This window comes from Cricetulus griseus, chromosome 4 (assembly GCF_003668045.3).
Source record: "Cricetulus griseus strain 17A/GY chromosome 4, alternate assembly CriGri-PICRH-1.0, whole genome shotgun sequence".
In the NCBI taxonomy this organism is placed as follows: Eukaryota; Metazoa; Chordata; class Mammalia; order Rodentia; family Cricetidae; genus Cricetulus; species Cricetulus griseus.
Window position 1 is genome coordinate 143379987 of NC_048597.1, and position 222153 is coordinate 143602139.

Consider the following 222153-nt stretch of genomic DNA (forward strand, 5'->3'; position numbering starts at 1 on the left):
GAGGATCTCAGTGTGATTCCCTGCACCCACATGGCAGCTCACAACTGTCTGCAACTCCAGTTCCAGGGGATCTGATGCCCTCTTCTTACCTCCATGGGAACACATGTGGTTCATATACATATATTTGAGCAAAACACTCATACCTACAAAGTAAAATAAATAAATGTAAACAAATTTTAAGAAAACCAAAATAAGCCAGTATAAACTAATTAATTATTTAAATGCTATTAAATAATGAATGACTACTTAATAAAGATTTAAAGACAAAACAGAGACATCTTAATTTTTCATATTTCCTATTCATATTCAGAGCAAAAAAATTATTTTGAGCCTTCTTACTTCCTAAGAATCACATAGGTGGCTCCTACATCCCATACTCTAAATTTAAAGAATTCAAAGTAACACTGTTTTACCTTCAGCCAACAAACTTTTTATAGAAAGATCCAGATAATATAGATATTGGTATTTTGAAACAAGGTTTCTCTGTGTAGCCCTGGCTGTCCTGGAACTCAATTCACTCAATAGACCAAGCTGGCCTGGAACTCACAGAGATCCACCTGCCTCTGACTCTTGAATATCGGGATTAAGGGCATGTGTGCACCACCACCAACTGGCTCAAATAGTAAATAGTTTAAGCTCATCCAGCCATACCCTTCACAGCTCAAATGCAGCCAAAGTGTCCATGAATGTCTGCTGTCAGTAAACTTTCTTATAAGCACTGAAGTTTGAATCATGGAATTTTCAAGTGTCGCCTTTGGAGGCTGTCCTGGAACTAGCTCTTGTAGAGTAGACCAGGCTGGTCTCGAACTCACAGAGATCCTCCTGCCTCTGCCTCTGCCTCTCAAGTGCTGGGACTAAAGGCGTACACCACCACCACCTGGCATGTCGTGAAATGTTAATAGTCTGTTTTTTAATTTACCCCTTAAAATAAGCAAAACATTTTTATATTGCATGTGGGGTGTACAAAAACAATCTTAGCCCACAAACCACAGTTTGCCTACCCTTTTGGCAATGATATTCTTTGAGGGGACAAAAATGGTAATATAGGAACTCCATAATTGGTCCATTTGAGATTTTCAGTGGTGGGTGTGATAGTGTTTATTTTTGCTGTAGTGATTTCATCCACCATGTTTTAAGGGTTTCCTCTCCAAGCCATCTACCATTCCTGCAAGGAGAGGATTAAGCATAGCTAAGGTACGGGTGACACCTTGTGGTTGCACTGCAAATTGCAGGCACTTCCCTGGAAGTTGCCATGGAGGCAACCTCCTAGAAAGATGAACTGAGCAGGCAGAGGGCAGCCAGGTTGGCTCCTGGGATAGTTTGGCAGTCCGCAATTGTTGTATGATTATAGTTGTGGTTGTTGATGAAATGGGGCAAGATAAAGTCCAAAGCAGCTGTCTCCAAAGGGGGCATCCAAAGGCGGTGCTTCTTCCTATTTTAAAACAGTAGCAGCTGCAGTTTCCAAAGCCTTCCCAATTGAAAGCACCAGCAACATTCAGTTCCCCTAGCTTGGTTATAGCCATTGATGTCTAAGTACAAAAGAGGAGTTAAACACTTTTCTCAAATAGTTACAAAGGAGAAAGAAGACACAGGGAAAGCATCTAACTACTATTGAAAACTAAAGGTTGAAAGCCAGGCATAAGGTTCCAGCACATACCTGTGACTTCAGTGCTCAGGAGGCTAAGGTGAGAGACTAAGAAGTTTAAGGCAAGCCTGGGCTGTGTAGTCAAGACCTTGTCTTAAGAAAGGGGAAGGGGGAAGGAGTTCCACACTTGAAAATGGTGAACAAGGGACTTACCGGCAAAGACCAGTAATTGAAATGTCACCTCAGCCCTGAGGCAAATGGGATTACTCATTTCTCTATACAGGTCTCACGGTCCCAGGGGTATTAAACTGTTGTGGAATAAGCATTTTGTTCATTTTCAGTAGAGTCGAAGCACTGATATTTTCCATTCCCCTGCCTCTAGGAGTATTTCACCCAAACTTCCAATTCTCTGTGCAGGACACAAAGGAGATTCTGCACCTTGAAGGTTCTCCCTTTTTTATTTAAATTCTTTAATTACTACTCATATTTACATATCCATCCTCCCCATTCCCTCGCCTTCCCATCCTCCCATGTTCCCCACTAACCCACACACACACACAAGCCATCCCCGGACTCCTCCCCAGGGATAGTGAGACCCTCCACCAGGGACCTTCAAAGTCTGTCATATCGTTTGGGGGAGGGCCTAGACCCTCCTTGCTGTATCTGGGCTGCAATAGTATCCCTCCATAGGGAATGGGCTCCCAAAGTCCTTATGTGCTCTAGGGATAAAGACTGGCTCCACTGTTAGAGGACCCGTAGACTGTCTTGGCCTCCTAGCTGGCACCCACATTCAGAGGGCTTGGTACCTTGAAGGTTCTCAAGCGCCCATTTGCATTGCTGTAAAAGCAGAGAGGACTTGAGGGTGTCAGGGCTTCTCTCAGCTGTGGGCACAAGCATAAGCAGCGTAGTTATGGGTAGGTGAGCTGGCAAATGGCATGTCCTCCGTGCTGGCCGATCAGAAGGGGCACGGGGGGGGGGCTGTCTTGGACTGGAACTGAGAGAACAGGCATCTGAATCCAATCTAGATCTGCACCCTTAAGACCGAAGTGGATACAAATATTAGTTTTATGGTCTTAAGACTCTGTCATCACTTTCCGTGGGTCCCACTCTTCTACAGGAAGATGCAGTGTATGGCAGAGTGAATTAGTTTCCCATATGCATGTATGTATATATGTATGTATGTATGTATGTTTTTTTGTTTTTTGGAGCTCTGGGCAATGCAGTAAAGGGGACCTTTCCTCGTGTCACCAAGGCAACTGGCAGAAGTGTATGATGGAAGACAGCCTGAAGAAATGCTTCCTCCGAGGCTAACTGGGAGCTTAATGGTACTCAATGCACTTTGCCTGGTTGGTGTTACTTCTCAGCGCCCACTGTCCTCAGAAATAAGCAATTAAGAGTCCTTGCTAGCCTTGACCCGGCTTTTTTTTTTTTCTTTAGGTCTGCGGTGGTCTTAGTGACCAGCGTGATTTCAGTGTGACTTTCTCTCACTTGTGTTTTACCATTAAAGGCTCTGGAATCGTCTCCAAAAATTTCTTTTAACACTGCCAGGTCTGTACAGGAATCTGCATACTGTCGCTGAGACCAATGCAGAAGCCTCTTCAAGATAGTGTGCAGTGTCCCCAGCACCTGGCTCTACCACAGGAAGAGGCTAGCATCTCTCTCCTCTAGTACTTGCCTTTAGGGGCTGTCCAGCAGTAGAGGAATTGGCATGGGTCGTCACGTAGAAAGAAAGAAAAAACGCTAAAGTTGCCACTTAACTACTTAACTATGGGGAGGGGCTCACTGACTCCTGATTGGTTTTACATTTCAACCTTTTTTTTTTCTTCCTCTCCCTCTTTTCTGTTTCTGTCTCTGACCCCAGGGGAGGGGAAACGGGAATAGTGAGAGATCAAAAATAAACCTCTTATGTCAAAGCCGGGAAGGAAGTATAAATACGAAGGGCTCGGCAGCCCACTCGGTACTTCCCGAGGAAGGAGGCGACTGCACCGGACAGCATGGAGGAGAGCGCTCGCAGTCCGGGGCGCCAGCTGCTCGAGATCCGCTAGGTTGGCTGGCTGGCGCAGGAGGAGCGGGCTGCGCGAACTAGAGGGGCCGCCAGGGGACCGCCGCGCCTGCTGCCGCTGGCCGAGTCGGCCTCTCCATCTGATTGATCACTTTTCCTGGAGAGAGCGGCCCGGCCGCCTTTGGCCACCAGCACCTGCCTGAGCGCGGCTGCCTTCTTCCCTCTCCCGTGCTCCGCAGCCCTCTGCCCCCATGCTTCTCGACCCCACCGCCGCCCGGTGGCCGCCCCTCCTGCTGCTGCTATTGCAGCTGCTGCCGCCGCCGCCACTCGTCTGCGGCGCCCCGGCAGAGCCGGGAACCAGGTCGCAGGCCTCGGAGCTGCTGGTGCCCACGCGGTTGCCGGGCAGCACGAGCGAGCTCGCCTTCCACCTGTCTGCCTTCGGCCAGGGCTTCGTGCTGCGCCTGGCGCCTGACGCCAGCTTTTTGGCACCCGAGTTCAAGATCGAGCGTCTCGGGGGCTCCGGAGCTGCGGCCGGGGGCGAACCGGGGCTGCGCGGTTGCTTCTTCTCTGGCACGGTGAATGGGGAGCGAGAGTCACTGGCGGCGGTGAGCCTGTGTCGCGGGCTGAGCGGCTCTTTCTTGCTGGCAGGCGAGGAGTTCACCATCCAGCCGCAAGGCGCTGGGGACTCCCTGGACCAGCCTCACCGCCTGCAGCGCTGGGGGCCGGGGCAGCACAGGGAGGACCCCGGGCTCGCCGCTGCCGAAGTCTTCCCTGTCCCTCAAGGACTCAAGTGGGAGGTGGAGATGGGTGAGGGGCAGGGACCGGAGAGAAGTGACGACGAAGAGGACAGGGAGCAGGACAAAGAGGGGTTGCGCAAAAAGAGAGAAGACTCCAGCGAACTGCCACCACCCTTAAGATCCAAAACTAGGAGCAAAAGGTTTGTGTCCGAGGCTCGCTTCGTGGAAACACTGCTGGTGGCTGATGCGTCCATGGCTGCCTTCTATGGGACAGACCTGCAGGTAGGACTCGAGAACCTCCCGCGGATGCTAACAGTCGATAACATCCGTCTCTTCCCAAACGACTCTCAATTCTTCCCTTCCCACTGAGGGTGGGGTAGGGGGGACTCTTCGAGCTCCCAAGCCCAACCCCAAAGGGGACTTTCTCCTTTCTGAGAAAGAGCAGTAACTCCATTAACTTCTGCTATCCCGGTTTCCTATTTCCCAACCCCTAAGTCCCTTCCAATTTACAGTAGAAGTGCTGGCTCTGATTCTTCCGAGCTGGCATCCTGAGTCTCCCGCAGTCCCCAGGCACCTGCTTTCTCCCAAAGGACATGAAAACTGCACTTTTTTTTTTTTTCCTTTAAGAATCCTGCTCCTCTTGGGCCAGCTTCCTACAACTCTCTAGTCTCTAGTGTCGGTGACTCTCTGATGCTCCCTAGCTGGGACGAGGTGGCTGGGACTGTCTGGGTACAGAACTGAGGTTCCTGTAAGTAAAAGAAGTTAGAGGAACCTGGAAGGAAGCTTTCCAACTTGTGTGCGCCCAGCTGGTTCTGATCAAGGGGCACGAGCTACCTTGCCAACCTGGCGCTCAGCCTCGGCAGAACTTGGCAATGCCAGCATCCAGCACAAGAAGGGAGGAGAACAGAATTTCTGCCTTGGGGGTTCAGCCCAGAAAACTGAAGTTTCAGTGACAAGAGAGGGAGCTGGGTTAAAGGTGAAGTTTTTCAGTTTACTGTGTCTAAAGGAACCAGAGCTGACCAGCCACCCTCAGCCCAGAGTCAGCTTTCAAATGACCTGGCAGAGAAAACTGAGTCCAGGACACTGTCGCTAGTAGGCTAGTAGCTGAGCATTCCTAACTACATGTAGTTGGTGCTGACTCAGCAAGAAATGTCCACCACCATCACCATACCACCACCACCACCACCCCAATACCTCCCTCCCAAGACAGGACAAAGATTTTACAAAAGGAGAAGGGATAAGGGTCCCATCTTCTAGAACATACAGAACTAGAAATGTTAGCTCAGCTAGAGGAAACCGACCTGCCCAGAGATCACAGATCCGCCAGTCAGAGATCCCAGAACCACAGCAGCCCAGTTAGCACTTTGACAGTGGTGGTGCCCTTTATTAGGGTCTCCATCTTAGCCTCAGCCTGTGCCTGAGTGTTGTGGGTGCCAAGGACATGGACATTACCTTTGCAGAATGGCCAGACAAGGGGACAGACAGACAGCCTTCTGCTTCTCATCAGGTCATTCCCGCCTTTCTGTGCTTCATGAGAAAGTTTCGGTAAAAACCAGATGGAGAGGACAGGAAATGCTGTGGGTGAGAAGTCCAAATGATTGCTGGTCTATCTACTGCACAGACCAGTTAAACCTGGGGCAGGATCCCTGCATGCTTTTGTGGTATTGGCTCTGCTCAGAGCACTGCAAGACAGCTCTGAGCCATCAGACCCTTGAGGTTTAATCGGTGCTGATGGATATTTGATTTGTTGCCTACTCTAAGAGGAAGCACCAGCCACTTCTGACTCCTTTCCCCCAGTATGTATTGGAGATGTAAAAAAGGGTGAGGAGAGGGCTTCCCAGTTCACTAAGACCAATGCACCTGGCTACAGGCTACCACAGGAACAAACCCAGAACTAAAACTTACACCCCTATCCCCCAATTGGACCAGTCTCTGACATCCTTGACAGCCAAAATGTAGAAAGACCAAGAACAACAAGGAGAAATTGCAGGAAAGCCAGTTTTTCAGAACTCAGAGCCAAGATGTCCTCCCTAGCACCTCCCTCAACTCCTCATTTAAATACTGAGATGTTAAACATTTCCTTCAAGGATGTACTTGGCATCTCCAAAACTCACAGTTGTCCAGGCTCCAGAATTCCCGAGCTACCGAAGCAGGACATCTGGTTCTGCCCCGGGTTAGGCTGACTTCTGCTGGAGGTCCAGGTTTGTTGCTCATACAAGTTGACTTTCTCTGTGAAAACCACCAAGTCCTGCTATTTTAAGACTCGGCTAATTCAAACCCACCCCCTTCACACAGAAGCCAGTCCTTAGCATGTAACCTGCAGGGAGACGGAACAATTCATTCACATAGATAGAAGGCACTTTGGGGTGTATTTGGCTAATGAGATGGGCAATGATGAGGACAAGAGCCCCTGATCCTCTAAGGAACAAGACACTTGGACAATGTAATGGATTCTGGTCTACACATCTGTGAGACTGCCTTATGATGAGCCCAACTTCTGGAAGATTCAGCCATTCTCTAAGAATGGTTTTACATGCAGGACCTCAATAGAAATGCTTCAGAGAGAGGAAAAGTATACAGCTCAAAGAGGACTTGTGACTTTCCTAAGGTCACTCTAGTAAGTGTGGCAAGCTAGATTTGCCACACACCCCAGATTTCCTGAACCTAATGCTAGCATTCTTTGTTGTTGTACCACACTGCATATTCTCATGAGTGGTTCTAACCACACTCTCACCGCTGTCTCCTTTGTAATGGCTCCTTTTAAATCCAGCAGTCTCAAGATGCCCCCCAAAGTGCCAAGCCCCATTCTTAGAAGAAACCACTGTTATCTTCAAAGCTTCAAGAAAGAATCAGCTATGACCTAGACTGTCACTGCTAGTGACAGGTGTCACTCTAGTGACAATGACATTTACCAGAACTCTGTAAGTGAGTTCACTTAATCCCTTCACAAGAGGGACCTCTACCTCCCACCTTCTTATCTGGTTTCAGAGTTAAGGGCTCATCATGAAGCAGTCTCACAGATGTGTAGACCAGAATCCATTACATTGTCCAAGTGTCTTCTTGTTCCTTAGAGGATCAGGGGCTCTTGTCATCATCATTGCCCACCCCATTACCCAAAGACACCCCAAAGTGCCTTCTATCTGTGTGGATGAATCGCTCAGAGCTTTCCTGCAGGTTACATGTTAAGGACTGGCCTCTGCATGGAGGGGGTGGGTTTGAATCAGCCCATTCTTAAAGTATCAAGACTTGGTTTTCTCAGAAAAAGTCAACTTATATGAGCAACACACCTGGACCTCCAGCAGAAGTCAGCTTAACCTGGGGCAGAACCAGATGTCCTGCTTCAGTAGCTCAGGAATTCTGGAGGCCTGAACAGCAGCGATTTCTATCAGAGTTGGGACAAAGGAGAATTTCTGACAGGAGGGACCACTTTGGGAGAGTCCATTAACTGTGTCTACATCTCAGATGCTACTAAGTGGCCCCTCGGTTACCTTGGAGCAGTACAAAGTCCCAGCAGTAGGCAGACCTCCTGAGCTTTCTTAGCAGGGAGGGCCTAGGAGTGGTGTTCTTCTTCCCCAAAGTAGACTGGAGCATTCCCAGATGTCAGGGTTCTGGGAGATGATCCAGGAAGAGGCTGTAGCAGCCATCTCATTTACCTCTACTTTTTGGAGTGAATGCTTCCTACAAGCCCAAGTACCATAGTTATCCTATACACTGGTTTGCCCAGAGGAATCCCTCCCTGCCTGGTAGCATAAAAAAAATAGTATCATCTCTTAATGTCAGAGGTGTGATAGTGATATTAGAGGGAGAGACAGGTATAGACTCCATCAGCTCTGTAGCTATGTCAGTCTTCATGGGTGGAAGACTTTTGTGTCACATTAATTATGTTCAACCCACCTTCCCAACAATGAGTCCTTTCCATCTCTTGCATCTATTGCAGTCAGACTGACCAAAGATGTTTATTCCCAAAGAAAATCCCCAAATATGCAAATATTGGGGGTGGGTAGATTATGGCAGGGTAAGCCTGGATTGCTTATTTGCTTGCAAACTTTGGGTTTGGTTTTCCTTGTAGCAGCCAAGATTGATGGTAGTATAGTGGCCAGGAACATAGACTTAAGAAAATAGAAGTAATTGAGAGTTTCTAGACAGGTATCTATCTCTCTGTACCTTTATTATTTTACCAGGGAAATAGGAGCAGTCATAGCCAAGCATGAAACACATCTGAGCCAGGGCCTGGTGGTCAGCAAGGCTCAGCTATTCCTAGTCACCTTTGGTGATAAAAAGCATTTGTCAGAGTGGGTATAATGGTGTGGCTACACATCACTGGAATGCTAGCCATTGCTTTTCAGCTTTGCTGTACCACATGGCAGAAAAAACATCTTTGCAGATTGCCCCAGCTCTGGATGTTTAGGGTTGGTTTCTGGCGGTTCTGAATAAGGATAGCTTTTACAACAACCCCTTTTGCTGTTTTGGGGAACAAGGTGAGATGAAGGATGGCTATGTGAGTCTCGCTCTTTCCTCTCTCATTGCCCCCCTTTCCTACATACAGCACTATCTGAGGGCCTAAAGTCACACCTGGAAATAAGAGGAAGAATGCCACATGTGGTCATACATTGCCACTCTTCTGACATCCCTGGGCATGCTACATGGTATTTAGTTCAATATCTACCGTGTGAGAGCAAATAAGCAAAGTACTATAGCTGACATTATAGCCAGGAAGAGGAGCCACTAGTAGTGAACTTTGCCAAGGCTCAGCCTCTACAAGGATCCCAAAAGTAGGCTTTGATTGTCATAGGAGCATCCAAGAACCTGAAGAAGGAATGTTCATACTTGTAGCTCCAAGAATTCTGGGGATACTGACAGAGAAGCGCCCCCACAGAAATGCCACCTTTACCTAAGCAAAATTAAGTTGTTTGACTCAACTTGCCTGTAATGGTTATGGGATAGTTCTGGAGATTCTCTGCCAAACAACAAGAGCCTCAGTCAATAGGGGAAAGACTTGCATTTCCACTCTTTAACTCAGTTCATGCTTGTGTGGTAAGCAGGGGTGTATAAATAGACACCAGGTGGCAGAGCAAGCAAGCCATTTGACCTTTTCTTTGACTGGCACCTGCTCCCTGTATCTGTAAGTTGGGTCTGTCCTTCAGGACCCAGAGAACAGATGGGGATTCAGAAGCTTACAGACTCCAGGTGACACGCCTAGCCCAAGCTCAGCAATCCTTGTCCCTGGAGAACTATGACATGAACTAGGACATAGAGCTCCTGTCACAGTATCTAGACAATCCAGCTGGACATGGAACATAGTGGAGATGACCTGTTTCTCAGTGAGACAAGGAACAGAGGTTCTGAAAGGAACATTGGACCATAGAATCTGTGTGGCCCTCCACTATGCACATTATCTTGTGAGATACTCAGTGACAAGGAAGAACTTAAGATGTCTTCATAGCCAGCTGTCGCCTGGAGGCAGTGATTCACTTGCCATCTCAGCCTGACAGATGTTCAGTGTCTGGAGAAAAGGATCTCATGGAGTCCTTATCCTGTACTCCATCCACATAGCCATTTGTCTTTTCCCTGAGGGTCTAGTGTATCATCTGTCACTCTTAATCTGGTTTGGTCTGGTCAGCTTGCATATACAGTCCCCAGATCTTCCAATTCCTCATAGTAGACCTCCTTGGTTGAATACCTAGAAGCCAGCATCTTGGCCTCACACTGTTTTGAAAAGACCTCGCCTCCCTAGTTTTCAGATTTGCAGCTGGGACTCAACAAGAAGAAATCCTGGAAGGATAGTTGCAGATTTCTCCAGTAGAGATTCCCAGGGGTTGGCCCAGTCAGATCCTAGCCTCACCAGGCAGACCAGCAGACTGTCTATCCTTTCTCAATAAGCAGTGAAGATCTGGCCAGGAATTTGTCTCACAAGCTGCCATTCCTCAGGACTCGCCCCCAGTTGCATAAGGATATGATTGCATTTTTCCCCTCAGCAAGCCAACTCAGGGAACAAATACCAAATTGAAGCTTTGCTGATAAGATGTTTACATCAGCCTGAATAAGCTGGAGTGCATGGCCTGCTGAATAACCTGAGCTCAGAAACCCACCAACCTGTTCGTAGGTCTAATGAAACATCTGCTCTATTGCCTACAGAATGAACAGACAGAGCCCATTCACAAATAAGGAATGCATCTGGAACTCCCACACATGACCTTCCTCGATGGAATGTCCTCTCTATAGCCTTTCCTCTCCTTCTACTCCCACCTTTTAGACCACAGGAGAACAGAGAGAGAGAGGAGCTGAGGGCCATGAAGCTCCAGGGAGCAAAAATGGGCAAAGCATGCAAGCAACTGCTCAGCTGGCCACACCATGGGCTGAAGGCATGCCAGCCTGTCACCCTCTGTCCCTGCCTCTGAAAAATAATCCACAAGGTCCTGGAGGCAGGACAATAAGTTCCCTTCTGGCCTCCCCTCAAAGCCTCAGAATCCAGCAAGAAAGCAGTTGGCAGCTCAAGGATAGGCCAGAGGCCAACTAATGATGTAAGATCACAGGCCCTTCATTTGGCCTGGTTGGAACTGAGAGCAGGTGGGATCCTCAGCATGTGGGTCTCATTAGGCCCTCCGGCTTCTCTCAGGTCCCAAATAGAAGTGAATAAATACTGGGGCGGAGGGAAGCAACTGTCCAGGCAGAAACCAGAAATCTGAACTCTAGGGACCTCCAGAGAGGAGTGTGGACCTCAGACACACACCTGGGCTGGTATCTTGGCTTTAAGAGTAGTTTCTAAAAGAACTTTTTGAACTTGAATGACTCTCTCATTCATAATACCTGACCTATAGTTACTGTGAGTAGTCAATGAAGTGATGTGTCAACTATGGCCAATGACATCTACAGAGTGACTGTTGCTAAGGGTAACTATTAGAACAAAGTTTTCAGAGTTAACAGTTTCCATGCTAAAAAGTAGAAGTTATCCCAGTGAACACCAGGAAAATGCTCAGACAGATCCTAAGAGGGAAAGTCCACTGACTGTGAGTCTTTAGACTATTGATTCTGGAGTAAAGCCAGAGGAGATGGGGGTGCTTGGAAAGGAATCAATTGGTGTCCTGGACAGTCAGAATAAGCCATCCAACTCAAGAGAACTTTTTATTTACAGTTCCAATGCAACATCCATGCTCCATGTGCAGCTGTTGATGGATTTGAAATGTGGCTGGTGCAATGGAAGAACTGACTGTCTTGAATTTTAATTAATTACTAGGAAGTAGGTCACCCCATGACCTGCTCTGGAGCTTAAATGCTCAAGTTTTGTGACCAAATAGGTCTGGGTGCAGATGACGGCTCATTAGCTTTGTGATCTTAGACTAGTCACTGAGGCTTGTTCTTCTCTGGGGAAATAGCACCAAGTTCTCGAATGTTTTCCTAATCCTCATGAGATGCTACATATCTAAGGCTCAGCCCAGAGTCTGACATGTGTGAGATAAGTGGTAGCATTGGGCAGCCAAGGACATGATAGTGATTAGTATTCTCTCACTGTTCCCCCTTCCTGGTAGAACCACATCCTCACAGTGATGGCAATGGCTGCCCGAATCTACAAGCACCCGAGCATCAGGAACTCCATCAACCTTGTGGTGGTAAAAGTGCTGATAGTGGAAGAGGAAGGATGGGGCCCAGAGGTATCGGACAACGGTGGGCTCACACTGCGCAACTTCTGCAACTGGCAGCGGCGCTTCAACAAGCCCAGCGACCGCCACCCAGAGCATTATGACACTGCCATTCTGTTCACCAGACAGGTGTGTGAGCTGGCTCTCAAAGCCAAGGAAGATGGGAGATGGGATGAGCAGATCAAAGGGAGAGCTTTGAGGCCTGCCCAAACATGGGAACTGTCTCCCTGCTGGCTCCAGCTGGACTTGGGAGGCCTCTTTCTGGAATGATGAGAAGGGGGTCATGAGGACAAGTGTGAGGCCATTGCAAGGGGAGAAAAATCTTATAAGGGCTCTTTTCCAAAAGTTTGTGACCAGCTGTCCGCTGAGGTCATACCAAGAGGAAACAGATTCAAGCTGCCCTGGAAGAGGTCTGGAAATGGAAATGGGAAAGGGGTTCTGTCTTCAGGCCAGTTAGGCACAGGGATGATAACCTAAGGATTGCTGGGGGTTGTCACACAGGCAGCTGTGGTGAATTAATTAAACAGCTTTCCTGAAGGCCAGTGAGCACAGTCATGTATGCCAGGCCTTGCCTGTTTCATTAGTCCTCACAAGAGTCACAGGTGGAGGTGAAGTCATGTTATACCCATTTTGTAACAGAGGTAACTGAGGCACCAAGAGGCCATACAGCAGTGGTGCCCATGGTTAAGCCCAAGCAATCTTACTGCAGGGCCAGACTCCGAGCAACTGTGAAGCTCTACATCCCAAAGCAAGCCTTTGAAGTCCCAGCCAAGTCAATCGTCACTCGGTGCCACCTCCTACTGCCGTGTGTGTGTGTGTGTGTGTGTGTGTGTGTGTGTGTGTGTGTGTGTGTGTGTGTGTGTGTTTGTATGTGTGTGTGTGTGTGTTGCTGGTATTGATATTGTTTAACAATAATGCATGTCTGAGCTCCAGTAGCACAATTGATTTGCAAGTGGTACTTATACAACAATAAAGCATTTCTTGGGTCCCTCTACAGATTAGATGAAGGTAGGTGAACTAGCTGTCACAACCAAGACAGAAAAATCAAGAATGCAGAACAACTAGGTGGGATGTCTAGAAGCTGAACTCCACTGATTATCCCATTCTTTTTAAAATGCTTTAGAAGGCTCAGTAATGTTTGTGGCATCAGGTTACTATCTCTCAGAAGGCTGAGTGAGACTCTGGGCACTTACCTCTGCTCTCCATGACTATCTCTACAACCTAACATGCTCTCATCACCAAACAGAATTTCTGTGGGAAAGGGGAACAATGTGACACCCTGGGAATGGCAGACGTCGGCACCATCTGTGACCCTAACAAGAGCTGCTCAGTGATCAAGGACGAGGGCCTACAGGCAGCCTACACTCTGGCCCATGAGCTAGGTAAGACTTGTCATACCTGAGATTGCTTCATACATCAGAGAAAGCTTGTCTTTCAAGTCCACAGCTGCCCAGATTCTGAGAAGTAAGCAGCCTCACATGCAGGCATCGAAAAAGTGGTTCTGTGTAGGTAGATGTTGTACCTGATATTACTGACTCCATGTCTACCCTGAGCATAACACCAAAGCATTAAATTGGTGTCCTGAGCCATCAGTAGCATTACCCAGAGAATGCCAAAACATGGAAGAAGTATTAGGTTACCATGACATTGTAAGTAAGCTAAATAGTTAGGCTTCATGGGGGAGATGGGTTACAAAGAGATAGCCATGTTAGACAAACAACAGTAGAAGTGAACATGATATCCAGAGAAATGCCGAAAACTAAAGGGCCTGTCTTAATGGTTCTCAGTCAAACGAAAAGGCTTCCTGGGAGTAGGACCTGAGGGTAAAGCCCAAAGCAAAAGTGTTCAGGAAGTCTGGGTAGCCATGCCTATTGGGAGATAGTGACAGGAAAGGACTGTTGAACCCATCAACACTGCTGACCATATAGGGACATACAGGCAGGACAGGGCACCTGGAGGGGTGGGCAGCTGGAATGGACCATAGTTCTCTGCTTTCCCTACCCCCAATTAGGGCACGTTCTCAGCATGCCCCATGATGATTCTAAGCCCTGTGTGAGGCTGTTTGGGTCCATGGGCAAGTACCACATGATGGCGCCATTCTTCATCCATGTGAACAAGACGCTTCCCTGGTCTCCCTGCAGTGCTGTGTACCTCACAGAGCTCCTGGATGATGGTCACGGTATGCCCCACTCGGCTCCCCTTGACTTCTTCCTACCCATCTGCTGTAGAGCCTCTTTCATGACTGCTGGCACCTGCTCTACCCTGGGGACTCCCTGCAGCTGTGCTTTCTCACAAAGCCCATAGGGTGGGGAAAGACTTCAGAGGCATGTCATTCTAGAAAGGCATGCTAAGCATCCTGCCAGAATGCTTTTCCTTGACCCCATCTTCCCATAGCCCGAGCTCTGGGCTAACTTAGATGTACTCATTCCAACGCAGAAGGAATTAGTCTGAGAAGGTTGTCTGGAAGTGGTGAGTTTAAGCAGAACGTAAAGGAATGGAAGGCTGTTTGTAGTTTGAAAGAGCAGAGAAGAGAATGTTCCAGGCTGGAGTAGCAGCCGGTATGGCAGCCGAGAAATGGCAAAAAGACTGTGGGCAGGTCACTCGAGAGCAAGAGTCTAGGGCAGGGGTGCCTGGTTAGAGAAGTTTGGATTGTTGAGCAAAGCAGTGAAGCAACTATTCTGGATTCTAGAAGGCAGGGATATAGCTGATGCAGAAACAGTAGATTGTACAAATGTCAATACTCAGGCTTTACTGCATGCCAGGGTTCTTAAGTGGGGTGTGGTTTAATAGTGAAAGTGTCTGGCAGTCACTAGATGCATGAGCATCACCAGGAATCTGCCTGACATGTTTCTGAACATCCTACAGAAACCTTTGCTACAGTTTCCCAGAATTAAATGAGCTCTATGTACATGGTTGGGTGTTGGTGATGTTTAGACCAAGGATGAAGAACCTGGGATGCCCAGACATTTGAGAACATCATTCAGAATTGGAGCTTCATGCAGGAGGCCATGGGGAGCTGAGAGCAAGGCGCCACCCTTGTTCTGACTCATCTCTTTTCTCTATTCTCAGGAGATTGTCTCCTAGATGCCCCCACCTCATTCCTGCCCCTCCCCACAGGCCTTCCAGGCCACAGTACCCTCTATGAGCTGGACCAGCAGTGCAAACAGATCTTTGGGCCTGATTTCCAGCACTGCCCCAACACCTCTGTGGAGGACATCTGTGTCCAGCTCTGGTGCCGCCATCAGGATAGTGATGAGCCTGTTTGCCACACAAAAAACGGCAGTCTACTGTGGGCTGATGGTACGCCCTGTGGCCCTGAGCACCTATGCCTGTATGGCAGCTGTGTGCTCAAGGAGGAAGTGGAGAACCCCAAGGTGAGAAAGGTGGAGAGGAGATAAAGGGAGGAGATGAAAGCTGGAGAGGGAGGCAAAGGCAGGCTCAGATACTTCAGGCCAAGTCGAAAGTGTTCCTTACCGGAAAAGTCACTCATCTTTCAACAAAACAAACTATAATTACCCCCATGTGTGAGGAGTTTTGAGACTAGCTCAGGGTCAATGGGATGTTGGCATCTCTGCCTGCAGTTTAGCATCTCCTCCTTAGTGCTGTTTTGTAGCTAATTTGAGAGCTTATGAAGAAGATTGGTGAAGGTGTGAAGACCAGAAAGGAGGTGGGCACTAAGCAAATGAGAGCCTGAAAGAATCCACTATAAATAGTGACATGAGCTAGGATCATTTCATCAAGGTCTGAGTATTCGTAGCCTACCACGTTTGAGCTAAGTTACTTAGTAGAAATCAGAGAACATAGTAATAGTAAGAATGCCACACTCTCAGAGGAGGAAAGAAGGGATCCGAGTGGCCTGTATCCAAAAAGAGGAGCCTTGGCCCAGTACAGAGGAAACTCACATGAAAAACCAAGGCAATGCCACTGAGGATTCTAAGTAGTTCACTTCTTCACCCTGATCTTAATACATCCAAACAGCAAGGCTGATCACATTTCTCCTACTGCAAGTCATGGAGCCTTCATGATGAAATACCATCCGATGAGTTTCACAGCCTGGGCTCTGCCCAGCACTGAATCGCCACGGTGGCCAAAGTGCGTTCCAAGGGCTGTCCTCAGTGGCATGCGCTTGTGATGAGCTTGGGAGCTTTCCTGGTCTGTGAAACGCCACACACTCTCATCCAAAGCCTGGGCTGGTGCAGCCTTCATGGATTCCAGCTCAGCCAGCTCCCGTTCTCTCCATTCATTCTCCTCTCCTGGTGTTGAGAGAAGAGGAGGAGGGTCCAACCACCCATCTCAGAGTCAGGATGACATAAAACAGTCACAGGATCATCTATCCTTAAAGAAAAAAGGCAGGGCTGGAAACTAACTTTAGTATGCAGTGCCATGTCTGTCAAATGAAAGCACCATGGCTGTAGGATTTTATATTCACAGCATAAGAATGGGAAGGTACCATGATAATCATAGGAGTGGCTTCTTTCTGGGCAGTGGTGCATTCTGAATGCCTGCTTTCTTTCTCTTCTTTCTTCCTTTGTTTATTCTTTTTAAGTCTTCTGCTTTCATTTTTATATGAGCAAAGTGTTGCTTCAGTAATAGAAAAAATTAATTTAGAACTCTCTATGGAGCTATCAAAGAAAAGGCTTTGTTCTCATAAGTCTGTTGTAAACTTGGGAGTGATTCTGTTTGTTGCCCAGCACTGTCCTAGCCCTGGAACCAGTAGCTGACAGAATTGTGGCAAGACCTCTCAGTGGCCATTTCTTTAGACCAAGGCTTCTTTCTCACCCTTGCCACTAGTGACATTTGGAGCTGGGAAAGGCTTTGGGGGGATTATGCACTGTTGGCTATCTAGAAGAATCATTGTCTTAATCCATCAGGTGCTAGTGGCATATTATCCTCCCTAGGTGAGGCAAGCACAATGACTCCATACCCCTCCCATGAAGAACAGCATGGGCCCTAGTGGAAACCTACTGCACCAGACCCAAACTTATTCATAAAAGACTCTCCCTCATACTCATTCAGCAGCTGTTTTGTTGAGCACTTGGCTAGGGTAAAGTGCTGTTTTATATATACTAGGCAGTCACAGCAAAAAAGACCAGCACAGCCTCTATGCTCACACTATCAAGCCACACCAAACAAGGCACACTATCATAAAACAAGCAATTTGAAATCATTTACAGAACTCCACACACTCAGATGAGAAGAACTAGATGAAGAAGTCAGGTCCACATCCAACAAGTGACACAGACAACTGAAGTCTGATCCCCTTTTTGGTCCTGATTCAGTGGCTTTGTGTGTTGCAGGCTGTGGTAGATGGAGACTGGGGTCCATGGGGACCCTGGGGAGAATGTTCTCGCACCTGTGGAGGAGGAATACAATTTTCTAACCGTGAGTGTGATAACCCGGTGCCTCAGAATGGAGGAAGATTTTGCCTGGGCGAGAGAGTCAAGTATCAGTCATGCAACACAGAGGAATGTCCACCCAATGGTAATTACCCGCCAGAATAGCTGATGGTGTAAGTGCAACAGATTCCAAGAGGAGGGGAAGGGAAGTACCACCAGGTATAGAGTTGAGTCCTGATCCAATCCAAATTTACATGGACTCTTCAAGACACCGAGCTTGGGAACAGTCCTCAAGCAGCCAGGGCAGCTCTTAGTTTTGGGAAAGGCTGGTAATGTCAAAGAAAGGAGATTACCCTTGTCCTGGTCTCTGAGCTGTAGACAGACAAAGCATGTCACTCCCAATTAAATCTACCTGGAGGGGACCTCTGAGGTAGGCTTGTGTGGAGGATAATCATCATCTTAGAAGCATCTGAACCCTTCTCTATACGCAGATGGAAGCCGTTCCTAAAGCAAGTGTCAGAGCCAAACCTCTAAGGTCTCTCCAGCTCAAGCAGGAGAGAGAATGTCTTGAATGTGATTCCTGGGTACATTCCTTCTGAGAAGAGCTGCCCATATTCCCTTGGGGCCATAGCAACTGCCTGAGAGAGCCTTCCCAGGAAAGAGCACCACCTCTGCCTCCCCTTGCTCATTCCTATCCCCTAGATCATGCTAGAAAGCACACACATGAACTCGGAGGTAGACTAGGGCAGTAGCCAACTTAGGAAAGGAAATTAGAAATATTTTTTCCACCACCAATCCTTCCAGAATCAGTTTGGGCAGCTCCAGGAAGTGTTGGCAATATGAAAAGACAAGGGGAACTTTAGGAGAAATTCTCCCAAGTGCCAAGATACTCTGGCATTGGGCGGGGTGTCTAATAGGGAAATCTGTAGGCTCTTCAGTTTTGCTAAACAGGAAGGATCTTCAATGATATGAGGCTTTAGAAATTTCTTTCTGGTATTGAGAGTCTGCAAAACAGGCATGGATGATAGGTGACATTTTGATTTCACGTACACTGAGATCAGCCAACGCCTCTGTGTGTCCATAACTGTAATAGATACAGAAGCTAAACATGGACAAGGCATGGTCTCTGTCCTCAAGGACTTTGCAATGTGATTAGTGGTAAATTATTTTACATAGTAATTATGGCTTCCTCTGTGAGGCAGCAACTCTGGGCTTCTGAGGAATTCAGGGAAAGAAGCTCAAAAAGTTTAGGCCAAGGAAAGCCCAGAGGATGATATATTGGTGAGACAGGAGGGATGGGTCCAAGTGAGGCAGGTATGAGACATGCTATCACTTGCTCAGGTAGAGCCAAGCAGAAGGTAGCAGCATGACTAAGTGAGACCACCAAGGCCCTTAAAGTCTGACACGTTGTTTGTGGATTGTCCGTGACAACTATCCTATCAGGTCACTTTGAATCTTTTGCAGTCACAGCCAGGATCCCTTCAGCAGTATGGACTCACAAACTCAGCACTGTACAACTGTGTTTAGAAGTTTCCATGGGCCATTTGGATGTACAGCCATGGTGGAGATGCATGGTAGAACAAGCAGGCTTGTTTCAGGATTGTGCAAGGGAATCACTCATATCTGAAGGGTAGATTGGTCCGAACACAGTGCACATAAGCCTTTATGTATGAGCACTGGGGAGGCTCGCTGGAGGCTGAGCACCAGGTCCCCAGAAGATGGCATGAGGCCTGGACCTGCGGTTGTAAGAGTCATACACATGCACTTGAAATCACAAATTTTCCTGAATTTGGCAGAGGATGTCATGGTAGATTAGAAATAGCACAGAGAGATGCTTGAATGTTCGGGATGCTGAGGTGCCAGTCTCATTCTGGAGTATAATAATGCCAAACCAAACCAATCATCAGAATACTAAGATAATGCTGATTGGGGGGTAATTATAGTACCTGCAGATGGAGCTCTCCCATAGACACTCAGAATTACAGAAAATGAGATGTAGAGGCAAGACCAGAAATGTCAGTGAGTCTTTGCCACATGTCCGTTGTTACTAGGGAAATCAACACAAAGTAAAATTAGCAGAGCCCTGAAAATATCGCTCTGTATCAATCATCCATGCCCAGATGGAAAGGATATTTGTACCAGAAAGCCCAGTGTGAGGCTGGATGGCTCCTTGCCTTGAATCTTTGAGGAAGGGTCATCCACCGGCACCCAGGTCTGTCTAGAAATAATGGGCTATGCCTGTGTCCTTGGGGTGAGTCCAAAACCTAGAGAAAGGGGCCACGGATCCACAGCTTTCTCTACCAGAGTCCTTCAGCAGGTGTGTTACTTGCATGCTATTCCTTGCTCTTCTCAGGCAAAAGCTTCAGGGAGCAGCAGTGTGAGAAATACAATGCCTACAACCATACTGACTTGGATGGGAATTTTCTGCAATGGGTCCCCAAATATTCAGGAGTGTCCCCCCGGGACCGATGCAAGCTGTTTTGCAGAGCCCGGGGGAGGAGTGAGTTCAAAGTGTTTGAAGCCAAGGTAAGAGTCTCCTGGCTTCAGATAGGGATGGGACAGCAGGCATGTATTGCCACCCTCAGACTACTTCTGTGTGCTACATCTCCCCTCTTACCTTTCCCTTCCCAGGTGATCGATGGCACTCTGTGTGGGCCGGATACTCTGTCCGTCTGCGTCCGGGGGCAATGTGTTAAGGCTGGCTGTGACCATGTGGTAAATTCACTTAAGAAACTGGACAAATGTGGAGTGTGTGGTGGCAAAGGCACTACCTGTAGGAAGGTCTCCGGTTCTTTCACCTCCTTCAGGTGGGTCTCCTAGTGGATGTACCTAGGCAGAGAAACACTGATGGCCTGGAGTGTAAATTACAGCTGCTAGTTAATAGTTGTGTAGATGGGGGGAGGGTCTTATAAGTAAGTACCTCAAGTCTCCATTTCTTTACAGAATGCCTGTGGTCTTCTCTTCTCACAGTCATTGTCAGAATTTCCTGAGAGAGGGAGTGTAGAGCACTTGGCATAGAATCTGGCCACAGAGAGGATGGGACCAGGATAGCCATTAGTTTATTAAAGCTGGAGACCACATGGACAGGAATGTGTCAGCTCTGAGTCAATTAGCAGGGGAGCAACACTGAGTAACCCAGGAATCACACACAAAAGAGCTCCCCTGGGCCAGTTATGAAAAGGATATCTAACCCTAAGGCCTGTGAGCCCCATCCTTCTGTGACTAGCTACTCATCAGAGAAAAGAGCACAAACCAGCAGCCTTGGAAGTCTAAGGACTCAGAGAGTTTCTCACAGCCAAACACCCCACATGCATTAGAGCTCCTGGGGTGTTCCAAAGTGTGTTCATTGTGCTGGGCAAGGCCAATACTGTCATTCCCTACCTTTGGTGGAGAAACTGAAACATGAAAAGATCAATTGACTTTTCTAAGGTCACACTGAGAGCTAGTGATAGATAAAGAAAACTTTCTTCTTTTCTTTCTCCTGTTGTGCCAAAAATTAAACCTAGGGCATCTCTGCATGCCAGGCCTGATTCTTCAAGTACCTGGTGATTGTTATCTGCTGTCCCTTGCACTTCCTGGAGAGTCCTAGAGAGTAAGGTCATGGTCAAGTGTTTCCTTGGTCACTCTGATATCAAGTACATTCAAATGACTTTCTAGCATTCAAGCCTCCAATCCAGGCCCAGTATCTCAGAGATTTTTGTCCCTTTACTAGTTTTCTAACTAATGAAGCTCACTCCATCCTTCTCTATATTCCCCCCTCTCTCCTTTCCTTTCTTTCTCCTTCCTTCCCTCTTCTTCTTCTATCTTCTTCCCATGTACATATGTTATAGTAGTGCATATCTCAAAAAATAGAACCAGTTCATAGCAGCCAACTTGGAAGTATTTTCAAATTTAAGCTCAAAATAAGTAGGAAAAAAGCATGAGCTATTCAGATCCTGGGTTCCTTTAGCCACTTCCTCCTAGGTCCTAAACATATGGCCTTGGATACTTTTCCTAGCCTTAGACTGGCCCTAGCTGAACATAGAGAAAGAACAGAAAAGATCCACCTGATGGCCCTCCTCAATAGTTTATCTCAGCCCTGTGTAACCCAGATTCCCATAGGAGGACAAGTTACTAAGCTTTGACATCCTACATAAAGCCCCATGTCTACAATAGACTGGAAGCATTTTCCCCAATAGTATCCCATTACCAAAACCCATGGTGCTCATAGCGTCTGGGCACACTCAAGAGGTGGCTCCAAAGAAGCAAGTTTTACCCCCCCCCATCCTTCCAAAATCCATAGTAGTCAAATATTATATGAAGGTTGACTCAAGAGGCAGTGTTAGTTCGCTCTCCTGGTTGGGTTCTGGCATGAGTGAGGGGCTCCTATTTTCCACATGAGTTTGAGATCTGAGTCTAGAGGTAGCTATGCCTACTTTTACCACTGCAAGGCAGCAAATGTATTTGAATTCTCACTTGAACCAAGGAGGGGCCAGGTTTCTGGCATTTTCTCCTAGGCTCTCCTGTGCTGCTGTCAAGATCTACATGTCCAACTGCCTCAACATCCCCAGTAGATTTACCAGAAGAAGCAAAAACCCATGGAAAGCCCAATGCCCAAAACAATTTGGTCTGCCTTGGCAAATAATTTATGTAGAACCTTTAAAATTTTTTATTTATGTGCATTGGTGGTTTTTGCCTGAATATATATATATATATAATTATATATATATTATATTATATATATATATATTGAAGGTGTTGGGTACCCTGGAACTGGAGTTACAGACAATTGTGAGCGGCCATGTGGGTGCTGAGAATTGAACCCGGGTCCTCTGGAAGAATAGCCAGTACTCTTAACTTCTGAGCCATATCTCCAGCCCCCTTATTTAGAACTTTGAGGCAATTACTTTATTATCTGCTAGTTGTTATGTCTGTTCACCCCAGCCACATGAGGGAACTCATTTTAATTTCCAGGCTAGGGAACCACCAGCCCTAACAGTTTTTCTGTCTCTATCATAGTTATGGCTACAATGACATTGTCACCATCCCAGCTGGTGCCACAAACATTGATGTGAAACAACGGAGCCACCCAGGGGCCCGGAATGATGGCAGCTACCTGGCACTGAAGACAGCCAATGGGCAGTACCTGCTCAATGGCAACCTGGCCATCTCTGCCATAGAGCAGGACATCTTGATGAAGGGGACCATCCTAAAGTACAGTGGTTCCATGGCTACCCTGGAGAGGCTGCAGAGCTTCCAGGCCCTACCTGAGCCTCTAATAGTACAGCTCCTGACTGTGTCTGATGAGGTCTTTCCTCCAAAAGTCAGATACACGTTCTTCGTTCCCAACGACATGGACTTCAGCATGCAGAATAGCAAAGAAAAAGCAACCACCAACATCATCCAGTCATTGCCCCATGCAGAGTGGGTGCTGGGGGACTGGTCTGAATGTCCTAGCACTTGTGGAGGTAGCTGGCATCGGCGGACTGTGGAATGCAGGGATCCTTCAGGTCAAGCCTCTGACACCTGTGATGAGGCTCTGAAACCTGAAGATGTCAAGCCCTGTGGAAACCAGCCATGTCCTCTATGATCCCCTTGGATCATATGATTCCCTTGGGGGAAATGTATTAGGCTCATGGACTTGGGCTACTGGGGTTTATAGACAAGGGTCCCCTCTGAGGTCATACTACATATCAAGATGGCTTGGCCCTTCTGGGCCTCCTGTTACTACAGCCCTTTGGCTACTGCCTAATTCATAAGGAAGAGGAGAAGAGGGTATGAGGGTAACAGATACTAAAGTTGACTCTCCAGTGGACTGGACCTTGCTTAGGTTCAAGTAGAGGGTATAGGTTAAAAGGTAAAAGTGCACTTATTGACCCAAATGGGAGACTTCAGAGCCAGTCTTTTTGCAAAGGACTAGCAAAGTTAAATGAAAAAGTTTTTTTTTTTCTATTTGGTTTCCCCAATAATCAATCTACCTCACAGTGGGGGAAAAATCAGTATATGAGAGGTATGAGGCCAGGCATTGTTGGTGAATAAGCAAGCCCCATAGCTATCTCCAAGTTATCTTCAGAAATGACCATGAATATCTTCAGTGTTAAAATCCAATGTCTAAAAGGTGATGGTGTCCATCACCAGGTTATAGAGAGCCTCTTGTTCTCAGGCTGCCACCTGCCAGGGTGGACCCATTTCAACTATTTATGCAAATATGTCTCTGAACTAAAGTGTGATCTTATGCCATTGAAATTGTCTAGTCTGGTTCATTATTTCTTTGGAAAGGGCAGAGACCCAGCATCCAAAAACAAAGGCTAAAACAAGCTTACTTGGAGCACACATAGGGCAACTGCCATCTTCCCTGGGGATCTTCACCTTTCAGTATGAAGGCAACTGCCTTAGGTTCTCACAAGTCTACTAAATCCATCTCATGCAAGCAACTGTTCATCTTTGTGAGTGACATCAGCAATTCTCAAATCCCAGTGCCTTTAGAGGGCTCAGTCACATGACAGCTCCTGTGGTTGTACAACCACTCCGTAATATGAAGGCTGCTGTTTTAGAGACCAAATTTCAAGAACCCTGCATTACTGAAAATTCCAACCTATGGGTTATGGTAGTTTTCAGTACCTCTGGGAACACTATTTTTTTTTCATTGTTGTTCATTTTGGTTTTTTTTTTGTTTTGAGAGAGGGTATCATGTAGTCCAAAATAACCTTGAACTCTATGTAGTCCAGGGTGGTCTTGAACTTCTGATCCTCCTATCTCTACCTCCTCCCAAGTGCTGAAATTGCAGGAGCACACCACCATGCCTGTTTTTAATTTTTATTTATTTATTTGGGGGTAGGGGCTTGTTATTCTTGAGAAAGAGAAAGTGTAGCATTCTGCTCAGCAAGGTGCCCCATCAGAGCTCTTATGTGCTGGCCTGTCTCATTTAAGAAAACAAACCACAAGCACCTCTTGGGACCCCAGGATTTCTCACCTTCTGCTTAGGGCACATCACTCCAGGAACATCAGCACCTGCTCAACACCTGACCCCCACCACATTTCACCCGTATCTCACAACTCTTTTAGTCTAACTTCCCAAAGAACACTATTAACCTGGAATAACAGTGCCTAGCTGATATCCACTGGAAAGCCTGAGAGCCTCTAAAATCCTGTCTTCAGAGATCATCTCTCCCAAGGCTCAGAGAGCTCCCTGGCTCAATCTTCCGTATAAGGAACTCAATCCTTGGTCTCAAATGGGTGAGAAGAAATGGATGTAAAAAAAATGGCATCCTAGGAGCTGAAGAGATGGCTCAGTGGATAAAGTGCTTGATGTACAGGTGTGAAGCCAGGGTCCACATCACCTGTACCCAGGTAACAAGTCAAGTAGGTTTGGCAGCCTGCCTGTAATTCCAAAGCTCAGGAAGAAGTGACGGTAACTACAGGCAAACTGAGTAGAGTTTAGAGTAACTAGAGTAGCTAGATTACTTTAGATTAGTAGTAGACTGTTAGACCCCCGAAAACTCAAGTATCCGGGGTCTCAGGCCAGGTTCGAGGTCACCCAAATCACCAGGCGGATTCGAGAGCTTGCTGCAAACTGCACGAGGCTTTATTGTAATTTAACGAACTAACCCCATGTTAGCTCGGGTCTTTCACCCACCCGCCATGGCGGACAGCTAGAAAAGACGGCTCCTTGGGTCTCCCAAAAGATCTTATAGGGCAGCGTAAGGGGAGTGTCTAGGGGTACGCACAGGCTTACGCACAGGCTCACGATTGGTGTGCTTCCAGGCTTGGAGGGCTTGCCCTGTGTTGATTGGTCAACTGGTTGCTATGGCTCATAGGCCCTCCCAGGGTGGTTGCTATGCTCTCTACGTCATTGCTGTGCGCTTGTCCGTAAAGCACACCCAGGGTCGTAAAGCATAGCGCCACCAGCTAACTTCCGATTGGCTCCTTGTCACGAGACAGGCATCTGACTTTCTAGTGAGTAACTTCTGATGGGTTCCTTGTCACGAGACAGGCATCTGACCTCTACGTGACCAAGGCAGGTTTATGGCAAGCACGTGTTCGGCTGTTATGGCTGCCAAAAGGAAGCTGGTTCCTTCAAGACTAGCTGGAGTAACCAATCATCAGGTTTCACGTTCGGCAAGACACCTTACCTCAATAAAGAAAGTGGAAGGCAATCAAGAAAGACAGCTAATATCAACCTCTGACCTCTGCGAGCGCGTGCACACACACACACACACACACACACACACACACACACACACACACACACACACCACAAAGACATACACATGCAAAAAGAAAGAAAAAAGAAGAAAGAAAATTCTAGCAATAGAAAGGAAATGCCTCAATTTACATCTTTTTGTTTTTCATTACTCTTTTTTCCTTGCTTCCAAGTTTCTCTCAAGACATGAGACATGGGCAGACACATGGCTAAATGGACCTAGTTCTAGTGCATATGCCTTTAATCCCAGCACTTTGGAGGCAGAGGAAGGCAGATCCCTGTAAGTTAGAGGCCAGCCTTGTCTACAGAGTTAGTTCCAGGACAGCCAGGTCTTCACAAAGAAACCCTGTCTTAAAAACAAAACAAACAAACAAAGGAGCCCTGGTATAAATAAGGACTTAGATCTTTGGGGCACAAGGTAAAGCCAATAGGATTACAGTCATTAGCTGTCCTCCTTATCTGGTCTGACAGTGGCAGATGACATCTACCTTTTCATGTCTGTCTAGTTTTTTAGTGAGTAGGAGGCCAGGCTTACCTAAATATAAACAAGCGTGCTCACACAGCTCACACATGTTGTTGATGAGTGATAAACACAGCTCCTTCCTTTGGTGTGCCCCAGTTTGCTGAGACTGATGTGTCTGCAAGTCTTCATGCCCTTCCGTTTCTCATTCTCCCCCAGATAATCAAAGACAAGTGTGCCATCCTCCCTAACTCCCATGGCAGGCCAGCTGTGCCATCCCGACTGCCTGTATCATTACCAGACACAGCTTTTGCCCTGGAGTTCAGCTGGCAGCAGAGCTGCCGATGTGCAAAGCAGAATGGAATCCAGCTTGGCTGTCCCTTGCTGTGTGGGCTCAGCAAGGCTCACAGAATACATACTTGTTTGTGTCTGGAAATTCAACAGCTGCAGCTCAGTACTCAGCAAACAGAGCTGCAGAAGGAGACCACACCATGTCGGCCCTGGCTAGCCACGGCCACCCCTTCAGCTCAAGAAGGAAAGATGACTGTATTTCCTCTGTTGAGAGGAGATTTTCTAGCCATTGCTCCTAAAAACCTGTACCAGTGCTTTCTCATTGGAGGCCCTAAGGCCCTAACTTGACAGGTAACTCAACCATTAATCTGGATATTCCAAGCAGCTGTCCAAAATATTCCAAAGATAGTGCATTAGCATCAAGTCCCCCACCACCATCACCACCAACTTTTCATCCTTAAGATAAGTAAATCCAAAATTAGGCACAGTAGCACACCTATGCAATCCCAGCACACAGGAAGCTGAGGCTAAAGGCTCTTAAGTTCAGTGCCAGTATAGACTACTTAATGAGACCCTATCACAAAATAAAAGATGAGTGAATCCTTCCCAGGCCTTTCTTCTCAACCCTTTATTCCCAAATAGCTGGCCAGAGACTGGGAATTTGGGGAGGGAATTCCCCAAGTGAGAAGGAGTATGCCCCTGGCAGCAATCCACACCCCTAGTTTTATCTGCATTCAGATCTTTAGCCGCCTCAGGGTCATTCAAAATGAGTGGACAAAAAGGAGAGGAAGTGGGAAATAGCTCTCCTGTGATTGCAAAAGATAAACTGGGGTTTTCTGTCCTTTGGTGGCCTATGGCAGGAGGGCAACATGCCTTTATGAGGAAATCTCTGTGCATGAAACATAAAAGAGAAGAAGTCACCTGTGGACACTGACATTTTTTCTGGTTCATTGTGGGCAATCATTAAAGGAACAAATACTCTGGTCTTATCTGCTTTGCATAGGAAAATATTGTAGGGGTCTGGAAGTATAGCTCTGTGGTTGAATATGTGGCAAGCATGTTTGAAATCGTGGCTTTTGATCCCCAGTACAGAAAAAAGAAAAGAGGTAAAAGGGAGAAATGTAGGCTGGATAAGACAGAGATAATACTCTAAACAACAGCAACTAACACACCAAGGGAATGAACAGTTGGATTTCTCCATAAGCTGGGAGTGAACTGACTTCCAGTCTTCCTCTGAAGTGTTGGGACCCCTCCCAGGCACCTGTCTGATTTTCAGACCAACAAAAACAAGAACAGTCTTGTCAGACTTAGCAAGATAGGTGTGCCCGTTGTAACCTGTGACATGTTTCCCTGGTTTGTTCTTCAAATGGAAAACGCTCTGACATTCCACTGAAGTAGTAGCCATCTGTGCTTAACATTGCCGACCAACCCAGAAACCCCACAGAAGACAGAAAGGGGTTCCTCTTGGAAAACTATTGGGAAGAGAGAGAAAATGACAATATGGAGGCACATTCTGAAACTCCAAGCTAAGGCAGAGAGGGAGAAAGACACCTGTCCCATTTGGAACATTTCCCTTCCAGGCTTGGGCTCAGTGAGGAGAGATCAGAACATTGCAGTGTTCCCTGGCAGGTCATGTCCAATTGCCCAGGCAAAGGAGAAATTAAAGATGCCTTCCCTAGACCTCACCATTTCTCACTCCAAACATCTTCTAAGTCTCAGGAGCACTGACAGAGTTGTCCTCAGCCAAGTACAACTTCCTGTTTCTAAGAAAGGGAAGGGAAAGAAATAGTTGAAAGGGTATTTGGACACGAGAGATTTGGAGTTTCTGTAAACGCAAGTGAATCAGACACATGTGGAATGAATTTCTCCGGAAATAAGAAAAGATGCTGTGAGTTCTTCTTGCTGGACCAGAAGAAGGAGAAAGGAGAGTTGGGAAGGGAGGTATGTCAGATGCTGAAAGGAGCGAGAAAACCCATGTGAGTGTCAGATCAAAGAGGTGGTCCCAGTGATGACAAGGGTCAATGGTGCCCCTCCCAAGACTACTTCCTGACTTACGGATTACTCAGAGCTTCTCTACCTCTGAAGTCATAAATCCAAATATCCTGCTCCCTGACCACAACTTACCATCTTTCCAGATCTTTCACCACACATCCTACAGCCTTCATCCTCGGGGTTCCCACGTCTTTGATCACTCTCATGTATGTACTTTCTTCATCTGTCTTTACTTCTCCTGTGATGCTGCATCTTTTCCTGGGTCATTTAAACCCCATGTTGGAGCACCTCAAGGACGTTAAACAACTTCCCCAATTGACTTTCTTCTTCCCAATACCTCGGGCCCAGATTGGTGGATCCAGCCCCTCCTGAAGTTGCCAACTTCCCTTACCTACGTTCTTCTAATACGCAAGAGACTATTCACTTTGGAGACCTGCCACAGATACGTACGTGTATAACCCATGACGAGATCTATACCTATTCCAGATCATCAAGGGCCAACAAGAGCATACCTGATCTGACAAGAGCCCTAATGCTTTCTGAAGAACAGGCTCCTCTCTCAGGGTACCTGCTTAATACTTCCTGTTGTCCTCCACAGCAGAGACCCATTCTGGAATCATCCAGCTCTCTTCTCACTTTCATTATAGAGCTAACCAAAGTTCACACAACTGGGAAAATTACACTGTGGAGCACTGATGTGCCACTATAAAACTATGGTGTCCACTGCAAACTGTCCACCAACCCAAGCACACAGCTCTAGCTGTAGGTATTCAAAGGAATAATTTTGTGCTTTCTCCACTCTCCTCAAGTTCATGATGCTGCCACATGTCACTGTGATAAGAAGCATTAGACTCTACTACCCAGTAGAACCCAACAGTGCATCTCTTTTCACAGTGGATAGGGAAGGAACAGCCGCTGTCAACAGAACTGGCAAGGACAAATCTAGAAGAACATTACAATTCTACATTATTCTGGAAATAAAGAAGCATATTATAATTTTTGTCAGTCCTTTTAAATAAACATCAGGTCTACAGGTCTAAAAGTCTTTTTTTTTTTTTTTTTGCCTCTGTTCTTGTTCCATAGAATGGTAGATTATTATATTCCTCCTGTCAAAACTTGTCCTATCTGGACATCCAGTCCTCAAACTCCTCAAGATCCTTATCCCATCTACCCTTCCCTCCCTCCATTGATCATCCTACCACATAGAGTGTCTGCAGGCTCAGTCCACTCCCCAATGCCTCCCACACCCCATCCTCAGTGGTCTCCACACCCCTCTGAAACACATACTTGGTCTCCTGTGGTCATTTACATATGTTCTTCCCTTTCCAGAATATTGCTTTTTCTACACTCTTATGTGATTCTGCTCATTATTCAAGTCCCAAATTAAAGGCCAGCGTCATCCTTGGGGTGGGATGAACACTCCATAGTGTGTGAACATTGCTTTCCAGATACCCAACACGCTGGATTCCTTCCTGCCATTGATGCTGGACCACATACTCTGTGAGTCATACAGTGCTTCTCACATTCGTTTGTATTACTAAATCTGGCTCCATACCTGTCACTTTTCTTCCATCTTTCAAAATACGGGTACACTTCCCCCACATGCCTCTGCCCCTCCCACCCTTGAGAGGATGGCTTCCTTCTCACAACCCCTAATGAGCTAGTTCTCCCTACAACTGTCCACAGGGACTGTCTAGCCAAAGTCATTAATGATCTTGGGCTATATCCAGCCGACATTCCTCAGTGAGATGCCTGGAGTTCTGCAATTCCCCCTCCCCCGTGTATGTTGTCTCCTTTTGTTTATTCCCTCAATTGTAGAATTCCTCAGGCTTCTACCTCACCCTTCCTGGCTGATGTCATCTCTTCCTCTGGTTTTTGGTTTCTTCTGTGTTGTGATTCACTTGTAAATGTAAATCCTGAAGCTTCCTATCAAGGGTCCCCAAGAACAGCCCAGATCTCAGAGATTACCAAGGACTCGGGACCCAACCTGCAGTTGAACTCTGACTAAGGTTTGTTATAGTGGTACAACAAGGATGCCCAGTGGGATCATAAAGGAAAACTCCACACAGGAAGAATCTGGAGAACTCCACATGCAGCCTACCTATGCCAGTTCCCTTCTGAGAAGGCTGAATTCTATTCACTCTCCCCCGGCCTCAAAAACCCCCCAGCACATGGGTGATATTTCTAGTAGACAGCAGGAAGTCCATTAGAGACTTGATGACAGAGGGCTTGACTGAGGTTGAACATTCATGTTGGCCCCTTCTGCTTTATACTGTCAAAATTCTCGTGGACATTCGATGTAAATCATATTGCTTGTACAGTATAACTGTCTTATCAGTCCACTATTTGGGTTCACCTTGCAGCCAGGTGATGTGGAGAACAGCAGTCAGGCCTGCTGCATTTGTTGCCCTTCTGTAATGACTAGGCATCTTTTCCTCCCAGCTCTTGCACCTATGGCCTGTCTTATATTTCCCCCTCCTTTCCCAGCCACTCCTCAAGTGCTGTTATGCCCAATCTGTGGGACCCCAAAAGGACCACCACCAAGGAGATGACTCACCAATGCAAAGGCAAAAGTTTCTTTATTGTTCAAGCTGCAGCAGAGATCCCACTTACTCAGAGTGAAGGAACCAGCTTCCCTTTCGGCAGCCATAACGGTCGAACATGTGCTTTTATGACCTTGTTCTAGACACTAGAAAGTCAGATGCCTGGCTTGTGACAAGGAACCAATCAGAAGTTAGCTGGTGGCGCTATGCTTTACCACCCTGGGTGTGCTTTACGGACAAGCGCACAGCAATGACACACAAAGCATAGCAACCACCCTGGGAGGGCCTATGGGCCATAACAACCAGTTGACCAATCAACACAGGGCAAGCCCTCCAAGCCTGGAGGCACACCAATCGTGAGCCTGTGCATACCCCTAGACACTCCCCTTATGCTGCCCTACAAGATCTTTCGGGAGCCCCTAGGAGCCATCTTTTCTGGCCATCCGCCATGGCGGGTGGGTGAAAGACCCGAGCTAACATGGGGTTAGCTCGTTAAATTACAATAAAGCCTTGTGCAGTTTGCAGCAAGCAAGGTGATTGGGGTGACCTCAAACATGGCCTGGGACCCCGGATACTTGAGTTTTCAGGGGTCTAACAAGAGCAAGTGGAATGGCAGCTTACAGCTAGGGGCGGGGGGGGGGGGGGTAAAAGGGAAAGACCACAAGGCTGAAAGCCTTGAGATTACAAATTTTCTGTGATTACACAAGGTAAAGCAATAACCATATGTTTAAGCAAAATACAATTGAACAGGAAAGGGCAGGGGACATTTGGTCATGAGTTTGTTAATTATCCCCCTGGGCTAGGGATGTTTACAACTGTTAATTGGTGGTATTTGGTCTTCTTTGGGACTAAGGAATGTTGACACAGATGGTGATGTGTTAACTGGACTTTAGGCTCCTAGTCATGTACTCAGTCAGGAGGTCAGATTCATTTGTTCAGCTCTTTCCTTTGTGCTGTCTTAGGTAGCTCAAGATCAGAAATTCCCTTTTTTCCCTGTATGGGTTTTATTAATTTTTCCTGTTTCAGTACCAATACCTCTACATTTCTCATCACTATCACTTGGAAACTCTGGATCCCTCCCAAATCGTGGCTGCCTAACCCTCTCCTGGTTCGTGTGACCGCCTTCTAACCCTGTCTTTACTTCATTCACAGTGATTTTCTAAACATGAATATCAGATCATTTCACTTCTCTGCTGAAACTCTTCGATAGCCTCCCAATACACTAAGAATAAAATTCCAACTCGCTGACAGTCCCCATGGACCTGCTGTCTGCTAGCTGCCAGCCTCACTTCCTATCACTCTCTTCCTCCGGTGACAGCTTCTCTTGTCAGCTTCTTGCCAAAACCTTTCTCACCTCAGAGCTTCATGCCTCAGAGGCTCTCCCAACCTGCTCTGTTATCATTTTGGCATAAGGCTGATGGTCATGCCCTTGGGGGTGTCCTCAGAGGCACCTGTTACTCTATTTCATAATTAATCACTTTACCTCCTGCCTCAATTGCTTATTTAGTGCCCCCTTGCTTCCTACAAGACTACAAGCTCTTCGAGGACAGGACGCTTGATTCATCCTTGGATTATTTTAAAACCAGCCTAATGATGGTCATATGACCACACTCTCTACTCAAGCTCTGACTGTTATTCACGACAATCAGTCTAAACAACAGAAACTCATTTCTCACTGCTCTGAAGGCTGGAAGTTCAAGATCAAAATATCTCAGGAGTCTGGGGGTGGGGGCAGGGGGGATTGTTGTTGTTGATTTTTTTCTTCAACATCTTCATTCTCTTCATTTTAAAATCAAACCTTTTACTTTAGCATATTTTTATTTTATTAATTATTTTTGTTAGCATACAAAGTAGTGGTTTTCACTGATATGTTTTCATACATATAAGTCCTTATACTTTGTTCTTATTCACTTGTCCATGCATGCCTCCTCTCCATTGCTAAGATTCTTCCCCCTCTGCAGGGAACATGAAGTTGGTCTCTTCTAGCTGCCATGAGAGGCATGCCTCTCATAGGTTTTCCAGGTTAGAGTCCATGGCTCCTGAGGCACGATGTGCCTTCCAGTTCCTGAGAGACAGATGCACTCCCAGACCGACACACTCCCTCTGGCAGTGACACATTCAGGCCACTTTGTGTTTCTCTATATGTTCCCTCAGAAGTCTAGGAAGCATGGAAGTTTGACAGGACAATTGGTCTTAGACATTAATCTTTTGCACCCTGTAAAGTTTGCAAACATCATTGTATCCTGGTAACTAGGGCTGTATTGATCCTGGCAACTGACACTATACGCTGTTTCTGATAAAGGTATGAAAAGTCTGATTGCTCTCAATAAAATTTCCACACCTTAAGTTCTGCCGTGGACCCTCCAAGCAGCCGGGTTGAATTCCTCTTAGCCGTATCAGATGATCTGGGCCCGGTAAGTACGCACAGGTGCTTACACCCCTCCACTCAAATAATCCCCCGACTCCTTTCATGTTACAAGTATCCCATTAGGGCCACTGCTTCACCCACTCAGATGGCTCTACTCAATGTATGTGTCACGGGAGGAGAGAGAGAACACACTTTGGTGACTTCTTATAATGGTACTGATCTAGTCCTGAGGGTTTGCCGTTTCACCAGCCCCAAACTGGCCATTATCAAGCAGATGTCTTTGGAAAAGCTACAAACTGGGACTCCTAATTTCTTCACCTGGATAATACCCCATTTATTTAAAAAAAAAAAGTGGTGTAATAAATAAATAAAAGTGATGGGATATGAAAGTGTTTTGCAAATCACAGCATGAATGTATACAATTCAGCCCTGCATGACCTTAGGTGACCTGTTGGAACAGCATTTCAGCTACAACAAAATCCCTGCATGTAGAAGGAGGAGAAATAATGCACGGAGTTACTTAACCCAGTAAACAGCAGAATCTGCAGCATAAATGCTGGGTGGCACCACCTGGTAGAGAAAAGAGCAGGAAGAGGAAGGCAATGATAAATGAGGCCTATTATACACGTGTGTGAAAATGTTATAATGAGATCCATTGCTAATGATACTCACAATTAAGATGTGTTAATAAGGTTTTTGGTAAAAGAAAGAAAAGTCTAGAAAAACAAACGGTGAAGCTGCACATGTCTGGCTGTGGTGTGGCACTTTAATTCTAGTGTTGGGTTTGGCAGGGAATGAAACTCCACCACTATCCTTCTTCCTAGGAGAGCTGATGCTTTAGAAAATAAATGTAAGTGAAGGGGAATATTAGACCAATGCTATTTGTTATAACACAGCAGGTTAAAGACAACTTGATGTCCTTCTGAATATGACTAATTACGTTATAATTTTATATACATCATTCAATGAAATACTACTATGCAGCATTTCAAAGGGTGAAAATAAAGTCCTGAACAAAATAAACAGTTCGACGTGAACTCACAGTGGCTGGGACTGCCTGCACAAGGCCTGTACAATGTCAAGCTAGATAAATCCTACCATGGTTAAGGAGGAGCTTAGGAAATCCCACCATTAGCCAAAGAGCTATTGGCAATTGATAACTGCTGTGGTGGTTTGAATGAGAACAACCCCCATAGGCTCATAGGTTTGAATGCTTGGTTCCCAGTTAGTGGAACTGATTGGGAAGCATTAGGAGGTGTGACCTTGTTGGAGGAGGTGTGTCACTGGGAGTGGGTTTTGTGATTTCAAAAGCCCACACTAGGCACAGTCTCTTTGTCTCTCTGCCTCCTGCCTGAGGATCAGATGTGAGCTCTCTGCTATTGCTCTAGTGCTGTGCTACCTGCCTGCCTATCTCCCTGCCTGCCTGCCTGCCTGCCTCCCCACCATGATGGAAATAGATAACCCCCCTGAAACTATTAGTAATACTAATTAAATCCTTTTCTCTCTAAGTTGCCTTGATTGTGGCATCTTTTCATAGTAATAGAACAGTAACTAGGACAGGTGTTGAGGAAGGGAGAGTTTCTGGTTTTTTTTTTTCAAGGTTTTGACACCTAAAAGGATGCCCACATTTCCAGTGGATGACCCCATGCATCTACTGGCAGCCCTCAGTGGACTCATTGGATGTAAAAAGAAGCTTATTAACTTGAGAGGGAAAAGTTGTCTTAATTATGGTTTCTACTGCTTCAATGAAACACCATAACCAAAAAGCAAGTTGGGGAGGAAAGGGTTTATTCAGCTTATACTTCCACAGCACAGACCATCAAAGGAAGTCAGGACAGGAACTCAAAAAAGACAGGATCCTGGACACAGGCTCCAGAGACAGGAGCTAATGCAGAGGCCGTGGAGGGTTACTGCTTATTGGCTTGCTCCCCATGGCTTGCTCAGCCACTTTCTTATAGAACCCAGGACCACCCACAATGGGCTGGGCCCTCCCATATCAATCACTAATTAAGAAAATACCCTACAGGCTTATTTACAGCCTGACCATATAAAGGCATTTTTTTAAAAAATTAATGTTCCCTCCTCTCAGCTGACTTTAGCTTATGTCAATTTGACAAAAACTATCCAACACAAAAGTGGTTTGGGGATAATGAGAGAAGTTGGAGGGAAAGGACTGTAGTATAGATTTGATCCAAGCATATTACATGCATGTATGAAATTCTCAAACAATGTTTTTAAAAGAAAAAGATTAATTAAAAAAATAACAAATTTGTTATCGTCTTAGAGTTTCTTTTGTTGTAATGAAACACCAGGACCAAAAAGAAGTGAGAGAGGAAAGAGTTATTTGGCTTATGCTGCCATATAACTATTGACCATCAAAGAAAGTCAGGACAAGAACTCAAAACAGAGCAGGAGCCTGGAGTCAGGAGCTGATGCAGAGGCCATGGAGGGGTGCTACATACTAGCTTGCTCCCTGTAGCTTGCTTAACCCACTTTTTTTTTTAATTTATTTATTTATTATGTAGTGTTCTGCTTGCATGAATGCCTGCAGGCCTGTAGAGGGCATCAGATCTCATTGCAGATGGTTGTGAGCCACCATATGGTTGCTGGGAATTGAACTCAGGACCTCTGGAAGAGTAAGCAGTGCTCTTAACCGCTGAGCCATCTCTCCAGCCCTTAACCCACTTTTTTTATAGAACCTAGGGCCACCCATCCAGGGGTGACACCAATCCCAATGGACTGGGCCATCCCCTATCAGTCAATATTTAATAAAATTCTCTACAGCCTTGCCTACGGCCCAGTCTTATGGGGGCATTTTCTCAATCCAGGTTCCCTCCTCTCAGATGGCTATAAATGTCAAGTTGACATAAAACTAGCCAACACAATTACCTAATACCATGTGATCAAATGTCAAGAGGTCAGCCTCAAAATCATATACATACAAACAAATAACATTATATGGTCTGAGCAGGTTGTATTTATACATTTGAGAATATATACATATGTATGTGTAACAACATTTAAAGAAATAGAGTCTGTGGACTTGATCAAGAACAAGTAGGTACATGGGAAGGGTCAGAGAGGGTAAAGCAAAGGGGAAAACAATGTACTTACATTTTGATTTCAAAAGTAAAAAAATATTTTTAAATATAATAAAGCAAATATACACATATAATAAAGCAGCATGCTACTAGTAGTAGAAACATGAGTATGTATGTGTGTACATGTACATACATATACGTATATGTATACTTTTTTCCTTTGTGCATGTATGCTGGGAAGGATAGTGGACTTGTTTAAACATGGGCTGCCTTTGAAGAGAAAAACTAGAAAGATAGGAGATAACAGCAGGGAAATGTCTTGTGAACATCATTTTGTATCTTTGGATAATGAACTATGTTACTATAAACCAAACTGAATGCATGTGATGTGTGTGTGTGTGTGTGTGTGTGTGTGTGTGTGTGTGTGTGTGTGTGTGTGTGTGTGTGTTTGTCTTTATTGGGCTGTATGTGGAGCAATAAAATAAGCCCCATGCTACAAGGTGCAGGATCTGAGTAACAAAACATATGCTGTCTGTCTTGGAGAAACAGAGAATGGGGCATGGTGGCAGTGGCCCCTTTCTGGTCTGACAGTAGGAGGAGAAGGAATTGCCGTGTCTGCAGCCAGACACCCTCTAGCTACAGCAGCACTGTGAAGAGTAGGGGATGTAGACCACAAAGCCTCCATGGAGGAGTAAAAGCTGGGGCACACATGGGCAACAGTGGGGCTGGAAGGTGGTGGAGAGAGAGCATGAAGCAGCTGAGAGAGGCTGCAGGGTAGAGCTGAAGACTTAAAGGAGTGGGTGGTGTCAGAGTCTCATGAATGCTATGCCTTCATGAGAACCAGAAAACCAGAAGATAGCACTGGGCAGGACCCAAACATTTTATGTTGTGCCCACTAGTGAGCCACAGTGTAAAGAAGACAGGATCTTTGGTCTTGCATAATTAGCAAAGATGCTGATAAGGCAGCATACAATGACAAACCTTCACCAGAGTCTGATTCCATAGGGTTCTGAGGAAACCCCTTGCTTTCCTAGCTACTTCCCTCCCTTCCCCCACATTCAGAAAACTCCCTTGCTTTGGCTTTCCAGTGTTCTGTTTTACATTTGGCTTTGTTCCGCAGCAGCCTCCACTTAGCCAATTTCTGCTGCACAGCCCAAGTGCCAAGAAACTACACAAGAAGACAAGGCCTGGACAGGATCAGAAAGTGCCAGAAATTTGCCACCAAGCCTCGTCCATGGAGACTGCCAGGAGAGCTTTGCAAATGGAATCAATCTGAATGCAGTTGATGAGAACCATCTGAGTAAAAGAAGCCAGGACAAACAGGAGTCATGGAGTTTCCTACTGCCCTGGGCTGCTCTGGCTTCCCCAGTTTCTGCTCCTATTCATTGACCTTTCCATCCCAAGGAAGTTTTACTCCTAGCTGGAAGCCTGTCCAGATCATGGTAATGAACCCTGACCTCACAAACCCTGTTTCGCCTCCACTTCCTCCTGCGTGTCTGTGCCAGTGTCCCACAGCCACTAGACCTTATTTCTGTGTTTGGTACTGTTTGATGGAAGTAAACAGTTGGTCTTATGCTGTTCCTTCTTTTCCCCGGAATTTGAAAAGGTCGAAAGTCTCCTGTACTAACCAGATATGTCCTCACTGTCATAATAAAATACCGTGGTGCTTCTTCAATGTGGTCAAGAAATTTGAAATACTCTTCTCACTATTTTCTCAGGAAAACATACCTGACTTCAAACAAGAAGGGACTTAGCTCATGGTAACACATCTCAGATAATGTCATAACAAAGGACTGTTATCATCAGCCTCAAGATGATGGGGGAAGAGATAGGGTAGAGGGAGAGTTAAACAGGAAAACCTGGACATCTGTAGTCTAGCAAGTTCCAAGGAATTAGAACCAAATTGGATCTTGGACTGGTGTAGACTTCAGAGGGGAAACTCAGAATATTCCCCGAGAGACTACCTTTAGATAGATGTTGTTTCATCTGTATCCAATTTCTTCTCCCGCCTATGTTTTTACTATATAGGCTTTCAATTTTCATTCAGGGCAGTTGGCACTCTGTACTCACCCAGCAGAAAACCTGCATCAGATGCACTGACAGGAGCCTTATCCATCAGGTGCTCTACAGTTAGCTGGGTGAATTTGAGAAAATGCCAATGAGAGGTCTGGCATCCACAGAGCTCTGGTCCAGATCTGGGACAGCGATTGATGGCTCTGTGATTAGATAATTAGGAGCTGCCAAATGGCCCATCCAGAAACATTTAAATGGTTGGTCAAGGAGTTGCCCTGAGTTTCTTTGAAGGATAACTTAGCTGTGTATTACACCGAGCATAAACATTGTGCTGACCTTGATCCAGGAATTTAAACAGTGTCATTTAATGTAAACGCTAACAAATATCTTCTTGCTGAAGTGCTCTGTTTTCAGGATGAGCTATGGCTCCTTCTCTATAAAACTATTTTGGATTTTTTTAAATTGGCATAAAAAGTGTACATATTTAGGGAATATAATGTCATTTTTGGTACTTTATACATTATGTAATGGGTAACTGAGGATATTTAAGTTATCCATCATTTCAGCCATTTGTCATTTCTTTGTGATGAGAACATTTAAAATCCTCTCTTATAGCTATTTTGAACTACATGACACAATATTGTTGACTACAGTTGCCCTTCTGTGTAATGCAACACCAAAATTTATTCTTTCGATTGGGCCACAATTGCTATCTTTCATCAATATCCCTCATTTCCCCATCTTCAGCCTCTGGTAACCACTGTTCTCCTCTATACTTCTATGAGGTTGCCTTCTTTAGATTCCACATATGAGTGACACCATGTGGTATTTGTCTTTGGGTGCCAGGCTTATTTTACTTAATTACGATATCCAAGATCAAGAATGGGCAAGGATACCCACATTCACCGAATCTATTCAGCAACATACTGGAAGTGCTAGCCAGAGTAATTAAACAAGAGAAAGACTCAAAGAGCATCCAGGTTGGGATGGAGGAAATCAAATGGTCCTTGCTTATGACTTGATCAAATAAAAAGCGCATCCTACAAACTCTAATAAAAGAGCTGTTAGAATTAATAAACAGGGCTGGAGAGATGGCTCAGAGGTTAAGAACACTGACTGCTCTTCCAGAGGTCCTGAGTTCAATTCCCAGCAACCACATGGTGGCTCACAACCATCCGTTATGAGATCTACTGCCCTCTTCTGGTGTGCAGATATACATGGAAGCAGAATGTTGTATACTAATAAATAAATAAAATCTTTAAAAAAAAGGAAAAGAATTAATAAACAAAGTTACAGGATACAAAGTCAATATTCAAAATCAAGAATGTGCCCATATTTCAAACTACCTTAAGAAGGAAAGAGAATGGAAAGAAAGAGGGAAGGAAGGAAGGAAGGAAGGAAGGAAGGAAGGAAGGAAGGAAAGAAAGAAGGAAAAAGAAACTAATGGATTAGAAAGATGGCTCAATGGGTGAATAGCACTTACTGCTCTTCAGGAGGACTCAGGTTCAATTCCCAGTACCCAAAATGCTTCGACATACATGCTTAACATTCATGTACATATATCATAAGTAAATAATTAAAGCAAATAAATAAACTTAGCAAAAAAATTACGGCACTTACTTCTAATCATTCTTATTCTAGAAATATATTTTTATTTAACAAAGAAGGTGAAAGATCTCTACAATAAAAAATGATTAAATATTGACAAAAGAAATTAAAGAGGACTCAAACAAATGAAAAAAGTATTCTATATTCATGGGTAGGAAGAATTAATAGAGTTAGTGTCCATGTTAACCCACAGTGATTTGCATATCTAATGAGCCCCTATCAAAACATCAATGTTGCAAGTCACAGAAATAGAAAGAACACTCCTAACATTTGTACGGGACATTAAGTTTAAAATTCACAACCAGATCTTCACCCACTTGTACTGGTCAGCACTGCATGCAGTCCTACCAGCTTCCATGGTTGAGGGAGCCCTCTGCTGATGGCTTGACTATAATTTCATAGCACGGAGCAGAGGAAACTGGATGAACTCTAAAGATCTTCTGATTCTGTGAGCTTTAATCTGTCTGACCAAGAGGAGACTTTTATTATGAAAGCTAGCTCTAGAAATGCTTTAATTTGTCCAAATTATTTTAGGTTTTATTTGTTCAAGTAGTAGAAGAAAGTAGGTTCACAAAGAGATGCACAAGCTTCTAAACACACACACACCACACACACACACACACACACACACACACACACACACACACAAGCACATGCACACACATGCACTCTACAGTTATGACATCATTACTCACTACCAAAGAAAAAATCTGCTTGTTCTCCTCTCTCTCTCTCTCTCTCTCTCTCTCTTCTTCTCTCTCTCTCTCTCTCTCTCGGTGTGTGTGTGTGTGTGTGTGTATGTGTGTGTGTGTGTGTGTGTGTGTGTGTGTGTGTGTGTGTGTGTGTGTGTGTTTTCCTGGTATAAGTAGGAGGCACCAAAGCATTTATAGAATCCCAGAATCATGGGATTAAACGAAACATTTACCCTTTGTGGCATGTCTGGATGAAAGATTCTAACAAAGCCACAACTTGAAAGAGAAGAATTCTCTCCAGTGGCTGTGGTCTTGATTCTGGAGGTTAACAGCTTAACACCAGGGTATGGTGCCTGATACGAACTCTGGAAATTAGTAATAATAAGGGTGTGCTGCCTGCCAAGACCTAGAGTATGAATCCCAAGAGAGGCACCTTCTATTTCGAGATCTCTCTCAATCCATTGTATACTGATCTATGATTTAATCCATATCCCCCTCTGTCTGTGTGCCTCTTTTTCCAGCGCTTATTCGTAGACTCACCTGGGTTTTCAGTTTGTAAACAATGATAACTACTTAGTCTGCAAGCCTTCTGATTCACCAGGAAGAACAGTCATTTGATAATGACTGTTGAAACAAATACTTGACTTAAACCTCAGCAGAAAGAACAAATGGTAGAACATCTTTCCTCTCTTGCCAAAGATGTCCAAGGAAAAGACATTGGGAATGACAGAGTACCAAACAGAAGTTGTGATCAAAAGGAATAACAGCATAAGTTCACTTTCCTTGAGAGAGCTGCTTCAGAAAGGAAAAAATAAACATGCAATCTCCCACCAAGTCATACAGCCAAGACTGCATAATGCAAAGGTAGCCACCTCCAGGGGGAAAAATTCAGACCATGCAATCCCCTGCTCAAAAGCCTTCAGCAGTGCCCATTGCCCCTAATAAATCTAAACTATTAGGCTAAGGAGATGGCTCAGTCAGCAAAATGTTTATCTTGTAAGCATGGGACTTGAGTTTGATCCCCAAAACCCACAGTTTTTAAAAGTTGGGTGTGGTGTGCTTGTAAACCCAGAGCTTGAGAGGCAGAGATACATAGATCTCTCAGGCTCACTAGCCAGCCAGTCTAACCTATTTGGTGAGCTCCTAATCAGCAACAGACCCTGTCTCAAAAGAGTTGATGGCATCTGAGGAACGATATCAAAGATTGTTCTTGTGCCTTCACACACACTTATTAAGCACACACACACATCCTCATCAACGACAGTCATATAATTTTTAGATTTATTTATGTGTACATATGTCTGTGTACCACTTGCCTGTCTGGTACCCATGGAGGCCAAAAGAGGATGTTGGATCCCCTGAAACTAGAGTTACAGATGGTTATGAGCCACTATGTGGGTCCTGAGAATTGAACCAGGGATCTCTGGAAGAGCAGTCAGTACTCTTAACTAATGAGCCATCTTTCTAGTCTAAGTCTCTCTCTCTCTCTCTCTCTCTCTCTCTCTCTCTCTCTCTCTCTCTCTCTGTGTGTGTGTGTGTGTGTGTGTGTGTGTGTGTGTGTGTGTGAAATCAAATGAACCTCAAACCCCTTATATAGACAAAGATGATTATCTCCTTGAATTTCTGATCCTCTTACTTCCTCCTACGATTAGAGTTGTACAATACCACATCCAGTTTTATGTGATGTTGGGGCAGGACCCAGGGCTTCAGGCATGCTAGGCAAACACTCTACCAACTGAGCCATATCCCCAGGCAAAGTCTAAAGTCTTTAAGAGAGCGTTCAAAGTTCTTTCCGTTTCCTGCCACAATCTGCCCATTCCTTGTCCTAATCTTTGCATTCACATTGCACTTTCATCTTGAACAAAGAGAACTCACTTTTCCTTCATGTTTTCCCACTACTCTTCTTTCTTATTTGGCAGGGTCTTTCCACTTTGTACTTGTACGAAGCTCCAAATCCAGTCAGTGTCTGTCCTTCACGGTGGCACTTATGATAGGGTGTGGACTTTGGAGTCTGAGAAGTTTGAATTCCTGTCCTGGCTAACTGTTATAACCCTCAGCTTTCTTGTCACTAAAATGGAACTCAGAACTCACTTAAAAAAAAAAAAAAGACAAATCTCTTCACAGGAATGCTTTTATCTTCAAGTGAGGTTTTTTGTTTGTTTGTTTTTGTTTTGTTTTGTTTCGATTTGTTTTGTTTTTGATGGAGCACTTAATAACCCACAGCAAATCCTCAGTGGATGGGAGTTGTTACCACCAGCAGAATGATCCTCATATGTAACACATTCCTATAGTTCTCCTTTGGACTTGTGTTTAAAGTCATTTTATATTCATACACAAATTCATGGAGGGTCTCTGTGATTTGCATATGTGTTTCTTGTATTGTGTGTGTGTGTGTGTGTGTGTGTTCACTGGATTCACTAGTAAGTACTGGGAATTCTGTTCTTTCAAGAATAGATTGTTATTCAATCCACAAACACCATACTTGTTTTGGTTGGTTGGTTGGTTGGTTGGTTGGTTGGTTGGTTGGTTGGTTGGTTGGTTTTTCAAGACAGGGTTTCTCTGTGTAGTCCTGGATGCCTGGAATTGACTCTGAAGACTAGGCTAGCCTCACACTCACAGAAATTCTCCCGCCTCTGCCTCCCAAGTGCTGAGATCAAAGGTGTGTGCCATCACTACCCAGTTGTTACTGTACTTGTTACAAAGAAACACAGACCCCCTTTCCCTGAAGAGTTTCTAGTCTAGAAGATACCTATACTCCAACCTAAAATCTGTCTGTTACAATCAGTGGACAAGGTGTTAAATAAAATACTGTATGTAATAAACCAGTCATTGAGCAAATACTAGGAAATAATCCATGCTATCATGAAGAAAGACACCCATGAATGGGACTAGTCATGAAGGCCTAAGATTAATCTCAGCTTTTGTAGATGGAAATGTTTTCACCAGCAGAGAAAATGTGTGGTGGTATTTTGTTTATAGTCTAACAAATAAAGCTTGCCTGAAGATCAGAGTGGAAAGCTAGCCATACTAGTTAGTCATAGAGGACAGGCAGTGGTGGTACACATCTTTAATCCCAGCACTCTGGAGACAGAGGCAGACACATCTCTGAGTTCAAGGCAGCCTGGGCTACACTAGATTGAATCTGTCTAAAAGAGAAACAGAGCTCATACAAAGGTGATCCCAGCCAGCACTTGGGATCTCATGCCTATAATCCCAGCACTAGGGAAGTAGAGACAGAAGTGATATGGCTGGGAGGAGATAGGACTATAAATCCAGAGGAGAAAAGAAAGAAAGAAAGTCTGAGGTTTGGTAGAGACAGGTGCAGTCAGGAGATGTAATCTAAGGACAGAATTGCCCCTTCACTCTGATCATTGGTAGAGATAAAAGAACTCTCTAGTGGCTGGCTGCTTTGCTTCTCTGATCTTCAGCATTAAATCCAACATTTGACTTTGAGTATTATTATTAAAAACAATTAGATGTGGAGAAAGTGGAACACTTCTCCATTGCTGGTGGGAGTGCTTGTACAGCCACTGTGGAAATCAATATGGTGATTTCTCAAGAAAATTAAAGCCCTACTTCAAGTGGTACCTGCAATACCACTGTTGGGCATATGCCCAAAAGAGGCACATTCACACCACAAGGACATTTGCTCAACTGTGTTCATAGCAACATTAATTGTTATAGCCAGATCTTGGAAACAACCTAGATGCCCCTCAACTGAAGAATGGATAAAGAAAATGTGGTATATTTACACAATGGAGTATTACTCAGTGGTAAGAAACAATGACATTCTAAAATTCCGCAGGCAAATGGATAGAACTAGAGAAAAACATCCTGAGTGAGATAACCCAAAACCCAAAAGACAAATATAGTGAAAGACCCGCTCGGAACGCTTCTGCATGCCCCCTGGCCCTCTGTCTTCCCCGCCTGTGCCGGTGCTGGGTGTTCTCTCTGGAGCAGGCGGGAGGAGCAGTTGACTGAGGGCAGTGTGGCGGGGACTGAGCAGGGCAGGGCCAGGGTTCGGCCAGGGGCTGGAGAATGCAGCGCAGGCGGCGCCTGGAAGGGGAACTTGAGCTGGGAGAGCAGCGGTGCTGCTTGTCCAGGAGCTGCGAGCGGGGAGCCACCTCCAAGGCCAAGGACACGGGGGCCGCGGAGCTGCCGGGGCCTCCCAAGCCTTCACCCAGCAGGGCTCGCGCCCCCGGCCCGCCCCGCCTGGCACCGCGCCTCGGGGCTGGGGCCGAGCAACGAGCACCAGGTGGGCCGGCCTGAGGGCGAGCACCAGGTGGGCCGGCCCGAGGGCGAGCACCAGGTGCGTTGGCCCGAGGGCGGGCGAGAGTACCAGTTAGGCCGGCCCGGGGCCCTGCCCCCGCACCTCCACCCTCCGTCCCAAGGTCAGCTATCCGGACTCAGAGGGAATTGAATCTGTTGTACCAGACACCAGACCTTGAGAATATGCTGATCTGGAATGGCTCTGTGTCTCATTTGAACCATCCAATAGAAATGATTCTGTATTTCGCCTCATTTGAAAGACTCTGTGTTTCACCTCATTTGAATGACTCTATACTTCGCCTCATTTGAATAATCCTGTATAGCGCCTCATTTACATTGACCAATGGGAATAGCTCTGTACAATGCGTCATTAGAATTATCCAATAGAATCCCTGCTTCTAGCTTGCGCCTTTTTCCCTATATAAGGACCCCTTTCCCTTGGCTCGGCGCACTTGGCCTAACAGAAGCTAAGTCGCCCGGGTACCTGTTTTCAATAAAGCCTCTTGCTTTTGCATCCAAGTTTGTGGTCTCGCTGATTCCTGGGTGCGGGTCTCCTTCTACGAAAGTACCTCTTCGGGGGTCTTTCAATAGTATGTACTCACTCATAAGTGGATAGCAGACATAAAGCAAAAGATACCCAGCCTGCAATCCACAAGCCCAGAGAAGCTAGAATCTTCTTCCAGAAACAGATAGAAGTAGATGCAGAAATCCACAACTAACCAATGGGCCAAGCTCCTAGGGTACAATCGAAGTGAGGAAGGAGCAATAATATGAACAAAGGAGTCAAGACCATGATGGGGAAACCCACAGAAACAGCTGACCCGAGCTAGTGAGAGATCTCTGACTCAGGTCTGACAAATTGGGAACCAGCATAAGACTAAACTAGACTCCCTTAATATAGGTAACAATGGTGTGACTGGGACAATATATGAGGTCACTGGAAGTGGGTCCAAGATCTAACAGTAATGCACAAACTGACTTAGTAGAGCCCATTCTGTATGGAGAGATACCTTGCCCAGCCTAGACACAGGGATGTGGGGTGAAGAAGTGCCTTGGTCCTGCCTCAATTAAATGATGGGACAGACTTAGTAGACTTCCTAGGGGAGGCCTTATCCTCTCCGAGGAGCAGATGGGAGGTGGGGGGTGAGGGGAGAGGGAGGAGAAGAGGGAGGGGAACTGGGATTAGAATGTAAAAAATAAATTTTTAAAAATGCAAAAAAAAAACAATTAGAACTCGTGCTACAAAAATGGGAAATAATCTAGGGCAATTGACCACTATGTTAATGACATATGATCTTAGGAAACAGACCAATCTTTACATAGAAACTAGAGATGTAATGGTTATACAATAAGAAAGGTGATTTGGGACCAATTGATAAAGAACATGACTAGCAGAAATAAAAATTCCTTCAATGTGCTAGATACACCAGGGAGTGATATTCTTGTGTGGATACTGGGAAAGAAATTTTTAAAAAGTGGACTTTTCAATGGACCCTTTTGAAATTGTTCTGTAGTCTAAGAGACATTGGGGAGTGAGTCTAACTCTTCAGCACTAAAAAGACAAGAACAATAAAAGAAGACAATGGTTTGGGGATTAGATGTACACTTCACTCTTCCATGTTCACGTGGCCTCTTTGACCATGATCAGAGGTAATGAGAAGCTGAAGCAGAAGAGGCAAAACAGCTCAGAGTTACTAGTCACTGGAGAGAAGCTGTTCCTGGCAGTGAAATGTGCCTGTCTATGCCTGGACTAAAGCAGTAGGATTAGGTGGTTTTCTGGGCCCACGGTATGGTCTGTGGAGCTGTCAGCAGCCTTTAATCAAAACACGACAGTGTAGCATGCAGGGTGGCTGGTTTATGTTCTGGATATTAAATGCGGACTTACGTGTCCCTCTATTTATACATGCTCCCAGGCCTGCTGGATGACTGCCATTCCATTCAAAGGAGGTAAAATAAAACCCTCCTATGTAGCACACACATTCCTGGAAGCAGCAGGCAAGAAAATGTTTGCCCTCCAACCACAAAAGGGAATCCAGTAGGGGAAACCACACAGTGGCCTAACTGACCACAGAGAGAAATCCATCTTGAGAGTGTCGAGAGCTGGGCTTGGTAAAGTAGTGGGTGGGACTTGGAATAAGCCTTCTCAGTCCTGAGAGATGGGATGGCAACATGAAAGGCTCTGGGAACCACCTACCTGCCTTTGCATCAAGTGCATTGTCAAACTTGTCAAAATCTCCCCCTTGGGAGATCATCAGGCAAACACCAACTTCATTGCCAGTTCACCAGGCACATCCTTCAGCAGTCCTTCCCTGGGGTGTGATACGGTTTCAACCTGAAGGAAGGCAATCCACAGAAGTCAACACAGCAGGTTGTATGGGAGCTTGCTAGGCAGAATTGGAGAACCTGTATGGAGACAACTGGTAGACTGCTTTCACTGGCAAATGTTCTACTTCCCAGACCCTTCATTCCACACCACAACCTCCCTCCTGTTGCTGCTATTCCCAGCCTTGAGCATCTATAGACACAGGCATGAATTTTAATTGTATTTTTTTTTCATTTTTAGGATACAAGTGTTTTACCTGTGTGTACAGTACCCAAGAAAGCCAGAAGAGGTCGGCAGATCCCCTGAAACTGGAATTGCAAATGGTTATGAGCCATCTTATGGGCATTGGGAGCCAAACTTGGGTCCTCTGCAAGACTTAAGCACTGAGCCATTTCCCCGCCTGATGCTCCTAATAAAGAGCTGAAGACTAATAACGAGGCAGGAGCAAGGATAGGCAGGGCTGGCAGGAAGAGATATAAATAGAAGGAGAAAACGAGGAAGGAGAGGAGCAAGCAAGAGAACAAGGAGAGGAGGACAGCAGAGGACAGTCACCCAGCCAGCCACAGAGTAAGAAGAATAGTAAGAAACACAGAAGTAAGAAAGATAAAAGCCCAGAGGGAAAAGGTAGACAGGACTAATTTTAAGATAAGAAAAACTGATTAGAAACAAGCCAAGCTAAGACCAGGCATTCGTAAGTCAGAATAAGCCCCCATGTATTTATTTGGGAGCTGTGGCCCTCTCAAAAAGGCCAAAGAGCCAAAGAGTAAAAAATAAAAACAACAGACACCATGACCATAGACACTCTTATAAAGGAAAACATTTAACTGGAGCAGGCTTGCAGTTCAGAGGTTCAATCCATTATTGTCATGGCAGGAAGCATGACAGCAAACAGGCAGATATGGTGCTGAAGTAGCCAAGAGTTATACATCTAGTTCAGAAGGCAGCAGAAGAGAGAGAGAGAGAGAGAGAGAGAGAGAGAGAGAGAGAGAGAGAGAGAGAGAGAGAAAGAAAGAGAGAGAGACTCTGAACCTGCTTGAGCATTTGAAACTTCAAAGCCTATCCCCAGTGATTCACTTCTTCTAACAAGGCCACATCTACTCCAACAAGGCCACAGCTAATAGTGCTACTCTCTGGTGACCTATGGAGGCCATTCCTATTCAAACCACCCCAATTGCAGGAGATCATTAGGATTGATTTTATTACTACAATTAATTTTTTTGGTTTTTCAAGACAGGGTTTCTCTGTATGACAGATCTGGCTATCCTGGAACTCACTCTGTAGACCAGACTAGCCCCAAACTTACAGAGATCTGCCTGCCTTATAACTCTAATTCTTTAGCTGAACAATAATATTTGGTTTTCCCCAGTGTGGTACTTTGAATGTACCTGGCCCCCATAATCTCATAGGGAGTAGCACTATTAGGAGGTGTCACTTTGTTGGAGAGGGTATGGCCTTGTTGGAGGAAGTGTGTCACTGTGGGGACAGGTTTTGAGGTTTCCTATGCTCAGGACACCACCCAGTGTCTCAGTCAACTTCCTGTTCCCTGCAAGCCAAGATGTAACCAGCACCATGTCTGCCTGCATGCCACCATGTTCCCTGCCATGATGATAATGGACTGAACCTCTGAAACTGTAAGTGAGTCACTTCAATTAAATGTTTTCTTTGTAAGAGTTGCCGTGGTCATAGTGTCTCTTCACAGCAATAGAAACCTTAACTAGGACACCCAGATCCCAGGGCTATCTAGTCCCAGGTCACCAGAACAGTGACAAGCATGAGTTCCATCTCATGGCATGTGCCTTAATGAATCAGTTATTAATTTGTTACTCCCACAGCTTTTACGCCACTATTTCACCAGCATATCCTGCAAGCAGAACACCATTGTAAATGGAAGAGTTTGTAGCTGGGTTGGTGTTTGCCTTTCTCCTTTTCTAGCATTCAGAGAACCTTCCAGTAGCAAAAGCACTAGTCAATAGGAGTGAAGGCTCTACATAGACACAAGCTCAACTTCTCCATGTTCAATAAATTGTGTTGTCTTTGGCAATAGGACTTTACCATCAGTTTATGGAGAACAACCCATAGCCTTGGCAATAGCCTGGGTTATTTAAGGATTTCCATGAGGCCCCTTTGGCCAACAACTCAGTTAGGTGTAACCCATTCCTAGCACTAAAGGTTTTATTTTGTAGTGTGGGATATATAATTTCAGTTTTGTCTCCCCCATTATTAGTGATTCCAAAAAAAATTTCTTTTGGTGTACACCTTTAATCCCAGCACTTGGGAGGCCAAAGCAGGCAGATCTCTGTGAGTTCAAGGCCAGCCTGGTCCACAGAGCAAGTTCCAGGACAGCTATCACTGTTACACAGAGAAACCCTGTCTGGGGTGGGGTGGGGGACTGCCTTTTTAAAAAAAGATTTATTTTATATATGTCTATATTTTAAGAAGCTTCTACTATACTAGCTTTCCATATGTTCCTTCAAATGGCCCTTAGCTGTATATCCTAACCTGATATTCACAATATACTACCTCAGCCACTCAAATGGTAGAATTACAAGCCTGTGCCACCAGACCCAGCTGTCAATTAATCATATTATACTCACCCTTCTTTTTGTGATGGTGTGAAGTTCTACAATGTCACCAGGTGAGATGAAGTGAGGTGAGCGGTATAGACACTGTGACATAGCATTGGGATACAGCATTGTAAGGTGGTAACTGAGATAGTTACTAGATATAAATGGATGATTGGTATATACAGAGTGGATCTCCTGGGCAAATGGAATGATACCTGTCCCAAGCAGGACAGAGCAAGACAACAGAGATTTTATCACATTAATCATACGGTACATGTGCAGGATACTTTTATGTCAACTTGACACAAGCTAAAGTCATTTAAGGGGAAGGAACTTCAGTCGAGAAAATGCCTCCATAAGACTGGGCTGTAGGCAAGCCTGTAGGGCATTTTTTTTTAAATGAGTGATTAATGTGGGAGGGTCCATGCCACTGTGGGTGGGGCCATCCCTGGGATAGTGGTCCTAGGTTCTATAAAAAGCAGGCTATGTAAACCATGAGGGGCAAGCCAGTGAGCAGCACTCCTCCATGGCCTCTGTATCAGCTCCTGCCTCCAGGTTTCTCCCCTTTTTGAGTTCCAGTCCTGACTTCCTCTGATTTTGAGCAGTAATGTGAAAGACTAAGCCAAATAAACCCTCTCCTCCCCAAATTGCTTTTGGTTATGTGTTCCATCACAGCAATGGTAACCTAAAATACAACAGCACACAATTTAAAACTTATGAATCCTTTATTTTTGAAATTTTCTATTTAATATTTTAGGACCATAGTTGCTATGGGTAACTGAAATTACAGAAAGTGAAACTGGATTTGAGGGATGGGGCTGGTCATCATACTCTGCTTGGTACCATTTAATCCACCTGACTTGCTCTGGGCAGATGACTGGATGTGAAAACAAGTGCTACTCAAATAAAAAGTAGAGTAGCCACTCAGCCTTCAGAACATCCATCAGCAGGAGTCATCTCCCCCCAGTGGTCCTCACCTCACCACTTCCCATTCACTCCCATAGTCCCACCTCCTCACCAGTCTCACGGTCCCTCCTGTCCCCACCCCTCAGGTTCCAATATTCACCCACTGTCCTGGAATTGGGGCTATGTCTCCTCATTACTCTTCCACTTGAATTTTAGCTTCACAGTTGCTATCTTTTGTTTAGATGATGTGCAATTTTCCAGACATAGTCCCACATCCCCGACTCCAGGTCTCTTGCTCACCCATTTAGCATGCCAGCAGGGTATTTACCAACATCTGCCTCTCTAAACTACACTTAATTCTCTAGAACGCAGTTCAACTAGTTCATCCTTTATGAATCTCCCCCCAAATCTCCCCTGGAACCAAGGTCTCCTTTCCTGAACTCACTTGATGCCTTTCTTACTGTACCTGTCAGACCCCATATGACAACTTCTTGTTAGACTGTCTTTCTCTTCTCCAATTAAAATGGCATTCTAAAGGACAAAAAAAAATTCTTTTAGTGTATTTTTAGATTTATTTTTATTATTTTTACATATGTGTGTTTATGTGCAGGTGCCCTGGGAGACCAAAGGCATTGAGTACACTTGGAGCTGGTGTTACAGGCAGTTGTGAACCACCCAGAACAGGTGCTGGGAAGTGAACTCAAGTCCTCTGCAAGAGTGGTACATGCTGTTAACTGAGCCATCTCTCCAGCCCCAGAAAGTTTCATCTTACCCTCATACTATCACTCATTGTTCATTTTATGTACTATGACTTCAGTAGATATTGAGTAAAAGAGTGCATTATGAATGAATGGACATACAGTAACAGTAATGGTTAGCTAGATTACTGGTTTGCCAGTGTCACTCGGATTTAAGAAAAGTGAAATCTGGCCAGACAGCTTGGCTTCACTTTGATTCTTTATTCTTGGCTTTGTCTTACAAGTGTGACAACTGAGGTCAAGGTAGACTAAATTCCTCCGAAGAGTCAGTCACACTGCCCAGTCCCAACTTAAAGCTCTTAATTCTACCCATTCTGTTCAATATTGGTCTCTCAGTTTTCAGTGCCTGTACATATAATGGAATTAACTTCAGGAAACACCTCAAAAATACCCTACTACTTTTTGAACCCTTCTTATTAGCATTTTCTTAGAGTTCCATTACTTCCTGGAAGTCATAAATGAAGGCTTGCTAAAACAGGAAGATGTCCTGCTTGTTATAAACAAGGCAGATGTGGTTTAAATCGGTCTAAAATGCATGCCTCTCAGGATCCAAAGAAATTGCCCTAATAGAGTCAATGGACATGGCAGGAATTTAGCTAATATCAAAAGAAACAGGGCTGGAGAGATGGCTCAGAGGTTAAGAGCACTGGCTGCTCTTCTAGAGGTCATGAGTTCAATTCCCAGCAACCACATGGTGGCTCACAACCACCTGTAATGAGATCTGGTGCCCTCTTCTGGTGTGCAGATATACATGGAGGCAGAATGTTGTATACATAAATAAATAAATAAAATCTTTAAATTAAAAAAAAAAAGAAAGAAACAAAACCAGGTGTGGTGGCACATGCCTGTACTCTCAGGATTTGGTAGATTGAGGCAAAGGATCACAAATTTGAGGCCAGCTTGGATTAAATATAAAGACCCTGTCAGAAAAAAGAGAAAGGGGGAAGAGAGAAAAGAAAGAACCACATAACAGGAGAAACTGAGCAACAGTCATAGCTGTCTCAAGATATGGCTTCATAAACAGGCCTGCATGACATCAGCTGGCATGCCAACTCAAATAGGGGAAATGCCACATGGCCCTGCTTCTAGATGAAAGCTACAGGTGACCAATGACTGCTGAGGGACAGAGAACCAGTCTTCTCTGGGGTCATCATTGATAGATTATCCAATTCCAAGTGTACGTGCAAAACTAAAGAGGTCATGAACTTGAGTGGGGAAGAGAGGGAGGGAGGTTGGAGGGGAATATCAGACTAGCTGGAAGTGAGACAGGGGGTGGAATTTATGTAAACACAATTCTCACGTATGAAATTCTTTTTTGAAATCATTTTAAATTCTCTTAAAAATTATTTTAGAGAAGCAGAAGGAAAATAACTTTATGGAAGAGTCCCCCTCCCTCTTGGACACAAAGCCAGGATGTCTTTGGTAAATAGCTACCTAGACATGTTTCAGACCCTGAAGCTAGGCTTCAACCTTTTCCCTCTAACAAATGACCATAGAAAACATACAACCCTCAAGGCCCTACCATGAAGCAGCCCTCGTATCTAAAAGATCAGAGGCCAGCCTCAGAGAGAGTGGACCTGGGCTTGGGAGTGTTCCTAGGCTACAAGCATTGTGATGACCATAGCTAAGCATGCTGATTAAACCTGGTGCAAGGAAACTTCTGGCAAATGTTCTCACAATTTGATTTGTGTGAACAGCAGTGCCTGATAAGAGCTCAGGAAGCAGATAGGAGCTATTAGCACCTCTGGGTCAGGTCCTGCAACTCCTTTGCAGTCTTTCTGCATGTTAGGGAAAGAAAACTTTGGGGGCTGGCAGTGTCAGAGATGAGCCTAGAATACAAAGTATTTCCTGCCCAGCATTTTCAAGAAATAACAAGTTAAGTAGCTTTGCGCCAATGTCTCCCAGATGCTTCAGGGTTAGGCAATCTAAAATTCCCCAAGCCATATCAATCTGATTGGTCACAATGACAAAAAAAAAAAAAAGTTCTGTGGTTCCCTCATGAATAGGAACCTTCTTCCAGGAGCCTCTAGCATCTAAAGAGTATTTTCTCCACAACTGACACCAGAACACTTTGGGCTCCTGGCTGTACCTACTCCACTGGTGCCTGTACTCTGGGTTCTCTATGAACATTCCTGGAATGATCTAGTGCTCTGCCCAGCACTCTACTTACTGACAAATAGGTAAAGCAACTTCTCCAATGAATGAGTTCGAGAATTCCCCCCAGATACCAAAATCCATTGTTTCTGACTCTTTTTTTTTTTTTAATTTTATTTATTATGTATACAACGCTCTGACTGCATGTATGCCTGCAAGCCGGAAGAGGGCACCAGATCTCATTATAGATGGTTGTGAGCCACCATGTGGTTGCTGGAAATTGAACTCAGGACCTCTGGAAGAGCAGTCAGTGCTCTTAACCTCTGAGCCATCTCTCCAGCCCCTGTTTCTGACTCTTAGGTAAAAATGACATAACATCATCCCGTGCAATTTAAATCACCTCTAGATTACCTTTACACCCAATGCAATGTCATTGCTACACAAAGTTGTTACATGTATTACTCAGAGGACAGTAATAAAGGAAGAAGTCTTACCTACTTAGTACAGACCTTTTTATAAAGATTTATTTCTTTTTATTTTATGGATATTTTGACTGCATGTACATCTGTACAAAACATGCAGGCCTGGTGCCTATGGAGGCCAGAAGAAGGCTTTGGGACTGCTGTAACTGGAGTTACAGACAATTTGGAACCACCATGTGGGTGCCGGGAATAGAACTCAGGTCCTCCAGAAGAATAACCAGTGCTTTTAACTGCTGAACCAGATCTCCTGTCCTAGTGAAGACAGTTCGTCAGGAAATATGTCCAGTCCTCAGTTGAATCCAGAACTTGAGCATTTATGCATTCATATGACATGAACCGTTGGGTGAATTATCTGAAAAAAAGAAAAAAAAAACAAAAGACTATGCAAAGGTATTGTATAGAAGAAATGGGACTAGGAAAGTGGAAGAAGAATGAAAGTGCAGGTAACAGTTCTTGCCATGCAAGCCTGAAGATCTGAGTTTATTACTAGTTCTGAGTTTATTACTCCTGAAAATCTGGATGAAACCCCAGCTCACTCATATGGCAAAACGAGAGAGAGGTGGAGAGAGAACCACCCAGAAGCTCATGGGCCAGCCAGCCTGCACTCTACTTACTGACAAACGGAGAATGAAAAGAAACTCCCCAAAATTGTTCCCTGACCTACACACACACACACACACACACACACACACACACACACACACACACACACAGAGAGAGAGAGAGAGAGAGAGAGAGAGAGAGGTGGGGGAGAAATAATAGGAGAGGGACAAGAGTGTCCCGCGCGCTCTGTATTTCTCGCCAGCAAGAAACACACGCAGGACACTCGGATCCTTCTGCAGACAAGCTTTTAATGCATCTTGTGAGGGGAGAGCATAAGCTTTCCAGAGCGGAGACACTGAACCAAGAAAACCATCCCTTATAAAGGCTGACCAGCCGCCTGGGACGTGTTACCCTATGAATGGCTTCAGCTCCTCAGGCCAAATGAGCCACGGGATAGGCAGAGATCAAAGGAATGGAGATTACCCAGCGCCTGTGAAGTAATTTACATCTTGGTGTCTTCAGGCACCATATTGTAATGGATAATGCAGGAACCGGCTCCCTACATATCCCCCTTTTTTTATTAATTAATGAAAAGGCTTTATATTTTTACAAGCAAATAGGTCACCCATATGTTGAGGGATAGAGGCAGAGGTTGAACCTTCCCAAAATCAAACATTAAGACTGTGTACAAGAGTCGCCATCAGGCTGTTAGCTTGACCCGAAGCGCTCTTGACCTGTCCTCTGCCGTTTTTCTGGGAAAGGGAGTCTCGGGCAGGTAACCCTTATGCAGGTCAACGTACCTCCCAGAGAAGCCTGCATAATAGGCAACTCTGTGCGATGCCTTTGCTCAGCATCCCTCATTGGGCTGCCCAAACCAGACACTCTACCCTGTGCAATGAGCCTAGGCTCCGGGTGTGCAAGAGCTGTCTGGCCGGCGGCCTATTGCTTAAGCATTGTTAGCCAAAATATAAGCGCTTGGGTGATCTCTTGGTTTGAGCCCTGGAGCTTACATGCCAGCCAAAAGTAACATCAATCCGCAAACGGCTGCATCAAACAATTCCACCCCCACCTCTTTCTCATAGATCAGCCAGAGGTAACAGCAATCCGCAAACGGCTGCATCAAACAATCCCACCCCCACCCCTTAAGCAGTGGCCATCTCTCCGCCAAGGACAGGAGTTAATCTGGATAACAATAGCGGCTCTCAGCTCCCGGGGAGAGGGTGGAGTTCCGACTTTTGAAGGTCCGAAGAGGCTCTTCGGGTGAGTCTTTCTGGGATCCACAGAGGATTTTCTTCATCCTGTGGAAAAACACAATATCGCTCCCCTGGATCTTATGAGAATAGGATCCGGGCTTCTCCAAAGATCAGTTAAGATATCTTTCCATTTTACCATTTCCTTTTGGCCTTTTAGGTTTTGAGGTGAGACGCTTGGCCCGAGCGTCAATGTTTATGAGGCTTTAAAGCCCCAGGCATTCCAGGCCTTTAAGAAGTGTTGAATAGCAGGCACGGCCTTTTCCCCTATCAAAGACTGGGAAAGCCATCTGTAATTTTGTAGGGCAGAGGCTAGGTTTTGAGTCATCTAGCTGAGCTGTTTTCTCTAAAACTTTATCTCTTGAGCTTTCAGAGTCATCAGAGCTATCAAGATTTAAAGCTTTAAACTTATTTATAGAATCATCTAACAAATTATTCACTCCCTTGTCAGTAGACATCCCGGGAGGTCCTTTTTTCTTATTTGTTGTTGTTCTTAACAAATTATTCACTCCCTTGTCACTAGACATCCCGGGAGGTCCTTTTTTCTTATATTTTATTGTTAGGCGCGCCCCATCTCTCACCACATTCGGTTTCTGATATGTAATTCTGGACTTCTTTAAGATTGCTACAACAGTGAGAAAAGTCAAAATAGCTCCTAGTAAAAGCATAGAAGCCTCTATATTAACCTCCCACAATAGCAACATTCCCAAGCCAAAGTCCAGAAAAAACATACCTCTCCGAATTTACCACCCTGCAGTTCTGAATCCGCCCTGTAGCCAAGGGGTCTCCGCGATGCCAGAGATGTTCACATGTTCCCGGGTTTCGGCACCATATGTCCCGCGCGCTCTGTATTTCTCGCCAGCAAGAAACACACGCAGGACACTCGGATCCTTCTGCAGACAAGCTTTTAATGCATCTTGTGAGGGGAGAGCATAAGCTTTCCAGAGCGGAGACACTGAACCAAGAAAACCATCCCTTATAAAGGCTGACCAGCCGCCTGGGACGTGTTACCCTATGAATGGCTTCAGCTCCTCAGGCCAAATGAGCCACGGGATAGGCAGAGATCAAAGGAATGGCGATTACCCAGCGCCTGTGAAGTAATTTACATCTTGGTGTCTTCAGGCACCATATTGTAATGGATAATGCAGGAACCGGCTCCCTACACAAGAGAAGGTCACAGAGTATGCATGTCATGAAAGCCAAGAAAAGAAGAAAGGGACCAGTGAAAGAGGGAGAGAGGACATGGGAAGCAAATAAGAACAACACATAATGATATATGTACAAAAACGAAGCCCATTTCTTGGCATGCTAATAAAAAGTTTTAAGGCATTTCATGTTACACTTTACTGTGTCCTGAGCTTGATGGTGAAGTAGATGCCACACATTCATCATGCTTAACAAAAATGGCATTAACTTCCTTCAACACCAATCCCATTGTGCATTTCCTTGATCTCCCTAAATATGACTTTTTATTGTTGATATACTCAAATCAGGTTCTAAACAAGGTTCTCACATAGCATTTGATTATTACCCCTTTTCTGTCTCTTTTATGCTGTACTGTTAGCCCTCGTTTTCTCTAGTATCATATTGGTTGGTGTATAATAGATGTAGAGTGAAGAAACTGGGCCATTTTTCCTAGAGAATGCCTCACATTTGGATTTAGCTGATTGCATCTTTTCCATCTAGATCATTCTTTTATCCCTCAAGTTTCATGTAAGATAAATGCAAGTCCAAAAGACTTTAAGCAATCAAGTGATCAAGTGTAATTGTTTAGCCAAGAAAACATCACAAGAGACAATTCCTATTAATTACATCACACCAAGAGGCACATAATATTGGGATGTGCCACTTTTTTTTTTTTTTTTTTTTTTTTTTGGTTTTTCGAGACGCAGTCTCTCTGTAGCTTTGGAGGTTGCCCTGGAACTCTCTCTGTAGACCAGGCTGGCCTCGAACTCATATAGATCCGCCTGCCTCTGCCTCCCAAGTGCTGGGATTAAAGGCATGTACCAAAAACGCCCAGCTGGGATATGCCACTTTTAAGGAGGCTAAGATGGGGCATACGCCAGACCAGCTTGACCCTTTCTTTATGATATTTTCCACTGCCACTGCAGCTAATAGCTTTCGATTCTTTAATGAACATTGCTTGTTAATTATTATCAATCAATCACTACATCATTACAAGCTGAAACTTATGAATTTTGTAAAGCATCCCACCATTTCTTCTAATTTGTCAGTTGCAATCTTCTATATAGACAGGACCTTTACATCAGTTATTTGGCTATTCTGAAACATATATGACAAAGAGAAATAAAAATAAGTGTTTTCTCATTCATTATTTACTTCCAGAATAAAAAAAATGTACCTATCAACCCCCAGCAACAAGCCATTAGTTGTCTGGAGTTGGGTGTTTGGGATGGTGGTCTTTTTGTATCAATATGAGCCTGCTACCATGCCTTCACTATGATGGACTCATCCCTCTGGAACCATAAGCCAATATTACCAGCACACATCACCATGCCCAAGTTTTGTACCTGAGTTCTAGTTAAAACTCAGATCCTCCTATATGCAAGGCAAGCATTTTACTGACCAAGCAATCTTCCCACCTGTGCTTATGATACTTTTTATTATTGCCAAAAACAAAAAGCAGATAAAAACAAACCAAAACCTTAATTTAATATTATTAAATCTTTGTCTTTTTTCCCCAAGACAGGGTTTCTCTGTTCAGTCTTGGCTAACCTGGAACTCTCTGTGTAGATCTGCCTGCCTCTGCCTTCTGAGTGCTGAGATTAAAGTCTTATGCCATCATGACAGGCCTAACATTATACAATCTTCACCTTTTTTTCTTTACACTTAAGTTTTTGGTATATGGTCTAAGAGATATTTTATAGCCCGAGGTTTTTTGTGTCTAATTTGAATGTTCTTTATTAAATAAATTAAATGTATTTAACTAGGATACAAAGTAATATGTTTTATTTTGGCATTTCAGACCTAATTTTTGTGTTGAATTTCCTTATTAATTAAATTAGATATTTAACATATAAAATAATAAGTTTTATTATGACATTTTCATACTTAATTTGTTTCTGTCTGCCCTTCTATCCCATTATCCCCACCTTGAACGCTTCCATCCCCTCTACTGTCCAATTTTTCTTATGTCACATATGTTCTATTTACATTTTTTTGAGACAACGTTTCTCTGTGGCTTTGCAGGCTGTCCTAGAACTAGCTCTTGTAGACAAAGCTGGTCTCAAACTCACAGAAATCCACCTGCCTCTGCCTCCTGAGTGCTGGGATTAAAGGTGGGCACTACCACCGCCTGGCTCTATTTACATTCTTGATGATATATTTTCTTTGGTCACTTAGCTTTTCTCTTTCATTTGTAAGACTTTTAACCCACCTATGATATAAGATAAGGTTATAATTTAAAAAAAAAACAATTTTTGCCAAGGCTAACCAACTCAGCGACCACCCAGGCACACATCCAGGACTTTGAGTTGGCACACCCCAACATCTACACCACCTATGACCTACCTATGGAATATATGAAGGGACTGGTCCTGCAGAACCATAGCCACAGGATCTCCATTTTTTTGTGCAAAAAAATTTTGTGCAACAGCAGGATATCCTAGAGGAGTTTAGAGGGTCCAGTATTGATGGTGTACCAGAGGCCAGAGGCTTTGAACAAAACCAACAACACATTACACAATAAACATTTGCAGGTAAAGCTGTTTAGGTATACTGTATATACAATATATAAAAGGGTATAGTGCATGATATACAGCTGCTCCCAATGCCACTAAGACGAATGAAGAGGTGTTCAAGAAGCTGGAAAGGTGGAGAAGTGTAGTGATTTTTTGTTTGTTTTTGTTTTACTTTTTTAATTAATATTTTATTTTGAGGGGGATGATACAAGGGTGAAGGGAAGATATGAAGGGATTGGGGTACAAGATGGGAAATTCCCAAAGAACCAGTAAAAAAAAATTATGTTCAAAAAAATAAAAGAGCCAGGCAGTGGTGGCAAATGCCTTTAATCCCAGCACTTGAAAGGTAGAGGCAGGTGGACCTCAGTAATTTGTAGGCCAGCCTGGTCTACAAAGTGAGTTCCAGGACAGCCATGACTGTTACATAGAGAAACCCTGTCTCAAAATAAATAAATAAATAAATAAATAAATAAATAAATAAATAATAAGAAAGGGGGGAAGAATAACCAAGTTTCCTAGCACTACCTTTTAATAGTTTGATATTTTCCCACTGATACATAATTCTAACTTTATAGCACATTGAGTGCCCAAATACATATGAATTTGCTTCTGGGCTTCATCTCTGTTCCATTGATTTATTTATATTATTCTTGCACTATTCCACTTTGTCCTGGTTTCTATGGCTTTAAAATAAGTCTGAGTGTCTCCAAGTGACAGGTAGTGTTAGTCAATTTGACAGAATCTAGGAAGAGCTGGGAAATGGGCCATTGAGCATAACTGGAGGGATTATCTTGACTAAGTTAATTGATGTGGGAATACCCACCTTAATTGTGGGATACACCATTCCCTCCCTAGATCTTGGACGGTGTAGTGGAGAAAGTGAGCCATGCAGTGTACATGAACTCATCCCTTGCTCTCTGTGTGTTTATTTTAATACAGTGTGACCAGTTGCTTCAAGCTCCTCCTTCCTTGACTTTCCTGCTATGGTTGAAAATACCTCAAATTGTGAGCCAAAGCAAACCCTTCCTTACATTGTTTTGGCCAGGGCATTTTATCACAAGAGAAAAGTGACCAAGACACTCCTAGAACAAGCATCACCATCTTCTTTGAAATATCACATCCAGTATCATATACCCTGTAGAAAGGTACTGGGGAAATACCACATACTCAAAATTTATCTGTATTAAGTAGGAAAAGACATGATCAAAGGCCATTTGAGGGCCGTAATAGAATATTTGCCACTGTGGAGTTACCTTAGATCTAGCTAAGAGGACTTACTTCTAGGGGAAAAAAAAACTAGAAATATGCATGAAATACTGATTTCTAAAGGAGGACCCCAGTGACCAGATAGGGAAAATGTATTATCCTGCTTTGAATGAAATAGCAGATGAGAAAATCTCAGAATGAAAAAAGAGATGTCAAAAGCAAAAAGCCTACAAAAGGGCTCAATGCTAGAACAATCCAGCTTTAACTTTTCTTTAGCATGGGATGTTTAGATACTAGTTGGTAACAGTGCTGGACAAACAGAAGCTTCCCATTGTTCCTCTTCCATCCCCTACTTGAACTTACTCTGAAGGAATCAGAGGTCACAGCATGAGCTCATAGACAGGGTTCAGGCAAGGAAAGGGGTGAGACACTCTGCACCTCTCTACCTGCTACTGGCTCAGCTTGGCCAGACAGAGCTTCAAGTTTGTGAGTAATTTAGTTAGCATTACTATTGCTGTGATGAAACACCATAACCAAAGAAACTTGGGAAAGAAACTTTCTTAGGTTTACACTTCCAAAGTACTGCTCATCATTGAAGAAAGTCAGGACAGGAACTCAAACAGAACAGGAACCTAGACTCAGGAACTGATGCAGAGGCCATGGAGGAGTGTTCAGCCTAATCTTTTCTAAACCTAGGGCCACCAACCCAGGGATGGCATCACCCACAATGGGCTAGACCCTCCCCCATCAATCACTAATTAAAAAAATCTCCTACAGCTGGAACTTAAAAAAAAAGGGACAAAGTGAAAGTATCTTTATTCACAGATGATATGACTCTATACATAAAAGACTCTAAAGACTCCACCGGAAACATCCTACAACTGATAAATACATTTAGTAAAGCATATAGAGCTCCAATATTTATTTCAGTTTTGTAAGCAAATGAACAGTTAAGGAAGAATGAGTTATTCAACTAGTTGCTACAAGTGTATGATTTAAAACTTACAGCCAGGTTCAGATCAATCTAACTCTGAAGCTTACTTACATTTTTTGTGTTATCTTCCTTTACATATATATGATATATATGTGTATAGATGCATACATGTGTGTACTTATGAATATATCTGCATGTATACTATATAAGTGTAACTTTACAATTTATTAAGCAAGTCCATGTAAGACAGAAGTAAAGATTATTTGGGAAACACCAGGAAACTCCTACAGCTAATAAACACCTTCAGCAAAGTGGCAGGATACAATATTAACTCAAAACAAATCAGTAGCCCTACCATATACAGATGATAAATGGGTGGAGAAAGAAATCAGAGAAACATCACCCTTTACTAGTCATAAACAACATAAAACATCTTGGGATAACACTAACCAATCAAGTGAAAGATCTGTATAGCAAGAACTTTGAGTCTTTAAAGAAAGAAATTAAGTAGGATACCAGAAAACGGAAAGATATCCCACACTCTTGGATAGGTAGGATCAACATAGTAAAAAATGGCAATCTTGCCAAAAGCAATCTACAGATTCAATTCAATCCCCATCAAAATACCAGCACAATTCTTCACAGACCTTGAAAGAACAATACTCAACTCTATATGGAGAAACAAAAGACCCAGGATAGCCAAAACAACCCTGTACAATAAAGGAACTTCCAGAGGTATCACCATCCCTGACTTCAAGCTCTATTATAGAGCTATAGTCCTGAAAACAGTTTGGTATTGGCACAAAAATAAACAGGTAGACCAATGGAATCAATTTGAAAACCCTGATATTAGCCCACACCTGATTTTTGACAAAGAAGCTAAATCTATACAATAGAAAAAGGAAAGCATCTTCAACAAATGGTGCTGGCATAACTGGATGCTGACATGTAGAAGACTGCAGATAGATCCTTGTCTATCACCATGCACAAAACTTAAATCCAAATGCATCAAAGACCTCAACTTAAATCCAGCCACACTGAACCTATTGGAAGAGAAAGTGGGAAGTACCCTTGAACGAATTGGTACAGGAGATCGCTTCCAGAACATTACACCAGTAGCACAGACACTGAGATTGACAATTAATAAATGGGACCTCCTGAAACTGAGAAGCTTCTAAAAGGCGAAGGACACAATCTGCAAGACAAAATGGCAGCCCACAGAAAGGGAAAAGATATTCACCAATCCCACATCTGATAGAGGGATGATCTCCAAAATATACAAAGAACTCAAGAAGCTAGTTTCTAAAACACCAAACAATCCAATTAAAATGTGGGGTACAGAATTAAATAGAGAATTCTCAATAGAGGAATATAAAATGGCTGAAAGACACATAAGAAAGTGCTCAATATCCTTAGCCATCAGGGAAGTGCAAATCAAAACAACTCTGAGATACCATCTTGCTCCTGTCAGAATGGCTAAAATCAAAAACACCAATGATAACTTATGCTGGAGAGGATGTGGAGAAAGGGGAGCACTCCTCCACTGCTGGTAGGAGTGCCAACTCATACAGGCACTTTGAAAATCAGTATGGTGATTCCTCAGGAAAATGGGAATCAGTCTACCTCAAGATCCAGCAATTCCACTCTTAGGCATATACCCAAAAGAAGCACATTCATACAACAAGGACATCTGTTCAACTATGTTCATAGCAGCATTATTTGTAATAGCCAGAACCTGGAAGCAACCTAGATGCCCCACAACTGAAGAATGGATACAGAAAATGTGGTACATTTATACAATGGAGTACTACTCAGTGGAAAAAAGAATGCAATCTTGAAATTAGCAGGCAAATGGATGGAACTAGAAGAAACCATCTGACCTACAGCTGGAACTTATGAAGGCATTTTTTTTTCAATTGAGGTTACCTCCTTTCAGATAACTCTACCTTGTATCAAGTTAACATAATACTAGCCAGCACAGTGATGTTGGAAATTTTGACTATTATTTGAACTAGATATCTTAAAAAATAAAAATAAAAAAACTAGATATTTTAGCTGGGCACTGGTGGTGCACGCCTTTAATCCCCAGTACTCTGGAGACAGAGGCGGGCAGATCTCTGTGAGTTCAAGACCAGCCTGGTCTACAAGAGCTAGTTCTAGGACAGCCTCCAAAGACACGAGAAACCCTGTCTTGAAAAACCAAAAGAAAAAACTAGATATTTTAATTCATAAATTAGAATGACTTTTCATAGTCACTGTAGCGAGAGAAATCAATGACATCTGCCAGAGATTTCATTAAAGGGCAACAAAGATTAGCCTTGCAATTTAACTTCCCAGATCAATAGCAAGAGAAAAGTATGGTAACTCATGACTAATCACATCGAATGAATTCTATTCACTTGAATATTGTATTTATAATTTTTAGTTGACAGTTTAAATAACAAGTAAAATAACAGAAGTTTTTTTTTCTCCACTCGGCTTATGGCATTCCTAGCTACAGATTTTTGTCCTGGTTTACAGTATTTTACTTAGGAGTGTCTACATTCACACTCTTGAGTGGGATTTATACATAATTTTCTTTTATTTTTTTCCTTGTCAGCTTCAGAACCAAAGGTATACTAACTTCACACACACACACACACACACACACAAGATTTAGGTAGCTTCCCTCCTTTGCTCTTATACAAACGAGTTGTATTATATCAGGATAATACGTTTGTTGATAGCGGTCTCTAAAATCACCAACTGGTGATGTCAAATGAGGCAGGCTGATAATATGATCCATTCTTGTACTTTGGTACAAATAAAGTCTCATTGCCCAGAAACTAGTGAAGAATGGGATAATCACTAGCCCTGTCCTATGTGGGACACTTTGCTCAAAACACCTTATGCATCATCTGTGGCACAAGGCACAAGGCTGAGTAAGAATGCTAGTATTGATGTGAATATTAAATTACTAGTAAAGCTACATTTCTTTCATTTTAAAAAGGTGTATTATTTATTTGTGCATTTTTACATGTCTGTGTGAGTATATGTGCAATGGTGTATATGGGTACATACACCTGTACATAGAAGTGGAGGCCAGAAAGGGTGTTGGGTGCCCTCCTCTATTACTCCCGTGCTGTAGAACAATCTTTCAATAGCTAGATAGGAAGAGGTTAGGCAGGACTTGCATACAGGGAGAGAGATCACTGAGATGAAGAGGGGTAGAGTTGCCAGCCAGATACAGAGGAAGCATGATGTGTACAAGATGAGGTACAAGCCATGAGCCACATGGCAGTAAGTAAAATATTCGAAATGAATTAATTCAAGTTATAAGAAATATTTAGAAACAAGCCTAAGCTATCAGCTGAGCATTTGTAATTAATAACAAGTCTCTTGTGGTTATTTGGGAGCTGGCTGACAGGACAGAAAAGTCCGCCTACACTCTCCACCTATTCCTTTGAAGCAGGGTCTCTCCCTAAACCTAGTACTGTCATTTTCTCAAACAGGCTGGAAGCCTGAAGGCCCCAGAAACCGTCCTGACTCCTCTCTCTCAGGTGTGCTTGGGATGCCCCACTTATTACAAAGATATTGGGATCTAAACTCTAGTCCTCATGATTGTGCTGCAAGCTCTCTTAACCACAGAGCCAACTCCTGAGCCCATTTCATTCCTTTTTTAGGAATAAGGGTTTAGCAGTGTCCTGGAGAACAAACTCAGCATACTTTGAATCTAAAGTAAGGGTTAGGTTTGGACAGTGACCATTTCTGAAAATTTTAACTGTGAGAGGCTGTTGGGTATTGTGCATTTCTACCTTGTTCACTAATAAGATCTATTGCACACACTTAGTAACAAAACAGATTCCTGAGGTTAACCCAGATTACTGAATCAGTCTCCTGGGAGGAATGTCTGAAAATCTTTTTTTTTTAAGATTTATTTATTTATTTATTTATTATGTATAGTTTTCTGCCTGCATGTATGCCTGCAGGCCAGAGGAGGGCACCAGATCTCATTATGGATGTTTATGAGCCACCATGTGGTTGTTGAGAATTGAATTCAGGACCTCTGGAAGAGCAGCCAGTGTTCTTTTATTTTTTTCCTTATAAAATTTATTTTATTGCTTTACATACAATAAAATTATTAGATATTTCTTTGAAAATATAATTTGTACACAAAAGAATACGACCTAAGTTCTAACCAGTCCATTTCTTTTGGTTCTATTATTTGAGCCAAGTCATCATGGGAGTTCGTGAGATCCAGTGGGAAGCAGGAGCCATGGCCACTGTCAGGCTGAGAGCAGCCAGTGTTCTTAACCACTGAACCATCTCTCCAGCCCTGAAAAACCTGTATTTCTAACATTGTAAAGAATCTTGTGAATGAGCAGATTTGGAAAATACACAAGAGGAGAATAAACATGTGTTGTGGAGTTAGGCTGGGGCCTCACTTTCAGTCCTTGTGTGGGTTTTAGCGTGTCACTTAACCTCCCTGTGCCTCCTTTGTTTCTTTAGAAACTGGACTAATCATTCCTCTCAGATAAAGTAATCATGAAGACTCAATGGGAGAGTATAACACAAGGCTGTCATGGGAGAGTATAACACAAGGCTGTCATTCCATCAATAGTCATCTTTATTATGGAAAAGGTTCTAGAAAAAATCATGAAATTTAAAGTACTAGGCTACAAAAATATTTCTGAAGTTGAGAGAGAAGAACAGTAACTCAGCCTTTTCTTATTAGTTCAGTATCTGCTCCCCAATTTTACAATCACAGTATCTGGATTTTCTTGGAAAATCACCAGTAGTTTCCATTCCTAGTTTACATAGTTCTGGTTCGAGACTCAATCATGTCTTCCCACTCCAGAGAGAAGAATGGCTTGGGCCTAGGCAGTCAGCAAACTTCAGTCTCTCTGGCTATCATGGTTGATTCAGAATGAGGATCATGATACAAACTGATGACGTGAGATTCAACTTTGGAATTTCTACCAAGGCTGTGTTCTCAACTAAGCTGCTACCAAGAGGGGAATGAAAGAAAGTGAAGCTCCCACAATCTGAAGCTTCTATAGCCACAGGAGCAGAGATCCTCTAGAGATGTAGGATGCAGAGGAGCAAATCTTGAAGATCTTTTTGAGCACTGGAATCTCGATATGCTGAAGAGATTCTGTTCCAGGACTTTGCAGATGTATAAGCTATTGAACATTTTTCCTAAAACAGTTGAAGTTAACCTTTCTGCAACTTGCACTCAGATAGATCCTGACATTAATTCTTACAACATTTCTTCTATTTTAGTCTCTAGCTCACTATGGAGTCACACAAGCTATTTGGGGGGGCGGGGTCTGATACATTCCCCAAGTTTATTAGGAAGAAACAGTCCCATGGCCTAACATTTGGCTTATGGATAATGGAAATGCTCTTCCCAGGAGCAGAAACTCAAATCTGTTCCATCTAAATGGGTCCTTTTCTCTCAGAATATGAAGTTGTTGATAGTGAGGTAAGTCTCCGCACTGTTCTTCAAGCTGTGAGAAAGGTTGCCATGCAAGGGCAACACAACAATTGAAAGCTGTTGGGTAGGAGAATGACAAGCTTGGCTGGTATGCAGTACTGTGTCACTGTGATTATTCTCAATTAATGAGCAGACATTACACAATTGTCTCTTTCAAGTTCAGAGAGCTAATACATAATACACAATCAGAAGGCATTGTACATTGGAATAGAACTCATTAGCCAGTGTCAGTTCTTTACCCCTTGAAATGAAATTGCCCATTGCCTATCAGAGCTTTATTTTGAGTCTTTCAAATTACAGCTATAGGCCAGGTGAGGGTTCCAATTTGGGGAGAAGCCAAATGGGATTGGGACTTCCGATTGAAATCTGTCAAGTCAAAATCAGGAGAGGGAGAGGCTGAGTAGTGTGAGAGATGCAAAGTGGAGTTTGACCTCTAGTGCCTCCCACTCAGAGTACCAGGCAAAGACCGTATGTAAATCTAGCTGAGGCAGCATCTGGCCCTTGTGAGGGACATCCCAGAATGGACATGTCCCTGTGTGACTTCCCAGTGAATACCAAATGGATTGGGTCATTTTATTCAAACCTGGAGGACTTGGCTGCCCAAGCACATGCTCTGCAGATGAACTCACTTTTGCTTTGGTCCCACATGGTTGTTGAAGTCTGAGCAGCTCAGACAGCAAGGGACAGAGGAGAGAACACAGGGCAGATGATCAGAGAAATGCAAGGAAGAGGATTAAATCACACCTCAGATCAGAGTGTGTGTGAGGGAGACACTGGGTCAGACTTGTGGAAGAGTCTAAGTGCCTGGCAGAGAACTAAGAGTTGCCGAGGACACTGTACTGAGCCAGCTGCCCTTTGTATACAGAGTACAGGCTAACCGCACAGGAGGGAGTCTTAACAGTTACCCAAAACACCCAGCAAGACATCAGCTCAACAGGCTGGAAAACAAAGCATGCTATTTGGACTCCAAATCCCCCAAACCCAAGAGATAACTACATTATCCAGTTTCTTGATCTGTGAGGACATGTCTCTGCTAGTCTCTCCACAAACACCAAGAGCTTTCCAAATGGCATCAGCTATGCTAGGTACTGGAGTTATGGAGGAAGTATGCACAGTATTTCCCTGGAGAAGTGATCATCTAGTTAACAATTTCAGGGGGTGGGGTGGTAGGAACACGGTTGAAGGAAAACACAAGATCGAACAAAACAGATGAAAGTCCTAGGGAGTTGACATCCTATTGGTGTCAGGGAGAAGTTTTCTGGAAAGACAAAAAAAGCACAACCATGAAATATGGGAGTGGAGGGGGTTGCATGCATGTGGGATTACGTGTGTAGCTTGCTAGCAAGGGTGTCTGGACATTCTGAAACATTACATATATGCACACTAACCCACACCAGCCTCTAGTTTTAAATAGAACACTGCCACTGGGAAGTTTAGGTAATAGTAATGGGTTTGAATGGAGTGAACTATCCATGGTCTCTTGATCTGACCTCCGGGTGACCACAAACAGAGCAGACATTTGCTAAGCCTCTGGCTCAGATGGGTGAGTAAAGAAGCTCTATCCATGGGAGCTTTATTCTCCTTCCAAATGAAGCTAAACAATTCATGAAATTAAAGTCCCGACCTTGCACTCTCATCTTCTACCAACTAGCTTAAACAACACATTCAAAGGGACACAACCAAGGTGTGAAAGTATAAGCAGAGCTCAGACATTAAGTTATTACTAGACCTGATCGGCTGTGGGGAATACTGTTAGTGTTAAAATTTTTGCTTAAATTAGAAATAAAGAAGAAAAGAGGAGCATAAGATGAGACATATTAACCAGTTTATTATTAAGCCCAACAGAGTAGGGAGACTAAGAGAGAAGAGAAACAGGGTAAATGTTTCTCTCGCCATGACCGGTCGAGAGAGAGAGAGAGAGAGAGAGAGAGAGAGAGAGAGAGAGAGAGAGAAGCAGACAGAGGAGAAGAGTAGAGAGAAGTTTAGAGAGAGCAGAGAGAGCATAAATGGGCAGGGATTAAAGAGGTCCTCTGCACCTGCATGCGGATTTAGTTCCCATAGAACTCTGGGCTGACCAGGGTACTGCCTGTTCCGTCAGGTAACGGCAGGCCAGCACAAAGCCTGAACCTTTCAGTTAGTATGTGAGGTCATGTACAGGAGACTAGATGAGAGAAGAGAAAACTGTTGAGTGGGCTTATGGGAAATGCAGTGTTAGAAAGGTGGTTTATGTGGTTAATAATAATATAACTCTTTAGCTTCACATTATGACTTATGTGATTTGGTGCCCATTTCAGGGCATAGTCCCCAGAACAGTGACTGGATAAGAGTTAGGCATGTGACCTGGACAAAGCAACCTACTCTTCCTGTAGAAGGATCTTTAAATGAAAGAAGAGAGGCACTTTCTATTGGGATTGTTTAACTGAAAGACAAGACTTTGGTGGGTCCTCCTAACTAACATATGACTTAAAGCTGTGTGAGAATAAAGCCAAAACAAACAAAACAAAACTAAGCAAGGCCAGGAAACAAAGAGGTACGGGGTTCTTGTGGAGTCCTCTGAGTCTCTGGATTCATCCTTGCTCACAAGATGACAAGAAGAGCTCATAAACATCATTTCTGTTTGACTGCTTGCTTGAATTTTTTATTATTATTGACTATATAATAAAAATTTGGCCAGGTAGTGGTGGCACAAACCTTTAATCCCAGCATTTGGAAAGCAGAGGCAGGCAGATCTCAGAGTTTGAGGCTAACCTGGTCTACAGAGTGAATTCCAGGACAGCCAGGGCTATACAGAGAAACCATGTTTTGAATAATATATATATATATATATGTATGTATATAGAACATTTTGTATACATATGCAATGCATGCTGACCAATCTCACTCTCCTGCCTCATCATTACCCTCCTTCTTTCCCTCTCTGTCATGTTCATGTCTACTCATCTTGTTTTGTGACTCACCAAGATTAACCATGACTATCAATATGACCATGAATTTGAAGCTATCAGCTGGATCTGAGTGGGCTTAGCACTGGGGATACAACTTAAGTCAATTATTTCACCTCTACGAAAAACTATCAATAGCTAATAGTTCAGAAGTAAAGAGTAAGGTCCCTTAATTCCTCCCTGTTTCTTAACCAATCATTGATAGGAAAGGTCTCGTATGAGCTCAATGCTTGTCACTACAGTTGTTGGGAGTTGTGCTGGATAGTTTTATGTCAGCTTGACACAAGCTACTAACATCATCTGAGAGGAGGGAACCTCAGCTAAGTAAATGCCTCGAGCCAGGAGGTGGTGGCACATGCCTTTAATCCCAGCACTCAGGAGGCAGAGGCAAAGGCAGGCAGGTATCTGTGAGTTTGAGGCCAGCCTGGTCTATGGAATGAGTTCCAGGACAATCAGTGCAACACAGAGAAACCATATCTCAAAAAAATAGAGAGAGAGAGAGAGAGAGAGAGAGAGAGAGAGAGAGAGAGAGAGAGAGAGAGATGCCTCCATAAGGCCAGGCAGTAGGCAAGCCTATAGGATATTTTCTTAATTAGTGATTGATGGGGAGGATTTAGCCCATTATGGGTGGTACCATCCCTGTTCAGTTCTACAAGAAAGCAGGCTGAGCAAGCCTTGAGGACCAAGCCAATAAGCAGCATCTGTCATGGCTTCTGTATCAGGTTGCCCTGGTTGAGTTCCTGTCCTGACTTCCTTTGATGATTAACTATAATGTGGAAGTGTAAGCCAAATATAAACCCTTCCTTCCCCAACTTGATTTTTGGTCATGGTGTTTCATCATAGGAATAGAAACTCTAATTAAGACAGGAGTTAAGGACTACAATACTTGTATGCATTTCTAAGCCCTTCACCCAATGGAGGTTTTAAAAACTTGAGTTTAATGAAACTGCCTTGTTATCTACAGTGAAAGAACTCTAAGTCTCTTTAATAAGTACTGTGTTCCCATGTTAATATTAAGGACATGGGCTAAGGAAGTGAAATACCATCCCAGGTGCTAATGTATTTGCACTCTTTGTTCCTATATCTTTTACTTTCTGGTACTCATCCTCCTAGCACTGGCAGCGTCATGCCCACTCTGCATTGCATCCTCAACAAGACTCTCGGAGGATGACTGGGAAGAAAGGCCACATCAAGTTAAGAGGTTGGTTGTTACTTTGTAGCAGAGACCAGATCCTAAATTATATCTGTATGATTTCTACTCTTCAGCCTTTCTTTTCCTAAAGCAAAGTGGTTATCCCCTGTGTTTCTGGCCATAAGGTAGGAAGGGCCACGATTCCAATGAGATCATAACTGGACTGTGTCCCAGGTTTCTTTTCATACCAGGAGGAGGAATGTGTTTTTCTGAAGTCTATTTTGACTTGGGATTTCCTCATAAATTACCATCTAGATTATATTATACTTGGAAAACAAAAGAAACTCTGAGTTTCAATCAGGTCCTCTTAAAAATTCTATTTCCTCTGCCATATTTGCTATGTAGTTTTACAATGAGAACATTTCTTCCGTTAGCTTGAAGTATAAAGTTCTGTTAAAATGGAAATAGTTTCTTAAAATGTTTATATTTGTGCTTAGTAGCCATGTCCAACCGAGCGTGAATTTACTTGGCAGGTCATCCCTTAGAGCATACTTTCAATGGCAGACCGAAAGCAAAGGAGGATTGAAGCAGAAATTCAAGAGGAAAAGCCAGTGATGATATGAAAAAAAAAAATAGTACAGAAATTGAAAGACAGGGATAGTTACTTTCAAAAGTCACTTCCGAGGTAAAATTGTAAACCTCAGGCATGCTGGACACGCTGATATGAAATGTGTCCTCAGGAATAAGGTGAACTAGACAAGGGCTTTGAATGCTGAAGGGTGTCTCTAATGTGGTTCCAGAACAAGTCCTCATTCTTTTCACATGCTCTTCTACTTGGTCACTTCTGGCATTGCTTAAGACCATTCATGAGCTCCAATTAGAGTCGCATCCAGAAATCAGACCCAACCATTCACAGCATGTGACTGCAGCTGTCCCACACTGTCAGCAAGCATCAGCCCCTCTGAAATTTACTACCTGGACAGAAATTACATTGGGAGCCCAATCTGCTCTCAACTGCCATCAATGTTCTTGTAGATTCTTCATCTACACAGTTTTCATTCCCCAATCAGGCTCCTTCTAAGTTGCTCTAATGGGCTAAGACTGACTTAGTTATCACGGTATTTTACGACTGTACAGTTGTGTTACTTGCCAGGTCCTCCAATGCCCTTGGTGACAGTACAAGTGAAAACAAAATTATGTTGACCAGGAGTACATCAGCAAAAAGCATACTAGAAAGTTCCAGCTCTCTCTCCTGTAGAAACATATAGAAGTGGGGAACTATTTGAATGGATCTGTTAGAGCTCTGGAAGATAGCTTACTGTCACTAATAAATTAGGGGATCAGGAAAATGCACTGGACACACAGGAGTGTTGCACTTGTTGCTAAGCATCACCCACCCATCTGTCCATTCTCAGCATGAGAATAGCTTTGGCACTAAAGTGGAACTGAGTATAGCTATCTTCCTTAAATCAAAGGAAAGATACCAGACTATTTTTGTTGTTGTTGTTTTAATGATCATGAGTAACTATTCTAAACTGTATGTTACACACTTGAAGGCAGATACAAGGAGCTTGTCTCTGTCTTGTCTAACTCAAATTTCAGGAAGGAAAAGTAGAAGGCACTACTCATAAACCCGTAAGGGGGTAAAGATCCCCAGAGTCCTGGAACAAACAATTACAGGTAGAAGTAGGGTAAGATGGCTCAGTTGGTAAAGGCACTTGTAGCTGAGCCTGGCAACCTTGTGTTCCATCTCCAGGACCCACAGGGGGGAAGGCGAAAACTGACTTCTGCAAGTTGTCCTTTGACCTCTACAAGTAATGGCTTGCTTGATGAATAAACACACGATTTTTAAGTATTACATGTACAGCTGCATAGAAGACAAGTTTCATTCATGTATGAGAAAGTTGGACTTCGAATGTTTCAAACAGCCATGAACAAGAGGGTATAGCAATCCACGAGCATGTACAAACAAGGTACTACATCAGAAGAGACCGAAGTCATCCAGATTGGTTTCTAGGTGTAAAACAATGCCAGGTATGGGTTGAAGAAATGCCTCATCAAAGAGTGACTCTTCAAACACTGGGAAAGCTCCAGACATTTAGGAAACTCTGTCAAAAAAAAAATGAGCCAAAGAAGCTAAGAAGCTAGGCATTGGTGGCACTTGCCTTTAATCCCAGTACTTGTGAGGCAGAGGCCGGGGGATCTCTGTGAGTTTGAGACCAGCTTGGTCTACAAGAGCTAGTTCCAGGACAGTCTCCAAAACCACAGGGAAACATTGTCTTGAAAAACAAAAACAAAAACAAAAAGCTAAGAACTCAGTGATTGAAGACAACAAAAATAACTTCTACAAATAGAATTAAGAAAACTGTTGGTGGCACACGCCTTTAATCCCAGCACTTGGGAGGCAGAGGCAGGTGGATCTCTGAGTTTGAGACCAGCCTGGTCTACAAGAGCTAGTTCCAGTACAGCCCCCAAAGCCACAGAGAATTCTACCCTGTCTCGGAAAAACAAAAAACAAACAAACAAAAAAATGTAGAATTCTCAACTCCTCCATGATGATAATAGACTAAACCTCTGAACTGTAAGTGAGCCACCCCAATTAAATGTTTCCTTTATAAGAGTTGCCTTGGTCATGGGGTCTCTTCACAGCAAAACTCTAAGGACAGTTGACTTTCTTGTCACTGTGACAGAACACCTGACTGACAAAGCCATCTTAAAAGGAAGAGGGTTTATTTGGTTCACAATTTCTATTAATTATCATGGCAGTTGGAAGATTGGAATATTAAAATAAATTTTTAAGTTATAATGTGTATATGTGTGTGCATGATATGTGTTTGGGGGATACACATGTACCATAGCCTACATGTGGAGGTCAGGGGACAACTCTGTGGAGTTGGTTCTCTACATCCACTGTCATATCAGTTCAGGGTCCCAAGTTTGCATGGTAAGACCCTTACCCACTGAGCCATATCACTATAAAGTGGGTTCTTTACCTCACAGTAGACAGAAACCAGAGAGTAAGAAAGAACCAGAAACCAAGCATAACCTTCCAAGATATGTCCCAAGTGACCTACTTCCTACCATCTGACCTCACCTCTAAAGTTGCACCATTTCTCAAAATAGCACCATGAGCTGGGGACCAAGCATGGAACCATAGGAGTTGGTCACTTGCCTGAGTCTTAGTGAGTTTGAAGTAGTCAGCCAAAATAAAAAGGGGTTCTAAGATAAGAGAAACATATGGAGGCACAGTCAGTAAAGAGAGCACAAGGAAATTAGAAAACATATGATGTATGAAATGGGTAGGGATAGGTGATGAAATGAATGGTGAAGAGATAGACAAGATTCATAGAAGTAACCTTATACACTAATGGGAGTTCCCACTTTATCCTAATGGCAGCGAGTACCCATTGAATATTCCATAGAGTTGAGAAAGAGGAGTCAGCCATGTCCCTAAAATAGGCCTCCCTGATTACCTGGTGAGAAAAGACAGAAGAGGGGACCAACTCTCCAATCTTACTGTCTACAGAACTGATGAAAGGCATGATCGTGATATACAGATGATCATGGAGAGTAATAGAGCCAAGGATTGTTGATGAAAAAGACTCAGAAGACTAGTTAGTAGTTAGATGTAGGTGATAGGGAAGTTTGGGTTTCTAGATAGGAAAATTTGGCACAGACTGGTGGCGCAGGCCTTTAACCCCAGCACTGAGGAGGCATAGGCAGGCAGCTCTTTGAGTACAAGGCCAGTCTGGTCTTCAGAGGAAGTTCCAGAACAGCCAGGGCTACACAGAGAAACACTGTCTTAAAGAAAGAAAGAAAGAAAGAAAGAAAGAAAGAAAGAAAGAAAGAAAGAAAGGAAGGAAGGAAGGAAGGAAGGAAGGAAGGAAGGAAGGAAGGAAGGAAGGAAGAAAGAAAGGAAGAAAGGAAGGAAGGGAAGAAAACTTGGCAAATGGTAAGATAATTCACTGAAATGAGAAACCCAGAAGGAAAAATAGGTCTAGTGTAAGAGAGGTAACAGTTCTGTTTAGACTGTATTGACAGCAGGGAGGAGTGGGGGCAAGAGCAGATGGTATTCAGGAATGGAGTTTGGGAAATGCATGGTGTGCAGATTGGACAGCCCACTGGACAGAAAGGAGAAATTGCCCAAAGTTTAAGGGAATTAATGTCTAAATGTAAATTTCCATAATTAGAAATAAATACAATCCTTCCACTGGGTAATTTAAGCAAGAGAACAGCTCTTCTATATGACATCAAGATCAAACCATATGGGCCATTGCCCACTCGGCTTTGCATATAATAAGCTTATGAGAATAAATCAACTAAAGATAAACGTGGATGCTTTCCAACTGGTTTTCATCTTGAAGCAAAAAGATGTTTTCTGTGGCAAATCAAAATCCTAAATTCTTTATATTTGAAACCAATCTTTTGGGACTCTTGTTTGCAGAAAAGAACCAACAAACAAAAGTAAAAAATAAAAATGAAAGCAAAATACGTGCTGCTATGTTCTACTCTTATGTCAAAGAGGAAATCATTATCAGTTTCCCCATAGATTGCTCTCCACAGCTGACAGAAACCCATCCTAAGCAGTCAGTTCTGTCTGGAGCTGGATCGTGTCACATATGAAAGAAAACTGAGGCCCAGCATTGGTGGCACACGCCTTTAATCCCAGTACTCTGGAGGCAGAGGCAGGGGGATCTCTGTGAGTTCAAAACCAGCCAGGTCTACAAGAGCTAGTTCCAGGACAGCCTCCAAAGCTACAGAGAAACCCTGTCTTGAAAAAAGAAGAAGAAGAAGAAGAAGGAGAAGGAGAAGGAGAAGGAGAAGGAGAAGGAGAAGGAGAAGGAGAAGGAGAAGACTGTACCTTCTTTTTATTTATTTATTTATTTATTTATTTATTTTTATTTATTTATTTTTAAAGATTTATTTATTTATTATGTATATAGTGTTTTTTCTGCATGTATGCCTGCAGGAAGAAAGGCACCAGATCTCATTACAGATGGTTGTGAGGAAGACCAGCTAGTGTCCTTAACCACTGAGCCATCTCTCCAGACCGTTATTGGTTGATTTTTATTTAGCTTTATTTTATGTGCATTGGCATGAAACTGGGATTACAGACAGGCGTGAGCTGCCACATGGGTACTGGGAATTGACCCCGGGTCACTGGAAGAGCAGCCAGTGTTCTTAACCACTAAGTCATCTCTCCAGCCCTACTGTACCTTTTTAATGCTATTGCTGCCATAGACTCTCTCCCCTTCATTATTTGGAGACTTTGACACTATGTTCACAGGATCCTCTCTAAATTCTCTAGCAGCCTAAATTAGCCAGGGCTCTGCAGGAAGACAAAACCCATAGGATATATATGCAGCCAGAGAGTGTTTTATGTTAAGGAGTCAGTTCTTGTAAGTGTGGAGACTGACAAGTCTGAAATCTGTTGGGCAGACCAGCAGGCAGGATTTCTGTGTTGCAGTATTGGGAAAGAATTTCTTCCTCTTCAGGAAACATGTTTTATTGCTGGATTTCTTCTTCCTATTTAGCTTCAGTTGCCAACTTGATACAGCCCAGAGTTATTTGAGCAAATCTTAAGTGAGGGATAGCCTGGGATATACTGGCCTGTGGACCAGTCTGTGAGGCAGTTCCTTGATTACTAACCTATATAGGAAGGCCCAGCCCACTGTGGGTGGTTCCATCCCTAGGCAAGTGGTCCCGAACTGTACAAAAAAGCTAGTCAGAGCTAGCTAGACAGAGAAACCCTGTCTGGAAAAACAAAAACAAAACAGCTAGTTGGCAGAGGCTGAGGACTAGTCAGCAAGTAGTTTCTTCCATAGTTTCTGCTTCAGCTCCTGCTTGAATCCCTGCCTTGATATCCCTCAGATGGGATGAAGTGTAAACTGAAATAAACCCGTTCCTCCCAAAGATGTTTTGGCTGTGGTGTTTATCACAGCAACAGAAAGCATACTAGAATGTCAACTAATTGGGTGAACACCCACATCCATTAGTCACTTAATCTGTTTTAATATAGGAGCTGGTGAGATGGCCTAGCATGAGGACCTCAATTTGGATCCTACATAAGAGCCTAGCATGGTGGCCTATGTCTATAACCCTAGTGCTGGGGGAAGGGCAGAGATAGAGAGATCCCTGAAAGTCCATGGCAAGCCAGCCAATCTAGTCAATCTGAAACCCAGATTCAGTGAGAGAGCCTATCTTAAAAAAATAAAATAAGGGCCGGGCCCTGGTGGCATATACCAGGAGGCACTCAGCACTCAGCACTCAGGAGGCAGAGGCAGGCAGATCTCTGTGAGTTCAAGACCAGCCTGGTCTACAAGAGCTAGTTCCTGGTCTACAAGGACAGCCTCCAAAGCCACAGAGAAACCGTCTCGAAAAACCAAAATAAATAAATATAAATAAATAAATAAATAAATAAATAAATAAATAAATAAAATAAGGTAGAGGGCTGGGAGATAGCTCAGTGGGCAAGAGCACTAGCTCTTCATGAAGACCTGAGTTCAAAGCTCCAGCACTCATGTAAAACCTGGGCATGGCTGTTGAATATACCTGTAACCCCAGCACTGGGGGACACAGACAGGTGAATCCTGAGAGCCCACTGCAACAAGTTTCCACCTGAGTAAGAGACAATATCTCCAGGCAATAAGGTGGAGGACAAAGAGGAAGACACTCAATGTTCTGCTCCAGCTTCCACAGGTATACATTGGGATGAATGTTTCCCCTTCTCTCTCTCTCTCTCTCTCTCTCTCTCTCTCTCTCTCTCTCTCTCTCTCTCACACACACACACACACACACACACACACACACACACACACACAGTTAATTAAGGTGGAGAACAACAGAGAAAGACAGTTGATATTAACCTTTAGCTTACAGGTGCATTCACAAACAAGTATACACAAACACACATATTACACACAGAGAGAGAAAGCATGAATAAAATAAATAGTCTATGGTGGTGACTCAGTGGACAAAAGCATTTGCTGTGTGTCCCAGTTAGCTTTAATTCTCAGTGTGACAGCCTGGAGCTATCTGAGAGGAATATCTTGACTGAGGAATTGCCTAGATCTGTAGGCCTGTGGGCATGGGATATTCTCTTGAATGTTAATTGATGTAGGAGACTAGGCTCACTGTTGAGTGGTGCCATCTGGGCTAAGTGTGAGACTGGGAGTGAGGCACCAAGCAGAACTCCACAGTGGGTCCTGCTTCAACTTCCTGCCCTGACTCCCCTCAATGAACTGAGATCTAGAACTATAATATAGCTTTCCTTCCCCTTAAGTTGCTTTTGGTTAAAGTGTTTTATTGCATCAGCAAAAGGAAACTAGAATAACACATAAATTCGAGGACCTGAGTTCAAACCCCAGAACACACAAGAGCTGGAAGCAGTGTGTGTGAGCATCAGCAATCCCAGTGCTTCTGTGAGGAGATGGGAGGCAGACACCTCGAATCCCTGGAAGCTTGCAGCTCTGTTGTATGCAGCAGAAAAATAGACTCTATCTCAAGCAGGATGGAAAGTGAAGACCAACACCCAAGGTCCTCTGGCCTCCACCCATGCACTATGGTATGTTAGTTTAGCACATACAAAGCATACACACAAAATAACTGATGAATAAATAAATAAAATGTTAACCACATCTAAAACTATCTTCAAAACAACACCTAGAACAGTATTTGACCAAATAACCAAGCATCACAGCATAGCTAAGCAGACACACAAAAATCAATCCCATGTCCCTTAAGACTACAAAATGTCAGCGGGGCAGTGGTGGCATACACCTTTAATTCCAGCATTAGGGAGGCAGAGGTAGGCGGATCTCTGTGAGTTCGAGACCAGCCTGGTCTACAAGAGCTAGTTCCAGGACAGCCTCCAAAGCCACAGAGAAACCCTGTTTCAAACCCCACTGCCCCCCGAAAAAAGACTTCCAAATGTCTAGATATTTCCTCAGTGAAGGCCCAACTGGACACAGAATTCACTGAGATGGATTTGATGGAAGGACTATTTTTATAGGTGAATATCACATGTAAGCAAACACACAAGAAAAGCCAAGGTACCTAGCAAAACCTGTGAAGGATCTGAAAGTTTACTAATTTGAAAGTTAACTAAGTAACCTATTCAACCTATTTGTGTTTTGTGGGTATTGGTAGGAGACATGACACTCCTCCATTCAAGATTGTATCCCATAATAACATTAGTAACCAGAGCATGAGCACTTTAAACAAATTATCAGTGTTCATTAATTGTGAAAAACAATTGTGGAAATGGGTTTCAATATGACATTTTTGTACATGGATATAATGTACTTTGAGCACCTGCACTTTGTTCTACTTCACAAAGGCTCGGTTCCCACAGAATGACATGCAGAGAACCGTGTAAAATTTTCTCACACAGAGAGATTGAGTTATGCCAACAAGACCTTGAATTTAGAGAACCTAATCCTTGATAAAGGCCACTAAGCCTGTTTCCCGGCAGGGAGGTAGAAACATGAGGTCTATGTAGAATTCTCTCTTTCTCTCTTTTCTCTCTCAACTTACTATGTAGCCACTCTTTGACCTTGTCATCCTCCTGCCTCAGCCTCCTAAGTATGGAAATCACAGGCATATGCTGCCAGGCCTGGCTTAACTCTGTCTCAACCAGCAACAAAAGGTATCAGAAATCTGTTACCGTTCATAGAGCCAGGATTAGAATAGCAAGAAAAAGAAGAGTTATCTGAGCCCATCGACATATGTGGCCATGGAGAAAAGGACACCCAGTAGGGACTCCAGTCAGAAGGAAGTGCAGCTGCTTACTACGGAAACAGAGCTGAAGCAGACAGAAGATGGAAGAAGCACCCAGACTCTCTCTCTCCCACTTTAATTTTTGGTATTTCCATGACTACTGCAGCAAGTTTACAAATCCTGGTTTTAGTTCCTGTTTCTCTTCTTGCCCCTAAGTGTTAGATTTGTGCTTGAATTAAAGGTGTGCTCTATGGAACATGAACCATGGAGAGCATAAAGAGTATATTAATCATAGAGTTTATTATGATGGGAGAGCGAGAATTGGAAGAACAGAGAGAGGCAGAGAGAGAGAAAGGAAAGAGGTACAGAAGAGCATAAGAGAAGAGAAGAGGAATAGAAAAGAGACGTAAGTGGCCAGGGGTCAGTCTTTTAAAGGGGTCCTTTGCACCTGAGTGCAGACTTGGTTCCCATGGAACCCTGGGCTGACCAGGGTACTGACTGAGTGGATTCTGCCAGGAAACAGAGGCAGGCCACCATAATAATGCCTGAACCTTTCACTAAGAGCTTCATTTCTATGTCTCTGAAGTAGAGGAAGGTTAACAAAGATCCTCAATAGATCCTCAGGCATGATGATAAAGCTTCCTGACACTAATAGGGCATATAAGGTCATGTGCCTATAACCTCAGCTTGTAGTGGGACTGTCTTTGGACCACCAGCTCCCAAATAATGACAAAAATATCTTACACTTGTTCCCAATTAGCTCTTATAACTTAAATTAGTCCACTTAGATTAATCTACATTCTGCCACATGGCTCGTTAGCTCTCCTCCATACTATACATCCAACTTCCCTGTGTCCAGCTGGTGAATTCCACCTCTCTTCTTCCCAGGGTTTCTTTCTCTGCCCGGAAGTTCCGCTTATTCTCTCCTGCCTAGTTATTGGCCATTCATCTCTTTATTAAACCAATCAGAAGGTGCCTTGGCAGAGACACATTTTTTACAGTGTACAAAAAGATTATCCCACAATACCTACTACTCAGTCTAAGGAATAAGATCACAAGTTTAAGCCACTTTGGGCAAATTAAAAACTCTGTTTCAAAATAAAATATTTAAAAGAAAGGAAAGTTGGCTAGACAGTTCAGCAGTTAAGAGATGTATTGACATAAAATCATTATATTGGGCTGGAGAGATGGCTCAGAGGTTAAGAGCACTGACTGCTCTTCCAGAGGTCCTGAGTTCAATTCCCAGCAACCACATGGAGGTTTACAACCATCTATAATGAGATCGGGTGTCGTCTTCTGATGTTCAGGAATACATGCAGGCAAAAGACTATATACATAATAAATAAATAAGTCTTTAAAAAAGGAGAATTTTAAATGTTATTTTGACTATACATGATTATGATTATTTGCAACTTATTTGTTGTATTAAGTAAAATTTTTCATTTGACTAATTAGAAAATCAGATAAAAATGAAGAGACTAGTTGAAACTTGAGTACAGAAGCAAATGGCATATGGAGCATGTTAGAGAGAGATAAAAATAAACAGAAACCATGGACTAACCTACATAGACAGAGAAGGGGGGACCAAAGTGTAGCAAAAATTCATGATTTGCTAACAGTCTTAGGGCTACTGTTGCTGCTGTCTTTCAAATATAAAAACACATAAATTCCATATATCTTCAATCTATTGAACACCTGTGTTCAAATATGAACTCTGATCCTCATACACATATCATGAAAGAGGAAAGCAGACATGGAAGCAGACAGACAGAAGTATGAACATTGCAGAACCCATAGTCAGGTAGCATGGTCTTCTACTCCACTATATCTTATCAACTATTTTGATCTACTTATCTCTTTCTTCTTACCTTCCACTGCATCTCTTAAATTCTATAATCAAATACAATTCAGGTTTCTTATTCTAGTCTGTGTTTCTGTTGTTGTTGTTGTTGTTGCTTGACTTTTTCTGGGAAGACAAAGAAATTTATTCATACCAGATAGAGGACACCAGCAAACCACAGAGAGGATTCCATCCAAGTCAAGCTTGGTAAACCAATGAGTGTACTATGGTTAGGTGCAGAAATATGGGTGATTCAAGGGCAACTAGGCCACCAGGAAATGCCCTGGGCAACTTATAATTAGCTATACCACTGAATAGTACCACATGTAATATGAAAAAACGTGCAAAAATCTTTATGGTTAAAAAGTCCTCTGGACAACTGATAGGCAGCTACACGACTAAAGATTCACCAACCCCAATCAACCTTCCACTTTCTATATAACCTCAAGTGAGATACTAAAAGTTAGACTGATTTCCTAGTAGGCAGATAAATAGGGACAGAGGCCATGGCTAAGTACTAAAGGCAGCAACCTTCCAAAGTGGCTAGCTTCTTCTTCACCCACCCTTCTGACTTGAGATGAAAGACTGACAGATTAAAACAAGCATTGTAGGCTTTTTTCCTCCTGCTAGTAGGCCTCCTGTTGTGATGGAGTGGCTCAACAGGTTCAAGGCCAGGTCAGGAGATATCACCAATCAACCAATCAACCATCCTACCTTCCTTCAAACTGACCAACCCTAAATTAGGGGAGGAAAACTCTTCAGAGACTTAAAAATAACCAGTCCTCATGAAGAGACTGAATTGTAGGGGACGGTGTAAGCCACGCCTGCTAGAAGCTGGCTACAGGTGCGCCTGACCATGCCTGTCAGGATGACTCGTGATAGGCTTTTAAGGGGCAGCAAAGCTCATGGGAGCCCCTTCTCTCTGACCTGTCTGCCTTGCTGTCCCTGGCACACTCTGGCTTGCGTTTGGCTGGTGTTTATCCAAATAAAGATATCCTAACCTTACAGACTACAAATCTTCTCGTATTACTGAGTGTTTGTTTTGTTTTGTTTCCTGCATCTGCTTCTGCTTTACAGAGGGTCTGTTTCTCTGTGTGCTTGTGGCATGTGTGTTTTCCTCATCCCCAATAAATGCCTTTCTTCACATGTTGATTCTGTCTGCTGCTAATGATGGTGTTTGAGATTTCTCCACTGCTGTCATGCTCCACATTTTCCCTTTTTGTTTCTTTAACTGGCAGAGAAAAAAAATCCAGTCAAGACCCCTATACTCTTCTGACAAGGGGGGAAGTGTCCTCATGAAGTTCTCATGAAAGCTAATGCATTTTGTGAACCTCATGTGGCCCCATGAACCATCCAAACCTTATGTACATTCTCCCTCCTCCATGAGGGAATGTTAATGGACCCAATGTCATGAGAGTTCCCTGAAGATAATCATATTACTCTCATTCAAGATGATCATGTCCAACCCAGAGGAAACAGGTATCCAATACTACATTTTTCTTTTGGTTCTTTCCACCTCATCTTCTTGAGCATTGGAAATAACGGTATAGGGATTATACAGGGATCACCCGAGGAGTTTAACAAATTATGAGTTTCCACAATAATTATGGTAAGAAGTTTCTATTACCTGTTGCAGTCATGAGGAGCAATCTACAGATATAAACACAGATATTTAGAAAGGAATTTTATAGATACACTACATCTGTTTAACAGAGCAATAGCAGCAGCCTCCTCAAACCTCTACCATTTTACTAGCCTTAATTTTTTTTTTGCCTGTGGTTATACATGAAACACAAATCCTGTCCTGTGGAGTGGGGTTTAAATCCAGTCAGAAGATAGTAGATTGCACCCACAACAGTCATGCTAATATTGTACCAATAGGTACATCTTGCCAGGCATGGTAGCATTATAACATGCCAAGTCTATAGCTGAGCAGGACCTTTAGTAATAATTCTATCCCAGCAGCCTGCATATATATCAGGCACTATAAATGCTAGCCAATAGGAAAGAAACTTCTAGCACAGTACTAGTTTGATTTCTCTGTACCCCACAATCATACTATATGATGTCTTCAGAAACAGGAACTTTCCATTTAGTTCTATTGTGTAACCAAGAGCAGTGACAATAACTTGTAAGGGGTGTGGGTGGAGATCAGGGTCTTCCCTGGACAACAACATATAAACAGGCAGCCCACTCTGTCACTGGTAGTTTTAGCCAATAACCTTATGCCTTTTAGAATGCTCTGTTACATTCACACAGGGTGCCTTTATTGAAACTTGTTAACTATTGTTGTCACTGTTCTGGATGTTGTTCCAACCAAGTCTAGAATACCCTTGAGTCAGCATTATATAATGAAACCTTCCAGTATTTGGACAGGATCTATGAAGCTCTGGTGCCATCATTTCCAAGCAAGCACAAATTGGTCTTGGGACCTAATAGCTAAGGGGTTGCTACAGGAAGGTCCAATATAGCATAAAAATACCTATCCCAACAATTGTGTCATTTGTCTCGTCAAAGGAGTGATGCTGAATGTACTGTTGTGGGTGAGGAACACAACAGATTCACAGAAGTACACCTACTGTAGATATATCTGTATATCTACTTCTGATATACAGAAGTAGATGAGATTGTGCATGTTCAGGACTGTATGTCCACAGACACTTTCTATTTAGGTTTGGTTTTTTTTTTTTTTTGGTGTTTTTTTGTTTGTGTTTCTGGTTTTTAGTTTTTGGAGACAGGGTTTCTCTGTGTAACAACCCTGGCTGCCCTGGAACCCACTCTGTAGACCAGACTGGCCTGGAACTCACAGAGATCCGCCTGTCTCTGCTTCCTGAGTGCTGGCATTAAAGGCGTGGCGCCACCACCGCCCAGCTCTATTTAGCTTTTTATAGTCCACGTTACCTCCATGAGCCGTTTGGTTTCTTTGCCAACTGTAATTGGCTATCAAAAGGGCATTATGGTTTGTGAGCCCATCTTACCCAGTCATGCATGCTTGCTTTTATAGTTTATATCTTCTAGTGAAAACTTCCATTAATGTGTGGAACATGTATCTGAATAGTACATGCATATGAGGTCTGTATGCTTTCACAGATGAGAAATGCACACAGCACACTAATCTTTTTTACATGTACTGCTCCATCTCCACTAGCCCTTCTACTTTGGGTGGTTGCTATGAATTAAAGTACACTTAGCTCGGCATCTAAAGCCTTCACAATAGCCAGGGACCAACAAATCTCATCCCAGGTGAGAGCCACTGGTTACTCGGTATGCCCTCCACCTACTGGCAGCAGTAGCTAACTCACTAGGGGAGCAGCTGGGGTGGTTACCAACACACAAGGTCTTCTTCCACAGTAGCTGCTGGAGTGGGGATCATCTGTACTTTTTTTGTCATTCTTCTTTTCAGTGAACTATTCAGACTTTAAAGCCTTCCAGGGGCTCATAAACAAAGCATTTGTCTTTTTATTCTCCCCACCTCTACCCGCATTGCTGTCAAGTGACCCAAAGAGATCTTTTGTCTGATTTCCCTTAAACTTTCCATTCTCTAGCTGTAAAAATTGGAAATTCAGCACTGTCATCCCATCCCCCATCTTATCCACATGTCCTACTAATAAGGATAGCCCCCTCCTGTGTTGTGGAATATTATTTTAAGATATATTACATTTGTTTATGCTGTGGAACATTTGTTTAATGCAAAAGATGTGTTGCATTATTTTATGTTCCATTTGTTTAACTCTGTGAAGCTGTGCTACTTTACCTGTCTAAAACACCTGCTTGGTCTAATAAAGAGTTGAACAGCCAATAGCAAGGCAGGAAAAAGGATAAGTGAGGCTGGCAGACAGAATACATTTAAGGAGAAAAAGATAGATCAAGGAGGAGCAAGAGAACAAGAAGAGGATGCTAGGGGCCAGCCACCCAGCCAACCATGGAGTAAGAGAGAAAGTAAGATATACAGAAGTAGAAAAGGAAAAATCTCAGAGACAAAAGGTAGATGGGATAATTTAAGAAATGCTGGCTAGAAATAAGCTGAACTAAGGCTAGACATTTATAAATAAGACTCTGTGTGTGTTTATTTGGGAGCTGGGTGGCAGGCCCCCAAAGAGTAAAACAACCAACTACATGCCTATCTATCTACTTCCAGGTCAAGTTCCCTCTGGACAGACAGATAAGCCTTCGTTGCATGTCTCATTGTTTCCAGCAGATATCATGCCAATGCAATCACAGGTTGTAGGCAAACCATTCTGCAATGCATAGAAAAAAGATACACCCCAGGATTTCTTCCATGAACACTCCATTCTGTATTCATCTTTACATGCTAGGTATACTAGGTGTCATGATAATTTTCCTGGGGAAACTATTCACCTACATGGAGCAGCACTAACAGACTAAAGAGAGCTTCCATCCAAGTCCAGATTGGGGAAACAGGTATTATATTAGGATTGCCCATGGAAGCATGGGTATCACAAGGCAACTCTACCACCAGGAAGTCCCCTGGGAAAATATGGATAGCAATAGCACTGCAGAGTCCCACCTGTACAATATCACTCATGAAAAGAAACACCACTTAGAGTCTCTAGAACAATTTATGAGAAAGCATACTACTGAGGAATTCCCAACCTCTAATCAACTTTCCACCTACTATATAACCTTGGAGAGTGGAGGGACGTTGTGAAGATTTCATGTAGATTCATGAGCCCTGTGAGCCCCATTGAAGAAGCTCCATAAGCTTCTCCCTCCTTCCAAAAGAGAACACTAATCTGTCCAAACTCTTGAATGCTGCCCATATGAAGTCATGGCTATCTGCTACAAGATGGAGCTGCCCTACCCTGCCCTAGCCCTGCCCTGCCGTGTCGTGTCTTAGATGAAAAGTTGTTCTCTCCTCAGCTCCTTTCTGGCAAAGGAAGGTCTCACTTAAACCTCATTCAAGAGATTTATTGGGAGGGAAGAATCCAGGAGGGAAGCTGAGTCTGCCAGAGTAGAAGACAGCAGCAAACTGAACAGGCACAGGGTTTATTTAGGGCTTCTTGGGGGTGGAGTTTTCCAGGGAGAAGATTTCCAGGGTGGGGATTGGTCAGACTTCAGTCCCTGTGCTCAGACTGGCTAGATCTCCTGCTTAGGGTTTGGTTGCTCTTTTTGCTCAGGGTTCAGTGTAAGATTTGGTCTGGTTTCAGGGCCAAAGCGTGTTTCTTTCACTGGTCCTTTTTAGCCTTTTGGCTCTAATTTTGTGGCCAGGGTATATTTTTTTTACACTAGCTCTGATTCTAGGGCCAAAGTGTGTTTCTTTCGCTCTGCTCAGGGTGTGTTTCTTTGGTTTGCCCTTTTTCCTTACATACATTATATACATTACACACACACACACACACACACACACACACACACACACACACACACACACGCACACCACACATATGGTGTGCATTACTGTTGTTCTGTATAGTCTGAAAATGATAAACAATAGCTGAACTTCCAGTTTTGAATGAGCAAGTTTAGTAAGTACATAGCATGCAAAAGAAAGAATAAATAGCTGGGCAGTGATGGTGCATGCCTTTAATCCCAGGTTTTGGGAGGCAGAGGCAGGTGCATAGCTGTGAGTTCTAGGCCAGCCTGGTCAACAGAGCTATTTCCAGGACAGCCAGAGATACATGGAGAAACCATGTCTTGAAAAACAAACAAAAAGAATAAATACAATAACAAGGAGCAAGATAGAAGCAATACATTGATGGGGGATGTCCTTCTGTACATATATTTCTCTTATTAGTTGATGAACAAAACACTGTTTGGCCAATAGGGGCAGGAAGATAGGTGGAGCTAGGAGATGAGGAGGATTCTGGGAAAGGTAGGCAGGGGAGACAGGAAGGAGACACCATGTAGTGGAGGAAGGAGGAACAGGCCAGGCCCTTCTCCACTAAGATAAGACCACATGGAAATACACAGATTAATAGAAATGGGTTAATAATTAAGACAGAGCTAGCTAATAAGAAGCCTTAGCCATCAGCCACAGTTTTATAATTAATATAAGTCTCTGTGTGTTTATTTGGGGCTGAAGGGTGGGAGGACCTGGTGAAATAAGAAAACTACAACAACAAAACATCATCCAATTGGGCACTTAAAAAATCCAGCAGACACTGACTAGGGAAGCCCCATGGAGGCAGCCAGCTAGAGAGGCAAAGTGTCACCTCAGGAAATGCTTCAAAGGAAAAGAATAAATAGCAGCAGAAAGGTAACATCATCAAATTGGATTTTGAAAACCATCTGGCAGAAACCAACTGGACAAGCCAAATCAGTCAGATGAACCTTTAGTTTCCTATCCCTACTGCAGTCATTTTAATATAATGGGATAAACAATAGTAACCTCTATTAGAAATGGTTTAGTTAGAGCTGTTTTCAAAGACACTATGATTTTATTCTTGCGTTATTTGGCTTTTTTTTTCCCTCTTGCCATTACAGGGGTATGTGTGTGCTGGGATGGCAGCTCATCCACAGACAAAGGGGCCTTGGAAGATTTGAGAAAAACATGCTTGCATCTTAAATGGGGGGAGGGCAGGCAACCCCGTTTCTAGAGCCAGCTTCTCAGTGAGCCCAAACGGCACACAATTTACCAATTTTATAGACAGTATAGTTACGTAACGAATACGTTTTACATTATTCAATTTGTATCACATAGAACTATCAAATCTGTAAAGAAGAGATCTGAAGATGGAGAAAAAAAATATCCAAATAATGTTTTTCAAGACAGAGTTTCTCTGTGGCTTTGGAGGCTGTCCTGGAACTAGCTCTTGTAGATCAGGGTGGTCTCGAACTTAGAAACATCCGCCTGCCTCTACCTCCCGAGTGCTGGTATTAAAGGAGTGTGCCACCACCGACTGGCTACATCAATATCCAAATAATGTAATGCAAGAAAAAGCATGGTTATTTTAGAGGTTAAAAAAAAATATGTAGCCAGGTGTTGGTACGCACGCCTTTAATCCCAGCACTCAGGAGGCAGAGGCAGTTGGATCTCTGTGAGCTCGAGACCAGCCTGGTCTACAAGAGCTAGTTCCAGGATAGCCTCCAAAGCTACAGAGAAACCCTGTCTCAAAAAACCAAAAAAAAAAAAAAAAAAAATGTAACTCTTTGACTGCCATGTTTCTTGAAGGAGACAAGGAAGAACCCAGCCAGTAGTGTTATGAAAGCCACAGTAAGAGCTTGGGACTTTACCTGAAAACAATAGAAATTGTTGGCTGTTGGCTGACATGGTTGCCAAGCATTACAACTCTGGCTACTGCTTTGTCAGTGAAGAGATGGTAGTCTTTTGGGAACCAGGTAAGCAATATTACAATTTTCTAGGTACCATCTGCTCTATTTCAGGATGGTGACAGTGGGGAAGAACATATTTAACAGGAATCATTCAATTGAACTGGTTTACAGTAGGGTAGAAAAGTGACAAAGTTGACCCAACCAACTGAAAGGATGGTGAAATGGGAACATTAGAGCGGCATGTTTCAAGGTAAGGAAAAGAGATTGACTTTTGTTTATACAGTTGGAAGAATCTATCAGGAAGTAAGCTTGTGCAGTAATGGGCTCTCAATGAAATAATTCCAGTCAGACCAGAAATCTTTCTGGTGAGTATAAAGCATTCTACCTCTGAAATATGTTTTGGTCTAAATAACTGAGTTCCTACTCAGCAGTAATGGTCTACCATGAGAGAGTACCATTTTTACCAGAAACGAGTCTCCCAAACAGCTTATAGATAAAATACCCCCCCCCCCGGAATTTGCCTGGAATTTGAATTCCTCAGAATCATCCACACTGAGTTAATAATTAAAAGTTCCTCATACTGTTTGTTTGTTTCACCTGTGTACAGGATTCCAGTTTCACAAAATCCTCCCAACAGAATTATTCAACCTGGTGTCAAAGAAAGGTCTACCTATTCCAGCAACCCAAGGGCAAGTCTCTGCTAGCTCAGGAAGAAAAGAGGTGGGAGGCTGAAGAAGCCACAGAAACTGATCCTGCCCAGAACCAAAATACAGAAGAGGGTTCCAGCAACAGTTAATCTTCTGTGTATTTTTTTCTCACACCCTCTCCAAGCATCTAGAACTCTGCCTTTAAGAGATCAACAGCTACTTGTTGCTTACTAAACTCTTCAGACATAGGGTGGGAATGGGAGAGGAGGATGATAACATTTTTAGAGGCAAAATGAGAAATAGACAAAGCTTAAGGGAGAAAAGGAAATGAGATAAGAAAATGAAAGCTCTGTGTGTGTGTGTGTGTGTGTGTGTGTGTGGTGTGTGTGTGTGTGTGTGAGTGTGTGTGTGTGTTTGTGTGTGTGTGTTGTGGTGTGTTTTCTGCCTGTCCTATGAACATCAACTGCCCCTTGAGTCACAATTAGAAAAGTCCAATTGAATGCTCTTTTATTGACTGTCTATTACCCTAAAACTTTATGTCTACTTTATTCCCACTAGATTCTTGACCAGTTGTTTCCATGACACATATGTTTTCAGCACATACTCCACCAAGAGCCTTACGCTCAGGCACCTCCCTAGATAGTAAGATTCTTCAATTCTCAGTGCAAAGACAGGCCCAATTTATTTAAAAACATGATAGAGTATAATACCTTCTATATACTTGAAAATTTGTTGGAAATTTGAAGGGCTACATAGACTTTGGTTTTGTTGACTTTTGAAAGTAGATTTCATTGATTAGGGGTGCTCTGGTGCTTGGTGGTTTGCTTTGTGGAGGGTGAATTAAAGTCAGAAGAGGTCAAGTGTCTGTCTATTGGCTGGGAAATCAACCTACCTTGCACAAAGGAGTCTTTCGGTTTAAAAGCTGGAGCTGTGGGTACATAGTATGCATATGCAAATGCACAGCGCCCAAGGCGCAGCGCCTTGACTGGTATCCTGCCCTCCTCCACTCTTCCGGAGGCACAATGACGCCTGCTACCGGGGGTACTCCCGGAGTACCCACCAACCCACCCGCGCTAAATCACTAAGTCTGGTTCTCTGAGGTCTAAGGAAGTCACAGCTTAGGGTTTTGGGGGTCTTAATACCCTAAGCGCTGATTTTGAAGGTGACCAAAACTTGAAAGCCCTTTAGACAGTATCAGTTAAGTGACCCATCAGTCAAGTGACCCGCACATTTCCTGCCCCGGGGGCAGAGAAGAGCCGTTTACGGTTGGGGTGGGAATAGTTCACAGTCGCTTTAGGTTGTAGAAGCCACTCTGTTGGGGTAACGAGTGGCCGATTTTTTTCTAGTCATCTCAGAACTGCACTTTCTGCCATGGTAATCAGAAAAATGCTAGGGCAACCTCACAGCACTGCGAGGATGCCAGACACGCCAAGACAGCTCGCGAGGGATCCCTGTCCATCGGGAAGAATGCAGGAGAGCTCGTCAGGTTCTCAGCGGCCCTTGTGGACAAGCATTGGCAGGCCTCAGTTTCCACGTGAGAAAAAATGTCCACATCACCCAATTTCCTTCCCCGACAGAGAAGGGCTGGAGTGCTTTGCAGCTACAGAAACCACTAGGGAAAAAAAAAACCCAAAACAACAACAACAAAAACAGTTTCTTTAGGCTTCTAGCGCCAAGGAAAACCAAACCGTTCTAACGTTTCCCTTGGGGCAGGCTCAGACCACGGCTACAGGACAAACTGGACAGGCCTTATGGCGCTTATGTAGAAGTATGCAGACAAGAGGACACACCGGGTCAAGGCCCGCGGTACTTGTATGTGTCTGGCTGGCTCGAGTGGCTAAGGACAGCTCGCTCCGCGCTTGCGCAGTAGCTGCGTACCTCCTTCAGCCCGGCCCCGCCCTCCTCTTCCCCAGCCCGGCCGTCCGCGCAGAGCATTGTGGGACACAAACAAAGTGCCCCCAAACAGGCTGGAGTGAAACGAGCGGCTACGGCCCGCACGCGCGCTGCGGCGGCTCCCTCCCAGCCTCCCCTCCCCTCCCCTCAGTCCCTTTCCCCTTCCCACCCCGCCCGCGCCGGGCCAGCGCTAGCGGCCGCGCGCCCTCGGCAACCGCCCCCAACGGCCGCCCGCGCGTAGCGGGCTGGGCCCCTCGCTCCTCCTCTCAGGCCCACGGGCGCCGGGCGCTCCCGTCGCGCCTCGCACTCTCACACCTCGCGGGCGCGCTGGTGAGCGGCGCCGCCATGCGCGCCCAGTTCCAGGCTGCACACTGGCCTAGGCGCGGCGGCCCGAGATAGGGTCCCCTGAGCCTCCCGGGGGAGGAGAGGAGCCAGCCGCGCGCTCCGCCCCCTCCCCCCGGGTTGCCGGCGCCGCCGCCGCTGTCGCCACCGCCACCGCCACCTCGCCGTCTCAGTCTGGCGGGGAGGAGGAGGAGGAGGAGAAGGAGTAACAGGCCTCCGGACCCCCGCACCGCCCGCCGCAGGTAACGGAGGGAAGGGCCAGCAAGGGGAGGGAGGGAGGGAGACGGCGGGCCAACCCGGGAACCGACACCACGCGTCGCCCACCTGGACGCGGCGGGGAAAAGGAAACGTGGTTTGTCACTCTGATTCGTGCGAGGAAACACCCCACAAGGTCCCCTCATTGGTATTTAATCCGGGAGTCGGGAGCGGCTGGCCTTGGTCCCTGCGGACCTGAAGTAGTCACCCGGATCTTCCAGGGGAGCAGATTTGCAAGACAATCCGTCCAAAACCCAATGCAGTGCTGCTGGTGAGGTGTGTTGATACCCGCTCACCTGGTCTACCCGAGAGCCCCAGACCTGTTTGTTCCCTCCTCTCCTCGGCCGCCCCTCCCCTCCACGCCCGGTATTAGAACGCACTTTTCAAAGAAAAGAGGAAGAGAATGCAAACACACCTCTCCCCCCCCACCCCACCCCCCACCTACCTGAGGATATCTCTGTATCTGGTCATTTTACTGTCGGCCTTAAAAAAAAAAAAAAAAAAAAAAGGAGTTGCCTGTAAGTGAAATGACAACTAAGTTATTACTGATTAAAGGAAATTGTATCTGTTTGATTTTTTGTGAACCTTAACCGGATTCTATTGTAAACTGCGTTGTTCGTGTACTTTCTAGTAACTTACAGAATTTAAGACCAAAACTTATTTTTTAAATATATAAGCAGCATACTAATCTGTTGCGTGTGTTTATCGGGAAAAAATTCTTCCGCTTGTTAGAATTTTATGCGGAGATAAGTTAATACCAAAAGCAGACTACAATATAATAGATACCAGAAGCTGGGTAAAAATTTGATATTTACTTTTGCTTTCTTGATAATTTTTGGTTTAAAAAAATACTGTAGATCCTGATTTTTTTCCCTCCCATTCACTCTGATTTCCAGTTGATTTATAAAATTCATCTGTGTCTTTTGTAGTTTTCCACGTGGAATGTAAATGAGTGTTTTCTTATACTTTGTATATTTAATTACAAAAAAACAGATTTACTTTGCTGCAACAGTGTTTTGCTTTTTATATATGTAGTCTTAGTCTCAGAACCGGATGATGTAGATAATAACATTTTAATTTTATAGAAGAGACAGAAACTTAGTAACATTAATTGTAACACGTTCTAGGCTATGCAAGTAGTATGTTGACAATTGAACCCAGGTGTATTTCTGCTGTACTTCTCATGAGTGATATAATTTCTTTTATGGCCTCAAACTTTTCAGTTTCACAGAAGTTGTCCGAAAAAATACAGTGACCATATCAGTACCACATTCAGTGATCACCGGTTTTTCCTATATTGTATGTTTTGTTGTTGTGGCTGTTGCTGAGACAGCATGCCTTGTCCTCCTAAGTACTAGAATTAGATTTCTTCTTCCACCACCACGTTTGATTCTTTCTTTCTTTTCCTTTTTTTTTGGGGGGGGGGTTCGAGATAGGGTTTCTCTGTGTCTTTGGAGGCTGTCCTGGAACTAACTTGTAGACCAGGCTGGTCTGGAACTCACTGAGACACGCCTGCCTCTGCCTCCCGAGTGCTGGGACTAAAGGTGTGCACCAACACTGCCCAGCACGTTTGATTCTTAAATATTTCCTAAAAATACTAAGTAACGGTGCCCATCAAAATTTTTACATTCAAATTTCCTCAGTTGCTCCAAAGTATCTCCACAGGCTGTGATCAGTCAAGATTCATGAATTGCATTTGGTGACTATGTTTATTTAGTCATGTCTTTTTGTTGAAAAGGATAGTACCCAGACTATCTCCTTTTTCTCTTTTCTTTTCTTTTTTTTGTTTGTTTGTTTGTTTGTTTGTTTTTGCACTGAGCTGACCAAACCAGTTGCTTTGTAGAACATTTGAGCCAGTTTAGCCTTGACCTTGTCCACCTATAATAGTGTCATTTCATTTACTACTCTTTCTTTTTAACTGAGTTTGGTTCCAGACCAGACTGCTGATCGATGGTTGCATAAGGCCAAGGATATCCCAATATAGCCCAACACAAAGTTGTAAACTGAAAATATTAGGTTTTCGTGTGTGTAACTTGATTGATAGTACAGTTTCTTTGAGAGCTGTAAATAATAGTGTCAAAAGATTGGACATCCTTGGAACAAAGATTTAATTAGCTTAAAGTGAAAAACCTAATTTGGCAAGAATACTTAAATAGGTGATGCCCCGGACTTTGTATCGGAACACCACACAGTTGATGTTAAAGTGGTGGCTGCAAGGTCTTTTGTGAAGGTGTGGTTTAGCAGTTTGATTATATGTTACCTTAAGGTAGTAACTCTTTGACAGGAAGCAAGTAACTTGTTTCTGACTAAACTTTCCTTAGTGATTTTTAGCTCTTAAAATGAGTCTCTGAAAAGTTGAGATTTTTCTTTATTGGGTATGAACTAAATTTCTTCTTAAAATGCAGATTAAGTGCTTGATTTTATCACCTTGTTGATTTTTAGAGTAAAGAGCTAGGGTAACCATTACAGACTTGAGATTTGAGGGGATAATACCACCAGGGAGTTCATTCATTTTATAACCAACAAGGACCCTTTTTGAGGGCCACATTGTCACCAGTTTGGACATAGAAACTCTTTCTAACTGACTATAGTGTCTTTTGACACTTAGGCTCACCTCTATTCTGGAGCACATTCTGGTACAAGGTACCCTAGGCTGCTTTTGCTGTGCCATCTGCAAAGGGCTGTTTATCCTAGGAATCTTGGTCATTTCGATGAGAAATGGATTATATAAAAATATCTGAAAGTTTGGCATAACCATTGCTACCAGAGTATTACTGTTTCTAGACTTGTTTGAAAGGATAGAACTAAGAATTTATTTACTTAGACAGGGTCTCACTATAAAGTCCTGGCTGCTCTGGAACTCAAATCCTTCTCAGTCTCTCAGGTGCTGGGATTAAAGGTGTGGGCCAACACACCCAGCCGTTTTGCTTTTGTTTAATTGTGAGTTCATAGTGATAGATCCAATTCAAATTAGCAGGACAGACTTTTTCATCTTCCACTCTACTTTTAAGATTTTTGTTGTTGTTGTTGTTGTTTTTCGATACAGGGTTTTTTTGTAGCTTTGGAGCCTGTCCTGGATCGCTCTGTAGACTGGGCTAGCCTCAAACTCACTGAGATCTGCCTGCCCCTGCCTCCCAAATTCTGGGATTAAAGTCATGAGCCACCACCCAGCAGGAATTTTTTTTTTTTAAAGATTTAAACATTTTTATGTGTATCTGTGTTTTCCCTGCATATGTGTCTGTGTGCACCTGTTGCCCTCAGAGGCTGAAAGAGAGTGTTGGAGCTCCTGGAATTAGAGTTACAGTTGGTTGTGAGTTAACATATGGATACAGGGAACTGATCCTGGGTCCTGTGCATGGAAGCAAGTACTAAGTGCTAAGCCATCTCCAGCCCAGGATTTTAGTTTTGAATGTATAAAATATATACATAGTTCAGAATAATGTTGCAAAAACTGTGCCTTCAAAAACTTCACTTAAGAAAACTTGACTCAAGGGCCTAGATTGAGCCTGAGTACCATCAGAAATCAAAACCAAAACATTGGCTCAAGTGCCAGAGAGTTAGCAGTAGGGTAGGCTGAAGCCACATAGTACTACTTCGTTTGTTTGTTTGTTTAATTTTTTTTTGCCTTCTAAAAAATTAGACTATACATTTTCTAGTACTACTTTTGTTTTATAATTACATTCTGATTCCTTTGGCTAACCTTTGGAAATGTGTAGAGACGTAGATTTGAAGCTTGCTTTTGCAGGTGTCATATTTTAAGTAATAATTCATGAAAGAAAAACTCCCAACTTTTACTTGAAAAATGTTCTAGGGAATGGGTAAAGTGCTTGACATAGCAAGCATGAAGAACTGGGTTCAGATCTCTGGCACCAGTGTGTGAAAGGGTGGGAGCCCGGGATTTGGGGCATGGGTAGAGAGGTAGCAGAATCCTGAGACTTGCTAGACAGCCAGTTTAGCCAGTAGATGATCTCCAGGAAAGTGGTAGAGGAAGACTGACCTAGTACCTTCCTTACCCCCCACCCAAATCATCTTTAAAGCTAAATGTAATTGATAGAGGTTTTATTTACTTACTTTTGGAGACAGGGTTTCTCTGTGTAGCCCTGGCTATCCTGGAACTAGCTCTGTAAATCAGGCTGGCCTCAAACTCACAGAGATCCACCTGCCTCTGTTTTCCAGTACTGGGATTAAAGGTGTGAGCCACCACTGCCTGGCAAATATTTGCTTTTATACTTCACAACAAAAACTGGCATCCATAACCATCTGCAGACATAAAGGCCGTTTCAACACATGAAGATAACATTTTATTTAGATTAGATAAATTTGATAAAAATTCATAATTATGTGGTCTGAAATACTATGTTCACATAGTTTTCAGAGGGAGCAGTGGTTGTCTAAAGTAAGTATGTATAGCCATGCAGCAACTATTGTGATAGCTATGTGGGCTAATCTGAGTGTAATTTAGTAATTACAATTTGTTGTACTTTTCCTACACTAAATATTTTGAGAATTATCTCAAGGCTCATTTGAACATTTAGATATTGCTACTAGTATTTCGTTTTGCAAGTAAAGAAACTGATAGCTAGAAGAATTAAATGACATGTTTAAGATGTCATAGCTATTGAGTGGCAGACCCAGGTTTCAAATTCAAGTGTATTTTCAGAGTTAGCACTCTCCTACTTTCTGTACTTCACCACTGAGTGTAACAAGCCAAGACAATGAACTGATTTCCAGTACTATACATAAGGAACTACATGATTCACATTATACTATAGGAACACTGAAATTGTAGGCCAGAAATCACAAGTATTTGTCTTATCTATTATAAATCCTTAGATTTCCCCTTCTAAGAAATTTGGGAGTCCTGACCCTATGTCAAGAATTGCCTGTAGGATAAGATTTTATTAAAGGTATCAGAACTCAAGATGGATTGACAAAGTGGATAGGTTTTTGTTTGTTTTTTTAAGTATATTACAGAGTGTTGATAGGCATGACTATTTATTCAGCTATAAGTTTAGTTTTGGCTTTTTAAATTTTTCTGTACCTGAAAATTTCACAGTTGGGAGTGATTAAACATCAATTCTTATTAAAAACTAGTATTACTGGGGCTGTAGCTCTGGGTGCTGGCCTAGCAGGTGAGGTCTCTCTGCATTATGTAAATCGAGGTAGTGACAGGACTGAGCCTCTAATGCCAGCACTCCAGTGTTGGTAACAAGAGGATTAAGGTCATCCTAGACCTAAGACAATTTTGGTCACTCTGGGTTTTTGCATGAGGTCCTGTCTCATGCAATAAAGTTTGAGTTCTTCAAAATAAAACAAATAACTACCCCACACCACCAGTATTATGATAGTTAACACAGAGACCACCCAGTCACTGTACAAAGAATGAGAGAGGTGTGAAATACCCAGCCTTAAATGAGAGATGTATAGTACTACCTCCAGAGTTCAGGATCTTCTAGGAAGAGGGACAGGAAAATTGTAAGAGCAAGCCAAAGGTGGTGGTGGCTGACTTCAAGGAAATAGTACTTAATAGACACAACAGGGCAGCTGTTCATATAAACTCATGTTATAACAGCATGACCAAGACCTGCACAAGATCAGGCCAGACAAAAATCCCTGCATTGTGGGAATGGGTGTAACAGTCTTTCTCTGTCCTGCCAGCCAGCTACCAAATAATGACACGGAGACTTTTTATTCATTATGAAAGCTCAGCCTTGGCTTAGGCTTGCTCTTCTAACTAGCTCTTGTAACTTAAATTAACACATTTCTATTAATCTATGTGCTGCCATGTGGCTTGTGGCTTTTAACTCTCCTGCATGTCCTGCTTCCTCTGTGTCCAATTGGCAACTTCCCCTTTCATATTCCCAGAGTGCTCTGTCCAGAAGTCCTTCCTTGTCCTGCCTATACCCTATACCTGTTGGCAGTTTAGCTTTTTGTTAAACCAATCACAGTGAGATATCCTTAGAGTATAATCAAATATCTCTCACAACAAATGGGCAATGGAGGAGGTGTGCACAAAATCCCACCACAAGCTGAGGAGCTATTGATATTTGATAGTTTTTGGGAGAGAGGAAATAGGTTTTCTTTAATGTTAAGACTCCTGGTAGATTGGCCACACTATAGGGCAGGTCCCACACTGAAGAGTAAGTTGGGCAATGTAAACTGGAATAATGGAAAAGGGAGGAAAAAAACCTCAAAGTTAGGTGGATAAAGAATTGAGGATGGCTATGGAAGGATTTGGGGTAAATATGATTAAAATTTATGAAGTTCTCAAGGAATTAAAAATACTGTTTCTTTTTAAATCCCAGTATTGACAACTGTTTAAAAACCAATAAAATACAGTATCCCCCTGTGTCTTTGTGTACAAATAATCCTCTGAAATTTCTAGTAAATATTTAGTTTTTTATAAGATTTTAAAAAATTAGTGGATATGAGCATGTAAGCATAGGTAAGTGTAGTTAGAACTGGTTGTGAGCTACCTGACTCGGGTGGTAGAAGTTAAACTCAGGTTCTCAACCATTGAGCCATCTCTCCAGCCCCTTCCTAGACTTGTAAAGGGGGTTTCTTTGTTACTTAAGAGGCTCTTAATTATGTTCCTACAATTTTTAATACCCTTACAATTATTACATATATCAAAAGTAATTTCTCCCTGTGGTTTTCTGACATTTTGTAGAATGCAATTCATGTAATTTTATGGGGGTATTTTTGTTTTAAGTGCCTCTACATTCATTATGAAGCAAATAGTTCTTCCACTAAATAAGATTGATTAAAAATTGGGTTAAACTGAAAGTCTTGGTTGTTGGTATTCGTGATGGTTTGTTGAGATTGGGTTTTATTATGTAGTCTAGACTGTTTTGAAACTCAGTATGTATGCTAAGCTATTCATGAATTCCTGGCAGTTCTTCTACCTCAGTTGCCTCAGTGTTGGGATTGCAGGTGTTATACCACTATGCTTTAGTTTAGTCAATAGTGACTGCATGTATGTTTGCCTTTAAAAATACAAAGAAACATTAAATTTGTGTTATGCTCTTTTTTGAATGCTACAGTAGTTTCTTCATTTAATATTAGTGCCTCAGATGCCTTGGCCAGCAATTTTACTTACTCTGGAATAAATCCTGGTGCCTGAGAGGCCAGAAGTGGGTGTCAAATCCCCTAGAACTGGAATTATAGGCATTTGTGAGCATTGAAGTACAACTTCCAAAAAGGGCACCAGAGGTTGAGAACTAGAAATGCATATGTTGTATTTAAAGAATGAGGAACCAGAGTTTTGCTGAGGTAGAATTCATAATGTATAAAGGGAGAAGCGGAAGCCTAAAGCATCTAAAAGGAGAATGGAACAGAACAAAGATAGTAGATACATAGATAGATACATAGATAGATAGATAGATAGATAGATAGATAGATAGATAGATAGATAGATAGAGATGAGAGAGAGAGAGAGAGAGAGAGAGAGAGAGAGAGAGAGAGAGAGAGAGAGAGAGAGAGAGAGCGCGGGAGCGCCTAGCATCAGACATGAGTTGCTATTGCTATTACTGGCCTCATGACGTTTCTTTTTTCTTTCTTTTTTTTTTTTTGCATTCTGTGTATGTGTTCTGTGCATGTATGTATGTGTGTAGGTGTGCATGTGGAGTTCTAAGGACATTTAGAAGTTGGTTCTCTCTATTACCACTTGGGTTCTGAGAATTGATCTTGTGTCATCAGGTTTGAGGACAGGTGCCTTTATCCACTGTGCTATCTTGCCAGCCGTCATTTCTTCTAAGTCTCCATTTCCTTGCTAGTATAGTAGGAAATAATAATTCTCTTATGTTAATAATCTTGTTTCTTAAAAATCAGTATTAAATGTTCCAACATATGGAAGTGCTGCGAAGCACCAGAGATTAATAGTTGTTTAATGTGCTAAAGCATGAGCTAGCTATTAAGTATCTGGACTCCAGTGATTGTCTTATTTAAGTAACAATAGAGAGTTGAAGTTTGGGTAAACTCAACCAGTCAGGATAATACTGGCTTTGGGGGGCGGGGGGGGGGGTTCATTTAGTTGTTGTTTTTGTGTGTGAGACAGGTTCTCTCTGTAACCCTGGGTGTCCTGAAACTTGCTATGTAGACCAGCCTGGCCTGAAACTCACAAAAGTCCTTCTGTCTGTATCTCCTGAGCACTGAGATTAAAGGCTTGCACCATCATGCCCTGCTAGATACTGTTAAGTAGACTTAATGTACTTGCAGTAAAGAAAGGAGGGAATGGGTTTGATCTTAATGAACATGTGTTTAAAGAAAAAGAAATGTATTAATTTCTAGATTATCACAAACTACATAGTAATTTACAATCACATCTACTAATTCTTTACCATAGAAGTGTCATTAGTAAGCACAGATTAGGTAGGATAAAGGACATTGATGGGGAGGTATTTCTGCTTTTGTTTTGGTTGTGGCTTTCTGGGGACACTAAAGTGCTTTTGTAAGGCATGAGAATGGAAGTTGGATTTTGTAGCTGATCAGACACCTGATAGAAACAGCTTGAAGGAGGAAAAATTTATTTGGATTAAGGTTTGAGAGATTTAAACTGTTTCTATCAGGTAGGCATATGGAAATTCAACTCTGGAAGCCTTAAAATAAGAGAATTTTCATTTGGTTTTTTGTTGTTGTTTTGTTTTGTTTTTTCAAGATAGAATTTTTCTGTGTAGCAGTTCCAGCTGCTCTGGAACTCGATTTATAGACTAGACCTTGAAGTCACAGAAATTTGTCTGCCTGTGCCTCTGGAATCAAAGGCCTGCACCACCACTGCCCAGCTAAGAGAAAATTATTAAACTGCTTTCTCCTTTTGTTTCATCCAGGACCCGGCCTATGGCAGCGAACTCCCCACATTCAGGTTATACCTTTCCCCTAGTTAATACTCTCTAGAAACATCCGTACAGATACACTTAGAGAGGTATGCTTGGTACTTCTCAATCTAATCAAGTTGACAATCAAGATTAACCATCATGGGGCTGGAGAGATGACTCCCTAGTTAAGAGCACTTGTAGCTTTTCCTAAGTTAGATTTCTATTGTCATAACAGCAAGACCAAAACCAGCCTGGGGAGGAAAGGATTTATTTCTTCTTACAACCTCTCTCACAGTCTACCATTAAGGGAAGTCAGGGCAGAAACTCGAGCAGGAACCTAGAGGCAGGAACTGAAACATGGATATATATGGAAGCATAATGTTTACTGGCTCTTCCTCATGACTTGCTTGACCATAACCATCTGCCCAGGAATGGCATTACCCTCTGTGAGCTGTGGCGTCCATATCAATTACTAATCAAGAAAATGGCCCACACAAACTTGCCTATAGGCAACCTTGTAGAGGCATTATCTCATTTGTCTCATTTGTGGTTCTTCTTCCCAGATGACTATCTTGTGTCAGGTTGATAAAAAAACTAACCAGCACAGCCTTCGTGGAGGGGACCCAAGTTCTGTTCCATATCTACACCAGGAGGCTCACAACCATCTCTAATTCTGGTTTTAGGGAATCAGGCCTCTTTTGGGCTCCATGAGCACCTGCACACACATGGTGCACATACAGGGGTACACACACGTAAAATAAAATTTAAAAATAAATCTTAACAAAGATAAACTATCACTGACCATTTGAAGTGTCTATGGGATATCTATATGAGGATACTGATTTTATGTATTAGCAATCTTGAATTGAGTAGCTAAAACAATAAAGGCATTTGTTATTTCAAATAAGACAAATAAGCACTATAGTCATGCAGCTCTAGAGTTTTTATTTAGCAATTCAGTGACATCATACGCTTATGTTCTCACCTGTTTATTTTGTCATTCTTAGACTAGCTTCTTGATAGTTACAGGATGACTCCTGATTTGAGGTCTTAAATCCAGAGATGAACACTTAAAGGGCTTGTTTTGTACTGTACCCTCTTTTTTTTTGGCCAAGAGATTTAACTGAAGATCCTTAGCAGTTTTCAGTTTTCTTGGCCAGATAACCTTCTCTTGGCTAATATCTTTTACCTAAATTACATTTTATACGGCTCCAGTGAGAATCTGTTGATGTCTGTACCTCTGCCCAATAATACAAATATGCCCTTCCTTTGATATTTTAAGTGTTAAATGATATAACAAACTATTTGAGTACTTACCATGCCACACTAATTTACTGTTCATCAGGCACTGGTCAGTGGTTACTGTTGTCTGGGATCTCTAGAACTTCTAAGAATCCATGAGGTCAAAGCAATTTCATAACAGTATTTATTATTGTTATTAGTATCATCATCGTCATTATTTGGTTTTGGTTTTGTTTAGTTTTTCAAGACAGGGTTTCTCTGTGTAGCCCTGGCTGTCCTGGAACTTACTTTGTAGACAAGGCTAGAAGCTCAAACTCAGATTAGCCAACTTCAAAAGTGTGTGAGTGGTGACCACTGGCTCATAACAGTGTTTAGATGCTATTTATATCTTTTCTCTTTTTTTTTTTTTTTTCTTTTCTCAGATGTACAGTGGAGATTTCCAGAGCTGGGTGTGGTTGTACATACCTGTACTTATAGCATTTGGGAGCCTGGGCTACAGAGTAAGCACTAGCTTGGGCTAGAGTGAGACCTGCCTTCCAGAACAAAATCAAGCAACAATAAAAAAGCTATTCGAAACTCAGTGTAACAGCAGAGTGCAGCTGCAATGGAAGAATTCTACTAATTTCCAATAGCCAGAATCACACTTTTTGACCCACTCCCCCTTTTTTGTCTGAGAAAATATTTTTTAAAAATACTATTTTGTGAGTTGGGCAAGGTGGCACTCATCTTTAATCCCAGCACTTGAGAGGCAGAGAGAGATGAATCTGCAAATTCAAGGCCAGTGTGGTGTACATGACAAGTTCCAAGACAGCCAGAATTGGTTGCAAACCAAACAACAACAAAGTTCTTTTGTGTTCATATGTGATAGGCTGTTTTTTGTTTTGTGTAGCTTTGTAGCTCAGGCTGGCCAGATCCTCCTGCCTCTGCCTCCCAACTGCTGGGACTAAAGGCGTGAAGCCACCATCTCCCAGCAATAGGCTGGTTTTTAAATGAATTGGGTTATTTATTTATTTATTTTGTGTGAGTGTGGTGTGCCACAGTGTATATGCGCTAGTCAGATCAACTTTGCAGGAGTTACTTGTCTTCATCCACAAGGTGGCTCCTGGGGATGGAATTCAAGTTGTGTTTAGGGGTGGCAGCAAACACCTTACATGCTGAGCCCTCATGCCAACCCTGAATCCCCCCTTTTTTTAATTTACAAATTTTAATTTATAATATGGTTGGTGTTAGAAATATGCATTTTACATAAACTTAAGAGGGTAAAAAACAACAAAGCCTGAAATCTGACTGCTAGGTTAATGTAACCCTAGCAGCATACACCAAAGGTTTCTTGTTATTTTTCTTTGTCTTTTCTTAATTATCCTTAATTATCATGTAGATACCATGGCTTCATATGTTGTAAGGGTTTTTGACAGTATTTCAGTCATTCATGCTATTTAGTATTTGTCCCATTGACAGGGCAGCATGCTTACTTTCTCCCATTCTTTAGTGTTCCAGCTCTTCTTGTTTAATTTTTTAAAATTTTATTTGCATTGATGTTTTTCCTGAATGTATTCCTGTGTGGGGATGTCAGATCTTGGAGTTACAGACAGTTGATAGCTGCCATGTGGATGCTGGGAATTGAACCCTGGACCCCTGGAAGAACAGTCAGTGCTCTTAACTGCTGAGCCATCTTTCCACCCCCTTCTTTATTAATCTAGCTATTTCTCATTCATTTCAATCACAATGTCCTATCTTTATTAGCATTTTCAATATTTTTACTGGTTTTGTGCCTATCAAACATGGATTTTTTTTGTGTGTGTGAGCATCTCAAAACTAAGCACAGAACAAACCAGTGAAGATCTGAAAGCCAAGGATTAAATGACATCATAAGTTCATTGTTATTGGTTGGTTATGCTAGCATATATATGTAGTCCAAACTCAGAAAATTGAGACTGAAGGTCTACCAGGTAGATGTTCAAGGCCAGCCTGGGCTATATAGTGAGTACCAAGCTAGATAGAGGCTACATAACAAGACTGTGCCCCAGACAACATTTTGTTATTTCTTAGTAGTGGACACAGTTACCACTCTTGCTGTGGGAAATGACTTTATCATTAAACATAAATAGAAGATGGTCTTTAATCTGTCTAGATTTGGCTGTAAAGGAAAATAATCTGAGGGATGCTTTCCAGGTTTTGGTAGGTTGGGTTGGGGAATTAAAAATGAAGACAGTCTCCTTTATCAACAGCTTGACTTTTGCAGTTCAAGCTACTCATGATAAGCTTAACACTTTGAAGAGAGAGACCAGGTTTACATAACTTTCATTATGTATATTGTTATAATTGTACTACATAGTTATTGTGGTTCATTCTTTCAGGTTAGGTCTGAATAATAGGGGTATGGGTCAGTACTATTACTATACATGGCTTCAGGGATCCATTGGGGCTACTGTAGCCTCAAATAGGAGGAAACTGTTGTCTTAGATTTTAAGCTATAAGTGGCTTGGTAGTTGAAGACACCCATCAGTAGCAGAGCTGATGCCTGTAATTCTAGAAGAGGCTAAGACAGAAAAATCATACATTAGAACCAGTCTGGAACTCATAGCAAGCCTTGTCTCAAAAAAAAGGGGGGGGGGGTACGAAGAAAAATTCTACAACAGAATGTTAGCTCAGTTTCAGATACTGAATTTGAAATGTAGCAAATATATTCAGGTGGAATTATCAAGCACTCTTCACTTGTCACTAGAAGCCCCATAATTAAAGTTCAGGAAGGATGTTGGAGATTTGAGATTGATTCAATCAGACATAGTAGTTAAATCTACCATTGTTTCCTCATTGCTGTACCGCATCTCTGTGTGTGTGTACTGTGTGCTAGGAATGGGATACTTTACATATACTCATTTAATTCCTATACCTATTTAAGTCATCCAGCATCTTTGGTAGTAATACAGTGATGAGTCAGCTCCCCCTCCCACCCCCCAATTACAAAGCTCTTGGTTTTTGTTTTTTGGGGTTTTTTGTTTGTTTGTTTTTTTGTTTTTTTTTTTTTAACTGGGCATTGAATCTAGGTGATTCGTGCACAGCGAACACTTTATCATTGAATATAGCCTCAACCCATTTTTACATTCTTTGTTTTTGTTTTGTTTTGTTTTTGTTTTGTTGTTGTTGTTGTCGTTTTGAGACGGGGTTTCTCTGTGTAACAGCCCTAACTGTCCTGTAACTCGCTCTGTAGACCAGGCTGGCTTCAAATTCACAGAGATTCACCAGCCTCTGCCTCCCTAGTGCTGGGATTAAAGACAATCGCCACCACCATTTGGCCCCATTTTTACTTTTATTTTAACACAGGGTCTCATTAATTGCCCAGGTTGTCCTTGAACATTCTGTAACTCAAGTAGGCCTCAAACCTGTGATCCTCCTGCCTTTTCCTCCTGACTAATTTAATAGGAAGTGAAGGAGTCTTACTACATTTTGGGCACTACAAAAAGACTATATTTTCTTAAATTAATGTATTAAAAGACGGTACATTTATTCTTACATCAGTCTTCTGTAGTTTAAATAGATATCAGGGATGTCTGTCCATTGCAGATATAGAATTAGAAATCTTAATTATAATTGAAGAATAGCTATGATTTAAGGTACGTACAGTTTATTGGGGAGACTTGAGAAAATAGGTTTCTAAGAAAATAACTGAAGTTAGATCCAGTAGATAATACCTTGGCCCTTGTAGCTAGGTCCCAGAACCTGACTGGGAGCTAAGATGATGAAGACAGACACAGTAATGTAAATCCAGAATCAGGTGAGTTGTGTGATCAGATGGAGACATGTCAGCAGCTGGTTTCACAGTGCATTCATAATATATAGGATGGTTGAGAAGGCAGGTTAGTTAATCTCTGTAGGGGAACAGTCAGAATGGAAGACAAGGAAACTGCAGTACATACTTTTTGTATGTGCTGCTTAACAAAAGGTCAACCATTTGTCAATATTCCTGCTTGGACCATGAGTCTAAGGCATTGGAGACCTTGAGTTAGCCATGCTTCTATCATGAATACTCATTTACAAAGGTGTATACTCACTCTCCAAAAGTGGTATGAGCCTGTTGTAGTCCAGCTACTAGGATTGCTAAAGCAGCATAATCTCTGGAGCCACTTTTTTTTTTTTTTTTTTTTTTTGAGACAGGGTCTAGCTATATAGCCATTTCTTAGTCCTGCTCAGCCTCATGAGTGCTGGGATTATAGGCATGTATTACTATGCCAGCCCAAGCCCAGGAGTTCAAGGACAGATTTAGCAATAAATAAGACCCAATATTTAAAACAAAATTGAAAGTGTTAAAGAGTTGACTTGGTAGTTAAGAGCATTTGTTTTTATAGAGAACCCAGGTTCAATTTCTAATACCCACATGGCAGTGCAGGGCAGTCTATAACTCCAAGGGATCTAACACCCTCTTCAGACCTCTCTGGGAACCAGGCATTCATTTGGTGCACTTAATATACAAGCAAACAAGACACTCATACACATAAAATTTTTAAAAATTTAAAAAAATCTTTTTAAATAATTTGGAGCCGAGCAGAGGTGGTTGCACGCCTTTAATCCCAGCACACAGGAGGCCAGCCTAGTCTACAAAGCTACATAGAGAAACCGTGTCTCAAACAATAATAATAATAATAATAATAATAATAATAATAATAATAATTGCTTTTTTTAGACAAGGTTTCTCTATGTAGCCCTGGCTGTCCTGGAACTTTGTAGACCAGGCTGGCCTCACTCAGAGATCCACCTGCTTCTGCCTCTCTGCACCACCACCACAGGATCAAAATTTTCTTTCAAACTAAATCTCCAGTCTCTTTTGTTGTTTATATACCATTTTGTTATAGGACTTGACTGACTTTGCAACAGTTTGACAATTTTAAAAGATAGTATTACAAGTCACCAGAGGAACTGCTTTCTTTCTGTATAAAAACAGTTTGATACTTTGGGGAGAGTTGATTGTGAGTTCTAGAAAGAAAAGATTTCTATTAACAGTTGTCCTGGGACTGGGAAGGTAGCTCAGTGGTGGTAGAATGTTTGCCCTAATATACAGGAGGCCCTGGTGATTCGTCATCTGAACTAGTCTTAATAATAAAAACCTGGAGTCAGATAATAAAAACCTGGAGTCAAAGATTAGAGTGAAAGATCAGATTAGCCGAGCAGCCAGCCACTAGAGAGACTTCTTACCTCTAGCAATCCTCTGTCGGAAATGGCTGAGCTCCTGTCTGTGCTCTGCCTTATCACTCCCTGTCTCCTGTCTGTACAGATCTCCAGGCCTCTATGGTTAATTAGTGGCTAGCTCCACTCTGTTCTTCAGGCAAGCTTTGTTTGTCAGAACACAAAATATCACCCTGGGTTCTACTCCTAAGATTAGACACCCCATGCCATGGGTATCTAAGGAAAAAGGTGGTTGTTCCTTTATAGACAGTTATTTTTATTATTGACAATTGCAAGTTACAGAAAAGAGTACTTGTGTATTAGTTATTATTAAAATACCATGACCAAAAGCAACTTTAGGAAGAGTTTCATTTTAGTTTTGGTTCCAGGGGGGAAAGTCCTTAATGGTAGGTAGGTAGGGGTGAGTGAGTGTGTGTATCTGTGTCCAAGCTCCAATAATCCTGTCTCTGCCTCGTGTGTGTGTGTGTGTGTGTGTGTGTGTGTGTGTGTGTGTGTGTGTGTGTGTGTGAGAGAGAGAGAGAGAGAGAGAGAGAGAGAGAGAGAGAGAGAGAGAGAGAGAGAGAGAGACCAAGCTCCAGTAATCCTCCTGTGTCTGCCTCTACTCTCCCCAAACTCTGGGGTACTTACAGAGACACTCAACTTCCCCCCAGTTCCCATCATAGCTGCTCGGGATCTGAATTCAGGTAAGGTCCCAACCTGCTGAGTCAGTTTTCCCAGCCCTCAGGTTCTAGTTGTAATTCTTGAGTTTTGTACAAAGCTGTGGATTGCAGAAACCAAGTTATCTTCCGGTTCTGCTAAATTACTAATTTAGCTAAGCTTTCTGGATTTTAGCATAAGTATCTGGCAATTGATAAATGTTTAACTAAACATGTTTTCTGAACTATTTTTTTCATGTCTAAAATTCGAATTCCTTCATTCTGTTTGTGAGTGCTATGAAAAAATATTTTTTAGTGCTTTCTTGTATGAGCACATCTGCATGCCATGGTACATGTATAGAGGTCAGAATCCAAACTTGGGTGTTGGTTCTTGCCCTCTGCCTAGTTTGAGATGGTCTCTGTGAATTCCAGGCTAGCTAGCCTACAAGCTTCTTGCCTTACCATCAGAGTGCTGACATTATGTGCACCACCCTATCCACTTTTTTTTTTTTTTTTTTTTGGATGGTTCCAGGGATGCAAACTTAGGTCATCTGGTAGCAAGTACTTTTATATATTGAGCTGTCTACCTGGGTCAAGCAGTTTTTGTTTTTCCATCTTAATCTTTTTTTTTTTTTAAGATTTATTTATTTTGTATACGGTGTTCTGCCTGCATGTATGCCTGCATGCCAGAAGAGAGGGCATCAGCTCTCATTACAGATGGCTGTGAGCCACCATGTGGTTTCTGGGAATTGAACTCAGGACCTCTGGAAGAGCAGTCAGTGCTCTTAACCTCTGAGCCATCTCTCCAGCCCCCATCTTAATCTTTTTAATCTTAAAATAACATTTAAGCTGTGAATACTAATATCTATATGATACATGAAAATCAAAGTTCCAATGTCACATTGACTGGACATAAATTAATCTAGAGCAGCAATTCTTAACCTGTGGATCACAATCCCTTTGGGGTATCAAAATGATCCTTTCACAAGGGTTGTATATCAGATATTTACATTGTGATTTGTAACAGTAGCAAAATTACAGTTATGAAGTAGCAACAAAAGTAATTTTATGGTTGTGGGGGTCACCACAACATGAAGAACTATATTAAAGGGTCACAGCATTAGGAAGGTTGAGAATCACTGATCTAGAGGCTCATAGAATATTTCTGTTATCAAAGCAGAATGATTCTCTGTAGTTGTCTGTATTGGCAGATTAGTGATTTCCAGAGTAGCTATTTGAAGTCCTGTTCTTGTTCAGTTTAGTCAAAGTCTTCAAATGAGTTAGGTCTTATCAAAACTTTTGTGGTTGTCATCTGTTAATCAGTTGTAACTAAATTAGAGCTTCAAGAATTGGGTTTCATCACAGCACTTGGGAGGCAGAGGCACATGATCTCTGTGCGTTCTAGGCCAACCTGTGTGATGATATTTTGTTTATTATCTAACAAATAAAGCTTACCTGAAGATTAGAGAGCAAAGCTAGCCACACTAGTTTAGCCGTAGAGGCCTGGCAGTGGTGGTACACACCTTTAATCCCAGCACACTGGAGACAGAGGCAGACAAATCTCTGTGAATTCAAGGCCACCCTGGACTACATGAGATTGAATCTTTCTAAAAGGGAAACAGCTCCTACAAAGGTGATCCCAGCCAGCACTTGGGATCATATGCCTTTAATTCCAGCACTAGGGGGATGGAGACAGGAGTGATATGGCTGGGCAGAAAGAGGAATATAAGGTGGGAGTGGACAACAGAGAGATGCAGTCTGAGGAGCAGTGCAGTCTAATCAGTCTGAGGACAGTATCGCCCCTTTGGTCTGAGCATTGGTAGAGATAAGAGCTCTTTACTGGCTGGCTGCTGCTTTGCTTCTCTGTTCTTCAGCATTAACCCACTACTTGACTCTAGGTTTTATTATTATTATTGTTTTTATTATTTATTTATTTATTAATTTATTTATTGGTTTTTCGAGACAGGGTTTCTCTGTGTAGCTTTGGAGCCTATCCTGGCACTCGCTCTAGAGACCAGGCTGACCTCGAACTCACAGAGATCTGCCTGCCTCTGCCTCCCGAGTGTTGGGATTAAAGGTGTGTGCCACCAACGCTCGGCTCTCTAGGTTTTATTATTAAGACCTATTAGAACTCTTGCTACAAGCCTGGCTTACAAATCCAGTTCCAGGACAGATAGGGTTGTCAAACAGAGAAACCCTGTCTCAAAAACAAAGCAAAACAACAACAACAACAAAATTGGGCTTCCTAGCTTAATTTTTTTAAAGAACCATTACTAATGTATAGTATCATTAATAGACGATCAGTTATTGACATGTTTATGGTTATTAGAATTCTAGTTTTTTGGTATGAGATGATTATTATTATTTTGCAGTTCAGGGGTTTCAATTCAGGGTCTTGCACATGTTAAGGAAGCACTGTATGTACAGTGTAGCTGGGCTACATCCCAGCTCTTGCTATGTGGATCAGCTGTCTCTGACTCCTGAGTACTGAAGTTAAAGCATAGCCTGAATTTAAAAAATAAATTTTATGGTTTAATGTGTATGGGTGTTTTGCCTGCATGAGTATATGGAGGCCGGAAGAGGATGTTGGATCACCTGGAACTGCAGTTACACATGGTTGTTAGCCACTATGTGGGTGCTAGGAATCAAATCCAGGTCCTCTACAAGAGCACAAATGTTCCTGGCTGGAACTCATTCTGCACTCTGTAAACCAGGCTGTCAAACTTACTACACAAGTTTGACAATCTCAATGCCATCTCTGGAACCCATGTAGACATAGCTAGAGAGAACTGACTTTACAAAGCTGTCCTCTTAACCTCGGTAAGCATGCCTTCCCACACATAATATGCACACATAAGATAATACATTGCTTTAAGGAAAACTTTGGTGCCAGATATGGTAGTGCATGTCTTTAATTCTAGCACTGGGCTGGGATGTGTGATAATGAGAATTTAAGTGGTTTAAATGTACTTACTTTCTTACACTTTGTAAAATTATTTGGGTATAGCCGTGCTGTTATTTACTTTTGTTCCCTGAAATTTTGGGGGTGTGTCGTGTCCCCACCACCACCACAGAGTTTTTTGTTTTTGTATTTTTGTTGTTGTTTTGGTTGTTTTTTGTTTGTTTGTTTGTTTTTTTTTTTTTTTTTTTAAATAGCCCTGGCTGTCTTGGAATTAGCTCTGTAGACCAGTCTGTCCTCCTACTCACAGAGATCTGCCTGCCTCTGCCTCTACCTCCTGAGTGCTGGCAGCACCTGGCCCCTGAAGTTTTAAAAGTAGGTAAAAATGGTTCCACTTATGCTGAGTATGGTGGAGCACACCTTACTCCCAGCCCTGGAGGACAGGGCAGGCAGATCATTGAGTTCCAGGGCTACACAGAGAAACCTTATCTAAGGCGTAGAGGGAGATGGGGGTGCACTATTTTTTTTTAATTTATTTATTATGTATACAGTCTTCTGCCAGCATGCCAGCAGAGGCACCAGATCTCATTCAAGGTGGTTGTGAGCCACCATGTGGTTGCCGGGAATTGAACTCAGGACCTCTGGAAGAACAGTCAGTGCTCTTAACCACTAATCTCCAGCCCGGGGGGGGGGGGGTGCACTATTTATATAAAGATGTGAACATACTGAAGTCATTGGGCTGTATATTTAAAACTTTTGTCAGAATGACATTTGTTATGCTATCAGTGCAAGTTTTTAAAAACAGCCTTGCCCATGGAAGTATATCACATATTTGAAAATCATATATGTCATGGCTAAAATAATTAAAATATAGACAAGACTAGTAACTTGGAAAAGAAAGAAATGTGAACTGTTTAAAGTAGCCTGTTCTGAAAATGCAGTAAAATGTTAGGATTTGATGTTTGGGTGAACTCAGTCAAGTATATTAGAAGGAATGCAAGGTCATTCAAAACACCTTCCTAAAGATTCTAAATTTGAGAAAATCTCATTAATGGGTAAAATAAATGTGATACACCCACAGTGTTGTAGTATTACTGAGTCTTAGCAGGAAAAGTTTGATGAGCTATAGTGTGGATCAATCATGAGAACATTAGGCAGCTAATCATCACTTAAAAATCTTGAATTGTGCTGGGTGGTGGTAGCACATGCTTTTAAACCCAGCATTTGGGAGGCAGAGGCAGGCTGATCTCTGAGTTCGAGACCAGCCTGGTCTGCAGAGTGAGTTCCAGGATGGCTAGACTACATAGAGAAAACCTTGTCCCCAAAAATAAATAAATAAATAAACAAATAAATAAATAAATAAAATAAGGAAGGAAAAGAACAAAGAAAATCTTGAATTGTAAACTTAGAAACTAGGAAAGTGTTTTCTAGGATCCAGGAGTAGAGAGGACTGAAGAGTCCCTGTTTAATAGTACTGAGTTCCGGTTTGAAATGGCGAAAACGATAGTGATTATTGTCTCTAAGAAGTGTAAATGTACTTTATACTACTGAAATGTAGACCACTCTTAGTGTAAATTTTATGTAAGCAGCAAGTCCTCTTGAAGACAAGGCATATCTCCAGCCCCAAGGGACAGTTTTCTCTTTTTTTTTTTTTATTACTTCTTCAAACATGCTGCTTTTTACTAGTGTTTTGGATTTGTCTTTTTCATCTTGGTTGCATGAGTCCATCCATTTCTTTTAGGTTTTTCAATTGTAATTTAAGTTTTTAGGTTCTAATGCTTTTTTAAAAATGTAATTGAACTCCATTGTACTGCTTCCCTTTTCATCTCTTTCTTAATTGTAATTAAAGTCCTCTCCCCCTCCCCCCAGGGTTTCTCTGTGGCTTTGGGTTTCCCTGTGGCTTTGGAGGCTGTCCTGGAACTAGCTCTTGTAGACCAAGCTGGTCTTGTAGAGTTCTCTCTTTTAGTTAGGTTTTTGGATCTTGCTAACTTTCTTAAATTTATTTATTTACTTTTATTCTTGAGACAGGGTCTTTACATAACTCTGGCTGTCCTGGAGCTTACTATGTAGACCAGTCTGGCCTCAAACTCCTATAGATCTGGCTGCCTCTTCAACTGCTGGGATTAAAGACATTCACCACCCTGCCTGGCTCTTAATCTTCACTTTCTTTTGATTAGTTTGCCTATGGGTTTTTGGATCTTGTAAATCTTTTCAAAGAACCGATTACTGGCCTGATCTTTACTTGAGTTTTTATTATTATTACTATTAAACTATTTATATTTTTTGTATGTGTGCTCTGCACATATACCTGCATGCCAAAAAAGGGCATTAGATCCTATTGTAGATGTTTGTGAGCCACCATGTGGTTGCTGGGTATTGAACTCAGGACCTCTAGAAGACCAATCAGCGCTCTTAACCTTTGAGCCATCTCTCCAGCTCTGGGTTTCTATTATTATTGTTTTTACAAGGCTCTTGGAACACTAAATTGTTTATTTGAAGTCACTCTGCTTCTTAAAAATATTTTATTCTGTGTCAGGGAGGAGCACAGAATTGTCCCATGTATGTAGAGGCCCAAGGAGAGTATATAGAGTTAGTTCTCCTCTTCCACCTTTTTGTGGGTTCTGGAGACTAGATTCACTTATCAGACTTAGCAGCAAGCACATTCCTTACTGACCCATCTTTTTACCCATGAGCCATTTCAATAGACACCACTGGGTTTTGTGGATTTTTAAAATGGAGTCACTTGTGTGAATTTCCTTCTGTAGCACAGTTTTCATGGTATCCTATAGGTACTGGTTTTCATTTCCATTCACTTCTAAGCATTTCAAATAAACCTTCCCCTCAAACTGTGAGCCAAAATAAATCCTCTCTTTAGTTGCTTTTTGTTAGACATTCCATACAGAGAAAAACAAACAAACAAAAAAACCCCAAAAAACTAGTACAGCACATTGGTACCAAGAAGTATGGCTGTTATGTAGTACACCTGACCATGTGGCATGTGGTTCTTGGGTATTTGGAACTGGTTTGCAGGAGAAATGTGGAAGAGTTTGGAATTTGGGACTAGATAATTGCTACAATGCAGAAATTAATGTGCCATTCTGGTTGGAGTTTGGGGAACTAGAATACTAAGAGAAACATAAGGTGTGGACACTCAACTCTTGAAGTTTCAGAGGGGAGTAAGGACTATTGGGAAGTGAGCTAGATACCATTCAGGTTATATTGGTGCATGAGAATGGCAGGGTGTGGGGTGGTGCAGTGTGGTCAGCCTTCATTGTGACTGTGGCCTGAAAAATTTAGTGAGGCTGAATTTTAAAGTAATGGGTATATGTGTGGCGAAAATTTCAAAGCAAGGGTGCCATTCAGAGTGTATGTCATGGCTACTTGATCACTGCTGTTACTCGGGTCTAAAGAGACAGAAAAGGCAAAAAGGTATTGAAATTGGGCAGTTTAGCATGGTAAGGAGCCACATGCAGGTTTAAAGTTGTAAGCAAGGATGATGCTGCAAAAGAAGCCCTAACTGTACCAAATACAGTCACTCCTCCCCCCACATACACACAGATAAAAGAAGCTGTAACTGTTAACTAAATTAGCTCTCTTAAAGAGAAACTTCTGCTCTGCACTGGGAGAGTAGGAAAAGGGCCCTGAGGATAAGATCCCACCCAAAGGCTCCAACTTACGAAAATTCACATATATTTGATATGAAAGGAGAGAACCTGAAGTGAGGATGCAGTTGAAGGTGTTTTCTGCCTGCAGACAACTACCCAGAAAACTAAATTTGCAGATTCAGCTAGCAGTTCTAAAGCTGTGATCCAAGGGACCAGGCTCCATCCCAGACTAGCAATAGAGATTGGGAGCATCCATGTGGTACTGATTTTGCAGGCATGAAAGATCAAAGAGTTGAGTGGGTTGTAGAAGCATGCTTCAGGGAGCTGCTGAGGTTGAGCAATGTCAGAGTCCTTGAAAGGATCCCCTGTATCAAGGTGTGAAGGTGAGTGAAACCTAAGTTACAGTGGTGACTCCAGTATATTAAAGATGTCAGAACTTTGAGATATCTAAATAGAAGAAGAAAAGGAAAAAAAAAAAATCTGCAACTACATCATAGACCTGGCCAAAGAGAGAAGTTGTAAGTGTTCCACTGGCAGCAGGGCTGGAGGACTGGGCTACCCAAGCTCTTTGGAGCCCAAAGGAGTCTACAGATTTCAGATGCCAAACATGGAGCTACAGGATATAATATTGACCTCACTGAGCTTCAGTCTTGCTTTAACTCAATCTTACCTTACTACACTCCTATTCCTCCATTTTGGAATAGGAATGTTTATTCTGTGCCCTTGTAAAGAAACTGTAAAAGAAACTTTTTTCTTTTTCTCTTCTGTGACTCCAGACAGGATCCAAGAAGGAGGTGTACAGTCTCCTCCAGGGGTTTTTTGGAGAGTTCCTTTACCCTTCTGTGTTAGCCTCTTAAAGTACCTTGACAACCTTAAAAGGGCACAGGAAAGGGCGGTAACTTTTCTTAATGTTATAAGGGTTCACAGTTAAGAGATTGCCTTGAGGCTAAGAAGAAAGAGCTTTGAATGTTAGGTTTTTTAACACTGTTGGGACTAGTATAAACTATGGGAATTTTTGGAGTTAGTCACTGCATTTTGCACATAGCCCTAAGGCTATGGAAGCCATAGTTGGAATATTTATTGTAGTTCTTCATTTCTATTTCATCACAGTAATGAGAAAAGTAACTAATATGGTCTGTTCGACCCATGGTTCCCTTTAACTCTTTACATTTTGTCAGAATGACCCATGTGTAGATGAGAATGAGCTATTGAAATCATCTACTATTATTATATTGAGATCAATTTGTCTTCTAGTAGTATTTATGAAATTGGGTGCGCCAATATTCAGTGTATATGTGTTTAGAATTGTAATGTCCTGTTGGATTATTTACTCCGAGGAGCTTTTTATTTAATGTGTTTTTCATATGTAGTATTTATTTTTTTATTGAATTTGTCTGTCATATCTTGTATTGGCTTTCTTATTTCACTTAGGTATTTTCTTTGAATTTCTTCAAAGATTTACTGTGTCTTTGAATATATTTTATTGTTCTTTGCAATTTCATCTAATTTACTGTCACTGGATGCCAATGGATTAGTAACTTTGGGGGAATTTCATTGCATTACTTTTTCTTGTTTTTCATATGACTATCAAGGTTATTTCATTGACTGGAATTTGTATCAGCTATATTCAGTCAGTTGAAATGTTCAAGTAGGGTTAGATTGTAGATGAGTTGAGATGTGATTCAGAAGTTACAGCCGCAGTCCAAGTGCTTGGTGTTTCATGTGTATCTCTTCCAGTGTAGAATTTTAAATGCAGGAACAACCACAGCTCCTGACGATTCCTGTTATGCAATTGCTGTACAGTAGCACATCCCACCCTCCTCCCCCTCCTTTTTTTTTTTCTTTTTCTTTTTTTTTTTTTTTTGAGAGTAAAGGAACAAGGATAAGGATAGTATGAAGTACAATAAATAGGACTTCAGTCACTAAGATTCATAATGGGAGAAAGAGGGGTGAATGTGGGGATGAGGGTAAAAGTATTAGATTTGAAAAAAATCAAAATGGGGAAAAGGCTTGGAGAGAAACCTTAAGATCCTGTTAGGGTCTACAAATTTTAGAGGTTGTTAAAGCTATCGACGTTTTGGTTCAGAAATAAAAGATGAATAGGTTAAGAATGTGAATGCATATGAAATCAGCATAGGAAGACTAGAGTACCTAACTGTAGACTGAACAGAACAATCCTGAAACCTGTCCAATCAATTTATGTTAAAGCAGGGTTATTATGAGATATGGAAGAGTGACGTTTAGAGTATTTTTTTAAGATTTTATTTATTTATTATGTATACAACATTCTGCTTCCATGTATATCTGCACACCAGAAGAGGTCACCAGGTCTCATAACGGATGATTGTGAGCCACCATGTAGTTGCTGGGAATTGAACTCAGGACCTCTGGAAGAGCAGTCAGTGCTCTTAACCTCTGAGCCATCTCTCCAGCCCCTAGAGTATTTTTTTTAAAAAAGACAAACATAAGAGTAATAAACCAAAAAATAGTGATAAATCAAGAGACAAAGTATAATAGTAGATTAAAATTTTTCGCATCAGTATTCTTCCTTGAGGATGAGTTTGGAATTATGGAAGGTGTTCAGTTTGCAATTCTAGTTCAAACCCATTAAACTGGATTTGGGATTTGTACTGCACCCAGGTAGTTGAGACCAGTTAGGCTTTCAAGTGAGTTTCTGACACAGATGTACTGATTGAGTATGTGATTCTGTTTCCTCCTTGGTGCCCTCTGGGTGGTGAAGTCAGGGCCAGGCATGAGCAAGAAAGAATCTTGTTAAGAGTAACTAACTCACCTCAGTCCCAGCTTCCACACCAGGACATGTGTGTGGAGCCCAGGGTCCTCAACAGCCCTTGGTTCTGCTGCAGCTCTGTCCTTGAGTGTTCTCTGTATAAAGCTGCCCTGTGGGGGAAAAGGAAGCTTAAGTCCTTGTCTGGGGATCCTCAGAGACTTTCCAATCTCCACACTTGACTCCAGCCTCTTGGGTGTCCAGCTTCACAACCTCAGTAGACATTCAGCCCTTGCTTATGCAGCAGCTGACTTTACAGCGTTGATATGTGTAAGGAAAGGCACTACTCCAGCAGTTTTTACTGCCCTCGTTGGAGCTTCTTAGTTTAGTCAAATTCAGATTTACATCCACCCCTGCCTGCATTCCATGGAGATCTCACCCAGTCTAATAAATTAGTTGATAAGTATGGTCTCTTACAGAAATAAAAATACTATGTTTTATCTTGACTGTTTCTTTCATTGAGTCTTATTGGTGGGACTTCTTTTCTTTCCCCCCACCACCTCCCAGACAGGGTTTCTCTGTATTGCTTTGGAGTCTGTCCTGGATCTCGCCCTGTAGACCTTGAACTCACAGAGATCCTCCTGCCTCTGCCTCCCGAGTGCTGGGATTAAAGGCATGTGCCACCAACGTCCGGCAATTGGTGGGACTTTCTTTTTTTTTTTCATTTTTATTTTATTTTATTAGTTCAAATTAGGAACAAGCTTGCTTCAGATGTCAATCTCTTCTCCCTCTCCCTCTCCCTCTCCCTCCCCTCCCCCCCAACATCCCACCTGCCCCTAGCCACCCCCCCTCCACTCCCCAGGCAGGGTAAGGCCCTCAAAAGGGGCTCGGTGGGACTTTCAATCCACCATTTTAGCCATAAATTCTCTGCTTAAACTCATTTTAGTCCAGACTGAATATTGGTAGGGATTTATCATTGAGAATGAGAATTTGAACCTTTACATGAAGAACAGTGATGTCAGTGGCTGTTGTTTAAATATGGAAGATGTTGTTGATACTCAGTCTAAAAGATTTGTTATGAGTCTTTTAAATTTTATACTTTTAAATATATTTATTGTATAAGTATTTTGCATGTATGTATGTATGTATGTATGTATGTATGTATGTGTACCATATGTCTGCCTAATGCCCAAGGAAGCCAGAAGAAGACATTGGGTCCCTTGGAACTGGATTTACAGATAATTGTAAGCTACAGTGTAGGTTCAGGGAACTGAACCTGGTTCCTCTCTAAGAATGACAAGTGCTCTTCAACCCCAGAGGACCCGAAGAGAGACATACATGGATCCACCTAGGAAGGGGAAAAAGACAAGATCTCCTGAGTAAATTGGGAGTATGTGGGGTAGGTGGGGGGTGGAAAGGAAGGGGAATGAGGAAAAATGTACAGCTCAATAAAAAATTGCCAAAAAAAGAACCTATGGAATAAATGAAGGCATGCATAAATAAATATTACACACAGTGCTGGGGGGTGGGAAGAATGACAAGTGCTCTTAATTACTGAGCCATTTCTCTAGCCTAGGATGAGTCTTGTAGACAGGAATGAGAACACAAACCCAACAATCTGTGACTAGTGTTTTTGTGTAGTTCATGATCTTATGCCCTTATGATTGGTTTTGTATGGAGTAAAGTTATAATAACAAAGGTCGAAGAATTCCTAGAGTGAATAAAAAAAAAAATTCAGGCCGGATGGTAGAGATAGTCGAAATGATTACCACCCAGCTGGAAATGCAGAGGCTATCACACACTGACCCAGGAAAGGAACAAGAAAAGCCATAGTCCCAGCAGTTTTTATTTTTTATTATTTTGTTATTTCGTGCATATGGGCGTATTGTCTGCATGTATGTGTGTGTGTGTGTGTGTGTGTGTGTGTGTGTGTATGCACTAAATGCATGCAGAAAGCCAGAAAAGGACATCAGATGCCCTAGTTCTGGAATTACTGAAATTGTGAGCTGTGTGGGTGCTAGGAACTAAATCCGGGTCCTCTGGAAGAGCAGCCAGTGCTTGTAACTGCTGAACCATTGCTCCAGCCCACACAGCAAGCAGTTTTTAAGTACAAGATTAAATTTCTTGCAGGTGTAATTAATCTTAGAAATTTCCCTGAAGACATTTGTTCCAGGCTAGAGTTAGGGCATTCTCAGTAGCCTGATCAGTGGCCAGACTACTGAGGTATTTAGAGTAATACACAAGCAGAAAGTCTCTTACAGAATAAAGACTTTTCCTGCTCTTTCAGACATGGGCATTTTACCTTTTTGAAGAGGAGCAGATCACCTGTAGATTTGTTGGTATAGTGTGAAAAATTAGCTTGAGTTGAGCTAGATCTGAGACAAGAATCCTGAAAGCAAGCCTAGCTGCAGTGAGAGTGGTGAGAATAACCCTCCCCTTGGTTGAAAAGCTTGTTTGTTCTTGTAGGTCCTTTAAGAGGATACAGTCTCCAGGCCTGATTTTAAGATGGAGGGTGAGATATGAGGAGGGTGCCAGGAAATGTTGACCAGCATGCTCCCTGAGATCAGGCTTCTAAGAATCAAGCTGTAAAGACTGAGCTGGCCATTTCCTAAGATGGGGTTTGATAGGGATGCTAGTGTTGAGGAGAAAAGTCTGTGGTGGGATAACTTGAGAAAGGGTTTAAGCATAAGGGTGCTTGTTATCTTTCTTTTCCTGTTGCTATGACAGATTACTCTATTACAAAAGCAATTTAAGGGACAAAGGGTTTATTCTGGCTAACAGTTCAAGGGTATAGTCTATCATGACAGGGAAGTTAACATACCATCCACAATCAGGAATGAGAGCAAAGAATGCATGCTGTTGCCCAGCTTCCTTTCTTCATTTATTTGTAGAGTCCCCACAACTAGAGAATGCCATCACCCACAGTGAGCAGGATTTCCCACCTCTGTGAAGCCAGAATAATTCCTATAAGCATGCCCAAAGTCCCATCTCCTAAGTGATTCTGTATTCTGTTAAGTTGGCAACACTAACCATCACACATGCCTTGAGAATGAATGGCTCTCAATCTTAAAAGTGAAAGGCATTGAGTTGGGGCCCTCTTGTTGAAGCTTCAAGAGACAGCTTGATAGGTGTTTTAACATAGAATGGACCTTTTCAATTTTCCCTGAAGATTGAGGGTGATACACAGGGTGTATATAAGGGTGATACCCAAAGCTTTGTGAGACCTGTTGGATTATTTTGGAAACAAAGGCTGTACACCATTATAGCTTTGGAGATAATGGTTAAGGGACAGATCTGTGGATTATCTCTTGTAAGAATAATTGGTTGGCTTCTGAGGCATTTTTTGTTTGTTTTGGAGGAGAGGGAAGGCTTCTAGGCAGCCCCCAAAAGTGGTTTTGACTAAACCACTTATATTGTTTATATTTAGATAATAGTGAAATCCATTTGCCAATCCTATCCAGGTAAGTTTTCCCTCAATTGAGTGGGTAAGGAAGAGGTTAGCCTGAGATGTCCTTGAGGACTAACAGGCTACAGATAGACCAGTTTTTGTTTTGTTTTTGTGGGGTTTTTGTTGTTGTTTCTGTTTTGTTTTGTTTATCAGGACAGGGTTTCTCTGTATTGCTTTGGAGCCTGTCCTGGAACTTGCTCTGTAGACCAGGCTGGCCTCGAGATCTGCCTGTCTCTTCCTCCCAAGTGCTGGGATTAAAGGCACGTGCCACCAACGCTTGGCTTGATAGAGCAGTTTTTACTGAATTGAATTTATAACTTAACTCCTGGTTTGAGAGTAGGTGAGGGGAATATGGAGATTGTGAAGAGTCTTGCACCCTACATAAGTATTGTGTAGTCTGAGAGATGTTCCTTTGTTGACAGAAGGAAGGATATTTTTTTCCTTATAAGGAAAGCCAGAATCATTCTTTGTTAGCTTTTTCCTCTGTTGGTTTCTCCTATTCCTCCTTTTAGCTGTACTCAGGAATGATTGAGGAAATGAATAGCTAGGGCCTCCATGGCTGTAAAGGGTAAAGCTTTCCATGCTTTTTTTTTTCCCCCCATCCTGATATTTTGCAGTACTTCTATAGCTTGAGGCTTAGTGTCCTGTGCAGTAGATAATTGCAGCCTGGCTTGGGATTTGGGTAGCCCCAGTTAAAAGTCCTCTTCTAGATTGCTGCATATTAATACAAGATGTTAGGAGTCAGTATAGATGTTAAGTCTTTACCTTTTTCCAGGATGAGCACTCTGGTATAGGCAGTGAGTAATATCTTATGGGCAGATGTTGTTTGGAGTATGTATAAACCTGTAAAAACTAAAAACCTATGCCCCCATATAACATATATGAGACAGAAACAGACAGAAGAGAGAACTCAGTGGCCCAGTACTTGTGTAAACATGAGGCTCTGAGTTCAGCTCCCCAACACTCACATGAAATGTTGGGCATGGTGTTACATGTACTTGTGATCCAGGAACTGGGGACACAGACAGGAAGATCCCAGAGGGCTAATTGTAATTTCTGGTCCTTTTAGGACTGAAAGAGACTACTATTGTTCCAACTACTGAATTTCTCTGTTGCTTGTTACTATCTGAAACATGTATTTGACTAGCCTCAGAGCTCTGATATAGGTTCTATTATCCCTGTTTTACTGCCACAGAAATTAAAAGTACAAATCACTATATATATGACATAATCAAGATGACAATCCAGAATTCTGGTTCCATCTATGTTTTAACCACTTCATTCTTGGTTTTTATATACTGTTGGGAAATAATGGTATATTTCCTCATCTTAGCTGTTTTTTAAATCAGACTCATATCCTTTAGAGCTTTCCCAAGTATAATAGGCCTGCGATTAAGAGAAAACACACCTCTACTTTTGAAGTTAGGCCATTAGGAGTGGTTACTTCGATTGGGAACTTGTGGTTGAGGGCAGTCACTATTTTTCCGTTTAGGAAAGAAGAAAAGAGTTGAATGGGGTTTGGAACTCAAAACCCACTGATTTTTGGCTAAACTAATCTAATTTTTAGCTATTTGTTCGTAGAAGATGGAGGTGACACCAGGTTGAAAAAGATTTCCACTCCCTCCTTGTCTGGGTAGCCTTGTACTTTTCTTTGAAGGCTGCTGGTACAGTATCTGGAGCCTCCACCCAAATCAAGTTTGAAGTAGTTTCATTTTAGCATTTTGTTACACATTTTCCAACGACAGTGCTTGATTTCTTGTTTTTTAATACATGTGTTCATGCAGATGGTCCCTGGGTCATGAGTGTCATTTGCTCTGAAGTCAGTCTTCTGCTCTCAACCACATAATGGGAATCAAAGTAATCACTCTTGTATGTTTACTGACCTACAGGCACCGAACAACACATGCTATATGTACCCATCCTGTTTATATAAGAGAACAAATTCATGAAGTTATTTTCTGCCTAGATCAATCCTAAATGAATTATCTCTTTGTGATTACTTTGGGTTTTTGTTTGTTTGTTTAAGTTTGAGGTTTGGACATTTTGTTTTGTTTTGTTTTATTATTTTGAGTTTTTGGAGACAGAATCTATGTAACCCTGGTTGGTCTGGAACTAACTAACCATGTAGGTCAGGTTGGCCTGGAACTTTTGGTTATTTTCCTAATGTACTGCCTCCAAAATGCTAGGATCATAGGCATACATTACTATGTCTGCCTGTGATTACTTGTATTTAGGAAGAATGTGTAGAGCAGGGTTTGTTTTGTTGTTGTCTTTAACCATCTTAATTTGACTTTCTTCTCCTTTGGAGGACTGAGCAACACTTCAATGCATATGATAGAGTAAGTGTCTGGAGCAGTTTGGATTTGGTCAAAATCATTATCTCTGTGGTGTCAGCTCTTACCTTCTTAAGATTCAGTTCATGTTATCCTTTATCATGATGTCAAGTGGGGAACAGTTTTGTCTTCTATCATTATATTAGTCAAACTTTTTTAAAATCTTGAAATCTTTTCTTTTTCCCTTCCCCCTTTCTCCTATACATTTATCTGAATAAAACATTTGACAGAATCATATGCTTGCCTGACTTTATTGCATGTTCATGTTTAGAAGCAGGAATAATTATATACTTACTGACCAAGGTGTCTTTGACAGTCAAAAGAGTATCATGTGCTTAAATATTTACAACAGTTTCTAACACATAAAAGTACTCTGTAATTGTCATTCAGCTATTGTTTTTAAATAATGCTCATTAACAGTAATTTATAGACCACTGGTTGATATCTAAAAAAAGTGTTTTTATTTTATGTTCATTCATTTTATTTATTTGACACAGGATTTCACCCTATAGCCCAAGCTGGCCTCAAACTTACTGTGTGCAGCACAGGCTTGTGAGCCTGTGACAGTCTCCTTAGTAGGATTATAAGAATTTGACACCACAACAGACCAGAAAATATATTTTAATACATTCCATACTTGAAGTTTTTCTCTTTCACTGTTAAAAATTATTTTAGTCTTTTTATTTAGCACAATTGCTACATGAAAACAGTATAAATAGTCCATTTCAGCTGTCATTTGATGTTTTGTTTTCTGTGTTTTTTAGGATATTTCTGATTTATTGCATCCTTGAAGAGCATCAGTAGAAGAGGAAGGGAAAAAAAAAGATGGGTGTGAAAACATTTACTCACAGCTCCTCTTCCCACAGCCAGGAAATGCTGGGAAAACTAAATATGCTACGAAATGATGGACATTTTTGTGATATCACTATTCGTGTTCAGGACAAAATCTTCCGGGCTCATAAGGTGGTATTAGCAGCTTGCAGTGATTTCTTTCGAACAAAACTTGTGGGCCAAGCAGAGGATGAGAACAAAAACGTGTTGGATCTGCATCATGTTACAGTAACTGGCTTTATACCTCTTTTAGAATACGCTTACACAGCCACTCTGTCAATTAACACAGAAAATATTATTGATGTTCTAGCCGCAGCCAGCTACATGCAAATGTTTAGTGTTGCTAGTACCTGCTCAGAGTTCATGAAATCAAGTATTTTGTGGAATACACCTAATAGCCAGCCAGAAAAGGGTTTGGATGCTGGACAAGAAAATAGTTCCAACTGCAATTTTACTTCTCGAGATGGAAGTATTTCTCCGGTGTCTTCAGAGTGCAGTGTTGTGGACAGGACCATTCCTGTCTGCCGAGAATCCCGAAGAAAACGCAAAAGCTACATTGTTATGTCTCCTGAGAGTCCTGTAAAATGTAGCACACAAACAAGTTCACCCCAGGTATTGAATTCTTCAGCTTCCTATGCAGAAAATAGAAATCAGCCAGTTGACTCTTCTTTAGCTTTTCCATGGACTTTCCCTTTTGGAATTGATCGAAGGATTCAGCCTGAGAAATCGAAACAGGCAGAAAATACCCGGACTTTAGAATTGCCTGGCCCATCTGAGGCAGGCAGAAGAATGGCTGACTATGTGACTTGTGAGAGCACAAAAACTACCTTGCCTCTAGGTACAGAAGAAGATGTGCAGGTCAAAGTAGAAAGATTAAGTGATGAGGAGGTCCATGAGGAAGTTTCCCAGCCTGTCAGTGCATCTCAGAGCTCACTGAGTGATCAGCAGACAGTGCCCGGAAGTGAACCAGTTCAAGAGGACCTCCTGATTAGTCCACAGTCTTCCTCTATAGGTATAAATGCTCCCTGTGTTTTTCATTATTTTTATAGTCTGTTCAAACATTTTTAGGTTATTTGCTGTGCTCAGTCTTATTAAAAAAATCATAAAAGGGGAGAAGTTACTGAATTTAATTATTTGTTTGTTTTGAGTCCAGACCTTAATATATAGCCCTGGCTGGCCTGGAACTCACAGAGATCTACCTACCTCTGCTTGCAAAGTGCTAGAATCAAAGGCATGAGCCACCATGATTAAAGGCTGATGATTGGATTTTTAAAATTATTATTAGCACTGTAAATTTTGTGTATGTGTTTAACAAGTTATACATTGAGGAAGAACAGAGGTCAGTGGGGGATATTAGGGACAAAGGCAGAGATAAAAATTGTGAATTACCATTTATTTAAAGAGACAGTTTTACTTTGTAGTCTTTGGCGTTGAACTGCTGATCCTCTTGCCTCAGACTCTTGGGTGCTAGGATAACAGGTAAGTACCACCACACCCTGATGTTAATTACTTTCAATACAAAAGACAACAGGTTTTGAAAATCTAGTTAAAGAATCCAGACACAGTGATGCAGGCACCAAGGAAGCACAGGCAGGAGGAAGATAGTACCTCACAGTCGTCTTCAGCTGCATAATCAAGGCCTGCTATGAGACCCACTGTGTGTGTCATGGGGATCCACTTATTGTTTTGTTCTTTATTAAAAATGGGTAAGGGCATTTACTGCCACATCTGAGTACCTAAGTTTGAGCTCTGGAACTGTAGGGACAGTAAGCCATGCCTGCTAGAAGCTGGCTACAGGTGTGCCTGACCACACAGGTGTGGTCAAGGTGAGGTCAGGATGACACGTAATAGGTTTTTAAGGGGCTGCAAGGCACATGGGAGCCCCTTCTCTCTGGCCTGCCTGCCTTGCTGCTCCTGGCATGCTCTGGCTTGTGTTTTGCTGGTGTTTTTCTAAATAAAGATATCTTAACCTTACGGACTACGGATGGTCTCGTAATATGGAACCTCTATGATAAAAAGACAGGTCTTGCATGCTTTCACTCTGCCCCCCCCCCCAAATAAATACATTGATGTAAAAAGTAAAAATGTTTATTGAAAATTTAAGCAGTGTGCCAAACACGATCCTGTGTAAACAGAAGATAGCATTCTTACAACAAAGGAGATACTACCCCACATGGAGAGGCAGATAAGTTAATAAGTGACTCCAACAAACTAGTAAAGATCCTGTTCTAGGCAAATTAAAAAGCATTAGTGTAGCAGTAGGAAGAGCAAGTTAACAATGCCCAAGTAAGTCCACAAAGTGAAGATGTTAAGAAACAAAGCATCTAGTAGAAGAGCTTGATGGTTTAGAACATTGAATGTCTAACAAATGAGTTTAGTGCAAAGTGATATACAAAGAAAACAAATAATTACGAATGTACTAATGAAGGTTTCCCAGAAGTACTTAAGAAATAAGTGTTAGTTAATTCGGCACTAGGGAGGCAGAGGCAGACAGATCTCTGTTTGAGACCAGCCTGGTCTACAAGAGTTATTTCCAAGACAGCCTCCAGAGCCACAGAGAAACCCTGTCTCGAAACACCCCCTCCCCCCCAAAAAAAGAAGTAAGTGTTAGTTTGTGCTTCATGATCTTTTTTAGCTACAGAGTCTGAGAAAGTGATTATTTGTTGAGTAAATGCTTTGAGCAGAATTAGAGCAGAACAGAACTGGTTGTAGCAATGCAGTATTAGGGAGGCAGCTGCAGGTAGATGGATGTCTTTTGAGGTTAGCCAGAGCACTACATACATGCATAGTAAGACTCTATCTCAAAAGTAACAACAGTAATAAAGCATAGTGGATATTGAACATGGAACAAACAGTGCCCACCATATAGATAGGCTAAGTAAGCTTATCATTTTACCCTAGTCCTATCCTAAAATGAATTTTAAAGTTATGCAGATACTTGAGGAAAACAAGTATGCTTTTTGTGTTTATATGTAAGAGATTTGGCTCAGAAATCTGTTAACCTGTGTAAAACTAAACTTTTTTTTTAATTTACTTTTTTTTTCTAAATGTATGAGTACTCTGACTATAAGGCCTGTGTGCCAGAAGAGGGGCTTTTTATAAAAAGATGGTTATAAATAATGAATCAATACAACCTAGTAATATTTGAGTATGTGAACTAAAAGGAAGGGATCAAAGTACTCAGGATAAAATAATTATTTCTTTTATATTCATTGATTGTAAGTGACAAGTTTAGTTTATTGTCTGAATGCAGCTGTATTTTACTGTTGATAATCTGCCGTTATTTTTTTAAGGACAGAAAATTGACAATTATAAAATTGGTAGATTTTTGTCATCTAAATGCAGTAACTGCAGTATGAACATCGATAGAAAAAAGTTGGAGCCTCACTTTTAAGAATAATCAGCAAGATGGGTTGTGTGTGGATTTTGCTTGGCCAAGCAATGTCAGGCCACAAAGAAATCAAAAGTTGGGATTGGTAATAAATTACAAATTTTGACTTTAAGAAACTATGAGAGAGCTAAAACCCTTGAGCGGTTCCTATATTCCAGGTTGGGAAGTGATTAAAAAATAATAATAATTAGTAATGATCTTTCTAACAGGTTAAAAAAAAACCGGAACATATTAACTTTGTTAATTTCTTGTGTTTTGACACACTGTTGCGTTTCCAGGGTTGCTGCAACAAAGTACCACAAGCTTGGTAATTTTACAAATTTTACAAATTTATTTTCTCACTGTTCAGAAGGCTAAAACTCCAAAATAAGGTGGCAGAAAGTCCGTTCCTTTAAAGGGACCTTAAGAAGAACCCTTTCTTGCCTCTTCAAGTCCTGACAGTTGCCAGCCATCATTTTCCTATAAATTACAGTTTTATCATCCAAATCTCTACTTTTATTGTAACATGACTTTCCTTCTCTGTCCATATTTGTCTTGGAATCTCTTTCTAATGAAGATATTAATCATGGGGTAGAGGACTTCATTTGATCTTATGTAACCACAACCTAACTTGATTATATCCACAACGGCACCGTTTACAAATAAAGTCTTATTTTTAGTAGCCAAGGTAGGACATCAACTTTTGAGAGACAGTTTTATATACCTGAATTTGAGTCAAGACATTTTTGAAGAATTTGGATAAAGATAACATTGATAAGATGTTTAATGTGCACAGATCTTAGCTATTTTGAGTCTTTAGTCTTAAAACTGTCTTAGTACCTTTTAAGCAATAATTACTATTTAACTGTCTGAAAATTTAGAAATCCAGATATTTAAATATCTTGATAACTACACGTGAAATACTCATTCATTAGTTCCAGGTATATCTACTAGTTTCATATTTTGCCTTTACAATCTTACTAAGCATGCTACATAGAGAAATGAATATGAGTAGACAAAACCTTTAAGTTATATAGGCAGAGTTTCTACCTACATCGTGGATTCTATAACATGTACATAGATATCTGACTTAGATAGAGATCATGTATCACATACTCTGAGTGGATTTTTTTTTCTGCCTTCATATCAAGTGCACTAATTACTCTAACCTATCTTACATCTGCAGATTTCTACATTAAAACAAAGGTGTAATGAAAAGAAAAGTACATTCCTAGGGTACTGTGAGCACTCAATAAATGTTCTAGTCATGGTACTTTATCCTCTGTATTTCAGAAGAGCATTAATTACTGTAAGCAGTTTTACTTACTTATTCGTTAAAGAAGATACCAAAGTGATAGCTTATCATTCCACTGACTGATAAATTTGAAAACTAAATCATTTATTCTGAAATGCTGAAGTAGTAAAAATTTGACTGCCAGCCAGGCATTGGTGGCGCACGCCTTTAATCCCAGCACTCAGAAGGAGAGGCAGGCGGATCTCTGAGTTCGAGACCAGCCTGTTCTACAAGAGCTAGTTCCAGGACAGCCTCCAAAGCCACAGAGAAACCCTGTCTCGAAAAACCAAAAAGAAAAAAAAAAAATTGACTGCCTATGGATTTTATTCAATTGAAATGTTGCCTATATTTTAAGTTTCCATTTTCACCAATTGCCCAGTAAGAGGTAAAAATCTAACATCTTGAACATAGGATAAGTAGAAGCAATAATTACAACAAATCTAAATCTAAAGGGGGGGGTTGCTGAGATATATCTTATCCAGAAAGATACAGCTAGGGCTGGAGAGGTGGTTCAGGGGTTAAGAGTGCTACCTGCTCTACTAAAGGGATGGAATTGGTTCCCAGCACCCACCAGGTAGCTTACAACTGCCCACTATCTCCCTCTCTAGGAGATCAAGTGCCCTCTTCTGGCCCCTGCAGTTACTGCATTCACATGCACACTCAATGCACACACAGGTATTAAAAATATATATTTTTTAAACACAGGCCATCAATTTGTAGAACATTTCAAGAAAAAAATAATCTTGGATGTAATGGCTCCCATTATTTATTTTAAAGTATTCAATTACCTGTATTCACCAAGGAACAAATACAGATGACTTGAGATAAGCTGTAGTTCACTGAGCTAGCCAAAAATTCTGCCATTAAAAATAAAGTGATGGAGGTATACTTGCCCTGATATTCTAGGGCAAGCTTGCTCAGTCATCTTTACTGTAGGACCATAACTCTACTTTGTGAAATTGTCAGAAGCTGTTCTTCGTGTTATTGAAAGCAGCTCCTTCCTTACCTGTTTGCAATTGAGTTTGAGGCAGCATACAGATCTTTGAAGTACACATCATACTGACTTGTAAGAGTAAATCCTAAGATTCAAAGTACAATTCCCCAATTGTAAAAGGCTGCTATTCACTTAAATGTCTTTTTTAAATTTTTATTTATTTTGTATACAGTGTTCTGTCTGCATATATGCCTGAAGGCAAGAAGAGCGTGCCAGATCTCATTAAAGATGGTTGTGAGCCACCATGTGGCTGCTGGAAATTGAACTGAAGACCTCTGGAAGAACAGCCAGTGCTCTTAACCGCTGAGCCATTTCTCCAGCCCCCTTTAAATGTCTTTTAGAAGATTATAAAACGGTTTCACCAAGGAACAATTTGTATCTGGTTAAATAGCCAAAATACTCCTAAAAGACCTTATTTATAAGAAGTAAACATAATTTGAGCAGTAGTATCACACGCCTTTAGTCCCAGCACTTGGGAGGAAGAGGCAGGTGGATCTCTGTGAATTCGAGGCCAGCCTGGTCTACAGAGCAAGCTCCAGGACAGCCAGGGCTGTTAAACAGAGAAACCCTGTCTTTAAAAAAAAAAAAAAAAAAAAAAAAAAAAAAAAAAAAAAAAAAAAAGACAACGAAGAAGAAACAAAATAAACCCAGCAGCAAAGAGTAGTCAACGAAATATTTGAACGTGGCTTATGAATTTACTAGCCAGGCAAGGGCAGTTTGCATCTCAAAAGGGGTTTCCAATTTTCAGTGTTAGTGAAAGAGCTTTAATGCATGGCAAATAGAGAATCTCCTAGACTGCCATTGCTATCAGAGTCCTATCTCCAAAGTCCAATTATAGTGAACAGTTCCCTTCATTGCTCCTTTACAAGGGTGATCACACCACAAGGCTTTTGCAGGTTTTTTGTTTGGTTTTGGTTTTTTGGTAAGATGGTGGTTGGAGCAATTAGCAGAGGATTTAAGCCTGTGTTAGGTGATTTTAGGGAATTGCTCAGTACTGTAGATACCAGATTCAGGCATAATTTATGAATGAACCTTAATAAATATCTTCTAGAAGTGCAGATTAAAATGTGCCCACAATATCAATAACTTAATGGCAAAGGAGAAGGATATGGATATTGTGACTGCTGAGTCACCTTGTTTTGTCTGCACTTGAACAAAAGTATACTTTCCACCCCTTCCTTACCTTTAGTAAGGGTCACAGAGGTCCCATGAGGTTATTTATGTCTAACAGAAGAATGCTGTGGCCTAGCTGAGGGCACTAGACCTGCTCCTGGCGGGGGTTTGGTCTGGTCCTGCATGTTACGGCTGCTTTTGTCCTTCTCTCCCCTCTTTCTCTTTTTTCTTTTCTCATTTGACACTAGGCAATGGATGTAGGGCTTTGCATGTGAAAATACTCTCTTCCACTAGATATTCAGCTCTCTTCTCCTTAACACACTGTACTAGTCTGAGTTTATTGAGTAACAATAACGTCACAAGACGTAGCAGTTTCAATGGCAGCAATTTGCCAGATAACCTCATCTGCCTTTAGTAACTGATAAGGTGAATACCTGTTTTTGGTGGTTGTGGTTGGTTAGCTGGTGGTTTGGTTGGCTTTTTGAGACAAGGTTCCTCTGTGTAACAGTCCTGTCTGTCCTGGAACTCACTCTGTAGAACAGGCTGTTCTCAGAACTCACAGAGATCCATGGGCCTTCTTCCTATGCTTCCCCAGTTCTGGGATTAAAGGCATATGCCGCCACCTCCCAGCATACATGTTCTTTTATTCCAGTTTTAATCATTAATATTAATATTACCTCTCATGTAGCACATAGTAAATTCATCTTTGTAAATGTATATGTGTGATTTACAGGATGATTATAATAGGCTACAACAGAATTCAAGAGGTTTCAGATGTAGATTGATAGAAATGCAAGAAGAGGCCAGGCATTGGTGGTGCATGCCTTTAATCCCAATACTGGAGAGGCAGAGGCAGGTGGATCTCTGAGTTCGAGGTCAGCCTGGTCTATAGATCGAGTTCCAGGACAAGCTCCAAAACAATACAGAGAAACCCTGTCTCGGAAAAAAAGAAAGGAAGGAAAAGAAATGCAAGAGGAGGGGGCTGGAGAGATGGCTCAATGGTTACGAACACTGCTGCTCTTCCAGAGGTTCTGAGTTCAGTTCCTAGCAACCACATGATGGCTCAAAACCATCCATAATGAGATCTGATCCATCTTCTGGCCTGCTGGTATACCTGCAAACAGCGCACTATATACATAATAATACATAATAAATAAATAAATCTTAGAGAGAGAGAGAAATGCAGGGAGAGTCTGTACTGGTAAAGAAAGATCCCAAGAGCAGCTGCAGGGAAGAAGCTGCTGCCATAACCTAGAGGCTTGAAAGCACAAATGTGGAATTGAATTCATGGCAAAGTGAAAAGACAAGGCAGAACAGGAAGGTCCAAACAGGAACAGGTGGAGAGGCAGTCAGATAGGCTGTCAACTGTGTGGAGAACCAAGCCATGGTCTCCCTAAAGCAGTCAAGAGACATCTGCCCTGTCCTCCTTGATGCACAGTAAAGAATCGTTATATCTCATTACCTGTTTAAGCTAGATTATTTGAATCCACTTTTTTTACAAGCAACAAATTGTAGATTTTAAAATGTCACCTTAAAAGTGTTTTAGTAACTGGGCAGTAGTGGCACACCTTAAATCCCAGTACTCAGGAGGCAGGGGCAGGCGGATCTCTGTGAGTTTGAGACCAGCGTGGTCTACAAGATCTAATTCCAAGGCAGCCTCCAAAGCCATAGAGAAAACCCTGTCTCGAAAAACCAAAAAACAAACAAACAAAAAAACCCCAGTAACTTGAAAAGATTATAAAAGAGATACCAAATAAAAGTTATTAGAAGGACCCCAACCCAAAATGACTTAACAGATCATTAGAGCCAGTTATTTTCTTTACGACCTTTGTCAAATTCCCTGATGCAAAATATTGCTTGTGCTGGGCTACATCTTCTCCCAAGCTCTGCAATCCTAAATGCTCCATTTGCCACCATGATGAGCATCTGCAATGCTTAGCCAGGCTACCTGATAAACATGGAACACTGCAACCTTTTGTATCTTATGAGAACTGTAGGATGAAATACATTTTCAGATATGATCTTCTGTTCCAGCTTTCCTACAGTGTTGAAGATGAGAACCACAAGAGTATGTCCTAGCCAAAATGGAAGAGGACCCTGATTATATTCCACATGGGTGTATGACCTCACTGATCATGATGTACTCACACTGGTGTCTTGCCTTGACCTAGAGTCAAGACCATGATGGCCATGATTGTGAACCTTACCACTAATGTTGTGTCTTTGCATCTCAAGAATAACCAGGCAGCCTTATACCTTTATTCTGACACCCTCGACTTCTGGGTTAGTGAAATGGAACTCAAGTACTACCAGGCAGGTGTGTCAGATAATTAAAGTGAGAATCAGTGTATCTCACAGATGAGCTAAGACACTGGTTGGTACTGAAGAATGATATCTACACCTGATAGATTCCAGGGAGAACCAGAAGATCCAAGAGTAGAATTTCTTTTTGTTGTTGCTGTTGTTGTTCCTAACAGGCCCATTGGCAAAAAAACAAAAAACAAAACAAAACAAAAAACAACTATCTATGATAGCAAAGAGTACAGCCAGTTAGAAGTACTGATGTTCAGAACTTCTCAGAAGCTTGGATTCTACCTCTGAAACCTGCTTAAGCATCACAGGTCTTGTGTCTCAGCTACTATCTTGTGAACCCTGGTTTTGTCTGTCTGTGCTGTAGTATCTGCTCCAGGCTTTTGTCACAATCTCCCAGAGCAAGCTCACTAGCTATATTGGTGAGTTTTGTTTCAAGTGAGTAACTTCGCTGAGTTCAGTATATAAGGTAGAATACATTCAAGGAAGAGCTAGGTGTCTATCTCTGGCACCCCCACACATGTGTATGTGCATATGAAAGAAAAAGGCAAAAAAATAAAAAAGACACTTCCCTGAAAAATGGTCACCCACTAGATCACTTGCACATATAATTATCCTGGTTATGCAACGTGTGGGCACGCCAAGTAATCACAAGTCATGCTCAAGAACCTAGCAGAAGCAAGCATAAAGCTCTAGAAGAGGTATTTACCCAAGCCCCAGCAAATCAGACCCTTACAAATGATTTTTAAAGACACAAAACAAGGTCAAGGGAATAAGGCAGCAGAGACACACCTACAAGGAAAAGATTACAGAAACATGTAGTAGAAAAAACTAGAAAGCCAGTTAACATATTTGAACAATGATTGCAGAGAACAGTGAATTATACACAAAAAAGAGCAGATTTAAAAGAAAAATTCTAGCTAAAAACAAAATTAAAATCCCTGAATATTTTGACAGCAGATTGGATTTAGCTAAATAGAGAGTAAAAACATCATTTTATACCCCTAGTACACAAATGCACTTTGGGATCCCTCTCCATATAGAGGGATACTTTCTCAGCCTAGACATACTGGGGAGGGTCTAGGCCCTGCTCCAAATGATATGACAGACTTTAAGGATCCCCTATGGGAGGCCTCCCCTCCCTGGAGAGTAGAAAGGGGTTGGGATAGGAGGTCGGTGGGTGGCAGGGGAGGAGGGGAAGGAGAGGGAACTGAGACTGACCTGTAAAACAAGCTTGTTTCTAATGTAATAAAGAAGTGCAAAAATTATTTTAATGTTTTGTTGAGAAGATACAGAAAACAGAGACTATATTAGAGAAAGAAGGGTGTGGGAAAACATAAGGGAAAGAATGTTGGAGAGTTTTAAATTTCAAACAGAAATAATAAAAAGAAGCAAGCCTAGACACAGAAAACAAATCATTAAAAAAAAAAAAAAAAGTAAACCGTCAGAACCCTGTGGGGTGTTGTCCTAAGAAAGGTAACTGCCAATCTGGATTGCTACATTCATTGATATCAATGCTGAAAATGAAGGATATAGCTCAATTGGTAAAGTGCTTGCTTAGCATACAGAAAGTTATGTGATTTTAGGTTTTTGTTTGTTTTGTTTTTCAAGACAGAGTCTCTGGGGCTTTGGAGGCTGTCCCAGAACTAGCTCTTGTAGACCAGGCTGGTCTCGAACACAGAGATCCACATGCCTCTGCCTCCCAAGTGCTGGGATTAAAGGCCTGTGCCACTACTGCCTGGCTGAAATTTCTGGGTTTAATCACCAGTGCTGCAGAAAAACCAGGCATGGTGGCCTATTCTATACTTCCAGCACTCAGGAGACAGAGGTAGGAATACAGGAGACCAGGATACGTAAGGATGGCCTTCATCAGATAACATTAAGCACAAATAGAGGGTTTTATTACTTAAGAACAGGTGCCAGGTGTTTGTGTCCCATGCCTTTAATCCCAGCACTCAGACGGCTGAGGCAAGCAGATCTGTGTGAGTTTGAGGCCAGTGTGGTCTACAGAATGAGTTCCAGGAGTGAGGACTATACAGAGAAACCTGTTTCTAATCCCCTCCCCCCAAAAAACCAGGCAAATGCATGTTGTGTAAGTATTGCTTATACTACACAGCAGTAATATCTGTAGGCCTAATCATAGGAAATACGAAGAATTCTATTCTTGAATTGAAACATGTAGAAATGGGAGTTCAAGCTGTTAACTATTTCTGTAATATGCAAGAGTAGTGAAGGTTTAGATTAGAGGTGGCAGTTTATGTCTTGCCTCAGGTGTGGGAAAAGGAGTTGCAAGGGGCAGAACCCAGGGCTTTGTCGGTGCTAGGCATTTGATTTACTACTGAGCTACACCCCAGCTCAGTGTATATGACTAAGATAACCAATAAGAACAGTTTAAAGGCTAGGCTTACAACCCAAAACGAGGAAGTATATAATTTCCAATCCAGTAGAGCAGGGAAATTTGAATCATACACTGTGCATTAAGTTATTTCTACAAGAGCATTTACTATAGGATAGTTCATACTGCCCTCACAGGGGAATAGGTTATTAATACTCTGTAACAATTAAAATAAACTAATTTTATATAATAACATGAATGTGTCTGAAGTAGCAAACCCCAAGAGTAATACAGTATATGAATATGTAATTCAGCTTTACATATGAAGTTTACAACTAATCGGCACTAAACCTTTTTTGTTTGTTTGGGCTTTGTGCAAATAAACCAAGATACTAAATTGTATTGTTTTTAGTGGGTTGACAAGCTTTCCCATAAATATCAAATAGTGGGATAAAAGCCTGTGACAGTCAAGTCAGTGGTAGCATGTTTGGTACATATATTTGATAAAAAGATTACTTTTAAAGGAAGGGGAGCCAGATAATAACCATTAAAATGGGCTATGGAAGGAAGGAAGAGTACTGGTCAACAAAGACTTGTAGGATGTGGTACTACTTTGTTGTGGCTTGTGTGGAGGCCATCTAGGTGTTCACTTTTTGTCTTTTTAAATTTCCAATATTTTATGTGTGGGTGTTTTGCCTGCATGTGTCTCTGTGCACCATACCCACTCTGGTGCCATCAGGCCAGAAAAGGTTGGAGATAGTTGTGAGCCACCTTGTGAGTGTTGGGAATTGAACTCAGGTCTTCTAGAAGAGCAGCCAATGCTCTTAACCACTGAGCCATCTCTCAGTCTAGACCCCTATCCTTTAAATTTTCTGTAAAAATTATGTGACAATAAAGTAACACTTATAAATTGTCAAATGTTTTCTTAAATGATGGTTATTTAATTTTATATGGAATTCAGTTTGCTTTTAAATTGTTCTGCTTATTTTCCCAAGGTTCCTATTAAAGAAATATACCTGAAAGAATTAAATACTAAAACAAAGCTGTATTTATTAAATCATCTTGCTGGCCTTAAAGCACACTAACATTTAATCAAAAATAAAATATAAATATTACTACTTTTTTGTAGGACGTGAGCACTAGGTAAGGTAGAGATTGGGTCTGTGGCTTGCAGTTAACATCTTGGCTTATTTACACCAGGCATTAACAACTGTCCCTCTTAAAAACCCTTTCACAGGCTCAGTAGATGAAGGAGTTACAGAGGGGTTGCCTACACTTCAAAGCACTTCTAGCACCAATGCTCATGCAGACGATGATGACAGGTTAGTACCTACAGTGTGTCCTTTTCTCGTGAAGATTGTCCTTAGAGCTCTACATTCATTTTGTGTATTTCCAAAATTGTCTAATCCCCTTACCTTACATAAGACAATTGCTCCCTTGCCTGCTAAGTTTGGCCAGTCTTGTTCTAGATACCATCCATAATTCCCAAGGAATTGTCTTTATTTAGCTTCTGAGAACTATACATTATCCTTTTCCTTCATCACTTCTCACTTAGTCTCCCTGTGTTTAATCATTAAGTCCTTTCAACTCTATCTTCAAAATCCTTAGTTCACTTTTCCTCTGTACTACAGCCACGTTGGTTTAAGTCACCACTGTATTTCTCCTGACTACCATAGTAGTCTTGAAATTAGCCCTCTGTTTGTATTCTTCCACTTCTTAAGTCTATTCTCCAAGTACTACCAGATCATTTTTAACTAAGATGTCATTGTTTTTACTTATAATCTAAATTCTTACTGGGTGGTGCTGGCACACACCTTTAATCCCAGTAGAGATTAACGACAAGAGGCAGGCAGCAAATCTCTGTGAGTTCAAGGTCAGCCTGGTCTACAGAGTGAGTTCCAGGACAGCCAGGACTACACAGAAAAACCTTGTCTTGAAAAACAAAAATAAATCTAAATCCTTGCTGTTTATAAAAAATATTTTTCCTACCTTTGGTCCTTTCTATTTCACAACCTTTGCTAAAATGTTTTCTCCCCTGATTTCCACTCTTTTGATATTTTTTATAATTTTATGTATATGAGCGTTTTGCCTGAACATATGTTTGTATTCTATATCTCTGCCTGGTACCTGCAGAGGCCAGAAGAGGGCATTAAATCCCCTGGAACTGGGGTTTCAGATGGTTATAAGGCATCATGTGGGTGAAGGGACTCAAACCCAGGTTCTGGAAGAGCAGCCAGTGCCCTTAACAACTGAGCCATTTCTCCAGGCCCTTCTTTGACTGTGACCTTCAGATAATTAACATATTGTTTCTCAAGGAGGCCTTCTGACTATCAGTTTAAACCAGCACCCAGTCACTGTTGGATCTTCCTGATTTAATTCTCTACCTTTTGGTGTTTTTCTATGATTATTTATTGTTTGTTTCTAACTACTGAATATAGATTCCACTGAATGTATTCCTTACTTCATTAAAAGTGTAGAACAGTTTTAATACCTGCATTTGCTGAAAACTTGAACGATTCAAAGATGTATTCTCTAGTAGCTAAACCTGGAAGTTTTGTTGTTTTTTGTTTGTTTGTTTGTTTGTTTGTTTCCTGAGACGGGGTTTCTCTGTGGCTTTGGAGGCTGTCTTGGAACTAGCTCTTGTAGACCAGGCTGGTCTCGAACTCACAGAAATCCGCCTGCCTCTGCCACCCGATTGCTGGGATTAAAGGCGTGTTTTTTTGTTTTTCCAAGACAGGGTTTCGCTGTGTAGCTTTGGAGCCTGTCCTGGAATTCGTAAACCTGGAAGTTTATGAACCAAAATCATTTCAAAGGCATAAATAAGCACATGTCCTTATTCCTTAATTTTAAATAGTCATCAAGTTGTCTATTCTTTATTAAATACTTTGCTAAGTTATGGGAATATGGAGATGGAATAGCCTTTTCTCTTGAGAGCTCTGTTGTATTTTCAGGGAAGGAAAGAGGTTGAAGATAGATAGGGAAGCAGATCATCAAGTAATCTGTAGGGAGTTTGTGCTGTGTGTAGGAAATCACGTACTTCAATGAGTCAGTGAAGGTTTACAGGAAGAGGAGGTACTGCCTCAGCTACATTTTTATAAAATGAGTAGGTACTATCTAAGCAAAGAAAGTAGGCTTGTATAGAGAATTCAGTGTGGGAAAACACAGCATATGGCACTCTTGAGGAATTATTTTACATAACTATATTTTGGGGAGTGGGCATGTGACCAGAAATGAGACTAGATACGGGAAGATAGAGTTCATACTTGAGTAGTTTTGGACACTTTGTGGAGGTTAATAATTTATTCTGATGAAGACAGTTACAGCAAGATTTAAAGGGGGGGGGATGATAAAGGCCTAAATTAAAACAGGAGCAGAAAGAAGGGGATTCAAGAGATTTGAAGGGTGTCTAAGGTAAGATAGCTTGTGATATGTTCTGTGTGTTTTTTATCCCTGCTTAAAGATGTGGGAATTTTGGATAGTAACATTGCTTAGCAAATTTTTCTAGGTGAAAATCTTTGTAAAAGTCTGTTTTTCCTCTGTTCATTTAGAATGGGGCTGCAGAGATGTGTATTCAACTTAAAAATCAGAGCCTGGTTGCCTTCTTTGGTTTGTTTTTTTAGATTGGAAAATGTTCAGTATCCCTACCAACTCTACATTGCTCCTTCTACCAGCAGTACAGAACGACCAAGTCCAAATGGTCCAGACAGACCTTTTCAATGTCCAACCTGTGGGGTTCGATTCACCCGTGTTCAGAACCTAAAACAGCACATGCTTATCCACTCAGGTAATGTTACCTTTGATGTTGTTGCATAAGGGGGCATGTCGAAACATTTTACCTTGCTATCCCAGTTAAAATAGAATTTGTGCTGGGCATAGTGGCTCATGCCTGTAATCCCACCACTCAAGAGACAGAGGCAGGAAGATCCAGAATTTGGGACCCAGCCCAGTCTATATAATAGAAAGGCTCCATCTGAGAAAGGGGGTGGGCACCCAAGGAACGTGAAAAGAAGTGGAGGCTGGGAAGGATGAGGGAAGTGTATTAGAGACAGAAAATAGTTAAAAGTCCTGAAAAGTCCCATGAGGCTAGGTTGGCTAGCTATGCTCTCTTTTTGAAATGTTGGGAAAATAGCAAATTTACCACAGGTATCAGACATTCTGATTAAAACTTTGAAGTAGTATTATGGTAAATATACAAGTTAACATGTACTGGGTATCTTAGATACATGTTTATAAGTGAGAAAAGCACAAATTAAAATAGAGTTTAAAAAAACTATACATAGGTGATTCTTTGAGTTTCTCTGTAAGTTTGAATTTCTTGCCAAGTTAGAAAAGAAAAACACTTAAAGAATTTGATATTTTCTTTTAATTCTGTCAGTCTCTGGTTTTGATTGGTCAGCTTTGTAGTACTTTTTTGATAGAAAAAAAGAGATGTTGGATAGATGTGCAGGCAGTTTTTAGTGAAGCTTGTGAGTAGTGATGACATGAGGGTAAACAGTAAAACCCTGACCTTAAGGACAGGAGCCCTTTGCTGCTGCTTTTAGCTGTGTCTCATTTCTCCTTCTCTAGATAGATAGGTCTCATAGTCTCTGTCCTTGTTAAATCCACAGGTTATGTTTTGCAGAGTTTTAACGCCTCCCCAACTCCTTGCAAATTTCGATAGTTACTGTAATGAGACTATTAATATATTTTAAACTGTGTACACCTTTAATACCAGCTCTTAGGAGGCAGAGGCAGGTGGATCTCTGTGAGTTGGAGGCCAGCCTGGTCTACAAAATGAGTTCCAGGACAGCTAGGGGCTGTTAGAGAACAAAACCCCCTTATTAATATCTAACAATATTAAATACTCAAAAGCTAATTCACAATATAATGAGCCTACCATGATCATCCATTTTTCTTACTTCTGTCTAAAGCATTATCTCTGTTTTCCTGTTGCTGTGATGAAATACTTTGAGAAAATAACTTAAAGGATAAATTCAGGCTACAGTAAGTCCATCATGGCAAGGAGGTCATAGCAGCAGGAACTTGAGAGAACAGTCATTGTTCCAGTGAAGAACAAAAAGCAGTGCATGCAAGAGAGTATTTGTCTTGCCCTGTCTGTTAATACAGTTCAGGATTCCCTGCTCAGGGAAAGATCTCACTGGCAGTTAAGCTAGATCTATCTTCACACATTAATTAACTTAATAAAGATAAACCCTCAAAGACATGCCCAGAGGCCCATCTTCTACATGAATCATCACAGATAGGTTTCACTGTAAACCTCTCTAATGAAATACATTTTGTTACCCCAAGGGGTGTCTGAATGATATATAGTTTAAGTGTGTTTTGCAACTAGAGGCTTGACTCCGTGGTAGGACACTTGGCCTAGTGTTCACAAGGCCCCTAGAGAGAATCCTCAGCACTACAACAAATAAAATAGTTAATGTTCTACTTTCTTCTCCTTTACTGTGATAAAACACTAACGAAAAGAAACTTAGGAGAGAAAGGGTTTCTTTCCATCATTTAGGGAAATCTGGGCAGGGCCTGATAAACAAAAAAACCATGGAGGGATGATGCTTGCTGGCTCACTCACAAGCTCATACTTCGATAGTTAGCCACTTAAGCTCTTAACCACTGAGCCATCTCTCCAGTCCCGATTAGTTAATTTTTGAAGTTTCTAATTACATGACTTAGAAGAACATTCAGAAAACATTTCGGTACATATTACCTAGTTGTCTCCTCCCCATCCTGCTCTTTTTTTAAGCACTAGTGACTTCAAATATTCTGGAACACCTCTGAAATATGTTAGAGCCTGTTTTGTTGGCAGTTTTAGTTTTTTAAAATTATTGTTATAAAACTATTATTCAGAATTGTGAGATTTTTATGGCCTTTCAGTTTATTTTATTTTTCAGATGGTATTTTGCTGTTTTGTTTTATAGGAATTAAACCATTTCAGTGTGACCGCTGTGGAAAAAAGTTCACCAGGGCGTACTCGCTAAAGATGCATCGCCTAAAGCATGAAGGTAAACGCTGTTTCCGGTGCCAGATATGTAGTGCCACTTTCACTTCCTTCGGGGAATATAAACACCATATGAGGGTTTCCCGGCACATTATCCGCAAGCCTCGGATTTATGAGTGCAAAACATGTGGCGCCATGTTCACCAACTCTGGAAATTTAATCGTGCACCTGAGGAGTCTGAACCATGAAGCATCAGAGCTAGCAAACTACTTCCAGAGCAGGTGAGGTGCAGAGGGAAAACCCAATCAGGGAAACTGCTTTCTAAACTCTCCTGCTTTAGGGCAGCCTGCTGTTTTATTATCAGGTTGCCAGCTAATTAGTCACATTCATTTTCAATTGCCACTGTGCATACAGGCTCTGATCTCCTTATCTGATGAGATTTTCCCAAGTCTCCTAAGTGATAAAGTCATACGTGTTTTATAGTCCTAGAGGGCTGGAGAGATGGCTCAGAGGTTAAGAGCACCAACTGCTCTTCCAGAGGTCCTGAGTTCAATTCCCAGCAACCACATGGTGGCTCCCAACCATCCCTTATGAGATCTGGTGCCCTCTTCTGATGTACAGATATACATGGAAGCAGAATGTTGTATACATAATAAATAAATAAAATCTTAAAAAAAAAAAAGAAATCCATGATCTTTAAAAAAAAAAATTATTTCCTAGAAAATAAATAATAAAAATATCCCCACAGAAGAATATTTGTCCTCCTGGGTATTTTTTAAATGAAGTTAAATAAATTTTTATATTGGATCTTAACTAGATCTTTCTAGCAGATATACCAAGTCAGTGTTTCTTAGTAATGTGCAGTTCAGACTATAGCTGCTACCAAAGTTCTTCAGCACCACCCCTCCTTTTTTTAGCTGTGTGGTGGTGATGCACACCTTTAATCACAGCACTCAGGAGGCATATGCAGGCAGATCTCTGAGTTCGAGGCCAGCCTGGTTTACAGAGTTGATAGGGATACACAGAGAAACCCTGTCTTTGAAAAAAGAAAAAATAAAATAAAATCTTACATAAAGGAATATCCATTTTTCAATAAAAACATTGTTTGAAAGCCAGTTCCTGTTTTTCTTAGTTAGGTGTTCTGACTTTTAGCATTAATAATTTAGCATTATCTTTCTGATTTATAGGTTATTCAAGTAAAAAGGTTCTATTTCAAATATAATATTCCTTCTAAATCTTTAAAGTTTTTAATTAAGCTTCATTTTTAAAATCTTTTCAGTTCTAAATTATTCATGAATAGATTTTGTTTTTCCCTTCAGATCAGGCATTCATTTTATTTAATCACTTCTGACTCTGAATGTATAGTTATTATCATTAAAGCTAGATTATGCACTTAATAAACATAGTTGTTTAGGAATAAAATAGTCCAGTTTCCCTACTCCTATGTGTATCTTTTCCATATAGGGCCCTGTATCTTATACTACTCTTGTCTCACCCATGAAGACTTTTTAGGAACAATACCACAGACATTAGAAATTACTTTTCAGACAAACAGATTTTAATAATTCTGAATACTCAAATTATTAAGTGGTCACTTCAAATGCATGTTACTGACAGGTCTACTATAATATCCTCTAAAGTTCAGCAATGAAAGTTTTTTTGTTTTTCAAGGCAGGGTTTCTTTATATAGCCTTGGCTATCCTGGAACTCACTTTGTAGACCAGGCTGGCCTCCAACTCACAGAGATCCACCTGCCTCCTCCTCCCAAGTGCTGGGATTAAAGGTGTGCGCCACCATCACCAAATTCTTATAAAAGATAATCTATTACTGTTTCCATATACTGTATAACTAGTAAAATGAACACTATTTTCTCCATCTTTCAACTTCACATAGTAGAATATATGTAAGGTCATCTGTGCATAAGGACTTAACTTCTTAGCTAACCTATATCCAGTTGGTAATATAGAGATAGGTTTATGTATAGTCTCATACCCAGTATATGTTCCAAGACAAGTTAAGCATTTACATTAATCACATGATTTTTACTTCAGTGAAATGCCCCTTAGGTTATGTACAGACTCCTGTATGTAGATTCAGAAAGACCATTGATGTGTCAAGAGAACCACTGAAGTGGTCATTAACCCTTTTTATTGCTCTTAGGGAGCTGTGATACACTTTGGTTCTACTGAATGGCTTCAGTTCATATTCAGGAAAACTTATTTATTAACAACTTCATTGAAGAATTAGTGAAATGAGAACTACAGCTGGGAGGTGGTGGAGAATTAGTAAAATGAAAAGTCCCAATCTTGTTTTACAGATGACATTTCTTTATTGTAATTTGAAAATTAATTCTGTATTTTATCCTTTGCCTTTCATTTAGTGATTTCTTAGTGCCGGACTACTTAAACCAGGAGCAAGAAGAGACTCTTGTTCAGTATGATCTTGGAGAACACACTTTTGAAAGCAACTCTTCTGTTCAAATGCCTGTGATCTCACAGGTCTCCTCAACCCAGAATTGTGAAAGCTCTTTCCCCTTGGGGTCTCTTGGTGGGCTTGCAGAGAAGGAGGAGGAAGTGCAAGAGCAGCCAAAGACCAGTGTTCATGCCGAGGCTACCCAAGATGACCCCCCTAAGTCAGAGCTGTCTTCTATAACTATCGAGTAATTTTGTGATTTGGCCTCAGTTTTGGTTTTTGGAAAGTGCCTGTGCTTGGTCTTAACGTTTAAATTTAATTTTTTAAACAAAGAAGGGTTCCCTTTGTAAGCCCTGTAATTGGAGGGTTGCTTTGTTTTTTTCATAGCTGAGAAATTGCTTCTGTATGTATACAATAAGGTAACATTGAAGCAGAACATAGACTCCAGAATTAAGGAAAAGCAACTGATTTCAAATGGTGGTTCTTCCTCCCATTGTTAAAAGTGGTCAGTAGCAGATACAGAAGAAACTAGGTTATTGACCTTCCTGAGATGAGAGGGCTCATGGGAAGTTACTAAACAGAATTTGACAATGCCTAAGTAAATGTTTACTCCTAGGTGCAGGGTGTTATAAACCCTGTAGTTTTGGAAGTATTTATGGTAATTTTTTTTTCCAAATGAAGGCAAATAACTTTTGAAATCCAGCATATTCTTTTTTTAAGCCATTGTGGATTTTCATGGTGAAAAATTGGTATTGGCAGGCTTTTCCTGTACCTTTATAGTACCACTCCAGAGGCTAAGCAGTGTGATTGAGAGGAGTCAGGCTGTGCATGGAATGGCCAGGGTGCAGAATGAGGTATGTATACCCCAGCTTTATAGGAATTGTTTTAATAATGTTTTTCTTACTAGAATGAATGTTTACCTGGCCTTTGGATACTGATACCTGGCTAACTAGGACATTGCCCAGATAAGTGTCCTCTTGTCCCATCAACAGTACTTTTCACTTGCATATACTATTGTGCTGCCATATAAAAGAAAAATATTGAAGATATTCTATATTTTATATATAGGTTTATGTATTGTTGGGGATGTTTATGCTGTGCTGTTTTGGACAAAATAAAAGAATTCTGTTTTAAGGCTACATTCTTAACCCAATTAAGATTGTTTACAAGATCACATATGACAACAATACATTGTCCTTATTCTAACATATTTTGAGGTATCGCCAAGTTTGTTAAAAGCAGTTATAGTTTTCACAGGATGTAAGCAATAATGTGGAAGATAAGAAGTTGTAAAATGATCATCTGTGACTCAGAAATTGAGGGGGGTTGTTAAGACTAAAAACTAAAAACTTTCACTAGGCTACTTGTGATGAAATTTATATGATACTCTAGATTGGGATATACATTTTTTCTGGTGCCATTAAAGCCTCTTTGATCTGAAATATTCATGAGTTCATGAATAATGAACTTTTGAGTAATTTTTCTATATAGAAAATCACCCCGAGGTTCATCATTATGATAGCTCCTGATAGGGTTAGAAAATAGAAACGCTGTTGGTTTTTGTCTTTGGATACTTTCTTTTGACAGGATCATATGCAACCCAGGCTGGCCCAGAACTCATGAACTCATGATCCTGCCCCTCAGCTCCCCACAGCCCTTGCTAATAGTATATTTTATAGACTCCAGATCAGACTGCAGTTCCTTTAGTCAGACACATGATCTGCATTTTATTCCAATGCCAGACCTTACTTTTTACATTATAGTAAATTGTTTCTTTAAAATTTATTAATTCTGTAATTTAATCTCTCTCTTTCTCTGTCTGTCTTTGTCCATGTTCTGCTACCTTACTTCTACTTTTTTCTTGTTAATACTGAGATGTGAACCGGGACCTTATACATTATGAGCATATGATCCTTCACTGAGATACAACCCTAGCCTTTATTTTCACTTTTTCATCTGACTCATGAGCTTATTTGCTCCCAAGCATAGGTGTATGACTTTCAAAAAATCAACTAGAAAAGTCACGATTTTTATTTTACTGTCATATATGATTTTTTAAAATTGTGCCTACTAATAAATAAATTCTAAAATTCATATTAGAATCTTCTTTAAGTTTGGTAAAAACTAGGCTAAATTATGATGGGGAATTATGTTATTTGGTTCCAAGTTTTGTTAAGAGTCAGAAAAAAAGAAAAGGAAGAAAGAAAGTAATCAGAGATGAACTGTTAAAAGAATTCTTTATGGATTTCTTGTTTGAAAGTGTTTCAGTCTAACCTGAGAATTCTTAAGTTAGGACATCCCTGGCAGCCCCCTGTGAAGGACACTCTTAGCTCTGGATTTTCATTGTAGCCAACCTTTATGAGAGATTTGAATATACCTTGAAAATACATATGGTTAGTTGCCTACTGCCCAAATCTTTTTTTTTTTTTATAAAGGTGCCTGACTAGTGTTTAACATAAAATGATACAAAGGCCTTTTTCTTTTCCAATGAGATTCCACATTTTTGAGGACATTTTGTTTATGAGTTTGGTATAGGAAACACAACTGCAAGAAATAACTAACTGTATATATAGTAACATTTAAGGTTTATTAAAGTTGATTTAAGAGAGGAATGCCGAGATGTATACTTTTCACCAGAATATATGGAAAACATTGTGAAGAGATGAAAGCCAGTCAAATGAACCCTTCTGTAGAAACTACCAGGGTCACTAAACAGAAAAGCATTCTTGTTTAGAATATTTAAGGGTAACTATCTTTTGTAAGGCCTAAGAAGGTAACTTTGTGATACTTAAAGGCCTTAAGTTTTGGAATGCAGAATAAATTACTTTTAAAAATAGTTAAGCATTTTATACAAGAAAAGCTTTTGTTTTCATTTTTTTCCCAACTACCAAATAGATAGGATATTCTTTAGAAGTAAGGTTTTTGCCATGATGTTAGGTCTAGTTTCTCTTGTCACACTTTGCATTTCCAAATTCTAGCCTTGGGAGCATCATGCCAGTTTTTTTCCTAATGCAAAGACAAAGTTAACAGTGGCTTTTACTTTCTGTATTTAAATTTTTCAAGAAATGGATGTAGACAAATGTTGATATCCACAAATGGGTTTCAATGAATTTCTCTTAATTGGCCATTTTAAATAATCCCAATTTTTATTTCAAGTAACTACAGTTCATTGTATTACTAGGTTTTGTTTTGAATTTTTTGGGGGGTGGGTGGGGTGGGGTTTCTGTTTCTGTTTTTGTTTTAGTGTTTGGTTTTAGGTTCACAGTTTTGTTTAAACAAAATGAATTAAAATGTTCAAATGGTTCATTTCTGTCTTATGTTTGAACATTCTAACTCCCTTAAATAGGTTCCATGTTAAGGTACATGCCCTGTGTTATTAAAGACCAACAAACAAAAAATACTTGTATTTTGTTAAAATGTTTTAGGAAATAGAGTGAAGTGGTCGATGGCCTCTGATGTGCTGAGTTATTAGTAACCCAGTTACTGTCTAAACTGCTGAGCCAGGCTCTCCTGTTCTAGAAGCTGATCATGTTCTTTTGGAAGCTATATTAAGTCTTTCATTCCTTTAAAGAAACAAAAAACAAACCACCTATTGTTTTATTCTCTCAATCTAACAGGAACCACTTAGGCAATTAGTGACTTCTGTGTAGATTTTCAGACTGTGATTTAGTCTGTTAGCTTTGAATTCCCTATAAGGTACATTACCATACAGTGTTATGGTAGATGGGAATACTTTACTAGTATCACAGACAATTGTTTCTTACCATCATGAATGAACAGTCCTGATATTTTACTGAAGAGATTTTGATTTGAGAAAGTAATAAACAGGCAGATTGGAAACTTCCATTGGTACTGCATCACTCATCTGCCAAAAAGGGCCGTAAAACTCTAAAGTATACATCTAAGTGAAGGAATGATTTTTGAGTTCTTAACTAGAGGTGGAGGAAGGAGTTAGGAAAGCCCAAATACAGACCAAGCAGCCCAAAGGTGGGGAAGGAAAATGGGTTTTCACGGTAAGTTGTTGACATCAGATGGTTTTTTATATTTTGATAGTTACTAAGAGAATGTGTAGAAGCCAAAAGGCAGTGGAACAAAGTTGAAGAAGCAGAGAGACTGAATCATGGTAAACATGACTATAGAATATTTATAACTAAACATGGGTTTTAAATAAGATCATCAAAATTAAGATTCCTTATTTTTGCTTATACTAGTATTTATCTCTCAGTGTCATTTTTTGACAGAATGTGATGACATGGAATATTTTTATTTGAAAAATACTCAACAAATTTGCCAAAATGGTAATGGTTCAGATAAACAGGGAAGTGGAACTGAGCCAGCCCTCATTCAGACTGGAAATAGTCTAGGGGTATCCCATTCTGGATTATACATAGATTAAGATTTTTGCTGTGACTCAGAAGAGTTGAACTGTGTTGAACAGGGAATCGTTCCAGCTCCACCAGGAGTTACACTTTTTATTTATTAATTTATACTAAGGTGATAAGTTAGATATTTCCCCTATATCATGATTCTATTTTTGGAAATAGTCACTGTAGTAATTTCAGACAGTGCGCTGGAACCTTGGCTTTGGCAGTGTCTGAGCAGCGATGCTGCTTTTTCACTTTTCTTCTGCGACCTCAATAGTGCTTCCTCTGAGGTAAGATCCAGGCCAGTGCCAGCAGGCACCAGGCTTCTTGTGCACAAAACAGTCTACAAAGAACTTAGTTCAGATCATGGTTGAAAACATTAAAATTAATGTTTTTGTTAATTAAAAATTAAAATACAGTTAAACGACTTTAAGTTTTTATTTTATTTTGAAGTGCCTAGTTTATAAAGTCAAATGCTTTATTTCTTTGTCTTGTAAGTTAACCAGCTTTGCTAACCCTAAAGCCCTGGGCTCAGTTGTGATGACCTTACTAGACTCCTTGTTTTCTAAAATGCCAGTCTGATCATACCTAGAGCTCATCCTGTGAATGAACGGTGGTACCAGGTCGCATCACTTACTGAGGAGTCAGGCCTCCCTGGCTAGGGGAAGTATTGTGTGTCTTCAGGATGGGGAGGCTCTTTTTGCAGTTCTCATTTCCAGAGAGGGCCTTTTTGATTAGTGTGGGAGTGCGCTTTCTCTGGTTTGTCATTTTAGGTAGCAGTTTTCAAGTTGACAGATGTCGTAGAAAGTCTCATACTGAGAGTGCATTGCAGTTTTGAAAGTTGGCACTGCTTTTCTACTCCCCGGAGTGACTAGCATCGGGTATTTAAAAGTGAGATCATAAACTTCGTTGTTTTGCTTATACAAAATGATATCTTCTAATGCTTATAGTTGAAGGTATTGTTTAAAGAAACAGCAGTCCCTGATGGGGTAAATTTGGTTTTGACCCCAGTTCTAATGATGTATTTAGTTTGCTGATGCTGGTGTCTCCTGCTGCATCAGCTAGATATTGCCTGCCTCTTTGTTAGGCACCCTTGGGGCACCTTATGTTCACCTTGAAGGATGGTATGTGGCTTCCTAGTGCCTCTACTGTCTTTTCAAAAGCCATTTTATAAAAATCTTAGGTAGCCTATTTTAATATTTAAATATATATATTTGTGAAAGATACTTTTAGAACAGACTTTTTTTTTAACATTAAAATTCCTGTATTCCCATTTTTAAGAGTAAACTAAAGTTTTTCCAGGCTTAGGAAGTATCTTTTTTCAGAACTGTAATAAGAAAGTCAGATTGAGGTAATAAACTGGAGAGTTCAATGGTAGGGAAAAAGATGTTTGTTGAGGGGAGACAATTTTAAAGGTGAAAACAATTGCTTTGATGTAACAAATTTTTAAAATAAAATTGTGGTTTATTTCTGTAATTTTGTATTTGCTGCTATAGTAGCTCACTATTTTACAGGGCTAATACATAAATCTGACCCCATTTAAAAACTGGGGTCCTGTCTAATACAGGCGGCCTAGAAAGAGACTGCACCAGTCTGCCAGACGGTGGCCGAGTGTTCTGTGAGGCTGTTGCATGCTTTAGTATTTGCCTGTAGCTGGCAGCACGGAGGTCAGGGAAACTTCCTACCCTGCCAGCTGGAGCAGTGGGACTCTTGGGGAGCTGGCAACTGTGAAACAGGCCAAAGAGGGCACTTGTGAGGAAAAGCTGAATTCAGTTACATGAATAGGCATTTCCATGTCCTCTACCCCTCTCCTAGAACAGTACTACTCTCCCCTGTGCCAGTCCCCAGTTCACCAGCTTTGTACCAGTTGTCGTCATCTCATTCAAGTATAGCTTTACTTGGTGACAGTGGCCATAGCTAAATTACTTGGCATGTTTGACTTCCTACAATAACAAAATGGTCTTAAACTTTGTTTTGTTTGATTTCCTTAAAAAATGTATACGGTGTCATAACTTCACATTTTATATATTAGTATCTGGCTATTAGTATTTTACAGAAACCATGGTTCTTGGTGACTACATATATATATATATATATATATATATTTTTGTGACTTTTGTAAACTAAGTGCCGTTTCAATGTTACAATCATTTTTAGAGTTATTGTAATCAATGTGAATATCATGTTTTTTCAAATCTGTTCTGAGCCTAGTGTTTGCTTTGTGAAAATAATGTGTATTGTATATATTCTGTATAGTTAATACTGTACTGAAATATTAGCTTGTTTGATATGAGAAAAGTATGTATTGAGTACCTTTTTGCTAGCCTGATTGCTTAATCTTTTTTAAAAAAGATTTAAACTTTTGTTTTTTAAATCTTTAACTGACCTTTATTACATGGTCACAAATAAGTTACAGTTAGAAGGGATGGACAGGGAAAAAATTAGTCTTGAGTGTCTTTGGATAGAAACATGAGACTAAGATTTGTTTTTGTTTTTCCTCATTAAAATATCTTACTGGTGTTTTATGAAATAAGTTTTCCTGCTGTTGTCATTGACCGTTGGCTAGAAGGAGGAACTGGTTATTGAGTATGTGCAGACTGGAGACTCATACTGAACAGCGTCTGTCAGTGCATCTAAGTGTCGATACTGTCACAGCATGCCCAGGCCAGGCGGGAATCATAAAGAGGGCAGTTGGGGAAGCCATTAGGTCTGGGAGCTAGAAGCCAGGTTCCTGGATAACTCTACTCACTGGATGGTGGGTTGCCTCTGGTTTTTATGTTTTGGTTTTTTTCCTATTTAATATTGATTAGGTAGAAACACATTGCTGCCATTTCAGTGGTAACAGACAAACGGGATCAAAACAAGTGGGAAATGGGAAGGCAGCCCAGTGTAGAAGTACTAGTTTGCCTGTGCAAGCATGAAAGGGGCCTCAAACAAAAAGACTGCTGTGCGCTCAGGCAGCCAAGATCATTTTAGTCCGTTAGGTTCCGAGACACAGGCAGGTTTCAAAGAAGTACATGGTAGTGGGCATCTTTTAACAAGTTATCAAACATCTAACGTCTGCCCTATCCTTTATGGTGCAAGATACCAAGGAATCAGGATAGGGCAGAGATAAAATTCAAAATGATTTTATCTTGCAGTGTTCTTGAATGGAAAGACTCAAAGAATGATACTAAAAGCAATAACCAAAGATAATGCTTTCTAAATTGGTTAGAATTAAAATGAATAATTTGAGCCTTCTTTCTTAGGAACAAGGAAGTTTGTTCTAAGAAATAAACAGAGAAAGTTAGCAAATTATAAACATACTAAATTTTGAGGGAGGGGAGGTGTACATAAATCTCTTTTCTCAAATTTTAATGTAATTCTTTTTTATATCAAAAACCTTCACAGCTGTAAATCAGAGATAGAAAGCCCACCCTCCCTCCAGCAGACTGCTCTGTGACCACAGTTGGAATACTAGACGAAAAGAGTTGCTGTTGCTGCCAGTCCTGTTCCTTTGGTTCTAATCAGTGTACTTGAATTATCCTGCCCACCCCACCCAAAAAAAATGAAATATTTGTACTTTGTAAACAGGGAATAGACCATCACAAAGCACATGGCAGAGTTGGCAGAACTTCTACATTGGACCCCCCATTTGTCAGTCTCTGCCTAATTTTTCCCACAACCATGTTTTTAGCCACAAAAGTTTATTAGCGGTGTACAGTAGGCTCTAAGACAACACTTACATTCTATCAATAGAAGAAATTAAAAAAAAAAAAAAAAAGCAGCAAGCCCTTCTCTGCTGCCTTTGGAGTTTCTTCTGTTTCCATGTGAAAGCACTGAGTTTCTTTTCCGGCTGTTTCAGACTTGACTGTGCCACCTGTGTAGCATGACATGGTACCTTTGGCTCTCTCCCCAGACCCCATCCTGAGTCCTGCTGCTGGTTTTACTGGAAGTCATTTACTGAATGAGTCTCATTTACCAGGGAACCTGAAGCCTTGGGCAGGATCAATACTTGCCCCACCCCACTGCAGGCACAGCTAGTATGTGGACAGCCTCAGGTGAATCATCTTAATTCTTGTCATTTAGAGATCATCCATTGGAAAAGTTGCTATAGAACACAACCAAATAAAGATTCTCAGACTGGTTTAAGTTGGGGACCAAGGCAGAAATGCTGTCTTAGTGATAAGTGTGTGTATACATAGTAGGGTCCTACAGTGACTCACTGCAGCATAGACTGGCTGTTAATCCTCTTGGCCAGGTCAGAGGGAACTCAAACTATACCACCCTGTGTCAGCAATTTTTCCACCTGCTTCCTCAAACATCACAGTCCATGTCTCCCTTGTCAAGGGAGCCTCCTGCTCTCCGGGTGGGACTTCCCCTTTAACATAACGTTCTGTATTTTCATTAGTTGTCATTGACAACTGTCGTATTCATCCTGGCCTGACTGTCAGGAAAAGCATGGGGGTGAACCAGCACTTGAGGAAAGGTTTGTGTGGACAGTGAAGGAGAGTGCTTCAGGTAGAGGGCCGGCGAGAGCAAGATAATGTACCCGACTTTGTGGCGCTCCTGCGTGGGAGGAGTAGAGGATTGTGATGAAAGCACCTGCCCAGCATAGAAGGGTCAGGTGGAGTTCAACACTGACTTGGGATTTTTTTGAGGCACTGTCTCAAAAGAAGAAAGAAAAAACTGTATTTGGTAGGAAAACTGATCAAGTTAACTTGAGCAGAAGACCAAGGTCAGAGCTCTCTAGAAAGATTCAGAACAAGATTTGAGAGAATACAGGCTTCACTGAGTCCCTCAGAGTTCAAGTTAGAGCCCAAGAGAAGGTAAGAGAGTAGAACTGCCAGAGAAGCATCAGGTTAGAGGGTTGGCTAGAAAGTGGACCTTGAGCCGAAGTGCAAGACTTGGCTCCCAGCAGTGGGGAATACCTTCTATGTCCATTCCATACCCATGGCCTATTACACTGCTCAGGTAACCTGGCCTTGGTTTTGAAGGGAAAGTCCAAAATAAAGGAAGAAAGAATGAGTTTTGACTGGGCAACTGCAAGAGGACCACTGTATAGCTTAGAGTTAGAATGTGCACTCTAATGTCAGAGTCCCCAGGTGTGATCCCCGTTGCTGCAGGTCAAAGGATGAGCCTATGTCCAGCTGAGGAAAGTGTCCCTCCTTAGAATGGTTGTATGATATTTAGTTTGTTATTAATGTACTTGTCTTCTGGCAGAATTCGTCTACTCAACCAAATTAGAGAGATTTGAGTATTCCAGACATTCTCTGGCTTCTTAAGTCATTGGTTCATAAGCATTGGACAACCCTAAAACCCGGTGTGTTGGGGCATAGAAACACAGATCTTGCCTGCTGGAGTTGTCCTGGGAGGGTGGGGAGCAGGCCAACAAAAAAGAGAAAGGTGGACTATGTAGGTTAGTATGTGCTGAAGGAAAATCTATTGGTAGGCTGAGTGAGGTCAGGTGACCAAAAGTGAGTTAACTCAAGCCCCGAAGGAGATAGTCACAGGCATAGGGAACCATGCCTGCCAGTCCATGTGCACACATTGTCTTTCTGTCTCTCCCCCCTCCCTCCTTCTGTCTCCCCTTCCCTCCCTCCCTCCCTCTCTCTCTCTCCCTCCCTTCCCCCCTCACCTCACATAGCACCCAACTTCATGACCAGGAAGGTGCGCTATCCAGAACAAAAGCTAAAAGCAGACATTGCTGAAGAGATTCAGGATGTGAAACTGAATGACAGTGGGAGTTGCTCTTCCGCTCAATGCATGTCTTCCTGCACTTATTCAGAGGCCTGTTCTCTGCAGAACAAGCCACTAAGTAGGTTCACTCAGAAACTCAGTGTTACAGATCTAGTTTTTGGAAGAGCTGAGCCTTGTTCTCAATATCAATTCTTTTAACATCATTAAAATGTCATTTAAAATGCTCTGCAGGCTACAGTGTACTCAGTTACAGAGTAGCATCCTCAGGGTGAGACTTCTGCATGTCAAACACATACCTTGGTGCAGAACTGATGGCTAGGTAAACCACTCACTGCTAGTCCCAGAATGCACACACATGCATAGCTCCCAACCAAGCCTGTGTTCCCCTCAACCAGTGAAGCAGCTTTGTAAAGACCTAGGAAGGACTGACGTCTAAGCAGGAAGCTGTGTGTAAATTGAGCACTGCTCCCTAGTACCCAGACCATGCTACACTTGTAAATAGTTCTCAAAAGCTGCATACTGTGGGATCCCCTTATCACATCTTCATGCACATCCATGTGTACATGTAACGTTTATCTCCATGACATGTAGGCGGAGCTGAGGAAGAAGGGCCTCCCAAGGTCTCAAAGTACTGCTGAACTATTTTTAGACCCATGCAAGGCACCTCTCCCAGGTCTGACTGATACAGGACACTGCCACAGTCCGTGGACTGAAAGCCTCATAAGATCAGCCCAGCCCTAGTGAGTCCACCCTTCCTTGCTCAGGATTCTCCATGCTGTCACCTGCAGCATCCTTTCCAGTCCACGTTCCTACATGAGTTGCGGATTCCCCAGTGTGCACTCTCCTCCCATCAGTACCCTCCTGCCCCGTTCTTGCCTCAGCTTCTAGTGTGTGCTGTGGGTGTACCAGTTCCCTCCCATTAGCAGCAAGGAGGATGAGCAAGGCAAGCAGCTCTTCTGTACTCACTGGGCAGAGGAAACCAGCACAGCTCAATCCTGACAGCTCCAGGATCCTGGGTACCTGCAGAAGCCAGAAGAGGCTATGAATCCCTAGAACTGGAATTAAAGATGGTTGTGAGCTGTCGTGTGGGTATTGGGAATAGAACCTGGGTCTTCTGGAAGAGCACCCAGTGCTCTTAACATCTGAGCCATCTCTTTGGCTCTTAATTAACATACTTGTTGCACAAAATAATGACTTTAGCTGTAACATTTTTATACATGAATATACCATGCCTTGTCATAATTTCTCATTCTCCCATTTTCTCACCTCCATACGTCCCTCTCCCTGGCTCCTAATAGTCTCTATTTTCAGGTCATCTTATTTTTTGTTTTCACATGTAAAGATAACATGTCCTTTTAATCTAAAGTATGTCCTGACTCCAGCTCTGATTGATTGCCATGCTGAGGATAGAACCCAGAGCTTTCTTCATATTGGGCATTACCACTGAGCTAGCTAGTCCACAGATTCCAATACTTGTCTTTCTGGGGAGGAGTTATTTTACCCCATATTATACCCATCCCTTTTCTTGTAAATAACAGGATCCCATTCTTTATGGGTGAATAATGCTCCATTGTATATATAAACTACATTTTCTTTATCTGTAGATAGGCACTCAAGCTAATTTTATGACTTGGCTGTTACGGGTAATACTGCAGTCATCATGGGAGTACAGGTATCTATATTTGGGCTGATTGGAGTCCTCTAGATGTTTCCAGAAGTGGTATAGCTGGATCATAGGGTAGTTCATATCCTTTTTTTTTTTTTTCTTGAAACACTTCCACACTGACTAAAAGTTGGGTCATGTGTAAGGGTCCCTTTTACATCATCCCCAAAATTTGTTGTCTATTAATCACCATTGTGACTGGGGTGAAATGGGGTCCCAATGTGGTTTTGATTTGCATTTCCCTGATGGCTAAAGATACAGTGGCATTTTCTCCGTACATACTGGCCATTTTTACTCTCTTGGGAATTATCTATTCGAGTTATTTGTGCATTTAAAAAATCTGGTCACACACACACACCTTTTGTCAAGTGTTTGGAGTACCTTATGATAGCTATTAGCCTGGTAAGAAGAATTGGGTCCAGGAGACTGAGTCCAGCATGAGAGTCATGCTCTTCCCTATGCCTCTCTTACCTCGGTATTTGGGAGTTAATGACTGTACTCCCAGTAGTTGGAACAGAGACTTGGTACCTGGTAAGAAATCAGTAAGTGTCCTTGAGGGTCCTGGTGGAGGGAGAGCAAGCACACTGGGGAATCCTAACTCACTTGTAACCAAATGTAAGGTGGGAATTTGACTGGAAAGTGTGCTGCTGCAGGTGCCTGCATGGAGAACTTTGGCCACAATCACAGAAGTTCACAAAAAGATGTATAGCCAACTAACATGACTGCAACAAGAGAGCCATTTAAGCCCAGGAGTTCCCAGAGCAGTATGGGCAGTATAATCAGAAGCTATCTTAGGAAGGGGTGAGGGGAGACCATTGTGAACCTCCAAATACTCCCTACTTCTCCATCGTTTGAACACTCAGCAGTGAAGGCCCCTGTACAAAACACTTTGCAGGACCTTAGCTTACATGTACATGGACCAAGTCTTCAGCTTCCCTGGTATCTGAGGGAAGCAGAAAGGCTAGAAAGGCAGACTAATGGTGTTGGGTTTACTTAACCTTAGAGAAGAAATGCTTTAGGGAATGGAGGCTTCCAAATGCTTTAAAGGCGATGAAATCCAAGCTTTGCCCAACCTGCCCTGAGGAGCACTTCCAGGCTGGCCATAAGAGAAAAAATGAAGGGCCCAATCAGTAGCTCAGGGGGTAAAGGTATTTTCCACCAAACTTGACAGAGTTTTGTCCCTGTGTCCCACATGGAAGAAGGAGATAGCTGACCCTGCAAGTTGTCTGACTGCCTGTGTGCTGTGGCACATCACTCACATCTCAAATAAATAAAAATACACTTTAAGGACTGGGGAGATGGCTCAGTGATTAAGAACACTTGTCTGCTTTTCCAGGGGACCTGGGTTTGATTCCCAGCACCCACATGGCAGCTCACAACTGTCTGCAGTTCTAGTTCCAGGAAGTTCAACACCTCACGCAGATACATGCAAGCAGAATACCAGTGCACATAAAATAAAAATAAATTATTCAAAACACGTACTTTAAAAAGTGCTGGCTGATGAGAGCAGGTGCAGGGACCCACAGAGAGAACCCAAATTGGGGACCTCCATAAGGTTGCTCCCTTTGGAGCTCGGGGTTGGGGGTGGGTGTCAAAAGGGGGGGGGGGGATTGTAGAAGTCAGAGGGGTTGAAGATAACAGGAGAACACAGCCCACAGAATCTGGGCACATAGGGTCCCCCAGAGCCTGCATGGGTCTACACTAGATCATCTGCATATGTTAGCTTGGTGTTTTGTGGAACTCCTAACAGTGGGAGTGGGGGTGTCTATGACTCATTTGCTTTTGGGACCCTTTTTCTCATACTGGGTTGCCTTGTCTAGCCTTGATATAAGGGTTTGTACCTAGTCTTATTATAACTTGTCATGCCATGTTCCACTGATATCCCTGGGAGGCCTGCTCTTTTCTGAAGGTTAAACAAAGGAGTTGATGGTAGGGCTGGCAGTAGAGGAAGTGGAGGGAAGGGAAACTGAAGTCAGGATGTATTGAAGACAAAAAAACAAAAGAATGTTTAATACCCAGTAGCTGTGACCATGCACCCACTTCCCTTGGCCTCCCACAAAGTAGCTCCAGCCTAGGCTTCCTAGGTGAGGAAGCCTGTATCTTGTTTGTTTGGGGACAAGGCCTCACTATGTAGCCTTGGCTGGCCTGGAATGTACTATGTAGACCAGGCTGGCATCCAGAACATAAAGATCCACCTTCCTCTGCATCCCAAGTGCTGAAATAAACGATGTAAGCCACCACACCAATCCTAAGCCTGTGTCTTCCACCCTTGACTGTCTCTGTCACAGCAGTGAAGCTCCCTCCTGCCACATGAACAGTGTTGGCTGCCCAGTCCAAGAGCTCAGATTTTGGGTCTTAAAGGAGTCTGCCAATTTCCCTGTTGTAGTGAAAACAACAGGCAGCATGCGTCACCACCCTTATGATGTCCGCACGTTAGGCCTGAGCTTACAGTGTAGGAAAGCCAACAAGTCATGGAAGGCCACCTTGACAATGGCATGCAAGACTGATGTCGCTGTTTATGGGAAAACAGGTGGCCAACATCTGTGCCTGCTAAGACCACATCATAATCACATGGGAAGAGGCTGGTGGAGAGCTGCTCAAAGCTTCCTCTAAACCTCACTTCCATCTCATTGCGCTGGCCCCTGACCACACTTCATACAGTGTGTGAACGCCCCCTGCTGTTCTCATCTGGAATTAACTTACAAGGTAAGAACCAAAGTCAATAGGGACTTTCTGTATTTATCTTTACAAAATGTTTACAGTCCAATCAAAAGGTTTCTGTTGAAGTACCTAATGAACTTTTCCAAACTGTTTGCCACTTGAGATTTTTATTTAAAAAATCCCTTAAGCAATAACAAAATGGAATTGTTTGGTTCTTACTCCATTACCCCAGTTCCATGAAAATCCCTGGTTCTCAGGTATTCTACATGATCAATGTGCAGACCTCTGGGATCAGAAACCTGACAAAGGGGATTACCCTAGGTTCAGTGGCACCCTACCTCTGCCCCTAACAGCTTCTAGCCGTCTTTCCAGGCCTGACTCAAGGCAGAGCTACCTGCATCATGGGCTCTGGTCCTTCACAGAAGCATCTCATGAGGCCATGCTGTTTCCCACAGAAGTCCAGGGCTCAGGGTAGAATGGTGAGGGGCAGGGGCTAGTCCTGAATTTCCAAGATGGAACATGGTGTTCTGCTGCCCACAGCCAAGACCTCAAGGAAACATTTCTCCATCCACACTGCCCCAGGCAGGGTAGTAAGAGAAAGCAGATGGCTTGGCCCCTGAGAAAGGGAAATGCCCAGGGCCTACTGGAAGTGGCCAAAGAAATGGGGATGGGAAAGATTTGGAAATGGAGCCAATTCAGCCCAGCTACTGAAAGTTCCTTTTCGCCTTTTCCACATGTGCCTCAGCCAATGAATTTATTACCTGTCAAGAGAGTTCTGACAATTTAGAGCTCCAGGTGCACAGGGCCTTGGCTCTAGAAAGGGGCAGAATTCCATTTCCCAGGCAGCTATAGAACTATCCTCTCCCCTGCCGCCACTGAGAAACGTTGAGCAGGGCATTTACAGGGCATCTCTGGGCCTGTTGCTCCCACATGATGGAAATGACTGGTCCACTTAATGGCTGTGTGGACTGTGTAGCTGGGGCAGTACAAGGCCGTCTGCATATGCCATTGGTTGTGCCTGCCACTTACACTGCTGAGCAGATATGCCCAGACCTTGTCCATCTCAAAGACTCAACAGAGGGCACAGAGGGACCCTAATCCCATTTGACAAGGGCAGGGGTGCAGACACACTGAGTTTCCATCCACGAAGCCTGTCTGCTCCCCTGACTTGTCATTCCAAGTCTTCTGAGGAGACTGGCCTGGGGACCTTAAGTTGAAGGCTCTTCCCGATTAAGGTGGAGGATAGTATTCTCCCACTTCTAAAAGGGTGGCTTCAGCAGTTAGCCCAGGAAACACTTTACACTGAAGATCTAAACTGTTAGGTATAAGTCCTTGCATACAATCAGCAAGATGGCTCAGCCCATAAGGGCAATTGCTACCAAGTTTGATGATTTAAGTTGTTTTTTGACTTCCTCCAGTCAGCCTGACATCCTACATCAAGTGCCTTCAGTCCTAATCACAGCTGACACCATGCTGAGTTCATGAACAAATTCTTTCCTCCTCTGCCATGAATAGTTTGGTGCTTCATTTTGTTTTGCTACAGTTACATCTTTCAAACAGATTTTATTTTTTCCTAGACTAAATCTGTATCCCTGTGCTGCCTTGTAGATTGTCTAGCTCTGACCCTCTAAGAGGGTGCACTCTCCTTTGTGAACTGGCCTCTGAATGTGCTTCTGTTTGAGGGGACCTCTGTCCTCCCTTGGAGGACTATCTTCTCATTGCCTTCACCCCTGCACGCTGTGTTCTTGGAGTTCTGGCTAGGCCAAAACTGAAGAATTCCCCTGTTGAGTTAAGTAGGACCATATGGAGTAGCAGAAAGCTGGCATGGAGATGAGCTATTCTGGATCACGGGTGTGGCAGGAGAAGCTGTGATAACCTCCAAGGCAACGGCAATGTGTAGGGGAAGCCTATGAACTAAAAGGAAGGGAAAGTTGAGCTCACACCCCAGGAAAGCAGGGCCTCCTGCTGGAAGATGCTGAGACAATGGAACAAACAGACAACGGAGCCCGTCCACCTACGCCTGGAAATACTGGCTTTTTAGGAAATGAAGAGAGGTGGAAATGAGTAGAAAGGGCAGCGAGCATACAGCTGCAGGCACAGCATGACAGGACAAGAATGGAGAGGTGGGAAATGGGGTGAGGCTCATTGAAACCCTGAGTTAGGATGTCTCCGTTAAAGTTTCTCTTCCCTGCAGGCCTAGAAACCCAGATGTGTATGTTAGTGTGACATACACATCTGTTTGGGGTAGGCTGTTGTAAGGTCATTCTGTGTGCAGCCGGCTGCTTGCTTAGCTCCCTCTTTCCACTGTCTCTGTCATGAGCTCACAGCAGTCATCTCAGAGCAGAGCTGGTCCATGGCTGTCACTGGTACTTGCTAGCAATGGGTTTTTCGAGCAGCTATGCCACCCTTGCACCGGCCCGAGTCATGTTTGTCCCTCTGTGGAAAAGCAGCTTGGTCCATCCTGTAGGCAACTCCAGGCTCTAAAAGCAGAGGAGAAATAGTCTGTTCTTACTATGGACTTTGGTCTCATCATTCCCAGTAGTATTAAGTGGTGTCACAGACTTCCCAGACTCCCTTGCTGATTGCCACCTAAAGGAACCCCACTCCAGTGGCCTGGCCTGACATATCTGTTCATTCCACCCCTACCCACCGTCTTTACTTGGCAAATTGAGGTGGCTGCACAGCTACTGACATCAGTAACTGGACCCCTATCCTGTTGGGCTGGCAAAGCCAGGGGAAGAGATATACTTGACCTGCCTAGAGCTAGCCCCAGCCTAGAAAATGAGCCTCCTGGCTAAAAAGCTCAGGGAGATTCATGCCTGAAAAAATAGATCCCAAATGCTGGCCCATGCCTCCCAGCTGCCCTGAGGCATTTTCTCTGACATACAGAAAAAAAAAAGGGGGGGGGACTCCCAATTTCAATCCTTTAGAAGATTCTTGTACTAAGAATATGTATGAGCCACCTTCACTCGTGTTAGTTTCCTTCGTGGAATAGAAGTAGTATGTAAACACACCAAGATCATGCTGGAGGGGACAGTTGTATCAGCACCATGTACTGTGTAGGCCTTCTGGGTGCAGGCCCTGGGGCTGCATCGCCAGTGCTCAGAACCTGTGTCCCCTTTTCTTTAAGTGTGGGCTTTGGGAAGGTCATCTACACTGGTTCCCTAGTGTTCTCTATAAAATGGGGGTGATGTAGGACTGTTGTGAGGATTACGCAAAATTCCATACATAGACCACTTAGAATACTTAAGAAGCCAGCATGGTGGCGCACATTTGTAATCCCAGCATTTGTGAGCCGGAGGCAGGAGGATTGGAGTTCCAAGCCAGGTACAAGACCCCAGCCCAGAGAACAAAAAGAAAAGAAAATCTTAGAGGAGCGTTCTTCCTTAAATTCTGGGATGTCCTGTCATCTTACAGCTCCAAGAAATCCACTGCCTAAGCCCCACTTCCCTTACATGTGATTGTGGTGGGCAGCACGCAGACTCCACATGTCATTTATTCACACAGCATAGACTTAGCATCCATAGGGACCTTGTATGTTGCTTCGCAGAAGGTGCCTTGTGCCACCCAGCTCTTCTGACAATCTGGTCAGTTTGCTGATGAATCAGAGTCTGATCCCAACATAGCCCATACCACCTGCCTCCACAATTCCTCTGTGTGTGTGTGTGTGTGTGTGTGTGTGTGTGTGTGTGTGTGTGTGTGTGTACATACATTCCTCCAAAAACTTGTTTGCTCCTAAGGAAGTAGACAGTTTCATAGACTTAGATTTGTTTGTTATGCAACACAGCCAGCTTATTTGCAGACAGTAAAGAATTGGCAAGACATGCCCATATGTTATAGGGACCAAGATGATCTGTGACAGATACTTGTGTCTCACGGGATACTGCTTTCCACCTAGAGACATACCATGTGACATGCGTCATGGCTGGGCTCCCACATGTCTTTTAGTCTGCATGGTAATGAGCTCTCCAGAGTTTGATGCTAAGGGTCCCAGGATCCTGCTTGCAGACTGAGGGCTGGAGGACTGACTAGAAAAAGGCTTTGTGGTGGTGCCCCTTGGATGCTATCCCTGAGACCAATTCTACTGCACTGAAGGGTAATTAGAAACCAGGTCTGGTGGCACATACCTTTCATCCCAGCACTCAGGTGGCAGAGGCAGGTGGATCTCTGTGAGTTCAAGGCTAGCCTGGTCTACAGAGCTAGTTCCTGGATGGCCAGAGCTGTTACAGAGAAACCCTGTTATGAAGAAAGAGAAGAAAACAAAAGAACCCAGAAGGCCCAGTCAGGGGTTGAGGACGCCAGAACATGACCCACAGAATCAACTAACCCCACGTTCATAGGGGCCTGTCAGAATCTGTGCTAGGTCCTCTGCATATGTAATATGCAGGTTGTATAACTTGATGTTCTTCCTAACAGTGGAAGTGGGGTGTCTCTGACTCTCTCACCTATTTTTGGGAACCTTTTCCTTCTATTGGGTTGCCTCATCCAGCTTTATTGTAATTTGTTAGGCCATATTCGGTTGATATCCAGGCAGGGGCTCTCACTCCTGTGACAGCACAACATTGCCACCATGTGGACAGACACCTGAATGACCAATTTACAGCCTGTGGCTCCGAATCTGAAGTCCCATACCTCCAGGATTTGAAACCTTCCCTACCTAACCCATTTCACAGTGTCTCCTGCAGAACTTTGATGGAGGCAGGAGTCCTTGTAGATGCAACGCACAGGACCTGAGTTTGTTCATTAAGCGTCTAAGGTTTTGATAAGTGACTAAAATAACTGAGATGCAGGGCAGTTTGGGAGGACCAGAAGATGTATTGCTTTGAGATTCCAAGCATAAGATGATCAGCTGGGCAAAGACTTCATAGTGTATGCAGAGCTAGCAAGGCCAGTAGTAACACTAGGCTATCTCCAGCAAGTCCAGCGGCACATGGTTTATCTGTGATCAGGGAGGCTCTTAGCCTTGTGACTACTGCCACCTCCTCCTCGTCCTCTCAGGTCCACTACATCCAAGAGACCCTACAGCACCAGATCTTAAGGTGCTTTCATCTGTGCCATGGGGCAGAAGCCAGGTGACTAGATGTTAAACACAACATCTCACCTGTCCTGACCAGTCTGTCCTCATCCCCATCCTTTAATTCCATGGCAGACTGCCCAGAGAATGGCACAGCATGCAAGGCTAGTTATAAAATCCATGGAGCAAAATCAAATATCTAGACCCCTGTTTAAAGGCAAGAGTGGTGCATGGAACCAAGTGCAAGGCCCTTCTGGGCATGGAGCTCAGCACTTTGCAGGCATAGGGGAGACAGCCCTGCCTAGCTGCTTGGAGAGGAATAAAGGGCTCTCTAGCTTTCAACACCTTCACCTGAGGCTCCGAAAGCAGTAGGTGGTCTCAGAATGCATTCTTCATCCCATGCCCCGCACAGTGGATCCAGCTACGGTCACTGCAGCCTGTCCTAATTGGATTGATTTTTCTCACATGCTTGGAGCTGAACTTGTGAATTGAAAATGCAAATGAGTGCAAAACAGTCTTGGCCGTGACCTGCCTCGGTAAAGCTAAGATGGGCCAATACCCAGTACCATTGCAGAGCTGGGTAGCCAGGGGCTCCACAGTGCACTGGCACCTCTTGTGTCCCTTGGCTCTTTGGTGGTACCAGTGACTTGTCCCTATCAGACAGCCTCAGTGAGTTCCTGCTGGCTGTGGTTCCTTAGCCTATTTTAATCTGTCAATAGAAAGGCCAGGGCTTCATAATCTTTCCTTTATATACAATTTTATTTTATTTATTGTTTCAGTACATTTCCTTGTGTGTCTGCCGGAGCATGGATAGAGTACAACGGGCAACTTGAGGAAGTCAGCTCTTTCCTTCCACCATGTGGACCCAGGACTCAGGCCACCAGGCATGGTGACAAGCAGTTTTACCCACCAAACCATCTCGCCAGCCCTCATAGTCATTTTTGGAGGCATCAACATTTGGTTGATTTCCTAGAGATTAAATGTGACTGTCATTCCAAGTCCATCTTAAGGATTCTGCCAGCACTGTGGGATCAAAGGCACCCTACCAGATCTTGCTCGGGGTACCATATGGAGCCCTTGGTGGCCATTAGTCCATGGCAACCGCAGAGTAACATGAACCCTTGCTAACAGTGCTTCTCCAGCTCCAACCTGTATTGGTAAACCTCGGAAGGCCTCCAGAGTGGACCACTGCTGCCTGCACCTCCAGAATGAGGTCTCAGGAGCCCTGTGTCAGGAATGGGAAGTTGTACCTATGAACTCCCCAGGATCTCAAAGCTCCAGCCCAAGGACAACTCTTGAAGAGACAGGCCTAGTCTCCACCCCCAGAGTCCCGGAGAGGAAGGGGGTGGCCCTGAAGGATAACTAGTTCCCAGGCAAAAAATAGTGTGATACCTGCATTAACCTAGAATAGTGGAGCTAGAGACAGTGAGGTCAGGGCAAAAAGCTTTTCCTGAAAAGTTTTTAGGCATCCCTTCCTGTGCGTTTGCTGTCAGGGAATGAGCCCTTACTGTGGGTGGGAGCTGGGGTGGACACTGAGGTGCTTGTGGGTGGCCCAGTCTGCACTAGCCACCCCCAAATTACATATGTGTGAGCTAGTTATGCACATACATATTGAGTCAGACCACACATGTGCCCTGCAGCTCTTCACTTAACATAGAGCCTGGCTCAAGCCTCCTGTCCCATATCACTAGGAAGGCGCGAGCAACCATGTCAGGAGAAAAGGAATGCTGTTTCCGTGGTGAGTCTTCCTGGAAAATACTCGGGCTAAGACACCACACAAACACCACCTGAACAGTCAGACCATAACTTTCTTTCCTTTTGTTAACGAAAATCACCAGGAGCAAAGCTCAAAGGTGACAGACAGTACCATCCAGAAGCTTGAACGTATGAGTCCTCTTCCTTCATGGCAATAGCAAACAGTGCCAAGTCTACTGGGGGCGACTCCTTTTCCCCCAGCCTCAACTCATACAGGGCTCCAGGAACCTTCTAAGGGCCTTTCAAAAGATCTCCAACCTCTCTGGGCAGTGGTGGCACACGCTTTAATCCCAGTTCTCTGTGAGTTCAAGGACAGCCTGGTCTACAAAGCAAGTTCAAGACAGCCAGGACAGTTACACAGAGAAACCCTGTCTTGAACAAACAAACAAAAACAAAAAAACAAGACAGAAAGATCTCCAACCTCTCCCCAGATCTACAGCACTGCCTCACTGGACCACTCCAAATAGGGAGAGAACGTTTTATAAAGTCACAAGAGGGATGGCTGGGAGTTGTAGGCATCCATCTGCAATGCAGCAGCAGCAGCATCTCTCCAACCGGGACCCATCTACCCAACTCACGCTGATATCCAGTCCACGAACACCCCATGTATGCATGTGTGCACACACACAGCATATGTAACCACCTCTGCACTGAATGCAGACCCACAGCACTTTGCACCTTCTTCTTCCTCTGACATGTCACTGCCACCCATCCTCCCACCCCTGGTAGGGCTCGGCCCTCTCTCCACATGATACCTTTCCCCCAAACTGCCCCTGACCCACCTGTCACAATCGGGGAACCAGGCCCTAGCTTCTAAGTGAGCACCTATTGTAACCGAGGACAGAAATAACTCTGGCCTAGGGAAGACAAGGCACTGTGGTCTGCACCCAATATGGCACCAGAGTCTATGCTACAGGAAATTTCATTCCAGTTTAGTGCAAAGGGAACTGTTCATATTAGGGGGAGGAGAGGAGAGTCCCACTACGGCAAGAAAAACAAGTTACCTAAAAAGAAATAAAATGTTTTACTCACAAATACCCTCCCTCCCCTGGAGCCAGCAGAATAATTCCAATGTTAGGTGCCACTGTTTTCCAGGACAGTGATCCTAGGGGACTCCAGCCCCTCCACCCACAGGACTCCCAGGAGCTCAATGTTAGTTGTCTCTTAGAGCCAGGAAGCAGGTCTCCAGGAAAGGGTCATCTTCACCCAGCTCAGGGCAAGGATGGAAGCCTGTCATCAAATCCTTGCCCCCCAGCCTGGCCACTGCCACTGAAGTTCTCTGCCCAACTCCTGGCCCCATTTTGGAAGCCAAGGGAAGAACCCTGAGTCCTGGGAATGCAGTTCACAGTCTGGGTTGTGAGGAAGAGGCCGCAGTATCAATGGCCTCAGTGGTCCTGGCATGTCTCCAGGTTTGCATGTGGGGGCATCCCTGTGGGTGTTCATGGCAGGCCATCCATGCTTCTATACCCCAGTCTGCTCTTTGATCCAGTCTCGAACTGCAGGGAGCCTCGTGTATACGCCTGGCTTGTTCCTCTGAGCGCAGCCTTCACCCCAGCTCACCACACCAGCCTGGAAGATTCGCCCTTCTGTCTCCACGCTGGACAACGGGCCACCAGAGTCACCCTAGGTGAAAACAAATCCTGTGTATGAGACCCTTACCTAAACTCTCAGGAGCTGCCTCAACCAAACTGGCTGCTCCCATGCCCAGCCGACCCCTCAGCTTGCCCTCTCTTGACTCCTGCTCTCCCCTGCCCTGCCTTTCCCATCACCCTCTGCATGGCCCTTCCCCTCCCTGGCCTGGCCTTTCCCCAGCTCCAGCCTTTTTAGGTCCCTCCTCCTCCAACTCTGCCTCTCCCCTGCAAGCCCACTCACCTGGCAGGAGTCTACACCCCCACTGAGGAAACCCACACACATCATCCGTGGGGTGATCTGCTGTGGCATGAGGTCCTCACAGGTGGTCTGGTTGATGACACGGATCTCACCCTTCTGCAGGATCAGGGCTCCGGTGCCTGGGGAAACAGTAAGCCAGGGCACACTGAGACAGGCAGCTCCTGGGGGAAGCCACCCTGCACAGGGAAAACTCACTGGAGATGTCCCCCACTGGTCAAGTCTACAAGCAATGCTTGGAAATAGCCCAAGTGCCTGCAGCTGGCAGGTAGGTGAACAAGTAGCTGCCCAGACTGCTGCTCACGGGTCAGATATGCAACAAGGTAAGGCAAGGGTGGAAAGCAGGAACACAAAAAATGCCACCAGATGCCCCCGTGACTCTGTAAGAGTAACTCTATGTTAGGGTTTTGCTTGTATGAATGTTCACTGATGTACTGTACTCATCTCATAATAGAGTTTTTCAATCTAAAGTTTACCTACAAACTGCTTGCCCTCCACAGGGCACAAGGATTCACAATGGATAATGTTGCAGGCCCAGCTCCACAGCTTGTCCAAGCCGAAAGTAGCGCCCACACCTCAGTACAGGCTCACAGAGAATACTTTTACAGATGAATAAACACAGTTACTAGATTAAACAACTGGCCACTAGGTTGTTCAGTGGCAGAGTCAAGGCTTCAATTAAGAGCCCTGCAAATTCTACACTTTTTACTAGGAGCCCCCTTTTCCTTTCCACCCCTAACAGCTTCATCCTGCCAGGCACGAGGAAGGTGAGTAACCCACCAGCCGTGAAGTCAAGATGAACGCTGCTGTCAAGGCTAGACTCCAATAGGCTGCAAGTATGCAAGCAACCATGGCACTGCAGGAAGGCCTGAGGCTCTCTGCAGGTCCTGGCCTGGCTTGAAGCTCACCTCCTTCTTGGGTGTGCCCCCAGCCTGTAACCCAGATGGCCTTGCCAGCAGGGAAGACATGGGTAGTATCAGGCAGGCAGATAGGTCGCACAACAGTGCTGTACTCCGCTGGCTTCTCGAGCTCCAGCAACGCAATGTCATAGTCGAAGGTTATCTCATTGAACAAAGGGTGGGTGATGATGCGTTTGAGCTTGTGCTCCTGTACCCCAGTGGAGCTGCGTTTGCTCTGGTCCAGCAGACCCAGGAAGGCCGTCCACTTTGTGTGGTCTGAGTACCTGGGAAGGCAGAGAGGAGGGAGAGCCGTCACAAACCTGTGGTTGGGTATGGACGCACAAGCAGCACACAGTTCTCCCACACTCAGAAGGCTACCCACCATAAACAAAGCCCTAAGCAGCTGCCAAGGACTAGGAGCCAGAGGGAAGCTCTCTGACTTTGGCTTAACCCTAAACCAGAGACTTCACTAAGGATAGTAAGAGGTCTTCGATCCCCCTGGAACTGGCGTTACAGGCAGCTATGGACCACCCAATTGGATGATAGGAGCTGAACTCGGGTCCTCTAGAAGATCAATACATTCTCTTAACCACTGAGCCATCTCTCCGGTCCAAGGCCTTCCCCTTTCTAATGTGGCCTCCCACTCATTCTCAACTCCAGTGATGGATTCATCCACCTATTTGCTCATTCACTCATCCAACCATTATTGGACATCTATGATATTCCAAGAATGGCCCTGGGGCCAGTGTCAAGTTCAGAGTGTACTTGGAGCGAGACACATGAGAACCAATTACATCATCCCACAAAGGACAGGGTGGTGACAAGTTCAGCATGGGAGGTAGAAGGGAATGAAGCGAGCCTCGAACTCAACTATGGTTTTGCCAGCCAAAGCCTGTGGAGTGGGACTTGGGGAGTGAGAAGCTAAGGAGTACAAAGGGAAAGTTCAGGAAGTGAGACAGAATATGGAAATGGGCCAAGAACAGGGGAAGCTTCAACAGACAAGAAACTGCATCCTAACAGCCCAGCCTCCCTCCACAACAGCACCTCTTCCTGGGGGTCTGAGCCAACTGGCTCAACAGACAAACACCACACCTACTGCCGCCACTCTGCTCAGACCCGCCTGCTCACTCTCTTGGACTTCTCAAGTGATCTAAACATAGTTTGAGCCCAAGGAGCCCATACCTGTTTCTAGCACAGCTTTCATTGCATGTGCATGCCTGTATCTGTGTGTGTACACACAAGCATATATGTATAATATTTTGCCCTCTATCCTAGCAAGTCTGTGAAATACATGAACCAAGTCCTATTCATACTTATTTTCCAAATATCAGTACTAACAATGGATGTTGGCTGCATTTTTTTTTTTTTGGAGACAGGGTCTCATGTATCCCAGGCTGGCCTAGAACTTGAACTCACTATGTAACCAAATATGACCTTGAACTTAAGATACTTCTGCCTTGTCAGGCAGTGGTGACACACACCTTTAATCCTAGCACTCGGGAGGTAGAGGCAGGTGGATCTCTGAGTTCCAGGCCAGCCTGGTCTACAGAGTGGGTTCCAAGACAGCCAGAGAACTACACAGAGAAACCTTGTCTCAAAAAAAAAAAAAAAAAAAAAAAAAAAAGGATACTCATGTCTCATGTGACCAAACCAGAGTGTGAAGAGTGCAGAGGGTGAGGCCATGGATCAGTAGCCCAAAGAGGCCTGTACTCCCTCCAGCGCTGTGGTTTCCATCGTCCACACCATGCATACCGGGCTGGCCTCCCAACCTCTGTGCCTTCTGCTTCCTGCTGGGAGTCTCCTCTTTACAAAAGGTGGTCACAGTAGCAGAGGTCACGTGGTCCTGAACTGCCTATTGCAGAGCTTGCAGCTGACAGGAAGTCAGCCCTTCCTTCTAAGGATGGGCAATTCTTAGGAGATTCCCCTGTGTCTGTATCCTCTTGACCCCTTGTGGCCAATGGCTAGGGAGCCTGGGGTGGGGCGGGAGCTCAGACACAAATAGCCACAGCTTCATACCTACCTGCCTGTTTCTGCTACTTCTCTGACCTCCCAGACTCTGACACCTGCCTACCTCATCCTGAGACACCAATGTGAGCCCTCCCTGTAGACACACACCTACTGTGTGCTAAGTACAGTGCTGGGTCACAGGCACATTATCACCATTAGCTCTCCCAACTCCAATGACAAGCACTCACTGTATCACATAAGTGCCTAGGAAGGGAAGAACCTACCCAAGGCCACCTGCAAGCCAGACCATAGGATAAATCAAGGCTTATCACTAACCATTCCCAAGGAGCCATGAAATGCAGAAACTAACCAAACAGGCTTTGGAATCTATGCTTGGGCTCAAGTCTGGCTCTGTCATTGAGCTATGCAAGCCCAGACAAATGCCCCTTTTCTCCAAGTCTCAGTATCTGTAGGAAACATATATAGACCTGCCTAATTTGTTAGGGGTGACACACAGTGGACCTGACTGCAGGGCATGGTGGTGCACACCTTTAATCTCAGCACTTGAGAGGCAGAGGCAGGTAGAATTCTGAGTTCTAGGCCAGCCTGGTCTACAGAGTGAGTTCCAGAATAGCCAGGGCTATGTAGAAAGACCCTGTTGCAACCTCCCCACCCTCCCATTCCTGCCACATAAAAAAAAAAGTTGAGTTTTAGCCGGGCGTTGGTGGCGCACGCCTTTAATCCCAGCACTCCGGAGGCAGAGGTAGGCGGATCTCTGTGAGTTCGAGACCAGCCTGGTCTACAAGAGCTAGTTCCAGGACAGCCTCCAAAACCACAGAGAAACCCTATCTCGAAAAACCAAAAAAAAAAAAAAAAAAAAAAAAAAAGTTGAGTTTTATTAAGGCTGTCATTAAGCCCCATCTGGGATCGCTGCCCACTCCTCCATGGCCCTGTTCTGGTGCCAGCTTGCCCTGGCAAAATTCACCCACAGGACTCCGTACTGCACACCTGGGTACTTACTTGAAATTTCTGTCATCCATAAAGCAATGAGCTGCAGAGACCAGCCAGTTGGGAGAGATGAGCGAGGCCCCACACAAGTGGCCCTGGCCCAGGGCGTGGAGGCTCACTTGCCAGGGCCACTCACCCTCATCTGCATTTGTGCCACCAACTACCCGAGCCTGTTTGGTAAATGATCGCAGCCCACAGTCTGGAGAGGGGACAGAGAACCAAAGTGCAGCCAGTGAGCTTCAAAAGGACATTCCCTATGCACAGAGAGACTCCTTGGCACAAGAATCTCCATGGGGTATGCGCAGCAACACTAGCGCAGCAGAGTGCGGAAGTCTCACAGACCATCCGTCCTCCCTCATCCTCCCCCTCCCCATCCCATGATGCACTGCACAAGTGCATCAAGGCTCCAGACACCTGCTGCTTTTCTTAGGCTCAGTGTGGTGCCTCTTGACTAGATTTCCTTGCCCAGTGCTGAGGGATACATCTGAGAGCACAGTGCATGGGGCCACGAAGGCAACCCAGCCAGCTCTTCTAGGACACATAGGCTGTAGTTTCAGGCATGGATGGGTGAAGACAAAGCCCTGCTTTGCACTTGGGCAGCTGGGCTCTTTCTCCTCCAAGCCACTCACCCATGGCTATCGCCCATGGCATACACAGCAGTCAGTATGCCAGCCGTGTCTCAGAGGTGCTGACATGCTGTGGAGTAGTGTGTTTATGCCAAATGGCAAAGTCTTCCTTTCCTCAAGGCAGATGTGCCCTCTGAGTGGGCACTGGGCTGGGTGAGTGAGGTTCTGGTGTGATCTCCACCCCTTTGTACTGCCCCCCATGACTACACTGCACAGTAAACACCCTGGCCCACCACACACACACACACAGTCCTTCTCATCCCTACTTACCACAGTTCTTCTCATCCGAGCCATCACTACAGTCCTTCTTCCCATCACACTCAGGGTTGCCCTTGCTCAAACAGAGCCCATTGTGGCAGCGGTAGGTATATTTGGTACAAGAGACGACCTTCACTGTTTATGGGAGAAGACACAGATCAGGGAAATGGATCTCTTGGCAGCAAAACCCCAGACGGCACACCATTACGGCACATCCGCCTTGCACTCCTCACCTTAGTTGGCCCCATTTCTCACACCCATGTCCACCATCCTTTCAGCCCTGCTACAGGTTCTCCACCTTCTGGAAGATTCTTCCCAGACTTAATACACATGAAACTATGGAGTTTACATACTCTGGGTGCACTCCATAGTGCCTGGTACTTGCTACTATGTTGGGGCGCAGTTTCAGTGAGAAGAATGACCATCCCCCCAGGAAGGCAGTCAGGGCTGAGTCTTACCCCTGTCACACGAGGCCTCATCAGACCCATCGCCACAGTTGTCCTTCCCATCACACTTCTGGCTCTGAGGGAGACACTTCCCATTGGAACACTTGAAAGTCTCAGCAGGACAACCTAGAGAGGCACAGGTCCTTAGCAACTTCCAGCATGCCCTGGCTCACTGGGCTAAGCAGGCAGTGGGGAGCCACAGCAGCCCTCTTCCCAGGGTACTCACTGCATCCCTCCTCATCACTGCCATCCCCGCAGTCGTTGACGTTGTCACAGACCCAGAAGAGGGGCTTGCAGAGCTTGTTCTTGCACATGAACTGGTGGGTGGTGTTGCACCCTGGTGTGGGAGCACAAGAATCAGCTGGAAGCTCCCAGGGGCAGCCTGGGCAGTCACAGCTGCCAGAGGTGCTGTCCCATCTGGATAACATCGAGCTGCTCTGCCATTGGTGCTTGGCAGACGCTTGCCTGTCTGCCAAGGTTTCCAATGGCAGCAGGTGGGGAGACCAAAGGGGGACAGCAGTGAGAACAGGGTATCACTGCCTTGTGTCTTTCTGCCAGTGTAGACAGCTAACAAGGCCATGAAATTGACGAGACAGAACCAGGGTAGGAGAAGGTCAGGCCACTGGACAAGAAAAGGGTATGAGAGGGTAGGAGGAGGCAGAAGGGGACAACACATGGAATGAGAGAGGGCAGGCTTGGGGAGGCCATGGCAGGACTTACGGCAAAAGCGCTCATCGCTGTAGTCCGGGCAGTCTGCCCAGCCGTCACAGCGCAGGTCCTTACGGATGCACCGTCCAGTGTTACACATGAACATCCCTGGGCATGCTGTGGGGAAGAGAGAGGCCTGAAGTCTATGGCTGTCCCCCTTTCTCTAGCAGCCACCTCACAGTCTCACTGAGACTTCAAGCAGAGACATACTGAGACCCAAATCTGACAAAGGGAGTTCTTACATCAGCACCAGAATGGGCAGCAGGTGGGTGGCACCGACCACTAACTGCACTGGGTCTAGCCATGGGGGAGAGAAGCCAGCGGCTTGTGCAGTTGTCCACTATTCTGTGTGTTTCCCAGCAGAGGCCTCTGGCACTGCAAACTGCCTGTGGGGGTTACAGAGCAGTGGGACCATGGGATATGTGTCCTAGCCAAGTGACAACAACATCAGTATTTTCTTCATGCTAATACATGATCTGAAGTTCAGTGTTCCTAAAACAGGGAGAAGCCTGACAATTGCTCCTTGGGGAGAGGACAGAACTGTGAGAAATCTGTTGTCACTGCCCTGGCACATTCACACTTCAGTCACAAGTATGTTCTTACATCAAAGGTATCCAGCAGCCAGGCGTTAGTGGCGCACGCCTTTAATCCCAGGACTCGGGAGGCAGAAGCAGGCGGATCTCTGTGAGTTCAAGGCCAGCCTGGTCTCCAGAGCGAGTGCCAGGACAGGCTCCAAAGCTACACAGAGAAACCCTGTCTCAAAAAACCAAAAAAAAAAAAAAAGGTATCCAGCTATCCAATAAGATTTTTGGAAACTATGTAGTTGCATTTTTTAAAGGTTTATTTATTTTCATTTTATGTGTGTTTTGCCTGCATGTGTGTCTATGAACCATATGCATGCAGTACCCGTGGAGACCAGAAGAGGGCATCATATCCTCTGGAACCTGAGTTAACAGATGGCTGTGAACCAACTACCCTGTGGGTGCTGGGAACCAAACCTGGGTCCTCTATAAGAGCAACAGGTGCTATTAATCCCTAAGCCATCTCTTCAGCCCCTGCAGCTACATTTTAAATCAGATGTGAGTTTAAGTACTTAAAATGCCTTCAAAGGGTTATTCCATGATATTGGGAGATTATATATATATATATGGTTTTTCAAGACAAGGTTTCTCTGTAGCTTTGGAAGCTGTCCTAGAACTCGCTCTGTAGACCAGGCTGGCCTCTGAAAATTAATTTATATTTTATGTATGACTTCTGCATGTACAGCTGCACGCCAGAGGAGGGCAGCAGATTCCATTCTAGATGGTTGTGAGCCACCATGTGGTTGCCAGGAGTTGAACTCAAGATCTCTGGAAGAGCAGCCAGTGCTCTTAACATCTGGGCCATCTCTCCAGCCCACAGAGTTGAAATAGAAAAGTACATCCCTCAGTCAAAACACCAAAGCCCAGGATGATGCCGAATCTGAAGATTTTGAGAGTAGCCATGTCACAGATGGAAGCCACAGTCAGAACACATAGGCCTAGTCAGAACACAGGAGCGCTGTGCAATGAGGTCCAGGAGAAATGAGCTTCACTTTTGTGTGTGTGTGTGTGTGTGTGTGTATGGTATATGTGTACATATCCATGTGCTTGTATGTCGCAGAAGTCAATGTCATGTGTCTTCCTCAGCTACTCTCCACATTTATTTATTTTAGATTCATTTATTCATCTGTTTATTTTAGATATGGGACACGCAGACTGTAGTTTATATACCCATGAATTACTGTTCATGCAAGCAATAGTTATTCTCTAATGTTTCAAAGCTACGAATTAATCTTAAAGTGCTAGTTGGTTCTAAAGAGAAGTACAGATTCTCAAAGTCACTGTGATGCTGAAGCAAAGAGGTGTGACCCAGGAGGATGGGAAGGAGAGTCCTAGGGCTTCCCGTGCTGCACTATGGGAAGCAGACCCGAAAAGCACAGTATCACCCTCATCTTTTTGTTGCTTTCGTGCTGGGCATCGAACCCAGAGCCTTGAAGGGACTTACAAGCTCTCTTAACACAGGGCTCCACGCCCCCGTCCAGCCTTTTAAATAAACAGACTTGTTTTCCTGTGAAGCTGCTAGTGAGATGCATCGGACACTCTGTTCTCTCAGAGGAAGCACAGTGTAGGACAGAACAGAACACTTCCTGTGCCAATCCCTCCAACCATCAGCTCCAACCGTATCCTACTCACGGTCATTGGAGTCGTAGGACAGGTACTCAGCGAGGAAGCCGGTGTCTGTGTAGGAGTGATCCGAATGGAAGCGAACAGTGATCTTGCTGCTGTTGCTGCTGACAACGAACTGGGACTTCTCACCACAGTACCTAGAGGGCAAGTGTGAGGCTGAGGGAGATTCGGTGGGCAACCAGACAACTGGGGGTCCCTGGGACCCAGCCCTTCCCACTCCAGGATGGTGACTCCACCGTTAGGGGCTCACCTCTCCCCGTTGATCTCTACGTAGTCCTTGGGGCAAGTGCCCAGTGGTATGTTGGGGTCTACCAGGTAGAAGAGTTTGAAGCGCACCTTCACATTCCTGTTGTTAGGCACCTGGAGAAAGAGATACTTTGAAGACCCTGGCTTCTTTTGCTGTTTCTTAACCCAAAGGATGTCCATGGGAAGGCAATGGAGCAGAGTACCAAATGAACCCCCCACACACTGTGATTTTCTTTTCCTCTTACATATGGTAAAGGGCTCTTCTTTTGTTTTAGATTTTAAAATTTTTTAACTGAAATATAAAACATAAAAACATAAAAATGAAGCTGAGCATTGGTGGCGCACGCCTTTAATCCCAGCACTCGGGAGGCAGAGACAGGCGGATCTCTGTGAGTTCGAGGCCAGCCTGGTCTCCAGAGCGAATGCCAGGATAGGCTCCAAAGCTACACAGAGAAACCCTGTCTCGAAAAACCAAAAAAAAATAAAATAAAATAAAAACATAAAAATGATATCCATTAGCTGCTGTCTAAATGAACACCACCCCACAAGTCAGCTTCCCCAGCCCTTCTGCTACCCTCCCCAACTTCTCTGGTAACCACCATTCTCTCAATTTCTAAGAGACCAACATTTAGAAAGTCCACATATAAGTGAGGTCATGTGACCCTTGTCCTTTGGTGCCTGGCTTATGTGTCTAACACAATAGTCCACAAGCCATAACAACCTCAACATAGTGGCTTTTTTTGCTATTCTCATGAAATCAAAAACCACATTCCTTTTTTTTTTTTGCCTAAACAAAAGTACTATATCTGTGGTATATCCAAAGAGCTGCCAGAACATTAGGATAAGTCATGGTCATGTGGTGAAATACAGATCAGTAGGGTTAATTTAATTGTGAGAGTCAGTCACACAATTGGCCATTGGCCAAACAATTGTAGTTAATATTAAGCCTCAGAGTGATTATTTTATAAGCGGCTGAGGGACTGGGTAGGATCCGTAAAAGCTTCCAGCTACATTTGGTGCCCACTGACTAACGTGGATCCACCTAAGACCTGAAAAAGCTTCCAAAGGGTTCTAAACACACAGAAAGGGTGCCTCACTGGGCTTCCTAGCCTCTCCTGTGGCCTCTTCAAAGAGGCATCTCTGGACAGCTGCCCTCAAGATGGAGCCGGCAGCCAACCACCATGAGCTAAGTAACACGGCAGATCCCTCGCCCACTTGACAATTTAAAGCAATGATCACAAAATGATTACAGATAGGCAATAAGGCCAGATTCAGACAAACAAACAAAAGGCCTCTAAACCGGTCACAGTGTGTTTGATAAGTATGCATAGGCTTGGGTGAGAGGATGGAGGATAGACAGAGTCACAGATAAAAATAATAATAATAATAATTTAAGCATAATAAACTGAGGCCCTTAAAAGAGAAACAGAGTGAAAAAAATCACATGTGAAGATGGAAAATACAGAGTCTGGATTATGTATACTATTGTTTTTTCTTTGAATTTTCTGACTGTTAATGAGCTAACTGCAGAGAGACATTTGATTGCGGGGCTGCTAAGCTAAACCAACATAAAGGTATCTTGACTTCAAAATTTGGGTCTAAGAATATGTTGCTTTGGAAAAAAGCTTCTGCTTTTGTCTCCACAGAAGGTGAGACGCTGTGGATTCCTTCCAAGTTAATATGGTTTGAACAAGGAAGACCCCCATGAGAGGTCTCCAATAGATGTGATGGCCCAGGTGATCCAACAGCCAGAATAGCTTCAAGGCAACTAACTGAGATGATGCAACCTCACAGACTACTACAGTCAAGATTCAACCATAATTCTAAGTTTTCTCAGGATCCGCAGCACCCCCAGTCAGCAGGAAGTAGTATAGAAAACTATGCTCAAATTTCCAAGATATTGTTTATGAATGCTTGTTTTCATTTAAAGGGAGTTGTTTATAAATGATTAATGGTCACAGTCAATCTCCTTCTAAAGAAAAAAGGAGGATATGATATAGAATGAATACTTTACATTGGTATGGACTTTGGTTTATTGATATAAATTTAAAATCAATTTTGTTATACTATGTGTATATGTTTCTACTCTTGTTTAAGGTATTATATTTATGCAGCTCATTTAAAAATGCAATGTATAGTTAAAAATACAAATGAATAGTCATCTATAATAGTAAAACATACAGTCATGTTAGTTAGGTTTTCTAGATATGCTGAGGTATATTTCAAATGGATAGTTAATCTTCAAACACTTCAAAGACCTACAGAATATGGCATTTAAAATGTTTTAAGTCACTATCATTGCTAGAGTTCTGGAAGTTGCTTACAGTGTACTATCTGTTTACTTAGGTAATATTATATCCTCCTGGAGATACAATATTACAAATAAGTGGCCCATGTTCTCTGGTCAGTTGCCAACAAAGAGCTAGGACAGAAGTCTAAGTGTGGCTAGTCCTGCGACAGAGGCCCAAGTCTTGTGGGGCTCTTAAATGTCGCTCTTTGGGTTGTTAAAGGAGTCATCTTCCCCCTTTTACTCATCCTCAAGTGCTGCACTGATGTACTCATGGTGCCCCCAACGCAAGTCCTACCTTGATATTCCATGTGCAGTCGATGTTGGGTGGGTAGTGGCCTGGATAGTAGGGGCTGCTAAATAACCCTTGGGCTTCACTCAAGGAGCCACCACAGCCTGAGAAGAAATGCAAGAGAGTGGGAAAGTTAAGGACCCCCCCAGCCAGGGGATTCGAGAAGAGATGGATAGTCTGGAAGAACTCAAGCCTCGAGCCACCTGTCTACAAACAGGACACTCACTTTGGGAAAGTGCTCAAAACCAATTGCTTTTAAAAGTGGTCCATTAGCTGGGTGTGGTGGCCCCCTCCTTTAATCCCAACTCAGGGGACAGAAGCAGGTGGATCTCTATGTGCTTGAGGCAACCTGGTCTACATAGTGAGTTCCAGGACAGCCAGGACTACACACCAAGTCCTTGTTAAAAAATAATGAAAACAATGGTCCCTGGCCTGGGTGGTCAGCAAAATACTCTTTGGTCTCGGCTTCTAGCCTGTCCCCATGAAGGGCCAATCTGCCAACCTCCTGGGCCTCTAAGGCCTGCACCTGTCTACAGCTTGACAGCATGCCCATCGTTGGCCCTCCCCATCCTTACTGCGCATCTTGGGCAGCTGGAAGAAAGTGGCCTCAAAGCCAGGATGTCGCCGATCAGTGTTGGTTATCAAGGTGACAAGGAAGACATTCTGGGAGGAGAGGAAAGTCAGGTTGTAGGAGGGAGGGTAGGTGCCACACAGCCTGCAAAGCAGAGAAATGGAGTTAGTGACAGAGACAAAACTTTCACACACAACTTAGCTTCCAATCAGAGAGGCCTGGGGACCTCATTCCTAACCCTAGACTTGAACACAGAAGAAGGGTCAAAAGGCTTTCAGGAAAATTAGACATGGTAGCACATCCCTGTCTTGAAAAAACAAAAAAAGAAGAAGAAGCTTGACCAATGGGGCTGGAGAGATGGCTCAGAGGTTAAGAGCACTGACTGTTCTTCCAGAGGTCCTGAGTTCAATCCCCAGCCACCGCATGGTGGCTCACAACCATCCATTATGAGATCTGGTGTGCAGATATACATGGAAGCAGAATGTTGTATACATAATAAATAAATAAAATATTTTAAAAAACTGTAAAAAAAAAGAAGAAGAAGAAGAAGAAGAAGAAGAAGAAGAAGAAGAAGAAGAAGAAGAAGAAGCTTCCCCAAGTTTCTATGATTAGTATGTGATAAAAGGGTGCACTTTTCTAATCTCAGCTCGGAAAGCAGAGGCAGGCAGGTCTCTGTGAGTTTGAGGCCAGCTTTGTCTGCATAGAGCCCCTGTCTCAAAACCAAAAAACAACAACAAACAACAAAACAATCATATGCAGTATAATCCTTTCTAAAGGCATGCACATGTACACATAAGACAGTTGAACCTAGCAGTGGTTGGTCCTAGGTGGTGAAGCAAAGAGTCAGTGTATGAGAATTATCAACTTGATAAAATCTAGAGTCACCAGGAGATGAACTTTTGGACATGCAAAGGGGATGTGTAAATGTGAACTGCACAAAACAGAGAAAGAGACAACAGGCATTTGCCACCCTCTGCTTCTTGACTGCATATGCAATGGGACCGGCTCCCTCAAGCTCCTGGGACTCCCTACCATGGTGGACTGTGACTTGGAACTCTGAGCCAGAGAAACCCTTTGTCCCTTAAGTGGCTGTTTTCAGGGTGTTTATTTCTCAGCAACGGGAAGGAACTGTGAAGACAGCTGTGGTCACTTACTCTCCTGCTTGTTGATTTTTCATTTTCCCCCTTGGAATTTTATTGGGGGGGGGGCTCTCACACGTGTAACCCAGGCTGGTCTGGAACTCACTAGGTAGCACGGACAATCCTCCTGCCTCAGTTTTCTAAGTGCTAGGACTCAGTATGAATTACATGTTTGGCTTTAGGCTTCCTGTTGGGTGGGGGAGTGAGAAGGGGGGGGTGAGGAGGGGGCAGGTATTTCTTATTTACATATTAACAGATGGAAAAGATACTTTTAGAGAGATGAGAAAGCAGCATAGTCCTGACTGCTGAGCTGTGTCAAAAAATGGTTCTGTCTTGGTTTGAGCCAACAGGGATAGAAGGCTTTGACCTACAGCATCAAGGAGAGGCTGACCATCCCCCAAGACTCTGGGCAAGTGTGAAAAGAACTCCATCCTGACATGGGGCCATCTGGGGCACTCATCTTGGGCCAGCTCCCCCTTCAGCAGGTGTATAAATAATACCTTTAGTTTCTGTAATTCTGATGCTCTGAATCTGTGGCTTAGCTCTCCTGGTACCAGCAAGAGCCTCACCTACCAAGACCTTTCAGATATCTGTTGGCCAATCCAGAGCCCACACACTTCCTCCATCAGGCTGTATATGTGGGGTCTGGTAGCAGACAGCTAGGGGCACTCCTGGCACCAGAGACTGCTGAGACGATCCCAACGAGCCAATCCGAAGCCTGTTCGCCCATGTTGGCTTTGCTTCTCAAGTGAACCATGAAATCTTCCTTACTCCTCCGCCTCCCAGCTGACCTGGAGCTTTCTGTGTTACTCTGTATGCTGAGGTGAGCTGTGCTGTGCTAAGCTGTGTGGTATCATGTCCCTTCCTCTTGGGAACTGTAACAAGCCACCTTTTCAATGGTCACTGTCTCCTAAACTGCATGCCCGGCTATACCTGGTTGATCATAAACCTGCCTTTCTGACAGCAGACTTGAGTTCTCTCCGCAGTCAGAGAGACCCTGTGCACTAGCCTTGACTCTGCCAAAGGTGAGAACCTCCTGGCCCACTCCCTGGAGCTCATGCTGGTGTGCACCATACCTCCACTGTCTGATTCACAGTGGCCTGTGGCCAAATGCCACCAACTAGATCCCAAACCTATACCACAATCAGTTCAAATGGTTCATCCGAGCAAGGGCCAAGGCTCCCTCAGCCAGGACCTCCATTGCTACCCAGGACACTCACCGCACCACAGCATGAGGCTCCATGGGGCTCAGGGTATCATATACGGTGACCAGGTCATTGCCAAGCTCATCACAGGGAGCGACATCGAAGCTGCGGAAGGTGAGGCTCAGCACAGAGTCGGCATCCCCCCGCAGGACCCACTGGCAGCGGGCATGAGCTGGGTAGGGGCTGTTAGGGAAGCCAGGGGTGGTGAAGCGCATCACCTCCCCACCATGCGCATGCAGGGCGAAATTGCAGCTGTCTGTGTGAGACAAGACAGAAGGACGGTGTAGACCCTGCAGGCCACACCCCAGGCCTAGCCCCACCCCCAATATATCCCAAACCACCGAAAGCTCTGCTAGACACAAGGAACGGTGCGGGGGAGGGGGGGACTTTTCGGGGGGGGGGTGCCTATCCTGCACATCCTGCAGCACCGGCTGACTTCTGGGGACCCCATGGCTTGGGGCATCTGACAAGATCCCTTTCTTTCCCACCAGGGGTCAACATGATACTTACTGTCCTGAGTCCTTCCCAACAGTCTGGGGTCAGTGGCTGAGGAACAAGAAAGAAGGCAAACATTTCACCGAAACAATCAACGTCCTTACTCTTGCTTCCTTATTACCAAAAGGGAGGTGCCAGTCAGCAAGCAGCCCTCCCGGACACCTGTGGCCCCATTCCTTTACAGGCTGGGCCACACATTCCCACCCTGGTCTGCCCCGTACTCACGGAAGGCCACCACAGAGGTCAGCACGAAGGATTTCAGTGCCCGCGCTCGAGGTGGCAATGTGACCACTCGCTCCACAGCCATGGCTCGATCAACCTCTTCCGCCAGGTGTGGAGGGATGCTGAACTCGGACCAGTAGTAGGCAATGACACTGCCCTCGCTGGGGAGACAGGGGGGAGCCTAAGATGGGGGCTCCAGCGACCTACATTCTCCACGACCAATGAGCACACACAGCAGCTCAGGCTACTCTGAGAGACACTAGTTTGCCTCAGGCTCTCTGTGCCGCCCGCCCACTTTAGTCCTTGACCCCCCACTTGCTCTCTTGGTCTCAACCCTCAAGCAGACACATCCTGGGGCTAGCTCAAATTTAGGAGTCAGGAGGAAGCCTGGGCTAGGTGTAAGCACAGCATCTCAGTAGAATCTCCGTGAATCTGACTGCTCATTTGAGACAGGTCTGAGAATGCCACCTGCTACCCTGTATTCCGGATGCTTCAACCAAACAAGCAAAATACAAGTACTTTGGAGCTGGGTGTGGCAGTACACACCTGCAATCCCAGATGCTGAGCCAAGAGGATTGTCTGAGGCTAACCTGGGCAACTTGAGGAGATGATGTTTCCAAAGAAGAGACAGAGGTTATCAGCTTGGTGGCAGAGTGCTTAGTATCAATAAGGGCCCTCTGTCATCTCACAGGGCAACACACATGTACATTGGGAGCCAGGCACAGTGACTCCAGCCTACAGTCCCAGCTACTCAAGAGGCTAAGGCCGGAAGGTCACCCAAGTCCTCAAGTTTGAGACCAGTGAAAGCATGTCTCAAAAATGAGGAGGAGGGAGCTGTATTATAGCTCATCGATAGCACCTTTGCCTCACATATGGGAGTGATGGGTTTCACCCCCAGTACTGCAGAAAACAATGAAAGCAATTGAATTCTTTGGGCAGAAAGTCTATTAAAAAGGAAAAAAAAAAAAAAAAAGCCAAGCAGTGACCAATTCCAGCACTGGAGAGGCAGAGGCAGGGGATCTGAGTTTGAGGCCAACCTGGTCTACAGAGCAATCCAGGATAGCCAATGCTAAACAGCAAAACATCGTCTCATAAAACCAAAAAGAAGGAAGAGGAGAAAGAGGAGAAGGAGGATGTTTGCATTCGGAAGGCTTCCTGGGCACCCCAACTCCCTCAAACCCAAATTTTGGAAAAATCAGTATCTTTCTGAATGTAGCCCATGTCGCAGTTCCTGTCAGAATGGTGTTTGAGGACTTTTCCCAGCCAGCACCACTACCACCATTTCCTGTCTTGGAGACAGAAGGACCAGGTCTTCTAAGTCAGTTACACATGGATAGACATATGATCCTATTTCCCGGCCAGCCAAGGCCCATACCGCCACACCAAAGCCAGCACCCACCTGAATGCAGTTACAGCTGACCGCTTGTGGTAGGGCCCCAGGACAGGGACTTCACTGTACAACAGCTTCAGCTAAGGAGACAGGACAAGGCATAAAGCTGGCCAAATAGTAGAAATGAACCCTTCCCCAGGCTGCTCCATGCTGTACCCCACCCCCAGCCCAGGGATCCAGAGGCAAAGTCATGGTGGGGCACTGGGAAAGGCAGGGCAAAAGACTTCCCCTGTGACTAGACTCACCGCTTCCTTCACCTGGTTGGCCAGGTCTTTGAACTCTGTGGAGTTTGAGTTCTCATAGGCATCCAGAAAGTTCTCATTTGTGACCCTCAGATGACCATTGAAGACCTTTTGGATCCGAACATTTGAGTCTGCCAAAGGCCAAGAAGACAACGGCACAAATTTACCAATCCCACCCTGCTGCCCTCAGCTGGAGGAAGAAATACCAAGGAGGCCAGACCTGACCAGTCCCCATCATTCACCATCATGGCCTGAGAGGGCTCAGGGAGACAGTGCCCTAGAACACTTCCCACTAGTCCTCCCATTCGCTCTCACCCCTACCCCATTCTCCCTGTCCATCATGGTGGCCCTTTGGTCTGTCCTCTGAGAGAAGAGAGAACACTACCCCTCTGTCGCCCTCCCACAGCCCCCACTGTACTCACAGAGGAAGTGCCACACCAGGAAGCCAGCCACGAGTGAGAGAAAGAGGAAACTGACCAGCAGGACCACAAGCACCACACAGCGCCGGGGGCCTCGCTTCTCCACTTTCTTGGCATTATTCACAGGCAGAAACTCCACACCCTCCTCAAAGCCATTCATGTTCTAAACAGAAAGATATTTCAGGACTCAGAGACGCTCCCCCACAATAGCTTCCCAGCCCCGGAGGTTCAGTGACACCTGTGAGTTTGGAAGAACCAGGACTGGGCAAAAAAAGATAGGGCTGCACCCCAAAGTGCAAGGGCCTCCACCTGTTCCAACACCCAGTGGAGGAACTGGAGGGGCTTCTGTCCACACCTCATGATTGGTGGGCATGAATTGCTTAACAAAACCCAGAGCACAGTGTGCTGGCATACTCCCACAAGTCCAGCACTTGAAACTTGAGGACAGAGGAGTAGGAATTCAGGACCAGTTCAGCTACGTGAGGAGTTTAAAGTCAGCCTGAGCTACATGAGACTCTTTCTCAAGACAAAACCAAACAAGTGCAGGACTTCGAGAGTGTCTGTACCAGCCCTGAGTATCTAGACTTGTGCAAAACATCTTTGGTATAGGTGGCTGCCTAAATCTAGGGGGAGCAAACAGCCCAGGAACCAAGATGGCACTGTGGGGACTTCTAAGACCAGCCTCAACTGTACCTATGCAGTTACCTGGGCCAGAAAGCCTGTGTGCAGAATGGAAATTGCCCACCCTGTCTAGCAGCGCTACCCCTCATATTTTTAAAGAAAGCAAGGGCCCCACCTTGACTACCTTGGCTGCAGAACTGTCCCAGGTTTCTGAGGCACCACCACTGTTAACTAGGTACTGTATGTCAAGCTCCAATCAACTTTCCTTCTTCTTTTAAAGCATGTGTCTGTGTATCTGGGGGTTGGGGGTGGAGGTTAGAGGACAACTTGCAGGAGTCAGTTCTACTTCCACCACATGGGTTTCAGGGACTAAAATCCAGTTGTCAAGCTTGGTGACAAAGGCCTTTGCTACCTGGCCACCTTGATGGCTGTTCTTAAACAATTTCATATGTGTGTGTATGACACATTCTGACGACTCTCTTCCCATGTCCTCTCTTTCTCCCTCTTACCCCTTCAGCTCCCTGATTCTTTTTTTTTTAATTCTTTATTTTTATTTTATGTGCATTGGTGTTTTGCATGTATGTCTATATGAGAGTGTCAGGTCTTGGAGTCATAGACAGTTGTGAGCTGTCATGTGGGTGCTGGGAATTGAACCCAGGTCCTCTGGAAGAGCAGCCAGTGCTCTTAACTACTGAGCCATTTCCTCAGGCCCCCACCCCCACCACACCCCATTCTTCCTAACAGTCTCTTTCCCAGATTTATGACTTCTTGGTTTTATGACCCATTGAGTCTAACCAGGGCCATGTGTGTGATGATTGGATGGGAACTATTCACTGGAGACTTGGGAGTTACCAGTGGGCACACAAATGAAGATAATGGTTTCCCCTTTCCCTGGAACTATTCATTGCATGCTCAGGAATGAGAGGTAGGGACCCCAAGCCCCTCCTCCATCCATGTCCAACTGCTGACTGCTGGCTGCTGACTCTGCAGACCCAACGGAAGCAGTCATAGCCCCTGTGAGTTCATGATTGCAATGGCTGAGTCTTGCCCAAAAATGGTGTTCTATAGCCCTCCTGAGTAGCTCCAAGCTCTTACATTCTTTCTGCCTCTCTAACACCATGTTCCCTGGTCTTGGGTCTTAGAGGAGAGAGGAGGGTAAGTGTTCTAGGGCTAAGCCCTCATCCCTCACTCATTCCCAGTACCTTGAGCAGTCAAAAGTCTTTGCATTCACTGCCTGAACCAACATTCCATCTATCACCTGGCCACAGCATTAACATATATGATAGGACCTACCCCCTGCCACACTAGAATACTTGCATCTCAAAGTTTCATGCCATTACTTAGATGACCCACGGATGCACATCTCAGAGGTGGGCACTTAAAAATCATTCATTCTACTTCTTCCAGAAGTCACTATATAGAACAGACTGACCTCAAAATCACAGAGATACCTCCATGCCCAGCTACCTTTTTAAAATTATGGATATCCATGTATGGATATACAAATGTGAGTGAAGGTGCCCAAGGAGGTGAAAAAAAAAAAGGTATCAGATCACCTGGAGCTGGAGTTACAAGCATTTGTGAGCTGCCCGATGTGGGTGCTGGGAGACAATATAGGGCCTCTAGAAGAGCAGCAAGCACTATTTATTGCTGAGCCCTGATTTACTATTTTGATAATGTAATTACAGCATCCTTCCTTCTTTTTTTCTCATCCACCCTCCCAAAGTTGTAAAACCAAAGTTTAAAAACCAAACAAACAAAATGCAAGCTAGCTTGGGAGGCATTTGTTATATTTGTATATCCCGAGCACTCAACAGGCAAGGGATAGTAGGGTTGCCAGTTTGAAGCAAGCCTGAACTACACAGCAAACACCAGACCAGCCTGGGTTACATAGCAAGACCCTGTCTCAAAACAAAATAGCTCTTCCAAACCAAACAACTAAAAAAAAAAAAAAGAGTAAATAAATAAAATTTTTCGTTCCTTTCATTAGACTATTTCACTCACTATTGTTTCCTCTCGTGTGTAATTTGCTTCATTTATTTAGATTTCAATAAACACTCAGGTTTTTACATAGAACTGCTAAGACCTTGTAATTCTTCTCAACCTTCCACATATGAAGTCAGTCAAGTAACTCATTTTGTTTTCTCCCTGTGAGCCTTTCTCCCAATCTTTTCTCACATCTGCCAGCACCCTCTGCCCCCCTTATCCAGAGCTTCCTTTGACTGTCTGGTGTTGAAGCCTCCATTTGCCAAAACTCCATTCTTCATCTCTTTGGTTCATTCTACTTTTACTTGGTTTTTTATGTTATGTTGTTGTTTTTTGATGTTATGTTGTTGTTGTTGTTTTTTATTTTTGTTGGATTTATGAGCAATGTAGCCTAGGCTAAACTGGAGCTCCTATGTAGCCCAGGATGAGCTTGAACTCAATGATTCTCCTGCCTCAGCTTTGAGTTCTTCGATTGCAATCATGAGCCACTCTGTCCAAACCTTATTCTGATTTTAGTAGCTTTGTGAGAAGGAAAAGTTTTGATACTTACATGTTTTGTTTTTTTAATTTAACTTTATTTTATGTGCATTGGCATGAAGGTGTCAGATGCCCTGGAACTAGAGTTACAGACAGTTGTGAACTGCCTTGTGGGTACTGGGAATTGAACCCAGGTCCACTGGAAAAGCAGCCAGTGTTCTTAAACATTTAGCCATCTCTCCATCCCCACTTTATAGTTTTTAAATGTAGTTTTTATTTAGTTTTTATTTGTATCTATTCATCTCTTTGTGTGTGTGTGTATGTGTGTGTGTGTGTGCGTGAGAGAGAGAGAGAGAGAGAGAGAGGGAGAGAGAGAGATCTTTAATCCTAGCATTCAGGCATTCAGGAGGCAGAAGCAGGTGGACCTCTGTGAGTTCAAGGCCAGCCTGGTATACATAATGAATTCTAGAACAATCTGGACCACATAAGAGATCCGTCACCATCATGGGGAAGTGTTGCTGCAGACAAGCATGGAAGCTTTAAGCTGAGGGTTTCTATCTCCATCCATAAGCAGGAAGCAGAGAGAGAGAAGTTAAATTGGGAATGGCACATGGCTTTTGATACCTCAAAGCCCTTCCCCCAGGGCTTTTTCCTCCAGCAAAGCCACATCTCCTCAGCCTCCCAAAACAATGTCACCAACTGGGAACCAAGTATGGAAGTGCCTGAGGAAATGGGGGGCATCTCATTCAAACCACTATGCCATGTTAATAAAATTACTCAGTAGGTATAAACACCCTGTAAGAGTGTTTGTATCAGACTACACATATTTCTGTAGAGTGAAAATCTAACTGTGGAGGGGTGTGTCCATATGACAAGTACATGTTGAACTGAGGCACCACCACCAAACCATTTCACAAAGTGGTTGTGTCATTTTACATCCCCATCAGCAATGCATGAAAATTCTAGACATTCACACCCAACCTAGTACTTGGTATGGTCAATGTGCTAGTTAGTTTATTGTCAACCAGACGCAAACTAAAGCCACTTAGGAGGATGGATCCTCAATTGAAAACTGCCTCCATCATATAGACCTGTGTCATGTCTGTGCGGCATTTTCTTGATTGCTGGTTGCTTTCTTTGAGTGGGTTCAGTCCACTGTGAGTGGGTAGTGTGATCCCTGGGTAGGCAGTCTTGGGTTAGATAAGGAAGGAAGCTGAATTAGCCATGAAGAGAAAGCTATTTGGCAGTTTTCTTCCATGGAAAGCCTTGGCTCTTATCTGAATCATTGTCCCAACTTCCTTCAATGACAGGCTGTGACTGGGTTGTATAAACCAACTACAGCCTTTCCTCCTCCAAGTTTCTCTGAGTCATGCTATTTATCATAGCAATGGAAAGCAAACCAGGGCAGCCAGACCTTTTAATTTTCATAGATGCATGTGGCTCCTCGCTGTGGCTTTAAGTGGCTTTTCTCTGATGGTTGATAATGCTGAGCGACTTTTCATGTGCTCCACTGCCCTCTGCTGAACTTGGCTGAAGTATTTTCTCTAATATTTTACCTATTCTTTTAGCGACTTACTTATGTTCCTATCATTGGATTTGAGAATTCTTTACATATAGTCTAGATGAAACTTTATACATTCCCAAAGACCTCTCTCTGTGGCTTGTATATTAATTCCTTAGTAATGTCTTTTGATCAGGGTAAGGTTCTTTTTATTTTATGATGACCAACTTATTAGTTTTTTCTTTGACACATTAAGCTTGGATTTTTTTAATCTAAGAATTTTTGCCTAAGCCAAAGATTTTTCCCTACACTTTCTTCCAGAAGTTTTATGATTTTAGGTTTTAGATTTGGGCCTGTATACCCAAGAGCTTTTGTGGGCCTTTGTTCTCATGGTGTAGATATGGATAAAGTCCTTTTCATTTTCACAGACAGGTCTCCAATAATTCTATCATCTTTATTGACAAACTGTCCTTTCCCCACAGTACCACCTTTGTCAAATAAATGTTCATGAAATTAACTGTAGCTTTATTTCCATACTGATTGGTTCCATCGAGCTGCCTGTCTACCCTTATGTGATTACCATGCTGTTTGTGTGCCAGCCAGATGGCTCAGCAGGTAAAGGCTTTTTGCTACCAAGACAGAAACAGAACTGACTCCTGGGAGTTATCCTTTGACCTCCACATACCACCATGTGGTGTACACACACACACACACACACACACACACACACACACACACACACACACCAACCAATCAATGTAGCTTACAATTTTAAAGAAAAGTTATTGAAATTGTTTAGCAGGGTTGCAGAATTTAAGATCAATGAATAAAAATCTACTGTATTTCAGCAATGAACAATTGGAAAGTAAAGTAAAAGTTACCAGTTACCACAGCTCACAAAGACAAACTCCTCAGGAGCAAGGCTGTCAAAAGACGTTCAAGATATGCACACCGAAAATACAGATAATCAGCCAGGCGGTGGTGGCACCCGCCCTTGATCCCAGCACTCGGAAGGCAAAGGCAGGTGCATCATCTCTGTGAGTTGAAGGTCAGCCTGGTCTACAGAGCAAGTTCCAGGACAGCCAGGGCTACACAGAGAAAACCTGTCTGGAAAAACAAAACAATACAAGAAGGAGGAGGAGGAGGAGGAGGAGAAAGGGAGAAAGGGAGAAAGGAAGAAGAAAAAGAAGATGGAAAGAAAAGAAAATACAGAATATGGATGAGCAAACCTCCAGAGACAGATGAGTTGAGCGCTGCTGTACCCTGTTCATGCCTGAACACTCAATTTTGTTAAGGTATCTAACCTCAAATGTATCTACAGCTCAATACAATCCTGACCAAAATCCCAGGGCATCTTCTATAGACACTAATTGGCTAAATGTGAAATTCATATGTAAATGCAAAAGAGCACTTGAAAAAGAGCAAAAGTGGAGGTCTCCCATGATGTGACATCAGGACTAATTATGCAGGCGATATCTTACTCCAAAAGTCATATATTTCATTTCCAAGAATATTTTATTCCTTGAAGAGTAGCCACTTGAGCAGTTGTGTTTAACTACCTGAAGTCACCACCTTTTTCAGAATGCAACTAAGTTTTTATTTAGCTCACTTTTTTGGTTTTTTCCTTCAGAAAATAAGTCTTTTAAATTATAGAATGAGCCTTGGTTGTCCAGTGATGTTTAAGAATGAGAAAACCAGGGACTAGGGAGAAGGACCAAGGGATAAAGTACTTGCTGTGTGCAAGGTGACAAAAGCCAGGTGCATAAGGTGGAGACGAGATGATCCCTGGGGCTCACTGGCCAGCAAGTCTAGCAGAATTGGTAAGCCCCAGGTTCAGTAAAAGAACCTGTCTCAAAATAAATAAGGTGAAGAGGGAATGGAGAGATGGTCCAGTGGTTAAGCACTTGTTCCTCTTGCAGAGGCCCAGGGTTAGGTTCCTAACACCTGTAAAGAGGCTCACAACCATCTGTAACTCAACTTCCAGGTGGAACTGCCCCCCCTTCTGGCCTCCATAGGCACTGCATGCACACGCTGCCTGTGTATACAGGCAGACAAAACATTCGCACATAAAATAAAACTAAATCTTTAAGTTGGAGAGAAACTGAGAAAGATACCTGATGTTGACCTCTGACCCTTTACATGCATGTGAACCTATCTACCTACATGAACACACACAGAAATGAGAAAAAAATCACAATGGTTTCAGCCATACAATGTGAATAGACTATGTATGTGTATAAGAAATATTATTTAGAACAGTCATTACGTTCAGATGTATTTTAAACCTGTAGAGTAATTTTCTGACCTATACAACAATCCTGGGAACCCTTCAAGACTGCCATTGTCACCCTGATTTACAGAAAAGGCAGGGAGAAACACTGCTTCTGCAGAGCCATGCAGCACTTGGAGGCAGATCCACGAGTTAATTTCTGCCTCCCTGCAAGGTCACCTTCCAGAATTTAGGGAGCAAATAAGAGTTCTGGGGTTCTACTCAACCCAGAAACAACTGTTTAATCAGTAACTTGCCTGTTCCTTTTTATAACCACAGCTTTTCTGGCTCCATTTTCAGGCATGAGAGAGGTCGTCTTACATAATTTCCTCATTTTATGGATGAGGAAACTGAGGCTGAATGAGAGGGAGTGGCCTGTCCAAGGTCTCTAAGATAAAGTTGCTAACGCAGTAACTCTGGAACAAGAGCCAAGCTCTTCCAACCGGAAGCAGGATTTCAGGCTTGTATGTGCGTGGCCCCAGAGTCCGGTGGAGGGAGTCAGTGGGAAGAGTGAAGGTAGCAGAGTCCTACACGACCTGGTGTGACTTCACCCATGATCTCTATACAGCCAGAGACAACACAAGAGAAAGTACACCTGCGCTTGCCTGTTTCTGTTCCTTAGATGTAAATGTATCTGCAGGTGTACAAACAAAACACAGGGCCGTAAAGTCAGGTGCTTGCTTACTGCAAGCAGAAGCCTGGTAACTACCGTGGCCTCTTCCTGCCCACAACCTCCAGTCTGATGCTGGCCAGAGTAGCCAGAAACACAACATGGCCCCAGGGCACTGAGACAAAAGAGCACAGGATAATTTCTGAGAAAACAAGAGAACGAGTGACTTGAAGTGTGTAACTCAGTACTGACTACTACGGGGCATGAAAGGGGAAAGCCCCTGGGTGGGGGTTGCAAGGGTGACGTCATTCCCACTCAACTTCCTGGAGTGAGAGGGCATTCGGTCCAGAAACCCAGAAAGGAAGCGCACAGAAACCAGAAACCCTGGAGGAAATAAAGTTGGCTCTCCTTCTTTTTTTGGTGTGTGTGTGTGATGTATGTGTGTGTGCACATGTGTGCCTGCAGGTGCATGTACACGTGAGTGCACATATGTGTTCAAACATATGAACGCCAGAAGACACAGGGTGTCTTTCTCAGTCACTTTCACCTTGTTTTTAAGACATAATCACGGAATCTGGAGCTCGCCTATTACACTGTTCTGGCCACCAAGCTCCAGGGATCAGCCCATCGCCTTCCCACCCAGCTGTGGGTGCTGAGGATCCAAACTCAGGCACTTTTAGCAAATGACCCACCTCTCTGGAAATCATATTTTCTGTTATTTTAAGTGCACTGGTCCTCGAGACCAGAGCTTGTCAAAACAAACAGCAAACAAAAACTTTATTTATAAGAGGCAAAAAAATGTGTTTTGTAATTTATTTGCTCATATATCCCATTATGTAGGAAACCAACCACGGCTGAAAGCTTAACACTGAACCAAGCAAACTTTTCAAATCAATTAAAGGAGCCGTTCATTGAGGGGATACCTCTCCTGGTTCCCAGCACATAGAGACCCATCACCAGGGTACAGACTCTCTGAGGTCCATAGTATCCCTGCTTCTGGAACCAGCAAATCAAAGCAAGAATTTTCCATTGTTAGCTCAGGGAATGGTCCCTGTTAGAGAGAAAGCAACTAAAAAGTGACTTTGTGTTTAGAAACAACAAAAACACTAACTGTAGAGACAATACCACCATTGAGGGACCAGAAAGGAATGTCCCTATCAGATAACTTAGATAATTCAAGCCTGGTCCAGAGAGCATCTTTAACAATGCCATAGAAGAAACGGGAACTGGCCAGGCTAAATGTGGCCAACCAAGCTGACCATGGTCCTGTACCAGAGATGTGGCCTGTAAACCCAGACTTCCCCCATAGTCAAATACCAACCAATCAGGACTGCCCTCATTCACATGGCAGGGTGGTGTTTGGTGGCTTTGAGGATGGCTCTCAAAGGGAAGCCATCAACCACTGCACCCAACTGGCTAAGGCAGGTGGTTTTGCTATTGTCCTTATCCATGGTTTCCCTGCAGTATACACAGTAGACTTACCATTTTCTATTCTGGTCTGATCTGGGTGAATTCTTTCACTGCCTGTCAATTCCCATCACACTATACAAGATCCAAAGAGATTTCATCCAAAACATAGGAGAAGAAAAATAACCCTTCACTCCAGACTCACATTTATAAGTTGGGTGTGACCTTCTGTGAAGACCAGGGTAATCATGGATACCCAAAGAGGTTACTCAGGCTCTCTCAGGGAGGGTGAAGGGCAGTCCCATGATAAGTGCAAACCTATGTCTGCGGCTGGAGATCAAGGTCAAGGGGCAGAGGTGATGTCATCTTCTGGGGATACAGGTGTGTGGCTCAGACCTGAGACTAAGACAAGAGTGGCCACTGCCCGCTGTCACTGACGTGTGGCAGACAGTCTTCACTTAAATAATCAGTGACTCAGGGTATCCACTCAACAGGTGGGACAGATTTCAATTCCATGACATCACCACCACTGGGCCATGAGAACTGTAAAATATCCCTATGGCTCTTCAGGCAAGTAATGCAAGTGCAATGGCGATGACCGAGCACCGCCGGTGGCCACCACGGCAAGAAGACAATCTACAGTATTCTGAAGACATCTGCCTGCTCAAGAATGATGCACCCAGCATAACCTTGCCAGTCAGTTCTAGATATCCTCGCCAAAGTCCCCAGAAATGCCACAGAGCCAGGGGCCACCTCAGAGAGCAGAGTGGAGAACGAGCACTGGAAGGGAACGGGTGTTTGCTGTCTGGACTGGAGGAGCTGGACCTGGGAAGCATGGGCAGCTCAGAGTAGGCAACAGAGGTGGAGTCGAGAAACCCAGAGGCCAAAATGCTGATTACCAGCATATCTTATTTTATTGCCCTTCACTTTATTGCCCTTCAAAGATAGAGTGTATCTTACAAACTGAAGGTAAGGCCACCTTCAATCTTATGGGCACCATTTTTATAGCAGCTCAAATGATCAGTTACATTTTTTTTATCGAAGAGTCTTAATTAAGTTAGTACATTGTTTTGTTTGTTGTTGTTGTTTTTAACACTTAATGGAATACAGAGGGAAAGATACTAACATTAACTTTCACATGGACTGGAAAACCAAGAATCTACTGGGCCATTCTGGTTTTTGCAGGGACCTGAGCCAAACCCACAACATCCCCCAAGGCTTCCTGCCGGAGGGACCCGGCTGGGAAGGAATTCCCAGTGAACCAACAGCCACAGATAAACTGCAAGACCCCATTATCAGAGGCTTCACCCAACAAGCCACCACCACCACAGTCCAGAACCAGGCACAAACTCTAATCTAAAGAGGGCTTTGGGAACCCAAAGGAATAAAAGAGGAAGCACTCACTAGAACCCTCCCACCCAGCCATCAGCCACAGCATTGGATCAAGCAAAAAGCCCAGAGGCGCCTCTGGCCCCTCCCAAGATTTGTCTAGTAAGAAATGATTTAGAACAAAGAACGCTAATTCCAGCAGTGTCTGGAGTCCCCATCTCTCTCCTGGTACCCAGACTCTGGTGTCTTGGGCAGGGGCAGCACCGGGGATCCGGAAAGGTTTTAACAAGTGCCTGGGTCATTTTCAGGCAGCTGACACTTGAGAAACTCCACCTACCTTTTCCAGTTCCAGACAGTCAGGCTCACCCACTTCTCATCACTAGGGAAGAGGCAGCCTGGTTTACCAGCTCCAGCCAGTCTATTTTAAGCCACCGGGGTGCAAAGTGCCTGTGGTGTGGGTTGGCTTTACTTCCTGCCATGGGGACCCTCCCAAATAGTTAAGGCATCTTCCTCAAATTCCTTTGGGCTGTCAGAAACACACAATCCCAATTCAGCCAGCCAGCCTCAGGCCTAGACACATGGTGGGGGCCAAACCCTTTCACCATTTTCCCACACAGCCCTCTTATCTTTGCCCTCTGACCCTGTCATTGGCCCCAACTGTCCCATCAGACATGAATTCTGGGAAATGAGTGAATGCAGAATTTCCATCCCTGTGTAAGCTACAGCCTATCAGAACAGAACACCAACAGGCGAGTAGCTCTTGATGACTAAAGTAAACAGAAATTTGATCATAAGGGAAAGTCCCCAGGACCTACCTGACTTCCACAACACACAGAAGTAAGACTTTGCCAGGGAACATCAGGAACTCTTGTAACTGTACTATGCCTCCCAGCTAAACTGAGGCCCAGGGTTGCTGCCAGCACAGCCCGGGGACAAAAGCCACACATTCCAGCCACAAAACACCTTCCTTCCCAGAAGAGAAGGAACGCACTGTGAAGAGAGCTGCCTGACAAAAATCTCTTTCCTTTTTTGTGAGGTGGAGTGGGAGTGACCTATATTGAGATTCTGGGCTGAGCCCCCTAAGCCCTTGGGGCAAATACTTTTCATTGGGCCTCAGTCTCCCTCTCTTAAAACTGGGTTAATGACCCCTTAGAGAACATAATTAGCTAATCCCTGCTAATGACAGTGCCTCCCTACTGTGTCCCTTTGATTTTTACTTCCCCACCCACCATGCATCCACCTGCCCAGAGCAGACTTGACAAACCCAGGAGAGGCCAGAGGCCAAACTCAGATGTGGCATGGGCGTTCCATCAAGGCCAGCCCAAGGTACCTGCTTGAGCCACAGAACCATAGAGGCCTCTCCTACCATATCCTTCATCCTCAATGCCACCCAGATTTATCGATTGACTCTTTGATTTTTTTTTTTTAGGATTTTATTTATTTACTATGTATACAACATTCTGCTTCCATGTATATCTGCACAGGAAGAGGGCAGCAGATCTCATAACGGATGGTTGTGAGCCACCATGCGGTTGCTGGGAATTGAACTCAGGACCTCTGGAAGAGCAGTCGGTGCTCTTAACCTCTGAGCCATCTCTCCATCCCCTTGACTCTTTGATTTGTAGGGGGTGGGATGAAGTAGTGGCTTGGGATTGACACCTGACCCAATCACCTCACCATCCTCTCTGCCCAGAGTCACCAAGTGCAAGAGTACAACCTGGCTGACCCACTCCCCACAACACACACACACACACACACACACACACACGAAAGGTATGGCCAGCATCTTTTGACTTCTTCTCATTCATTATCTTGACTTTTCACTGAGTCTACATTCCAATTTCACAGACTTGTATGGCTTTTATTATTGCAATTTTGTTGAGATAATTCAGGTTTCCTTCCTCAAAATTGTGAGAAATAATGAGAAGCTCTCTAGGCTTTGCCTGAGCCCCCTTGTGGTATCACTTTAAAAAGTCTGACTAGTGTGACATTGATACAATCCTGGAACTTACCCAGACTTCCTGTCTGACTTGTACATGTGTGTGTCTTTCTATGTGCCATACCACAGGGGTAGGTTCCCATGTGCACTATGGACAAGCCTGTGTGCCACTCCAACACAAATTTCCCTCCCAACAGGAAGGTTCCTCCCATTGACTTTTTTGGGGGGACAGGGGAGGTGGGGTAGGGTTGAGACAGGGTCTCTCCACAAAGTCCTGGCTGTCTGGCACTCACTATGTAGACCAGGCTGATCTCGAACTCACAGAGATCCACCTGCCTCTACCTCTTGAGTGCTGGCATTAGAGGTGTATGCCACCCCACCCAACCCATTGTCTTTTGAACCACACCTACCTTCTTCCTGTCTCCCAAACTCTTCAGTCCCTCAGCCACTAATCTGTTTGAGCTTAAATAATGGATCATTTTTAAAATAACGCTAAATACAAATACGTGGGACTTAGGGAATATTGGCTTTCTGCCCCCCCACCTCTGTTTTTAACTGCACAAAGTTCCCTAGAAATCGTTCAAAGGCCTTGCTTCTACCAACAAATCAGTGGAGTTCTTTTCTATGATTGAGAAATAACCCGTGATATATAGAAACCACAATTCCTTTTGCCTTGAGAGGCCCTTGGACCTGCAGACAAAACCCTCAAGCCTCCACAAATTGGTGAGATTCTGAAACACCTGCTCTGTGGCTCCCAGGCCCCTAATTAAGCTGCAGCTCTAAGGATAGGTTGGCATGAAAGGACTCAACATGCAAACGAAGAAGCCCTTCCCTGCTGAGTCCATAATTAGAAGCCAGACTCCTGGGAGGTGGCAGCTAGGAGGGCCTTTGGAGCGCCAGCCTTTGAGTGGGACAGACTTGAGGTGATGTCCCCGCTCTCCAGCTCTCGCTCTCCAGCTCTCAATTGGCATCTGTAGGAAATCTCATTCTCGAAGGACACCAACATCACAAGTCCCTCCGATCTGCAGTGTGATCAGCTTTGAAAAGGCCCCTTGGCTATTAACACTGTACACGTTCCTGCTCTGCTTTCTCTAGCTGACCAGGCTTGATTCCGCGAATCGGTCAAACGGAGTATTTTCCAGCCTTCTAGCTACCTGGCTTAACCTCATCATTAGTCAGATTCCCATGAACATGGTCTAAATCCAACAGCACAGAGATCTGACCCAGTGGGTTCCACCGGGCTGCTGGTGGCCAGGAACAGCCCTCATCCTTATTGCTGCATTTCCGTTAATCACCCAAGAAGACATTCAAGTAGCTCACCAAGGCCATCAAAGGAAAGGAAAAGAAGAAGGAATAATACAGCTCCTAGGGGAAAGCTTGGGTGATAAGTCAAAATGTCCTTTCAAAGAGTGGGTAATTAACAAAGGAAAACGAAGACAGACTGAAAGAGAAGTCATATTCATCTGGAAAACTCATTCATCCCTAATTCCAGGTTTCACTGGATGCCAAAGTCTGTGGGTCTCCAGATGCAGTCACTTACATAAAACGAAGTACTGTTTGCACAGAACATTTACACATCCTTCTGTACACTTCAGATTATCTCTAAATGATGTAAATATATGTAAACTGATGGAGTGTTATATGTTTCAGAGAATGAAGTAAAGAAAAGCCTGTACAGGTGCATTTTTCCCTTCAATTTTCAATCAGTGGTTGCTTAGATCTGTAAAACAGATATGGAAGGTTATGGTTGATTCCTGGCCTTTATGACCCATAAGACTTCCTCTGAGAACTCTTTGGGACAGACCCCCTCCTAGACTATCAACAGGATAGAGGAGGGAAGAGAGGGACTATGTTTTAGTTCTATAATTGTTGCACAGATTAAGATATTTGATAAGTCTGGGTGGTGGTGGTGGTGGTGGTGGTGCACAACTTTAACACCCACACTCAGAAGGCAGAACTCTGTCTGGGCTGGAGCATTAGTTCTAGGACAACCAGGACTACATAAAGAAACCCTGTCTCAACACCACCACCACCCCCCCAAAAAAAGGAAAGGAAGGAAGGAAGAAAAGAGATATTTCATAAAGAACAGTGAGATGATTCGGTGGATAAAGATACTTGTTGCCAAGCCTGACAGCCTGAGTTCAATCCCTGGGACCCACATGGTAGAAGGAGAGAATTGACTCCTGTAAATTGTCCTCTGACTGCCATGGTACCTTCTCCCAAAAATATTCAAACATTTTTAAAGAAAACAACTTTGGGCCTTTGGAGGGCACCAACAACTAAAGCACTGCTTAGGGAACAAGGGGCTAGAGAGATGGCTCAGCAGTTGGGAGCACTGGCTGCTCTTCCAGAGGACCTGGGTTCAATTCCCAGCACCCACAAAGCAGCTCACAACTGTCTGTGACTCCAGTTTCAGGGGATCAACACCCTCACACAGACATATATGCAGGCAAAACACCAATGTACATAAAATAAAAAAAAATAAAGTTATAAAGTGTTTGAGTTAAGTTGTGACAGCCAAGTCTTTGCCTAAAGAGTGGAATTACTTTATGATTCCATTTGGGAAAGAATACAATACACATGTCAATTAATACCCCAATTCTTATACGAAGAGATGACTTACGGGAAAATGAGCACCAGCTGTTAGTCAGCTTTCTGTTACTGTCATGAAATACCTTAGATAATCAACTTATAGAGAGGAGAGGTTCATCAACTTGACAGTTGTGAAGGTTTTAGTCCATGACCCATTGGACCTGTAGTGAAACATCACGGCAACAGCATAGAACAAAGAAAAATGCTTGCCTCGTGGTAGGAAGAGACCAGTGTCCTACACTCCCCTCAGAGGGATGCCCTGATGACCCAAAGATTTTCTAGCTACCTCCCAATAGACTCACCCCAGGAACCAAGTCTTTCAACACATGGGTCTTTGGAGGACATTTACAACTAATTGTGCACTACCTGCAGGATTAGAACCTTAGGGAGCAAGAGGCTGGAGAGATGGCTCAGGTGAAGAGTGCTTGCACTCCTACAGAGGACCCAAGTTCAGTACCAACACCTACACCAGGCAGCTCCAGGGTCCTCTTCTGCCTCCGATGACAACTGCACATGTGTATTTATACACACAAAGGTGCACACACATACACATAGATGAAAATAATTTATAATTTTTAAATCAATACCTTGGGAAACAAATTCCAGAAAAAAATCACTTTCTAATTCAAATCCTTCTATACTGCTTGACTTCAAACCCCTCCTCTAACTTTTGTAATCACAAACAAACAAACCTTAAAAGAGCACTGGGGAGGGCTGGAAAGATGGCTCAGAGGTTAAGAGCACTGACTGTTATTCCAGAGGTCCTGAGTTCAATTCCCAGCAACCACATGGTGGCTCACAACCGTCTGTTATGAGATCTGGTGCCCTCTTCTGATGTGCAGATATACATGGAAGCAGAATGTTGTATACATAATAAATAAATAAATAAATAAATAAATAAATAAATAAAATCTTAAAAAAAAAAGAGCACTGGGGAGGCAGAGGCAGGCTGGTCTCTGTGAGTTCAAGGCCAGCCTGGTCTACATAATGAGTAAGGTCCAGGACAGCCAGAGCTATATAATAAGACCATCTTGGAAAAACCAGAAAGAGGGAGAGAGAGAAAGAGAGAAAGAGAACATGCATAAACAACAACAAACTTCCTCATCATTTAAAAATTCTGGCTAAGTGGTTAAGGTACTGGCTGTTCTTCCAAAGAATTTGTGTTTTTTTCCACTCTTTCCTCCTTTCCCAATTCCCAGCACTTGCACTGCAGCTTACAAACTGCATGTACCTCTACCTCCAGGGGATCTGACACAGTCTCGCAGACATACATACATATAAAACACCAATGCACGACATACATACATATAAAACACCAATGCACATAACGTAAAAATAAATGAATCATTTAAAAAGACATTCTGGCTATCAGGGTTGACCATATTTTCTTTGAACATATAATTTCTTAGCCTTTTAATAATATTTTAATTTTTATTTTACGTGTGTGTGTGTGTGTGTGTGTGTGTGTTTGTGTGTCTGTGTCTGTGTGTCTGTGTGTCTGTGTGTGTTTGTGCCTGTGCCCTGGTGCAGGCATGGGGTTAGAGTACAACTTTGGGAGTCGGTTCTTTCCCTCCACATTATTTCAGCAGGATCTTTCTTGTTTTCTGCTATTCAATGTACTACAGGTTAGCTGGCCCTCTAGCTTCTGGGAATTTTTCCTATCTCCACCTCCCATACCACAGGAGGAGAGCTAGGATTGTAAGTATGAGCCACTACATGTAGCTTTTGTGAGTTTCAGAAATAAAACTACGATCATGAGGCTTTTTTGGCAAGTGCTTTTACCTGCTGAGCCATCTCACTGGTCCTTAAAAACATTCTCTAATAGATCTAAATAAGTATGGTCTGGAAAGAAAACAACTCTTGCTTTAGACTTGGGACAGCCACATGACAAACAACAAACCTGGCCTGATCACTGTCACCTCAGAACTCTGGATGTACTGGGGTGGAGTAGGCTCCTCACCCTCAGCCATGGAGGAAGGTGGTTTCTGGTTCTGCCCAGGAGAATGGTGTCGAGTAGGTAGCTTTTCCTCCAGACCCAGATGGACATGTTCCATTTCAGCAATCCAGCCAGAGGGCCAGCTAGCTCTTTCTGACTCATCATTAAACCATCAGTGGCATCGGCCTTTCCCTCCCAGTTGAGTGTCTATACAGAAGCCAAGAGGTGAATGTCCCAAGTCTGAATGTCCCATCTGAATTGTTACTAAAGAGGAAAAGTCACAGTGCCCAGAAGGAAATGAGGGACAGCCAAAGGTCACCATCCAGAGGGACCCTCTTTAGCACAGAAAATCAGCCATTCACAAACCTATCCAACCATGAGACTCCTAGTGTCCAGCCCTCCAAGGAGCCTGGAAGGCAGGATCACTATGATGCCTTCGAGCCTAATGGCTTGTGTACAACAAACAAGAAAAAATTCATGAACCAAGTGAGGAGTGGAACAAGGCAAAGGAAATGAACTGATCTGATTCTTCAGTGTTTTTCAATTTAAAATTGCTGCATATATTAAATGAGGGTACATTTTGTTGAATGCTGTGTTGAAGTCACATCTGCTATGCTCCTAGTTTCCTGGCTAAGTCAGTCCATTAAAAGGAAAACCAGACAGGTTTGGAGAGAGATGACTTGGGTGCACTCGTGCTGGCGCCTGGTGATCACCACTTCTTTTTTTTTATGTGCTCACAACGCCCTAATAATGTGTTCTGGGATTTGCTGGGGATATGCGTCAATCACCCCTCTCTTTGGACACAATTTTATGACAGCATTGTGGTTAAGCTCCTGGGCTTTGAAGTCACACAGATCAAGGTCTGAAATCTTGCTCTACCTCCCACTGCCTCTGGGCAGTTTACACAGGCCTTTGAGTCTCAGAGTTTTCATCTGTAAACTATGCTTTTAGTTTGTCCACATCAACACTGTGGGAATAAGACAACGGAATGAAGCACACATATTTAGGCAAGGGTAGAAAGGGATCCTGCACCTTTCCCCCATGGCCACCATGATAACGACTATACCTCAGCATCACCAGCAGAGGCCACAGACAGAAATAGATCTGAGATAATGACCACTTAGACAACAGCCACAAAACTTCCAGGGAACACCTGATGTACCACTAAGTTCGGCCAGAATGGGCAAAATAGAAAGATGAGCACCGCAGAGGAATTTTAGTATGGACCTGCTTCTAGAAAAGTTGACAAGGGCCAAAGTGTTGCTCAGAGGCAGGACAGTTGGCCCATGTGCACAAAGCCCTGGGATTAATCTTTAGCATTGCAAACAACTACTAACAAATAGCAATAGTTGATAAATAATTAAATAAAAACTGTATCTGTAGGGAACAGGTACCAAAATTTGTTTATCTCCTGCTTAATGACTACATTGTGTTATGTACTGTAAGTAATTTAGCAATGATCTGAAGTACATACATGTGTTTAGATTATATGTGAATAGCCAAACTCCACAAAACAAAGACTATCTATCACATACACTTTATAGCATACAGCCTCAGTATCTGGCGGGCTACACCATGTCAGCTTGTACAATCAATGTTTTTACATTGACCAGACCACCTAATGACAAAGTTCTCAGAGTGTCTCCCTACAGTGAATCCAGTCATGACTGTGCAATGCCACCTTGCCTAAGGCATTTGAGCACTTTAGATTCTGGGATCCATGAGGATGCATATGCGAAGCAATATCTCTTGGATAAAGAGGGACATTGTGATTTCTGAGAGGACAGTGTGGGCTCTCAAATACTAGCAGCAACAGCAGATAATCCAGCCCTGTGGTCACCATAGAGCGCCAGATAACATCTTTAAGACCTGGGCTCTCTGGAGACTCTGTCCTATTCTCCCTCCCATTTCAAGAATACATGCGCTGTAGGAGAGAAGAGCCAACAGCCTGGGTACAACCACACACTAGAGAACAAACAAACACAGGGAAACTCCAGGACCACAGCACTCAAGAGCCTGCTGTCCACAGAGACCAGATCAAGGGAGGGAGCAAGACTGCTTCTCCTTCCATAATCTGTGATAACACCTTAGCCACAGATGGCCCTAAGCAAAACCTCTTGGAACAGGAAACTCAGTTACACAGGAGCAACTCTCTAAGTGCCGAGGTTCCCTTCACCTGGGCACCCCAGGCACCTAAATGAGAGTGGTAATCCCAGATGTTCCTAGGTTCTGGGGTAGGAGTGAAGGTGGGCCCTCTAATACCCACTGGAGAAAACAGCACTTGTTCCCCACCCACACAACACTCCCAGACTCCCAGTGCTCACTGCCTCCTCTGCTCACCCTCACCCGGCACCCAGGAGAACAAAGAAAGGTTTCTACAGGTGCATTTTGCCTGGTGAGAGAAGAAAAGGATCTGAGGGTAATGGGGTGAGCAGGCCGCTCATGTTCTTGTCACAAAAGGAGCTGGAGCAGTTGGATGACAAGTGAAAGAGCTCAGGAATATGGCCTACACAGCAGGCAGCTGGGGGTGTGGCTCTCCAGCACGCAGTGCTCTGTGGTGCATTGCCCAGAGTTCTGCCAGGCGTCTCTGCACTTCCGTCTCTGCACTTCCGCAAAGCCAGGAGCGCATTTAAAGTGGAGACTCTCCTGACTTGCATTCCCCAAATAAATCACCAAAGTGGTCTCAGCATCCCTCCAAATAAAACACTTCCTAGTGGTTCCAGGGCCTTGTAAACTCAGAAATTCCTATTGCTTGGTCTGAAACCACTGCAGATTGACAAGGGTTTCCCATGCAAAGTATTCCTTTGAATCTTAGCTACAAACTGGGCCCTACATGCCATCCCATTTCATAGCCAGGAAAATTGAGGTTAACTGGAATTGGATAACATCTCAGATCAGCTGGCTAAAGGTGGTGGCCCTGGGCTTTGGTTCACGTGTTGTAACCCCAGTCATCACAGCACAGATGCCTGCAGCCCAATTCATCTGCCCTGGCAATTCCAGCTTGGGCTAAATAGATGCCTTCCCTCCTCTTCTTCTTCTTCCTCTTCTTCTTTTTTCCTTCTTCTTCTCCTCCTCCTCCTTCTTCTGTTTGTTTGTTTTTGTTTTTTCCAGACAGAGTTTCTCTGTGTAGCCCTGGCTGTCCTGGAACTCATTATGTAGACCAGGCTGGCCTCGAACCTGGAGAGCTGCCTGCCTCTGCCTCCCAAGTGTTGGGATTAAAGGCATGTGCCACCACCACCCTGCAACAGATGCCCTTCTAAATGCCCACTCTGTGCTTGTCCATACTACCCACAGTGGCCCTGAAGGTGGGAAATGTGACTTGGATCCTCAATATCTGGCACGTGCTTGGTCATTTGGTACTTAGTAAATAGCTGTTATGCAAATGAGTGACTGAATAAATGGGTGAATGTTTGACCAATTAACAGATGACTCTAAATATTCAGGGTTGGAAGGCCTAGCTCCCAGACACCTGATTTTACCCACAGCATCTAAGTTCCCAACCTGTCTCTCTAGAGTTATGGAACACTGAGTCTCACCTAAGGATATCAGTACTGATCATATATGCCTTATGTCAGGGCAACTTCACAGCCACCATCAAATATCCAACATGGACTTAACTATTCAGTGAGGCCGACTTCTCCGTTCTCATTAGTGCCATAACAAGTAGCATCTGCACACCTGCTCATTCGTACCTGGGCAGGGCACACACAGTCCCAAGATACATGCAACAGGGAAAACAACACAGTAGAGTAACTCCTACCCTCCAATGTAGCCATGAGAGCAGAGGCCAGCATAATCAGTCCTGGGGAGAAGGTAGTCAAGACACAAGGAACCCGAAAGCTGTGGTAGTGTTTGCCCTGGGACCCAGCAAGACTTGAGCCAGGCTCTGTGACAAAAGCTACCCAAAAGGCAGCAGCCATACAGACAGATCAGAAAACGTGCCCAGATGGATGCAGACCCCAACTGTAAGGCACTGCTGAGTGATGCCAGGGAAGGCACAATCAAGCCTAGGGTTGGGGGTATACTTGAAGACTTCCTGGAGATATGAAAGTGAGCTGTGGCTACTCTCTTGCAGACACACTGCCTTGTGACAGACTTTGTGCATGTCTGTTCACATGTCCCGTAAGACCTTACGTTCCTTAAAGGAACCAATCACATCATACTGGTCTCTGAGAGCCCCCTTGGGCAGTGAATGCCTGACCCGGCATGACTGGAAAAGAGTAAACCACGTACGAGGTGGAGTTACTGGTGAATAGTAATCTAGTAGGAACCCAGGGACCAGAGAGGTGAGCCCCACCCTGCATCCAGTTGGGGAAGAACTTGGTGCCCTCCCTGGAGCGGTGGTGTAGCCCAGAGAGGAGACTGAGTTCAGCCCTCAGATGATCCACTTTCAGTGTCAGCAACAGTCTTTGAAAGGAAAGTCAGGAAGGGCAAACTTGGAGGGTGAGAAAAACAGTCCAGAAACTAAACACAGTACAGCAGGCTACCTGCGGAGGAAGCAGGAGCCCCAAGCAAGCAATTCACAAACAACCCAATTACAGAAAGGAAGAGAAGGCGGCAGCAGGTGGCAAATGCCGGAATGCATCTCACAGCAGGGCTGAAGCACAGGCTACAGGGACTCGGGCCTCAAGGAGTGAAAAGTGGAACCAGCAGGCCCCCAGATCTGGTCCTTCTGCAAGTGACTGCAGAAAGAGTGCATGAAAACGTGTCGGACGAGGAAGCTAGGCTCCAGGAAACCGTCTCTGCCTTGGCAACAAGCCTCGCTCACCAGCGTCTTGCCGCAGCTCGGGAAAAATACCTGGCTGCTAGTCCCACCAGAGCACAGTCCCCCCAACCCCCACCCCCACCCCGCGTGTGTCCTTCAGTAGGGCGACTAACGCCCTCCCTCACTCTGTACAGTAAAGTGTAATACTTTTGAAGTCCTTCAAGAGACTACTCCGTGCGTTCTGCTTCAGTGTCTTCCAAAAGCCTCAAGACGGAGGTTCCCTCACCACTACCCATACAGCCACCTTCGCAAGGGCCAACAAGCCCTCAGCTCCACGCTCTGTGTGGACCAAGTTCTGCTCTGAGATTACCCCTACAAAAGGTTCAAAGCGCCTTTTGACCAGGAAGACTAAAACGAGTTTCTGCAGAGGCCAAGGACAGCCAAGTCTCCAACCCACGGATATGTCCTTGTCATAGCCCAGATCACCCACTCAGAGCACTGATAACCCAGAACAATGGGGACCCCCCACAGAGGTCCTCTTTTTTTTTCAAGGCAGCGAGAGAGCAGGAGGCAAGTGGCAGGTAGTGCCCTGATGCCTCTGGGCCCTGTTGCTTCCCGCCTGTTCGGTGGCCGGAGCGAGACAGAGCTGGGGCCGAGGTCCGGCCAGCCCCGCCCTGCCACCAGCGGCCAGGCACCCACCGAACAGGAAATTCCACCTGAGCGCCGGAGCCCGGGCCACCCACGGGCCATAGAGCGGAGCTCAGGCGAAACCGAGAGCCGCGCGCAGGTGCCGGTGCGCGAGGATCCGAACTGTGGACGCCCAGCCCCGAGTCCCCGGCCCTCGCCCACCTCTAGCCCGGAGCTGTACTTGAGTCTTGCGCCGAAGTCCTTCGAGCTCCCTCCGGCCTTGCGGCCCCGATTGCTCCCCATGGTCTCGGCAGCCCGATCGCTGGTCTCAGACGCGTGATCCCTGCAGGCAGCCGACTACCATGGCCTGCGGGACGTTGGGGACACGAGGGACGCAGGGAGCGAGGGGAGAGGTACGGGCCAAGTTCCAGGGCAGGCCCAGCGCGCCCGGCCGGCGGCGGTGGCTCCCGTTCTCATCCTTCCTCCCCGCGCAGGTAGTTTCAGGGTGTGGCCTCCCCGCTCGCCCCGCCCCGCCAGCCAGCCGGCACCGGCGCCCGCACACCTGTTGCGGCCGGCCCCGCCTTCTGCCATGCCCCCAGGAAGCCCCGCCCCTCCGCCCGGAACCCCCGAAAAGGAGCACTGCGAAGTTCTGGGGCTTCCTCTTTCTCTCTGGTGGCTCTTTTTCCTGGACCATAGCCCTTCCTCGTGGCCCTTTGAAACTGACCACCTCTCCACCACCCCCTTATGCAACTTTAATCTCTCTCCCCTGGACCTTTCCCTACAATCAATCATCTTGCCAGAGATGCTGGTGTGTCAGTTATAGTCCTTCTCAAACCCCTCTCCCCTGGACCTTTCCCTACAATCAATCATCTTGTCAGAGATGCTAGTGTGTCAGTTATAGTCCTTCTCAAACCCAAGTCAACTCCTGCAAGACCTGGCCTTCCCTGCATGCCATGTGCCACGGACACAAGGACCTTCCTCCTGGATAGTAGCAGCCCCTTCATCGTGGAGGCGCTGACATTGACCTGTACCCAAAGAAAGGAGAGTAAGTCGTCAGAGTCATCCAACTGTTTGCAGCATCAGATACTGACTGCAGACTCCTCTTGAAAAACGCCTTTCCTGTATTTTCCTAATCCTTTCTGACCCCGAGACACCAAGGACGCCAACATTCGCTCATCAAGCTCCTTTTTTTTTTTTTTAACACTCCCTTTAATTTTCTGTAGTTGTTATTGTTGTTACGTGTGTTAGAGAACAACTTGCAAGGACTCCGGTCTCTCCTGCCACCGTGTGGGTTCTAGGCAATGGAAGGTTAGGCTTGGCAATAAGATCCCTTACTGGCTGAGTCATCCTGCAAGCCCCTATGCTTTCTTCTTGAGACAATTCACCTCCCATAAAGAAACTTGCCTTCCCAAAAGAAACATTAGAAGTGCTCGCTCTGCTTTACCAGTCGCCTGGGTATTTCTCCACTGGCATTCTGTGGTCTTGCATAGTGAACTACAACTACTGAGCTTGTAGTAAGCCCTAAACACTGTCCTATGTTTTGGGAAATGAGAGTGAACAAAACTGAAACCCCTGCTTTGAAATCAACAAACCCCAAGTTTCCATCCAGAACTCATCCATCTTCTTAAAATAATATAATCTCCGTGAGTCTGTGTCCCTCGGCAGCTACAATAAGCAGAGTCCCCTGCTGATCCCAGATATAAGTGATGTGACAATTCTGGTGACATTAGACCAATGAGAGTTAATGGTTGTGTCTATTGACATAGACCTGTCCTATCTTGATGGACAGACAGGTTCTATCACGTGAGCCAGAACTGGGTCTGTCTGTATCTCTTTCGTTGCATTGCTGTGCCTCACTGTCTAAGTTATGTCGACTTAATGCACAGGAAAATAAATCTGCTACCCTGCTGCATACAAAGCATTCTGAGACTAAATGGAAGATGTTTAAAATTAATTCCCTGCTTTGGATTACGACTGGCACAACACCCTTAGTGACTGACTGAGAGTTAGCCAGATTGGAGGCAGCAAAGACTCAAAGGTACTCACTGTACTGAACCTGCTATTCTGTTGTGAAAGAAGTGACTCATATTCTCTCCCGTGTTCCCAGAGTTTCATCCTTTATCCCATAGGGCTAAATGCACATTTTGTCTGTGAAAGCTACCCATGTGGTCATTTGAGTGTAAGGCAACGCCACAGATTTGTTGCAAATCCAGCAGGAGTCACCTTCCTGTGTTATGCACACCCTATGTGCATGCCTAAGACATCCCCAAGACCTACCATAGGACAGAACAAACTTTATGCTTCCATCTTAAATTTATTTGGTTTAATCCTTATGAAGTATAAATAAACTGGGTGTGCTGGCAGCCACCTGGGCCAGCCTTGTCTACATAGTGAGTTCCAAGCCAGCCAGGCTACATAAGGAGACCATCTCAATAAATAAAATATACATGATGTTAAGTACTTTTGTCTCTAAATTGTCAATGAAGAACCCTAAGAATAGCCAATCTAATGCCCCAAACCTGGGATATAGCTCAGTGATAGAGTACCTAGCATTTGAGTGTTTATGCATTTGATACCCAGCATTGCATGTACACACACACACTCATGCACACACGCACACATGTGCACATAGTCTTCAGTCCCTGTCATCCTTCACTACACTAGGATAACTCACAACCAAATTAGCCATCCTTTCCCACTGTACTACCCTGCCCTTCCCCCATCTGTATCCTGGACCAGCTTACTCCAAAGCTGCTGTAACATCTCTCCCTGGGTTTCTGAGAGCACAGTGACTGCTGGGAAAGTTAAGTCCACATTCCCAGGACCCTTTAAGGATTTCTCCAACTCATTCATGTCTTTGGATCAAGTCACTTAGAAGGTGGACATATGTGGGCCAGACTCTGGTCAAACCACCTGCTTAGGCTGGTGATGATACAGGAAGGTGGATCCATGGCATGGAGACTTAGTACAAGCTTAGAGTCACCAAGACTCTGCTACTGTTTAAGACAACAGGACCAGGAAGTCTGAGGGCCACTCCTTCAAGGAAGAGGAAAAACCTGAAGCAGTAAGAGGTGTAGAGAAGATATAAAATGAACAGAACAACTCACCATGAGGACCCCGTCAGCCATGAGTGTCTTCATGTCTCCTGGTGTAGGAAGGGTCACTGTTTGACAACTTGTTATCTCTCTTACCTGTGGAAGTTGCTTTGTTGGTAAAAATGCACTTTTTAAGCACCAACTACGTAGTGTCCCCATGCTAACTCTGCCTGGTCCTTTCTTAGCTGCCCCCCCATCACGGCACCCCTCCCCCTACGCTTTGACAAACCACTCCATTTGTCTCTAGTACTCCCCCTTGCTCACCATAACCACTTTGCCAAACCGTGGTGAGGCCCAAGTTCATGTGGCACATCACATCTGTGACATGTTCCCAGGCATAACCAAGCTCTTCTCCCTGAAATTGCTGCATACCCTGTAGTATATTTTTCGCTTCCTGCTGTATGTAAGGGTTCTCAAAATGCTGTGGCTAAACAGAATGAGTGGCATCAGTCCATGAAGCTAAATATTAGTATATTAAGCCCTTGCTCAGGCTGTTGTCTTCTTCACCAACAGTTTAGAAAGAAAAGCATATTGTAATTTTATGAGGATTAAGCCAAGTGGATTGAGTTTAATTAGCAGGGGGCTAAACGACTTTTCGTTAAACACAGAGTGAACTCAACACCTTGATCCCACACAGTGATCCCTAGGAAAGATTTTGGGTGCCATTACTCTTCCTCAGGATTTGTAACAAATGCAGTGTGCAAATAGAAACATGAGTACCTTCTGTGGGTAGGGCTCCTATGTAGTTCTATGAGCTAAAAGAGACAGCTCTAGAAATCTGAGACCGGCTGTGAGCCGCTCACATGCAGCAAAGTAGCACTTTTGAGCACCATCTCATGTCCGTCTGTGGCTTTGGACTGGGCCATCTCAGGAAATGGTTTCATCTATTCAGTCAGCCAGCTGATGTCTTCCTTTACCTATCCCTCGCACTCACAAACAACAAATGAACAAATCACTATCCTGACAGTTCTACTTCCAAAACATGCTTGCTACCATCATCTCCTCCCTACACTCTATATTACTCCTGGAAGGCTTTGCTTTATATACTTTGCACCACTCAAATCTGTTTGTTTCCTTTGTGACGCTGGGAATCAAACTCAGGCTGTCTTGCATTGTAGGCAAGCATTCCACCAACGGAGCCACTTTCCCCATACCAAGTTCAATCTATTGGGATCACAGTCAAAGACAGAGTGCATCCAGCCACTCTCTTCTCTAAACACAAACCTCCCAGAGGCAGGGATTGGCCTCTGTCTCCCCAGCACACACAGTGAGTCATGGTTACTAAAAGGTGAATATGGAAAAAATGTCAATAAACACTTTCAGCTTTCTGTTATCACCCAAGTTTTCAGTAATAAATATAGTAACAATGCAGGAGATAGCATAAGATGGAGATTGTCTATAACCCACTGGCTAAGCACAAGGCAACAGTCCTGTGATGGACAGCAAGGAGAGAAAAGGCTACCTTCTCCCTCATCTAAAATATTTGGGCCCAGAATTTTCTGGGACGTGAGAATGTTTACATACACACAATCCTATCTTTAGGATGGACCCAAACTCTAGCCCCCAAATTCTTTTGCTTTCCATGTATACCTCCCATGTGAGGCTCAGTGTAACTTTATACACCATTTTTAGTGCATGTGCTGTCCATCCCAGGTGTAGGTTGTTTCTACCTGTGGCATAGTATCACTCAAAAACTTTCATTTTTCTTTTTTTAGAATGGGGTTCCACTCTCCCTGTAGAGTTAGCTGGTTAGTTAACTTCTTTGTTTGTTTGACATAGAGTCTCACTATGTAGCCCAGGCTGGCCTGGAGCTCTCAGAGATCTACCTGCCTTCCTCTCCTGTATGTTGGGATTAAAGACATGTGTCACCATGCCCAACAGCCCGAAGAATTACATCAGCTTCCCAGAAAACCACACACCTGTCCCCAAAGCCATCTCTTCTCTCACCACTATGAGAAATTGCTATTCCAATTTCTTTGCTTATTTCTTTGGCTTTACTTAGTTTAGTAATCTGGACCTGAATATCTGCATGCTAACGTCTACTCTGGGCTTTTTTTTTTTTTTTAAATACAGGGTCTTACTATTTTTCATTATCATTTTTAGGCAGGCTGTCCTCAAATTCATCATCCTCCTGCTACCATCTCCCAAGTTCTGAAATTACAGGTGTGCACCACCACATCTGGCCCTGCCTGTTTTGTTTTTTAATGTCCCCTTTACTACGTGTTGGCCGAGGGTTCCCCATTGCTATCTGTGCAGACTCTCTTGCAGTTGCATTTTGCTCATGCTATGAACTTTCAGTCTGTAGTTTATTCACTGGGCTCCCAGGGACCTTGGTTTTCCCTAAAAATCATCCTGTCCAGAAACTCACCAGACAAAGGCTTACTTTCTGATCATATACATTTGTTTGTTTACTTTTGTATGTGTGGGCAGCCCATAATAAGCATGCCACTATTGCACTAATGGGTATATGTCATTTTGCAGCTCACAAGATTCACATCTGAGAAAGACTATTGATTACAACAGTATACATAGTAGCTATGAAAACTAGCCAATGGGGATGAAACTTCTAGGTCAGTACAAACTTGATTTCTCAATGTCCTATGACTTAAGTATGTGGTAACTTCAAAAATAATATCTTAGGGCTGGAGAGATGGCTCAGAGGTTAAGAGCACTGATTACTCTTCCAGAGGTCCTGAGTTCAATTCCCAGCAACCACATGGTAGCTCACAACCATCTATAATGAGATCTGGTGCCCTCTTCCGGCCTGCAGGCATACATGCAGGCAGAACATTGTATACATAATAAATAAAATCTTTTTTAAAAAAATAGTATCTTAGGGGCTGGAGAGATGACTCAGAGGTTAAGAGCACCAGCTGCTCTTCTAGAGGTTCCGAGTTCAATTCTCAGCAACCACAGGTGTAACGGGAGACCTTCCGTCTAGTCTCCGTCCTACTGGACCAGTTTCCCACCACCCAACCAGGTCCCCAGCTACTATGAAATAACCACTCAGAGACTTTTATTTATAATTGTTTGGCCATTGGCTTAGGCTTTTTACTGGCTAGTTCTCTCTTAATTATTAATCCATTACTATTAATCTATGCATCACCACATGGCCTTGGCTTACAGGTGATGCCTAGGTCTCTTGACTCCCTGGCAGCTACATGGCATCTATCCTTTGACTTCCTTTCCCCTGCCTCTTTGTTCAGACTTTCTACCTAGCTAAATCCTGCCTGCCCATTGGCTGAAACAGTATTATTCATCAACCAACAAGAGAAACACATAGTCACAACGTACAGAGGACATCCCCTGTCACACAGGGTGGCTCACAACCATCTATAATGAGATCTGGTGCCCTCTTTTGACATGCAGGCAGAACAGTGTATACATAATAAATAAATCTTTTTTTTAAAATTTTCGAGACAGGGTTTCTCTGTGTCACCTTGACTGTTTGGAACTCACTCTGTAGATTAGACTGGCCTCAAACTCAGAGATCTACCTGCCTCTGCCTCCCAAGTGCTGGGATTAAAGTCATGTGCCACCACAGCCTGGCTATAAAGTCTTTAAAAATATTAAAAGTAAAAAACAAAACAAACACACATGTGTATGCCTGTATTTTAGGGAGCTTCTACAGTATTAGGTTTCTATGTGGCTTTTTCAGGAATTAACCCTCCCTGTACTTACCCTGCTTCCCATCCCCCATTCCACTTCATTATTCCTATTTCACTTTTCATGGCTGGGGACAATGAAATGATTCTAAGGGAGTCACACAGTGTCTGGGAGAGCCAGAGAGGCAAGAGGGGAAGAAACAGCCAGAACATGATCCATTGTACCACTACAATTCATCACACGGAGTCCAGAATCTGGACACCAGCCAGGATGCCACTGTTGCCCCCAAAACCGGTGTTTCCCCCTTGTCTCTTGGAAAGCAGATTCCCTAAGACCTTTTGAAAATCTCCTCTGGGAATATCTCCCTGGGTTTATGGCCTATATATGTAAGCCAAGAACTCTGTCTAGTCAGGACTGTTGGTGCAAATTTTCTGAATAGAAGGAAATCTGAAAGCCAGAGGAGTCGAGTCCAAAGCTATATAAGTTCAGATGCACTGATCCATGGCTTGGATTGTAAATGTCCCCAAAGGCTCCTGTGCTGAGGTGTGGTTTCATCCTGTGGGTGTTATAAGGAGGGCTGGGACTTTTGGGCAGTGGAGCATAGTAGAAGTTAGGCCATTGAAGGCATGCCCTTGAAGGGAACACTAGGACTCCATCCAGCCTTGTCTCCCTCTTCCTTACTTTCCAGTGAACAGGCTTCCTCTATCACACACTCCCACCTTGATGTACTATGCTGGTACAGATCCAAAGCACAACAGCCAAACAACCATGGGCTAGAAAAGCAGTTCTCAACCTATGGGTCTCGACCCCTTTGTGGGTTAAAAGACCTTTTTACAGGGGTTGCATATCAGATATCCTGCATATCAGATATTTACATTATGATTCGTAACAATAGCAAGGTTACAGTTATGAAGTAGCAATGAAATAGCTTTATGGTTGAGGGGGTCACCACAACATGAGGAACTGTACTAAAGGGGCCCAGCATTAGGAAGGTTGAGAACCACTGGGCTAGAACTCTGAAACCATGAAGCAAAATAAGCCCTTCCTCTTTTGAAGCTGTTTCTTTCAAGCGTTTGTCACAGCAAAGGAACTGTGAACACAACTGGAATGTTCACTTAGGATCTCTTTTCAGAGCCTATCTAGAAATGCATCTCACCCTGGGCTATTTATTCCATGTTACCCTTCTCTGATTTCTCCTGCCCTGTCTACCGTATCAGTATATCCAGTCTCATCCTTCCTACAATGCAGTATGTAGAGCTATGGTGTAGCCTACTGCCTGGTGCTCAGTGCCACGTAGGCCTTCATTAAAATCAAAGTCCACTGAGTCATTCAATCATATGCTTCAGTCAGTGCTTAGGTGAAAATGCTTATCATTTGATAATAACAACAGTCAAGACAGGCAGTGGTGGTGTATGCCTTTAATTTTAGTACTAAGGCAGAGGCGGTCAGATCTCTGTGAGTTCAAGGCCAGCCTGATTTAAAATGGGAATTCCAGGACAGCCAGGAATGTCACTCAGAGAAATGCTGTCTTGGAAAACCAACCAACCAACCAACCAAACAAACAAACAAACAAACAAACCACGACCAAGTAATTTTCTAAGTTTTTATTTATCAAAAACATACATATATGTACACACACACACACAGAGGTGTTTTGTCTGCATACACGTCTGTGCATCACATTCATATCTGAAGCCTTGCAGAGTCCAGAAGAGCATGTTGGATACCCTGGAACTGGAGATAGAGTTTTAAGCTACCATGTAGGTGCCAGGAATTGAACCCATGTCCTCTGGAAGAGCAGCCAGTGCTGAGCCATCTCTCCAGCCCCCAAATAGTTTTTGAATCATAAAGACCCTGGAGCTGTCCTGACAGTGCTCCCACCCTATCTTCAGTTTCACTTTCTGATGTTTTAGCTGGTCTTTGTCAACTGCAATTTGAAAATACAAAATGAAAAATCACACACACACACACACACACACACAAAACCATCATGGTGGTAGCGCACGTCTTTAGTTCCAGCACTCGGGAGGCAGAGGCAGGCATATCTCTGATAGTTCGAGGCCAGCCTGGTCTACAGAGGCAGTTCCAGGACAGCCTCCAAAACAATACAGAGAAACCCTGTCTTGAAAAAACAAAAAACCAAACAAAACCAAAAAACAAGACAAAGAAACCCCCATCATTTAAAATTGTATACCATTTTGAGCAGCAGTCATTCTACTTCATCCCACCTAAGATATGAACCATCTTATTCAGGGTTTCATATAGCCTAGGCTGGCCTCAAGTCTGCTGTAACTGAAAATGAGCAGGTTCACCCCTACTGGTCAGGGGCTGTAATTACAGGTGCACACCACCACACCTGCTTTATTGGTGCTGGGAATTGAATCCAGGACTTCCTACATACAAGGCGAGCACTCTACCACCCTAGCTACATTCCCAGCCAATGAATCACCAATTGCCCACATATCAATGCTGTATATACTACTTTCCCATTAAGTTACTTAGCAGCCATTCCAATTATCAGAGCAATTGTCATTGTATCAGTGTTTATGTTAAAGAAAGCCTTACCCACTGTGTCATGGTGTCCACACCATTTACCTCCCTTCATCTGACCACACAGGCATTACATTACATCACATCATCTCAAGAGAAAGGGTGAGTGAGCCCAGTACTGAGAGAACATCCGAGTAACTTACTACAGTAACTTACTACTTAAGACTGTTCCATTCTTGGCAATCTCTCGCTGTACATAACTAATAAATTGAGCTTTGTTGTAAGTATATTAGTATATTAGTCAGCTTTCTAGTACTGTAACCAATATCTGGATATTTATAAGGGTCACCTGCTAGTGATCTGAGGACTTCCCACTAGACCTCACTCTTTTTTTGTTGTTTTTGTTTTTAGTTAATTTTTTAAAATTTATTTTACATACCGACCACAGTTCTCTTTCTCTCCTTTCCTCCTGTTCCTTCCCTCTACCTTCCTTCCACCCCCCTTCCCAATCTACTTCTCTGTCTCCATTCAGAAAGGGGCAGGTCTCCCATGGGAGTCAACAAAGCATGGCACATCAAGTTGAGGCAGCACCGAGAACTTCCCCCTGCATAAGGTTGGCTGAGGCAACCCAGCATGGGGATTGCTTCCCATAAGCTGGCTCACAGGCTAGGCACAGTAGACCTCACTCTTAAAGATTCCATCACTTCCCAGTACTGCCAACCTGAAGACACATGGCCTTGGAGATACAAAGGTCCAAACCACAGCAACAGGTATGTGTGTCAGGGAAGGATTTTTGAGTTGGTACCATCTGTGGCTTCAGGCACTCACTGGAGTCTTGGAACTTATTCCTCATGGATATCAGAGTACCATACCATTGTGTATAGAAGTATAACTCATGAGGTTAACGTCACTAATAAGGCTTAAAAATTAAGGGCCCCAGGGTGTGATCACCATACCTCTGGTCCCAGCACTCAGAAGCAGAGACACACAGATCTTGGTGGGTTCCAGGCCAGCCTGGTCTACATAGTAAGTTCCAGGCCAGCTATAGCTACATAGTGAGGCTCTGAGAATGGTACAAAACACCAAAACAAGTGTAGAATCTTTATTATGATTGTGATTTATCTCATTAAGTTGTCATGATGGCCTCCAACCCCTGGGCTCAAGTAAGCCTTCTGCTCCAGTGTCCCAAGTAGCTGGGACTAACAAGTCCACACTATACAGCTCAGTCTCATTGTATTTTTAAACACACACACACATCTATCATGAAACAGGTTTTCACTAGTAGCCCTGGCTGGCCTGGAACTCACTATGTAGATCACACTGGCCTCCAGCTCAGAGATCTGCTTCCCGAGAGCTGGGGTTAAAGGCATGCACCACCATGCCTGGCCTCACTATATTTTTTAAATACTGGACTCTACCAAGAAAGCTTTGTAGAATAGTCATCACATGGTAAAGTGCTAAACTTTTCTGTTGCTGTGACAAAGCACCATGACAAAGGCAACTTACAGAAGCAAGCATTTAATTGGGTGTATGCTTTCAGATGCCAGAGCAAAAGCATGGTGGCAGGAACAGCTGAGGGCTCACACCTTGGTCCACTAGCACACTGGGAATAGCACGAGCCTTTTGCAATTGAATTGCAAGCCTTCAAAAAAGATTGTATTATTTTTAATGCTGTATGTGCATTTGAGTGCTTACAGAGGTCAGAAATGTTGGATCTCCCAGGCTGCAACTAGAAACAGTTGTAAACTGCTCAATGTGGATACTGGGAACCGAACGTGGATCCTCTGCAGGAGCAGTGTGTGCCCTCAGCCACTAAGCCCTCTCTCTATCATCCTTTTCTAATCTATCTTTGTGAAGTACCTCAATTTTGTTTTGTTTTTGAGACAGGGTCTCTAGCCCAGGCTGGCCTCAAGTCGCCTACATAGCTAAGGAGGACCTTAAACTTCTGACCTTCCTGTCTCCACCAAGTACTGAGAACGTAGTCATGTGTCTGACTTATGTGGTGGTGCCAGTGATGGAACCCAAGTTTTCATGAATGCTAATCAGATACTCCACCAACTGTGTTCTATCACCAGAACTCTTTTACCTTAAAAACAGGAAGACAGTCTTACTGAGTGTTGCAGTTTAAATAGGAAATACCCCTATGGATTCAAGTGTTTGAACATTTGGCTCACAGCTGGTGGTGCTGTGTAGGAATGTTATGGAAACTCTAGGATGTTATGGAATGCTATGGAAACTTCCTGGCTGGAGGAAGTATGACATTGGGGTCAAGCTGAGGGTTTGTGTTGATATGGAGTTCTCACTGTGTATTTCCCAGAGATGCACCTGCCTCTGCCTCCTGATAGCCAGAATCAAAGGTGTGGACCACCATGCCTGGCTGAGCTTTGAGGTTCCATAACCTGACTCCAATTCTGTTCACCCTCTACTTCCTGACTGCCTACCCCACCACAATGGACTTCATCACTTCTGGAACTGTGAACCAAAGCAAATCCTTTCTCATCTAAGTTGTGCTGTGACTGGGTACCTCCCTCATCACAGCTACAGAAAAGCAAGTAATAGATTGCAGAATTACTCATACACAATAAAATGTATATGTGCCTAAGTTCAGACATGTATGACACCTGTGAAAATACCACAATCTAGAATGTTCTTTCAGTTTTGATGAGAATTAGTACATCATTGTAGTAACCTGACCTTAGAGCCAGGCTCTCCAATTGCTCTCTTTCAGGTGTCAAAACCCGAGTTAAAAAAATAGCAATGGAGTGCACAGTCATCACGCCATCGTGACAAAATGCCACTGGAACAGCTTCTAAGGAGGGAGAACTATTTTTGTTCAGTCTTAGTCCATGGTCACCTGGCCTTTTGGCGAGACAGCCCATCACACTGGCAAGCACGTAGTAGAGGAGGTCTCCTCACCTCCTAGAGGTCAGGAAGCAGCAGGGCAGGAGGGAAGAGGGTAAGTCTCCTAAGGACATTTCCACAATGACCTAGGTCTCAGTGGTATCACATGCTAGAGATCAAGCCAGACAATGGGCCTTTAAGGATCCAAACTTGACCTGGTGCTCACCAATCAAGCATAAAGTTCCAGGTTGATTCCCAGATCCATATAATCCAGGAGTGGTGGAACATGCCTATAACTCTAGTACTTGGGAAGTGGAGTCAAGAGGAACAGAGATAAAGGTCACCCTTGGTTGCATAACAAATGTGAAGTCAGCCTGAGCTACATGAGATGCTGTCTTAAACTCCTTGTCCCTTTTCAAGCCATAAAAAGAGTGCTTACCTCCCCACTCTCAGTATGGGTGACATTAACAGTATCTTTCCAAAGATAACATTGTACAGGAGGATAAGGTAACTTTAAAGTAGATAAATCTGGCATCACCAGGCCACCCAGGTGATCAAGATCACCATCAACTGTGATGAGTCCTATGGACAATATATTTTTTTGTCTGTGGTCATCCAAAGCAGTGTAACTCAAGCTCAGAGAGCTGCATTTGTTTAGTGTGTACAAGGTCTTGATCCCAAGGGGTTTGATCCCAAAGAAATTAAAGCAAAATACAACTCCCAGGAAGCTTTTACACACATACACACAAAACAACAATGTTGAGGATTTCAACGTAGATCTTCAATCAAACAAATCTCATCTAACATGGACTAGACATAACTCATTAGAGACTTTCCCTGTACTGGCACTTTTTTTTCCCACAGGGCCCCCACATGACTATCATCGTCCCATTTCAGCAGTAAGTAACCTAGAAGATGCTACGCCCCCGTTCCCCATTATTGTGTATTAGGGTAGTGTAAGTCTAGTTAAGAATGACCTTCTTATTGTTTAGAGTTGGGATTGGAAGAAGGTGTTCAAGTTAGACACTTTTTCCACATGACTTTAAGACTTAGCTAGAATAGACATAGGATGTACCATAGCAGATTATTGTATCTTCTTGTATTTCACCATTAATGATTGTTAGTTTTGGATATTTTACACTATTAAGTTTTAATCCTCTTTTAGACTAAAAGGGGAATTGTAGAGAGACACCCTAGCCCCGCCCAATAGTCCTGGGACAGGTACCAGGTGGACCCGGGACTCGCCCTTAAGGGCGTGGTGAAGGAAAGCCGGGGTGATGTAAGGGAGCTTCTTAAGGGGCTGCACGTGGGGACCCTGGGCCCTTTTGTTCTGGCCGCGCTTGCTGGGTTCTATAACCTAGCTCTGGCCTGTGTTTTGCCTTGGTGTCTTCTTGAATAAAGAGACATTAATCTTACACAACAACAAAAAACCAACAAAAAAAATCAGACACACTCCAACAGTGAACATCTTACAAAATAGCTAACCAGTACTCACGTGTCAAAACCACCAAAAGTCACATCCTAGGATGGAAAGAGGTCAGTAGATATAAACCAAAGAGACCCAAGTCAACGACGGACCAGTGAGATGGGGACAGAATGCACTGATGAGTGTGCACTGCCTCATACAAATGAGAGTGAGCATCAGTCACTCTGGCTAGGTGTGGTGCCAGTACTGTGCCTCAGCACTGGCAAGGTATACAAGTGGATTGCTGTGAGCTTGAAGCTAAGCCTGGTCTATGTAGCTTTATCTTCTCCCTCTCTCTCATCTCTCTTATCTGTCTCTGTCTCTGTCTGTTTCACTCCCTCCCTCCCTCCCTCCCTCCCTCCCCCCTCCCTCCCTCCCTCCCTCTCCCTCTCCCTCTTCCTCTCTCTCTCTCTCACACACACAGCAATATCTTACTGGCTCCAAAAGGCTTTATCTCATTATTTGGGAAAAATTATTTCCTCTCTTTTCTGTCCTCAGGGTTTCTATTTTGGATACTGCACATGCATAATTTAAAAATAACTATGTAAATATTCACATGGTTCTGTTTACTAAAAGATTTCATTGATGGTAGGCACAGTTCCATTCAGTTACTCACCTAAAAAGTGGGGGAGACAGGAAAATGGTAAATGGTTGTCACAGTGCTTGCTACAGAGCATGAACATCTGACTCTGGTCCCCAGTGTTTGCACAAAAAGGCTGGCACAGCAGCACACACTATAATCCCAGCACTGGGAGGTAAAGGACTTGTCTAGGACTTGTTGACCCACATCTAACGAAATAAGGGAGATCCAAGTTCAGTAAGAGACTATGTCTCAAAAGTGGGGGAGGCAGACTGGGCTAGATCGATAGCTCAGCAATTATAAGAGCACTGGCTGCTCTTCCAGGGGAGTGGGGTTCAGTTCCTAGAATCCATATTGGGCAGCTCACAAACCCCGTAACTCCAGCTTCTAGGTATCTGATGTTCTCTTCAGGCCTCTGCAAACATAAACAAATATAGCATACCGCAAACAGATTTTTTTTAAAGTGGAGAGAGAAATTGAGGAAAACACTAGATACCAAATGCTGACCTCCATTTATTCATATATGTGCATACACATCCACACACACTGGTTTTTTTGTTTGTTTTGTTGGGGCAGGGGAGGGTTTCGAGACAGGGTTTCTCTGTGGCTTTGGAGGCTGTCCTGGAACTCACTTTGTAGACCATGCTGGCCTCGAACTCATAGATATCCACCAGCCTCTGCCTCCTGAGTGCTGGGACTAAAGGTGTGCGCCACCACCACCCGACTACACAGTTTTTTGAAACAGGGTCTCCTATGTAGTCTAAGTTGGTCTTGAACTGTGTAAACTGGGCTAGCCTTGAACTTGAAGTGGTCCTCAGACCTCAGCCAGCCCCCAGGTGCTGGCCTTACAGGTGTGCACTACTACAACCCAACATCTGACTTCAAAATTGTTATCCAGAAGAAGTTGGGCATGGTGGCATACGCCTTTAGTCCCAGAACTTGGGAGGGAGAGGCAGGTGGATCTCTATGAGTTCCAGGACAGCTGGAGCGGTTTACACAGAGAAACCATCTAAAAGAAACCAAAACTATCAAAACTTGTTATCCAGATCTGAATTTTCTTGGCCAAAAATTGTACAGACTTCTCAATTCATCTCTAATCCATTTCAAAGAGTTTAGAGAAAATGTAATTTAAGTCTAATCTCTGGGGTGCTTGACAGGACACGTGACCAATGAATCCGTGATCAAGGAGCACAAAAAAGACAGAAAAGACATCCTTATTTCATAGACAACAAGGTAAGAGACGTTGGTCTGTTTTATGGACCACTTTGCTTTGTCCTGGTCCTGGAAAAGAGCCCACTGCTCATAATCAGACTTGGGTTCTGCCACTAGGTGTAGGTGACCCTGTGGTCATGTTTCAACTAAAATAATGATGTCTCCTTTACTTATTTCTGCTTTGTCCGTTGTCCATGACTTCTCATAAGAATCTGACAGTATGTTCCTATGAGTGTGCTCCCTTGGGCCCTCTGAAATCTCAGGGACTCAGTCTAACCTGTGTCTACTAAACTGAGAGTATTCATTGTCGGAGCAATGGAAACCCCACACAGCATCTAACACCTGGGTCTGGCACAGACCTCAGCAGCTGGGCTTGGATTTGCAGTTGAGAGCACACAGGCTGCTAGGACCTTCACAGCCTGCACCCGAGACTCACTGCAAGGTGGGTAGGGCCACATTCCCCAGAAGTCACGGCTTAGTCACCGAAGCAGAAACCAGGAGATGAGTAAGTTTCTTTCTGTACCTATGAGGGTGCCGTCCTCCTACGGTGAGGTCAAAGAGCAGTTCCTGCTTTACATTTCTGTGGGTGTTCCCTTAAAAAATTTAATCACTATATGGCTACCATAAATACAACTAACTCTACAGTTTAAGGAGGATTCAATTAAATGAGTCCATGCCCTGTGGGAATGCAAAGCTAATCTGTACAGGGTGAGAGAGACACAGGCCTGGCTGCAGAAACTGTGTTCTGACCCAACAACCTCCACTGTAGCTGTGCCTATCCATGTGGGCCATACACTATCCTCTCAGGAGCTCCAAACATCTCTCAGAACTATCACATTGTCAACCAAGTGCTGCTGAAAGGCTCTGAGAGCTCACCAGTTGGATGGAATTTGGACAGGAATTGGTTCGCAAAGGTGACCAAACCATACATGGCTTGAGAATCAGTGAGCAGACAATAGGCACCAAATAAACAAAGCTGATCTGCTATATTTGGAATTATATCATGAACGGCAATAGAGGGTCCATTGACACCTCTTTAGTGTGCTCTGAGAGAAACGCAGTCTAAACATAAAGTTCTCTTCATGACTCTTTTGGATCGCAAGCTGAGGGGACATCATAGGAAAGGCAGTCGGGAGGGTTGACTATTACAAAGAACTGGAGTGCTGAGAGACTCAGCCAAGGTGCTTCCTGGCTTAGAAACTCATACAACAGTCACCCCTTATCCCAGTGTCCCGAAAAAGATTACTCCTATGCATGCCTGCATGTAAACATATGCAGTATGCATGTATCATTACATGTATTGACTTGTGGAATAGCTGAGCATTAAAGACTGGCTGCTAACAGTGCTTGGGCACAAAGGTCTGTAAGCAGTTAACAACTAAGTTAATGCGCACATGGGCCTGCTGGTGGCAAGTTATTTAAACTCAGGAACAAAAGCTATAGACATTTTCCTGAAGAAGTTTTGTGTTAGTAATGATAGCCGTCTGACTTAAGTTTTGCATAAGCAGGCTTTCCTTCATCTTCCTTTGCTCTCCAGATAAATGGCCAAGGCTGGCCTTTAACTCAACAGTCCCAAGTGTTGAGATTAGATCCACAACATCCAGTTTCCTTGACTGGGGGAAAAATATTTTATGTGTGAGTGTTTTGCCTGCATGTATGTAACATACCATGTGAGTGCCTGACATTCATGGAGGCCAGAAGAAGGTGTCAGAACTCCTGGACTAGAGTTACAGATGGTTGTGAGCTGCCATCCTGGTGCTGAGAA

At 43.5% G+C, this 222153-nt stretch overlaps 3 protein-coding genes and 1 non-coding gene across 9 annotated transcripts; 2 read left to right on the plus strand and 2 right to left on the minus strand.

Annotated features, from left to right (window-relative positions):
* The first annotated feature begins 3838 nt into the window (after positions 1–3838).
* Adamts8 (ADAM metallopeptidase with thrombospondin type 1 motif 8) lies at positions 3839–22866 on the plus strand. The gene is made up of 9 exons (XM_027411735.2): positions 3839–4606; positions 11851–12090; positions 13208–13343; positions 13973–14140; positions 15031–15335; positions 17259–17442; positions 19651–19823; positions 19929–20104; positions 22296–22866. Exons 1-9 carry the CDS (start codon positions 3839–3841, stop codon positions 22864–22866), a joined length of 2721 nt encoding a protein of 906 aa, XP_027267536.1.
* Positions 22867–91477: 68611 nt separating this feature from the next.
* Zbtb44 (zinc finger and BTB domain containing 44) lies at positions 91478–150364 on the plus strand. 4 transcript variants are annotated; one of them, XM_027411737.2, is made up of 6 exons: positions 91478–91982; positions 123641–124719; positions 136361–136445; positions 138795–138907; positions 141039–141339; positions 143439–150364. In XM_027411737.2, the coding sequence occupies exons 2-6, from the start codon at positions 123702–123704 to the stop codon at positions 143719–143721; spliced, it is 1800 nt and encodes a 599-aa protein (XP_027267538.1). In that variant the 5' UTR covers positions 91478–91982; positions 123641–123701; the 3' UTR covers positions 143722–150364. The 4 variants fall into 4 exon arrangements, with proteins under 4 accessions (XP_027267538.1, XP_027267539.1, XP_027267537.1 ...); XM_027411738.2 differs by having other exon boundaries at positions 91481–91982; positions 138798–138907; XM_027411736.2 differs by having other exon boundaries at positions 91486–91982; positions 138744–138907.
* On the minus strand, positions 115133–115254 carry LOC113835317. Its single transcript, XR_003484761.1, has one exon. It is a non-coding gene; the product is annotated as a small nucleolar RNA SNORA26 (small nucleolar RNA).
* A 15247-nt stretch (positions 150365–165611) lies between the features above and the next one.
* St14 (ST14 transmembrane serine protease matriptase) lies at positions 165612–199910 on the minus strand. 3 transcript variants are annotated; one of them, XM_027411740.2, is made up of 19 exons: positions 199792–199910; positions 183104–183263; positions 182685–182812; positions 182449–182519; positions 181053–181210; positions 180843–180878; positions 180348–180588; positions 177993–178132; positions 177424–177521; positions 174843–174952; positions 174599–174729; positions 172398–172502; positions 171904–172014; positions 171690–171803; positions 171244–171366; positions 170360–170546; positions 167402–167676; positions 166479–166615; positions 165612–166229 (listed from the first exon to the last, which is right to left on the minus strand). In XM_027411740.2, exons 1-19 carry the CDS (start codon positions 199876–199878, stop codon positions 166068–166070), a joined length of 2574 nt encoding a protein of 857 aa, XP_027267541.1. In that variant the 5' UTR covers positions 199879–199910; the 3' UTR covers positions 165612–166067. The 3 variants fall into 3 exon arrangements, with proteins under 3 accessions (XP_027267541.1, XP_027267542.1, XP_027267544.1); XM_027411741.1 differs by lacking the exon at positions 199792–199910 and adding an exon at positions 194116–194270; XM_027411743.2 differs by lacking the exon at positions 199792–199910 and adding an exon at positions 193638–193925.
* Positions 199911–222153: the final 22243 nt, after the last annotated feature.

What these genes read in the sequence shown, in the direction of transcription:
- Zbtb44 (XM_027411736.2), top strand. Translation starts at nt 123,702, where the DNA reads ATGGGTGTGAAAACATTTACTCACAGCTCCTCTTCCCACAGCCAGGAA. An exon ending in TCCACAGTCTTCCTCTATAG is followed by an intron (nt 124,720 to 136,360) that starts GTATAAATGCTC and finishes ACCCTTTCACAG; the next exon opens with GCTCAGTAGATGAAGGAGTT. An exon ending in GCACATGCTTATCCACTCAG is followed by an intron (nt 138,908 to 141,038) that starts GTAATGTTACCT and finishes TTTGTTTTATAG; the next exon opens with GAATTAAACCATTTCAGTGT.
- St14 (XM_027411741.1), bottom strand. Translation starts at nt 194,247, where the DNA reads ATGTGTGGCTTTTGTCCCCGGGCTGTGCTGGCAGCAACCCTGGGCCTC. An exon ending in TGAGGCCTCGTGTGACAGGG is followed by an intron (nt 171,367 to 171,689) that starts GTAAGACTCAGC and finishes TCCCATAAACAG; the next exon opens with TGAAGGTCGTCTCTTGTACC. An exon ending in CTCGGATGAGAAGAACTGTG is followed by an intron (nt 170,547 to 171,243) that starts GTAAGTAGGGAT and finishes TCCCCTCTCCAG; the next exon opens with ACTGTGGGCTGCGATCATTT.
- Adamts8 (XM_027411735.2), top strand. Translation starts at nt 3,839, where the DNA reads ATGCTTCTCGACCCCACCGCCGCCCGGTGGCCGCCCCTCCTGCTGCTG. An exon ending in CACTCTGGCCCATGAGCTAG is followed by an intron (nt 13,344 to 13,972) that starts GTAAGACTTGTC and finishes ACCCCCAATTAG; the next exon opens with GGCACGTTCTCAGCATGCCC. An exon ending in TCAAAGTGTTTGAAGCCAAG is followed by an intron (nt 19,824 to 19,928) that starts GTAAGAGTCTCC and finishes TTCCCTTCCCAG; the next exon opens with GTGATCGATGGCACTCTGTG.